Source organism: Boleophthalmus pectinirostris, unplaced genomic scaffold, assembly GCF_026225935.1.
Source record: "Boleophthalmus pectinirostris isolate CB_2022bp ecotype Guang Dong unplaced genomic scaffold, ASM2622593v1 HiC_scaffold_9, whole genome shotgun sequence".
Classification (NCBI taxonomy): domain Eukaryota; kingdom Metazoa; phylum Chordata; class Actinopteri; order Gobiiformes; family Gobiidae; genus Boleophthalmus; species Boleophthalmus pectinirostris.
Window position 1 is genome coordinate 28,186,258 of NW_026571541.1, and position 288,358 is coordinate 28,474,615.

Here is a 288,358-nt window from a genome sequence, read left to right on the forward strand (position 1 = left end):
AAAAAGTTCATTAAAATATACTTAAGATCAGTCATTTTATTAAGAGCACTAAATTAACTAAATTATCCTACTGTTGAGGTTCATATGAGAAATGTTCAACCAAGTATACAAGTAAATGTGATGGACATTTCAAATTGTGCAGTTTTCAAGTGGAACTTCCAACATTAAGTTTCAAGTGCAAGGTAATTCACCTTTAGCCAGCAGCTCTTGGAGGGCATTCCTTGCCAGAGAACCACGGATCTTCAGCCTTTCGGACACCACAGCAGGGGTGATTAGCTTGTAGTTGGGGACTTCTTTGTACAACTTGTCGTAGGTTGCCTTGTCGAAGAGGACCAGGTTATTGAGCTTATCCCTCACTTTTCCCTTGGACCACTTCTGCTCAGAACCAAACAAAAGCAAGGTTAGTGAATGCATAAAATTATTAGCAACTGTAAATTTGTGACAAACACAGTACCTTCTTCTTGGCTTTGCCTCCAGACTTGTTGACTGGGTCCTTGTCCTTCTTGGACTTTCCAGTGTCCTTCTTCTTGTCTTGCTTGGGAGGCTGAAAATATATACAAACTTAATCACTAGTATTCAGCACGTTTTTACAGCACGATTCGAGCAACAATGTCCCTAAACTATCGGCAGCATCACTGAACGTAATGGGATGAATCTTACCGGGTAACAAGTCCCTAATACACATACAAACCACGCCACAGGACTGTTACAGAATCAAATCCCCATGCCATGGCCAGACTGATCATTATTTTATACGCGCTACATGTCAAGGCCAGACTATATTTACTGCTCATGATTTTATACGAGCTCCACTCTCCGCACATGAAAGCGTGGTTGAAAAGGCAGGGGAGCTAAGGAGCTAGCCGCTAAGAAAGCTAGCAAAATTACACCATCACGCTGCTAATCTCGGGATTTTAACAACAAACGGCATGCTTTAGAATTGTATTTATTAGTGTGAACTTATCGTATGTCTCAGAATGACGGACTTTAGTCAATATATCACATTATACTCTCGGCTAACTGTCCTCACCATGTTTCCTCGTCAAGATGTCGGTGCGAAAGGAAGTGTGCCCGTGCCACAGCCGCTTAGACAACCCGTATATACGGAAGTGAGCTCAACGCCTCTGGGAAATGTAGTTCGTTGTTTATATCGTAATAAATGTTTATAATTGACCATCATAAATGACAAATAAAAGCTACGATTAAATGTTCATAATTAAAACAAAAAGACAGCGCAGTGCACACATTTAGGTAGATTTTGTAATAATAATATAATTTAGTCGCTGGTCACGTGACTCATTCTGACAGCTTCGCAAAAATGGTGATCTTCAGTGTTTATGTAGTGAACAAGGCTGGTGGTTTAATTTACCAGTATGACAACTACGTCCCAAGAGCGGAGGCGGAGAAAACCTTTAGCTACCCTCTAGATTTAGTGCTGAAACATCACGACGAGAAAGTACTAGTTTCTTTTGGGCAACGCGATGGAATTAAAGGTACACTGGTTAGCACTGGTTAGCATAGCGTAATGTAATGTAATGCAGAGTGGCAGCTTCCTTCAATTGCAAGAAACCTACACTTTATTATTCTTTTGTAGCTGCTATTATGGTGTCGTTTGCTCTTATCTGGTGTTACTAATGTGCTAATGTTGTGTTTCTAGTTGGCCACGCAGTGCTGTCAATAAACGGAGTAGATGTGATGGGCAAAAACACTGCAGATGGGAAGGACATACTTGAATACCTCAAAGACTCTTCAAATTACCCCGTTTCCATTCGGTTCGGACGGGCCCGGTTGAGCTCCAATGAAAAATTGATGCTGGCCTCTATGTTTCATTCGTAAGTCCAAATCATCCATCATATGAGTACACACAGAGTCATAATGAGTTCCTCTTTTGTTTTGAATTGATGAAGGTAATTAAATAAATATGATACTTTTTTAGGTTATTTGCCATTGGGTCACAGTTGTCTCCAGAAGTTGGCAGCTCTGGGATTGAGATGCTAGAAACCGATGTCTTTAAATTGCACTGCTTTCAAACCCTTACAGGTAAGAAACATTAACTTAAATAAAAAATAAATAAAATATGATAAAGACTTTTATGTCAGATATTCAAACAACATGGATTAGGAACAATTAATTACTCCACTGTTCAGCATGGCCACATCCCATTTCTGTTATTGCCTCTTCAAGTCTTAAATTGTTCAGCAGTGACTGGACACTCCCTGACTCCAGAAGTAAATTTTCCATTAATTTTTACCCAAAAGAAATTTATATTAAAAGTTGGAAAGCTTACTTGGGGCTTAACAGCTTCATGGTAACTACTGACCACTATACCTGTAATTTTATATCAAATCTGTTTCTGAAACATTATAAACAGTAAAGTTATTAAAACATTTATCTTAGCTCTTGTGATTTGAATGTGCTTTATGAACTTGAAACAACCCTGTTATGGATATTTGTCTGACAGCTGAAGAATCGAGGAGTCAAGGAGGCATGTTACAGAACTGGGATGTGGCCCAAAATGTGGCAGCCCAAAATAAAATAAATTGATAACAGTAATTGTGAATTTGTGATGCATTGCAAGAACAGAACATTTTTCACATGCTTTTATATTTAAGTTGGCATTGGTTTTATTTCACTGAATGTCTTATTTTACTCAGGGATTAAATTCATTGTAATGGCGGACCCTCGGCAGTCTGGAATTGATGCACTGTTACGGAAGATTTATGAAGTTTATTCAGATTTCGCACTCAAGAACCCATTCTATTCCCTAGAAATGCCAATTAGGTAACTGCAACATTACAAAAAAATAAGGTCACTGAATCTGTATAATATTTATAACCATTGTTTATTATTTTCAGGTGTGAATTGTTTGACCAGAACCTGAAGAGCGCTCTGGAAGTAGCAGAGAAGGCTGGGAACTTTGGAGCTGGATCATAAACAAAAATTATGTGTATATCGGCATGCTTCTTGGCAAAAGTTTGTACATTTTCAGTTTCTCATAATTTTTTTTGTTTGTCATGTGCACCTGAAAGTGAAAAATCAGAAACACTGTAAATACAAATGTTTTATATATGTTTAATAAACATACTAAATACTATATTTTGTCATAAATATATTTAGAAACCAGTTATAACAATTATTACTAACGTACATGATTGAGTAGTTTCTGTAAAAAAAACAAAAACTAAATGGGAAAGCTATGACTTAAAATGGTAAATTAAGTAGTAACTGTCAGGGTGAAGCTGATTTATATTTTGAAGTGAATGTAATTGGAAGAACAAAATATTAAATAATGCACAAAATTCATCCTAGTATTTTAAGAAGATAGATCACAAAAAAGGGAAAACCAAATCATATCTGGAGGAGCGGTCCAAGAAAAGTTTGTGAAATTTGATTTAGTATTTATATTGTCAACAAAGTTTTTATCACAGTGATGTCAACTTATTGACAGTGGGATGAGTAACCAAAACATTTATTCAAGTAAGATAACAGTCAATAAAAATGTTTCACAAGTAGAAAAGTACAATTTACCAACAAGTTACTCAAGTAAATGTAAGTGAGTACTAATCCACCATTGCCCAGGAGTGGTACGAAGCACTGCTGGATGACTGTCAAAATGTTTCAAAACCTTCTCTAACATATGTGATGTGGTGACTTTATGTGGTTCCAAATCTATTTTTATTTGTTTATTTACAAAACAAATACAGATTAAACGTTCTATTACTCTAAATGTGAGATACATACTTAATTATTATTAAGACATAATTTTTAATGACAATATTGTGGTATCACATGAAGCACCAACAAAAATCTATATTTCATTCACTTTCCCATCATTCTGCATTTGCTACTCTGCACTCATGATCCATTTACTCATAAAACTCACAATAACATAATTGACACTGTTATTTCATCTTCATTATTGGAAAAAAAAAAAAAAGGTATATTAAAATGTCATAAATTAGATTTTTGAGGTAATGAAGAAAACATGGCTACAGTGGAAATTCCTGCATTCCTGAATGTTTTCTACATTTTTACTATTGTCCTGAGAAAATAACACTGGTAGAAAAATATAAAAACACTATGACAATACGCCTTTGGTCCATTAAAGGTATCAGAGTCACGCTTCAGTCTTCTTTCTTTGGTAAAGCACCCATCTTGGTTTGAATATTGCGCAATAGGAAGTATACTACAGTACAGAGCCCAATGGTGACCTCTGCCACCCAGAACGCAGTCTCCCAGCCGTGGTGCTTGGCAATGGTGCTAAAAGGCAGACCGGCAAGGAAGCCCCCAACTAAAAAAAAACATAAGTACAAAACATTTTAATTTCCAGGCTAATAAATGTCATCAACTAGTATGAAGTCACTTACTATTGGCCATGAGGGAAACAATAGCGTGCGATGTACCACAGTAATTGGATGGGGCACTTTCATTGGCAATAACTCCAAACAAAGAAATAGGTCCATAGGAGGAAAACCCAAAAACTGCCCCAAGAGTGAGAATCCACAGCTGAAAGAGAGACATATATAATGGCAACTGAACAGCGAGGATAGTAATTGTAGTAACTGTAAAAGCAGGAGGCAAGTCAAATACCTGGGAGGAGTCAGGGGTGACTGTGATCCTGAAGAGAAACATGGCCACATACATTCCCGCCATCATCACAAGGAGGAGGAAGTGACGAGGATTGCCATAGATCTTCATGCCTTGCTGTTGGAAAAGGAAGACAGAGGAGCTCATTCTCCAACGGGTTCCTACAGCTTTGCTCAAACAGTGAACGATATAAGACACATTCATACAAGATACATTCATACCATACTCCCTACAACTGTACAACAACTCACCCTTATGTAATAGATAACCCTCTGTCCTGTCAATCATCATATCTTCTTTACACCGTTTTCCTTACAACCTCTTGTTTATAGCTGGGATATTTTTTATGACTTATTTTCCATTTTATTTTGACTTGTACATATACATTTATATAATTATTCCTTATTTGACACCAGTCTCAAGCAATCTTTTTTACTACTTATTTAGAAATTATTACCATTAATATTTTTGCTTTTTGTTATTATAAAATATTATGAAGTGTGAGCTACTGTGTCCACATAATTTTCCTTCTGGATCAATAATACCATCAATAATAATCAGTGTCTATTTATTTATTTAATGTTTTTATTGGTATGGATGTGAGAATGTGTCTATATTTACTAATTTTTACTGCTACAGATTTACTTTGTCAAAGTTCTGTTGTATTTTGTACAATGACAATAAATCTAATCTAAAAATAAAGTTTGTCCAAGTGTAAGTCTAATTATTTTTGTACAGTAAAAATATAATTAGAAGAAAAAGTGTAAACTACTATTTAGTAGTTTGTTATCCAAAAAACACTTTTGCTGTACTTATATGTAGTACTTTTAGTTTTTCCTTCTACTGTTTCACTACGTCTAGTTTATTTATTTACTTACTTTAGCCACAGCTTTGTCAGAGAAGTAGCCTGCAGCTATACTGCCCAGAAGGCCTCCAACCTCGAGAGCACTGATGTAAGAGCTACCTATGGAGAAAAACTAGTTATAAACAGCACTGATCAGCATAAACAGCGTGGTACCTTACCCATGAGTGTTGACTGCCCCTTGTCCTGGATCAAAAACAGCTGGCCCCAGTCACTACATGCAGTTTTGACTCCAAACACCACCAGGTAGCTGACTGACAGCAGCCACAGGTACGGAGAGAGCAGGAACTCGGACAGTGTGCTTTCAGTCGAGGGCCCTGGGGAGGAGTCAATATTATATAAAAAATCTATCTCTCTGCCAATATTTAAGCGATGAAACAATATCGATGTAAGATAGGACAAGTGAATAATGTGCATTTGTTGTACAACACTCAACACAGGTGTATTATTTGTCTGTACATGTAATAGGCATGTGAGGGGCCCTCTGAGATCCAAAGAGCACCTGACCTTTAGACAACACATGCTGTAAATAAACACATGCAGATGGATGATTAGGATGCACATGAACCGTAGCTTGTAAAATCTGTTTTAAAAATAAATAAATGTAATGATTCTGATGCGAAAATGTCTCCTGATGTTCACACCAGAACAAACACAATTGATATTTTTGCAGTAACGTCACGCTGGAGGTGTTCTACATGCATCTCAAATGGTGGAATGTTTAACGGTTACCATGGTGACACAATGCACACATTAGCAAACACAACCAAAAACGCTGACGACATCAATCAATGCAAGTTGCACAATTATTCTTTCTGTTTCAAAATTCGGATGAATGGAGAAACACTACGCTGTCATATTCACTCACAGAATTCAACCAAGTAGCTTCTTCAGAATTTAACTTCTTTTTCTATGGAGTTCAAAATGAGATCTCTATTTTTTTTATACAAAGGGATATCACATCTTTGTAAAGTAAAACTAAGTCCTCACCTCCTTTGGTTTTCTTGGCGGCCGCCTCAATGTTGGGCAGCCCCACGTCTTTGGGTTCATTCTTAATGACCACCAGACAGATGAAGGACACGAGAACAGAGATGATCCCAGACACAGACAGGATGGTCCTCCAACTGCAGCTCTGGGCCAGCACAGATGCCACGATGGGACCCACACTCCCAGCCAGGTTCATACTGCAGGACAGGACGGCCCACCATGTGCCGAACTGAGACGGCTCAAACCACTACAGCAACACAAGGAAAGCTGTAGTCAGTGAGCTCTGATATGGAGTTTGAGAGACAATTTTTCACACGCCTCTCTGATTTATTAAACTTAATGTAATCAACTGCACAACTCTTCATCTTAATATTTGTCTGAAATACTGTAAATTACACATTGAGACAACACTTAACTGACCACACCTTCAAACAACACATGAATTTGTTAGTTAATAGCTCTGAAATTGCATCAATCAATACAAATATTGAGTAGTTAAACCTGGGGACCCCAAAGTTTGGCCCATGAGGAGGTACTGAGATTTGTAATAACTATCTACTGTGATTACATTTTGTGCTGAAAAGACAGTCAAGAAATGAAAGGGAGCCCATACCAGACTACCCCTCTGAAAAGAACTATAATTAAATCGTGTCCTGATAAATATCATTTTTTGGCTCTCAGACATGATACGCATGCATTTTATTCAGGATTACAGCCTTCTGCATTTTATATGGAGATTATCACATGTTAAGCCCCTTTTGGTAACCATTTGGTAGACTTTTGGGGGGCGTACAGGGGGGCCTTCAGTACCTTGTTGGAGGATTTTCCAATTCTGTAACGAAAAAGACTGCTGCATCAGACTGTATGGGTCATATCTAATGAAGGGGGCAGCAAATAAATATAAATAAAAATAAAAATCTTATAGTAGAACAGAAAACCCTAAAGTGAGTACCTTCCGTAGCAGCCGCCCACAGGGGGGCCAGCCCAGGCCCTGTCCCAGACCGTTGAGGAACCACAGCGTGGAGAAGACAGCTACAGTGGAGGACCAGGAGAAGACCACATTGATGCCTCCCACAAAGAACAGACCGATGGAGAAGAGCCAACGAGCGCTGAGCTTGTCTGACAGCACTCCACTGATGAACTTACTGATGGCATAGGCCAAGGACTGGCTACTAGTGATCATGCCTGAAGATATAGAAGGGTACAGAGAGAAGTACATCAGTACACATCAGGCTACAATGACCATTGTTAAGCATAATGGTACAGGTAAAGACATCAGCTATTGTCAATATTTCATACAAATATCCTTATGAAATGTAAAGCATTTCAGTATTTAGCATCGTTTTAAATTTTTAAAGTCACATTTTTATTATGAACAATAAAATTATAATGTTGTGTAATGTTGTTTTAGTGGTGTACTTTATTTCAATAGAGCAGTTGTATATATATCTGTATCTAAAAGCTGTTATGGTTGAATTACTTATTTGTCCTACGGCAAGTTGTCAGTAAAGGATCCATTTATTCTTAGAGTAAATAGTTCTTTTAATAAATACATGTATGAAGTCATGAGTGTAGTCAAGCTGTATTTTTATGTTGAAGTAGTAAAATGATAAATACATAAAAAATGGCCATGGCCTTTTATACCACTTCATTGTCAACACTAGTTTTAAATCAAATTCTAAAGACCTTTGATAAAAAGTCTGAAAATTCAGATGTAGCTTTAAACAACATACCCAAATCATCTTTGTCCATCTTAATTTCCTCCATGACAGAAGGCATAACAAAGGAGAATGTCTTCCTGTTGAAGTAGTAAAGTGTGTAGCCAACAAACATGGCCAAAAATATAGTTCCCCGGTAGTACCCATAGTCTGCCATGATTCTGTGTGTTACCCCTAAAGAAATAAGAAAGAAAAGAGATTGTAAAGACAAAGTACACTTGCTGACAGACTGGTGCAGCCTGTGACACTGAACTTTGCTTCAGTATGCACGGACGCCTGTTAAACCGGTGTTTATCTCTTAAGAGTGTCCTGAGAATGATGAGATTAATGATTCACTGTGAGCTCCAATAGTCACCCAGGACCAGGGGGAGGCTGCAGTCCAAATTACAAAGTAGCCCATGAGACTCAACATAGAAAACGCAAATAAACCAATATTTGGAAAAAAAAAAAAATACACAAGGAGAGGGGCATTTTCACATTTGCACTACTAGACAGACAGACTGATAGAGATAATACTTTATTTATCCCGAAAGAAATTGATAATCAGGCAAAAAAAAAGAAAGAACTACTACTAATATTATATTTTTTTTAGTTTATAATGACTGCTCACCTCTCAGTTTCCTATTAATTTCCGCAAAGAAAAAAATAAGTTTAATAGCCTGCATGTTGTTAATCAGCTTATCTAAACACCCAAGACCTACAGGTTCATTTAGATTTTGCCCCTGAAACATCATAAACTTTTTTGAAGTTTTAAATGTGTTTCTTGGACAGAAAACATATGCGTTATACGGATAGCTACCATAGTCCAGCTGGTCTCCGTTGCACCTTTAATATGTGAATTTTTAAAGCAAATCTTAGAAAATCAATCACAAATTTACTTTAGGAACTGTAGTGGTTTTATAGCTCAAATATACCTAGAAAAACAGGCATTCTGACTGTGAGCTGGGTTGCCTCTCCACAGATTTGACCTGTAACTTGGTCTGTTTTGGTCTTCATGAAGACAGAAAATGTTTAATATCATACTGTGAAACATTTCAGACAAAGCAGTAACATCTCCATGGAGAAAAGTTTTTTATGGACAGAAAACCTAAAATTGTGCTCCACTCTCTTCCATTTTAAAAATAAGTTTAAATGTTTAACTCTGAGCAGATACATGAATTATGAGACTTGGTTTGTGCTATAACACTTTGCTATACTGTTACTGATTTGTTTGTTTCCTCTTGCTGTATTTATGAATATGAACTGATTTCAAGATGACGTTATTACAATGGAATAAAAGGGCATAATAAGCTCAAGCTTCAGCTCAAGCTTAATCAATCAAAATCCACCAGAAAAGTTACACAATGCACCTTTAACTGTAGTTGCAGAGTTGACTGAGTTGAGCTGAGTTGGCACATACCTGTCTCAGAGCACAGTCACCATGAGAGACCAGGATCTGCCACACGCACCTCTGTCACCAAGAGGCCTGGACATGGGGAGGTCAAGCACCAGCTATAAATACATCATTAGTCATTATTGGCATAAGAAATAAATACCTGCAGACCTACGTTTTACAAGGTTTGCATAATTTCCTCTTGTATGGTAAGCCGGGGTGGATGAAATACTAAATTTTGTTACTTAAGTAAAAGTACAGATACAAAGATAAGTAAAGTAAAAGTATCACATGAAAAATTGGGGGTCCATTACCTGCTTGTTTCTATGGATATGCCATTGCTTTGTCTGGAATGTTCCACAGTATGACAGCTCTACCTTACAATTATTCAATTACAGGTGGTTTTATAGCTCAAAAATGCCTACAAAAACAGGCATTCTGACTGTGAGCAGGGTCGCCTCTCCACAGATCTAACCTGTAACTTGGCCTGGTTTGGTCTACATGACAATAGAAAAGGTTTAATACCACAGTGTGAAACATTCCAGCCAAAGGAATAAAAGCTCCATGGAGTAAAGCATCTGACGGACCCTCCACCAGAAAAGTTACACGATGAACCTTTAAGTAAAAGTATTTAAGTACCCGTTTAAAATGAACTTTAAAAGTAAAAAGTAAAAGTATTTCACACTAGTGCTGTTAATTTGTTTAAATGTAGTGATACTGATTAAAAATGCTACACATATTCATAGCCACTAATCAATTTCTTAATTTTTCTTATGAGTTTTGTGTATTTGTTTGCTCAAAACCTAAGTTTGAATTTAAAAACATAGTCAGGTTGGTACCACAAACACCAAGACATGGTAAATAACCCCTAAAATCATTTGAAAAGTACTTTTACTTTTCAGTCTGGTTCAAAAATGCAATGGAGTAGAAAAGTACAGATACCTGCTTTCAAATGTAATGAGGTAAAATTACAGATACCTACAAATTCTACTTAAGTACAATACTAATTGCTTCACAACCAAACCAAACATCTAAGCATCAACCAATCGACCTAACATTTTTATTTTTTTATTCATGTTTTACTGATTAAAGGTCATATATTACACAAAATGTAACCTGGTGAGTGGAGTTGTGTGTTGTTTCATTCACACGTTTGAGTAATCCTTTATTATTAGTCTGTCTACATCTCCAAAGATCAAATGCTCTGTTTGACCTTGTGATATCATGAAGTAAAACTTTTCAAGTCAACAGCTCTATCAGTAGAGATTGGGAATTCCAGATCTTAAATTATCCACATTATTCTAGTGAAGGTGCATGGAGTTTAAAAATACAGTGGAGCACTTCCTGTATTACCATATGACTAGGGTGACCAGATTTTCAAAATCAAAAACTGGGACACTCCCGGTTTGGAGTGGTTGGTAATAAAATTGTGAAAGAAGTGCGTAATTATTAAGGAAAACTGTTATGCACTTGGCCCATGTGAGTCAGCATAGTCACATTTTCTTTGTGATTTGGTATTTTACTGAAATAAATGACAGTTTATGCCTCCCTTTACTGTTGGCAGGGATCAGATTTGTCAAAAATAGGGACACCTCTGGACAAATCTCAGGTTCTCAATAAATCTGCTGGGACAGGGGACACAGGGCTCAAAACTGGGACTGTCCCAGATAAATAGTAAATAGGGATGTTTGGTCACCCTTCACATGACATCACAAGGTGGAACAGAGAGTTTTCTGTTTGAGAGAAGAACTAAATATGCAGGATTTGTGTGTTAAACATATGAATGAAACAAAACACAACTCCAGGTCTGTTTGTGCTGAAGAAACATTATATAGATCAGAAAATAGCACATGAAGCTGTCTGTATTCAACTTTTTCAGTACAGAGCTGCGTGAGTGAAGTGAAAGCGTATGAAATGTAGCCTTAGGAGGACAGGGAATAAAAGTTGGCATCAGACACCAGAAGTACCAGTCCTACCTAATGCATCCGTGCCAGCCATCCACGATACCTGTTTCTGAAGACGAGCAGCTGTTAGTGTTTATTATAATAGTTACAGATCTGGGTGAGACAATGAAATGATAAACAAACTGCACCTTTTCTTATCCTCCTGCTACCACATCTTTAACTTTTATATTTCCATAACTTCTCTGAGGAGTCGTGAGGTTTCCTTGTTGCCTTCGTGGACATGAGGGCGTGCCTTTGAGCATACCGGCCTCTACGTCATGACGCAAGACCCGTGACCACGCCCCCAATATATAAACATGACGCCCTCTGTCGGTGAGATTGAACGTCTACCTGTATTTAACATTTAACCAGTAGGGGGCAGCAAAACTCCGCCCAACACCTAAATACACAGACTTTGAGCTGCTGCAGGCTTTCTTCATAAAACTGAACAGATGATGCGACTAAACTAAATTGGAGAGCATTTTATGACTTCTCAAGTAATTTGTTTATCCACGCCTATAACTATATAACTCTTTTTTTTCTTTAATTCTGGTTTTAGTTCCTTTATTTGCTGGTAAATTACAGGTAAGATTAAACTAACACGGACCCTTCACTGTTGGACACTGGGTATTTGTGTGTGATAGCTTGGACTGAGTCAATATAAAGTTAATCATTTAATTAATAGTAATTTATTTTTAAAGTCCACAAAGAGAGATGCGGTCTGTTTCGTTGAAGCTGTCTTACAATAGTGGTGGCACATGATTTTAGAACAGTGTGTGAGTTTGGAGTGTTTCAGTCCAAACGAGATGCTACATTGAAAATATATAGGCTATCATCACAACATCATTCTAGCCAACATTTCAGAAATACTTAATATAAGTGATATAGGCCTAAACAAAGTTAATTATTGATAGTAATTAGCCTAATAGATTAAGCATTACTTAAAACCATAGTATGCAACTTTTTAGCAAAAAATAGTCTGAATTAAAAGCTTATGTGTGTGTGTGTGTGTGTGTTTATTGCACTAAAAGTTTTTGAAAAGCTTGCAGTCTTACTCTGTGCAGGGTTGTCTCTCCAGAAATCTGATTCTTATTCGGCCTGGAGGGGGACCTCCTCCTGCTTGTTTCTATGGAAAAGTTGTTGCTTTGGCTAAAATATTCCACAGTATGGCATAAAACTTATCAAAACTTATGAAGTTTATGGAATCGTGCAGATGATGTACCACCTCCAGAAAGTTACAAACTGTACCTTTAACTAATATTACCACTATTCACAGACAAAGATTTTGTTTTTCTAGAATGTTCTTCAGACACTACAGCTACACAGACATTACACTTTCATCCATACTTTTATATGGGGTTTTGTAACATTTCAGGACAATTTCTCAGCACGAATTTTGCAATTTTACCGCAATTTTCAATACTGGTTTTAATATAATAGTAAATAAGTTATCCAAAATCCCCTCTTTACATTTTTTGTTTAATATGTCAACAAAATAAAGCAAGAAATTTAAAACTGACTATCAATTTTTCTAATTTAAATGCCAAAAATATGTGAAATCTTTGCCATTTTTTTTTTTATTTATATAAATGAAATACCTCAATAATGCATGAACACATATTTTTTGCTTCCCGCTTTAATATTTTTGAAAGTGTGTCACAAATTTATTGTCTTTACTTTCTGGGTTCAGGAAGGTGTTTTACAAATATAAATACAGTACACAACTGACTGCTTTCTTTGGCAAAGCACCTTTATTGGCTGATTTCACACATTTAATATTTACTGTTTTCTCATCTCACACAAAGCAAAGCGATAATATTGTCCATGGATTTTTCCCTCTGTCCATCTCAATTAGCCACTCCAATGATGTCCTTGTATTTCTCCGTTAGGCTCCGCGTCCTGATGGTCAGATGTCTCATCAAATTGAAAAGTCCTTTGAGATGAAAATGAAACTGCCTCTCTTCATCCATGTCTAGTGATGGATCCATGTTCCGCTCTGCAGCTTTACGGTCGTCGATGGAAACCAGCCCGCTCTCCACTGTGTTCCTTATGGTCTTGAGCATCTGGTAGCTGTCGTAGAGGTCTCGGCAGGTCTCCTCGCAGTCGCCCAGCTCATCCGTGGGAACATCCCGGAGCAGGCTGGGCACGAGGATAGTCTGCTCCATGTCCGTAACGGCGGCGCTGTACCTCCGCAGGGTCAGGGACAGGCTGTTTTTGGACAGTTGAGACTCAGTTGGTTGCATGTTTGTGGTTGAGTTTTGGTGCAGAGCGAAGGACCAAGCGTGCGGGGGTCTCATTTTATAGTGGGTGGTTGTGTTGTGTAACAGAGTCATCCGATGAGTTTAGAAAGTTGAGAGTTATTCAAAGTCAAAGTCTGTGTTTGAATTGCATAACCACACGTTTGGTCTACTGTCTACAGATTGCACTGGAGTGACTGGTCCAGCTGTTAAATGATTACAAGAACAGGTCCTGAGTTGGATGACCCTGTTGTGAATGTTCGGTTGTTTCTAAGAAGTGGCTAAATAACTTAAACTAAATAGCTGTTTTTGTTGGTGATGACCACCACTCATTTACCCAAACTAAAAAACATCTAAGCTTTTGTATCATCATGCTCCCACTGACCAATACGCAATTTTGTTACTGTAAAAGTACAGATACAGAGGCAAAAAGTTTCTCAAGTAAAAGTATCACATGAGAAAATCTACTCAAGTAAAAGTATTATAGTACCTCTTAACAAAAAAGTTAAAGTATTTATTAGGGGTGTAACGATATCCAAGTCTCACAATAGGATATTTATTGTGATCTATTGTGGTCTAAACTAGATCTAAACCAGGTCTAAACCAGGTCTAAACCAGGTCTAAAACCAAGTCTAAATCAGGTTTAAAACCAGGTCTAAACCAAGTTTAAAACCATGTCTAAACCAGGACTAAAACCAGGTCTAAACTAGGTCTAACCCAGATCTAAACCAAGTCTAAACCAGGTCTAAAACCAGGTCTAAAACAGGACTAAAACAGGATTTAACAGGACTAAACCATGCTGAGTAGACCGTGTCTTGTCAAGATATTTTAAAACCAAAGAAGTTTCCTATCTACAATTATCTTAGTCTCTCCAAAATATCGTAATAAATATCGTACGTGAGATGCATATCGTGAAAATATCGTACCGAGAGCTTTGGATATCGTTACATCCCTAGTCTCGAACCATAAAGAAAAGTTCTTTTTACGTTTCAATCTAGATCTAAACTGCAGTGAAGTAAAAAATGCTGATACTTACCCTCAAATGTAGTATAATAAAAGTAAAAAGTATCCACTGTCAAATTTACTTAAGTAACATACTGATACCTAAAATTTGCACTTAAATATTGTACTTTTACTTTTGTACTTCATTATCTTCCACCACTGCCACCGACACATCTGAGCTTTCTTTTTTTCTTTCTTTTCTTTTGTTAGATTTTATTATAATTGAAGGAACTTGAAGAAATGTTAGATTGTAATTTTAAATTTCTTAAATCTGACTTATCTGCTTCCCCAGATAAACTAAATATAGCTTTTACGGATAATAACTCTAATGCTTATTTATTATAAATTACAAAAGCATTTCATTTTTATTATAATTTGGTGTTTTGGTTCTCCAGACATGTATCCAGTCAGAAAGTAGGATGGGCCTTATTTGGGTTTTTAATCATTAAATAGTGCAAGTACAGCCTGAGTTAATCCTGGATGATCTGGGCTTTCATGCAACTCTTATCTGCAGGTTTAGGCAATGTACTCTTATCTGCAGACAATTTAGGCAATGGCAACCTAGGTTCAAGTTTACAAGATTTGGCAATTTGATTACATTTATTTCAAATCAGTGGCCATTTTGTTATGCTGAGCTTGCAAAAATCTCTTCGGAGTGTGAGAGGAGATACTTGTGGAACCCGTTGTTATCGTAAAACTCACCTGGGGGATCGCGGGACTGTACAGACTCGTGTTGTGAAAAAATAAAACAAAAAAAGACTGAAAGATAACCTGATATTCACCTGATCTGAGACAGGTTTTGTTAGGAAAAATGCATGAGTAGAGACATGTTTGTGCAACGGTCTTGATCTCAGAACTTAGATAAGACCACGTTATAAAGTTATTTCTGTATTGAGTATCACGCTGTTGTCATAAAAATTTTGTTTTAGAGTTTTAAATTTCAGTATCGAGGCAGCACCACAGACAAAATCCTGTGAACACATTCTCCATTTCAATATAGAATGACAGCACTCCAACATTTAAACAAAACAAACTTTATATGAATTAATAAGGCAACTTAAGTTTTAGTCACTTCCACTCAATTACAAACACGTCACTGTACTACATGGAAGTTATAATGAATTATGTTGCTTAGACTTGACAAAAAAAACGATGACAACAACACTGACTACTGTATGTCTGTAGACTTAGGGCATGCTTTGACATTGTCACTGTGTGAATGAAAGTGACAGGAGCACAAAATAATGATAAAGTGATTCCAAAACTGTCCGGGACACGGGAGCGGGGGTGCGGGGCGTATCCTTGGAATTGTCCTGGACAGTTGTGTAAACCCACAGGCCTTGGCTTGTTTAGCTCGTAATGACTTCAATCAGAGCTGCTAATCCTGCTCCAGTCTCTGTCCTGACGCCACTGCACCTCAACTGACCCTTCACTCCTCTCCTCTTCCTCCATTTCAGACAGGTTTCTTGGTTCCACTTGGGTTGGGTTGGGCGTGTAGTTTCAGGGTAATGTGCAAAATGATCTCCTCCTCGTCCTCCTCTTCGTGTGGTTGTGCTTAGTTGACGGCCTTCCTCTTTTGTCCCTTCAGGATGATCTCCAGGACGTGGGTGAGGTCCATCATTTTGGAGAGCATGTCCATGATGTCAGGGTGCTCCCGGGCGCCGCTGATGAACTCCTCCAAGGTCAACTCACCTGGACGAAAGCAGCAGGTCAGATTAACAACTTAGCACATTGATAAATCTCACACAATGGCCAATAGCAATCTTGTTTAGTCATGAGAGCTTAGTTTTGTGACCATATTTTCTGTTTCTCTTGGCTGGATCTTAGAGGAAGACTAAAGAACAACTGATTAATGTCTTTTCAATTAATGCCTCACAACAATTGTCAGTAATAATGATCAATATATAAGTGAGATTGGAGGGCCTTCATAGATATCAGTATTGTTCATGCTCCAGTATCAGAAATGCTGCTGATATTTGGCACAGATATATTTTCTAGTCCTCATATTTGTATTTTTAAACAGATTAAAAGAGCTAAAAATATGGCTGAATATGTTTCTTTACACAAAACACAATAATGTGCATATCCCATATTATTTATACTCCAGATAAATATATTTATTTTGACAAAAGTTTCCTATAACCCCACATTTATCTTACAATCGGTACCGGCAAATATCGTCATTCAGGCAACAGTGGCAAAACAAATATCAGGTATCGGAATCGGCACTGAAATCCATATCAGACCATCCATAATTTTAAGTAAATTACAGAATTATCCCTACCTTCTCCGTGCACGTCGATCCTCTCATATATTAGATTCACGATCTCTTCTGGAGGAATGTCATAAATCCTAGTGATGTCTTGAATGGCCTGCAGACAAGAAACCAGAAAAACTCAACATTAATTCAGTCATTTCCATCAGTCAAATGTCATTTCAATCTGTCAGTGCTTAGAAGGGGAATATATCAATTACTCAGACTAGATTTTTTTTTTATCAGAAATATACTGAATTGTTTTTTCTTGGGGTTCAAATATCAAACAATTGTGAATATACTGTTAGATTAAAAAGTGCCTCTTGTTCTAGACGATACACTTGGTTTTCAAAACAATAATTTTTATAATTTCTTAGTGATATAGTTCACACGTCTTTTGACCATAATTAGACTGTTGTGTACATCCTTTAAAGGTTATATATTACGCAAAACTGACTCGTGAGCTTTTAGCCATGTTATAATGATGTTACCTCCTCAAAAACAGACCCGGAGTTGTGTTTTGTTTCTTTTTGTTTGAGTAATCCTGTATTATTAGGCTTTCTGCATCTCCAAAGATGGTGATGGTAGTTTTAAAGTTAACAGCTATTTGTAGCCTCAATTAAACTGAGTAGAATAACTTTGTTGTTATTTTTATTTTTTTTATATTTTTGTTTTACCTTTTGTACAGTCTATAATATCTGCTGGTGCTACGAGGAATGAAGTTATGAGGCTAAAACAAATGCTGTAACATCAACGTTCCAACACAATGGAGCACTTCCTGTATTACTACTTCATGACGTCACAAGGATGAACTGAGTGTTTTCAGTTTGAGAAAAGAACTCAGCCTAAATATACAGGGTTTGTGTTAAAATCTTGCAAAACAAAACACAACTCCAGATATGTTTGCAATGAGGAAACAACATTTTAACCCTCTAAACAAAATCAAGCTTTTTGCCTATAAACATGAATTACAAGGTGTGTATTTTAATAAAGGGGGTAATAATATTTTAAAGTAACTTGATAATTATTCCCTTACACTGTCCTGGTAGTAAAATACGTACATCCTGTACCATTTTTAGCTGTGGGGGTTAGGTAAGAACACCGTGGATTAGAAGTCATGTCTATTTCACAGACTAAAGCTTTTCCACTGCTAAGCTTGAACTTCGGGAACAAATCAGGACAACTTATTCCATGAAAATCCAACATACCTTAAATATTGTCTCCATTTCATCCCTGTCTATTTTTCCGTTCCCGTCTTGATCAAAAAGCTTGAAGTACCATTTGAGTTTTTGGTTGATTTCTCCTTTGAGGAGTAAGCTTATGGCTGCGATGTATTCCACAAAGTTTATATACCCGTCCTGTAAGAAGCAAAAAATATCATACAGGAGTTAGTGCAAGGAGTATTAATTTCTATGGCAATGTTTGAATCAAAATACAGAAAAATTACTCAATAGTTGACCCATGCCAAAATCTTGTTTCTGAAATTTGTTTGTAAGAAAACAGCTTATTTGGTTTACTATTTTTGTTTCAATTTTCCTGTTTTGGTGCCATTTTGAGGACTATTCTAAAGATTTATTATTTTCTTAATTGCTATGTTAACAGTCTTGATTTTTCATCATTCTGAAACTCATGGATAATATGTGCAGATAGTAATAATATAATAATAAGAAGAATAGTAGCAATGAAAAGATGTTCAAAGCACCCGGCAAATGTGTACTACTAATTATGTAACTGTGCTTGACTACATATAATCCCCAACCTGTACTGCTATACTACAATATATTCACTCAATCGTTATTCATTTCTAGGACAAGTGACTTTTGTTCAGATTTTAAAGCCAAATTATGACCAGTATCAACCAGCATCAATGATACTAAGACAAAGACACCATTGCAAACATGAAGCTTAGGCCTGTTGTACAGTCACAAACCTGCACTGCTGCTTTTCAAATCACAGAATCAAAGCTACAAATTAAAATTTCAGGATGGTACAGTGAGTTTCTTATGTGATTCCAATGTGATTGGATGCTGTGGATGGTTGCAGAGGTTGCCTTACCCCGTCCATGTCGAATGTGAAGAAGACTTGGTCCACATAGCTACTGGCCTCCTCGGTCATACCGGTCATTTCCAGCATCGATTTGAGCTCAAACAGCGTGATGAGGCCGGACGGAGACTCCTTCATGAACTTGGTGTACCAGTGGTGCATGTCCTCCTCCAGGATGTCGTCCAGGCTGGAGCTGTGGGAGCCCATGATGATCCAGAGACAGGGGCAGCAGTGCTCTGAATCCTGGGCAGGTAAGGACGGACTGAAGCCTCACGCAAGAGTGACCTTTAATCTTTAAGTCTTGATCGTCCCAAAGCAGAGATAACCCGCTAATGGGATAAGGCTTCCTAGAAGAGGACTGCTTGGCACACTCACAGACTCGGCGGGAGGTGAGTTTCCACAGCAACTGATGGGGAGAAATAGTACATATATTCTGGTAGTAGAAAAAGAATAAATGTGCACAGAAAAATTTTATATGACTTCATAAAAAACACAAAATTAAACAATTCTAACAGTTCATTACTTTAGTGGCAGCCAATTTTTTTTTTTTAATAATCACTAAAATTACAATTATTATTCAATTAATATAATAATAATTGAATGTGTATCAAGAAAAGTCTATATAAATGGATCAATAGTGCAATATTAAATAGTAATCATATCTTCATATAATTTTAAATGCATTTAAATGTAAATATAAATAAAGAATTTCTTACCCATAATGCATATTAGTACCAAAATTAGGTTGTAAATTTTTCTTTACATTATTTACATTACATTTTTAACACAAAATGAGTAATTAAATACTATGGTTTAAGCTTGAGTTAACCTAGACTATTTGTGCTTGACACATTTTGGTCTTTAGTGGAACTCCTCTGGGATTTACCTCCGGGGGTTTCCTTTCCGTACAACTATAATCCTGCTATTTCTGTTCTCCTGCATATTACAAGCTCCTTATAAAATTACATAAAATAAAACACAAGCTATTATTATTCACCTGTATTCACCAGCACGTGTATTTTTGGAGCCGTGGGTTAAGTATAGCCTCGTTGTATCAGTGTACATAATGATAAGAATAGCTCACAGGTCAGTAACCCATAACTCACATTCATCTGCTCACAACTCCAGCTCGCAGGGACTTTAAAAAATGCTTACCACTTTTTATTCATTCATATAAAATCCAAATTTCCCTAACATATTTTTAAGAAAGACAGTAAATCAACCAGCACTGTTTAATTTTAACTTCATGACGACTTCTAACGCAATCTGATCTTCAGTTTTGTAAAAATATTCAACTGAAATGTATTCATACTATTGGCAATACTCTTCCTTACACATGCCCTTTAGAATCATTTTGTTGCTTGCTTATATGCCCCCTAATAATGTATTATTTTTGTTTTTATTGATCAAATAAGGTAAAACAGTGCACCTGACCAATGCCTGACCCAAGAGTGAGTGCATGGGGGACCTGAATGGCTCGTGCTAATGGAGTTCCTGCAGTGGTAGTAGGTCGGAGTCGGAGAGGTGCTTATATTAGCAAATCTGGCTTCAAACGATTACCTGCACTTAAAATAGGACGGCGTGAAGGCCCACCCACAGCAGTTACGAAGAAGTACCGGAGTTAACGAGTCCATGGAGCGATCAGGCTGGCACTGCATGGTAGAACCTGGTGCCAGTGATTACACAAAACATTTGGGTGTTATATTGATCAAGAGAACTCAGACCGACCTTGAAAAGCAGCTTAGCACGCCTGAGTCTGCACTCTGTGGATAAATAAAAGCTTGTGTTTACTTTGGCTCATATCATCACATTATTATGAATCTTTATGAGCACTGTATGAAGAGAACTCAGACCAAGAAAAAGAAGAAGTCATTCAAATAGACTTACCTGTGCAAACACATTATGATAAGCACACCACAATGTTTAAACACAAAGCAGCAGCAGTAAAGATGCAATCCAGTCCAATCCAGTTTTATTTGTATAGCACATTTTACTAACACAAAGTCCCTAAAGTGCTGCGCAGAGTAGGGACAATATAAATTAAATTACAAATTGAAATAGTATTTAACTAAACATAAATAGCCTATACGATAAAAACTGAACTGTTCAAAATGACTAAATGAATGAATAAAGCCATTTCACCTGTGAAATTCAAAGTCACTCTAAACATAAGTGTATACTGTATTTTAGCAGTGATTTCATTATAAATATAATATAAATGCTTTCATCTAAATTATTGTTTGTAGTTTGTAGATAAAATGCAAAAGTAGATTAACATGACTTCTGCAATTGTAATGCATCTCTACATTTTTTATTATACGATACATATGTACATGAAATTGACACTGTAATTGTTGCATTTTATAGAACCCAAGAACAGTAGCACCAGACTCCCACTCGAGTGAACGCTAATGTAGATCCAAATTAAAGAATTAGCATCTAAGTAAAACAGTCTTACTGTCTATTCACAGGATTAAATTCTGTCTTTCCACGTATCAAGGATTCAAGATTAAGTCTTTAAAGTTATCTTACGCAGTTGGCAATTTGGCACACTATTTGTTTACAAAGTGGATTTATGATTGCAAGAATCATTATATTCATAGTGTATCAAATCAAATCAAATTTTCTTTTTAAGTGAGTGCAGTGTCTGTTTCCATTTTTTGTTTAAACAAAAGTCATCACTGATGTGTAAGTGTGACTCTTTACTCCCATTCATTCACCTGGAGCCCTAATCTGATTGAGGCCTTGTTAGAGTCTCCACGTTAACTGTCAATGCTGAGTCAGTTTGACGCACTTGTTATAACCAGATTCAAAAGGTGACAGGTTCACAGCATTAAACACAATGACCTAAACTCTGCTATCCGGAGGAAGCTGAGGACAACTGATCCACGCCGCTTTGTGCTGTGGATGTGGAGCCTGGACCCACTCGCCTCAGGCCCAAGGATACAATTCAACTGGACCAAAACCTCTCGCCACAAGAACAGACTCGTTTTGTTTTTCCAGACACTCCAAGTCGCTTTACAATTTGGCGCATTATTCATTCACTCCACACTCAGTACTGGCAAGCCACGACTGTAGCCACAACTGCCCTGGGGCAGATCATCAGAGATGCAGCTGCTACTCTGCCCATCGGCCCTTCCAACCACCACATTCATACTGGGCAATGTGGGTGAAGTGTCTTGCCTAAGGACACATCAACAGTTTTTCCTATACTGTATATTTTGTATTTGAATATTAAAGTCTATTTATTTCCCTTATTTAATCAACACATTTACGGTTATTATTATTTGTTTTATTTTGAACAATAACATTGAGGCGAGTTCCTAGTTTGTGAATTTTATTCATTGACAAATACAATGAAATGTATTATGCTTTTTTTCTGATTTCTCTTTAGTTTAGTTTCGATGAGCAGCAGCTCCAATGACAAAGTCTGAACTGAGGAAATGAGGCCAGAGAGTTTCCCCGGCCACAAGTCTCCAATGTGGGGCTAATCCAATTTACTTAATAGAATTTACTAGTGAGTAAAGTAAAAATAATACAAAAAATTTGCAAATTAAATGATGTAATTATGAAACGTGTAATTATGAATAATGTGCTGCTGAGACTTTCATATCTCATATTGTATTTGCATCAGTTACAGCTGTGCTCGTTGTTCTTATTATCCCACATTTGTCTTTAAAGGATTCTTTAACCTTGAGCAGTAGCTCCCTCTAGTGTTGAAAACAAACACCCACAGACTGTTAAACAAAAAAGCTTTATGTAAAAAAAAAGAATATAAAAAGTTGGCACAATTGTCATAACAGTTGTTCACGAACACGAATGATCCATTTCCCTTTAAAGTCTTTTTTTAAAATATATATCTGTCCAGGAATTAATTGGACTTAACTGCACAGATGTCCACATGGTAATGACACATTATAAAAAGTTTTCATGTAAACTCATCCTGCCATGAGAACAGCATTCACATTCATATAAAAATATACAGTGTTAATTATGAAAATAAAACATTGTGATTTCTCTCATTTTTGGAATATATATATATATATATACAAATGCTAAAGCCCCTTTGAATGCACAGAATAATTTCACCAGCAAAAATAAATACATTTTTATACATGTGCTTTCATTTTGATTATGAATACATTAGAACACTTACTTACAACACATACAACACTTGGCACTACCGGATTTCTTTCGCTTCATGGTAAACTTCCCAGAGGCTGTGGGCCATAAATGCACATACACACACACTATTGTGTAATGTCTTTGTGGTTAGTGCAGACAGATCCAGTGACTGGCCTGTGACCTGTCTGTGGTCTGTTGCTAACATGCACTGGAGCCTGTTCCCACATGATAACCTGACACCAACCAGTCAGGTGTATGCAGCGAGAAACACCATTACACTTCCTCTGTAATCCTCAAATGGCAACTTTACAAATTGATACCACAAACTGATACAAAAACATGACAATAACGTTCTAGGAGCAGCATCACATTATCAGCTTTACAAATTATAATGAATAGAATATAGGTTAGTGTTTAGTTTCAGATTTAGGTGGTAGATAAAAAAAATGACCTGGTTTATGGTTCAAAATTTAAAGGTGCATTGTGTAACTTTTCTGGTGGAAATAATTTTCTTACTTTCATGGAGATGTTATTGCTTTGTCTGAAATGTTTCACAGTATGGTTTTAAACTTTTCTATCATCATGGAGACCAAACTGAACCAAGTTACAGGTTTTTTCATGTATTTCTGAGCTATAAAACCACATGTAATTGAATAAATGTATAAGTATACTGATATTGGATTCAAACGTAAATAAAGGTGTATTGCGTAACTTTTCTGGTGGTGGTGGAGGGTCCGTCACCTACTTGTTTCTATGGATACGTCGCTGCTTTGTCGGGAATGTTCCACAGTGTGATATTAAACTGTTTTGCCTCATATTTATTCAATTACAGGTGGTTTTATAGCTCAAAAATCGTTAGAAAAACAGGGATACAGACTGTGAGCAGGGTCGCCTCTCCACAGATCTGACCTGTAACTTGGTCTGGTTTGGTCTCCATGACGATAGAAACATTCCAGAAAGTTCCACAGTGCACAAACCAAAAAGTTACACAGTGCACCAATTTAATTTAGAAGAATAATATACCAAATGTTTGGACCCAATGCCAAAGTTTGACAATTTGGTCGCAATGTTTGGAATATTTACAAAAAAAATTTAAATAAAATACATGTTTACAAGTCTGTTACACTGTTAAATTTGCACTTTAACCTGAACTGTAGTTATAAATGTAATGTAAATGGTAGGGCTGTAACAATAATCAAAGTATTGTATCAAAGTTCTCACAGTGGTATTGTGGGCCATCACAGTATACTGAATTACAAGTCTGTCTGCTTGAATTCATTATTATGGGGCAGCAATAGCTAAAAATAAAATGAGGAACTCCATATACAATGATTTTTTCTCCTTTGTTTCAGCAGAGAGAGCATGAAGAAATAACTGTCAATAAGCGCATCGTTCTGTGGAGTATGATTCACACCAACGTCAAGTTACATTTCTGCTATTCTCGTAAACTGCGTATTCTATAACTTCTACTTAATTTGGCAGAATAATACCTGTTGTAAATACACAGTAAGTTATAGTTTTACATGAATCAAGAAGCAATTTGCGAAGAAAAGTTGAGAAACTATGTTGAAAATGAAGTGAAGAGGAAGTGGAGAGTTCTATTTTAGATATTTCCATTCGATGATGCCAACTAGGGAGAATTTAATCCAAAAGTATGACACAATTAAACGCAAGAAAATGTCTGTGATACTTTTAACATTATTTCAGTAAAATAAAGGTGTTTCTTATAATTGTATTTGTGTATGTTAGAGGAATTTTGGCTCCTAACCTAAAAAAAATTGACAAACAGTAAGATTAATTACCATTGTAAATGTATAAATTTGATGCCTAATTTTGTGCACTAAAAATGGCTGAAGGTTTATGTTTTATAGGCATCTACCTGTACTTTATCTAAGGCTTAAATGGCTCTTATATTTACTCTAAACACTGAAATTTGTAGCTGTGGTATTTTTATTTTCTAATAGTGGCTCATCGAAGGAAAAAGATCCTCTAGTCTAACAGCTTAGAGCTTGGAGATACTGCATTGGACTTGTTTTCATATTTTCAAATGTAAACCAGTTACGTCTTTCAGGGTCTGATGCAAGGACTGTTTAAATTAGGATAGAGTTTGAGCATTTTTTGTTTGTAACCACACTAGATATGTTTAGAGAAGTGGTCTCTATGTACATGTGGTCGGATGGGTCTAGTTCCTGGTCATATAGAAACTGTCGGAGCACGTTGTATACCATCTCTTTGCTCAGAGTGAAGTGCTCTAGCTGACCCCCCTCCTCCTCCTCAGGCATCCGGAACATCAGGCGGAACAGAGCAGTGACCGGGCCATCGCTGCGGGACGGCAAAAAGAGAGAGAAATCATTAAGTATAGTTATAGTGGATTCTAGAGATATAACAATAACCGAAATATCGTTATATCGTATCGTCAAAGTTCTCACAATAATATCGTGGACCATCACAATATATCGAATTACAAGTCTCTTTGCTTAAATTAAGACTTATGGTGCAGCAAGAGCTAAAAAAGACAGAGGGAACTACATAGACCATGATCCTTTGCTCCATTTCAGTGCAGACTACAAGAAGAAATAACACTTTTAAGCATTTTTAAGTCTTAGTTGTTTGGATTAAGTCTTGTCAAGGCATTTTAAGAGGAAAAAGTCGCATATTCAGAGTTTTGTTAGCCTCTACAAAATATCACAATAAATACCGTACTATGAGATGTATATTGTGAAAATATCGTACCGAAAGATTTGAATATCATTACATATTGAACCTCCCCATGATATCGCCATAAATATCATACCGAGAGATTTGGATATTGTTACATTGTCAGCTTCCCCACGATATCGCAATAAATATCGTACCAAGACATGTATATCCTGAAAATATCATACCGAGAGATTTGGATATCATTACATCGTGAGCCTCCCCATGATATCGCAATAACTATCGTACCCTGAGATGTATATCGTGAAAATATCATACCGAGAGATTTGGATATTATTACATTGTCAGCTTCCCCACGATATCACAATAAATATCGTACCAAGAGATGTATATCGTGAAAATATCGTACCGAGAGATTTGGATATTGTTACATCGTGAGCCTCCCCATGATTTTGCGATAAATATCGTACCGTGAGGTTCATACTGTGACGATATCGTATCGTGAGACTTGGCTATCGTTACACCCCTAGTGGATTCAAATGTTAAATAAAGGTGTATTGTGTAACATTTCTTGTGATGGTGGAGGGTCCGTCACCTGCTTGTTTCTATGGATAGGTCCCTGCTCTCTGGAATGTTCCACAGTATGATATTAAACTGTTCTACTTTATGGATCTAGTCACCATGAAGACAGAAACATTCCAGACAAAGCAGTAACATCTCACTGAAGAAAAGTATTTGACAGACCCTCCACCAGAAAAGACAAAATGCAACTTTAAATACACAATGCAACTTTAAAGTTTCAACCATAAACCAGCTCATTTGTTTTATCTACAACCTCATGAAGCTAGAAAGGTTTAATACCATAGTGTAAAACATTTAATAACATAGTATAAAACTTTCCAGACAAGGCAATAACATCTCCATGGAGAAAAACATTTGACGAACCATCCAGCAGAAAAGTTACACAATGCACCTTGAAGGCAGTGACAAAACAAATATTGACAAATTGTGTTGATTTAATTGGAACTGGAAAAAAGGTGGCGCCCTCTCCAGGTGGGTGGAGGAGTAGTTTCCAAATTGGTGTTGTTTAAAGGTGCTTCGTGTAAATTTTCTGGTGGAGGGTCTGTCAAATGCTTTTCTCCATGGAGATGTTATTGCTTTATCTGGAATGTTTCACAGTATGACATTAAATCTTTCAAAACAGACCAAGTTACAGGTTAGATTTTGAACTACAAAACAACCTGTAATTGAATAAATGTAAGGTAGTGCAACCAAAAAGTTACATAATGCACCTTTGAGTAGAGATATTGTTCCTTTAATATCCTGATAAAAGCCACAATATCATCTTGTTATTATAAGTCTTATGTCGTTACTGTAAATGAGATTAAACTATAATTCCCAACCAAGCTTTAAATCCTTATGAACCAGTAGAGATTACCTGAACTCGTATATTTGGCTCTTTATGAAGTATCTTCCCAGGGCGGGAGAGTCTCTGTACAGGACGTTCAGCTGAAGGGAGAGGCAAAAGTACACAAACCATTACATGTTTTGGATAACATCTTTACAGCACTTCAGGCAAAAAGTCAAGTAAAAGTTAAACTTAAAGTAAACGAGTCATAAGAAAGAAATCAGCATAAGTAAAAGTATTAAAGTACCTGTTTAGAGTAAAAAGTAAAGGTTTTTCACACAGATTTGGATAAAGTGCTGTTCAGTTGTTAAAGTGATAAGTGTAGTGAAATTGATTAAAAATTATATAGATTTAAGTGAACAGTGTCAATACGAATAAAAAAGAAAAAAGGACAAGAAAAGATGCTTGAAAACATGATTAGAGAGAAGATGTATTGTTCTATTAAGATAAATAAATAAATGTCTGTGATTTTATCAGCAAAGAACTTAAAACACAAATGAAATGTGTGACCCCACCCAATATATACATAATTTTCTTATGAATTTTGTGTATAAGTACATATTTTTGTTTGCTGAAAGCCAATGTTTGAACTCAAAAGCTTTACTTTACTCAGGATATAAACACAAACAAACACAACACAAAATTGTGAAAATAACCCCTAAAATCATATGAAAAGTACTTTTACTTTTCAGTCCATGTTAAAAAATTTTTAAAAAGTGGAGTCAAAAGTACAGATACATGTTTTCAAATGTAGTGAAGTAAAAGTAAAAAGTATCCACTGTAAAATGTACTTAAGTAAAGTATAGATACCTAAAATTTTACTTAAGTACAGTATTTTACTACTACAGCTTGCAAAAATGAACTCACCACTGTATCCCTATTTTAAAAGTAGCCTACTGTCTGACCACTTTAATTTCTCAGCTAATTTGAAGTTCAAAATAAAGTTTGTACTACACAGCGAGCAGGGAGGAGGAATGGGTTAATATTTTACCAGTGCACTCAAATATGTTTGTGCTGCCTTATTGTTTACCACTAGTAGACAGAGTCACATTTCATTCGTGTTTTATTTATGTTTTAAGCTGCAGCTGTTTCCTATTCTCTATTTCCGTCATTATAATAAAAGAAATTACCTATACTGTGCCCGGAAATGTAAAATTTAATAGGAGTATTATGTAACTTTTCTGGTGGAGGGTTCGTCACCTGCTTGTTTCTATGGATATGTCATTGCTCTGCCTGGAATGTTCCACAGTATGACTTTAAACAGCTACATCTTACATTTATTAAAATACAGGTGTTTTATAGCTCAAAAAGATCTAGAAAAACAAACATTTGGCATTCTGACTGTGAGCGAGGTTGCTTCGCCACAGATCTGACCTCTAATTTGGTCTAGTTTGGTCTCCATGACGATAGAAAGGTTTAATGCCATACTGTGAAACATTCCAGACAAAGCAATAACAGCTCCATGGAGAAAAGTTACACAATTCACCTTTAAAGTGCCTATCACACTTAGGATTACTAATTTTACTAAACTAAATTTAAGATTTAGCAAAAAAAAAATCTCTGGGGAACTGTTACCTAGCTGCCAATATAAGAAAACCCCTTTATTTGGATGAAATGATGTTTAACGCATAAGAAAAATGTGTTTCTTGTAAACTGTGCCAAACCTTTGGAAAGAATTCCCCTTAGGATGATGTCATGAACAAAAGTTATAATTACACTATTAAAAATGAATGACATCACCTTTATTTTATTACATCACAGTTTAAACTATGAGTATTCCTGTATTTTTGTACTTTTTTTCTCAACTTTTGAACCTGGAATGTTCCACAGTATGACATTAAACAGATCTACCTTACATTTATTCAATTACAAGTGGTTTTATAGCCCCAAAATACTGGGGAAAAAAAGCATTTTGACTGTGAGCGGGGTCGCCTCTCCACAGATCTGACCTGTAACTTGGTCTGGTTTGGTTTCCATGAAGATAGAAACGTTTAATGCCATACTTTGAAACATTCCAGACAAAGCAATAACATCTCCATGGACAAAAGTTAAACAATGCACCTATGACACTTTGGATTACCAATTTTATGAAACTAAATTTAAGATTTTTCTAAAATTTAAAAACATACGTATATATATTTGGGGGAACCTAGCCGCCAATATAAGAAAACCCCTTTATTTGGTTGAAATGATGTTTGAGGTATCAGAAAAATGTGTTTCCTGTAAACTGTGCCAAACCTTTGGAAAGAATTCCCCTTAGTTATAATTACACTATTAAAACTGAATGACATCACCTTTATTTTGTTACATCATGGTTTAAACTATGAGTATTCCTGTATTTTTGTACTTTTTTCTCAACTTTTTTATCCACAAACTGACACTTAATGCTGCATTGTGTAACTTTTCTAGTGGAGGGTCCATCAAATGCTTTTCTCCATGGATATGCCATTGCTCTGCCTGGAATGTTCCGCAGTGTGACATTAAACAGCTTTACCTTACATTTACTCAATTACAAGTGGTTTTATAGCCCCAAAATACTGGGGAAAAAAAGCATTCTGACTGTGAGCGGGGTCGCCTCTCCACAGATCTGACCTGTAACTTGGTCTGGTTTGGTTTCCATGAAGTTAGAAAGGTTACTGCTTCATCTGAAATGTTTCACAATATAGTATTAGCCCTTTGTGCTTCATGGAAACCAAACCACAGACCAAACCAGACCAAGTTACAGGTCAGATCTGTTGGAGAGGTGACTCACGGAGACCCACTGTTGGAGAGGTGACTCACGGTCAGAATGCCGTTTTGTCCAGTATTTTTGAGCTATAAAACCACTTGTAATTGAATAAATGTAAAGTAGAGCTGTTTAATGTCATACTGTGGAACATTCCAGGCAGAGCAAGTGACAGACGCACACCTAAAAGTTACGCAATGCACCTTTAACTGATGTAAACGATCATAAATACTGACCACAGGGGCTGTCACACTAAACCATGTATTAGAAAAACATGAAACATAAAAGATAGATATGATTTTATTGTTATTATAATAGCCGTAATGATCACAAATGCATTAATTAGTCTACTTTCTGTTTGTTCATGTAACCTATGTTGACTTTCCTTTTCATTTTCTTTATTATTAATTTGACTGACATGCTAAAGACAAACAGTTATTAAATACACACCTTATTTTCCAGTTCCCTGGTGAGCGACTGACTCCCATCGGACGTCAGGTTTGGAAGCTCTTCTGAGGAATTGAAATTGGGCAGCTGGACACTCCCACTGAAGTCTCTGCACATACCAAACTGCGTGGGATCATATTTATCATCAATGTCTTCATACAGGGCTGCGAAGAAAAAGAAAGTGGAACTGAAACTTCCCTTTTAACAATGAGCACACCGCAAGATTCCCCAGTTTAGAGTAATAGCAACACAACGTGACCTGCCATTTGACTGTGTGACCTTAGTATCACACCTTACTGTCAGCACTTCCTCAAAAATGCCCTTCTTGGTTAAGATAAGTGCACTGAACGTAATATATAGTCATTAAAAATGCACTATGTAACTTTCTGGTTGAGGGTCGTTTTTATCTCCAAGGTTATATTACTGCTTTCTCTTAAATATTCTTACAATATGGCATTAAACGTATCTATCTTATGGCTCGTTTCTCCAGAGATCTGACCTGTAACTTGGCCTGTCTCCATGGAGGTAGATACGTTTAATGACATACTGTGGAACATTCCAGGCAAAGCAATAACATCTCCACGGTATGAGCAGGTTCAACAGAAAAGTTACATCCAGAATACACATTTCTTCACGAAAATACGAATCTGAACGGCAGAGAAATGAGCGTGACTGACAGGTGGATTAGCCAATCAGGCGCAAAAAAATAAATAAATAAAGGGAAAAAATGTCAAATTGGACTGAAAAACATGGCGAATTTCTGCAGAATCGATGTGTGAGGGGTAGGGATGTAACAGTAACTGAAATATCATGATATTGTATCGTCAAAAGCCTCTCAGTAGTACCGTGGGCTGTCACAATTTATCAAATCACAAGTTCCTTTGCTTAAATACATGAATTATCGTAGCAACAGCTTATAAATATATGTAACTACATTTCCCATGATTCATTTCAGTGCAGGCAACATGAAGAAATATGTTTTTTACTTGAATTCTTGGGATTATGATGGAAATAATTCACACCAAAATCTTGTCAAGGTATTTTAAAAGCAAAAAAGTGTCCTATCTACAATTATGTCTGCCTCTTCAAATTATCGCAGTAAATATTGTACCGTGAGATGCATATCGTGATAATATCGTACCGAGAGATTTGGATATTGTTAGATGCCTAGTGAGGGACTGCACCCTGTTAATCTGAGGTGAGATAAATTAGATTTTATTTATAAATGACTGGTGATTAATGAGCTCTTTTCTTCCCATGTATCAACCCAAAAACATGCACCATAAGTAAAAATCTTCCGGCTAAGATCCTGACCGAGCCTAGCAACAAGCTCATGGAGATGGGTCACTGGCCCACTGCTCCTGAAAGGATGGAAGAAATGGAGAGGACATTTTCCCTACGGGGACAATAAAGTAGTAGGAACAAAAGAAAAATACAAATCTGATTGGACGATTATATTAGGTCGAGTTTGAGATGCAACGGAGAACATGGTGACTAAACTGATACCACTAAAAAAATACAGAGCTCTCAATTTATCTAGACAATCGTATTCAGACAATATTATAGCAATCCACCAGACACGCAGCCAGGTGCCACCTAGTGCCTCCGCTCAATTTCATTTCTCTCCAGCAACTAAGTCAGGAATCGGAATATACTAAACGTTTTGCAAGAACCCCGGAAGTTGCAGACCTGCACCGGTCAATCAGGGAAGAGCTGTGAAGCCATGACGTCAAACTCAAGCGCCTGTCTGGGTCCCTTTTGTGGTACAGCATAACAGTAAACAAAGCGGCTGAGATGGATGTAGTCGAAGCCATATATTCTGTGTTGGCAACAATTCCTGAAATCGAGGATATAAACTCAGAACAAAGAGAATGTTTGGTGAATTTTATCAAGGGGAAAGACGTTATTTCCCTTCTTCCTACGGGATTTGGCACATTACATACATCACGACCAAATAGCAACGATTGGTTAAATAAAAAAAGTACCTGCCTACCGTCGGGCGAACGAATCCTAATGCTGCGAGGTCAGACGGTTTCTATGAAGTGAAACCATCTGATGAATCAGGCTACCAGAAAGGGGCTCAAGATCCAAAAGAAGGAAATATAGCAATTTACTTTTTAATTTCAGCTCATCTCCCAAACCTGCCATCTCTAACGGACCAACTCAAGTGTCAAATTGTTTCCAAAACAACAAATAATTCTGCTGTGTAGAGCCGCTTTTTGTGGATTCATTCAAATTAGTGAGAAAATGTGAAACAATAATCATTAAGGAATATATTTACCTCTGCACACGGCCAGTGATATAAAAACTAAGCAAATGACAGTGACTAAAATGAGGATGAGGACCAGCCACAGTGGACAAACTTTGCAAACTTTTTCACGTAGCTCTTTTTTTATCTTGCATGCAACACTTTCCTAGGAAACAAGACAAAAACATAACATTAGTTCAAGGTGATTAGGAGACACACACTGTACATGGGCGTACATTTATCAGAATAAATGTATTAAACTAAACAGACATTAAACAAAAGTATAAATGTGTTTGGAACTCAAAGGTTTTTAATTTCGTGCTTCATTTTGTGCAACCAACCAGTTTTGGTATTATTAGAGTCAAACTTAGACAAACTGTATTCGTCAGTAATACATTCTAAAAAAAAAAAAAAGTAGCAGTTATTATACTTTACTACTTTTAATACTTTGAGTAAACCATATACAGTATTTAAAAATATGTTTAAATGTCCTCTGCTTTGTGGGGAAAATGTAGTGATAAGCCTAAAATGTAAAATTACCAAGTTAAGAACAAAATGAAACTGACTCATACTATAAATACTTGTTAATACATAAAACATGTGTCTAATAATGTCCAACCTTTTGATTGTTTGGGATTCTTTGAGCTTCAGGATCAGGATCAGGCCCATTGATTCCCACTGCATTTCCATTACCGGTGCCAACATTCTGCAAAGTAAATAAAAGGACACGAATAATAATCATAACAATAACTGTGCAGTCCTAAAATAAACACAATGGATCAAAGGCTCACCTCTAGCAGCGTTTCTGATTCTTCCGTTCTTCCTGGAGGACCATCTATACAATCCTGTAAAAAAAAACCCTCAAATGAATATAATGTTGTGACCAGCTAATTTACGCAGTGGTCACGTACTGTGGCACTCACCTGTCCATTTACGCGCGGTGCTGCGTCGTTTCCATTCGGCACACTTACCATTTCGATGTCAACGATAAATGTATTTGCCATGGTTAGTTTCCCAAAGCAACATAAGTTATTCCACTGGTATCTCGTCGCCTTGGGGAGAGTTTGAACCCGGAACTATCTTGCGCGTAAAACTGTGGCACCGTCAACATCCAAGACCAGCCACCTTAGCGATTCCGTCAAATGCGCTTAACTTGACGTTGTTTTATGGGCGATAAGTCCTCGGGTTTTGGGGGTGTCTTCTCCATTGACACCTCCACGGACCAGGTGAGTTTTCCCTGTGACGGGTTTCGGGACGGGACAGGCAGGCTGACGCAGGAAGAAGGCGTTGTCAGCTGTAAAGGTATTTGTGGGAGTCTGTTCGCATGAGCAGATACTTGTGCAGATTTCCCACTGACGCCTGCTGCGAAAGGAACCACTGGGCGTAAAGCGGCCAAATTTAAGAGTGGGATATTAGCTGTTTGGAAAATAAAGGGAACCCACTTGTCCTCTGTTATTCTGTGTCAATGTATATCCTGTTTGTTAAGAGCGGAACTTTTATTTGTTTAAACCTGTCGTAGTCATTTGAGTATTGAGTAATAACAGAGTATGAGGCCAACTTTACGCACAGACATTATCTATATGGCAATCTTTAGTCCAAATGACACACCGAGAACTCATACTGTGCTGTGGAGCTGTTCTACATCTATTTCTACGACGAAATATTCAGTAGTTACCATGGTGACACAATTCACACATGAGCAAACACAAGCAAAAAGTTTTAAGATAGTCTGAAACTCAAGAAATAAAAAAAAACAAAATGGATTTAAACACATTTTCTGGAGCTTTTGACCAATAGAAAATAGTTCACACTCCTCTTAAGGTGTTTAATTTTCAACAGGAATGGAGTGACTAATTTAGAAACTGTTGTTGAGTAATGCTGGCCAGTTTGTGATTGTAATTTTATGTGTGAGACTGTGCTCAGATTAAAGTCTAATTTAATTAACAGGACTTCAGAATGAGTCGTCTCTTCAGCGGTGGTAGAGTTGGCAATTTGGGGGTCCTAGGCGAACTTCAGTTTGGGGCCCTCACTATAATGCACAGTTTTGTTGTATTTGTATTTTTTTATATTTATTGTCTGTTTTTTTCCCATTGTTCATGAGACGCACACATCTTTATTTGAATTAGGATAGATTGGAAACTTGTCTTATTAGTTTGGTCGCAACTAAATAACCAGAGCTGAAAGTAGTTTTATTTTTTGCTAGTACAATTACATTTTTGTTTACATCCATAACATATGATTATGATTATGTTCAAATCAGGGTCAAGCTGACAAGTCCATTCTAACGTGAAAGGGGGGATACTTTGACAATTAAAATAAATTTGACAATCAGATACTATTTCGGTGGTGTTTTCTTGTTTTAAAGTAAACCACTCTCATTTAAAGTCATATTGAGAGAAAATCAAATTGCTCTGAGGCCTTGGCCATTAGTGACACTGAGTTCAATTGGATGGGAGCCCCTCCAGGTTCGGGGCCCTAGTGGTAGCGCCACCTCTGACTTTCAGTTTGCATCACACCTCCAGGGAATGTGGATAACATCACCTGAAAAGTATCAATAGCCGAGAAGGATAGATACCTAAAAACTGTACTTAAATATAGTGTCACCATGCTTTACTTTAGCCCTTCACTATGCAAACTCCAAACAAATTATATGTGGTGTCCTGTACACAACAAAGCAACTAATTTACATTTACATAGTCCACTTACAGCTAAGTGCACTGTTCTTTGCATAAGTGACCACACGCAGAGCCACAATGACTAGAGATAAACTGTTCACACTACACTATTTTTTAGGAGGGAGGGGTCCACTACTTGCTTGTTTTTTGGGGGATGTTATTACTTTACCTGTAATGTTCCACAAACATAGAGACTCATCTGGCTTGCATTTATTCACTTACATGTGTTTTCTTACTAAAAAAACAAACAAAAAGTCATAAAAATGTGCATTCTGATAGTGAATGTGTGTGGAAGGGGTCAACTCTCTCTAGATCTGACCTGAAACACCTCCATTGGTCTTCATTGAGATAGATGGACAGAATGTTCCACAGTATGGCATTAAACCTATGAAAATCGATAACATCTTCATGGAGACAACCATTTCAAAGTTACATAGTGCACCTTTAACTGGACATTTCTACACCACTACATTTTAAAAATGAACTGTAAAAGTAAGAAGTACTTTTCTTTATGGTTTGAGACCTGCTGAAATGGCTGTAACTTATTTTTAGTAAATGTAATTTGAGCAAACCAAATAAACAAAAACAGCTTGAAAAATTTACAAATCATTTGAATCATTTGAATCACAGATCAAAATCAGCTAAATTCTTTATCAAAATCACTACATTTAATGCTTTAATTGTTCTAAAAATCTCTGCAAAATACTTACTTTTTAATGTGATACTTTTACTTTAGTTTTTTTTTTTTTTTTTTTACTTAAGTAACAGAATAGAGTACTTCATCCACCACTGGTAACAGGTGACGCAACTTTATGATGTAAAGTTGTCATGCTTGAAATCACCAGCAGAGGTCGACAAAGCTCCATGTTTTTACACTAATAGTTCACGTTTAAGGGCCAGTATTATGCTATTCTCTAATCAGTAGGGATGTAACAATAACTAAAATATCGTGATATCGTATCGTCAGAAGTCTCACAATAATATCATGGGCTGTCACAATATATCGAATTACAAATTTCTTTGCTTAAATGCATGGTTTTATAGTAGCGACAGCTTATAAACATCAGAAACTACATATCCCATGATTCATTTCAGTGCAGACAACATGAAGAAATATGTTTTTTACTTGAATTCTTGGGATTATGCTGGAAATAATTCACACCAAAATCTTGTCAAGGTATTGTAAAAGCAAAAATGTGTCCCATCTACAATTATATTATCGTGATAATATCGTACCAAGAGATTTGGATATCATTACATCCCTAAAATATGACAATAAATGTATGAAATGACTGGTTAAAGCATTTTTATAATGTCAGTCTTGTTATTATGTATAATATCATAATATCGTGAGCTTTCCTACGATATCGCAAAAAATATCGTTCTATGAGGTTCGTACCATGACAATATCGTATTGTGAGACTTTGATATCGTTACACCCTTACTAATCAGTGTTATAAATAGTTCTTCTCTCAGACAAAAAGTACTCTGTTCCATTTTGTGATGTCATGTGGTAATACAGGAAGCGCTCCACTGTGTTTTCAAATTCCATACACCTTCACTAGAATCATTTAGATAATTTCAACCCAGGAATTTCCAATCACAACTGAACAAAAGCTAAAAGAAGCTGTCAACTTCAAACTATTGCTTTGTGACCTCACAAGGTGGAACAGAGCATTTTGGGCTTTGGAAATGTAGACAGACTAATAATAAAAGATTACTCAAACGTGTGAATGAAACGAAACTCCGAGGAGCTAAATGTTTAAAGCTCATATAGGACGTTTAAACTTGATCAACTAACTCAATTTCTCTCCCAATAACAGACACACACAAAAAACACATAAATATTTGACTCTACACACATTTGTCTTATTTACAACTTTAATCATTTGCATAATTTCGAGGACCTGAGCCGCTCCACAGTGCAGAGGTATAGATACTTTTTGAGTACACAAAATACAGTAAAAGCAAATCTCCAGTAAGCTAGGAATGCAAGGTTCACATGGCCTAGAGCAACAGAAATACAACCAAAAATAAATAGCTGCTAATATGAACTAGTGAAGGACATGTACTCTTGACAATGAGTATAAAATAATTTGTTCATATAAAGAAACGTACGATGTAGACTGATACGGAAGGAGCAGCAGTGAGGTTGGAAACTGCCAGTGTTTTTGACCTGTTCTTAAAAGGGAGACATAGAGAAGTACATAGATATACAGAAAACCAAAACTGCATCAATAAAAAGCTGTCTTAAAAACATTTGAAGTTACATTTGGCTGTGTACATAGCAACATTCTGAGCCGATGGTTTGTTTGGATAAAAGTAGAGATGCACTGATAAAATATACTGATACTTGCCTTGCCTTGCCTTGCCTTGCCTTGCCTACTTAAAAAATCTGAAAAATGCTTAAAAAAATTCTTGCACCAAGTTCAAAATAAATCAGATTATTGTCATAGATAAAGCATATTTGGTAGGATGTGGAAAAAGTCCATCCTGGCACGTGGTACTGACAGAAATGCAGAATATCCGCATTATTAATTAGGGATGAGAGATGTTTAGGCTTTTATAACAGTAATTGTGGTAATCGATATTAATCCGATATTGAAATTTTTGCAGATTTTTGGCACTGGTATTTGTTCTTATGTGACGGATTTGACTTTTTGAACAGACTAATGTGTACAAATTGAAACAGAGGAACAATTAGGCAAAAAATCTGGCTGTATCATAGAGGAAGTGAGCATGGGCACGCTTCTGGCTCCATTGACTCTGGTTTCATTTCGCTATGTATTGAAAAATCATCTCCCCTCTCTTTCTAACTGCTGCTGTCAGGCTCTTCATTTTGGTCTTAAAATGTTTATATTAACCCGCTTTACATGATCATGGTGTTTTTATTTTACTGTTTTGTCTGTAAATCAATTCTATCAGTTCTAATATGGAACTTGGGTCTAAATTCGCTCTGAAACTGCAGCCTCGGTGAGCTTCATTTCACTAAATATGTATTTTTGATCCCACATAAATACATTTTGTTATTATTTTTACCTGATGAAGCCCTAGTGCCGAAACGTTGCACGGTTTGTCCTAATAAATCACACAATTTACAAGTAAGACGGTGTGCGGGATCTTTCTCTAAGTTCTTGGGCTGCTTCCTCTCCTCCAACGCGCTTTTATTATTTTTACAAAAGTGAAAAGTTAACTTGTGAACTTTACTGTACTCTGGGCTTTGCTATGAAAAATCAGCTATAAATATCAGATATCAGCTCAAAAAAAACCCACACAACTCGGACCTTCTCTAATCAATATTGTTATTAAATATCTGGTTCTGTGCATCTCTAACTTAAAGGTGCATTGTGTAACTTTTCTAGTGGAGGGTTCACCATGTGCTTGTCTCCATGGAGATACTGTTGCTTGCTCTGGAATGTCCCGTTGTGGCATTAAATGTATGCATCCATCTTGCATTTACTCAGCAACATGGGTTTTCATTGACCTAAAAACATTCTTACTGTGAGTGGGCTCGCCTCTCCACAGATCTGACACATACAGTAACTTGGCCCTATGGAATCTCCTGCTGTCTCCGTAGAGATAAATAAGCGTAATGCCACACAGTGTAACATTCCAGGCAACATCTCCAATGAGAGAAACAGGTGATAAGACAGGTAAGATGTTTCTCCAGAACAAAAATACTGGTTGTTGTACTGTAACTGGCTGAATATTTGTAGTACTTAAAAAATTGCAGCCGTTGCGATTTGTCGATTGCGTCCGTTCAAATTGTGATCTGACCACTGAAACCTATGACTACCTGCTTATCTGACTTGACGAAATGTACGCAGCTGATATGGTGTGCTGTGAGTCAATAAAAGCATTGAAAAACAAAGCATTTTCACAGTTCACATTCCTTCATTTGCGTCCTTTTCCGCTTCCTCCTCCATCTTCTCCTCGCTCCCCTCGGTCTTATCATCACAGGGCTCCGAGGGGGGCTTCTGCTGTTCCTCTTCCTGTCCCTCTGCCATTTTGCACTCCTCCTCTCCTCTCTCCTCCTCTCCTGTCTTCTCCTCCGACTCTGCTTTCTCTTCTGGACGATCCCTTTTCCCCTCCTCCTCGGCTATCGTGCTGCAGTCTCTGTCTCCATCTCCCTCGTGCTTCTCCTCCACCACCTCCTCCTCCTTCTCGCCCGACCCGCCGGCGGCCTCCTCTGCGGGGCTGTGGGGAACCTGCTCGCCCAGGCCATTCTCGTTGGGTTGGGACTGTTCACACGGGGACGTGGAGCTCCCGGGGGACGTGGGCTCTTCTCCGGTTGATCTGCGGTGCTGCCGGGTGGGAGGGCGGCGTTTGAATGACAGGCGTGGACGGGACTGGGAGAGGGAATGACAAAAAGATAAATGGGGTTAGACAGTGTTTTTATATATTAACTAGTCTGTATCTCCCTCCTAGTGGTGATTCTGGATTAGGAGAGATTTCATTACTGCACTTTGGTAGCTTTTTCAAGAGATTGGTGATTTATTATTTGCATTGATAACAAATAAAAATCACTTATTAGGTGAATTTACTTATCTAGTGTTGTTGTTACTGTCCTGTCTTGCGTACAAGATCATAGCAAGTTTCTTTAAACATTTTACATTCTCTAATTTATCTCATAACAGGGTCAATAGTGGCTGAGTGGTTAAAGCAGTGGTCCCTCAACCCAAAGACTGAAGTCAGGCAAGACACTTCAGTCACCTTGTCTAGTGTGTGAGTGTGTGTGCGTGTGTGTGTGTGTGTGTGTGTGTGTGTGAGTGGCTAACCATCACCGAGTGTGGAGTTAATGAATAATGCACTGTAAAAGCACTTCGGGTGTTTTGAAAGGCGCTATAGCAATCCAAAGCATTATTATAATACATATTCAAATCCTCAGTAATGTAACTGTAAAGTGCTTCATCCCTAAGTAAGTTTTTAGTTCTGCTTTATACTGAAGTCAGCAGCAACAATACATTTTTGGGCACAGAAGCAAGCACACAGTATAAAATTATAAAAAAAATCTCTTAATAATAATGTAAAAGTCCACTCCTGCTCACCCACTGCACCAGCTCACTCTCCAACAGGCTCCTACAGCACCACTCAAACAGTGAGAGATACAGGACTACAGTCATACTATAATACTCCCTACAACTGTACAACAACTCACCCTAATGTAACAGATAATACTCCCTACAACTGTACAACAACTCACCTTTAAGTAACAGATAATACTCCCTACAGCTGTACAACAATTGATCCTTATGTAACAGATAATACTCCCTACAACTGTACAACAACTCACCTTTAAGTAATGAATAATACTCCCTACAACTGTATAACAACTCACCCTTATGTAACAGATAATACTCCCTACAACTGTACAACAACTCACCTTTAAGTAACAGATAATACTCCCTACAACTGTACAACAACTCACCCTTATGCAGCAGATAATACGTCTAAGCTGTGATTAGTTTCAGTGGCTCAAATGTGTTGTCTAAATTAAAAACTATTGAGAGACAAATGAAGATCAGATTATTCCTATTAAAATTATTTTTAGTGGTTAAACCTGTATTTTTTCAGTTTAATTCCATCTCGTGTTCCAGCTCGAGGTCATGAGGTACTCACGCTTATCCCAGCTACAGGAGGCTGAGGCGGGGCAAACGTGCCCTGGACAATGATCAGTAAACGACAGGGATTACAGAGGGAGACACTCCCTCAACAAACAATGCCCTCACAGCACTGTGGCCTTTTACACTCACTCACCTGTGACCCTGTGTGTGTGCAAGAGCCTTTATGAGCTCTTTTAACTGTGACTGGACATGACTTGCTTCCTTAGTGATATTTCTGAAGAAGTTCGTTGCCAGAGCTGATGGCGTGAGTGATTTGGTCAGGAAGGTGCTCAGGGACTTAAACTAGGCTAAAGGGATTATCAGGTGCTCCAGTGCCATGATCCAGGTCCGCTTAAACAGAGGAGTGGATGAGATCCTTTTGAGCTACACGTCAGCAGGACACAACATGTGTCCAGCTATGATATCATCTCTCAACCAGCCAATGGGAGCGCAGCAGTGCGGGGGTCGCAATGTGACCAAAACCACACATTCTTTCTGCTAATCACAGCATTTCTTACTTAGGGCAAAAACTCAATCAAACAAGATCAAATACATTTTTTTTGCATATTTTAAATAAAGTAAAAGCAAAACTGAAAAAAGTATTAACATGTATATATTAATTTTCTATTATTTTAATCTTATTTTAGTCCCTTTTATCCTTGGGTGTTGCAGTAACATAAACAACTGAACTAAAGCGGACAGTACATTTAATGAAATTGCTGATCAATCTGGATCTTTTCATGGTTTTTATCTTCCTGTTTATGGGCACCATGTTGAGCACTATCCACTATATAAAAGATATAATATTTTGTTAGTAGAAGAGTCATTAAAAGTAATAAAAAATTGTCTCTCATTTTCACATTTGCACACACGTTAATATAAATAGGATAGTCTACCTCTTGTAAATGCCTGTATAGCTGTATGTTGAGTGCAGTACCTTGTTGAAGCTGGGCAGAGTGTTCCCCTCTGCTGGCGTCTCGAAGCACACGGGCTCCTCCTCCTCTCCGGGCGGCTGTGGGGGTCTCAGGCCGGGGCTGAGGGGGGTCGGCGGGCTGTGCGAGGTGGGCGGGGACAGGGGCGGCGGCTGCAGCTTCACGTCTGGACTCTTGGGTGAAGGCAGCAGAGCAGTGGGTGACAGAGCTAAGTTGGCCTACAGGGAGAGGGATATTTTCAGGCCTTTTTCTAACTTCTAACATTCAAAACAGTTCACCAATTTGTTTTTTTAGCGGCTATTGTTAAGGCGTGGACGGCAGTGGCTCAGAAGTTAATGTGAGCTGCCCTGGTAACCCATTTACAGAGTGAACCATGACATCAGGACTGCGATTTAGACCACTGTAGGCCCTAAGTTTGACCCAGGGAAGCTATGGCTATTCATGGATATAATATTTTGTTTTGTATTGTAAATTTTTATAGCAATGGTGCAAATTTTTCATCAATCTGAAACCCATGGAAGTATCTTAACACAAGTAGAATGCCTGATTAATTTAAAGGAGTAATTCTCAACCCACCTCAAAGTTTTTACAGACATTATATAGTTGTCCAACTATAAACCTCCTGATCTAAACTACAACAAAACATTCCAGATCTAAACTGGAGTCTAAAATATTATTAATGTTGCCAAAAGTTCTAAATTGGACACAAAGGAATACAGAAAAGTAAATGTATTTGTCTCAGCATATACAAGAATTGCAGTGGGCCCTCAAGTATCATCAACAGGGTATCCCCAGGTTTGAGTACCCCAAATTTAAGACTTTTAAAAGACCTTTTTAAGACCCCTTAAATGAAAATTAAGACCAACATCGCACACATTAGATCCAAATCCAATAATGATGACCAACTACGGTACTATATCTAGAATCTAAGAGCCACTGTGGTTAGGCTAATGAAATGTAAGACCTATGAGAAAAAATAAGACTTGGACAACATAATTTAAGACTTTTTAAGGCCTTAATTTAGGAACATGAAATTTAAGACCTTTTTAAGACCCCTTGGGTCAAGTAGTAAAGAGACTTTAGAGTTTAAAATGCAGTACATTTAAATCGATTGTTCAAAATAAGTTATTAATCCCACACGTGACTTTGATTTGTAAATATTTAAACCCTCCTTAACCCTCTAAGTATCAAAATAAAGCATGAGTAGCCCTGAGAGACCTACCTGCACTGGTGTGAAGAGGAAGAGGGAGAATCGGCAGCCATTCTGACCCATGGCTGCCTCCTTTGTGCCTGGTCACACAGAACATTGTCCTGCCTCATGCTCACTCCTCGCTCCTCATCCCATTAGCTCGTTAATCTGAGCCCATGTGAGCCATAGCAACAGGCCCTGCTCTCTCTATCTGCTCTATCCTCGACATGCCAACGGTACACGCATTGGTGCTGACTCAACACAAGGGGGCAGTGTAGTGTCACAGATCTACCCTTGTGTTCAACAGCCTGTTCTAAATTTTAATGGGGGTTCTGGAGTTTTTCCTTAAATCAGTGGCTCTCAATTTCACACCAAGAACCAGCAAAGTACAGATTTGGCTTTGCAAGTACCTCCAGATCTAAATCAAGTACATAACGGGACTATTCCAGGGCTAAACCAGGTCTAAAAGTGGACTACATCATGAAATATACAATGCAAAAAAGGACAAAAAAGTGGATAAAATTAACTCTAAATTAGACAACTCCAGACTCTGTCACACGCTGTCCAAATACCACCAGAGGGAGCTCAAAAAGTGGTACCACAGTTTGAGAAACAATGTGCCTTTGACAGTTTAGACTACTAATTTAACCAAAACACAGTTAAGATCTTTAAATTTAAGATTCTACTAAAACTTTTATTATTTCAATCCGAGTCTGGGCATTTTTTAGGTTTATGGTGATACTTCCTCTAATGTACACAGAAATTATTATTATTTAACATATAAAACTCTAAGTAAAACACCTGTATTTTGTTGAAATTATGCTTAAAGTATCAGAAAAAAATTGTAAATTGTGCCTAACTTTTGGATAGAATTCTCCTTAATCTGATGTGATCAATACAGAAATAATCTCTAAACTTCTTAACTTCCTTTGCCCCTTTGGACATGAAGGCGTTTTTATTCACACGTTTGTTTTTGGGGGTTTTTTTTCTGTGCATTTGGTAAATGGTGGTGATCTTGTGTGGTGCCTGTTTGCTTACATCTGGGGTTCTGAAGTATTAATAATAATGTAAAAAAAAACTCTCTACTTAGTCAAATTTTCAGGAATTTTTTCAACTTTTCTTCACAAACTGCTTCTTGATTGGTTTAAAACTCTGACTTTACAAAAGATATTATTCTACCAAATTAAGTCGAAATTAAACAAACATCAAAACCTGTCATAGGTACTTTAACTCACAGAATGGACATACCTGTAATTTCTCAATAAGTGCAGAGTTCCGTGTTCTAACTTTCACAGGGTTGGAAGGGGAGATGGGCTTCTGCAAAAAAAAAAAAACAAGTCAGAAAATGATTTAAATACATACGTTTGTTTATAATGAGTCAAGTTCAAGTCTTATGATTCAAGAAGATGATAACAATAGAGCATGACACAGGACTTTCAAGAAGCAAGGGACTTACTGGAGAATCTTCATTATTGTCTTTTTGGTTTTGTAGCTTCAGAGAGCAGGGAGGTCGTCTTCTTCTTGGTGGCTACAAAAAAGAAGACGCACATGCACATTTTATATAATTTAGAACACTCAGTTACAAGTCTCTTTGCTTAAATTAAAAGTTATGGTGCAGCAATAGCTAAAAAAAACAGAGGGGACTACATAGACCATGATCCTTTGTACCGTTTCAATGCAGATTACATGAAGAAATAACAGTTCTAAGCACTTTTAAATCTTACTTCTTTGGGTCAAGGCTTTTTAAGAGGAAAAAGTAGCATATTCACATTTTTTTAGCCTCCACACAGTATCGGAGACGGTTGCTTTGGTTCCCAGACCTCATATCAGTCTACCCCAGGGCAGCTGTGACTATTAAAATAAGTTACCGAAAGAGGGAAGTTAAATGCAATAAATGAAAGTGTGAATCTATTTTGAGTGTCAGGAAAATGGCTACGTAAGACTATCATTATTAAAGGTGCAGTATGTAACTTTTCTGATGGCACGCTTGTCTTCTGCTTGTTTCCATGGAGATGTTAGTGCTACCAGGCCTATGTACAGGTCAGAGGTCTCATTTATAAAACTTTGACTGAAAGAGTAGGGACTAGTGTTGTCACGATAAAATATTTTCAAACTTGATTCCAATACTAAGGAATAGACTCTATACTCAATATTGATCTTCTACAATCATAATAATAAAAAAAAAAAACACTATTTAGAGAAGAGAATGTGAATTTCAGCATTAAATAATAGTGCTTTCTTTAATATTCCTATGTGGTCTTATATGTGTGTAATCCCTCAGTGGTCCAGGTAGGTTCCATAGTTATCCATGGACATATACATGAGGTCTTATGACACAGCTCAAGATCATTCTAAAGCAGGGGTCTCAAACCTTATTTCTCCAGAGAGCTACATTTACAAAACAAAAATGCTACTATTTTCAGCAGTCACAAAGAAACTGAGTACATATAAGAGCCACAGCAAGTCTTAGATGGGGAACAATTAGATGCTTATAAAACATAAACCATTATCCATTTACCGGTGCACCAAATCAGGCATCAATTGCAATCGTAATTAATTAAATTTTAGTTATTATCGACAATACATAGAATTCAGAAATCCTTTGGCGGGCTACTTGGCGGTAGCTCCAGAGCTACACTTTGGAAACCCCTGTTCTACAGCTATTCTGAAAAGGTTCATTTCTGCCTGGTTACTGCGACTTTTTTAGTATCGATACTTGTTCAAAAGAGCATCTAGTTTTGATACTAGTTTAGCATTTATTAGCATCTGATTTGGATGCGTCAATCTGATACTAGTATTGAGTATCATGACTGCTACTGAAAAATTTGCTGAATCGAATATCGGCATCATGATCTTGGAATCATTTACAGAAAGATCTTAAATTGGAACCTATGGTGTCACTTGATAAGTTCAAGTTTTATAATACTTTGTGATTTTTGTATTGATTGTGATTGTGCAACCTTGGCCAGGAGTGGGCAAACTTTTTGACTCGTGGGCCACAAAAGCAGATGGACGGAGTTTTTTGGTAATCCACCTCATAAGAGAAAAAAATAACGGGATATGTAGAAATGGAATATGTAGAAATATGTAGAACTATCTCATGTTATTGAAAATATCCCATCATAAAAAATCATTACGAAGCATTAGAACAAAATATCTGTCTTTCAAGTCCCATGGTATTTACTATTTACTGAAATTACTTTTAAAACACTGAAAATTATTATTATTATTCATGTTTGACGGGCCGGATTTAAAAAAATTAAAGGGCCGCATATGGCCCACGGGCCGTAGTTTGCCCACCCCTGGTCAGGAAGAGATTCTGAATTAAAAAAAAAAAAGTTTCGATATCCTGGTAGGACTTATATTTTCATGTAATGTATTTACTGGTCATAGTTGGCCAGAAAGTTTCTTAATATTTGAACTTTTGTTTATAGAGCTGTTACTGGTTACTTGAGATAAGTAACAGCTACATTTGGATCAGTTTTGTCTTATTTTAATTTAGTTTAAAGGAAATAAATGCTGTTTTCAGTCTCTGCCCTGGTATTGGTTTATATCAGGAATCGGCAGATACTTAAAGCTACAGTATCAGAACTGAAAAAGCTGGATTGGATCGTCCCCAGTATCTGATTTTCAATACTAGCAGGGACAAAACAGAAAACTCACAAACATAGAAACATATTCAGCAGGTTGGAGCAAAAATAAAACTATAATTAAACAATATATAGACTGAAAAGTGCATATTTGAACCTCATACCTCGTCATTTGAAGTGGGCATGGGTAGAATATGTCCTTTGAATCTCCCAGCCAGTTCAGCCACAGATGGTTTGGATGGAGATTCTTTCTGCAGAGGAAACAGATAAAAAAAAACATATGAGAAATGTATGTAGGCTCTAACCATGATCTGCTGACATAACATTTAGCCTCCTGTTCCGCTGGCCAGTGCGGCTCCAGACACTGTTCCTCCTCTGTGGACTCGTGTTGGTACAGGGTAGGTCTTTCCTGCTGAATTATGTATGTCAAATAAAAGCTGGAATGTAGACGGATTCCTGACATGACCCTCTTCATTTCACTTCCCAGATGAAAACCTCCTCGCTGTGTTCGTTTATGATTTTGAAAACAGAAACAGAACGCTAGGCCCTCCACAAACGCTGCCAATTAATTTTAGTCCACGTGTTTTTGTAGTAGATGTAAAATAGATGTGGAATTTGTACTTTTGAGCTCTTACAGATACAACATGTGTGCAATACATAGGTTTAAAAAGAAGAACTACAGTCATACCGAAACTTAGCCAGTGCCTTAAACATCCCATATGACACAAAAATGACTCTTGTGAGAGCTATTCGAGTATTTTTACCTCCTCAAAAACATACCCAGCATTGTATTTTGTTTCATTCACACATGTTTGAGTAATTATTAGTCTGTCTACTAACCTGATTCATCAGCCGGTTTCACTTCGTAGAAACCGTCTGACCTCGCAGTGTTAGATTTCGTTCGCTCGATGGTAGGCGGGTACTTTTTTTCATTTAACCAATCGCTGCTATTTGGTTGTGACGTATGTAATGTGCCGGTAACAGGGCTAACTGGTATATTAAGTGTTTTCAAAATCCCGTAGGAAGAAGAGCAGTGATGTCTTTCCCCTTGATAAAATTCAACAAACATTCTCTTTCTTCCGGCTTTAAATCCTTGATCTCGGGAATCATTGACAACACAGAATGTATGACTCTTCGCTGTTTGGCTGGTGCTCAAACTTGCACTTCTGGCGGTTTTAGGAACCGTCTAGTGTATTCTGATTACTGACCTAGTCGCTGGAGAGAAATTAAATTGAACAGAGGCACTAGGTGGCGCCAGCCTGCCTATCTGTCTACAGCTCCAAAACTCAAAATGCTCTGTTCCACACACTGTACAAATATCATGTAGTGGTACTTTTTAAGTTAACAGCGACCTTTTGCCTTTAGTTCAGAAGAGATGGGCAACTCCAGAGCTGAAAGAAAGATCCAAATCTTAGGCCCTTTGACCTGCAGATAGTCTCTGGACAGGCCCTGCCTCGTGTGAAAGCTCAGAATCTTTAGAATTCACTCACTGAGCTGCAGAGGATTACATTATCATTTTGAGTGAGTTTAAAAAAGATTTTCACAAATTTCAGGTCAGTCACGGTAAAGCAAAAAAAAACTAAACCAACAACAACAACAAATAGATGCTAATAGTGGAATTCCATTAGATGCAGGCAGCAAAGGCCAGTCTCATATTGATCTCAAAAACTGCTTTTACAATATTATCTGTGCTAGAGCAAAGAAAAAACAAACCTCAACTATACGCGAAAGAAAATGGGAAAATAGGTAGAAGAACTTGCAATTTGTTCTTGAGGTTTTAGGGCCTGTTTACACGAGAACGCTTGCAGGTAAAAATGACAAAATATTGTATTAGAAGTGCCTTTCGTTTAGACGGTGACGGCGTTTGGGGGCTTAAAAACACAAAAATCTGAAACCACCCTCAACAGTGGAAAAGTTGAATACACTCCGCCGTAGTGTTTCCGTCTACACTGCCCAAGACGCAAAACTCTGGTCAGATCTGCTCACGTCGCATACGTGTTAATGTCACATACTTCACCACCTAGCGTCACCACCGACCCACCTGGCATTCATACCCAATCGAATTCCACACACTTTTGCATCACCGTATGCACGCAGATTTCCTCCCAAAAATGCTCGTCTAAACACGGAATAAAAAGTTAGAAGACGCGATGCCATTTTTGCATCTTCTATTCAGACCGTCATCATACAAACAGAACACAAGCAGGTGGCAGACCTTCCGGCAGAAAATGTTACATAGTGCTACTATAAGATGGTTAAAAAATAGTGTTTAAACAGTGTATAAGCACTTAAAGCATACAAAAAGTAAATCAAAGAAAGAAAAACTCAACTATATGGAAAAGAAAATGAGTACTGTTCAAGTCATTTAAAAACAATCACAAATAGTTGCTTTTACGATTAAAATGTGCTTCCCTGAACTAGAACAAACTTGCAATTTGTTCTTGTGGTACAAAATTTGTATTCTTCACAACAAAATAAGCATTTTTTTTTTTAATAACAAAAGCAGCACTTTCCCACACTTCTGTATTCACTGCGGTTAAACAAGAGCAGATGGAGACAGACAGCAGATGAGCTGACAAAGCCGTTGCGTATTTAACCACGACCGCCACAGTCTACTCTCCTCGGATAACTGCCTCTGCTCCGGTAGTCCCCTCCGCACAGCTGCTGCCCCTCACCCCGACTGAGGCATCCTTGCAGCCCTGTTATCAGTGTCTCCTCCTCCTCCTCCTCGTTTTCTCTGGCTGTGGTGGGAGCCTTTGAACAGCATTAGCTCAGCGCACATATCTGAAATTGTGTCCGGCCTGATTGCGTTAGGAAGTGGAATGTGCATGCGAGGCGAAGAGTTAAACCAAAAGAGTCGGTCAGTGGAGTTGCAACATTTGTTTACGAGGTTGTGGCAGAAGAGGAGGGCGGTCAAGCACTGATTTCCTGCGCAGTGATTTCTTCGTCTTATTGACAGTCTCTTTTCTTTCTAGGTTTTCACGCGGCATAGACACTACTGCCAGCACATGCAGAGTTTCAGAGAGTCTCATTGCGTCATTTCACAAAACTGGCGCCAAATTTCAACCATTACATAAGGTTACAAACTGATACAGGAGCGTTTCCCACAAGTTTATACTGAGATTATAGTGGCACAACAATCCATATTTGAATCATTTTATAGGCCTTAAAACAATATATGGACAATACATGAGAATAAATCTGACTTTTTGGCTCTGCTGATAAAAAAACAGACTCAATACAAATAAATATTGTTACTTCTATATGTTTAAGACAATACTACAAGCATAAAGTATAGTTAGTTTTGATTTTATTGGAAATATTATTAAAATTATTATCTATTTTTGGAAATTCAGTAACCATAAATAAAATACCAATAATCATTAAGGGTATAAAAGCTGCATCTATATTATATATATATTATATTATATTAACTTTGAGTACAGTGATGTTATTACTATTACTTTACTTGTAATGTTCCACACTATCACATTAAAGATATCTGTGTCCATGGAGACCAGCAGGTGACGCCACCAGGCCAAGTTACTACAAGTCACATCTGCGAAAAGGTGAGTCCACTCAAAGTAAGAATGCACATTTTTCCAAGGTATTTTTGAGCAATACAAAGTAAAACTGAATTGAAAGTTAATGCGAAGCTGGCAACTCAGTAACTTCTCCATATAGACAAGGGCATAAAAGTCTGCACAGTGAACATTTAACATGCATCAGACAGGTGTAACATACTATTTTCACTTCAGTAAAACTCAACTTTCTGGATTCAAGCTTATATACCACAGAACTCATAACTTAAAACCAGATGCAACTTGCCATTTAAATTTAAGATAATTAATGAATCAAAAAAGCACTAATCAGTGTTATAAGTCAAACCTGGTTGGATACAATACTGCCTAAAACATCTATGCCAAGGTAGACAGCATACTTTTATAAAAAACAAACAAAATATGACACCAACAATGTCAAATTCTAGACAAGAGCTGAACGGTCAGGGAAGAACATCTAACTGCAACAAGTTCACAAATGCATGAGAATCCATCTTGAGGTGCACCTGCTATACAGTTTACATTTGACCCAAGCATAGGTCGGCCCAATCATAAAGCTTCTTCAACAGGGGGAGGCGTTTCAGGCAACATGAGGACAACCTTGAGTGCCAGGCCTACACCATAGACTGAGCAAAACAAACATGGCAGCGCCGGAGGATGGTGATTGTGCATACAAACTGCCCTTAATGCACAAATTTGTGTTGCAAAAACAGCTACATTTGTTTATGGACATCTTCCCACTCGAGCATGACACTTGTTTTGGTTTTACCTGCCGCAAGTTGCATACATCATTTTGACAGGTTTGCCGTGATTGGCTTAAAAGAAACTGGTGGGAGGGCACTTCGGGTTTCGTTTGCTCAAGCCATTCTGCTGCAAGTCTCTCCTTTTTCGAAACATTTTCAGTGAGAGCCGCTCCAGATGGATAATGTGTAGAACTCAATTCAGAGTGATACAGATCTCAATCTGGCATTGCAATTTAATTATAACAATTGTGATGTATGCTTAAAAGAATTTAGTTCAAAATTCAGATTTTAAACTTCAATACAAATCTCATTTCAGAACATGTTTGTACAGAGCTAAACTACAGGATGTTTATGAAGAATAAGACAGGATATTTAGTTTTTTGTGAAGGAAATTATGGTACTTCTATCTAAATTGCAGTAATTGTGTCCATTCAGATTGCGTTCTCGATTTGATCACGATTAATCTCACAGACCTATTCTAGACTCTTGCTCACAACAAAAGCTGCTTAACAGCTGAGTTAAAACACAATTTCCTTCTGTTCAAATATTTACTTCTCATTATGTTGTTATATTGATTCCAGCTCTTGTTGCACTTCCATGTTGCACTGATGGAACCTCTGAGCCCATGTTCTTGTTGCTGTTGCTACATTTCCTGGGCGTGTGCTCTCAGTTCCCTCTCTAAACCCTTAACTCTTAAACACATGACAACAACGTTGCTTTATGTTTCACAGATGCTCCAATAATCCCTGTTAGATCTTAGCATGACTTCAGCATCTCCACCCAAACTTATTACAATCCTCCATGCTCTTGTCCAACTTAAGGCACCGCCAGCCCGCCCCATGCAGCGGTGATTTTGTAAGATTTTATTGTTTAACTCTTTCCTGTCCTTTTGAAACTTCCTACAGGGCTGGGTCTATAGTCACAACATTTTGGGAGTTTAAGACGCGACTGGAGAGTTGCTATTGTGAGAATGTGTGGTATTTTTAGAGTGCGGGGGGAATGTACGTACACACTGGACAACTAAGTGTGCATTCTTTAGGCCACTTTGTTTCACAAATTTCGGACCATGTGGTGAATGAATGTATGCGTTTGTAAATGCTTGGTATGTTAATGCACGTGCTAATATGAATCTTAAAGGGCCCATATTACTTTAAAGGGCCTGTACCTGATTTATTACGGGTAAAACGTGCCTTTGTACAGATATATTGGATAAGCTCTTGACAGCTCTTGAGGTCAAAATAAGTCCACTGTGCGCTGTCTGCATCTAATTATAAAGCGTTTTAGTGTCCGATAATCAGGAAGTGCACATTTGGAATACTAGTTGCTGTTTGCTCTTGTCTAATTAGGATGGTCTAAGTGCATAAGGTAAGTGAGGGATGACTTTGAACCACTGCAATCTGTTTAAAATGAACTACTTCCTTTAAGAAAGCCTTTAAGAAAAAATGTCTGGTTCCAATCCATCAAGTGCTAAATGGACTGTCCGCAAAACTAGCCTCACCGAGGGAATTTATCCCAGAAACAAAGAGCTCCCAACACACTAAGTGCTGCTACCTCTGCTGGTTTAAAGATGCACTTTGTAAACTTATTGGTGAAGTGCCTGCCACATGTTTGTCTCCATGGATTTTTTTGTTTTTTAATTTTAAGTCAATTGAGAACACCTTTTTATTTGCAATGATGACTTGGCCAAAGCGAAAAACAGAAAACAAACATCTTATTGCTTTAAAGTCCAATGGGGTTCATTTGGTTTTCCGATAATTTGTGTTATTAGATCTTTTTTCAGACCAAGAGTTTGTTTTCATATTTGGACTCAATGGCTATGGACCGAGATGGAGGAAACATCATTGGGACAGAGGAAAACAAACACCGTTGCTGAATTAAAGAGGCAATCAAAATACAGAAACGTGTCCACAGGACGATAAACCAGGACAAGGGGGCTTTTTTACTCTCACACACTTGGGATACTGTCCTGAAGAAGTCGGACTGCAGATGGTGCTGTCGTCCTGCCCCCACCAGTAGGAAGACAGCACCAAAACCTTTTTAAATCATCTGACCGGACACGTCACAGCAACATCACGTGACCACTCTGAGGAAGTGAGCAGTCGAAACAGTCAGGGATGAAAACAAACTCTTGGTCTGAAAAAATAACCTAATAACACAAATCACTGGAAGACCAAATGAACCTCATTGAACTATAAAGCAATAAGACGTTTGTTTTCTGTTGCTCACCTCAGCCAAGTCGTCATTGCAAATAAAAAGGTGTTCTCAGTGTATTTAAAATTAAAAAACAAGACAAGCATGTGGCAGGCACTTCACCAGTAAAGTTACACTGTGCATCTTTGCAGGGAGCAGTCGAAACAGTCAGGTATGAAAACAAACTCTTGGTCTGAAAAAAGAATCTAATAACATATCTTATTGCTTTGCCTGGAATGTTCCCCAGTATGGCTTCAACACATATCTTGGATTTTGTCAGTTTAGATGTGTATTTATTGCCTCACACAAACAGGTGGCAGACATTCCATTAGAAAATGTTCCATAGTGATATTTTAAAGCTGCATAGTGTAATTTTTCTGGTTGAGGGTCCGTCAAACGCCTTTCTCCATGAAAATGTTACTGCTTTGTCTGGAATGTTTCACACTATGGTGGTATTAAACCTTTCTATCGTCGTGGAGACCAAACCAGACCAAGTTACTGGTAGATCTGTGAAGAGGCGACCCTACTCACAGTCAGAATGCCTTTTTTCTTAGGTATTTTTGAGCTTTAAAATCACCTGTAATTGAATAAATGTAAGGCAGAGCTGTTTAATGTCATACTGTGGAACATTCCAGGCAAAAGTGATGAACCCTCCACCAGAAAAGTTACACAATTCACCTTTAAGTTGGTCACCATTGTTAAAAAATAATATTCAGACAGCATATTACCACTTAAAGCATATATTCTAAAAAGTCAGGTTTAGCAAAAGTCATTTCAGATTTTCTATAATCTCACCAGCTCATTTTCTCGTATCTGTCAGATAAAAGAAAGAGAAATCCATTCTGAATTTAAAATAGTCTTAATGCAAATGTTCTGCCCATGCACAATACTCTCCATGCCTGCACAAAACGGACAGCTATTTGAATTTGTCCAGAACATGTATAATTTATAAACTATACAATTGGGGATATTCAAATTAAGTTATCAGAATTCTCCACTTCTTCTCAGTACTGTTAATTCAGCTGTGCTCCGAGGAGTGGGAAACTTGGAGAATGGGGCGGACAGAACTATTTGTGGGGCTATAGGCCTGGGAAAAACCCGGAGAAGAGTCCCCTGGTAGGATCTGGACCACATCTGAAGTCCACGCCAAAGGAGCATGTTCAAAATGAGGAAGCACATAAGAAAGACTCCAGTGCATGTGAGTGTCATGTTTTTAAATCTGGAGAGGGTTAAGACGAATCGGAACAAGCCATTTATGGAATTTTAAGACTTCCCTGGAAACTGTTTTCAACTATAATTAGCAATTTGGAGAAGTCTGTCTTGCAATTTTGAAGGATTAGCAGAAATAACATACAGGAGGCCCCAAAGTAAGTGAGCTAAAATCCAAGAGAATTTAAAGTTGGAACAGTGGCTAATTTGTGCAGTTCATAGAGCAGCAGACAGTCTGGGTTATAATTGGTTAAAAGAAAGGAGAAGGCATGCTAAGTGTCGTAACATTGAACTTTCGTATTTACTAACATTAAAAAGAAGAAATCCAAGGCACTCCGACTGCATTAAAAGTCCTTTAATATATAAAACGAGACATTACTTAAGGGCTTCTAATGCAGTCGTGCCTCGGATTTCTTCTTTTTAATGTTTGTGAGTGAAGTTTTTCCACTCTGATCCGGATGAGCACCTGACCTGAACTTTGCCAGACCCACTAAACGCTCATCTTCCTCTCTTTAAAGGGCCATTAAACACCAAAATCACCCTTGTCTACTAATTAGCTGTGTCAATGGGTCTGCATATTTTGAAAAATCTGACTTTTGGGTCAAAAGCCGTTTCTGTAATGGCCATTTAGAATCAAATACGGCCAGTACGTTTGAATTTCTGGGTTGGACTAACGGCCCCCAGTGAGTCAGATGTAGATTATTACGTGACAATCACAGCTACTGGCATCTACGGGCAGGACGTGAGAAGCCTCTCTCAGCTCCGCCCCTACCTGACACCGCCGATCACTGCGATGTCCCACCGTGGAGAAAAGGGAAATCCAAGCACAAATATCCGCTCTGTTTCAAAGTCCAGAGTGCACTGGTCTACGCTGTGCTGGATTGTTGTGGCTGTCAGTCGGTTGTCAATCATTGCTCCAAAGCCCGTCCCACACCCTGATTTTTCAGATTTTGCTTACAGGTGGAGTAAAGCTTCGGGACGGTGTTTAATGGCTCTTAAATCTGTTTCTCATTTACTCATTTTTCAGTTGGGCTTTACACTAAAACTATCCTGAATCTATTTTATTATTTTTTATTTTAGGTGTTTTCTATCAGCCAGGCTGGTGCCACCTAGTGCCTCCGCTCAACTTCATTTCTCTCCAGCGACTAGGTCAGGAATCAGAATACACTAGATGGTTTGCAATAACCCCAGAAGTTCTAGACCACACACCGGCCAATGAGCGAAGAGCTGTGAAGCCATGACAGGGTCCCGTTTTGTGGTGCAGCACAACAGTGAACAAAGCGATCGAGATGGATGTAGACGAAGCCCTGCATTCTGTGTTGGCAACAATTTCTGCGATCGAGGATTTAAAGCCGAAACAAAGAGAAAGTTTGGTGAATTTTATCAAGGGGAAAGACATTATTGCTCTTCTTTCTACGGGATTTGGCGCATTACATATGTCAGCGATTGGTTAAATAAAAAAATTACCCACCTATCATCGAGCGAATGAATCCTAATGCTGCGAGGTCAGACGGTTTCCATGAAGTGAAACCGGCTGATACATCAGACTAGTTTTCTATAGGCCTACTTAAAAATGGATTTAAAACATACATTTTTAGTGCAAGTGGGCTCTCCTTCCCACAGATCCAACCTGTCACTTGGCCTGGTGTCGCCACCTGCTTAACTCCTTGAAAATGCCCTACTGTGTAACATTCAAGGCCAAGCAACAACCACCCCATGCAGACAAGCAGACGGCAGCAGACCCTCCAAACAGAGCTCCACCTCACAGTCAGTTGCCGTAGTGTTTGGATAAGCAGAGGTTAATCCTGAGTACAGCTTCATTTCCAGTCAGTGATGGAGACTTTAACTGTACGACCAGGAGAGGAAAGCGCGATAGAGAGAGTGGAGAGACACTGGCTCACAAAGCTGCTATTGTGAGTCCCTGTGATTCCTATTTCCACAGGGGAACAAGCACATGATACCAACCAGCATATCGGTCAGGCTGAGCAAATGCCATGCCCTTCAGTCTAATCAGAGCATGGAGGATACAAAGCTGGAAATAAATACTACGCTTAGAAGTCAGAGGAAAAACATTATCACCTATGATCAACAAGTAAGGAATTAAAGGCCCTGTACCTGTTTTTCCACATATATTTCAGCTAAATCTGTCTTGCCCCGAGTATTTCCTGAGGTCAGTATATGTCTGTTGCACGTTGTACTGTCTGCATTTTGAATTATAACTCATTTTATTGTCTGATAATCATGGCAAAACTCCGCACTGGTCTCTGAGAGTAAGTCACAAGCTCACTCCTGTGAATAATTAGGATACTTGGAATGCATACGTTAAGTGAGGAATTCTTGGACCACTGCAAACTGAAATAAACTAGTTTTAAGACCCTGAAAACTCAGAAAAAAGCACAGTTAGGGCATCTGGCTTATGGACCCAATGGCTGAGATTTTGAGGAGTTATTTTTTTATGATGGCCACAAAAACTGAAAAACAAAACAGAGAGGAACATGCGAGATAAAACGTGTCATGCCTTTCTGTGTGTAGTTGTATGTTCTCCCTGTGTCTAAACTAGTTTTTACTAATTTAATTTTCAAAAACAAAAGAGCCCAAAGTAGAGTTTTGCTGTCACGATAAACAACTAGCAATCTAACAGCGCACCAGCATTACTTCATGGTTCACACACAGCAGTCTTGTTTTGACCCCAAGAGATGCTTTTATAATATATCTTTTAAAAAAAACTATTATTATTAAATTATTATTGGAGGGTCAGTCACCTGTTTGTCTTCATTCAGATGTTATTGCTTTGTCTAGAATGTTCCACAGTGGAGATTAAACCAATCTACCTCAAAACATACAACTACAGGCTGCATTACAGGTCAGATCTGAGGAGAGAATTAAAGATACATAGAAACACCCATAATGAATAAATGCTACGGTAGACGTGTTTAATGTCATACCATGGAACATTCCAGGCAAAGCAATAACATCTCCATTGAGACAAGCAGGTGACGGACCCTCCACCAGAAAAGTTTCACCTTTAATAATTTAATAATAATAGTTTTATCAGACTGTTGTGGTTAAGAGGGAGCTGGGCCGAAAGGTAAAGCTCTCGGGTTACCACTCACTCTACATTCCTCCCCTCACTTATAGTCATGAGCTCTGGATAATGACTAAAAGGACAAGATTGCGGATACAAGCGGCCGAAATGAGTTTCCTCCACAGGGTGGCTGAGCACTCCCTTAGAGATAGGGTGAAGAGCTCAGTCACACGGGAGGAGCTCAGAGTAAAGCTGCTGCTCCTCCACTTTGAGAGGTGGCTCGGGCATCTGTTCCGGATGGCTCCTGGGTGCCTCCCTCAGGAGGAGTTCCAGGCATGTCTCAATGGGAGGAGGCCCCGGGGAAGACCCAGGACACACTGGAGGGACGTCTGTCAGCTGGCCTGGGAATGCCTTGGAGTCCCAGCGGAGGAGCTGGAGGAAGTCTGGGAGTCCCTACTTAGCCTGCTGCCCCTGTGACTAAAGCTGTAACTTTTACTTACTTATATTTCCATTTTATTTTTACTTGTACACATTATACATTTATATAATCATATCTTATTTGACACCAGTCTCTTGCTATCTTTTTTGCTTCTTATTTTGAATTTATTTGACCATTTATATTTTTGCTTTTTGTTATTACATTATTGTAATATGTGAGCTACTGTGTCCAAATAATTTTCCTTGTGGATCAATAAAGATTTGAATGGATGGATAGGTTTTTTCAAATATATATTATAAAAGCATCTCTTGAGGTCAAAATGAAACCGCTGTGTGTGAACCAGAAAGTACTGCTGGTGCGCTGTTAGCTTGCTAGTTTTTCTTAGCATTACCAAGACAGCAAAACTCTGCTCTGGGCTCTTCTGAAAACTTGCACAACACACCTTTAAATTGAAAGCAGCCTCTTTAAAATGGCAATGAACTCGGTGTTAGTACAGTCTTTAAACAAAACATTACCCAAGCACATTGAGCAAGCTGTTGTACAAGCTCGCGTCTCGTAACACTTCACTTTTGCCAGAAGACAGTTTTCTCGAGTTTTCAGTGCAGCCGGGGGGAAAGCACCTGAGCTACAGCCTGTACTTGTTAACTGTGAGTGGAGCAGACAGGTCCCCCTCTCACTCTGTAGTCTGCGCGCTTCCAGGAAAAGATGATGTAGAGTTGGAGCCTCTTCCATCTGAAAATGTCCCTCCTCCACAGCCTCCAGGCCCTGCTCACTGCTGCTAAAACAGACTCGAGACATAGGGTGTGGGCTGCATTATGAAACATGAAATAAGACATACAAGATGGAAAATAGTCAAGTGTTAAGACGGCATTATATGAAATGCTCTTTGGTCACAGTGCCAATTTAATATGCGGCTCCTAAAGGCGCTGTTTGCAGTCGTCCAGAGTTATTCCAAACTTAAGCCGTATTCGCACGGGATAAGTACAACCTGGGGACGTCTGGTCATTTGCAAATTACCGCCCCACCTCTGTGTTACTTACAGCACATTTGCACGGAATAAGCAAAGTCTGTAAATTACTCTATTTTTCTGACATTGACTGGGATTGAAAGAGAAAAGAAACTGGAAAGAAAAGAAAGAGATAGAAAAGCTGTGCAATTATAACACTGAGATGCAGATTCGCACGCGACTAGTATGACGTCTGTGTTTGGCGAAATATAGTAGGTAATTTGCGGCGGAATTTTTACTTTACAAATTACAGACATGGTGCATTGACACAGGGCTTCACCTTATGTTTTGAATCTGAACATCTTAATTATTCACCGCTATGAGTTTATAAGCGCTTTCCACAAACTTCAGAAATCAGTGTGGAGTTTTGCCTTGACTGTAAAGCAAACAACAACTAGCATGTTAACGCGCACTTGACAATAAAATGCTTAGATGCAGACAATACACAGCTGACAAATTTTGATTTATCTCTTTATTAATGTTCATATCTAGATTTACGGACAAAATGGTGAAATAAAAAACAAAGGAAATGACGAGTCTGACAGCAGCAGTTAAGAGAGAGAAGCTTTAGTATTTCAATAAAGACAGCTCTCTTTTGTTTATTGAGCAGGTCACACATGGAATACAGAGACTGCTCATATAAGAGAGTTTTCAACACTGCAGGATTTTCTAAAGATTTAAAACGGTTGTTCAATTGTCAAATACCGCCATGTTTAACCAAATTACAGAGCGGCTGTTGGTTTAACTCTTTAACTCTTGACTTCGAACTTCAAATGAATGAATTGTATGTATAGTGATTGTGCAGGTGTTATGTACTTTTGTGTGATTGTTGCTGTACTTTTTCCTGTCCTGTAAATGATTTCACATCAACCTGACAAGGGACTGAAGATGGAAAAGATCCACGCTGGCTATAATCTTCATTAATATGTGCTGTCCTTTTACAAATAAATAAGAAAATAAGAAAAGTGAACTGGAGCTAGAGCTGATGGAGCAGGAAGCGCCCCCATGCTCACATCCTTTATACATACAGTCTATGAGTTAACCTTAAAAGGCACATAATCCTGACTTTATCAATTGTTGCCTTGTTATGCGATGTGTGTTGTTTAAGTTGTTTAGGTGCATTGTGTAACTTTTCTGGTGGGAGGATGGTGTTGCTTTGTCTGGAATGTCTCACAGTATGACATTAAATCTTTCTATCTTCATGGAAACCAAACCAGACCAAGTTATATGTCAGATCTATGGAGAGGCAACCCTATTTACAGTCAGAATGCCTTTTTTTCTAGGTATTTTTAAGCTATAAAACCACCTGTAACTGAATAAATGTAAGGTAGACCTGTTTAATGATTTACTGTGGAACATTCCAGGTCGAACAAGCAGGAACCAAAAAGTTTCATAGTGCAGCTTTAAATCACAAATGTTTAGCTAATTCTGTTTCCTGAATTGAGAAATCAAAAGTTTTAAGCATTTTCTAGCCCTAACTCTACCATTATTTGTTTTAGTAATTATAAGGTTAGTGCAAATTTGACCCAAAATATTCTCAAATTTTAACAGAATCAAAAAATGTTCCCTTTAATCTTTGTTGAGAGAAATCAAAATCACAAACTTGGAATGCAGAGCCAATTGTTAAACTTTACCTGGCGCTGTCATGTGATTTTGAAAAATGTAAATAAATACTCCTTTAATTAGTCAAAGCTGTTACAATACGGCTTTGAAAAGATGCAATTACTTAATCGCATCTTACTACATAAAAATTATTAGCTCACAAACAAATAGCCTCCCAGGTTTTACCGAAAGGCCAGACGCCTCATTTTGTTCTGGTATTTCAAAACCGATAAGGAAAAGGTCAGGGTATGATGGTATGCAATAGACAGCTCACAAACGAGAAATTAAATACAGCAAAAATGTAAATAAGAGTCTAAAAGGGAGCAGTCACTCATGAGGGGATTGTAGTCCTCTTGGCATTCACTGGCCCAGCCCTTCCAGTGACAAGAACCATCTGGCTTCAGGATCAGATGACTAACACCAGGCCTGGAGTCAGACTTTTCACTGGAACTATGCTGCTCTGGTGCATCCATTCATCTAAATATTAGCATTGAATCTGCGCAGTTAGGAGAAAAAAATTGAAATATAAATAGAACTTTTATGAATAAGGAAGGAGAAATGTGGTCTATTCAAACTATATGAGCGCTTGCTGTTAGAAATATGGTTGGGAATAGTAATTACTTTGTGTATAGCTGTAGCTGTGTCTAATTGAGCAAATAATTGAGGTTTCTTAGGCTAGTTAAATGTACTGTACCTGATTTTTACTGTCTTAAAGATCCTATATTACGCAAAACTGACTCTTGTGATTTTTAAGCCCTGTTATAATGCTGTTGCCGCGTCAAAAACATACCTGGAGTTGCGCTTTGTTTCATTCACACATGTTTGAGTAATCATTTATCGTAATCCTGTCTACATCTTCAAAGTTCAAACTCCTCTGTTCCACCTTGTGATGTCATGAAGTGGTAGTTTTCAAGTTAACAGCTCCTTTTACGTTTTTGTTCAGAAGATATTGACAATTCCAGGTCTGAAATCATCCAACTGATTCTACTGAAGATAGGGATGGGCATTCGATTACATTTTCTTAATTGATCGTCGGGAGAATGAACAATCAGTTTTTGATTAATCATAATCAAGGTTTTACATTAAAATTATAATAATTTGTATTACTATTACTACTCTGCATAAATAAACTCAACTTTACAAGATATAAATCATAACCATTACAGAGCCACATCAGTCTATTTGAGATTATAATGCGTTTAATGCAGCTTTGCCACATTTGTTTACGTTTTACAGCAACGAAACTTAAAACCACATGGCTAATTTGCATAAACTATTAGTCATTTCACTCACTTTATTCATGTTGGTCACTTTATTAAAAATGAACGTGATCGACAAAATTCTTACCAATCAAGCCCATCCCTAAGTGAAGGTGTTTGGAGTGGAGCAGTGGAGCACTTCCTGTAATACCACATGACATCACAAGGTGGCACAGTGTATTCTGTTTGAGAGAAGAACTCTAAACTCTAAATATGCAGGTTTGTGTGTTAAACATGTGAGTGAAACAAAACACAACTTCATGTTTGCGATGAGGAAACAATATTATATCGTAGATCAGAAAATGTATGTAATATTTGCGTGTTTCACAACTTTCAGAGGCCACAGTAATGCTAAAAACAACTAGCATGCTAACAGCAAACTGGTTCTGGTTCCTGATTCCCGGGGGGATAAAAAAACGCTGACAGAGTGCAATCTTATTTTGGGAGCTGCTTTTACAATACTCGGGAAAGACAAATATAACCAAATGTAATAATACTTGCGATATTTACTGTAGTTTTGAGACAATCATAATTAAATGTGTTACTTGTTCAGCTTGACTTGATAATGAAACGTTAATAGAAAATGTCTGTCTACAGTCCTCGAAACCAAGATGGGTAAAGTGTCTTGCCCAAGGACACAATAAAAGTATTCATTGCTGATAGTGGATTTCAAAACATCACACTACAACAACTAATCATGGTGCCCCTGTGTATATACTGTAAGGGAATAGAAATTACAATATTGCTTCTACGTATGTCTTCTTTATGTAATATTGTTTCTTTTTAATATTAATAATGCAATATAAGTTTAATATTGTGCATTTCTTAACTATGGACCACATGTGCTTTCTGTGTTCTTAATAAAGATGAATAATAATAATCATCAAGTTAATCCATAAGCGTGATCAGGAGTAGCTATCAGTAAAGGTACTAAACAATACGAGTGGGACGAGACACAGTTTTCACAAGGCGAGACACACCCCGAGATTAGGTCCACGAACATGAGACAAGACGAGGAGATTTTGACATAATTTAAGTAACGTAGTGCAATCATTACAGTTTTTTTTTTTTCTGTCACTCATCGTGTTGATGCATCAGCGCACAAGAAAAGAGCTGCTTTTTTCCAGCGTTTACAGTTTACGCAAATTAGCCATGAGGTTTTTAAGTTTCGTTTCTGTAAAATGTAAACAAATGTGGCAAAGCTGCATTAAACACATTATAATCTCAAACTGTGGTTATGGTTTATATATGATGTAAAATTGTTGTAAACTGGAAGTCAGTTTGAAAAATAAGTTCAGCCTCACCGAAAAAATTAAAATGAACTGAACTCTGAACTAGTTCAACATTAAAACTCTGAACTATGAGCGTGACCAGTTCACTTTGAACATGTGTGAACTGAACTTTGAACTAGTTCATGAAAACTGTGAACTTGCACAACACTCCAACATGACCTACAACACTGACCTTTACATAGAAGCATAACATGAGCCATACAAGCCATACACAATTTTGGTTTCAGTAGTTTTATTTATACTTTTGTGGTCATTGTACTCTTACTTTTCAGAACTACAGCTTCTCAAATTGCGTAAGTGACCAGCTCTTAACTCTTTTTTAGTCCAGGCCAAAGGTAAATTCGGGGGGGGGGAATCTTACGAGATCATTTTTCCCACGTGTGCACAATAGGAGATTTTGACATTATTTAGGCTATAATAAAAACATTGTGCAATTCAGTTCACAATTTTTGACTGACCTTTTTTATTTACTTTATTTAACATTTGTACTGTCACTGTAGCTCTGCTTTTTGGGTCTACACATTCTTAAAAAAGTAACTCACCAGCACTCTCTGTTTCCAAAACAAATGTAAAAACACAAAAAAAATCTCATGAGAAATTTTTTTAATATGTGTGCACGATCTCTTGGCAATTTTGTCTCATGAGATCCTGTTGCACGAGATCTTGTCCCATCCTTACTAAACAATAAAAGTGACTCTAATGTCCCAAACATAAATCAGTGAAAAGAATGAATTGTAATAGTTTAATATTAACAGAATAACTAGACGCCAGTGTGATGAATCGCTTCTTTCATACAACATGCACTTCAAACTGTCCTAACACAGCAAATCTCTCATGTGCCTTTAGCAGAGCTGCTGTCATTTAGTGAAAGCACATGCATATTAGTTTAATGGCCCATCCTAAATTCTCTGTGTGGAGTCGAAGTAAAGCCTTGTTCATAATATTAAAACTCCTAGTAATATGAAAAGGCAATGAAAGTTTATCAATTATCATGATCAAACACAATTTCTACTAAGGAATAGACTCGATTGCCAAGTTTGATAATAAAAACGCTCTTATACTTGTTCTGATGCAGCTCAAATTCATTCTATAACTATTCAGGAAAGGTTCATTTCTGTCCTGTGAATGACGTTTTTAGTTTCGATACGTGCTAAAATGAGAAGTTGTGATGCTAGTTTTTAGTATCGATTACTGTCTGTTTTTCTGATACTTTTAACAGCCCTAATTCGAAATAAACAACAACTTAACAACAAACAGAAATGAGTCTTCCTTTAGGGCTATAGTGGAGCTGCTCAGAACTTCTTATGTTTGCACAAGTTTCTGCCAAAAAAGGAAATACAAGGATGGAGTCTTGCCAAATGTCGTCTGGCCTTGTGAAGGAGGAGGCGCATATATTTAGTGTGAGAGAGAGAGAAAAACAGAGACAAAGAGAGATAGACGAGTGTGGTGGCGGCATTTCTCTATTTTTCTCACTTCCTCTCATCTACAGACCTAAAGAACGCCCACTATCTGCAGCTGCTCGTGCAACTTGTAACCTCAAAACAGTTCACATGGGATTAACAATGTGCTGCTTTGCACTTAAAGGAAGCTACAGTGGAAATATGTAAAGAAAATGTACAATAAGAGGGTTGTATAGAGGTGAATAATGGTGGTTGGTCTATTAAGCTACACATATTTATCCCAGACAGTGAAGCTTTAAGTCACTTCAGGCGATTAAAAGGCCCATATTATGCTATTTTCTGATCTAAATTATAAAGTTTCCTCATCAAAGACATAAACAGAGTTGTGTTTTGTTTCATTCACACATGTTTAACACACAAACCTGCATATTTAGTCTCATTTCTTTAGTTCTCAAACGGAAACACTCTGAACACATCATCATTTGGATGATTTTAGCCCTGGAATTGCCGGTCTCTACTGAACTAAAGGTAGCTGTTAACTTGAAAACTACCACTACATGATATCACAAGGTGGGAACAAGGTGTTGTTTTGAGAGTCCCAGAAGGTCTCAAGTCTCTGACCTCAAGTCTGAGTCAAGTCCCAAGTCAAATCCAAGTCAAGTCCAAGTCATCTGCTTTGAGCTTCAAGTCATTTAAAGTCTTTTTGCACTTTATATGAATTTTAAGCTAAACACTAATTAACAAAGTCTTGGTATATTTATATATCAGTATTTATATAAGAGTTGCAGAAATGCTACTTTTTTCTTTAGAAAGTCTTCTCAAGTCACAAGGCTCAAGTCCAAGTCAAGTCCAAAGTCATTGAGCTTCAAGTCCAAGTTGAGTCCCAAGTCTTTATCAAGTCAAGTCTCAAGTCCTGAAAATAGTGACTCAAGTCTGACTCGAGTCCAAGTCATGGCTTGCAAATCCCCAACTCTGCAAGATGGAACAGAGCATTTTAAGATTTAGAGATGTAGACAGAATAATAATAAAGTGTTACTCAAACATGTGTGAATGAAACAAAACACAACTCGGGGCATATTTGCTGTGAGGTAACTTTATAACATGGCTTAAAGCTCACAAGAATCTATTTTGTGTAATATAGGACATTTAATCAATTTTTTTTTCTATTTATATTAAAACATGAAATATTTAAAGTAGTATTTAACGTTTATAGCAAGGTATCCACCACCAACATGATTTACCTGAAATGTTCCGTTAAATGTATCTATCTTGTATTCATTAAATGATAATTATTTTATTAAATGAAAAATATGTCGTGCATTCTTACTGCAAGTTTAGTTTAGTTTAGTTTAATTTAGATTAGTTATTTATTTAATCAGACAGGGACAGTGCACAATTTACATTAGGCGTCTCAAACCTTTTTCTTCTAGTGAGCTACTTTTACAAAATGAAAATGCCAGACAACTACTAGTTTTAGCAGTCACAAGAAATAGAGTGAATATAAGAGTGAATATAAGAGTCACGGCCTTGGATGAGGTACAGTCAGTTGTGTACAAAACATAAACCGTTATCTATTTATTAGTGTACAAAGTTAGAAATGAAAGTTATAAATGTACAATAGTAATAGGCATTTAATTCATCAAAATTTCACTTATTCAGCACAGTACGTATAATTCACAAACCCCTTGGTGAGCTACTTGGAAGGGCGTGGAGAGCTCCCGAGATACAGGTTGGAGACCCCTGATTTACATTAACTTTACCAGGAGAGATGTATTGTACCAGGTTGCAGTACCAGTGCTAATCAGCTATTGTTCCTGTTTCCTGAGACCTGTGTAGCATGTTTTGGGTGGAGCGGAGTTCACCCTCCTCATATCTCACCAGTAATTGTGTCACCATCTTGGCATAAGTTTAAAGCCATACTGTGGAGCATTCCAAGCAAAACAATAACACTGTCAAACAGATGGCGACTCCTCTACCAGAAAAGTTACATAAAGCACCTTTAACCTACATAATTAGTGAAGTCGTATTATTACTATTATGATAAAATATTGCTATGGATTTTAACTTGGCTTAAGTATATGCCAAGAAGCTAAAACACTGAAGTACTAACTCTGCTCAAGGTCCACTCTTTCCACATTTTAGTCCCACCAGTTCAAATCACATTTCTAAACTTAATTTTGTTTTAATTGCTTGAATCTCCCTTTTAAATCAAATAAAGTAACCCATTTGCAATGTTTATTTTGAGTTTAATTATGTTATGTAACTCGCGGTCAGCTTAACTCCAGTTCAGATCTCGGACTGTCTGTGATTATGAGTAACGGCTGAATTTCTTAAAGTACTTTTTAGTCAATTCTTCTTTTACTACAGCAACAAGAGCGTTTTTTAAGAGCGCTGTGTTATGTGGTCCGATATCTACTGCAGTGTATCCCACCCTGGCTATCTCTCCCCCACCAGCCCTGGCTCTGATAACACTGTAAAAATAGTCTGGCACAAAACTTAACTAACGTTCTGCTACTAATGCTGTGGGATTTGGAGGCATTACGGGGCCTTTGATTGGCCATAAATGAGAAAATGTTCGCCCAAACAATGAGTGTGGTGGAGAACGGTGCTCAGAGGAGGTGTAAATACAGGCAACAAACCAGAAAGTAAACTGCTCCCAAATGGCTTTTCAAAACAATTACAAGATGTTTGGGAATACGGTTTACTGCTAACTTTAAATGACGTGCTAATGCTGGAGTGCTAGTCTGGATTTTGTCTTGTTCTGTGTGACATAGTCGCAGAGGTGGCTAGTAAATAAAACTTTGACTCAAATAACAATACCAAAAATCCAAAAAGCATTTATAAGGGGTAGTAATTGTTAACGTACCACAAATTTAGATCACTGTGTTACCTTATATCATTTAGAAAATGTCCTAATTCGTCAAAAAGTCCATCCCCTTTCATCCCCCTTGCCTCGAATATTTCCAAGTATGGTATTAAACTTTTCGATCTCCATATAAAAAAGCCGGAGATGCCACCAGCCCAATTTACAGGTTAGATCTGTGGAGAGGCAACCCCACTCACAGTCAGAATGCAAGTTTTTAAAAGTATTTTTGCGCAATTAAAACAACCATATTTGAATAAAGATATGCATTAAATACCATATTGTGAAACATTATAGAAAAAGCAATAGCGTCTCTATGGTAGCCTAAAAAAGTACACAGTGCATCTTTAAACATTAGGGATGTAACAATATCCAAATCTCTAGGTACGATATTTATTGCGATATTTTGGAGAGGCTAATATAACTGTAGATAGGAAACTTTTTTGCTTTTAAAATACCCTGACAAGATTTTGGTGTGAATCATTACAGTCATAATCCAAAGAACTGAAGTAAAAAACATATCTCTTCATGTTGTCTGCACTGAAATTAATCATGGGAAATGTAGTTTACAATGTTTAAAAGCTGTTGCTATTATAAAACAATGCATTAAAGCAAAGAAACTTATAATTCGATATATTGTGACAGCCCACAATATTATTGTGAGACTTTTGACGATACGATATCATGATATTTCGGTTATTGTTATATCCCGATTAAACATCTTTATATAATCTGGTATTTTCAAAGGATAGAAAAACACAACTGTTCAAATTATTTCTTATTGTCAACATAAAGCTTCATTCACTTGTAGACTTACTCACAGTGGAAAGAGTAGCCAAAATGTCCACTCATATTAGAGTACTGTTGCACTGCAAAAGTATGGTGCTTAAAGACTATGAGAGTACACTTTCATTACAAAATGTGGCAAATGTAGCAGATTAAAGGTCCTATATTATGTAAAATACTGTTACCTTCTCAAAAATAGACCCACAGTTGTACATGTTTGAGTAATCCTTTATTATTAGTCTTGATTGGAACAACTTAACTTCTTTCCCGTCATTAAAAAATTATATTTTTCATAACCCCTGTAATTGTTTTTGATCATCTTGTTGAATTTTGTGACTATATTTATTATATATTCTCTTAGTTTTTGTTCAAATTTGATTTATTCTGTGTCTAACAGTGATGTGTGAGTGAGTGTGTGGTTGTGTTGATTTTGTTTTGTTTTATCTATGTTGATTTGAATTTATGTAGCCGACTGTCTGATCTACTGTATCTGTCTTCTGCTGTTGTGACTACGCGGACCCCCTCGAAAACGAGATGGCCAGACTTCTCAAAACACATAAATTCAAATTCAAATTCTGTCTACATCTAAAAAACTTCAAAATACTCTTTTCCACACTGTAATGTCATGAAGTGGTAGTTTTCAAGTTAACAGCTACCTTTTAACTTTTGTGTAGTAGAGATTGGCAATTCCAGGGCTGAAATTATCCACATGATTCTAGTGAAGGTGTATGGAGTTTAAAAACACAGTGAAGCACTTCCTGTATTACCACATGGCATCCCAATGTGGAAAAGAGTTTGTTTGTTTATTTGTTTGTTTGAGAGAAGAATTAGGCCTAAATATGTAGGATTTGATTCAACATTACAACATAGCTCAGAAAATATCGTAATATGGGACCGTTAACATACCCACCTCTGCAAACTCGCAACTAGTTCAACTGTCAAAATTACTACTAGTAATGCACACTCATTTAGTTTCATTCAGATTTGTTTGTGGTAAATACTGTGTGCTCTGCTCTGTTTTGCGAGTACACAGGAAGGAAGTTTTGTTGAGACAGGCTGGGGAAACTTTTTGTGAGGCTGGTTGCGTACACTCCTTCTGTTTTTGTCAACTGCCATCTTTAATACCACAAGTTTTCTGATAAACATTCTGAGTAAATTTGCAAAGCACGTTTTAATAATAGCATTCTGTTCAAAATTTGCATTTAAACGGGTTGAAGGTTTGACAAAAACTCGTAAGAACTGACAAACTACTACAAGAATAGTTGCAGCACTATTTCCTGGTAACCACTTTGTGTATTATTTTAGTGATATGTAGCTCGCTCTGTACAATGCAAAGCAAGTCCTCACAAAGATACGCCTTTAATGCATTATCAGAATGTTTACAAAGCTGGTGTTTTCATGTGATAAGAGGAAGGCATCAGATGACTGCATTCTTAATATCAGATGTTACAGTTTGACACAGCGCTTTGAGGCTATCGGGTTTCAGAGGACAGGGTCGAGGCTAAAGAGAGGAGCAGAGATATCACTTCTTCCTGATTCACATTTGTTACATTCCTCTGTGTCTTACTGATCTACTTCCTCAGCAGGTAGCACGTGAGGCATGTCTTCACTTCCTCTAATGAGCAGAGTGGCTCCTCCAAAACACTTACAATTCTTTAGCTGTTAAGTCAGTTCATTAAAGGCTTGGTACACAATATTTTCTAAGTATTTGAGCAAAATTTGTCTTGCCCCAGTACAGATAGAGCAGGGGTCTCCAACCTTTTTCCTCCAGTGAGCTACTTTTACCAAAACAAAAATGCCAGAGAGCTACTCATTTTAGTGTTCGCAAGAAATTTAGTACATTTATTCCCCACGACAAGAGTACAGTTAGATGCCTATAAAGCACAAACAATTATTATTATTTATTTATTTAGTTAGGTATCAACATTATACATTTACAATGGCAATTAATACAATTTTAGAAATTCAGCACAGTACCTATAATTCAGAAATCCCTTGGTGAGCTACTTGGAAGGGGGTTGAGAGCTACTGGGTGCTCCTGAGCTACAGGTTGGAGACCCCAGTACAGATAAAGTCTATTTTATAAGCAGCACTTAAAGGCAGTGGCATAGCGTGGTTGCACAAGGCCCCTGTGTAAGTCTAGTGCTGGGCCCCTCCCTCCAACCCATCCCATTTCAACCCATCCCTGTGCAACAAACATAAATCCACTTCCCGAAGCATATAAATAGAAATCAGTTTGTGAGCTATAATATAATTTACAGTTGTGTCGTTTATGTTGACATTCGTTTAAACTGAGTCTGTACTTCCAGGAGCTTCATTCCAGCCGCTATCACACTTATGAATAAACTGTAATCTATTTATCTATCAATTTTAGCACATTTGTCTTGGAAAAATTGTGTGTTTTTTATATATTTAATTATTTATTTATAGTGATTTAAGTCAAGTGTGACGAATGAATCTGGCTAATTGTTAATGGAACAGGCCATTCTGCACTGGAGCGCTGGAACACTTTATTTTGTAACTATGTTTTATATGTGTTTATTGATGATGATTGTGGATGAGTGAAATGTGAAACGTGGGACCAGCCTCTCAAATCTGCTAAACAAATTTACCTACAGGTATGAATAAAGCAACCTAACCTAACCTACCAGGGAGGAGGGGGCCAATCCTAGACTGTGATGGGCCTTCAAAGTGCCATGGGTCCCATTGTGTCTCATTGGCTGCACCGCTGAATGCTACACCACTGCTTAAAGGTGCATAGTGTAATTTTTCTGATAGAGGGTCCGTCACCTGGCTGTTTCTATGGATATGTCATTTATCTGCCTTTAGTGTTCCACAGCATGACATTAAACAGCTCTACCTTACATTTATTCAATTACAGTTTGTTTTATAGCTCAAAAGTACCTCTGACTGTGAACGGGGTCGCCTCTACACAGATTTGACCTGTAAATTGGTCTAGTTTGGTCTCCATGAAGATAGAAAGTTTTAATTCCATACTGTGAAACATTCCAGACAAAGCAATAACATCTTAATGGAGAAAAGCATCTGAAGGAACCTCCACCAGAAAAGTTACAAAATGCACCTTTAAAGGTCAAATTCAGGGCAGGGCTGTCAGCATATAATTATAAAGCGTTTTATATTCTGATAAACAGGAAATGCATGTTAGCATGTTGGTTGTTTAAAGCTGTGAAAAGAGTTGGTTTGCTAAAAGTTATGAAAAGAGCGTAAAAGAAATTGTGAGGAATAATTAGGATGCTCGGAGCACATAAGGTACAGTGTAAACCCAAATAAGTTACCTGAACTCAAAACAAATTAGGCAATCAATTACCTAAATTATTTTAAGTTGATGAACTTAAAAGTCACAGTCTTCCAGAACTTAAAAGGATGGATAGTTTGCTACTTGTACCTTTTAATAACAGCTGAATAAAAAGTGCTCATTTAGCTCAACTCAAATATTTGCAATTAATATGACTCTTGGTTTTCTGTTAAGGCAACTCAATTATTTTCATTTATTATGACTTAAATTTGGGAGTTTTCAAACCACTGGAATAAGTTTGGTGCTTTGGAATTGTTTTGTATTTTAGCATGTACTTTATAAATTAAGTTTATTTTAAAATCATCCCTATTTGAAATAATTGAAATAATAGGACTTTATCATTCTCAGTGTTTAATTACTTCAATTTACTAAGTCGTACCTCATCTATGTTTTTAAGTTACACTCACTTATACCCACAGTAGTTCACTTTAATAATAATAAAAAAAAATGTTAAAATTACTTAAAAAGAAGAACATGTTACAGCAACTTGACATCATTAAGTTTGTTGGACGGGAACTGTAGGAACTTTGAGTATACACAACTTAATCTATTTAATTACTTTGAACGTTCAGGTTTACAGTGTATGTGAAGAATAACTTTGGACCACAAAATTTTTTAAAATGAACTAATTCTGAATTCCGGTGGAGTCTTATTTGACCAACATTTGTTCAGTTGACGAGTTATTTTAAAGCAGTAGGGTGAGAGCTTGGAGTGAGTCAATTTTTTTCAGATTTGGGAGTGAATTTACAGATAAACGTGAAAATATTTGGAATTTTGTGGACTCCTGGGATCTTGAGGTCTTGTCAGAGCAGTTCGGGTCAGATACCAAGTACAGAAGAGATACTGAAAGGCTCTGAATCAGATGTTTACTGTCTTAAAAATGAGAAAAACAGAACCACTTAGAAACAGTCTGCAGTTGTCCAAAGTTATTCCTCACTTATGAATTCTGAGCACCATAATTATTCACCGTGATGAGTTTATAAGCACTTCTCACAACTTTCTGAAGATAACAACAGCGGCCTTTAATATTTCAGTCACTCCCTTTTAGTGGACTAATGGGCATGTCTTCAGTCAATCAAAAACTGTCATTAGTCGACTACAGGCCTACACCACAGGGAGAGGTTTTACTGAAAAGAGAATGGCTTCATAAAAACCCAGTGACATTGACCTAGTGCTGTAAATCCCAGGGAAAATACTCACTCATTAGGAGCAGGGCAGCCCCTTTACTGCTTTCCTCACTTTACTATGGATTACATAATAAATGTGCTCACCATATGGCTGGCAACTCAATCCCAAGGCTCACTTTTCCAGCTGTGTCATTTGTTTCCTTTAAAGGAGAACACCAGGCCAGTCCAGGACCAGTGCCCACACCCACCCAAAGCAGTCCCCAGGTTACCCGCAGAGACTCTGGCACATGTCAGTTTGTCCAGTCTACTTAACGAAAACGCATGTTACTTGTATAGAGAATGTCACACAATTTAAGCTTTGCAAGAGTACAGGCAATTTTTTTTTTCCAGCGAGACACACCATTCACTTTCTCAGGCTATGTTTATATGATGCAATCTGAACAGAAGACGCAAAAGTGGTGTCGCGTCTTCACTTTTTATTCCGTGTTTAGACGAGCGTTTTCGAGAGGAAATCTGTGCGCATACAGTGACGCAAAAGTGTGTGGAATTCAATTGAGTATGCTTGTTCTTTGGGCAAAAAGAGCATCTCTGGACATACGGAAGTTTTCACGTCACGCATTTTCATCAGCTACTCCTTCCACAAAGTTGTCCCACTATCGACTGGTTCTCCCAGGTCTCATTCATCGCCGTCTGACTCGCCTGCGACGAACTGGTGCATCCAGAATTTGACAGAGGTGATTGCAGATCCTTCTCTGTTCATTAATAGTATCTCTGCATATTCTGTACATTTGTTGGGATGCCAGAGCAGCTTGAACGTCTGATGCTTTGGAAATGATCCCACATGTTTGTTTCTGTGTACTGTAAGTATGTGCGCGATGTGAGCAGATCTGACCAGAGTTTTGCATCTTGGGCAGTGTAGACGGAAACGCTACAGCGGAGAGTATTCAACTTTTCCACTCTGGAGGGTGGTTTCAGATTTTTGCGTCTTTAAGCCCCAAAAAAACGCTGTCACCGTCTAAACGAAAGGAACTTACGATAAAATACTGTGTCGTTTTTACCCGCAAGCGTTCTCGTGTAAACAGGTCCTCAGTCAGTTAGAAAAAAACGTGGCATTTACTTTTAGACTTAAAGACTTAGACAAACTTTACTGATCCACAAGGGAAATTATTTGGACACAGTAGCTCACACATCACAATATAATATAATAACAAAGAGTAAAAGAGTAAAAATATAAATGACAAAAGGTTGGTAATGGTAATGGTTTCATGATCGATATTGTAATAATGCCTGATTAAAAATAAATACAAATGGCTATCAGGAATAATTTTTGGAACATAATCAATAGACTTTAATAAATGCAACTAAAAAATATAAACAAGTCTGAACTCTGCTGACTATAGACTTCACGTTTAAAAAGACTCAAGTGATTAAAAGGATGGAACCTTTGTCTCGATTAAAATGTAATTATTTTCACATCTAAAGGTCAACAGCTAACCGTTAATCCACGAGCGATCTAATATAAGCCTCTTTCCACAACAATAACAACTGACCACATCTTTTCCGCCAGACAGCACTAGACTCAGAACGACTTTTTTCATTAGAGCTGCACTGTATCGCAATAATCGTAAACTAAAAAGAAAGCCGGATTTCCATCATGATTTTCATTATTAAAGGTGGATTGTGTAACTTAACTGGTGGAGAGTCTGTCAGATGCTTTTCTCCGTGGAGATGTTAGTGCTTTGTCTGGAATGTTTCACAGTGTGGTATTAAACTTTTCTATTGTCATGGAGACCAAACCAGACTAAGTTCACAGTCAGAATGCTTGTTTGTTTTTATAGGTGCTTTTGAGCTATAAAACCACCTGTAATTGAATAAATGTAAGGTAGAGCTGTTTAATACCATGCTGTGAAACACTTCAGACAAAGCAATAACATCTCCTTGAAGAAAAGTACTTGACAGACCACCAGAAACGTTACACAATGCACCTTTAAATCCTACTTTATCCTTATTTTGGTCTTGGTTAAGTAATCTGTTTGTATTTTGATGTATGAGCAGCTAGTAAATTAGGGCATGTACAAATTTGTTTTAATCTAACTGAATTTATTATATCGGAAATCGCATGATTGCAATAATATCATAACAGCAAGACATAAACAGTTCAAGTATTGCTTCTTTTTGTTCTTTTTGTCCAAACTTTTCACAGTCTAAAAGCCGAAGGATGTCCTAACAAAATTAGTGTAGTATCAGTCAGGGATGTAGCAATATCTAAATCTCTCAGTTCGATATTTTCACGATATGCATCTCATACTACGATATTTATTTCAATATTTTGTGGTGGCTGACCAGTTTTTCCTCTTAAAATGCCTTTGCAAGTCTTTGGTTCTGTCATAATCCAAAGAATTAAGATTTAAAAGCACTTAAAAGAAGTTATGTCTTCATGTAGTCTGCACTAAAACAGAGCAAAGAATCATGGTCTACGTAGTTCCCTCTGTTTTTTACCCAAACAAGACTTGTAAATCGACATATTGTGATGGCCCACAATATTATTGTGATACCTTTGATGATATGATTTCACGATATTTCTGCTATTGTTACATCTCTAGTATCAATTAGTATCTGATTTTCGATACTTTTGACAACCCTACAAGCTAGAATCCAAAATTATATTTCGAAATGACATAATTTGTACCTTGTTGTAAGTATAAACAGAGATTCTTAGAGCAGAGTTGTACAGCTGTTATGTGGTAATGTTCTCCCTCACATGCTTTGAGGAAACATGGGCGTTTCTCCTCCATTCTCCACATGACATAGCTCAGAATGAGCTGTTACACTCCAAAAACTGTATACAGCTAAATTAAGGTGAGTTAAATTAAGAACATTTGACTTTATCTGAGTAGATTCAGCTTGACAAGTAAAATTATCTACCAATGGAATATGTGTGGTTGTCTTACTTCAAGCAACATTACATTTTGTTTCTTATTTTAAGTGCAAAAAGTTGTTGTTTTTTCTTATTTGAATTGTAGCAAAGATGTATTTTCATATTTTAAGTACAAAAATGTCTTGTTCCATTGGTAAATAGCTTTAATTGTCAAGTGAAATTTACTCAAATTATGATGAAACTTTCTTAATTCAAGTAATCTGCAAGTTTTTGGAGTGTAGTCTAATGTAAGTCCAGAGTTTGTTGCTGGGAGGTGTCCTGAAGTTACAAAACACTCATGGAGTAATGGTGCTTTATTTGTAAGTGTGTAGTCACTTTTTAAACAAATTCAGTACTTTTGCAACAGCACACTTTTACTCCTCCTACTTGACTAATATTTTTTATTTACGCAACAGTACAGTGGGTCACTCTTCCCACTGTGAGTAAGTCTACAAGGGACAAAAGCTTTATGTGGACAATATTAAATGATCTGAACATTTGTGTTTCTTGCACCGCTCTTTCACATATGATTCAGTTTGTCTCATTTCTGTGTCTGTCCTTTGAAAATACCAGATTGTGTGCATTATTTCATGTTTTATTCATCAAGTGACATTAACCTCAAATTATTAATCAGATATTATGTCCCAGAAGTAACTCTTTTACAACTACTTTGTACCTCTACTCGCGTAATATTATTTTGATTTCATTTATTTATTTCGAGCAGATAACTGAACACAAGAAGTATCCATGTATCTATACACTTATTGTGCATTTCTCACATATTTTTTTTCCAATTGGAGCTTGAAAAGAAGTGGGAAGAGGAAAGCTTATTAATTCCGCCCCTGTATTAGCCTGATTCATCAGACGGTTTCACTTTGCAGCATTAGATTTCGTTTGCTCGACAACAGGCGAGCACTTTTTTTCATTTAACCAATCACTGCTATTTGGTCGTGACGTATGTAATGCGCCGCTAACAGGGCTAACTGGTATATTAAGCTTTTCCCAAATCCTGTAGGAAGAAGGGCAATACTGTCTTTTCCCTTGATAAAATTCACCAAACATTCTCTTTATTCCATCTTTAAATCCTCGATCTTGGAAATTGTTGACAACACAAAATGTATGACTCTTCACTGATTGGCTGGTGCCTGAACATGCACTTTTGGGGTTCTTGCAAACCAAAATCTAGTGTATTCTGATTCCTGACCTAGACGCTTGAGAGAAATTAAATTGAGTGGAGGCACTAGGTGACACCAGCCTGTATTATACTGGAACATAAATAAAATGCTTTGTTTAAGGTTTTCAGCTGAACAAAAAAATATATAAATTATTTCTATTCGTAGTAATAACTGTATCAGAAGGTCACTGACAATAAATAATAAAATAGAGCGTTACGAGTTGCCATGGGACATTTTTAAGTAGCAATAAAAGAAAAACAAATCAACAATGGTAAAGGACAAGAACACCAAAAATAGTAAAGGACAGCAGCACATAGCAACAATGACATTGTTGACATGACATGGAGAATGTGAAATATGACAATACAGTTAAAATCGTCTTTCTTTTCTTACTCAGACCAGACCAACATTACAATTTTAGCTATTCTACCTTTGTTTACCAGCAGCGGGTCATGTGGGCATATGGGTATGGGAAGAGCACAACTGCAAAAACACTTAAAAGTGCAGGAATTCCCCAATGGCATTCAGGCAGAACTGTCGACTACATGACAAACAGGGTAGGCTACATGACAGATGTCTTTAGCCTTCACTTCCTCCCTGTACATTGTGGTTTTGCTGTTATGAAGCCGTTACCACACACTAAGCACTGCACTAAAATAGCAATTGAAATGTATGGATTGAGCGAAATGGAGTACTCTTTAAAAGTAGGTCTAACTATAGTGTTTCATGTGCTATAAAACTACTACTAGCAACTAAATCACTGTGACATAAGTGTATTGCATGTACACAAGCTTTGGGTTGTACTTAAATAAAGTTATGAGGAAATATAGTCATATTTAATTAGGCTTAGTTGATGCAAACCGGGATTTTAACACAAAAGGCAAGGCAAAGCAAGTTTATTTGTATGGACACAAGTCGTACACAAAGTAATTCAAAGATAACACCTACTAAAATATAAACATTGCATGAGTATAGCCTGTAAAACTTCTAATGTCAACATCTTAATTTGTTTGATGTTTTGATCAAGAACAGCCATCTCTAGTGTAATTACTGTAATGCATGGGATTTCTGCTAATTCATCAGCTTTTCCAAACACTATGCCAACTTGCACAACTACTTAAAATGAGATGTCTATCAAGAAAAGATAGAGTAGGTTACTTTAAAAGCTATCACATCCCAATGACCAAATTCACTCGGAAAACTTAATTTTTGCCAAATTCATGACAAGTACACAGTGCAATGCTAATGTAATGCAACCAAAACAAACCAAGCTTACTGTTTGGGGTGAACTTTCCACAAATAACACTTGGCCACACTTTCTTCAACGCCAGTGATGTAACACGCGTGTCCAGACCACATACTCAAAGCCATATTTAATATCAAAACCATCTGTTGCAGCGCAGTCTAAAAGTGTGTGCGAGATCCGATCTGTGTTACCTCCATCCTGGGGTGTGTGCCAGCGCTGGTGTTCGCCTGCAGGAGCTGTTGTTCGGACGCGGAGAGCACGGTGCGCCGCTGCTGCTGCTGCGTGGAGCCTGGAGCGCGGAGAGAGTGAGCAGAGCAGCGCTGGGGACACATGAGCCGAGTGTTTATATCCGGAGCCTGCACATGAGCTGAGGGAGGAGTGGACCAGCCCTACCCACGGCCCCACCGCGCCTCCAGCCATGCCTCCAGCCATGCCTCCTGCCCGCTTCTTCCTTTTTTTTCTGCACAGTCACACGCGCAAGAATAAATATCAGAAGTATCCAAAATGTAAACACATACAATTGTAGTGGCATAACTGGAAAACTGTGACATATATGTATTCTTCTTCCTGTTCTTCTTTTAAATTACAAACAACTGGGTGCGCAAACGCGATATAAACATGTCAGCATTTAGATGTCTGGACGAGGGAACATAAATTAGGGCTTCTAGATGTCATTATTTCCCGGGACAGTCCCAGTTTTGAGCTCTGTGTCCCCTGTCCATTGATTTGTCCCAGTTTTATATAACAAATGTCCCAGATGTCCCTAATTTGATACCTACCAACAGTAAAGAGAGGCATAAATTGTCATTTGATTAGGTAAAATACAGAAAAGCTGCTTAAAAATGACCAAAGCACAAAAATGTGACTAATGAGACTAGGCATGTAACAATAACCGTAATATCGTGATATTGTATCGTCATCAATATCGGCAGCCCTCAAAATATATCGAATTACAAGTCTCTTTGCGTAAATGAATAGTTAGGGTGATGATAATATCTTTCTTAAATAAACTTGGTGCAGCAGTAGCTAAAAAAACAGAGGGAACTACATAGACCATGATCCTTTGGTGTTGTCAGAGCAAACTACATGAACATTTAACTGTTATTAAGCACTTTTAAATCTCAATTCTTCATATCATTACAGTGTCAAAGGAAAAAGTAGCATAGTCACAATTTTGTAAACCTCCACAAAATATCGCAATGAATATCGAACCGTGAAATGCATATCATGAAAATATCGTATCAAGGTATTTGGATAACATTACATCCCTAATAGAGGCATGTAGTATGCCATAGTAGTCATGAATGGGCCAAATACAGAACAGTTTTCCTTATTTACGCACAATTGATACACAATTTTATTATTACCAACCACAAACGGGGGTGTCCCAGTTTTTTTTATTTTGAAAATCTGGTCACCCTAACATTAATACATTATATTATATAATAACAATAAATTAAAATAATACTAAAACAATAAAAAGAGCATTTGTATCGTTAAAAAAAGAAAAAAAAGATGATAGCAAGGGAGTAGAGTTCATTCAGTCCAAGGGACTTTCATACATGTAGGAATACACTTATTGAGCTTTAGGTCCATTCATATATTTCACAGATTTTATGTATGATTTAAGTTATTTTTTAAAGCAAGTAAAGTTAGACAGACACTTCTGAATTTTACATTAGTGGATATAAAATTTTACAAGACATAATATTAAATTCACGTAGTTTATTTTGAAGTAGTACATGACATATACACACATCCCATCGCGCCTGCCTCCAATTAGCATATTAGCAGTACAAGTTAATGAAGTTATTGTCGTATTTTGTCAATTATGCTGATTATTATATGATAATACCTCGATACATAGGCCATGATACGATACATATCTCGATGCTGTGCACTTTCGATTCGATACGGTATATTTTAAATTGATTCGATGCAGTTCAATAAAAATAATGGCTAAATCATGGCTGTGATATTAAAAGTCTTTGTTAAACCACTTCTTTTCTTGTGCAACATGAATATGAAACACCCATTTTAATCATCAAATGTGTTGCATAAATGAGTTTCCTTCCACTAAACAAGCAACAAAACTATATTGCCGCAACAATAGAATTTTGTCAAATTTACCAAAAAATACTCTTGGCGATATATCGATACAGCAGCTCACAATACCAATACTGTATCATCACATTAAACGATACAGTATATCAATATTTTGATATTTTTGCACACCCCTACATGCATGTTCTTTTTTGTTAGCACTGGCTAGCACTGTGCTAACATTGCTGCTAAATGTATTTCTAGGCATAGACATTATACAGAAGGCTAATGTGTGGTAATGGGAAAAAAATAAATAAAAAGCTAACAATTTTACACAAAAATATAAATAAACAAAGAATTACAGAGTGGTGTGTATATATTAAAAAAAAGACATACACACAGTTGTACTTATAAAGACAACTGTGACACAAATGTATTACCACACCACATGTTCCAACAAGTAGCATATTAGCAATACAATTAATGAACATTATTGTCATATCTTGTTAATTATTGTGATTATTATTAATGACAAAGTTACATGAAACATAGTTAGCTCATGTTGATTCTACCAAGACAAATCAGCAACATTACTATTTTTTAATAAACGGAACATGCAACAAATATTTTCAGTTTTATTTCGTTAGCACTGGCCGGTACAGCGCTAACAGTACTGCTATATGGATTTTTAGGAATGGATATTATGCTAATGTATTGATTATGGAAGAAAGAATAAAATGAAATGCTGACAATTTTACACAAAAATATAAGTAAACAAGGAAATACACAATGGCGCATAAATATAAAGCAGACACACACATAGTTGTAGTCGTAAAGTGAACTGTGACACAAATGTCAGTTAGCATACTAGCAGTACAAGCTAGTTTTAGTCCTATCTTGTATTGCTACTTATGATTGACAAAGTTACCAAAAAGCTCCCTCATTTATTCAAAGTTCTACCAAGATAAAATACATATGGCTACTTTTTGCAATTAAAGAAATCTTCCTTCATAAGAGTTGTTTTTCTTGTTTGCATCGGCTAGCTACCAGCTGTGCATTGCTGCTACGTGGATATTATGCAAATTTAAATTATGTTGGTGCTACTTGCAAAATGAAAAAAAGGAGGTCTCCACAAAAGCATAAAAAAAAACTACACAAACATACAAGTACAGTAAACAATTGAAATGTACAGTGCGTATTTACAAAGAAAGCAGTGATATGATGTTGGTGTTGTAATAGTTGTAATGTGGTCTGGAGCTGATTATGTGACTTCATCCCATTTTCACTAGCTCCATGTTATCGATAACACCTGTTGCTAGTATAAACAACCCGAGTGTTTCCAGATGTGTTGCACATGTCATAATAAGAACAGCTTTTATGAGGTAACTTGGTGGCAGCAGATTTGTTCATCAAAGTAAAAGTGTGTTAGTTTATGGTAATGCTGAAAGCTATTAATTAGTTATGCTGTATGCTATTATTTTGTCTCTGTGATATGATATACTGTTGTTTATCCATGTCTCTGAACAAAATTGAACTTGGTTTAATTAACCAGCAAGTACCAGTGCATTATTGAATAGGAGGTAATAACCAGAGATGGAAGAAGTTTTGTTACGTAAGTAAAAGTACAAATACCGGACCCCCAAAAAATACTCAAGTAAAAGTAAAAAAGTATCACATAGAAACTTAAGCAAAAGTATTAACCCATTTAAAAATTCCTTAACTCTTTCCCCCATGAAGACGATATTTGACGACCCTCCCTTGTTTCCTTAATGACATCTTTTGACACCTCCGCTGTATCACTAAAGACGTGATTTGACGACCATTACAAATGGCTCAGTTTTTCACATGTAAACAGAGGCTGTGATAGGTGGGGGCCACTACAACCCATACATACTAATATATGTATGAGTTGTTCCAAGTAGGCATCCAAGGGGGAAAGAGTTAAAGAGTAAAAATATTTTGCACAAATTTTGAAATGGAATAAAGCTTCAAAAGTAGTGATTTTGATTCAGCTTTGTGTTGAATAGACCTTTATCACAACGGCGTGAAGTGCCGCGATGTAGGGTAAACGTCACTTACATTAATGCTTTACTATGACAAAATATCTGTGGAAATGTGTCATGTATTTTCCACCAGTTTCATAAATCTGCCCTATCAACAAATCTTCATCCAACAAGGTCGACAAAATTTTGTCCATGAAGAATTTATTCACAACTGTCAAGGTAAGAAAGGTGAACAACGACGAGCATTAGTGAACTACTCCTGAGCAAAACTTACGTTATGGTCATGAATAAAACATAAGTAACTTGTTAACTCAGACTGATTCAGCTGTATATTTTTGTTTGCTCAAACTATAAACTTTAAAAAAATAATCCCTCTTTTCAGCAGGTCTCAAACTGTTATTAAAAAATAATTTTACTGGAGTAGAAAGTACAGATACCTGCTCTCAAATCTAGTGGAGTAAAAGTTAAAAAGTATCCACTGTGAAATCTACTTAAGTAAAGTACAAATACCTAAACCTATTTATAGTTAAGTACAGTCTTTTTTGTCATGACAAGTATTTTGGTCATGCTTGCAAGGTCAGACAAGCTGCTGACAGCAGTATTAAGTATTAAGTATTAGTATTAACAACATCCTGATACATTTTATGTTCTGCAATCCAGTGGTGGAACCTAACAAAGTACAAGTAGAATGAATTTTACTTAAGTTGATTTTACAGTGGATACTTTTTACTTTTACTTCACTATATTTGAAAGCCGGTATCTGTACTTTCTACGGCACTACATTTTTGGACTGGACTGAAAAGCAAAATGTACTTTTCAGATTATTTTAGGGGTTATTTTACCATATCTGTGGTAACATTCATGGCTAATTTTTTTATTCAAACTTTGAGCAAACAAAAATAAATACACAAAATTCCTAAGAAAAATTAAGAAAACAATTAATTGTTATGAATATATGTATCATTTGTTATCAGCATGTCTGCATTTAACAAATTAACAACACTTGCATGACATATTTTTACTTTTTTACTACTTTTAAACAGGTACTAAGGTAAGGTAATAAGTAGGGATGTAATAAAAACCAAAATATCATGATATCGTATCTTCAATATCGTGGGCTGTCACAATATATTGAATTACAAGTCTTTTTGCGTAAATGAAGAGTTATGGTGCAGGAATTGCTAAAACAAACACAGGGAACTACATAGACCATGATCCTTTGCTCCATTTCAGTGCAGTCTACATGAAGAAATAACAGTTCTAAGCACTTTTAAGTCTTAGTTCTAAGTCTTGTCAAGACATTTTAAGGGGGAAAAGTAGCATATTAACAGTTTTGTTAGCCTCCACAAAATATCACAATAAATATCGTACCGTGAGATGTATATTGTGAAAACATCATACCAAAAAATTTTGATATTGTTACATCCCTAATCGTGAGCCTCTCCACGATATCACAATAAATATCGTACCGTGAGGTTCATACCGTGACGATATTGTATCGTGAGACTTGGATATCATTACACTCCTAGTAATAAGGAAATAAGTAACAAAATCATGACTAAAAATTGTGTCAAATCAAAAAATATATATCTCAAAGATGCCCTTATTTCTTATGTACTTTCTGTACTTATACTTAAGTAACAAAATTGAGTACTTCATCCACCACTGCTGCAATCTCATAACTTTTGTATGTTGCATGTTATATTATGCCTTGTTTTCAGGGAGCAGCGGCTCTTTCTGCATGTCCCCATAGTGTTCTGTCCACCCACCACGTCTCTATAAGTGCCTTACCCTTATGTGGTGTGGGAATGCAGTGTACTCCCTGTAATTCCCTCCTCTGTTTGCAATTTACCCAAATACTGTCACAACAAGTATCGTTTCCCCATTTGCTTTTTAACTTTGAAAATGTGCAACTAATTAAGATAGTTATTTGTGCAATGCAGCTGCTTATATAATGTTGCCTATTTTTAAAGTGCACCCAAATTATCTTGCCACTAACAAGCCACTTGAAGTGTCTGAAAAGGGGTGCGGGTGATGTTTTGCTAGCTAATCCTGGTCAGGTTATTTATAGGCCAATATCAGACAGTTGCTTCGAGGGCTTAAACAGAATGGACAATGCATCAACCCTGTGCCCATCACAATCTAATATCCAACCACCACAGCCTTCCAAAACCTCTTTAGCTGCCTTTGTAACTTTTTAACTCTCTGTAACAAAATCAGCACCATAGGTTGTGTCAAAACTAAAAATATATATCTCAAAGATGCCCTTATTTCTTATGTAACTTTTTTATTGGAAGTTCCTCCACTGCTTTTCTCCATGGAGATGTTATTACTTTATTTTTAATGCACCATATCTATCTTTTTTATGTGAACTTCTCAAAAATATCTTCAAAAACACACATTCATTTCCTCTTCACTGTTTTGATCTGTGACTTGCCCTGGCTGTATTACCTGCTTGCGGTTTAATGCCATACTTTGGAACATTCCAGGCCAAGCAAAAACATGTCCTTGGAGAAATGCAATGGAGATGTAGCCCTACACGGGTGAGGTTGTATAGTCAGTGCACTTTTACTATAGAATTGAGATTATGTTCTATGTTTTTTTCATAGCCTGGAAAGTTCAACATGTTCTTTAACCAGAAAAATGTGGCGTGTATAAAATATCCTTATTTGATACTGAAACCTTTACATAATCCATATTTGAATTTAATTCATGTAAAAGCAATTATAACTTTTAGTTAATGCACCGGTATAATGTGAAATTTTATGTTTTCAAGGTGTATTGTTACATGCCAAAGTGCTACAAGTGCAACTAAATAAATAGTAGTGTTGTAGTCAAGACTGCACTAATCACAGGATCCTGAGACTGAGACAAGACCAAGACCTCAGAGGGTCGCGACCAAGACAAGACCAAGACTTTTAAAGGCTGAGACTGAGACAAGACGAGGATCTCTGAGGGTCGAGACCAAGACAAGGCCAAGACTTTTAAAGGTCGAGATAGAGACAAGACCAAGATCTCTGAGTGTCGAGACAGAGAAAAGGCCAAGACTTTTAAAGGCCAAGACCGAGACACGATCGAGACTACGGCCCATTGAGACCAAATCAAGACCATCTTTTTGACATTTATTTGTATTTTACAGTTATTTTGGCACATATATATGTCAATGTTACTGGTTTTGCAGTGGTATTTACCAGCCTCTGCACATTTACCAAACGCACGTCATGACAAATACAGATGCATTTGTGCACTTTTATTAGGCGAACTTCATCCACATGTTGCTGTAAGAAGTTAATTGCTGGCCATAATGAAATGTGATCGCACTTGTCAAGTGTCAGACCTCGAATCCGACACAATATAGAGTCCAAGCACCTTCAAGACCAAGACAAGACCGAGTCCAAACACGGTCTTGAGGTCAGTCTCAAGACAAAGACCGGTCTTTAGTACTACAACACTAATAAATAGATGCCACTACTGAAACAAAGTTCAGTTTATGTCTTTCATAAATACTTGTTGGATACTGGCTTGGTAAGTACAGCAAAAAGCATCCAAACAGATTTAAACAAAAATGTGTTCCCAGGTCCTTAGGTTAGTGCATCTTTAAACGTTTTAGACTAGAGTGAAACTTTTAATTAGCATTCGGGATAGAGGTAAATAAATGTGCCTCCAAATTACAGAGAACAGAACTAATTTGGAGTAAGAAACAGCCCATTAACTTTTCAGTATCACACATTTCCTTAAACAACAGTAAATGCTCCTAAAAGCCGAGGAAGGCCATTATCGTGTTATAAATGAAGCCTATAATCACCATCAGTGTCATTAGAGTCCTGTTTGCTTTTTAGTTTTTCTGAAAAGCTCCTTGTTTTTTCAGACAACCACAAAGGGACCAGGAGAAGAAGAAGGGAACACACGATTTGCCCTTTGTCCAAGCGCTACACAATGGCCTACAAGCGTTCATGTTTTGGTGAGATAAATCTCTTGACACTCCCAAATACTGTGCTTAATTGCTAAATTCCCTGGCCACTTCCTCACAGGGGTGTTCAGTGTGGAGTGAGCTCACAGTCAGCTGGCAGAGGCAGATAGAGGAAAGTATGTCACCGTTAGACTAGAGACGTCCAGTGGTGGATGAAGCACTCAATTTTGTTAATTAAGTAAAAGTTCAACTACAAGGGCAAGAAGTTACTCAAGCAAAAGCAAAAGTATTACGTCAAAAAATCTACTTAAGTAAAAGTATTAAATTACCTGTTTAAAAATGTACTTAAAGAGTAAAAAGTAAAAGTATTTTGCAGAGATTTTTAGAACAATTCAAGGATGAAATGTAGTGATTTTGAAAAAGAATTTAGCTGATTTTAAGTGATGCAACTGACTTTTTTTTTCTTGCAGTTTTTGTGTTTTATGTTGCTCAAACTTGGGACAAAAACTCAAATTAAATGTGCTAAAAAAAATAAAGTCTCAGCCATTTCAGGAAGTCTTAGACCATAAAGAAAAGTACTACCAAGTTCAGATTTAAAATGTAGGGGAGTAGAAAGTACAGACATATGCTCTCAAGTGTAGTGAAGTAAAAGTAAAAAGTACCCTCTGTAAAATGTACTTAAGTAAAGTACAGAGTATTGTACTTTTACTTTTGTACTTCGTTACACTCCTCTGCTGGGGACGTCACAATATCAAAATTTTAGTGTTGTGGTGTGTGGTTATGTTTACTCAGTTACATTTACCTGAGTAACAAAATTCTACATTTCAGAGTTTTCTAGCAGTATACTTTTACGCTTTTTATTGAAGTAACAGTACTCTTCTTGGAGTTACTCTCCTCGCTGTGAGTGACACTACAAATGACAAAAACTTTATGTTGACAATATTAAAGTCCAACATTTATGTTTCTTGCGCCACTCCTTCAGATCTGATTTTGTTTTTTTCATTTTTGGCTCCATCTTTTGAAAATACCAGATTTTGTGTGTATTTAATTAATATTTTGTTCTTCCAATTATATTAATTTCAAAATAGGTTCCATCAGTGGTCATCTCGACATCGCATTGAACCACAATTGGACAAATACAGGATTACAACTTCATGATTACAACATCTACAAAATAAAAATCAGATGTTTCACCCTGACAGTTACTCTTTAAGTTACTCGTATATGTAGATTTCCCAAATACTTTTTTACTTTTACCTATGTAAATTTCACTCAGTAATTTGCACTTCTACTTGAGTAATATTATTTTGAAGTAACTCTTACTTGAGTACAACTTTTGGCTACTCTACCCATCTCTGATTGTGAGAAGATTCAACGATTATTCACAGTTATTGACACACAACAAAACAAAAGCCAAACCTTTCATTTTCTTTCATTCTCATACATAACCACTCTTATATAATACATGACAATATAAACAATACATTTAAGTTCTTCCTTTTTGGAGTAGAGAGAGATTGAACCGAAATAACTTAATTTTGTTTCTAAAATGGTCACAGTTATTGCACTTTTGTTGACCTGAATAGCTAATAATCTTGACATCCGGGACTAGTCATCAACGGCCCTGAATGAGCAAGAAAGAAAGAAAGAAAGAAAGCGATCTCCCTCAAGTAACCTTCATCTGAGTTCTACTTCCTGCAGCAAAACAGGAAGTGAATATGCGCTGCTGATAATTTGTGGAAACAGTGTGTGAAGGAACTTGATAAAGGTTTCTACATGGAAAAAAAAGAAACAAGATAGGCTAAAAGTGTTTGGAAATGACATATGAGCCTTTGCTTCACACATTATTACAGTACAATACATTTGCTGCTAGTGCGAGACATAACAAATAAGAAAATTAGAAGATTCTTGAGATATTTAGTGTAGTTAAGAGGATGGGTGTAGCAGCAGAGAAAGCAAGTCTACTTAGTTTAAGAGATAGTCTAGAATTTTGGACATAGGACCTCATTTCTTAGTGAGCCAGAGTGTTGGAGACGTGTGGAGACACTTTTTTAAATATTCCATCCAGGCCTTGTATTTGCAGAGGTCACTGGTGCCAGGCTAGTGCATGTCAATGGCCATAGTTATCCTGCCACTAAAAACAGTCTTACCCACTCCACAAAACACCCGAAGAAAATCTATTATTACACCAGACTGTCGATATAAATGTCTGTGTTGATAGAATAATGTTTGAAATAAAAGTAACCTTACATCGCATGAATCGTCGCATGTTGAGGGACTATTTTCTCGTATATCAGTCCACCGCTGCCAAGCTTTCTATCAGGAAGTACAACTCGCTGCTGCTGCTCAGACATAAATCCTTCAAATGCAAGGTTGGTTTTACTTCTAAAATTATTCTATCGACACAGACATTTCCATCGACAGTCTAACGTAATAATAGATTTGCTTTGGGTGGGTAAGACTGTTTTTAGTGTCAGGAAAACTATGGCCATTGACATGCACTAGCCTAGCACCAGCGATCTCTGTAAATACAAGGACTGGATGGAATATTTTAAAAAGTGTCTCCACACGTCTCCAACACTCTGGCTCACTAGGAAATGAGGCCCTATGTCCAAAATTCCAGACTGTCCCTTTAATTTGGTGTTGTTTCCATGTGCAAACACAGACATACCCAGTGACTTATTACAAGATTATTATTTATATCTATCTATTATATTATTATATCTATTTATTTTATTGGAATGCCTCTTGAGATGTGCCCTTGCGTTATTGAGGGGGTCTGAAAAACACAAAACTTTAGTAATACACAATGCAATGGGCAGAATACAAAACAAAACAGGTTTACTTTACAAAACATACACGTATTTAGACAGATGGACTTACTGCGTCATGCCCTCCTCCCAACTCCTGCAGCAGTACCTGACTTAAAAAATAGAGCATACATTATATAACAATGATATAAACAAATTGAAAAACACTGAAAAATAAGAATAAACTAAAAACATACACAAGGAATATTGAGATATGAAAACAAAATGATTTAAATGAATTGAAAGATGTAAACGTTCTTAAGGGTGTAGGTAATCTATTTCAATCTTGTAATGAAATGATCTGCTTCCAACTTCTTTGTAGATTCAGGGCACAGAAAAAGTGAGCCGGTTTTGGCAAAGTTAAGAGCAATTTATCTCCGTGTTGGACACCGTTTGATTGCTGCTTCATAATTCTGTGGTCTTGTAACATACCTGTACACATAATCATTAAGCATGTAACAATAACTGAAATATTGTGATATCGTATCGTCAAAAGTCTCACAATATATCGAATTACAAGATCCTTTGCTTAAATGCATGGTTTTATAGAAGCAACAGCTTACGAACACCAGAAACTACATATCCCATGATTAATTTCAGCTCAGACAACATGAAGAGATATGTTTTTTACTTGATTTTTTATACCTACTGTGACATCATTTGTCTTCTGATTACAAGTTCCTTTAACACAGGGATCTCCAACTTAAAGCTCAGGATCTACCAGTAGTTCTCCACCCCTTTCCAAGTAGCTCACCAAAAGATTTCTGAATTATACATATTGAGCTTATTAAGTAACTGTCTATCATGATTATAAATGCATCTTCTTCTAACTGTACCCCATCTAAGGTCATGACTCTTACAGTATATACACTCAGTTTCTAAATGAGTAGCTCTCTGGTGTTTTCGTTTTTGTAAAAGTGGCTCACCAGAGGAAAAAGATTGGAGACTTCTGCTTCAACACATGTAAGGTCTATGGTTTGGTCTTTGGTTGACTCTGACCGGCCCGTTTAAGCTCATTTGGAATTACAAAATACACATATTTTATAACTTGACCTTATACATGGACTAAAGCTGCATTGCTTTTATTTTAGAGTTGTTTTTAAATGACATAACATAATACCATAACATAAACTCTTACCGGTCTTAACAGCTTGTCAAAACACTCATTTTTATAAAGAAATACAATTAATACTATGCAGAATTGAGTTAAGCATTTTGGCCCAGCTCTCCACAATACAATATTTTAGTTTCTCTTGTGGTCCCATGTGCCCACCCCTGGTCCATGGTCTTGGGACACACTTTGGCTCCCACTTGTGGTCAAAAAGAGCCGGCTGTAAATATCATAAACCAATGATTTTCACTGAGGTCAGATTACTATTTAGATGATATTACAGAAAATAGTACACTGGACTTTTTGCATAATAACTACTGTGGATCACATCCCTGAAACGCTCATTTGTTTGAATGAATCACAGCTTATTGGAATATTGTTAATATTTCATGTTTAGATATTTGATATACTCAAATATATTTATATCCTTCAGCCATCCTATGACTCACAGTTGACGCAGCACGCTGCATTGTTCTCTACTCCTGTAATGAGCAAAGTATAATATGATACTATACCTACGACTCCTGTATATATGTTGTATGTTATATGTTACTGCGATCTTTTCCATTCCCAGATGATGATAGGTACCATTTTTCCTGTACCTTTTATTTAGACTTTTTTTTTTTTTTTTGTTTTTTATAAGCAATGAATTTCCTTATTTAAAGATGCATTATGTAATTTTTTGGTTCCATCACCTGCATGTTTCAGTGGACATGTCATTTCTCGGCCTGGAATGTTCCACAGTAAAGCCCTATTCACACAGAATTAGTGTTACCTGTGGACCGTTGGTGATTTGTAATACTTGCGGAGGATACTTGAGATCTTAATCTCGTGCGAATATGCCATGTCTGTCATTTGTAAAGTAAAAATTCAGCTGCAAATTACCTACTATATTTCGCCAAGCACAGACATCCGGTGATAATTCCTTTTTGGGCCAATTTTTAATTTTTTGTTGTTGTTATTTCTGCTATGACTTCATTAATGTTATGTGTTCCATTGTAAAAGAATGTAAATTTCTTACTTGCCCAAAATAAATACATAAATCTCAAAATAATACTGGTCCCGTGCGAATCTGCATCTCAGTGTTTGTTGTTGTAACTGTGCGCCTTTTCTATCACTTTCTTTTCTTTCCACATTCTTTTCTCTTTCAATCTCAGTCAATGTCAGTAAAACAGAGTAATTTACTGACTTCACTTATCCCGTGCAAGTAACACAGAAGAGGGGCAGTAATTTACAAATTACCAGACGTCCCCAGGTTATACTTATCCACATTAAACATCAAACAGCTCTATCTTACATTTATTAAATTACAGGTGGATTTATAACTCAAATACCTAGAAAAACAGGCATTCTGACTGTAAGCAGGGTCGCCTCTCCACAGATCTGACCTGTAGCTTGGTCTGGTTTGGTCTCCATGAAGATAAAAAGGTTCAATACCAAACTGTGAAACATTCAATGCAATAACATCTCCATGAAGAAAAGCATTTGACAGTTCCTTCTCCAGAAAAGTTACACAATGCACCTTTAACTTGATAGTGAATGTTAGTGAAGATCTTTCTCTTTGAATCATCTGCCCACGTTGCCACTGAGCTTTATTTTCTGCACTCTTCTTTATTCCAAATACATGATGCTGTTTGGGAAACACACATTCAAACATCCATAATGCTATGCTTCCCTCACTGGTTTTTATGCCCTTGCACCATAGACTTTGTAAAGTGGACTGAGGGAGTGTGACATCACCTGTAATGTTTGGCTCCAGTCAAATGAAGCTCATGAGGCTGACAGCTATAAAAAATAATCTGTAGGTAACTTAAAATTACTTAAATTAAGAATATTTTAGTTTTTTGAGTCAAATTAATGGAATAAGTGTCTTTTACTTAATTCAAGCATTCGATGATTTTGTTTCTTACTTTTAGTGCAAAAAGTTATAGTTTTTCTTATTTTAGGTGTAGTAAGATGTATTTTCATATTTTAAGTACAGAAAGTCTTAATGTACTGGCAGATAATTTTACTTTTCAAGAGAAATTTACTCAAATCATGATAAAAACTTTCTTAATTAAAGTCCTCTTAATGTTTTTGCTGTGACATATGTTAATTCCCATATTGTATCGTTAAATTACCCTTAACCAGATCAAGAACATAAGGTTAGAAGATAATAGAGCCAGTCTGCTGCTGCACACTATAAGGTGACAGTGAGAACCTGCTGCTCACTCAGAGGCAGATGAATGGAGCGCTGAGAGGAGTGTGCTGTGGATGAGTCAGCTCCAGTAACTTCTGTGTTTGCGCAGAACCAAGGCCCGGTGATTCATGGGTAAGGTCATGACGGCTCTTTATAAAGAACAAGACGTACGACAGACACAAGCTGGAAAATTCTCTATTCAATTTAGTCCAAAAATACTCTGCTTTAATAAGGCCAAAACCGTGTACCAGAGCCGCACCATTTAAGAAATCAGGCTATTTTTGATACGGCTGGAATGTTATGCCTAATTACTACCTCATGCTGTTATTGCTGTGTAAATGTAGTAAAAAAGCTCACACACGACTATTATATTCAGTGAAAAGAAGTAATATGCAACTGTATTATTACTGTGGACAATATTTTTTTTTATATTAATATTAAAGGTGCATTGTGTAACTTTTCTGGTGGAGGGTCCGTCACCTGCTTGTTTCTATGGATATGCCATTGCCCTGGAAAGTTGTAGCCAGGCTGGCGCCACCTAGTGCCTCAATTTCATTTCTCTCCAGCGACTAAGTCAGGAATCAGAATACACTAGATGGTTTGCAAGAACCCCAGAAATTGTAGACTGCACACCGGCCAATCAGTGAAGAGCTGTGAAGCCATGGCGTCAAACTCAAGCACCTGTCTGGGTCCCTTTTGTGGTTCAGCACAACAGTAAACAAAGCGGTCGAGATGGATGTAGATGAAGACATTCTATGTTGTCCTTCTATGTTGGCAACGATTCCCAAGATTGGGGATTTAAAGTCAGAACAAAGGGAATGTTTGGCGAATTTTATCAAGGGGAAAGACGTTATTGCCCTTCTTCCTACTGGATTTGCCGCATTACACATGTCACGACCAAATAGCAGTGATTGGTTAGATAAAAAAAATACCCGGCTACCTTCAAGCAAACAAATCCTAAAGGTACGAGGTCAGACAGTTTCTACAAAGTGAAACCAGCTGATGAATCAGGCTAGGAATGTTCCACAGTATGATATTAAACAGCTCTACTTTACATTTATTAATTACAGGTGGTTTTATAGCTCAAAAATACCTATAAAAATGGCATTCTGATTGTGAGCGGGGTTGCCTCTCCACAGATCTGACCTGTAACTTGGTCTGGTTTGGTTTCCATGAACATAGAAAGTCTTAATGCCATACTGTGAAACATTCTAAACAAAGCAATAACAAACATCTCAGTGGAGAAAAGCATTTGACGAACCATCCACCAGAAAAGTTACACAACGCACCTTAAAAGTCCCACACATGTATGTTAGTTCACTAGGTCACAAATTTACTTTTGTAAAAACAACAAAATGTATCACTATAAAATAATTACTTGCATGTGTTACATGTAACATATTATCATAGTTTGTTAGAAAGTATCAAGTACTGTTATAATCAAATTAAAATGAGTCTTAAAAAGTCTTACTACCTTACGAGGTGATGTTGGCACAGTGGGTTGAGCATTCACTTGTGATAGCAGGTAATGAAGTACAAAAAAGCATACAGTACTTTTTACCAAAAAAAAAAAAGGTGTCTGTACTTTACTTACCAGTAAGTACAGTGGATATTTTTTATTTTTACTTCACTGCATCTGAGAATGTGCATCTGTACTTTTGTCACTATTATATTTTAGATCTGGACTGGAAAGTAAAAATTATTTTTCTTTAATATGATTTTCAAATGCACAAATATCCAAAAATTGCTCAGAAAATTAAGAAATGAATTGAATCACTTAAAATCGGCAAAATTATTTATCAAAATCTCTGCATTTCAACCTTTAATTTTTCAAAAAAATCTGCAAAATACTTTTACTTTTTACTCTTTAAGTACATTATCTAAGATCTACATTAACCCTTTTACTACAGTTAATTTTGTCCTGTGATACTTTTACTTTTACTTCAGTAACTTTTTGCTCCTGTATCTGCACTTTTACTTAAGTAACAAAATTTAGTTCATCATCCACCCCTGGCATTCCCCACCAACCACAGGGAGTAGGTTGATCACATTATGCAGTTGTTGGCATCTCTATTGACAAAATATGGTTGATTTCAATAGGATGTGCATTAAGCCAATACAATACATACATCCATTTTTTTGTTTTGTTATGTTGATGTGCCCAGCATCTGTCCAGTAAAAACAAGCTGCTCATTTGACGTGTATTTTAACAATGTAGATGTAGGATGCACATTACTAATACATGACGCAAACTGAAAAAACAAAAACAGTGATTTCCCCTTTGCAGACAGGCTAATATTTCTTTGTTCAGCCCTAAACCTCCTTAGACCTGCCATCATTTTGAATATATGCTAATACAGGGCCATTGGTTGTCTGTTTTTATTCGAGCTAATACAATATTTGTGTCACATTATCCGGGAAGAGCTGCACGTACACACCCCAAACCCAAGGGCTCAGGTGGCCACATAAGAGCCATGTGCCCCGACCTCACACACACACACACACACACACACACACACACACACACACACACACACACACACACACACACACACACACACACACACACACACTGGTTCATCAACATCCTGCTCATCTACTGAAGGGACAGCCCCGTAAACAAACACACACACAAACACACACAGACAAACACATGAATCCAATGTTCAAATCTGTGCTAGGGAGAGGCCACAGTTTGTACCTGAAGAATGTGTACAACATGTGGAACCAGCATAGAGACTATATACGCACACACACACCCATACACACTAGGGTTGTGCAAAAAATATCAAAATATCGCATCGTTTAATGTAATGATACAGTATCGATATCATGGACTGCTGTATCAATATATTGTCACAAGTATTTTTTGGTATATTTTTAGTATATACTTTTATATGTTTTTTTGTTACTTTTTTGTGCACATAGAAAGATGTCACAAAAAAAATAAAATAAAAAAAAATTTGCAGTAATGTAATGTGAACATTTTCTCCTTCCCCAACCCTCCCTTCCATTATAAAAGTGTAGGTTTGGTCTCAGCTTTTGGTGGGACATTATCAGCCCCCCTTCCCCCATGAAACCAACTGATAGTTTACTTGATTAATAGATGAATTATATAATATTGTTTACTTTTCGTATGATGCACACTGCAAAAACCAAACAGCACATCTTCATAAGAAAGTGTAAAATGGGATGAGAAGTTGTGTATATATTTTATGAATTCTTTCCAAAAACACACAGAGTCTGGGCAGGTCCAAAATAAGTGAGAGGTGGTTTAATTTTTCAGTTCACAAAATGTACAGTTTGTGTCCATTGTCCTTCTAAGATGACTCTTTAGCGGATAACAGCAATGTAGAAGTTTGTAGCAGATTTCCCTTTGCTTGTTGGTGATGAGATATTTGTGAGGTCATGTTCGTACATTTTTCCATGGAATATTGTCAGTAGAGTTCGGCTGCTAAGAGCGCACGAGTAAGGCTCCATTTGAGAGGTGCACTTGTGGTGATAGTCGCTCTTTTAATAAGACAAGTTTAACTGAAGATGAAGCCAAGTAAGTTCCTTTTGTTTTTCAGTCTGGTGTGCAGCGTCTTCACTCACGCCTGCTCAAGCCGACATCTTCAGGTGCGGCCCTGTCCTGCCACTTCCCCAGTTTAGGCTCCTGGCTCCACTAATGACATCACTCTGCTACAGCCAATGAAATACCGGCAGGAGTAACCCTGTCTTCATATCAGTGAATACATCTCAGAACGTCTAATAAACAAAATTTGAACTAAAACGTGTTCAATTAATACTATTGGGTTTGCAAAATTTTCGTAATAAATTAATTAAAATGGCAAATATTGGTAGGGACTATTTTGTCTTCCCCACATATTGGTTGTGACATGTTCCTACCGCCCCTTTGCAAACCTACGCCCTTGCTCCAGAGAAAGGCAAGACAAATAACAGTACATAGACAATAAGAAGATCTATGTATTGATAAGAGCCATATCAAATCGATTTGAAATATATCGTATCAAATCGAGCTGTATCAAGATGTGTATCGTATCGTGGCCTATGTATCAAGGTATGTATTGTATCGGTAATTTCTTAAAAAATACCCAGTCCTAATACACACATAGACACACACTTACATGAATCCAGTGTTCAAATCTGTGCGAGTGAGAGGCCACAGCTAATTATATTTGTACCTGATGAATGCGTACGACATGTAGAACCAACGTGGAGACCATACGTCATCCACAAATCGAATCTTGAAGATGCATGTAGCTTAAACCACGATTAGGCTTTATAAATGTGCTGTGATTTTCAAAGTGGCAGATAGGCATATTAGCAACCACAGCTATTAACCAAGACCATTTAGCAAGAGGCAGCAGACTGATGATAATTGGGATGGGTGTAGTGTGCGTAAATTAAAATATGAAATATGAAGAGAGTCTTGTAATTACAGTTATTTTACTGAGCAACGCAACAGAAAAGACAAAATATACCATTAAAATATGAGGTAGTACAGATTCTACAGACTTTAATAAGTAGAAAAACCCAAGCACCAGCAATTAATATAAAGTTTATTGAAGTATTTTTGAGAATAAATAATCTAAAATCAAACCTGCAGTTGCCTTTATACATCTGCCCTTAGAGAACAGGATAGAAACAGTGAAGTTAACATTGAAGGCATACAAATATATAATATTATTATAAACAATACAAGTACAGGACAATCACATAAGGAGTTTAATGGATATTTTTAAAATAATATGGTTTGTCTGTACTGCAATCAGACCAAATTAGAGAGAGAGAGAAGGATTAATTCCACAGTTGTCTACATCAAATCAGCGCAAATATAAAATACAATTATTAAACACAAATATACTCAAAATCATTATGTATTTATTAAGTACATTTTGAATTGGCCATGAATATAGTATTTCATTCAGTTCTTGAATCTGGTCAAAAATAGAAATGAAGAGGTTCAACATCTGTGAATTTACCTTTTAGATATTTCATGGCGAAAATGAATGTAAACAATAGGAAAAAGTGTCCCTTGTCCCGCGTATGGGAGTATGACATCGTCACATTATAGAATNAATATCATATATCTGTATTTGCTGATGTATAATAAATGGTGCATTTTTATGTAGCACTTTTCCACTTTCAAGGCTCAAAGTTCTTTGCAACAAGGAACCACCATAGATCTATAATAAAAACTGATAAGACAAGGCTCAAGACCGACTAGTGGCCACTCCAGGTACTGCAGCTCCCGGGAGTTTGAGCAGAGAAACTATTCTCCCACAGAAGCACAATGTATTTTTTCGGAATTCAAATTGCGCATGTTCTGACGGGACATTGTGCTTTCACAAAGGTCAGATTTTGGATAGAGGAAGTAAATGTGGAAGAGAAAATTATGTTTTTTTGCCCATGCAGTAATGAGCACAGGCCACTGAAAACAATACAACTCCATCTTGGGTTCACCTTTCAGATTTTATTATAGTTTTATGGGAACCACTCACACTTTCACACACCAGTGCACACAGACACTGGGGGTGAGGTGGGTTAAGTGTCTTGCCCAAGGACACAATAACAGCATTCATCTGTGGGAGCTGGAATCGCACTTCCAAACTCTGACCGCTCAACCAGTGATGTTTTTTATGAACAGCCTTCAGATCAGTGAACAGCTCTACCAACTGAGCCACTGTCACCTCAGCACCAAATCCGTAGCCGTCGAGTGCAGGAATTTATCCAGAAGGACATTGGTCTTAGTCAGTATTTCTGTGCTAGTGAGGAGTGACTGTAAAACCTTTCAAACCTACTGGTGATGAACATATTCATTAAACACAAAACTTTGACTACATGAGTAAAACAAGTACATTTTGTCTATTGCAGTTCTCACAGAATTATGTTATTTCTGTGTAAAAATGACCACAGTTGATTTAATATATTTTATTGCCCACAGAAGTGATTTTTTTCAGTGCAACCGCTGTTCATATATTTTTTTAATGCAAATCCAGTGACCTTTTTTTATTTTCAGTGGTAAAACAAAATGAAAGAAGTGATATTATGTTTTTGTCTGTTATATTGTACAGTATAATAGTGGACGGTGTTTTATTTTGGACATTTGGATTCCCTGTATAAATAATAAGGTTGGAGAGATGAGTGGATTTAAGGATTATAGTAAAGTCTGGTCCACTGGGACGTCCTCAGCTGTTACTGTCCCAAACCAGGAACCAAACAAAAGGACAGGGTCACAACGACACTGAGAAAGAGAGCAGAAATACAAGAAAGTTTTGTTTTGATGACTTGAGACATTGGGACTCATCTTGGACTTGAGCCCTTTGACTTAAGACAAAAAAATAAAATTAAATATATAAATAATAAAGATAGATGTGTTATTCTTCATGTCCGTCCCCACTTTTCTTTTTCTTTTTTTCTTACAATATCAGTAATTTGGTAATTTGTTGTGAAACCGTGAAAGGAGTGATTCTTAAAGTCAGACCTAATGAAACTAGTCAAACTATTTCAGGATTTCGAAATGGACTTGAGACCAAAGACTCGAGACTTACCAAAGAAAGACTTACTGAACCCACCCCTATGAATTTAGGGAAAAAATCTGTTTGTTTTTTATAAAAAATTTCTTAAAGGTTGTATGGAGGATTTTTTTTTTATTTCAAACTGTCAGTCAAAGATTAAAATACAATTACAGAGACGCAGCAGCTTTGTAATTATGATGACCAAAAAAAAAAAAAAAAAGAACGAAAATCTATCAACTGTGGACGTGTTGAGGCCAGATAAACATCAGCCAATAGAAAACGAGGCTCCCTCATTTTCTATTGGCTGTTGGGTTGTCAATCAAACTCCCTAGTGTAACTGACTCGTCGGAGCGCGGAGATTACGTGGTTTACGCGGCGGTTCTTAGAGGCATTTTCGAACTGTCGCTTCCTCGCATTTCGCACAAAGTTGTCCTGACGGCGGACGAGAATCCACGACCGGTTCGCCGCAAAAGAAAGTCTGTTTTTGAGGTCGCTGAAAGAAGAAGAGAAGAGGAAAAGGAGCAAAGTCCAAACTGAGGTGATTCTTGGAGATCTCGTCCAGCGATGGCGCGACCGAAGCAGACGAAGGGTCTAAAAACTGACGCGTCGGTCGCTGAATTACTTCTAGACAGGAAACTTCAACAGTAATTCTGAATGCGCACAAGGACTGTCGCTGTATTTCTCTTCCCTTAAAAAAAATCCTCTATACAACCTTTAACAAGAGCAATCAGAGACATCAACCTTGTCCCCATGAGGCGTCGGTGGGTCGGTTCATCACCACAGAAGCAGTTTATGAGGAGTCCAGTCCATATCACATGATCATTATATCCACAATGTAATGTGTGTATCTGTACAGGCCCATGAACATTAGTGTGATGTTGGTCACACATGAGAATGTCTGTGTTTACTAGTGTGTAACAAAAATGTCATTTTTCATGAGTTGTGTGTGTTAGTTGTGTGACTGTAGATCAGTGTGTTGTGTTTCACCAGAAAAACAAGAAATGGAAATTATTTTTGTTCCAATTAGAATTTTAACAGCAAACATTGAAAGAGAAAGAAATTGTTATAATTAGTGATTATCTCGAAAACTAGTAATATTTGACTATACAAATGCATAGAATTATAAATAGATCATAATTTTTCTGAGACTTTGAAACACTCCCGTTACTCGAGCTCGATCCTTTGCGGCGTTATGACCAAAAACGCATATTTGACCTTGGTTACCTTGACCTTCAAATGACCTTGACCAGTTTCAACCTGTAACATCCAGTGTGCCCCGGTTATGTGTGTGTCAACTTGTGTGATGATTGAGTGAATATTTTAGGCCGCAGATGGTTCAGAAATTGCCAAAATTGCCTTTATCCTTTATAATGGCGTGACCTTTCAATTGACCCCTGTGACCTGAAATGACCTCGGATCATCACCAAACTTTTTTTTTTTTGGCCTTGGGCACGGGGGCTTGACCCACGTACCAAATTTGGTGACAATTGGTCCATAAATGGTGGAATTATCGCAGGTGGACACAGACACACAAAACCAGGTAATAAAAAAATAAAAAATAAAAAAAACTTGTGACTGTTATTTTATGCAAAAGACAGTGAGATACTTGTTTTAACAGCACAAATTAGGAGTTGTAGTTCAGATAAATCCGTTCTTTATAGTCAGATTGTGTTAAAATAAAACTCAGGTAAAGTTTAATTTAAGTAACAAAACTTCACAAATTTCTCTGATCTGGCCAAGATTTTAAAACTTATATCAGGTTATTCATCGCCTGTGAGGTATAGCTTTAATTCATTCATTTATCAAAATAAAAACAAAAATAAGAAACAAAAAAAAAAAAAAACTAAAACAAAAAAAATTCTTCATTATTTGTCTCCAAAACCAAAATGAAAAAACAGATAAGGATTTGTATTTTCGGTTTTCGATTTTGTGTTTAAATGAAAAATGGAAAAAACGGGTAACGGCCGTTTCCTGTTTATGTGACTTAAACTGTGAACCAGGACTAAAACAGGACTAAACCAGGACTAAACCAGGACTGAACCAGGATTGAACCAGGACTAAAACAGGTCCAGGACCAGACCAGGACAAAGACCGGGACTGAAACCAGGACACGAACAGGACTGAGACCAGGACTGAGGCCAGAACGTGACCAGACCGGCACTGAGACCAAGACCAGACCGGCACTGAGACCAAGACCAGACCGACTGAGACCAAGACCAGACCGGACTGAGACCAAGACCAGACCAGACCAGACCGGGACCAGACCAGGACTGAGACTGGAACCAAACCAGGACTGAAAAGGGTTTAGTCCCGATTCAGTCCTGTTTTAGTCCTGGTTCACAGTTTAAGTCATGTAAACGAGAAACGTCCGTTATCCGTTTTTTCCATTTTTCATTTAAACACAAAATCGAAAACTGAAAAAACAAATCATTGTCTGTTTTTTCATTTTCTTATTTCTGGTTTTATATCGAAAAACAAATGAACGAACGACACCGGGATGAATACAGCTCATTTTCAGACAGATTTAATTGTTTATATCAATCTTTTTTTTTTTTTTTACACATTGCATTACAGACGGAGCAGTGCCTCTAGTTAGCGTCCCACCCAGAGAGGGAACATCAGCTGCAGAGCGTCGAACGTAAACCCGCACGGCGATGACGCAAGCCGCCCTCCGTCCAATCAGAGCGCTGCATTCTCCCGACCTGCTCCTCTCCTCTAATCCTCCCTCCCTCTTTCTCCAGATTGGCTCAATACAAATACAAGTGTCATTTTTTCATTAGTTTTTCAAAATAAAACCAAAATTAAGAAAATGAAAAAACTATTATTTTCTTCATTATTTGTCTCCAAAACCTAAATGAAAAAACAGATAATGATTTGTTTTTTCGGTTTTTGATTTTGTGTTTAAATGAAAAATGGAAAAAACGGATAAAGACCGTTTCCTGTTTACGTGACTTAAACTGTGATCCAGGACTGAAGCAGGACTAAACCATCCTGGTCTAGTCTCAATCTCAGTCTCAGTTCCGGTCTGGTCCTGGTCTCAGTCCTGGTCTGTTCCCAGTGTAGTCCCGGTCTAAATCACGATTTGGTCTCGGTCTCAGTCCTGGTCCAGTTCCCGGTTTCAATCCTGGTCCTAGTCTTAATCCTGGTCTCAGTCCCAGTCTGATCCCAGTCTCAATCATGGTCTGGTCTCAGTCTGGTCCCGGTCTCAGTCCCGGTTTGGTCCCGGTCTCAGTTCTGGTCCGGTTCCCGGTCTCCATCCTGATCTCAATCCTGGTCTCAATCCTGGTCCTGATCTCAGTCCTGGTCTCAGTCCCGGTCTGGTCCCGATCTCAGTCCTGGTGTCAGTCCTGGTCCCGGTCTCATCCTGGTCTCAGTTCTGATCTGGTCTCAGTCTCAGTTCTGGTCTCAGTCTGGTCCCGGTCTCAGTCCCGGTTTGGTCCCGGTCTCAGTTCTGGTCCGGTTCCCGGTCTCTCCATCCTGATCTCAGTCCTGGTCTCAATCATGGTCCTGATCTCAGTCCTGGTCTCAGTCCCGGTCTGGTCCCGATCTCAATCCTGGTCTCAGTTCTGATCTGGTCTCAGTCTCAGTTCTGATCCTGGTCTGGTCCCGGTCTAAGTCCTGGTGTGGTTCTGGTCTGGTCCCAGACCTGTTTTAGACCTGGTTCAGTCCTGAATCACAGTTTAAGTCACGTAAACAAGAAACGGCCGTTATCCTTTTTTCCCATTTTTCATTTAAACCCAAAATCGAAAACTGAAAAAACAAATCATTATCTGTTTTTCATTTTGATTTTGGAGACAAATAACAAAGAAAATAGCTGTTTTTTTTTCTTCATTTTCTTATTTTTGATTTTATATTGAAAAACAAATGAATGACCGAACGATACACGGACTGATACAGCTCATTTTCAGACAGATTTAAGTGTTTTTATATCAATCTTTTTTTTTTTTTTTTTCATCATTACAGACGGAGCAGTGCCTCTAGTTAGCGTCACACCCAGAGAGGGAACATCAGCTGCAGAGCGTCGGCGTAAACCCGCACGGCGATGACGCAAGCCCGCCCTCCGTCCAATCAGAGCGCTGCATTCTCCCGTGTAATCGTGTGAATGGACCTGCTCCTCTCCTCTAATCCTCCCTCCCTCTTTCTCTTTCTCTCTGTCTGTTCTCCCTCCTCCTTTCTCTCCCTCCGTTTTATCGACATATGGAGCTGGGATGATGCTTCGTCCATCACGAACACCGCGTCCCGTTAGAGAACCCGCAAACGCCAACGCTTTAGTTTAGTTTTAGCGTTTTTTAAATTTTTTTTAGAATCTCGCCAACCGGTAAAAATGCGTTTTCTTTTCTCCTTCTGCTTCACTTTTTTAGCTCTGAACATCGTTTTCGTCCGTTCTTGCCCGATCCAGTGCAGCTGCTTCTTCCACAAGTTGAGCGATGGGTCCAAGGCCAGGTAAGTTTTATGAAATATTTTAAATCGGCATTGAAATTTAAAAATAATTTGCCTGAAAATAACGATTCTGAGTAGAGCGTTCTTAGCTTCTGCAGATAGCCCGGGATTAACTCGTGCTAATCTTCTTTGCAGGTACGATGCTTTTTCTAACAAACGGTGTCGTGGAGTTGGACTTTCAGACTTTAATGTGAAAATTTTAAAACGTTTATTATTATTTTGAATCGTTTGGAAAATTCTAAACCAAAAATGACAGATTGTCGTTGGATTTCAGTGCGTTAAATTTGCTTTTTCTTTTAATCCATGTGTCATTCTTTCATTCATTTTTCAATAAATAAATAAAACCAAAAATAAGAAAATAAAAAAACAACAACGATTTTCTTCATTATTTGTCTCCAAAACCAAAATGAAAAAATAGATAATGATTCGCTTTTTCCCATTTCCGTGACTTAAACTGTCATGCTGGACTTACGGACTGAACCAGGACTAAACTGTTTTCAGTCCTGGTCTCAGTCCCGGTCTCAATCACGGACTGGTTCTATTCTGGTCCTAGTCTCAGTCCAGGTCCTGTTCCCAGTCTCAATCACGGTCTGGTTCTAGTCCTGGCCTCAGTTCTGGTCCTGGTCTTAGTCTTAGTCTTGGCCTCAGTTCTGGTCCTGGTCTTAGTCTTGGCCTCAGTTCTGGTCCTGGTCTTAGTCCTGGTCTCAGTCCTGGTCTGGTCCCAGTCTTAGTCTTGGTCTCAGTCCTGGTCTGGTTCCGGCCTGGTCCCAGTCCTGTTTTAGTCCTGGTTCACAGTTTAAGTCATTTTTAAGTCCGTTTTTTTTCCATTTTTCATTTAAACACAAAAATCGAAAACTGAAAAAGCAAATCGTTACCTGTTTTTTCAGTTTGGTTTTGGAGATAAATAACGAAGAAAATTGTTGTTTTTTTTTTTATTTATATTGAAAAAGAAATGAACGAATGACACACGACACATTTGACATTTTTTGATGATTAAAATGTTTGTGTTTCATATGAACTTTGCACAAGAAGTGGTTTAACAAAGACTTTTAGTGTCACAGTCATGATTTAGTCTTCATTTTTCATTGAATTGTTTCCAATTGATTTTAAATATATCGTATTGAATCGAAAGTGCACAGTATCGAGATGTGTATCGTATCGGCGACGTTCTGAATGATTCCCAACCCACTTCTAACTAAACCATTTCTGTAACTACATTTCCTCACAAACCCTTTATATCTTTATATCTTCCCTGTTGATACTTTGCACCGATACCGCGCTTGCTTGGGGTGTTCTAAATGTATATCTATGGTGAAATTTTCAGCATTTACCATGTTTTTTTCATTTTAATTTGCAAAATACAGCATGCACACAGACATTAGACAGGACCAGTCAATAAGTACAAAACAGTAAAGTGTGTAGACGTACTCTAGGTTAGACTTTTTAAAATATATTTTATTTTATATAGTTAATCACTATGGAAACAGTTGTAATTTTTCATAATTTTGTAATCCATGGGTACACAGCAAAAAGTGGAGTGTTAAAATTGACTCTCACAGAATCAATTTTAACATTTTCTCAGGGTTTATATGAGTCCAGTCTGTTCAGATAGGTGATACATATGCAGTTGTTGGCATCTCTATTGACAAAATATGGTTGATTTCAATAGGATGTGCATTAAGCCAATACAATACATACATCCATTTTTTTTTTTTGTTATGTTGATGTGCCCAGCATCTGTCCAGTAAAAACAAGCTGCTCATTTGACGTGTATTTTAACAATGTAGATGTAGGATGCACATTACTAATACATAACGCAAACTGAAAAAACAAAAACAGTGATTTCCCCTTTGCAGACAGGCTAATATTTCTTTGTTCAGCCCTAAACCTCCTTAGACCTGCCATCATTTTGAATATATGCTAATACAGGGCCATTGGTTGTCTGTTTTTATTCGAGCTAATACAATATTTGTGTCACATTATCCGGGAAGAGCTGCACGTACACACCCCAAACCCAAGGGCTCAGGTGGCCACATAAGAGCCATGTGCCCCGACCTCACACACACACACACACACACACACACACACACACACACACACACACACACACACACACACACACACACACACACACACACACACACACACACACACACACACACACACACACACTGGTTCATCAACATCCTGCTCATCTACTGAAGGGACAGCCCCGTAAACAAACACACACACAAACACACACAGACAAACACATGAATCCAATGTTCAAATCTGTGCTAGGGAGAGGCCACAGTTTGTACCTGAAGAATGTGTACAACATGTGGAACCAGCATAGAGACAATATACGCACACACACACCCATGCACACTAGGGTTGTGCAAAAATATCGAAATATTGTGTCGTTTAATGTAATGATACAGTGTCAATATCATGGGCTGCTGTATTGATATATTGCCACGAGTATTTTTTGGTATATTTTTGGCATATACTTTTATATTTTTTTTAGTTACTTTTTTGTGCACATAGAAAGATGTCACAAAAAAAAAAATAAAAAAAAAAAAAAAAAAATAATGTAATGTGAACATTTTCTAATGTAATGTGAACATTTTCTCCTTCCCCAACCCTCCTTTCCATTATAAAAAGTGTAGGTTTGGTCTCAGCTTTTGGTGGGACATTATCAGCCCCCCTTCCCCCATGAAACCAACTGATAGTTTACTTGATTAACAGATGAATTATATAATATTGTTTACTTTTCGTATGATGCACAATGCAAAAACCAAACAGCACATCTTCATAAGAAAGGGTAAAATGGGATGAGAAGTTGTGTATATATTTTATGAATTCTTTCAGGTCCAGCAGGTCCAAAGTAAGTGAGAGGTGCTTTAATTTTTCAGTTCACAAAATGTACAGTTTGTGTCCATTGTCCTTCTAAGATGACTCTTTAGCGGATAACAGCAATGTAGAAGTTTGTAGCAGATTTCCCTTTGCTTGTTGGTGATGACATATTTGTGAGGTCATGTTCGTACATTTTTCCATGGAATATTGTCAGTAGAGTTCGGCTGCTAAGAGCGCACGAGTAAGGCTCCATTTGAGAGGTGCACTTGTGGTGATAGTCGCTCTTTTAATAAGACAAGTTTAACTGAAGATGAAGCCAAGTAAGTTCCTTTTGTTTTTCAGTCTGGTGTGCAGCGTCTTCACTCACGCCTGCTCAAGCCGACATCTTCAGGTGCGGCCCTGTCCTGCCACTTCCCCAGTTTAGGCTCCTGGCTCCACTAATGACATCACTCTGCTACAGCCAATGAAATACCGGCAGGAGTAACCCTGTCTTCATATATCACTGAATACATCTCAGAACGTCTAATAAACAAAATTTGAACTAAAACGTGTTCAATTAATACTATTGGGTTTGCAAAATTTTCGTAATAAATTAATATTTTTGTTTATTAAAATAAAATGGCAAATATTGGTAGGGACTATTTTGTCTTCCCCACATATTGGTTGTGACATGTTCCTACCGCCCCTTTGCAAACCTACGCCCTTGCTCCAGAGAAAGGCAAGACAAATAACAGTACATAGATAATAAGAAGATCTATGTATTGATAAGAGCCATATCAAATCGATTTGAAATATATCGTATCAAATCGAGCTGTATCAAGATGTGTATCGTATCGTGGCCTATGTATCAAGGTATGTATTGTATCGGTAATTTCTTAAAAAATACCCAGTCCTAATACACACATAGACACACACTTACATGAATCCAGTGTTCAAATCTGTGCGAGTGAGAGGCCACAGCTAATTATATTTGTACCTGATGAATGCGTACGACATGTAGAACCAACGTGGAGACCATACGTCATCCACAAATCGAATCTTGAAGATGCATGTAGCTTAAACCACGATTAGGCTTTATAAATGTGTGCTGTGATTTTCAAAAGTGGCAGATAGGCATATTAGCAACCACAGCTATTAACCAAGACCATTTTAGCAAGAGGCAGCAGACTGATGATAATTGGGATGGGTGTAGTGTGCGTAAATTAAAATATGAAATATGAAGAGAGTCTTGTAATTACAGTTATTTTACTGAGCAACGCAACAGAAAAGACAAAATATACCATTAAAATATGAGGTAGTACAGATTCTACAGACTTTAATAAGTAGAAAAACCCAAGCACCAGCAATTAATATAAAGTTTATTGAAGTATTTTTGAGAATAAATCATCTAAAATCAAACCTGCAGTTGCCTTTATACATCTGCCCTTAGAGAACAGGATAGAAACAGTGAAGTTAACATTGAAGGCATACAAATATATAATATTATTATAAACAATACAAGTACAGGACAATCACATAAGGAGTTTAATGGATATTTTTAAAATAATATGGTTTGTCTGTACTGCAATCAGACCAAATTAGAGAGAGAGAGAAGGATTAATTCCACAGTTGTCTACATCAAATCAGAGCAAATATAAAATACAATTATTAAACACAAATATACTCAAAATCATTATGTATTTATTAAGTACATTTTGAATTGGCCATGAATATAGTATTTCATTCAGTTCTTGAATCTGGTCAAACATAGAAATGAAGAGGTTCAACATCTGTGAATTTACCTTTTAGATATTTCATGGCGAAAATGAATGTAAACAATAGGAAAAAGTGTCCCTTGTCCCGCGTATGGGAGTATGACATCGTCACATTATAGAATCTGAATCGGTAACCATAACTGTAAATATCTGCAAAACTTTTATTAACGTGGCAGAGGAATGGAAAGCTTTGTGAGGTAATAGCCAGGTCAAAGAACAAGACCTGTGGAAAACTTCAGTCATTACAGCTTGAATCTCAGAGCAAAAGACATGAAGAAGAACGACAGAAAACCCAAGCATCAATACATGAGGTTTACAGCTCAGGCTCCACCAACACGCTCCGCCTCTCTACACCCTGAAGAGAGCCCCCTAGTGGAGGACTTGGGACTGCACCTTCAGGAGGTCCAAAGAGCTTGCCAAGAACAGCTCTATGTCAATGCTAAAAAGAGATTGAGACTGAAGGAGCTGGAAAAAGAGGTCCAGCAGAAAGAAGCCCTTGAGAAGTAAGTGAAGGAGCTACAGAAACAGCTGAGTGATGCTAAAGAGGATAAGGAGATAATCGTGGAGTTTAGGCAAAAACCACCAAAACAGAGACAGACGGTTAATGAATACTGTAATGTATGTGCAAGGTCTTTAAGCGGAGAACTCAACTCTCCTGAGAGCAGCAGACGATTACCCTAAGGAAAGAGGCTGAGGTGGAGCACTTCAAAGAACAACTGAAGACGAAGAAAGCCAACAGTCACTACTACAGCTGAGAAGTCTTTGAAGAGCTCGAGTAAACCCGTGACACCATAGAGAAACAGGAGGTAGCCATGAAGAAAAGGACCCAGAAAACAGAGAGGTATAAGGACAAGAAAAGGGCACTTAGGGCTGAGGCTGAGAGCAAGGACAAGATCTTCTGATGAGCACACAACAGGAGCTCTGAAGGAACAGGAGCAGAAGCTGGCCCTGCAGAGGCAGCTCTTCTCGCTGGCTCTCCCAGCTGCAGCAGACCAAGGCCATAGCGTAGGGGCTCCAAGCCGAGGTAGACAAGAAGAACAAGAAGAAGAGAAGGTGGTTTAAGTGGCAGCAGTAAGCCACACTCCAGACTGAACACAGCCCCGTCTCAACCTGTGTCTGTGGATCTCAACTTGTTTCTACTACAAATACAGGTTCTGCATTCTAAATAAACAAAATCAAATTAGTCTAAATGAAGTTATTGGATTAAATATGAGAGAAAGATTGAATATAAAATGTATTACTGCATTACATTCAACAGTAGTTAGACTGAAAATATAATTACAACAAAAATATGTTTAAACATAACTAAACAACTCAATATTACACTGTCCCTAAAATATAAACATCATTAGAATTCACAATTTTGTTATGAAACGACTTACAAATTGCACAAAAGTCTAGTTTTCAGTGGGTACAGTCTGAAAAATATATATATTTAATTAAGATTCCCCTTATAATTCATTTAAGCTTTACTGGCAGACACATCACACCAAAAACCCAACGTGAAAGTAAATTTACATCATTTTTTGCTTCATGTACATAATTTTTTGCTTCATATTGTTTTATCACAAAACTGAAAAACATTAAATGTAGTATTTTCCCCGTCATTCAGTTACAGTACATAGCATCCACATTAAACCTGTCTATTTCTATGTTAGCAGCTTTAGTAGCTTCCACCTCCAACCATCACAAATCCAACATGACGGCGTGTTTAGATCCTTCAGACTCCTGTGAGACTCTCGGTCATGTGCTCCACCACACACAGGGGCCTCTGTCCGCGCTGGGCCTGTCTGGACCTCTGCTGCAGCACGAAAAGGCGTTTGGCGGCCGCTCGGTATTTCCTCGACATCAGGTTATAGACCACGGGGTTGATGGACGCGCTCAGGTAACACAGGACCATAGACGCCATGTTGAAGTTCTGACTCACCATGGCCGTTTCGTAGTCGTCCACCTGAGCGAAGAGGTTCCGGCCGATGTGATACGGCAGCCAGCAGATGATGAAGGCCAGGACCACCACCACTGAGGAGCACACACAGGCCAGTCAATACAGCATAATAGGTTGGATTCAAGAAATAAAAATAATAACCTTTACACCCAGAAGATAAAATACAAAACATAGAAAATACAAAAAAAGACACACACATAAAAATAGAGACATTTCATTAAAAGACCTGATGATAAAAGTGGGTTTTAAGAAGTGATTTTGATTTATATTTATTTATATTTTGGACTTATATTAGAGCCTTTTTACGTGAGAATGCTTGCAGGTAAAAGCGACAAAATATTTTACCGGAAGTGCCTTTTGTTTAAATGGTGACGGTGTTTTTGGGTCTTAAAAACGCAAAAATCTGAAACCACCCTCTAGAGTGGAAAAGTTGAATACGCTCCGCCGTAGCGTTTCCGTCTACACTGCCCAAGACGCAAAACTCTGGTCAGATCTGCTCACATTTATGTCACATACATCATCACCTAGTGGCACCACCGAGCCGCCTGGCATGCATGCATACCCAAGACCGTCATCATATAAATGTAGCCTTAACTCACCCCTAGTGATTTAAAAGATGGTACTGATTGATTAAGAATTGCATTTTATCAAAACTTCCACGTAAGAATTCCAAATTTCTAGAAGTTGAAGCAGATTTCAGCAGGATTAGATCTACATTTAACTGTATTTATTTAGTTTTTTTGGTTTTTTTTTACGCTTTATAATAATCTAACCTAATTCTAATCTAATCTAATTTTGAGTACGAACCATGAATCATTCTTATTAAAATATTTGTTCACTATGATTTAAGTCTTTGTCATAGATAATACTCCCTACAACTGTACAACAACTCACCCTTATGTAACAGATAATACTCCCTACAACTGTATAACAACTCACCTTTATGTAACAGATAATACTCCCTACAACTGTACAACTCACCCTTATGTAACAAGATAATACTCCCTACAACTGTACAACAACTCACCTTTATGTAATAGATAAATTTTAATCTGATTTTCACTACTTTTGACAATCCTAGAGGGCAATCTAATTTAAAATCTCTCATTTCTTGCCAAAACCTCACAAATCCTGCGCCCTGACTCTGATACGTAACAGTTGCTTCATCCTGGTGGTTCATAATGGGGCTGTGATTAAGAGAATGAGTGTAAGACGAGAGCTATGGCTTATGATCAGCTTTGACATTTATTAACGCATGTTCTGAAAAGGCAGCCCACTCACAGATGTAAACACACTGACTCTTCCATTCACTGCACGCATGACTCATCCTTATCCACATTAACACTATTTCAGAAGGTGAATATTGTTTTATTCTTGAGACCGTTTAATAAGAGCAGTGATTTTTAAGTTTAAAATGAAAAGTACACAAGGTTATCTGGGGTACTGATATCGGTAATGAGACAAACTAAACAGATATTATCACTGCCCGTTTCTGTAATTACACAGGTCATGTCAGTTTTTATTGCAAAATACATATGGCCTACAAAAAAACAAACACTGTTACTAATTAATGCTAAAACGTGTATCAAAACAAGTGCTAGAGCTTCTAGAGCACACATGTCAAACTCAGGATATAATTATATTTGGACCGCGAGATCATATCAAATATGTATTAGACCTGCCCGCCGGCTACAGATCGGCTATAGAGACATTATTTATTTAAAATGTTGTTATTATTTTATATTATACTTTCTCTGGATTCAAAGTTTAAGCAAAACTATTATTAAACATTTATTTTAATAAGAAAAGTTTAACATTACATATCTCGAAAGAAGAGAAAACATGAGCAGATGTTGCTGAAACGACTTAGTACCAGATTTTAATTTTGGCGCTCTGTGAATTTGAGATTGACACCCCTGTTCTAGAGCTCGTGCTAATAATGAAAAAATATTAAATTCCAAAATGTTTTAGAACAGCCTATATCTACTGTATATTAGAACTAGTTTAAGACACATTATTACGTAACATACAACTATTACATTCAGTTGTTTAATATGAAAAAGAGTTTCTTCTTTATCACCAGGCATTCCTTTTCCTTTATATCAAAAATGCAGAATATTTGTATTGTGACAACATTAACTTACAGACAGATTTGATGGAGAAAACATATCTAGTGCTGATGACGGTAATGGGTAAAAGACAGACATATAGAGCTGTACACATGGAAATAGTCATTACTGAATGCAGGCGGCTGATGGCAATCCAATTTGGGATTCTCCAAATACACACAACGCCCAACTGTGCTCAGCTAACAAGCTGCATTAACATGATCACGTACGGTTTATGATTATGTGTTTGGATCATTCACATCTGGTTTATTGTAATACAAGGTCTGCAGCTCTGTACGCCACAAGTGTGCCTGGAAGTGGGACATCGTTTGCGTCATTGCAACAATCAGGAACATGTCTGTTTAAAAATCTAATATAATCTAGAATGGATTCTGTCCAATCTTCCCAATCATTAATATCAGATTTAAAATCAGAATTGATCAAATATTGCTCATACCAAAGATTTTAAACTATGTACCTTCCATAATCATAACCTGACTGTATTATGTTTCCACGCCTGTTTGATACAAAACCCTAGTCAGGCTGGTGCCACATTGTGTCTCTGCTCAATTTAATTTCTCTCCAGTGACTGGGTCAGGAATCGGAATACACTAGAAGGTTTCTGAGAACCACAGAAGTGCAAGTCTGGGCACCAGCCAATCAGTGAAAAGCCATACATTCTGTGTTGGCTAGGATTCCCGAGATCCAGGATTTAAAGCCGAAACAAAAAGAATGTTTGGTGAATTTCATCAAGGGTAAAAATGTTATTGTCCTTCTTCCTACGGGATTTGGGAAAGGCTTAATATACCAGTTAGCCCTGTTAGCGGCGCATTACATACGTCACAACCAAATAGCAACAATTAAATTTATAAAAAAAGTACCTGCCTACCATTGAGGGAACGAATATTAATGCTGCAAGGAATTGAAATCGAAATGAAATCGTCTGATGAATCAGGCTACCAAAACCCCAGACACAAACAAATATTCATTCTCTTGGATTCTGGAAAGAAACTGAACCGGGGCACCTACACATGCTGCTGCCGAAATTCAACCCAAACTTGGTTTGAGGTAAAGTACTACAAACCATCTGAGCATTCTGACTTTGTGTTTATTGACTGCTGACGAGGCTGTTTGCTGTATCTACCACTTTTCTCTTAAGCAACACCAGGACATATCGGTATTATCGGTATAACAATGATATAATGAAATAGTCAACCTGATTTAATCGATATTGCACCTAAGATCTATCACCATCTAATCACATATTTATATCAGATACTTTCAACTCTGGCAGCATTTTCTAAAGCTTTAAAACAGTGGTTTTAAACCATGTTTAACCAAATTACATTTTCTTTTATATTGAGGGGTTGTTGGTTTAACTCTTGGTTTAACTCTTAAATTCTTGACTTTTAACTTCAAATGAACTGTTTGAAATTAATTTGTGTGTATAGTGAGTGTGTTGTGTGTACAGTGAGTGTGCTGGTTTTATGTACTTTTGTGTGATTGTTGATTTATATCAACCTGCCGAGGGACTGAAGATGGAAATGAGCCATGCTGACTTTAATCTTTACATATTTACATTTTTAATGTTCATTAATATGTGGTGCCCCTTTACAAAATAAATAAGAAAATAAGAAATAAGATGTAAAACCACTACAGGCTGAATTATACTAAGGCTGAAAATAATGAAAATCTGTGTTCATTTTATACAAATAAACAACAAAATTTATAAATTATATATCGTTATAGTCAAGGCAGTAGACACGGGGGAATAAAGGGGTCTGTTGTCCAGGGCTCCAGGGTTTTAGGGGCCCAGAATTGGACCTTCTTCCTATTAATTAATATTAAAGAGGGGCCCATGTGAGACTTCTTGCCCCAGGCCCTCAAATTCCTGTCGATGGGCCTGATTACATAACTCATAACTATAACCAGGTCCGTCAACAGAAATTTGGGTGCCCGGGGCATGAAGCCTCACATGAGCCCCCCTTTTCATATAAATCAATAAGAAAAGGGTCCAATTCTGGGCCCCTAAACCCTGGGGCCCTGGACAACAGATCGCTTTGTTCCCCCACGTCTACTGTAAATACAACAAATGTAAATAAAATGCCGCTAACCCACTGACCTAGGATCTTGACGGTCTGCCTGTGGGACCTCTCTCGGGCCAGAGCACAGGGGCCCTGCATGTCGCTCTTGCTCTTCCACAGTTTGCAGCCGATGGAGCCGTAGAGGAAGATGAGGCAGAGCATGGGGCAGAAGAAGTACGTGGTGGACACCCAGAGCATGATGTGCAGCTGTCCCGAGCTGATGGCGTAGCTCGTGTGCTTACACTGCCCCGTATCGAAGTCTGGGTGCGTCTCGTTCTCGTACTCCACCCCGACCAGGAAGAGTGTGGGAGCGGCGGACACCAGCGCAAACCCCCACAAGGCCAGGATGATGTACTGCACCCTCCTCCGAGTCACCACCACTTTGCTCTAAAAGTACACACGACAAAGTTAGATTACTCATTTTACTAAAACACACTTAAAGTGGCACTGTGTAACTTTTCTGGTGGAGCTTCCATCACCTTCTTTTCTCCATGGAGATGTTGTTGCTTTGTCAGAAATGTTTCACAGTGTGGCTTTAAATGTTTTTATCATCATGGAAACCACACCAGACGAAGATACAGGTCAGATCTGTGGAGAGGCGAACCCGCTCACAATCAGATAGTCTGTTTTTCTACGTATTTTTGATCTATAAAACCACCTGTGATTGAATAAATGTAAAGTAGAGCTGTTTAATGTCATAATGTGGAATATTTTAAGCAGAGCAATGACATATCCATAGAAACAAGCAGGTGACGGACCCCGGACCCATTACTATGCCGCCCGTTACTCACCCATGCCTGTCATAAATCACACACAAATTAAAAACATTCTAACTGAAGCATCCATCAGATTATGCATTGAAACGTTACAAATTCAAGAATTACAATCACGAAATAAAATGAAACGGTTACGCTTTCTTCAGTACGAATACAAATCACAGATGCGACACGACTCACATCACTTCACAGTCATTATTTACTGAGCAGAAGAAACATTGATTGAGATGCCGTACACGCCACGGACTGAACCAAGGCTAACCTGGAACTGATTCCAGGACTGAACCAGGAGGACTAAACCAGGATTAAACCAGGACTAAAACAGAACTGAACCAGGACTTACTGTTGGGATGAAGACTGTTGGGTGACCGCGGGCGAAAGGATCACACAGAGCTCTGTGCCAAATGGAGGTAAGACCAGCCGTCGCCCAATCATGCTTTGTGGAACACCCTGCTCCATGGGCTCAAAGTTCTCTCTCTCTTAATTCTAAGATTAGTCCTGGTTTAGACCTGGTTTAGACCTGGTTTAGACCTGGTTTAGTCCTGGTGTAGTCCTGGTTTAGATCTGGTTTAGACCTGGTTTAGACCTGGTTTAGACCTGGTTTAGCCCTGGATTAGTCCTGGATTAGTCCTGGTTTAGACCTGGTTTAGACCTGGTTTAGATTCTGGTTTAGTCCTGGTTTAGACCTGGTTTAGACCTGGTTTAGTCCTGGTGTAGTCCTGGTATAGTCTTGGTTTAGTCCTGGTTTAGACCTGATTTAGTCCTGATTTAGACCTGATTTAGTCCTGGTTTAGTCCTGGTGTAGTCCTTGTTTGGTCCTGGTGTAGTCCTGGTTTAGATCTGGTTTAGATCTGGTTTAGACCTGGTTTAGACCTGGTTTAGACCTGGTTTAGTCCTGGTTTAGTCCTGGATTAGTCCTGGATTAGTCCTGGTTTAGACCTGTGTTAGACCTGGTTTAGTCCCGGTGTAGTCCTGGTATAGTCCTGGTTTAATCCTGGTTTAGTCCTGGTTTAGACCTGGTTTAGACCTGGTTTAGACCTGGTTCAGTCCTGGTTTAGTCCTGGTGTAGTCCTGGTATAGTCCTGGTTTAGTCATGGTTTAAACCTGGTTTAGTCCTGGTTTAGACCTGGTTTAGACCTGGTTTAGACCTGGTTCAGTCCTGATTTAGTCCTGGTATTGTCCTGGTTTAGACCTGATTTAGTCCTGGTTTAGACCTGGTTTAGTCCTGGTTTAGACCTGATTTAGTCCTGGTTTAGACCTGGTATAGTCCTGGTTTACTTCTGGTATAGTCCTGGTATAGTCCTGGTTTAGTCCTGGTTTAGTCCTGGTATAGTCCTGGTTTAACCCTGGTTTAGTCCTGGTTTAGACCTGGTGTAGTTCTGGTTTTGTCCTGGTTTAGTACTGATTTAGCCCTGACCCAGTTCACTATCCGCCCGCATACCCGGCCGTAAAATTCCAAAATGTTAAATCCTGCCCGTTTCACCAACTTTATACCCTGGTGCAGGACTCTGATCGAGATATGTATCGTATCGTGGCCTTTGTATCGAGATATGTATCGTATCGGCAACTTCTTAATGATGTCCAGCTCTCGACATCACGAGGTGGAACAGCGGGTTTTTGAGGTATTATCCCGCCAAATTAAATCAAAAAAAGAAAATCAAATCAAAACGTGTCATACTCACTTTAAAGGGGAAGCTGATGGCCAGGTAGCGCTCGATGCTCAGAGCCGTGATGTGCAGAATCGTGGCCGACGTACACCCCTCGAAGATGTAGTGGTAGAACTTGCACACGGCCTCCCCGAACAACCACGGCACGTACTTCCAGAGCCGGTAGAGGTCAAAGGGCAAGCAGAGGAAGATGATGAGGTCAGACACCGCCATGCTGGACAGGTACAGGTTGGTGGTGGTCTTCATGTCCTTGGAGTGCTGGATGATGAGGATGGTCATGGTGTTCCCGGTGACGCCCACGATGAAGATGAGCATGCAGATGACGGTGACGGGGATGAGGGTGGACGTGGGGAACAGCGAGCCCTCGTAGTGGTGGTCGTCCCAGGTGTACTGCTCCATGCTGGGGGACTCCACTTCGGGATGACGCCAGGGCATGACAGGTGAGCTACGAGAGACGAGGTTTTAAATCACAATTATTGACCCCGTGTACTAATTAAATGACCCATATTCAGTGTTGGGAAGGTTACTTTTAAAATGTATTCCCCTACAGATTACAGACTACATACCCCAAAATGTAGTTTGTAACGTAATCCATTAAATGACTTAAAGTGAGTAACGTAATCTGAATACTTTGGATTTGGATTACTTGATTTGCTGTAGAGAAGCAAAGACTAGGACACTTAACCGTATTAAAAATATTATTAATAGAAGAGGAGGAGACATGTCCGCGCAGCATCGTTTAGTCCTGTTAAATCTTGTTTTAGTCCTGGTTTAGTCCTGGTTTAGATCTGGTTTAGATCTGGTTTAGATGTGGTTTAGACCTGGTTTAGACCTGGTTTTAGTCCTGGTTTAGATCTGGTTTAGATCTGGTTTAGACCTGGTTTTAGTCCTGGTTTAGTCCTGGTTTAGACCTGGTTTAGATCTGGTTTAGATCTGGTTTAGATCTGGTTTAGACCTGGTTTTAGTCCTGGTTTAGTCCTGGTTTAGACCTGGTTTTAGTCCTGGTTTAGATCTAGTTTAGATCTGGTTTAGACCTGGTTTTAGTCCTGGTTTAGATCTAGTTTAGACCTGGTTTAGACCTGGTTTTAGTCCTGGTTTAGTCCTGGTTTAGACCTGGTTTAGTCCTGGTTTAGTTTCCAACAATGAGTGGAGTTACCGAAAAATAAATAAATAAAAATAAATAAAAATAATGCGAAAACAGGAAAGTACCGCTGTGTAATCCATTTATTTCAACAAAGTGACTGTAATCCAATTACCACTCACTGAAACAGTAACTGTAACTGAACACAGTTACTCATAATTTGTACTCTGATTACGTAACTCCAGTACATGTAATCTGTTACTCCCCAACACTGCCCATATTACACTGTTTTCCTGTTTCGTCATCACAAACAGACCTGGAGTTGTGTTTTGTTTCATTTATACATGTTTATGTTCATACATCCTGCATATTTATAGCCACGCTGGCGTCACCTAGTGCCTCCGCTCCATTTAATTTCTCTCCAGGGGCTAGATCAGGAATCGGAAAACACTAGACGGTTTACTACATGACATCACAAGTTAGAACAGAGCATTTTAAGTATTGAAGATGTAGACACATTAAAAATAAAGGTGTTAATGAAACAAAACACAGCTCCAGGTTTGTTTTTGAAGATGTAACAACATTATAACATGACTTAAAGCTCACAAGAGTCAATTTTTTAATGAATTTGTTTTTTTATTTGTTTATTTATTTCATTTGTAAATGAAAAGGAGCAGAAAGAAGAGTCATATTATGTTATCTGCCTCCTTTTCAACACCGATAGTCACTTTAAAACATTTCAAATCAGTACATTTCAGTTCAGGCACAATTATTAATCAGTCGTAACCAGAAATCTTTACTATTATGCACAACAACCTAGTTTCCTTTTTCATACATACACATTGGGGAGGGATTGGAAATGTAAAAGATTTGTTTCATCCATACCTTTCTCAAACTGTGCATGGTTGTAACTGCATTTGTATTGTTATGTTGCGAATTGTATGTGCAAGTTTGAAATAAATAACTAACTAATTAACTAATTAACTAACATTGCACTTGATTTAACTCCTCGATAACTCCTTTCACAGCGATGCTTCGCTCCATAACCTTGGCTCTGAATCTGGGTTTTTTAAACATGTAGGTTCCTTTTAAATTGTAGTGGTTTGCTCTCATCTGAAACAGTCTTTGAATATTTACAGGTAAAACATTGCACTTTGCTTTATGCATGACTTTGAGGAGACTTAAATCAACAATATCATGCATTTCCAACACTTCAAGGTGAACAAATAATGGGTTGGATGGCTCTCTACAATTTTGTGTAATATAAGACTTGACGAGATTATTTGCATAAAAAATATTATTTAAAGTGTAAAGCGTAAAGCTGTAAAGCATCTTTGAGTGTCCAGAAAAGCGCTATATAAAACTGATGCATTATTATTATTATATATTGTCGAAATAGGGAAATTTGTCCTCTGCTTTTGACCCATCCTCCACTGCTGCCCGGGTAACGTGTCACGAGCAGGGGACCCATCTCCAGATCTTGAGCTAGACATGATCGGGGACTACCTTGGCTGGAGGATTTGAGTAATTGTGTGTGTTTTGGGTTGATGGGGAAACAGCGATGCCTGAAAGAAACCTGCAAACTTCACAAAGAAAGGTCCAGCCAGTATCGAAAGTGTTTATTAAATGGCCTGTATTACGCAAAATTGCCTCTAGTGAGCTTTAAGGCAACAAAAATATACCTAGAGATGTGTTTTTTGTTTCATTCACGTATGAGTAACACTTTATTATCAGTCTGTCTACAGTTCCAAAGCTCAAAATGTTCTACTTTGTGATGTAGTTCTCAAGTTAACAGCTACATTTTTACCTTTTGTTCAGTAGAGACAGAAAATCCCAGAGCTGAAATCATCCAGATGATTCAGTTGAAGGTGTACGGAGTTTAAAAATACAGCGGAGGACTTCCTTTATTATCAAATGTCTTCATGTTTCCCATCTGAGAGAAGAACTCAGCCTAAATATGCAGGATTTGTGTGTTAAACATGAGTGAATGAAACAAAACACAACTCCATTTACGTTTTTGATGAGGAAACATTATAACATAGATCAGAAAATAGGGTAACATGAGTATTTAAAGTATAGTATATTGTTTTTGAATCACTGACGACATATTAATGGTGGCTCTAGTCATTATCAAATCTACACGCTACTTAAATAAAACATTCATTTTATCACAGCGGCTAATCTTGAGCGAGTTATATTTAAGTGAGTTCACATGGTTACACCTTTAGCAACACCAATACAAGATCGATACTTTTCCTCCAGCACCGAAACTTCACATCTTTGGGATTTTAAATAGAACTTGTGAACAGTTTTCTTATAGATGGACGAAACCTCAGTCAATTCTTTAAATTCTGTACATTTGTTTTGATTGAATTTACAAAGAGTAAAGAAAAAAAGACTCAAAGCAGTCTGGAAATCAAACAGAAGCTGTCTGATATCTCTCAAAATTTCAAAATGTGCCTTAAATTGTTCTTATTTGAGCAAAAATTACAACTTATTTAGCGTTACAGATGAAAAATTGACATGATATGATATAATAGGCGGTTAAAATGTCTTTACACATAAGCAAAAATAATAAAACTGGGTTACGTATATGACACTGAATTGCAAAAAGCCTCAAAAAATCAGGTAACAGGTCATTTTAAAGAGCTACTTTAGGTTAAATAACTGGCATGCATTTCAGGATTGCCAATTAACTTTACTAACAGCTTAAATTGACATGTCAGAAATTAATTTTGGAATCTAAACCTATTAAAATACAAAATTAAACATGAGTTTTATCTTTACTTTGTCAGGGATCCAGATGTCCACCGTCGTAGTTCCAGTGAGCCCCAAAGTCTCCAGATGGTCCGGATTAGTCCCTGGTCCAAAAGACAGTCCAGCTCTGGTGAGAGGAGAAAGAAGAGCAGAGCACCTCCTCCTCCTTCTGAGCAGCACCCAAAGGAGTCAACAGGCGGGTGGGGGTCTGTGTGTGTGTGTGTGTGTGTGTGTGTACGCAAAGCATCCCCATAATCAAATAATGACAGCCCAGGCAGCATTAAAACACAGAGTAGAGAGGTTTCACCCATTGTTCTTTTCAGAGAGTAAATACTGCTGCAAATCTGGGACTAAATGTGTTTAAAGCTTGGTAACTGATATAAATATAAATACTAGTACGTCCACAAAACTATTCAAGCCAATTCATTTATATTGTACATTTCATAAACAAAAAAATCTGTGAATTGCACATGTAAAAAACTAAATAAAATTATAGTTTGCAGCCGTACCAACATGAGAATGCTCGATCTCATCTCATATTGTCTTGTCTGTTGTACTTTAACACAAAACCGAACCTGTCAAGCCACAAAAATTAATCACGCTGTGGAGATTTTTTCACAGTAAACACATATTGGCGTACATAATATTAACTGCATGTCAATTGTATGAACATATTTACATATACCTATAAATGTGCGCCTTTGTGGAATAATTGAAAATGTGGAAAAAAATAATAAAAATTGAATTGAAAAAATAGTTATGATACAAAAATGTCAAACTTGATTTCGATATTGATCTCAGTACTCAATACTGATTCCAATACTATAATAAAAACACTCTTCAATTAAACAAAAGAATGTAATTTTCAATATTAAATCATAATACTTTCTTTTATATTACCATGTGGTTTTATATCTGTGTAATCCTTCAGTGGTCCATGGGCGTTTACTGGTCTATATGCTCTTATACTTTCATACTAGATCATTCTAAAACTATCAAAACCTGCTCAGATGAATATTTAGTTTCAATACTAGAAGCTTTAGTTATGATTAATATAAGATTTTCCAAACTTTTGACAACCCTAATAGAGAATATCAAATTTAACTCCACTAATCCTCCAGTGAAACCTGCAATAAAACTAGTCAGATTAAATAAAAGAGAATGTATGAATAAATAAAAAGGCAAAACCATTAAAATAAATCAAAGAAGCAAAGGAGACACTCGTTTTCATTTCAGAGAGATTTCATGGCCTGTTAAAAACGCTCTGAAAATCCATCTCTAAATCTCTAAAACCACCTTTCATTAACTTTCTCATTTCTTTTATACAAGTTTTAAGTATTATTATTATTATTATTAGTAGTAGTAGTAGTAGTAGTAGTAGTAGTAGTAGTAGTAGTAGTAGTAGTAGTAGTAGTAGTAGTAGTAGTAGTAGTTATTATTATTAGTAGTACTAAAAGACTCTATTAAAATTTTATCAAACTTAAGGCACTAAATTACATGGAAATTTGGCAAATACTGTAGTTAAATCAGTTTTTCAATCCAGCGCCGTGTTTCCCTTTCAGGTTATTTGCTTGTGTTAAATATTTATTTTGGCTTCCCCGTGTGAATAAATATACTTTCTCTGCTTATCAATTGAACTGTGAACATAATAAATTATAAATAAAACATCAAAACAAGTTGGTACCACTTTATAATAACTGTTTAATTGGTCTTAATAAAGCGTGGCAAAGATATAATAACTAAACCTTGATGCGCATTTAAAGGTGCATTCTGTAACTTTTTGGTTGGGATGTTTCCATGGAGATGTCATTGTTCTGCCTGGAATGTTCCACAGTATGACATTAAACAGATCTACTTTACATTTATTCAATTACAGGTGGTTTTATAGCGCAAAAATATCAACAAAAACAGGCATTGTGACTGTGAGTGGGGTCGCCTCTCCACAGATCTGACCTGTAACTTGGTCTGGTTTGGTCTCCATGAAAATAGAAAGGTTTAATGCCACACTGTGAAACATTCCAGACGAAGCAAAAACATCTCCATGGAGAAAAGATTTTGACAGACCCTCCACCAGAAAAGTTACACAATGCACCTTTAAGGATAATTAAGGCACATCCAGAAGCATGTAGTGTCCTTTTCAGAGTACTTTTCAGCGGCATACTTTTACTCCTACTTGAGTAATATTTTTAACAGTACTCTTACTTGAGTGAAAGTTGTAGTTACTCTCTACAAGTGACAAAAACTTGATGTTGACAGTTCAAATTCAACATTTGTTTCTTGCACGTCTCCTTCAGATATGACATACTACAGAACTACAACTACTATCTACAACCTTTTGTGCATTATTTTATTGCGATTTCAATTCCTTCCAATTAAATCAGATGTTACGTCCTGACTGTTACTCTTTAAGTTACTCTTATTTGAGTAGTTTCTCCAAAATCTTCTATACTCTTACTTGAGTGCTTTCTTGGACTTTGTACTTCTATATTATTTTGACATTACTCTTACTTATGTACATGTTTTGGCTGCTCTAATTACTGACCTCTGGGTGTAGTTACTGTTACAATCGAATACTTTTCATTAGGGATGTAACAATAATCAAAATATCGTGATCATGATCATGAAAAGTCTCACAATAATATCGTGGGCTGTTACAATATATCGAATCACAAGTTCCTTTAGTTAAATGCATTGTTAGAAGCAACAGCTTATAAACATCGGCAACTACGTATCCCATGATTCATTTCAGTGCAGACAACATAAAGAAACATGTTTTTGACTTGAATTTTTGGGATTGTGACGTAATGATTCAGAACGAAGCAATAAATAATCTCTATACAATTCTATTAGCTGCTCCAAAATATCGCAATAAATATCGTACCGTGAGACGCATATCGTGATAATGTCGTACTGAGAGATTTGGATATTGTTACATCCCTACTTTTCATACTTTACCATATGACTCACATGGCTTTTCCTTACAAATTATGATTATATTTCTTCCCCAAAGTTCTGCTTTTACAATCCACTTAAAGGCAAAGAGAAAAAAACAGCAAAAGGGAAAGGAGAAAAACAAAAAGTGACTCATTTATAAGAAAGTAAGTTGGGTACTTCAGCTCTAAATGGAGTTGAGTGCCTGAGATTCAAGAGCGGGATCACACCTTCCCCTCCTCCTGCTCCTCTCCAGCGAACAACATTACCCAGAAACCCTATTTATACAGGTCTATCAAGAAAACACCGTCTGTTTCTGCTCTCTCTCAACCCCCTCCATCCCAACCTGTGTCTTCTGTTCATCTTTCAGCCTGAAGACATCATGTACAAAGGAGGGGGAGTTCTGAATACATGCATCACAAATTTCGGACTTCCGGTCATCGCGCGATGCATACTGGGAAGGATTCTCCGAAAAAGTGAGCATCAAACTGCCATGTTTGATTTCCCAGTGGGATGCGTCTGTTGTCAAAGCCGATCTCTTCGAGTCTTTTGAACCATATCACTTTTGTTTCTGGTTCTGTTATTGTTATATTTTAGTTTTGGGATTTGGACATCGTTAATTGTGTGGTTGTTGGATGTCCTAACAGCGGAAAATGGCTCGAGGAATGGGCTTCGGAAGTTTGCAAACTCCATAAATGTAAAAGGAATCAGATTTGTGTGACTGTGACTCTGTTCAAACTGTTTCCCTTCCCAAAGGAGTTGAAAAATAGTGAAAGGTGAAGGCGATGGGCAGGACTGATAAACAGGAAAGACGAAAAAGATAACCTTTGACTGCCTAAATCATCCCGAGTTTGCAGTGAACATTTTGTATGTGGAGCACCAACAAAGCAAAATCCCGATCCCTCGTTCAACCTTGGTTATGAATTTAAAAAGTCAACGGCAAAGTGAAAGGCACCAGCTGTTCGCCAAGAAACAACTTCCACTGCAAAGCGACCAAGAGGTGATCTTGCTGTAAAGTTAAACAAGAAAGTCCTCGCTCAGTCTGTTTGTCTTCTATACCTCTCGCCTAACAAACGTGATTTTGATTTGCTGGCGCTCCACATACAAAATGTTTGCTGTAAACTCAGGATGATTTCTTAGGCAGACAAAGGTTTCCTTTTTGGTCCTTCATGTGGATCAATCCTGCCCATCGCCTTCACCTTTCACTGTTTTTCTATTCCATTGAGAAGGGAAACAGTTTGAACGGAGGTTTGCAGTCACAAACATCTGATTCCCTTTTACATTTATGGAGTTCGCAAAACTTCCGAAGCCCGTTTTCTGCTGTTACGACATCCAACAACCACACAATTACGATGTCCGAATCCTAAAACTAAAATATGACAATATCAGAACCAGAAACCAAAGCGATATGGTTCAAAAGACTTGAAGAGATCGGCTTTGACAGTAGAAATCATCAACATGACGGTTTGATGCTCACTTTTTCGGAAAATCCTTCCCAGTGTGCATTGTGCGATGACCGGAAGTCCGAAATTCGTGATGCTTGTATTGGTTGACCACCTGAGACAGAGCCCCCATCCTGAGTCTCCCTCCGGCCATCACATCTATCATCATCAATAAATATCTTTATCATAGACCATCGCTGTGACCTGGTCGTACTTTGTGTTGTGTAAGTTTCCACAGTTGTCTCCCTCACACAGGAGGTCTGGAGCAGGTCTAACCTCCGACCAGTCTGTCCTGTTCCCATCCGAGCTGTCCGTATGAAGTGAAGCGTGCACAGTGAGTATCAGTGTTTACCTGCCACAACGACAGGACCGCTCAGACCTGTTTCGCTCTGTCCCCCTCGTCTCCTTCTCTTCCCCCTCTGTCCTTGTTTTGAAGACTGTCCAGTCCAGTCACGAGCCGAATCAGGAGACAAACTGACCTAAACCGGTGAGATCACTTTCACATCGTTAATGACTCCACATTCAAATGTCACTATGAGGACCAAAGCATCCAGGGACATTATCCTCCTCGTGACTGAGACTTTTGCTCATTATAAGAACATTAACTCCTGCACATGAGCTGAAAGGTGCTGATTTTAAACTAATTTTATCTTGACAACTGTGAATGAAATTTGGCACAGCAATTCACTCTTTTATGATTGGAGTTGTAGGTCTAATTAGTCTTTGTATCCTTTTTAATTAAGTTCAGTATGAGTATTTTTTTCTTCAAACCTCAGGCGTTGTCAGATCAGTTTCTGTGTGAGGGATTAGGTTGACAAAAATCTTTCCAGATATTTTTACTGCCCAATCTGCATTCTTTTCAATTCTTCAGAACTGAAATTTAATCTGTGCAACCATCAAACCTGAAACAAGCGTCTTGTCTTGCATTGTAACCTTGATTTGACCCATTCTTAAAAGCTGCAGGGCATAAGGAAGTGCTCAGTTACACTTCTGCTCCCAGGGTTCCCACTCTTTTTCACAGAATTTCAAAACTTCTCCATGATTTTTTCATGGCGTAAAGTGAATTTTCCATGAATTTACTGCACCTACAAGTGTAGAATTGATCAGACCTTTAGGGCTAAATATGAAATGTTAACTTTTTTCACTCACCTTATGGTTTGATATTATAGTTTTTTAACTAAGGCTGTAACAATAACCTAAATATTGTGATATCGTATTGTCAGAAGTCTAATATCTTGAACTGTCGCAATATATCGAATCACGATAAAGGCCTTTACTTAAATGCATTGTTTTATAGTAGCAACAGCTTATAAACATCGAGAACTGCATATCCCATGATTCATTTCAGTGCACACAACATGAAGAAATATGTTTTTACTTGAATTCTTAGGATTATGATGGAAATAATTCACACCAAAATCGTTGTCAAGGTGCAGTATTTCAAAAGCAAAAAAAGTGTCCCATCTACAGTTTCATTAGACTCTTCAAAATATCGCAATAAATATCGTGCCGTGAGATGCATATCATGATAATATCACACTGTGAGATTTGGATATCGTTACATCCCTATTTTTAACATTCAAAATACTGTCAGTGCATTTATTGTCATCTATTTTAAACAAAAGGCGCGACGCTCAGAAATAATCATAACAGCCTCATGGTAACTTAACATAACGCTGTAGTTGCGCAAAAAAGATACTAACATTCCAAGACTTTTCCAAAACTTTCATTAAATTTACAAAATGCCATGACTTTTCCAGGCCTGTAAAATGACATTTTCAATTTACATGACATTTCCAGGATTAACATGACTGTGGGAACCCTGTGCTCCTGATACTGAATTGGGATCTTGGCCAAGAAGTTGTAAAAGAATTTAAGTAATTTATCTTCCACGTACATCTCAGTTCATTGACTCACAAAAGCTATATTTACACCATGATCTTCTCTTGGCGTAACATTGGCATATCATCATCTAAATTGTGGCATTATGGCTGTCCAACTGGTGCATACCGTCCTTCACAGTCTCACCACACTTGCTTTATAAACCTCCTCCTTTGGAAGCATAAAAAAAGAGGCTTGAACACTCAAAGATAACACTATGTTCACTTTTGAAATCCTACTATGTTGACTTTTCATGTCCCCCCTGAGCTCGTATTATTGATGGTAAATAAACTTCTTCTATTTAAGACGCCCAGTTGGTCTCCAGCCTTTTACTTCCACAAGGTATCCCCAGGTTTGACTACCCCAAATGTAAGACTTTAAGACCTTTTTAAGATGACTTAAATGAAAATTAAGACCAACATCACACCCATTATGCGGGCGAAAAACACCAGATCCAATTCTAATAATGAAACCCACCACTATATCTAGAATCTAAGAGCCACTGTGGATTAAACCTTCACTTCCCCAAGATCTGTCCAACGTCTTCCTCCACTGTACTGGTTGTTTACTCATTGCCGTCGGTGCCAGAAACTGAAGCATTGTTTGTGCATACTCCAAATTAGACGTTCATTCATGTTACGTGATTTCACATTGTTTTTTTTTTTCCTCCCTCTGTTTAACATTTGCACTGCAGCCCGGTTGAACATACAAAAAAATAGGCTAATAAAATTTAAGACCTTTGTGAAAAAATAAGGACTTGGACAACATAATTTAAGACTTTTTAGACCCCGCGGCTACCCTGTTCTACCCTTTCTTGGACAAGCTAAAAACTTCATAAGTAAATTAAACTGTTAGAATAGTAGATTTTAACTATTCGGTCTTCCCAATAGTAAGTATTTAAATCAAAATATTGGATTTCATTTTGTTCAATTACAACAGCAGACAAAGAATTATAAATCTTTTATTGTGCATGGATCCTTTGTAGATATCATGGCTATACAGATACACTTTAGATACATATCTATGATTATACATTTCCCATAACGCACATTTGAAAGTGATATGTCTGGTAGTATGTATAGTATAAGAAATTTTCATATTGGAATGTACGGTGTATGAGGTAACTGCAAACATTAAAATTACATAAAAATGGTCTCTATTTTTGTGCATATTTTACTCATTTTTGTAGCATTTTGTTAATCTCCCCGACCGCAGGCACTATAAGCCCTGGGACGGGGGTGTTAAAATGGCACAAGTTACAATCGCTATCAAAAATAGGAATTTGACTTCTTTAAATGACAAAAAGAAGACATTTGCAGAATGCCTCAAAAGACCAAATCATGTAATTGTTCACGTATGTTTAGCCAGGTACCTGTTTCACTCCGATGGTTCGACAGCAGCGCTCTCCACACCCCACAACACTACAGACCCTACAGGCAGATCACCAGCCACGATGCAGCGTCAGCAATCTGGTACAAATACTTCACACACAAAAAGGCAAATTCTGATTCACAGGAAGTACATGATCCAACACTATCTGCCGTTTCCATGACGATGAGTACTGAGGAGAGGATTAACTTATATTACTTCAATATCATAAAAAAATATACTTCACACATGTATGACCCGACAAAAGAAATCAACAGAAATCATAGGCAATACATAGAACTACTTTGTCTCTCACGTTTACATACTAACATCAAATAAATGTTACAAAAATAAAAGGGAAAATAAAACACATTTTAGAGTTTTCTATCACCAAAAAAAAAAAAAAAAAAAAAAAAAAAAATTCCGATTTTTTCCTCTCCAATTTAAGGCCTCTGAAACAACCGTCTTTTTCTGTTTTTAACTCTATTATTTTTTTAATCCAGCCGTTTCAGCGACATGTCACGTGGTACTACAACTTTTAAAATACCCAAAAACACAAAAAAGGGCTTGCACAATCTTAAAGTGTGTTCTATAAAATGCATCACAATACCGAGACGGAGTCAGTCAAGGTTTATTCTTTCACTAAGGTGCAAAATTAATAATTACTGGGGAAACGAAACAAAAAAATACCCAGGGAAAACGTCAAAACATACAGATAAGCATACATTTTTTGTGCTGAACAAGATTTCAGAGTTAAGCAGCTGCATGATTGTAAAAACAAGCTACAGTTTTAACTATGATAGTAAAAATAATTAGGATTCACTGTTAGTTTGGTTTGTTTTTTTTTAACTTTAAACTGAGCATTTTTTTTTTCCATACAGGTCCTTGTGTCTTCGCTGTACAAAAATATACTAACATATCTCCAGTCATTTTTGCATCCTTAAACATTCTGAACATCAAAAAGGGTTTGGAAAGTGCTAAACGAACTACTTTATGTTTCTTCGTCCTGTTTTTCTTGAGCCACCCCTTAAAACTCCGGCGGGGGGAGGGGTTATATAGTCCCTTCATTTTAAATCCAGCTTTTAGACTCCGCCCCTCCTGTGCAAACACTGGCCCTCCACGTCCCGGGACAGCACGAAGGCTACGGCCACACCCACAAACTACTGAAGGAACAAACAGCTATCAAAAAACATCTCATACTGGACACGTACATGGAAATATAAATAAGGACTATTTCTATACACATATATATACTGTCGGCAACAATTAAGTCGTAAAGCGCCCGTCCGCACATCCTCCGACCGGGACAAAACCTGCTCCTTTGAGTTCCTTTGAGAAGAGAGTGAGTGAACAACAGATACCACGGGTTTGGGGCGGGGGGGTCGGCTCGCCCCCACCCGCCCCTTTGCAGCAGAAAAACAGAAATTAACCATAGAAACAGTTAGGCATGGGACGGTTTTAAGGTGTACTTGTATTGAGAGGGGAATAAGCAGGATTTCGTGTAGTTATATGTTTAATTTGTCTTTACAGTCATTTCTATCCATCTTCAAACGTCACTACATATAAATATAAATGTATCTAAATGCTATTTCTGTGATAAATGTGTGCGCTTGTTGATAGGGCTTAACATATAAACCACACTCTTTAGGTTTAAGTTGTGAGAAATAAGTGAAAGACATTTAAATAAGCGTTAAGCAGTAAGAAGCATGTTATACTCTAGTGTGTATTCTCCTGCTCGTGTGATGTCAGACCGTCCCATGCCTAAAAGGACACACAGAGGGGGACAGGATAAAGCTATAGCCCTGCAGCGGAGACAGCGCTCATTTGATGACAAAGTACTGGATGACGAAGGCGATGAGGATGGCGATGATGGCGAACAGCATGAGGATGAGGAAGGCGCACTGCTCGTCAGTGAGGGAGCGTCTGGAGCGCGACGACTCGCAGCCCGCTCTGCTGCTGGCCGCGGGGCTCCCGGCCGGGTCGCTCCTCTGAGGGGACAGGGTCACCGTGGGGCTGTAGGGCCCGCTCAGCTCCGGGGCGTCCTGGCACTGCCTGATGGCGCACACCCGGAAACGGTAATCACTGCTGGGTTGGAGGTTCTGCACCAGGAACGACGTGGAGGCGCCTTTGTACGCCTAAAAAAACACAACCAGAACTTCAGAAGAGAGAACAGACAGCACTGTTTATAACAATTACTGAAATTTTCAGACTATAAGTCACACTTTTTTGGTTCTACGATTTATACTCCGGTGTAACTTATGTATTAAAATTTTCACACTGCCGCAACAGGGCGCTCTAGGCTTGTGGGTCAGTATCTGCTGCTCCTATTACTCTTGTACCACTGTCACTTGGCTGTCTGGTATCATGTCAGTCGATCGCACCATTACTTCTGTACCACTGAAAATGTAAAATTTAAGTGACTTTAACCAAAACCATCCTGTCGTGATTCAGAAAGGCTGGAATAATTCTAACTGGAACTGATGCTGAGTCTTAAGACAGCTACACAGAAGAGGAAGTGGCGCTCCGTTTACCTCCGGAGGTCTCCGAGTTGCTCAGAAATGACACTGAGGATGAAGAATTCAGTGGATTTAGTGATTTGGAGTGAGATGGAGAGTTTGGTAAACTTGTTCTCTTCTGTTGTTTATGCTATAGTTACCTGAAGAACTGTTCATATGTGACGTTAACTGACTGTTGTTCTCTGTTCTATTGTTAGTACTAGAACTTGCCTTTCAAGATGAAATGTTGGTTCCTGGTCTCTGATTTTATAAAATAAATTTCCCCCAAAATGTGCGACTTATAGTCAAGTGTGACTTAAATATGTTTTTTTTCCTCTTTATTACGCATTTTTTGGCTGGTGCCACTTATACTCCGGAGCGACTTACACTCTGAAATATACGGTAATGAACTTATGCATCATGCAATTTCCACACCCAAGTCCAACACTGATGCTACATGAAGCCCCCATAAGTGACCTGTGTTTTCAATTGGCATAAAATGTATTGATAAAACTGTCCTCAACACCGTCAATATAATTCAAATATGAGCATTAATTTTCCTTTCTAAACATGATGATAATAATATACGTCGCCTTTAACAGCTGCTGATCCAAACGTGTGAAAAACAACACCTTCCTCTGGAGCCTGAGGATTGGTGGAGTGTTGGATGTTGTACTGACAGCAGCTCAGTCATGCAGGCGGACACATACATAATTCACTGGCCTAATCCAATAGTGATGTGTGATATGGTGACATTAGCATAGGCCACAGTGCCCATTACTCTGTGTTAGCCCGGCTCAGGACTAGTGCTAAAGATGGACGAGCTGCCAAAGATGAGGCCTGGAGACGTCTCATGGATCAATGGTCTCTGTATAATGGGCCATTTCAATCCTATGTGGCTGATATTGAACGCTGCATGAATGAGCTCATAGCATTAAGGTCCTTCTGGGATCTAGACCACAGTCAAAAGAGGTGGGATTCTGGGAGAGATCCAAGGTCCCGGAAGACTCACCTGTTTGTAGTCTGAGTTTCCCATCATGCATTGCAGCGTGTAGATTATGGGGTCCCCTTTCATTGGTGCGAGAGCCTCCCATGTGACCTCACAGGAGCTGTCATCCACCCGCTCCACTTTAGGGGCTGAGGATGAAGCATTTATAGCACAATCAGTTGAAACGTGTTACAGCTATTCTATTAAATAAAGCCAAACATGTAGATTTTCAAAGGTCCAACTACACTAGTGGGATTACATGCACCAACACAGTTTTAGCATAGAAGGAAATATGAATACTTAAATAAAGACCAGTAAAGTTTAAAGGGCTTCGACAGGTCTGAAGGAGCTTTTATGTGAAGTCAAGAGAAGTCTGAGGATCCTGACAAGTGGCACATGGTCACAGAACGTCAGTGTCACAAGAGACTACATTAGACAGGCTGGGGGGTGTGCAACTTTAACTATAATCTCTAGTCTCTCAGAACTACTGCTGCTTCAGGAGAGACCCATGTCCTCATTAAAGAGAATCAAAAGAGGCTGTGGAGAGCGCTGCACTTTGCTGAATATGACTTGTGCTGAAGCAGGGTCACCTCAGGTTAAGTATGAGCAGAAAAGCTCATATAAAAGCAGAGAAGAGGCAGAACAGGAGCTGTGGTACCTTTGAGCGGAGCCGGGGGGGAGCGAGGGGTGCTGAACGTGTAAACAGTGGAGAAGGGCCCTTCGCCCGCTTCGTTAAAGGCCTGGATGCGGAACGTGTAAGAGGTAGACTCATTTAGCCTCTGGACTTTGTGTGTGTGACAGGGGCCTTTGTACAAGGAGACAAATCTGCAGCAACACAGAAACACAAGCCTGAAATTAGAACACTGTAGACCACTCAATATGATCAGTAGTCTGCGTTTCAAGAAGGTGAATTAGCGATATCAGGAAAACAGTGTATTCTGTAAAGTAGACAGTATAGACTAAATGTAGAAGAGGCAGAGACCTGCCACTGCGGTCGCCCATCTGCAGGTGGTACTGCAGGCTGTCCGTGGGCGTGGCTTTGGCCGGCCCATCGCCCCATTTCAGTCGGAGCGTCTGGTGACTGAACGCCGTGCACTCCAGGCGGGGTGGCTGTGGGGGGAGGGGTTTGGTCTTCATCTTCACTGTGTGACTGAAGGGCCCTGCTCCCAGACTGTTGAGAGCCTGGATCCTGATCCTGGACACAGACAGACCACAGCAAGTTAGAATAATGCAGTCTGGTGCATGTCTATAGACCTGTCACAATAACAATTATTATTATTATATTATTATAATATAACTTATTATTACATGGACTTCATGTCATTCACGTCACATGTGAATAATATTTATGTCACAACATTTATCATTCCATTTATATGCACTATGCAAGAAGTCTTTTCTTTTTTGTAGCAACATTTAAGCCTACACTTATGACTTCATTTCATTGCAAACTAATGAAGTGTTTCAATGTTCTTTTTATTAATTGCAGCTCAGGTTAACAGAGCTGCAATTAAACACTAAGAGATAAGCTCTAAAGTGAACACAACAAATCCAATAAGGGTACATGGACTTGGAATACACAGAACACCTTGTAGAGATGCCGGTGTGTGTGTGTGTGTGTGAGTGAATGTGTGTGTGTGTGAAGAACACTCTGTAGAGTTAGCAGTGTGTGAGTGTGAGTGTGTGTATGAAGAACTCTTCGTAGAGTTAGTGGTGTGTGTGTGTGTGTGTGTGCGTGTGTGTAGAACACTCTGTAGAGTTAGCGGTGTGTGTGTGTGTGTGCATGCGTGTAGAACACACTGTAGAGTTAGCGGTGTGTGTGTGTGTGTGACCTGTAGCTGGTGTCCGGCTGCAGGTTCTGGATGATGTGTTTTGTGACGGGGCCGATGACGACGGGCTGCCTCTCCCCCAGGTCGATGAGGTACGAGGTGATGTCCGAGCCGTGGTCACAGGGCGGGTCCCAGCTCAGCCCCAGGCAGCTGGACGGGGAGTAGAAGGGCTGCTGCTGTGCCCTGCTCTCTCCCTCTTCTTCCTCCTCCTCTTCCTCCTCGTCCTCCGCTGGAGCGTTGTAGCGGCGTAGGTCCAGGTCCTTCAGAGCGTAGATGTTGGTGATGGCAGCCGGGACGGAGCAGGGCGTCTGGCACAGCACTGCCTCGCTGAAGGGCCCCACTCCAGCCACGTTTACGGCCTTAAACCAGAGGGAGCAGAGGTCAAAGATCAAAGGTCAAACGTGCTGCAGTAACAGTATTAAGTTCAGCCACTCATCTGAAGTGATGAGTATTCAAACCAGGTCTCATAACAGCACTGGTGCTTAACAGTCGTCTGTGCTCTTAATAGTACTGAGGGCAAATGTCACGGTCAAATATGAGTGTGAAACTTTTCTTCTTTCATAACAGACATCGCGTGCACACGAGCAGGCAGCTCGGGTTTTTGAGAGCGATCATCTCTTTGTGTGTGTGTGTGCGTGTGCACCAGCCCTCTGCTTTGAGACACACATACAGGTGAGAGAAGAACAGGTGGAAATGGTTCAACACAGCATGTTGTTAAAACAGGACTGACAGACGAGAAGCTTCTTCTACTTCTACAGTGCACAGCAGAGACACAAGGGGTGGGTCCATAAACTGTAAACACAAAACATTTCACCAAACTCCTCCACGATCGAGAGAAGAAGCACCAAGAGCGCAGCTACTCCAAATTGTAACTTGGTTACTGAATCTTCTAAAATAAGTTTAAATTGGTTAGTTTTAATGTGGAAGTAAAATATGCCAAAATGTTAATTCTTGTGACCAAAATCACAAACTACCTGGACTTTAAATTTGAACTGAATGCAGAGATGTAATATTTCATTAAACTATTGTTTATGCATTTCTCTCAGAGACCAGCAGGTGGAGGTCTATCAAATGAATTATCTTCTTCAGTATACTTAAAAACAAGCAATCAGATTTTGACATTGTTGATAAGAAACCCATCACCCGCCCCCAACAGATCTGAGATAAAATAAGATCAGAGATATTCACTCTCCTGGGAATGGCCAGATTGATTTTACAGCACAAATAAGACTCAAATGGACAAACTACTGATCTGAAATGGCTGCAGTTTAAATCACTTGAAAGAGAAAGAGACTTTTAGCCTAAGTTTTAACCAATCACAGCAGCCAGGTGACATGCTTTAAAAAAAAAAAAGGAATCCTTTTGTCTACATTAATGTTAACAATACAGTCTTTTAGTTGGAAAATAAACACTTTCTTCTCCACACCAAAGATTGTGTAGAAGGAAGAAGACATTGAAAATGTACCTAGTTACAGAAACCTGAATACTTTAATTAAAATGTATTTTGGAATGTATTCCAAAACATAGTTCAGTCAAATTACTGAATTCTGAATACATGGAATACTTTTACATAGAGTTGCATTTAAATTATAGTGTAAAAACACAACATAGGGTTAAAAACAGGTTCATGTTCCATTTGTTCTGTATTTATTTATCACTAATTGGAGAAAGAGAAACCGCACATGTACTCACCACAAGAGCAGTATTTTCTATTTTACTCTCTAATATCAAGCAGTTTGAAGTCTACATTGTGTGAGCATAAAGAACAACAATATATTCCTATGACTTTAGAAAAGTAAACACTGAAGATCACCAGTGGACAACAATGGATTATTGTGAGTTTGAAAACTTGAGAGGCTTGCAGTGCTAGGTTCTATATTTGTTCATATAAAAATGTGAACATACAAAGGCAGTGTGCTCCCGCAGCCTGTGCCTGCTCACCTGTACCCTGCAGAAGTAGTTGGTAGCAGGCAGCAGCCCCTTCATCTCGTGGCTCAGAGCTGGTCCACTGTAGCAGAGCTGCATGGAGCCCTCAGCCGCCCCCCACTCCAGACGAAACTCAGTGACAGCAGCGCCGTTACACTGGGGCATCTGGGAGAGAGGAGAATATTACACTAAACACATGCACACTATTCACTGGGATCTACAGCAGATACACTATTCAGACAGTGCATAGCTGAAGGCAGTGCTGGCACACATCGCCACCTGCTGGTTTGGTACATTAGCGTGTGTAAAAATGTCATGCCTTATGAGGTAGAGGGAAGGCGCACTGGCAGGATTATGTGGTGCTGCTGCGCTGGCTTTGTTGAATCACAAGAGCACGCTCAAACAGGACTTATTCTCCGAGCTAATAAGAGGAGGAGATTTGCTTTGTTATGCCACACAGTGTGAAATGCCAGAGCAGCAGCCGCCTCTAAGGGCCACAAGTCTGCTCCAGGCACACACATTACACACAGACACATTACTGCTGGAACACTGGGAAATGCTCTGTGCTTTTTCAAGTGTCTAAGCAAGAAATACATGTGATTTTGTGGATATTTGGGCTCAAACCAGGCTGTTTGTCGTCTGAAAGAACCCTGAATACTGTTGTGTGTGAGTCTCAGTGTTGGTAGAGCACTGGAGGGTGAGTGTGTAAATGTGATTGTTATTGGATTGCCCCAGAGCAGCGGTGGATATGAGTGTATGCCTGAGCAGAGAGTGACTAAGAAGTATGCTAATGTGAATTGATAAGCGCATTTCTGCAAAGTCCATGTGAATCAAATGCATTATTATTACAGTTTGACAGTCGGACGCTGCCTCACCTCCCAACACACCACCACACAGCTGGGGGACTTGCAGGTGGTCAGTGGAGCCTTGCACTGTTCAGGGGCCCCGGGGCCTGTCGTAATCTCACAGCGCTCTGACAGAGGCCCAAACTGAAAAAAAAAAAAAGCAAAACAATCAAAACTATAACGTTAGACAATGTTAGCAGGGAGGGAGAGAGCCTGGAGCATGCCTATAGCGGGTGAACGTTTGCTTCTCACCCCGGCTTTGTTGGCTGCTTTGAGCCGGAAGCTGTAGGTTTTCCCGGGAAGCAGACCGCCCACAGAGCAGTCCAGCTCAGAGCCCTGGTACACCTCCCTGCTCTCGTCTGATGCAGGCCCACTCACTTCCACACTGTAGCAGGACACAGGACTGCCTCCGTCCACCTGAGGGGGGGCTGGGAACATGGACATAATGTGTTACTGTGGTGGAGGAAGGCACTTATAGACTGTACATGTGACAGACAAACATTAAGTTAGTGCATTGATAAGATATTGGCACTGATACTAAAAAATTAGCTGGATCGGGTATAGGGTCCATGATATTGTTTCAGTTGATATCCTGGTTAGCCTTTGGATGTAATAAGACTATTTAAAGGCTGATTTTGCCCTGGAACAGTTCATAATGTTTGAACATTTATTCATACAAAGTGATCACGAGTAGGGGTGTAACGATATTGGCGATATCACGATATCGTCGTGGACTCGTAACGGTATTAAACTGTGTGTCTTTAGGCAAAATTAAGAATTTTCAGTCCGTTCCACATGGATCGTAATCTTTTGCGGCCTCGTCATCAGCCTGTGTGCCTGTTGTTGATTTTTGAGAAAGAATTTTAAGTGCACTTTATAGTCCAAAAAAATACAGAAGTCAAACAGTGTTCCCTTCTGTCTACAGCCAAACAAAGACCGATGTACTACAGAGCCTTAAGCAGTCAGAGAGCATCACATTTAGCACTGATGGATGGACTTCAAGAGCAACTCAGAGTATTATTATAATTGTTTAGTTGTTACTCAAAATGTCATGGATAGGAATATGACAATAAATGTACCAAACGACTGGTCAAAGCATTTTATAATGTCAGTCTTGTTATTATGTACAATATTGCAATATCGTGAGCCTTCCCACGATATTGCAATAAATATCAGACCGTGAGGATCATACCATGACAGTATCGTATCGTGAGACTTGAATATTGTTACACCCCTAATCACTAGTGATGTGAAGGATAAACAACAGTTACAAAATACATCTGGATCTCATGTGTAAGTAAGGAAAAAGGTTTAGGGAAATAAGTGTAATTTTCCATCCCCACACTGGTATCTGTTCATATCAGGTAATGGCAGAACAAACAGAATAACAAGTACATTGTTATTGAGTTCAATGAAGTTTAAATAAAGTCAATTATTTTTGTAAGCTGAGTAAAAATGTTTATCCCCAGTACAGATATAATTAGCAGCTCTTCAGAGCATCTAATTATAAAGTGTTTTTATTGTCTGCAAACCAGGACACATATCGAGGTGAACTTACTGTGGTGAATAATTAGGATGCAAGCAAAGAGTTAGAGAAGTGAAAAATATGTTTGGTTGCTGAAAACTGTTTAAAATAAACTGCCACTTCTTTCCTCCACATTTTTAAGATGGAAAAATTGTGTACTGTACGGCGCCTTTAAGTTTACATCACTTATGTGGGTGCATCCTCCAGCGCTTTGTTATGCATCCTTGTGTCTCAGGAGGATAAGTTGGACGTTCATTCTTTTAAAAGCTTTTACGATTCTTAAATAACAGTCGTAATCTTGTACATGTACGAGACTGACCACAGTACAAAATGTACAGAGGAATGACAGTAGCGTTGACAAAACAATGTACTCCCATGTTCGGAGCGAGTTCACCAGACAAATGAGAGCACGGACTGGAGCTGATCAGCCCACACACAGAGGATGACTCACCCCAGCGCAGTTGCACTTCCCTGGCTTTGGGCTTGCCCACCAACCGAGGGGGCTGGCAGGGCCCTGGGGGGACGGCGGGGGTCTGGACCTGCAGGGTCTCCGACAACTAAAAGGCGCAAACAACAACAATTAATACACAACAAATGCATCAAATGGTCAATCCACCTCCCGCAGACTTGCATACAATACCAGTGCTGATTCTCACCACGAAAACAAGTTTAATTGCAGAGCTCCAGATCTACATTGCATTACAGTCTGGCTCAAATAATGTAATTTTACTTCTTTTAAGTGACAGAAATCACAATAAAGTCAAATAAGTATCAAGCAAAGATCTTATATTGTGCAAAATTAACACTTTGCTTCAAGTCATGTTAGAATGTTGTTAGCTCCTCAGAAACATGGAGATGTGTTTTGTTTCATTCACTGGATTATCAGCCTGACTACATCTGCAAAGACCAGAATGCTCTGTTCCACCTTGTGATGGGAGTTTTCAAGTTAACAGCTACCTTTCAACTTTTGTTCAGTAGCGATTGCCAATTCCAAGATAGAAATTACCCAAATGATTCTAGTGAAGGTGTGTGGAGTTTAAAAACACAGTGTGGCACTTCCTGTATCACCACACGACATCAAGGTGGAACAGAGTGTTTTCTATTTGAGAGAAAGCCTAAGTTTTGCAGGATGTGTGTGTTAAACATCTGAATAAAACAAAACAGAACTCCGGGTATGTTTTTGATGAGGAAACAACATTAAAACAGATTAGAAAATAGAGTAATATAGGCCTTTTTAGTACAGCCTACACTACGTAATGGACTGATCCCCATCCCTTACACACTGACGTACTTATGACTAACAAAGTGACAAACCTCTACTTCTTCAAAGTCTACAATAGTTAGAATAAAAAAATAATATACAAAGAGTTTCGCTATTATTTTTGGCACCTTTCCATGTTATCTTATGCTGTTATGAATGACTGATACTGAAAAAAATATTCTAATATCCAATTATGGAGCGGTACGATCGTGACTCATGTTTCTTTTACAAGTCTCGTCATGAGTAAAGCCATGCTCCAACAGCTGACGGAGAAATAAATGAGGAGCGTCTGTGAACTGGACTAATTAAGAAAAACATCCTCCGACCCACGTGGGCGGGGTTAATCGATTAGCGCCTTTGTCTTGTACGTACACACCAGGAAGCACAGTCTAATCTCCCAGCATGCCGCTCTGAATGAAAATGTCCTATTAAAATGTGCCAGAAATAGAGCCCATATCTGGAATTATTCATGTCAAATTTATCAGATTAACCGCGGATGAGAATTAGCACTGCCCCTCTTAGTAATTACAGTAGTGAGGCAGTGGCGGAGGAGAGCTGTAATGGACTGCCAACAAGAGCTGTATTGTTTCGGAAAAAATTCAATTGTTTCCCGACTGTGGCGATTATGATTAGTATTGCAATCATAGTCTGCATAAAGAAGTGAACTAAAGGAGTGTGACGTTGCGCATAGTGTTCGGTTCCAGTCAAGAGGCTAAGGGGTTAATGGGGCGACTTTGGAGCCAGTTCCGTATTAGGAAAAGGAATTGATTTATGAACAAAACAGCGAAATAACAACACGAGGATCATCAAGAGCGGGTTAATATGAACATTTTAAGACTAAAGATACAAATACAAAGCTCACTGCAGCAGTTACAGAGAGAGGGGTGATCATTTTTCAGTGTAACCCAGTGTTTCCCAAACTTTTTTTCTGGGGACCCATATTTTAAAAGTCACAAACCTCCGCGACCCAAGTCAACAGACATTATTCGTAAGTCACAAAATAAAAGTGGATTTGAGCGTTATTGAACATTACTGAGGATATTTTATTGTTGACTGTGTGAACAATTAGTATTACTCAAGTTTTAAAAAATGAAAAACAGGAATTGAGCCAGCAATAAAAGTCGCCTATTTGGACATTAAATGTAGCCCATTTCTTTTTCTTTTCAGCATTCAACTGAACCAGCAAAATTGGAACAAAATATTCAATAAAATAATTATAAAAAGATTAGAAATTATACAAAACATGTCTGAAAATTTCAACATACATTAATTATCTAGTGTAATTCCCTCTCATGTTCAGTTTTAGTTGGTCCTCATGTATTTAAACACTCCCGTTCTTTGTCTGGTTGGGTTAGTTTTGTTCTGTTCAGTTTGATTTAAGTTACCCCAGTTGGGCCCGGCTTTTTGTTAATAATGATTTACCTAATTTGAGCTTTTGTTAAATTACATCTTTTTTTGACTTGATTAAATTTAACTTATTTGTATACCTCGTCTTTGCCTTTCTGTTTGGTCCAGTACAATGTGAAGCACTTTGGCCAGCTAAATGTGCTATATAAATAAGCTTGAACTGAAAAATGTATTTAAGATTTGAAGTTTTCTCTTTGACAATTTTAGATAATTTTACCTCCTGGTTGGAGACAGACAGCAGTTACTTATAATGGCAGCCAGACTGTAAACAAAGACCAAAACTTGTCTAAATTACACAGTAGTTATGATAATTTGAGAATCAGAAATTAAAACATACATTTGGACAGAATTTCTGATGTGACTGACATAGGTCGAGGTATTCTGTTTTAGCACTCGGCTCTACTTTCTTCCTAATTGTTGAACTTTAATTCTAATTTTTTTATCCCCACACTTTGCCACTTGAGGTAGAACAGATGTAAAACTATCATAAATATTCCACACGAGTACTATCCCACCAAACCAAGCAATAATTAGGAAAACATGAAAACCTGTCATCAGCATTAAAACAGGAATCACATGCATTTCAGTAGCAGCCTTCAGGGTTAAGAAGTTGCCCAAAAAGAAAGATATTCTGTTATAAATATGTAGTTTTTTAAAAGTATTCTTATTGCATTCTTATCACGTCACCGAGGAGGCAGACTGCATAGTGCATAACTTCATCACAATTATTATGTGCACTGCAGAACGGCCCCACTGAAATGAAACATGAATTTAAATGGAAAAAAAAAATATATATATAGACTTTTAGCAGAGTTAGTATGTTGTAACTTTTCTGGAAGAGGGTACACCACCTGCTTGTTTCCGTGGAGATGACACTGCTTTGCTTAAAATGTTCCACTATATGACATTAATGCCCTCTATTTTCATCTATTTACGGGTGTTTTTATTGCTCAGCATTTCCTTGACCGGCACGTATCTTACTCATCAGGGCCACCTCTGCATAACGCTGACTTAGATGTTTGTCTCCATGGAAAAAACTAAACATTTAATGCCGCATTGTGGAACATTCGAAGCAAACAATAACTCTCTAGAGACAAGTAGGAGAAAAGTTACAACATACCAACTCAATAACTCTGCTAAAAGGCTATATTTAGTTTCTTTCCATTTAAATTTGTGTTTTGTTTCATACCCTGGCAAACCCTTCTACAGAAAGGTTACATAGTGCACCTTTAAAGAGAATTATCATAGACCAGGTGTGGGCAATAATTTTTTCCGTGGGGCCACATGAGAAATAGAAAACATTGTGAAGGTTTCGGGCCAAAATGCTTAACTTAACTTTAATTCTGCATTATATTAATTGTATTTCTTCATAAAAAGCAGTAAATATCATTGTTTTAACAAGCTGGTAAGACTGGTAAGAGTTTATGTTATGACAAAGCAATGAAAAAGTGAGGTTGCCTTACAAAAAATGTCATTAAAAAAAAAGAAAAAAAAAACACCTCTAAAATAAAAGCAATACAGCTTTAATCCATGTATGAGGTAAAATTATAAAATATGTTTATTTTTTATTTCATTCCAAATAAGTGTGGCCCCAGAGCTGTGCAATAAGGCTTTGCAATTAAATGAATTTTGATTGCGATTTCGATTTGTGTGTCAAAAGATGTCCAAACTCATATAATCGAGTCAAAACGATAAAGCTTAACAACGTTTATTTTGGGATATGTTTTTATATCAATAAGTATATTTATTTTATTATTTAAATATAAAGATTGCAGAACAGCTGGATATATAGATTATTCTGGACACATTTATTTATTTATATCATGTTCAAAGTATATTTTATTCATTTTATGTTTTATACGTCACAAAAACTGCTCTAAGGTAATTTTTTTTGAGAGAGAGAGAGAGAGAAATGCTGAATAAATGCATTGTGTAACTAAAAAAAAAAATCGTTTGAATAATCGCGATTTCAATATTGACCAAAATAATCGTGATAATGATAGACAAGTGGACTAAGGAAGTGTGGTGTCACCCATAGCGTTCAGCTCCAGTCAAATGAAGCTCAGTGAGGCTCAGAATTTGAAGTTCCATATTAAAGAGTGGGGGTGATGGTTTTTCCAATGCAAAGTTAATTGGAGCCAGAGTCGATGGAGCTGGAGGTTAAGCTATGTCCATTTATGTCTAGAGTGTGCTGCATGAAGGTGGTGTAAATGGGACTCACCGGACTGTGCCCCCCCTCGCTCATGCAGTAGACCCGGATCTGGTAGGAGCAGCCCGGCTTCAGGCCCTCACACACGTGTTCTGTGGCAGGGCCGCTGTACACCAGGTCCCACGATGCACCTGGGCACCACACCACACACAGGAGGTTATGTGTGGTCTCAGACATATTAACACAGGGAATGAGCTGGAGACTTACCACTTAATCCTTCAGACAGCTCCACTATGTACTTTGTGATTTCTGCTCCGCCATTGTCTTTGGGAGGTTCTAAATACAAAATGGAGTTGTAAGATTAGACTTAGACAAACTTTATTGATCCACAAGGACACAGTAGCTCACACATCACAAGATATTATAATAACAAAAAGTAAAAAAATATAAATGATAATAATAAATTCTAAGCAAGTGGCAAAAAAGAGCAAGAGACTGATGTCAAATAAGGCATAATTATATAAATGTAAATGTACAAGTCAAAATAAAATAGAAAAATAAGTTATAAAAGTCACAAGCAAAACAAAAATGAAAAAAAAAAAAAAAAAAAAAAAATCAATTTATAAGGAATAGCAAAAACACAACATTGCAGGAAGGGTGTCACAAAGTTAATAAAACTGGTAAAACAAACAGTGTCATTTTGTATGTTTTTGTGACATTTTCGCAGTAGGGCTGTCAAAAGCATCAAACATCTTATTTGAAAAATAGCAAAATAACAAAAACTTTGACCTTTAGTGAAAAGTTTTAAAATAATCTTGAGTTTTATTTGCACTAGTATAAGCCCATATAATTAACATAAAATATAGGAGTGGAATGAATAGAATTTGCACAAGATGAGACAAGACGAGAGACTTGACACATTATATTTGCTAAAAATAAATTGTGCAGTCAAGTTCCCAATTTTATTCTTACCATTTATTTATTTATTTTTTTTTTGCTATAGCACTGCTTTTGTGACTACAGCTTCTCAAAAAATGTATTTCACCAGTACTTCTTTTTGCCCAATCCAAATGTAAAAACATGGGAAAAAATCTCAAGACTGTGTGCACAATCTTGTGGAAATTTTGTTTTGCGAGATCTTGTGGCACTAGATCTTGTCCTATCCTTAATAAAGAAAGTTATATTTTGTGTTGAAAATTAGTCTTTTGTCTAAAAAAAAAAATAAAAAATCATCATTGTGAGATTGAAATTGATATCAAGTATCAACCCTATAGCACGGAGAAGAGTTTGAACAAGGGCTGAAACAAGTTAATGGATTCATCACATCTAATCAATGACTGAAATTGTTTAAATGCATTTAGTAATCAATGGATTATTTTCTGGACTATACTATGTAAGTTTTTTTTTATATAAATAAGTATATTTACATTATTTTTAAATACACAGATTGTAGAACAGCTGGATATATAGCTTATTTTGGATAAATTTATGTTTTTCTATACTTTATTTCATATTCAGAATATATTTTATTAATTTTATCTTTTATACACCGCAAAAACTGCTCTAAGGTTCATATTTGTAGCCTATATTTATTTTCAGTTTGAAAGTTTTGCATACATTATCAATAACAAAGTTGGTTTTTTTTGAGAGAAATGCTGAATATATACTCACCAACATGTCATAAGGTAGAGCTTAGGAAATGTGTACAATTTGTATTTTTATTGTGTTTTTTATGGTCAAATGTATTAAAAAATCATAAACATGGTCTTTTTGCAAACTAAACAACTCATCAATTAATCAAATGAATAATCGCCTGATTAATTGACAATTTATTTTGGTTAGTTGCAGCCCTAAATTCACTATTTATTGACACCAACAAAAAATAAATAAAAATAAATCCTTAAAGATTCAAATATTCATAGGTTTTATTTGGCAGGCTGTATATTAAATTTCTTATTTAAACATTTAATAGGTCTAATTTTTCTAATATTTTCATTGAAATATATAGAATAAATCAAATGAAGCTTCTAAAATTATTACCACCTCACATTACTAAAAATATATTGTGTTACATTATAGTGTAATCTATAATTATAACTGACCGTGAAAGAAATTAATCCTCCCACTACGTTATTTTAAAAAGCTCTCACTATCTGCCACCTCGTCTTAATGTCACGAGCATGAGTCAGTGAAGGTGTCAGCACAAACCTCAACTGAACACGACCCTAACACATGCTCGGATGTACAAACCATAATGTTTTTAGTGCGGTGGACCCTTACCCCAGGCCATTTTAAAGCTGTGGGGCTGCACTCGTCCCCTGATGGCCGGTCTGGAGGGGCAGGCCGGGGAGTCTGGCTTAGTGATGAACTCCACCACCTGGCTGGGGTTGCTCTTGCCCTCAGAGTTGTACGCCGCCACCTGCACGACAAGTGTCAACGCTAATCATCACTGGGTTTCACATAACATCATTACATTCTGCAGTCCAGTAATATTCAGTGCAGATGGGGGCAGCTAAAATTATTATTAAATTCAGGGTGCCCACTCTTTTTCACTGACAAAATTTCAAAATTTTTCCATGACCTAAAGTGAAATTTCCATGACTTTACAGCACCTGCATGTGTAAAATTGATCATACTTTCAGGGCTAAATATGAAATGTTAACCCTTTCCACTCACCTTATGGTTTGGTTTTATAGGTTTTTAACATTCAGAATACTGTCAGTGCATTTATTGTCATCTCTTTTAAACAAAAGGTGCAAAAATTCAGAAATAATCATAATAGCCTCATGATAACTTAACAGAACGCTGTAGTTTATGTTTTGATTAGTTTTTATTATGATTTTAATGTATTTCTTATTCTGTAAAGAACTTTGAATTACTTTGTGTACGAATTGTGCTATACAAATAAACTTGCCTTGCCTTGCCTAGTTGCGTGAAAGAGATACTAAAATTCCATGTCTTTTCCAAAACTTTCATTGAATTTACAAAATTCCATGACTTTTCCAGGCATGGAAAATGACATTTTCAATTTCCATGACTTTCACAGAATTTCCATGACTGGGGGAAGCCTGTAAATTGCAGTTTTTTGTTGTAGTACAATGAGTTCTTAGGTCTAATCACCAATAGAAATGATCAGGTTCAACATTTGTGAAGTTACTTTTTAGATATTTGTCATGAAAGTGCAAATAAAATACTACCGTAAAACGATTTTGAGTGTTTTTTACAGAACAAATTGCGACTTCTTCTCAGGTCTCCATCAGAGCCTCAGAATATCACCAAAGATCAGAACCATTCCAAGAAAAACAAGTAAAGTAACTGAGTCTTTCCCCCACGGGTTTCTCCATCTCTAAATCTCTGTTCCTCCTGTTTGTAAGTGCTGACAGGAGCAGCCAGGTGTGAGCTGAAAGGTGCAGACAGCAGGTCCAAAAAACAAGACATGTCCACCTGAACAGTGTGGGTTCGTACGAGATCTGGTCTTTTGCAGAATTGTGTGAGTTTCTTGCAGAGCTGATCCAGAATAGGTACAGGACTCCATAATAGGAAAAACCCTTTAGCCTCCCCCATATGGGCTTACAACATCATCACACTCTAGAAAAGTCAATTTTTTTCCTTTTTTTTCACAGGTTCAGTGAGGACAGGCGGGAAAGGTCACTACTGTGTTTCCAGGGAACAAGCGGTGACTGTGAAGTAATGAAGAGAGCAGAAGAGGGGGCAGTCCCATCACCAACACTATCACCAGCTGCACGTCACAAGCACTGGGCTGAATCGGGGGATGGTTAATAGTGTTATACTTCAACGGAAAGCAGCCATTTTACATTGGATTTAAAGGAAAGTGTCATTATAAGATGTGGAATGTGGTAGTAATAGATACGACCAATCGCAAGGTTAAGCAGGAGAAACTGCGGAAACCTCGGCTCCAGCGCTGCAGTGTGGATTAGTCTGATAATGATACGGGTCAATGAGTCCTAAGATGAGGTCCAGGCTACGGTAAAAAAAAAAAAAAATCAATACGCAAATACCTCATTAGTTCCGAAACTCATAATAAATAATTACAAAAATGCCACTAGAGCATTTTGAGCTTTGGAAATGTGGACAGACTAAAAATAAAGGATTACTTAAACGTGTGAATGAAACAAAACACAACTCTAGGTATGTTTTTGTTGAGGTAGCAACATTATAACATGGCTTAAAGGTGCACTGTGTAACTTTTTGGTTGGGGGTCTGTCGAGATTCCCACGATATCGCAATAAATATCGTACCGTGAGGTTCATACCGTGACCATATCGTATCGTGAGACTTTGATATTGTTACACCCCTAACTGTAGGTCAGTCAGCACAACCATAAGTGGTACATAAGGTGCACCAAATTATAAGCTGCACTGTTGATTTTTGAGAAAATTAAAGGATTTTAAGAGCAGTTATAGCTCAAAATATATGGTATGTCATTGGATTTTTCCACAGTATGACATTAAACAGCTCTACCTTACACTTATTCAATTACAGGTGGGTTTTATAGCTCAAATACATCTAGAAAAACAGGCATTCTCTTGGTGTGGTTTGGTCTCCATGAAGATAGAAAGGTTTAATGCCATACAGTGAAGCATGACAGACGAAGCAATAATATCTCCACGAAGCTATAATATCTCTATTGACCAGAAAAGTTACACAAATGGACCTTTAAAGCTCAAAAAGAGTCAATTTTTCACAATATAGGACCTTTACGTTTTTCCTTCCATTTTGTCAAGCTGGGGAATAACACCTGATAACACCTGACACACTCTAATGCAGATAAACGTTTTTGCATTACCAAATACTGCAGCTGTTTCATCTTTATTCTCCAGTCCTTACCAACATTAAATATATAGACAGCTCTTATCATTGTGCTTGCCAAGTATCTATGCAGCAGAGTCAATGCCGACAAAACTCCCTGAAATTACTACTACTTTATGATCCAGCTGGAGCCAGACTTATAGCAATAAACACAAGCCAAAAGGACAAAACGATAATATCCTTCCAAAAGCTGTTGGGGCATTAGAGTCACAGTTGCGTCCACCATCAGGCGAACATGTTCAGAAGAGCTCGCCTCTCTCCGCACAGCTGGACAATCACAGACTTCCCGGCGGCTCTTATTAGGATATATGGCGCATTGGCTAATATAATACTTTAAATCTGCGTTACACAAATAGTGGTTTTAGAAATGCCATTTTCTTAAGCAAAATAAAGAGCGCACCTGCTGTTGTCAAAGGCTTATACTCGCGGTAGGGTTCAGCTGTTACGCAACTCCCAAACACAACGAAACCGTGAGGCAGGAGTCAAGGTTGTCAAAGTATCAAAAATCAGATACTAACTGATAATAAAAGGTGCACTATGTAACTTTTCTGGTGGAGTTTGCATCGTCTAATTGTCTCCGCTGAGGTGTTATTGCTTTGCTTTGAAAATTCCATATTTTGGCATTAAACTTGTCTATATCCATGGAGACAGGATGTAGACAAGGTTGTGACATGCACACGATATAGCCATGCAAAGTTACAGGTTAGATCTGTGGAGAGTAGGGCTGGTTATCATTAAAAAGTTGCAGATACGATAAATACCTCAATACACAGGCCACGATACGATCTCGATACAGTGAGCTATCGATTCAATACAATTCGAGTCGATATATTTCAAATCGATTCGATACGGTTCAATAAAAAATAAAGGCTAAATCATGGCTGTGATCCTAAGTCTTTGTTAAACCACTTCTTGTGCAAAGTTAATCTAAAACAACCCAATTTAATCCTCAAAACAGTGAAAATGTCAAATGTGTTGCATGAAAAAGTTTCCTTCCTCTAAACAAACAACAAAACTGTAGCGCTGTAACAAAATAAATTGGTAAAATATACCAAAAAATACTCTTGGCGATATATCAATACAGCAGCCCACGATATCAATACTGCATCATCACATTAAACGATACGATATATTGATATTTCGATATTTTTGCACACCCCTAGTGGAGAGGCAAATCCCACTCACAGAATACATATAAAATACAGTTTTTTCAATGTATTTTTCAGCATAAAAACAAGTGAAACTGTATAAATGCAAGATACATACTGTAAGTCTAATGTAATACCGTGAAACATTCAAGGGAAAGCAGTAACATCGACATGGAAACAAGCAGATTGCGGGCCCGCTACCAGAAAAGTTACACAGTGCATCAGAAATCAGAAATGAACCTTCCCTGAAAAGCTTTAGAATGATTTTGAGCTCTACCAGAACAAGGATAACACCTGGACAACCGATGGATTACACAGCTATGGAAATATGAAAGAAAGTACTATGATTTAATGTTGAAAATCACATTCTATTGTCTTAAGACGTGGTGTTTTGATTATCGTAGTATGGGAATCAGTATTAAGTATCGAGTGTCAGGAATGTGTCAGGAGTGTCAGTGACTAGTCAGGAATATGTTTTAGTTTTAGTTTGAACTTTTAACCCCACCCACGTATTATTTCCTGTCACTCGGATGTTGCACCACACACACAGAAACACCAGTCTGGGATAGTGTCAGGCAGTTGTTTCCTTTCCATTTCATTTCCAAATCTTTTCCTAACCTTTTGTTTTTGTCTCGCTTGAAAATGCAGTGTGACAGAAAATGAATTCTGTGGAATATTGTCGGGTATTTCATTTCCCATGTTTCTATGAATCTATTAGTAGCCTCTGTGTTGTTTATTACTGGAGAAAATGCAATGTAAAATAAATAGATTATATTTTTCCACAGTCTCATTTTAGTTATGGATACAGGCTTTTTAATACTGCAATGAACGTCTATATTTGGCTTAACCAGAATGGACCCTTTCGGAGTGAATGCAGTCTCTCCGGGCGGGGAGGCCTGATTTGTCTTGTTCTGAAAGCCACTCACTCAACACTGTTGTGTAAAGCTCAGATAATCCATTCTGTAAGAAAATATTAGCGGCTAATATCCATGTAAACACTTAATCCTGCTCCTTCTCAGTCTGAAGACGTTTGTGCTACTGTGAAAGATTGGCCAATAACGAGGGAGGAAATATGCATGGCTTTCAGAGTGATGGAAAATTAGAACCGTTGCCACAGCAATTAACAATTTAACACGAAAAGAAAACCAACGTTATGGTCTAGCAACTGAATAAACTTGCGACTAGTAATACTGACTAAGTATATGTCATAATTTTATCTGGGAAAAGTGTCTTTTTACAAACATGTGTCATGTAGCTACAAAATAAAGTTGTTTTTTTTTTCACATTTTCTGAATGAAAAAAATCATAAACTTTTTTTTATAACTCTTGTATATAATTTGCCTTGGTTAAAACCTCTTGTGACATTTAAAAAAAAAATTTATATTGCACTTTTTAACCATTAATTTTTGCGTTTACGTTTAGCGCTTTTATTTTGAAGGGTGTGTTTCCGGTTAGTGTAAAAACGTTATACGGAGCAAATGTAAATATAGATTTTTTCAGATATTTTCTATGCCTTTGTTTAGCTTCCCCTCTGAAGAGGCACAAAGATATTTTATTGATTTAAATACTTCTTTTGGATAACTTTGTGTTTCTGGCCGTTGTCTTTGTTGATTGGTGTTGTCAAGATGAATGTAAATAATAATCAAACTTGCGTTGAGTTTTGTGTATGTGTATTTACACACTGTATTTTGTATTCCTTTTAGTTCTTATGGCAGATTGGAGGATTTATTGCCATTAGACGCAAAAATCGCCAGTTAAGTCTCAGTTTTTATTCAGAGGGATACACTACAACTCCTTTAATGGAAATATATGATTTTGGTTTTAAATTTCATAAACCTGACCTATCCATGTCCCCAGATACGAGGAAAATGTGCTCAAATCAAATACTGCTTTTACTGAGAAAAATTAAATCAGTCATTATAATTGTTGTTTATGTTTTATTTATAAACACTGGACACGATACCTATTTGTTTATGCTTTAATATAATTTGGTGTTTCGGTTCTCAAGATGATTATCCATTTGGGTTGTCAATTTTAATGCTGAAATCCATTTGGTTTGAACCTAAACTGCCTCTCTCTGATCTGAATAGTCACTACCTGAACCCCAGCACCTGCAGTCATATGTCCGTGCTAGTGCAGCCTCTGAGAGCCCATGCGGGTTCAAACACAGTAGGAGCTCCATTAAATGCAAGTAATAATTGACAAAACAAGTAGTTAATCTATGCATTTCTTTATAACCAAAAAGTGCTGCCTATTAAAAGACCAGTTCACACATTTGATGCGGTTGCTGACAGTCTTCAGCTCACAGTTGCTCAGGCCTTTCACAGCCTCGTCTTAACGGGTGCGTCATGGGGACCTGCTGGGGCCCGAAGGCGATCCCCTGTCTGCTGCTCTCCCTGTCAGATGTGTCATGTCATGTCCCCAGATGACCCTGCGTGAGTGGGCTTACCCGAAACTTGTACTTGGTGCTTCGGTGGAGGTTTCTGACGGTGCAGGAGAGCTCGTCACCATCGTAACTCGGCTGGAATCCATAGCCCTGAGATACACAAATGGGAAGCAATTAGGTAAACATGACATTTTAGGAGAATGGCACACTTTGGGCATCTTTTTAACAATATTTAGAAATGAAAAATATGTACGTGTCTGTGCTTGAAGGGACTATTTAAATTTTATTTCAACACCAGATAGCTACACTTACAAGGCGCATTGTGTAACTTTTCTGGAGAAGGGTCTGTGACAGTGACATGTCCATAGAAACATGATGGACCCCCAACCAAAAAAGTTACCCTTTAATTATCGCTTTAATTAAGTAGTTACTCAGTCTGAATCATTCTCATCTCAGGGTTCCCACTTATTTTCATTCATTCACTTTTGAATGACTTTTTAATGGCCTAAAATGGAATTGAAATGAATTTTCCATGACTTTATGGCACCTACATGTGTAGAATTGATCAGATTTTTAGGGCTAAATATGAAATGTTAACCCTTTCCTCTCACCTTTTGGTTTGGTATTATAGCTTCAAAATACTGTCAGTGCATTTATTGTCGTCTCTTTTAAACAAAAGGCGCAGATATTTGGAAATAATCATAATAGCCGAATGAGAACTTAACAGAACGCTGTAGTTGCGTGAAAGAGATATTAAAATTCCATGACATTTCCAAAACTTTCATTGAATTTACATAATTCCATGACTTTAACAGGATTTCCATGACCATGGGAACCTTGTTAACTATTTGTTCATCATGAATTAAAGGTAGGGTGATCAGATTTTCAGAATTAAAAACTGGGACACACCTGGATTAGGATGGTTGGTATAAATACAATTGTGAAAAGAGCACGTAACATTGTCCATTCTTGATTCAATTGTGTGTCAGTCATAATCTGAGGGACTGCTGTTGCAATTTTTTAATTTTTTTTTTACTTATGGTCATTTTCAAGCATGGTTTCTATGTTTTAGCTAAACAAATGACAATAAAGAGGGGAATGTATTGTTGGTTGGTTGGAGTCAAATTGGTCAGACATGGGGACACCTGGCACATTTCTTGTATAAAACTGGGACAACTCATTGTTTTTGTATAAATATGCTGGGACAGAGGACACAGGGCTCAAAGCTGGGACTGTCCCGGGTAAATAGGGACATCTGGTCAACCTAATCAAAGGCCAATTATGATGTAGTTATTATTAAGCGCTACCATTTTCAAATTAAAATTTAAAATGCTGATGTTGACTTTGCTTTATTTCATTTTTATTGCCAATCTTGAATTACTTTTTTATGTAGACATTTCCGTAATATTGTTTATGCTCAACGATAAAAGACAATAAAATTCATGTGAACATTTATTGCGCAAAAATGCATTCTTAAGTCTTCCCTTTGGTACTTAAGGATCTACCACGCTGCTACTTCTATACACTACTTAGAGCTAAGACTGAGATAATATTTTACAAGATAATGCATTTAAAATAATAAAAATAAATCATATACCGAGCCTTCCTCATCCATCTCCAGAATGTAGTAGATGTCGTCCTCTTTGGGGGAGCTCTGCGGCCGCTGCCACTTGAGACAGAGCCAGGTGACCCCCGCCTTCTCCAGCTCCGGAGGGAGGGGGGGCAGAGGCACGCTGCAAGAGGTGAACAGGTCCACCGCCTCGCTGAACTCACTGAGGACGACAAGGAGAGACGGACAGATGAGGGAGAGAGGAGAAAGGGAGGAGGGAGGGAAGGACAGGGACGGAAGAGAGACAGAAAGACGGACAGGGAGGGAGGGAGAAAGAGAAACAGACATGGAGAGAAAGGAAGGGAGAAAGAGACGGAGAGGGAGGGTACGAGGGAGGGAGAAAGAGAGACGGAGAGACAGCGAGGGAGGGAGAAAGAGACGGAGAGGGAGTTAGGGAGCGAGGAAGAAAGATGAAGAGATGGAGAGAAAGGGAGAAAGAAAGATGGAGAGGGAGGGAGAGAGAGAGAGAGACAGAGACGGAGAGAGGGAGAAAGAGACAGGCAGGCAGGGAGGGAGAAAGAGAAACAGAGCGACAAAGCGGGAGGGAGGGAGTGAGCGAGAAAGAGAGATGAAGAGATGGAGAGGGAGGGAGAAAGAGAAATGGAGACACGAAGAGGGAGAGTGCAAGGGAGAAAGAGATCGAGAGGGAGGTAAGGAGTGAGGAAGAAAGAGACGAAGAGACAGACAGCGAGGGAGAAAGAGACAGAGTGACAAAGAGGGAGGGAGTGAGCAAGAAAAAGATAAAGAGATGGAGAGGAAAGGAGGGGGAAAAAGAGACGGAGAGGGAGGGAGGGAGAAAGAGCCCGAGAGACAAAAAGGTAGGAAGGGAGAAAGAGACACGGAGAGAGAGGGAGAGAGAAAGAGAAATGGAGAGACGAAGAGGAAGGGTGCGACAGAGAGGAGAGACGGAGAGGGAGGTAGGGAGCGAGGAAGTACGAGACGAAGAGACGGAGGGGAGGGAGCAAGGGAAAAAGAAAGACGGTGAAGGAGGGAGGGAGAAAGAGAAACAGAGAGGGAGGTAGGGAGTGAGGAAGAAAGATGAAGAGACGGAAAGGGAGGGAGAAAGAAAGACAGCGATGGAGAGAGGGAGAAAGCGAGACAGACAGGAATGGAGGGAGAAAGAGAGACAGAGATGGAGAGGGAGGGAGTGAGCAAGAAAGAGAGATGAAGAGATGGAGAGGGAGGGGGAAAGAGAGACAAGGACGGGGAGGAAGGAAGGGAGGGAGAAGGAGAGGAAGATGGAAAAGAGGGCAAGGCAAAAGAGACAGGGAACAGACAGGAGAGGGAAGGAGAGAGAGAAAAAGAGTGAGTGACAGGATGGAGACAGAAAAGAAAAGGGCAAGAGAAAGGGAGAGACAGAGAGGGGGATGGGATGGAGAGGAAAAGACAGGAGAAAGAGAAAGACAGAGAGAGAAACAGGATGAAAGATGGAAAAGGTAGGAAGAAAAGTGAGGGATGGTATGGAGAGATGAGAAAAGAGAAAAATGCAGGAGACAGAGCAAGAAGAGGTAAAGATGGAGATGGAAAAGAGGAAAGGCGAGAGAGAGAGAGAGAGAGAGAAATAAAGATACGATAGAGATGGAAAAAGAGGAAAAGGCAGGAGAGAGAGAGTGAAAGTAAGACAGATTAATGAGATGCAGCAATGGAATAAAGGAAAATGCAGGAGAGAGGAGAGAAAGAGGAACAAGATGGAGAAATTGAAAAGGATAAGAAAAGAAAAGGCAGTGGAGACAGAGAAAGAAAGAGATGGTGGATGGGATGAGCAACGAAAAAGAAAGGAGAAAGAGAGAGAGAGAGACAAATGGATAAGAGGAAAAGGTGGGAGAGACAGAGGAAGAGAATGGAGATATGGAAATAGGAAAAAGACAAGAGAGACATGGGATAGAGAGATGGAAAAGAGAAAAGGCAGGAGAAGACGAGAGAGACACAGACAAAAAATAGAGAGGCATAGAGAGAGAGAGAGCAAATGGAGAGATGTAAAAGAGAACAAGGCATGAGAGAAAAAGAGTGATGGGATGGAGAGATTGAAAAGAGGAAAAGCCACAAGAGAGACAGAAAGAGAAGGGATGGAAGAGAAGAAAAACAAGAGATAGGGGGACAGGATGAGAGAAGGAAAAGAGGAAAAGGCAGAGGAGAGAGAGAAAGGATGAGGAGATGAAAATGAAGAAAAACAAGAGATAGGGGGACAGAATAAAAGAAGGAATAGAGGGAAAGGCAGGAAAGAGAGAAGAGAGACGGAGACAAAACGACGCAGACAAACAGACAGACAGAGCGAGCAAATGGTGAGACGTAAAAGAGGAAACGGCAGGAGAGAAAAAGAGTGACGAGACGAGAAAAGGACAAGAGAAAAAGGCACGAGAGGGAGAGAAAAAGAGAGAAACAGAGAGAGAGAGAGAATGAGACACCCATATAGAAAGCAGGCAGCGTGCGGTTACAGTTGTAAAGAGCCTTATATACCTGACTCCCATGTCGTTTTTGGCAGCCAGACGGAAGCAGTATCTGGAGGCTGGAGAGAGCTTGGTGACTCTGTACTGCTTCTGTGGGCCGTAATAGCACTGCTCAAATGTTCCACTGCCTTTCCCCTTTAATGGACAAGTTCAACAGCTCAAATGGACCGAATGACTGCGGAGAGCATTTCAAAGTGAAGGAGACTCTTACTATACCTCGTCCCACTGAAGAATGTAGTTTTGGATTTTGGAACCGTTGTCACATGGAGCCTGCGGACATAAGAGAGATGTTTACGTTAGCTTTTTCGTTTATGTGCATTGTGATTATTAATTTTTTTTGTAAAGCATCACTGCGTAAGGTTAAGGAGTTGGAAGATCACCTGAACGATTCTAAGGAAACAAAGTTAAATCTATATTATCCAAGGAGATTGCTATGCTTTATGTCATACTGTGGAATATTATAGAGTTGTTAAGTGATAATCACTACTTCCAGGTTCCAGGTCCGGCTTTGTTTTTGTTCCTTAATCATCAAACAAACACAATTACCTTTCAAAAGTGTATTATTAACCACCAAATGTATAAAATATGTAAATAATGTAGTAAAAATCTAGTCAGGCTGGTGCTACCTAGTGCCTCAGTTCAGTTTCATTTCTCTCCAGCGACTAGGTCAGGAATCAGAATACACTAGACGATTCACAAAAACCCCGTAAGTGCGAGTTCGGGCACCAGCCAATCAGAGAAGAGCGAAGATCGAGGATTTAAAGCCGGAACAAAGAGAATGTTTGGTGAATTTTATCAAGGGGAAAGACGTTATTGCCCTTCTTCCTACGGGATTTGTGAAAAAGCTTAATATACCAGTTAGCTCCGTTAGTGGCCATTACAAACATCATGAGCAAAAAGCAGCGATTGGTAAAATAAAAAAAAAAAAAAAAAAAGGCCTACCGTCGAGTTGAACGAATCCTAATGCTGCGAGGTCAAACGGTTTCTACGAAGTGAAACCGGCTGATGGATCAGGCTAGTAAAAATCTATCATAACAGAGGATTATTAGTGCATATATCTCACTGACTGACCAGGGCAGTAGGCAGGGGAGGACAAAGGGGTTTGTTGTCCGGGGCCCCAAAGTCTAAGGGGCCAAGAACCGGAACCTCTGCCTAAGAAGTAATATTAAAGGAGGGCCCATGTGAGGCTTCTTCCCCCAAATTTCTGTTGACGGGCCTGCCGGTAATGTTAACCAAGCTTCTTACTAAAATAAAAGTTAAAAAATGCATAGCACACTCAGATGGCAGATGTCCAAAAGCTTTTGTATTTCTTCTTTTATTTTTAAATTGCGTTTCGGCAAAAAAATAAACCTTTCATCAGATAATTTTTCTTGCTTTGGACCACAGTACACAAAATGGTTGCCAGCCCAGGTGGTCATATCCCCCTCCAACAAATCTAGCTTCTTACTTCAACCTCCCTGGTACACTTTCTGTTACTTATAACTATAGATCAATAGATAGATGCTTAGAACTTTTTTAGCTTTAAACAACTGCAATCTCTTTTTAGCGTGAGTTGTGTTGTTGCCAAAAAAGAGGAAATTGGGCCAAATATGAGTCAGGATTGTAGAAATTTAGAAATATTTTATTACTATTATTTCTATTGTATTTTACTTTTACTTGAACATATACTAGGGATGTAACGATATCCAAATCTCACGGAATGATATTATCATGATATTTATCTCACGGTACGATATTTATTGCGATATTTTGAAGAGGCTGATATAATTGTAGATGGGACACTTTTTTGCTTCTAAAATATCTTGACAAGATTTTGGTGTGAATTATTACCATCATAATCCCAAGCATTTAAATAAAAAACATATCTCTTCATGTTGTCTGAGCTGAAATGAATCATGGGATATGTAGTTCCCTATGTTTTATAAACTACTGCTACTATAAAACCGTGCATTTAAGCAAATAAACTTGAAATTCAATATATTGTGACAACCCACGATATTATTGAGAGACATTTGACGATACAGTATCACGATATTTCGGTTATTGTTACATCCCAAACATATACAGTTATATACTTATCCCTTATTTGACACCTCGATATTTTTGCTACTCATTTAGAGTTTATAATTACCATACAATTCATATGTTTACTCTTTGTTATTATAATATGTGATGATGTCTGAGCTACTGTGTTCAAATAATTTCCCTTGTGGATCAATACTTTGTTTAAGTCTAAGTCTAAAGTGCAAGTCTGCTCACAGGATGCATTTGTCTACAGTTATCAGCCTAAAAAAAACATCAAAAATCCTAAAAACATGCTTTTATTTTAGTCCATTTTCTGGCTAAAAAGTGTTATAAAGACATTTATATTTATTTATTTATTTTATGGCACCAGCTGAAAAAACATCTGGAATTTTAGGCACTACTTTGTCCAAATTTGAACAAAAGTATAATCTATTTACTCTGATATATTCGTCTTTTGGTGCAATTTAGAATTTTGGGGGCAGCATCAACATTCAGAACCATCTCATTGACGTCAGAGCAATATGGGAATTGTAGAAATCCCAGCCCATTTAACAAAAAGCATGAATGAAATGAATCACAACTTTGACGCTGTTAAACCAGAGAATATGTGAGTAAGTCCTAAAATAGTTGTGACAGAACCAAGGTTATGGACAGATCGGTTGTATCACTCCATTACACTCATTCGTTTGTTATTTTGAGTCGAAGGACGTCTGGGGAACGTACAAGATGACGAAATCAGCTCTTACACCTTTACTTAACTGTGCACGTCAGAAGCAAATCCCCAAACTGCTCTAATGAGTCAAGTTAATTACATTTGACCGCAATAAGAGTCCCATTATCAACAAGGTCACGATAACTCCTATATCAACTTTTGTTCAATATATAGAAACTGTTAAAAAAATATTGTGTAAGAACTTTTCTTTGTCTTGTGATGAGCCTAATGCCATTTAAGAAGTTTTTTTTTTTTTTTTTTTTTAACTTCTGTGGGGTATTCACTGCTAACCAGGCTGGCACCACCTAGTCCCTCCGCTCAATTTCTCTCCACAGACTAGGTAAGGAAACGGAAGTGCGAGTCCAGGCACCAGCCAATCAGCGAAGAGCCATACATTCTGTATTTAAAACCCGGAACAAAGAGAATGTTCGGTGAACTTTATCAAGAGGAAAGAGGTTACTGCCCTTTTGCCTAGGGGATTTGGGAAAAGCTTAAGAGCTTACCGGTGAATTACATACGTCACGACCAAATAACAGTGATTGGTTAAATAAAATGTACCGTCAAGTAAACGAATCCTAATGCCAGATCAGATAGTTTCTACGAAGTGAAACCGGCTGATGAATTATGTAACATATTTAGATCACCATGTTACTGTTTATTGTTTTGAAAATGCTGTATTCGCTGTATTAACATGTTTTAAAAGTTGCACGTTCATTTTTGAGTGTCCTCTCCCTTTGCTCTCTGCCCCCCCCTTCAGAACGCTACCATATTACAATCAGCGTGCATCCCACTAGAGAAACTACTGCACATCACATCAGGTTTGTGAAGTTGTTGTGTACAGTTTTGAATCATGCTTCTGTATATTCACGGAGAATTGTGAGCATGGATGATGTAGGCTTATGTGCTGAGCATTTGACAGAATCTTACAGTTAACTGCAAGAAGGTCTCAAATAGGGCCTGGGAGAGATCGCTAAATTACGGAAACATGCGCAGATGACATATAAAACCTCTTCAGGCATGTTTTTGACGAGGGAACAACATTCTAAACATGGTAGAAAGTATAATACCCTCTCTTTAAAGTTAATATATTACAGTTTAAGCCACGGCAGAATGTTGGTACTTCATCAAAATTTGTGTTTTGCTTCATTCACACACGTTTGAGTAGAGTAATCCTTAATTATTAGTGTGTCTACATCGCCAAAGCTCAAAATGCTCTGTTCCACCTTGTAATGCCATGCAGATAGCTACCTTTTACATTTAGTTCAGTAGACATAGGCAATTCCAGGGCTGAAATCATGTAAATAATTATAAAGACGTGTATGGAGCACTTCTTCTATTACCACATGACATCGCAAGGTAGAAGTAGAGAGTGTTGTCAGTTTGAGAGAAGAAATTATGTGTTAAACATGTGTGAATGAAACAAAACACAACTGCAGCTACGTTTGTGATGAGGAAACATTATCGCATAGATCAGAAAACGGCGTGATATGGAGCCTTTAACAACAAAACCTAAACGCAATGGACCCGTCTTTGGTTTAAGCTCAAAGTAGTAGAAAGCTGTACGCGATGCATCGGTCCAGTGGCTGGTTTATGGAGCACTTCCCCTGGCTCTGTTCCTTGGCAGCTCCATCACTGTCAGCTGTACTCTACCTTCCACTGCAGCACCAGAGTGTTCTTGGTCCCACTGGCTTTCCGCGGAGGGTTGGGAGCTTCGGGTTCACAAGTTAACGTGGTGAAGCTGGCGGCCTCAGACACACTTCCATGTAAACAGGTACAAATGGCCTGGACCCTGAGGCGGATAAAGGGAAAAAAGGTCATTACAATACAGATTTCTATTTAAGGACACAAAGAGACGAGGAGGAAAGTAGGACAACCTGACGTGATAATCTGTTGCTGGTCGAAGGTCTTCTAAAGTTGCACTTAGTTCTTCGCCACTGCATCAAAAGAGAAGAGGAGATTTAGTATAAAAACAGTTAAATAAAGCTCATTAGGAACACAACTATTAACAGTTTTGTAAACAACTGGTCACACATTTATATTTTACATTATCTTTTAAAAACAGATATAAAAACAAAGTTGAAATGTGGTGACTGAAGGCTTCTAGAAAATTTTGTAATAATGTATCATCATCATAATCAGGAATTTGATATTATTTGATATTTTGATTTTCGAATGCTACAGACTTTGTTATAAAAAGGTATTTTTTGTTTGTGTCTGTATTGTCCAGATAACAAATGTCAATTAATTATGATTATCAGCATATTATCATTGTTTTTTTATAGCTGATGAACAATTTCAGTCCTACTTCCTAATATCATAAATTAACACAAATATTGTATTTAAAATGATTTGCATCTTTTTGAATCATTGCAGCACAACAAGGACAGAGTAAGTCAGTATATTTATACAACATGTAGATAACAGTATGTGTTATATACTTTCCATTTAAGATTAAAGCAGGCAGGCTCAATGGCCCTTCAAAGGGTTTCATTTGACGCACAAAGGATGCTGAGATTGGAAAAGGTTCTCTACTTTGATTTAGTTTGTGAAGCCTCTGTGAGACAGACAGACGTGGCAAAAGCTTTCATAATTATTACGTATCTCTATGTATCCGACCACAGCTAAGTAAGAGGAAACAATGTATTTATATAAAGGCAGATTAAACCTGTATGAATCATGACTTTTATCTGCTTTTTGCATATAACCACAAAAAAAAAAAAATCTTCTGCTGACTGACTCATTCACTAACTTGCTTTGCTTTTGTCTCATATAAATCCACATTTTTACAACAAATGGTATCACATAATAATTTCACCAGGTTTTTGTTCTTTTATTTCAAAAGCTGTTCAACAGAGATCGTACTGTGCAATGACTTATTTCCAAATTTTCACCAATTTTAAAACAAGGGGTTTCAATTATTCAATACAAGCTTTCTTATTTAATAGCAGGTTACAAAAATACTTGCCAGTGAAGCCAGAATAGTGTGTCAGCTAAAAGCACAGGCTCACAAGCACATAACTCATGATGGCGGCTCTTACCAGTAGGGCTGTCAAAAGTGCTAAAAATCAGACACAAATTGATATTAAAATCAATTTGTGTCTGATTTTTTTAAAGTATAGAAACTAGATATTCATTAGAGCAGGTACTGATACTAAAAAAGTCACATTCACAGGACAGAAATTAACCTTTTCTGAAAAGCTTTAGAACAGGGTCTCCAACATACAGCTCTCCACCCCCTTCCAAGTAGCTTGCCAAGGAAAAGTATTATGCTGAATAAGTAAAATTTGATTAATTAAATGCCTGTTACCATTATGCATGTATCACTTTGATGCTTAACTTTGTTTCCTACTATGGATAATGGTTGACGTTTTATAGGCATCTGACTGCACCTCATCTAAGACTTTAAAGACCTTTTTAATAACACTTAAATGAAAACTAAGACGCAATCATTATGTGGGCGAAAAACACCAGATCCAATTCTAATAATGACCATTACTCACTACTTTAAGATTTTATAATAAAAGTATGTTTTGTTATTTATTCAGAACTCATTTATAGTAGTATGCATTGCTTGTAAAATGGCCAAAAAATCATTTATAACATTCTAACAAGACAAAGTAAGCATTGTTTGCGCATACTCCAAATTAGATTTTCATTCACGTTGTTTTTTTTCCTCCCTCCATTTAGCAATACACTGCAGCCCAATTGAATGTACAAAAAAACAGGCTAAAGAAAGACTTTTGTGAAAATAAAGACTTGGACAACATAAGTTAAGACTTTTTAAGGCCTTAATTTAAGAACATGAAATTTAAGACCTAAGACTTGTAAGATCTACCCTGTTATATTAACGCAGTTTCTTGTGATTGCTAAAACTAGTAACTCTCTGGTATTTTTGTTTTGTAAAAGTAGCTCACTGGAGTAAAAAGGTTGGAGACCCCTGCTCTAGAATGATCTTGAGCAGGATCAGACCCACATAGAGCAGTATAAGCCCATGGATCACTATGGAACCTACCTGGACCAATGAGGGACTACACAGATAAAATGCAACACAAAAATAGTCTAAAGAAAGTGTTTTTTTTTATAATGGTATCGAAACTGGTATTGAGTGTCGAGTCTATTCCTTAGTGGTGTTTGGAATTTTAGTATCGCGATAACACTACTTACCAGTACACAGTCTTGTACTTCCCGTCCTTCCCACTAAAAGAGATGGACACTTCGTAACTGAGAGCCTCGGGGACACTGGGCTCCTCCTCCGAATTACCGTTCTCCCCCTCGGCTTTTGTGGGGGCGCTCCAGCTCACCACTGCTCCTCTGGCCTGAATGTCAGACACCTGCGCACAAGGTTTAGGTTAGGAATATGAAAAATCTACACCATGAAATCACAATTTGCATCTAATACTAAAATCTGAATAACACATTCTCATTAATCCATTGTGATCAAGGGAGTTATTTTAGGGATTAAAATATTAACTAAGCAAGCAAACTGAATTACTCACTGTTGGTTTACTGATGGTACTTAAAAGAGCCAGCAGAGCCTTAGCCTCTTCATCGAGCTCTGTGGAGTCAAACACATTTAGCATATTAAACACAGTAAGGCTCGGCAATATGACAAAAAAGAGATGCTTTTTGACGATTCGATCAGATTTTAATTTGTCTTTGAAAAAAATACTTTCAATAATATTTTCCTGAAGATAAAATGATACAGACTTAACAATTTAAATGTGTAAAAGTGTGTAACTTTTCTGGTGGAGGGAGTTTGGTCACTGGGGGAAGATGGGCATGGCTGGTGGATTAGAAAGAATAAAAAATGCCAGGAGAGTGAAAAACATTGCGCATTTCTGCAGAATCAGTGAGCGACGCACTAAACTCTTCATCTGAGGTGAGAGAAATGTCATTTTATTCGATCATGTTTGGTTCTGGCTCGAGATGCAACAGTGGGAGTGGAGACCAGACTGATATCCATCTGTATAAATAATACAGAGATCATTCTGAACTTTCCACGCAACAAATTTCTTCCCCAAACCACATGCTCTTACTGACTGAGGATTGTAAAGATTGAAAATTTAATTAAAATTGTATTAATTGCACAGCACTAAAGCACGGTCTTTTGTTTTTTGTGTTTTTTATTTATTTTTGCATTTGGGTTGTGTCAGGTTTTCTAGGAAAGATAAGCTGGAACTATGTTTTCTGTTGCTTTGCTTTTTAAATTATTGTACTTTATATTTAATTTTGCCTGTATACTCCCTCAAAATTATGTTCAGGAGTTCAAATTAAAACCTGTAATTCAAAATAATGAAATTCAAGATAAGAGAAAAAAAAGGAAGGGAAAAAAAAAAAAAGGAAAAAAAATCAAATTAATATTATAAAATTGCTAAATGAATATGACAAAAAAAATCATATAGTTATTTAATATAATGAAAATTAAATTAATAATACAAAATCTGATAAATGAACATGACAAAAAAAAAAGAAGGAAAGACATAAGAATGATGCATGATCAAAAAAATAGAAAGGGGGCCAAGAAATTATAAGTAAAATTTAATATTTTGAGAACGAAAAATGGACATGTACTATGAAAACATGTACGGCTAAGCTTATTTGTAATTATTATATACACTTGGTCACCTTAAGAAAACAAAAAACACTACCAAATGTATTACAAAAAATATATTCTAAATTTTATAGGTGCAGGTTTCCCATTAGTCTAAAAAAACGTAGTATTTCCATGTACGTACCTCCTGACTCTCCGTTTTTGCCTGGGCCGATCTGTGCCTCCATGCCGCCCGGTGCATGACTGGCCTGTCCCTGGTCGGGGTCCGCTGGCTTCCCGCTGAGCCCGTTGTGGAGGTCGAGGGTGGAGGGGCTGCTGCAGCTCTTGTGGGGCGACGGAGGGGGGCTGTCCTTCACCGGCTGCCCCCCTCCTCCCTGACGGTCTTTGAGTTTCTTCTGAAGTCGCTCGTACGTTTTACTGGTTCGGTCGTCTCGGTGGACGAAGGGTGGCCGGCCGTGTTGTGTGTGGGAATCTGCAGAGACTGGGTAAGAAAAATATAAAAAGTCTGAGTGCTTTGGGAGTGAGAAAAAGTGAATGAGGACGTTACAATGTAGGGAAAATCAGATACTAATCAATATGAAAACTAGAATCGAAACTAGATACTCATTTGAACAAGTTATCAATACTAAAAAGTCACATCAACAGGACAGGAATGAATTATTTGAATGATCCTGAACAATATAAAAGTAGATAGACTAGTATAATCCCAAGGACCACTAAGACTGAGGGATTATACAGATATAAGACCAGAAAGTAACATAAAAGAACGTACTGTTATATAAAGAGTTTTTTAATGATCATTGTGGCATCTGAATTGGTATTTACACAGGTAGGTTTATAGGATTTTTATCAAATTTTCATTTAATGTAATGCTCATTTTAAACTCATTCACTGTCAATGAATGAATTGTCAAAGACTAAAATATGAGCAGGCAAACTGATATTGGAATCACATTTCAGAACGTGTTTGTGTTAAATTCTGACCAATAGGGCTGCTCGATTATGGAAAAATCTTTTGCATCGTGTAACAAAAAAAAAAAAATCATCTTTTTTGTTACACGATGCATTTATTCAGCATTTCTCTCTCAAAAAATACAGTTTGTTACTGTTAACTTATGCAAAACTTTTAAACTGAAAATAAATGTAGGCTACAAATATGAACCTTAGAGCAGTTTTGTGATGTATAAAACTTTAAATGAATAAGATATATTTTGAACATGAAATAAGGCATAAAAAACATAAATGTATCCAAAATAAACTGTCCAGCTGTTCTACAATCTCTGTATAAATAATATGATCTATATATCTCTCTATATAAAAATCAAATAAATATAATGATCGTTTGACACACAAATCAAAATCACGATCAAAATTCAATTAATTGCACAGCCCTACTGACCAACCTGTCATTCTCCCCAATTTATATATCAGCGCTACTCCTGCTCCAAATCCTGCAGTATTTTCCAACATTCACGTGAGATTTAGGATCACACAGTCACATAGACAAGTTGGCCAATCAGTGCTCTCGTTTTCACACGGCACTGCCAGTCGGGTTTGTTTTATCATGTCACTATGATTCAGTCAGGTTAGACTGAGTGACCAAATAATTTCCCTTGTGGATCAATAAAGTTTGTCTAAGTCCAAGTCTAAGACACAGCAGAGACACCAGAGGAGAGCTGAGCAGCAGGTTGGGCTTTCACCGAGCACTTTATCACTTTATTTGAGCACTTTTCTACTTTTTATCTATGGATGAATTGACTCATTGTTTGCTACAACAATGATGAATTATTACTGAACCATGGTAAATGAAATGGCAAATGTTATTTACTATGAATCGTGACTATAATTAGTAATGTATAGAGATGCAACAATAACCAAAATATCGTAATAATGTATCGTCAAAATTCTCAAAATAATATCGTGGACCATCACAATATATGAAATTACAAGCCTTTTTGCTTAAACAAAGCGTTATGGTGCAGCAACAGCTAAAAAAAAAACAGAAGGAACTACATAGACCATGATCCTTTGCTCCATTTCAGTGTAGACTACAAGAAGAAATAACAGTTCTAAGCACTTTTAAGTCTTAGTTCTTTGGATTAAATCTTGTCAAGGCATTTTAAGACGAAAAAGTCACATATTCACAGTTTTAGCTGTTTAACCTCCACAAAATATCACAGTCAATATCGTACCGTGAGATATATATCGTGAAAATATCGCACTGAGAGATTTGGATATTGTTACATCCATAATCGTGAGTCTCCCCACCACATCGTGAACTATCGCAATAAATATCATACAGACTTGGATATCGTTACAGCCCTAGTAATGTATTATGCAATTGTTATTTAAACATTTTGAACATGTAATTTCCAATAGGTCTGGTGACATGAATTGGACTGTGCGCACAATATTATAACAGTTTATTAGCGCTTGAGTTGATTAATGTTATTTACATGTACATGGGAATATTCGCTGGAGCTTTGGCACATAACACGGGCCAGGTTTCCTTGATCTGAGGGCGAACAGATGGAGAAGACCTACAGCCTAAAGACTGAACTCCACTGAAGAATTGCTTCTTCTCCTGCCAGGGCCTGTAGGGGGCTTCCTGCAGCCCAGATACACTCTCACCTCACATGAACTGTCAAACCCACAACCACATCCCCTTTTAACATGAACTGAAGTCTTTGACACTTTCTCCTCTAATACAAAGCTGTCATGACCCAGACGTGGGTTATCCATCAACAGTGGGTTGGTGTATTGCAGTCACTGCTAGACTCTTGTTCTATTTGCATCGCTGAAAATGGCATTTCGGTTACATATTGTTATTGCATTGTTGTTGAATTATTGTTGCCTCTCGAATGGCCATTTGCACATTATACCTTTGCCGTTGTTCTATGTCTTGCCTGTATTTACTCTTAAAAATATTGTAACAACTACCGTAATTTCCGAACTATAAGATGCTACTTCTTTCCTCACACTTTGAACCTTGCACCTAATAAAATGATGCAGCTAATATATGGATGGATTCTTTGTTTGACACATAATCCATTCATATATACGCTCTGTGGTTTGGTAACACAGCGGATGCATGCAGCCTGAGTGCAGAAAACGCCGCTGTCTGTGGGGTTAACACATGGATCTAGGTGTAACATGAAGTTGCTACACTAGCCTGCGATATTGTCAGCACACTCAAATAGTTTATCGCCGTGTGATAAAGTAAGTTATGATGCTAAATGAACATTAGTGAGGAGGATACGTCTTACCCGTATGTGTAAATGACGAGAAGAAACATCTCAACTTTAGTAGCCGGACATCCACTCATACCTGATCGATACAACTAGCCTCCAGACAGTCTGAAATTTGCTCAAATCCTCCCAGACACTGACATGATAGAGACAGGACAGAGGCTCTTTCTGCAGGAGACATGTGCAGCAGAGCGCGGGGAGAGATGGGGGTGATGCGCCGAGGAAGAGGCTTGTTTGATTGTGTTTTGAACAGTTATTTTGCGCTTCATACACACACCATCCTCATGGAAAATACATAAAAAGCAGATGATGCAGCTTTTAAGTTAACGGTGATTGATGTGGCTATGGAAAAAGGAAATAGAGCTGTTGCACGTGAGCTCGGCATCAGTGAGCCATTGGTGAGACGGTGGCGACGCAGCATGACGAACTGAGTCAACACAAGAAGACGACAAAAGCTTTCAGAGGCTATAAAAGCAGACGACCCGAACCTAAAAACGTTCTTGAAGACATGGACACTTGCGGCTTATATTCTGGCGTGGCCTATATATGTACAATTTTAACATTTTGTATACATTTTGTTGATGCGGCTTATATTCAGGTGCACTCAATAGTCCGGAAAATACAGTGAAAGCAATGAGTCTCATACGTACTCTTCTGACAACTACCCAATTACTGCATTATTATTGTACTACTGTGTTATAAGTCATACATAGATATACAAGTATTCATTCAGTTCTTACTTGTTTAGATCTGTACAAATGTAGCATATATATTATAAAGTACAGGATTAGTGGACTAATATCGCACATGTAAGTAAGGTGTTAATGACTTAGTGCTTGGGAATTCCCATGCAATAAAGAAAACAATTCCAGTTGCTATGTTGTTAATAAATACTCTTGCGCTGTGTTACCGTTGTACTGATTAGAATGGGACTTACCCTGTATTGATTTACAAGAGAAATTACTTGGACAGCTCAATAAGTCTCATTTCAAATAGATTAGTTTCAATATATGCATTTTAATCACACACACAAGGTTTGCCGTGTAGGATTTTTGCCGTACTATGTAAAGTGCATGACAGGTTAGACTAATCATTTCACTAAAACATAATTAACATGATTATATATAATTTTACAAAAACTCTTGCCGAATTTTTTGTATTTTTATAATTTGGTGAGTTTGTTTTTTATTTTACTTCCTGGTTTGACATGTGAAAGGACATTCATAGAGGTAATTCTCTGTCACCTGCATCCATAAAAAAATGCCTAAACTGCACAATACACTAATTAAAACAAACGACAGCACCTTCATTGTGTTAAATGAGTGTTTAAACTGACAGAAAATGACTTCCTTGAGCATAAATTGTCTTTCCAGTTTGGACTTCTCCGTGTTGATGACATAGAGGTATTCTGTTTTATTGTATTCCAAGTAAACCATTCTGTTGTATAACTTATCTCTGCTTCCTGCATTTTTGTAGCTACTTTTCTTTTCACCTCTTTTTTCCTGCAAACTGCAAAAAATATTTACCATAGGTACTACCTCAAAAACATGAAAATATGCAGTGTCATTTTGCTTAATTCTCTTAATATTAATGGTAGGGATGAAACGATATCCAAAACTCTCTACGATATTTTCACGATATCTTGTGGAGGCTAACAAAACTGTGAATATTCTACTTTTTCCTCTTAAAATACCTTAAGACTTAATCCAAAGAAGAACTAAGATTTAAAAGATTTAAAACTCCATATAGTCTGTCAGTTTAGGGCGCTATTGCTGCACCATAACTATTAATTTAAGAGACTTGTAATTTGATATATTGTGATGAGACCTTTGACAATGAGAAATCACAATATTTCGGTTATTGTTACATCGTTTGTGTCTTTTATTTATTTTTTTATGTATTTTATTGGTTTTATTTATTTATTGCTATTCTATGATTTTGCTCGTATTTTATTTTACTGTTGTTTTTTTTTTACTTTAAGACTAGTATGATTAAATCTGAGCGTTTATTTTATCATTTTATATTATTATTGTTGTTATTATTGTGTATTTGTGCAGCACTTTGGAAACAGCTTGTGAAGTGTGCTATAGACATAAAGTGGATTGGATAATTAATACTATGCTTGGATTTTAGGAGCTATATTTCCCAAACTTGCGCAGAACTTACCCTGCTCTGAGTAGATGTGAGCTGGATTGTACTGGGAGATGTACTGGGAGCTCATGTCCCCCACCCCACCGGCCATGCCCGTGTACATGTGTGGAGGGGGGGGCATCATGGCGTGGTGGGGGATGAAGGCAGGCAGGTGGGCGTGGGGAGGGGGTGGGGCATGGTGCAGGGGGGACGGGGCCCCGGGGTGGAACTCTGGCTGCTGAGGTAAGACCAGGACCCGCCGCACCCCGTTTTCTTCTATGATCTGTAGGAAAACAAGGAACAAGGAAGCGGATTAAGAAAATGTGTTGGATTAATATGAGTTTTCAGAAGTCCGATATTACGCAAAACTGTCTCTTGTGAAATTTACGTCATGTTAGAATGTTTTCACTTCAGCAAAAACATACCCAGAGTTGTGTTTTCTTTATTTCACATATGTCTTGAGTGACCCTTTATTATTAGTCTGTCTATATCCCCAAAACTCAAAGTGCTCTGTTCCACCTTGTGATGTCATGAAGTGGTTGTTTTCAGGTTAGTAACTGTCCTTTTAACATTTGTTCAGTAGAGATCAGGCAGAAATAAATAATCCCAATGATCCCAGTGACGGTGTATGCAGTTAAAAAACAAACAAACAATGACGCACTTCCTGTATTACCACATGACATCACAAGGTGTTTTCCGTCTGAGAGAAGAACTCTGCTTAAATATGCAGGCTTTGTTAAACATGTGCTTATTTATGTTTTAGGGGAGGAAACAACATTCTAACATAAATCGTGTAAATAGTGAATATGGGCCCATTAAAGCAAACATAGGTCTGAAAAAAGAAACCCTCTAAAAATCAATAAATAGCAATAGATTTTTGTGTTTTGTTTTGTTTTAGCATTTCCTTTTTTGAATCCACTCCTTATTTTGGCTCCTGGAACAAAGTGCATTGGTAAGTCTGACACAAAGAGCATTCACAGTGAGGCTTACTTGTGAAACATATCCAGGAGGCACATAGATTGGAGGCACTGAACCATTTGGAGACATCATGGGAACCTGAGCAGGACCTGCGGACCACAAACACAAAGACATTTAATTTAGATAGTTAGAGCAAACAAATGCAGCTTTAAATTATTTCAGAATGCATTCATTCAATATATTATTGACATTTTGTGTTCAGCCAACCCCTTTATTAACTCAGGGCTGCCACAGAAATTCTGTTGGATGTTATGAAAAAATAACAAATGTAAATAGACTAGTTAAGAACCCTATAGTGGATTTCACATGGGCCGGAATGGTCTCAAAGTACTGTGAGGTCTTGCATGCACCACACCATAATAAAATCATATGCACACAAACAGCCCCATAAAAGTGTATTGGACATTTGCTGCCAGTCACACTATCTGTGCTCATAATAAAAGCTGCTTATGTAACTGCAGACAGTCAATAAAACTTTACTCTCAGCTCTCAGAGCCGCACTATAAAGCCAGCTGAGCTGCAGTTCACAAGTGTTTCTCTTGCCCAAGAGACGAGCAATATTTGGTTTTAACTTGGGATGAGTATGAAATCCTGTATTGAAACAGCACAGAGATATATATGCAATCTGTAAGAGCTGATACAGGCAAAACATCAAGCCTCAACAAACACAGTAAAATGAACACCTGTATACTGTGTACTAGAGCTGTAGTCAACTGAAGAAACTCTTGGTCAACTAAAGACCTGTTCTGCTGATCGATTAGTCAATTAAAAACTAAACCAACTAAAAAGGGGGTGTCGCAAAAGCTCCATGTATCGGACCCAAACTACACTCACAAGACTCCACCTGCATGAGAGTTCATGCAGAAACTAGAAAGGAAATATATTTAAATACATATACAAACAAAGATTCACTTGTGAATCATGAGTTTAATTCGCCTTTTAACATATTTTACACCAAAAATACAAACTCCTCAGTTAACTGACTTCAATTCTCCTTTCTGCTGTTGTCCCTTATAAACCTTTAAATAAAATGACCAATACAAAAACTGGTCGACTAAAACACCATCTACCAATTAATCGACTAAAGGACTAACGGCCTACAGCCCCACTGCGAACAGTATGGACTCTTTTCCTGCATCAAAATCATATAGTTATACCTTCATAGTTTGAAAAAGCTCTTTTCATCCACCCAAAAAGCAGTATTAATGCATACACCACACTTAATAAAAGTGCTGAGGAACAAAGTTTGCTGTGGTTGTATTGTGGGGCCAGAGTAGCGGCTTAGTGGGGAGTAGTGACAGCTCAGCAAAAAGCTGAGAAAGAGAGAGAGGAGCACAAGAGAGAGAGAAGAAGAGAGCGGTGGAGAGAGAGGGGGAGAGAGAGGAAGGGAGGGAAAGAGAGGGGGGGGTGAAGAGAGAAGGAGAGAGGGGGGATGGAGAGAACGAGGGGCTGCACCAACTTTTCACATTCACACATTTCTCTTGTTACAAAACTCAGACCAACTCTGCAGCCTCTCTGCCAGCACAAGAGCTCATGACCACCAGTGTCCACAGGGTCTCTCAGTCACGGTCTCAGGGCTGACGTCAGCAGCCAGAGGAGCCGTGCACACAGGGGCGGAGCTAATGACGGATTGTGCACAAGCCCCGCCCCCTCAGGTGTTGACGAGGCAGACAGCACAGCAGCGTGTTGATACATGGGCGGCTGGGGCTATAAAAAGCCCCTGCACTGGGAGCGACGCCTGTGAAACCAAGACCAAATCTGCACTACACATGTTCAAGGTGTCAACTCACAGCACTGCTATTTCTGTTTATATGACACAATATTTAGCTCATAAAAACACTTGTAAAGGAGGCTCATTAGTAACAATATTATGACCAGCATGAAAGAATTACGATAAGATTTATTATTCCTAATTTTTACACATAATTCTTTACATTATGCAACCGATTTTAAGGGCTGTCAAAAGTATCAAAAATCTCACACTAATCGATACTAAAACTAATATTGAAAGTAGATACTAATTTGAGCAGATAGCGATCCAAAAAAAAAAAAAAATCACATCAACAAGACAACATTTGAGCTTTCCTGAACAGTTTTAGTATGATTTTGTTTATTTTACTTTATTACAACCTTTTTCAGAAGTTCAAGCAAAGATAAAGCAGATTTTTGTATTGAAAATTACATTCTATTACTAAAAAAGAAGAATGTTTTTATGTTTACTGTGTTACTGAGTAAATTATTAGTATCGAAATAGAGTCTGAAATGTTAATATCGTGCCAAGACTACTACAATCTTTCAGTATTGAGGCTGTTTTCTTTCAAATACAATAAAGCAAATCAGAAGTAGTGAGCAGAAAAAAGCGGTAAATTCATCCTCTGGTTTTATTTACCACTAAAGGGCAAAGATCTTTCGAGTCTTTCTGAGTGGCTGATAGTGAGTCATTTCCCGACCCGAGAACACAAGCTGTTAGGAGGTATAACAGAGAAGGCTGGGAAAGCTCAGGCTGACTCCACACACTGGTCACACTGGTTCAATCCTTATTGATTTCAGATTACAGTATCATTTGAGTGGGAGTCCAGGGAGCGTGCGGGGAACTGCTTTTTGTCTCTCTCTTAATAACTGATGTTTATGCTGCATGGAGCTGGGCTAACACCTGTGTGCGCACTCATTTAGGCAACTCCAGTCACTGCGCTGCTGGCTGAGTAATAGCCCATCTGATGAATCACATTACATATCCAATTTGGAGTCCAATTAGAAATAAAAGGCTTCGGATGGAACGGGGAGGAAGGAAGCGTGCGCGAGGTACCTGCTCCCGTTGGAGGGAGAGAGAGACAAGAATGGGGAGGGGGAACACCTACTCTTTTACATCAGACTGACGCACGAGTGCTGACAGAGATCAGATAGAAAAGGCCACGTCCTCCCTCCCCCCCTGAGTCCACCGGAGCAGTGGTTGTGCTGACGTGGCCGTGGAGTGCCAGCCTTCCACAGGAAAAAGGACCATGGGTAAAAACAACATCAGTCCTCCTCCTCCTCCTCAAAAAGCACCGGGCTGCCACTGGGCTCAGAATAGCAGCAAACAAGCGCCCGTTCAGGCAGTGTAAACAGGGGAGCCAGCCGAGCTTTGGTAACACCTTCATCTCCGCTCAACATCACACAAGCAATCTTCACCTCCCAGGCTCCGGGGGCAGGCTGACAGGATCAACTATCACAGCGGGCAGGGACGCGGGGGGCTACAGGCTGAAGCGGAGAGGGAGGACCAGTGATCAGCCTGGGCCAAAGAGTCAAGGATACTGAACACACATGTGGAGAGTTTGTAAAAATATTATAAAAGGCACAAAACACACACACTTTCAAAATAAAGTCAGGCAGTTTCATTTCTTTGCCAGCATTCAAAGCTTTACTAGTGTGCTCCAGGCGTAGATTTATTATGAGCTCACATTGCAGATTTAAACCTTTAGGCTGTCACTAGAATATACAGAAAATTCTGAGTGTTATTGTCTGTTGAGCTGAGAGGAAGAAGAAAAAGTAGAAGTAGAAGTAGAAAAACGACCCAAATTTCTACAACATTGCAAGTTTCCCTCCCCAGTAACGCACTAAAAGTTGTTCTTTGAAGCTGATACAGTGATATTACTGCCCTGAGATACGGACCTTGTTACACATCCATCCCGCCTCAGAGCAGCTTACGAGGCACTGTACCCGACTTTTTTCCCCATTTGAGCAACATTTGTCTTGCCCCTGTACAGCTGCCCTTGGGGTCAAAGTAAGTCCACTGCATCCAATTATGAAGTGTTTACTGTCCAATTATCAGGAAGTGTGAGTTAGCATGCTAGTTGTTGCAAGTTTTACCGTCACGGCAAAACTCTGCACTTGTCTCAAAGACTTGAGCACAGTGCTTAAGTTATCCATTCATTAATTTTCTTCCACTTATCCGGGGCCAGGTTGTGGGGGCAGCAATCTAAGCAGGGACTCTCAGACTTCCTTCACCCTGGACACTGCTTCCAGCTCCCAGGCCAGGAGTTCCCAGGGCAGCCCAGAGACATAGTCCCTTCAACATGTCCTGTCTTCCACGGGGCCTCCTCCACAATCGGATGTGCCCGGAACCCCTCCCGAGGGAGACGCCCCAGGAGGAATCCGGAAGAGATGCCTGAGCCACCTCAGCTGGCTCCTCTTGACGTGGAGGAGAAGCGGCTCTACTCCCGTGTGACTGAGCTCCTCACCCTATCTCTAAGGGAGCGCCCAGCCCCTCTGCAGAGGAAACTCATTTCGACCGCTTGTATCCGCGATTTCGTCCTTTTCTCGTCATTACCCAATGACCATAGGTGAGGGTAGGAACGTAGATTGACCGGGAAATCGAAATTCACCACAACGGTCCAATACAGCATCTGGTTCTTAAATTATAATAATCTGAATAATTTGGATGTTTGGAATGTATAATACCTGAGGAATAACTTAAGACCATGTAAATCAGGCGCAGCTCCTTTCAGTGCCCTCCTCTGGTAACAGAATCATTAGACCAGACCTGGGAACTGTACAGCTCCAGGACCACATACGGACAGCCCTTTAGTTGACTCTGAATGGCCTGTTTAAGATAATTTGGAATTACAAAATAAAAATATTTGATAATTTTATCTCAGGCATTGACTAAAGTTGCATTGCTTTTATTTTAGGTGTTTTTTGTTTTTTTTAATGACATTTTATGGAAGGCAACCTCACTTTTTCATTGCTTAGTCATAACATAAACTCTTAGCAGTCTTACCAGCTTGTCAAAACAATGCTATTTACTGCTTTTTTATAAAGAAATGCAATTAATTTTATGCAGAATTTAGTTAAGCATTTTGGCCTGGCCCTCCACAATATATTCTCTTGCACTTTAAGCACTTTAACATCAGTTTGGGGAGACTTAATGTACATATGTATGTTTAAGTTTTTGAGTGTTAAGGTGAGTTGACAGATTATGATGATTTGCCAATTTTTACTTAATTTGGTGGGATTATAACAAATGTAAATTATACTTTTACACAAATTAAGGAGCAATTTGTGAAGAAATGTAGAGTTCATCACATTAGAGCGAAATCTATCCAAACGTTCGAGACAATTTACACACAAGAACATTTATTCTGATACTTCTAACATTAATTCAACAAAATAAAAGTGTTTTCTTCTATGTGTATGTCTCAGGTAATAATTTCTGTTAAGATTAAGAGTTCTTTTAGATAACCAATATGAATTCCCTTTTGTGACGCCATGATTTCCAACCAGGAATTAAAAATTTTAATGTAAAAAATGTCCAAATGGGGAAAACGAGTGTGAATATTTTTGCGACAATCGTAAATATGATGCTCTTAAGACACTTTAACATAGTTTTCCCCCATATATTTGAACCCTATTGACTCTACAGAGCAGCAGAGCAGTGAACTGGTGGTGGTTATTGCTTGCAATCTTTAAACGCGCTCTCAGAAGCTCCATGATCACCCGGAAGCCTGTGAAAACGAGGCAGCCCTGATTATTAATTAGAGCTAATAAATCGTCTCCATTCCACAAATAGACAAGGGGACGGTCGGCGCAGCAGGCCCACGTGAAGAACTGACACTGGGTAAGAAACACAACCAAGCAAAAGTGCAACAAGTCAATATACCTGGAACCTGGGGCTGGGTTATTAATTGAATTTTAATTGAGTTTGAGATTAATTTATTACTGTCAATGATATGCTTGGGTTTTTATAATAGAGCGTTCCACAGCCAGTACTCTGTCTATAAAAGTAAGAGTTCAGACTGTGGGCCAAGAAATGTGATGGATCCCCAACCAAAAAGTTACATAGTGCACATTTAATTCACTTTTTGGAGTTGGGACGCTTCTCCCCAGTGTGATGAAACTTTGTCATGTTGTTTTACATTCAGAAATGGAGAAAAATACACCAAAATGAAAACTGAAAGCTGCAATCTTAAGAGAAGCATAATCTGATTTTCTGTATTGAAATTCTGGACTCCGCTGCTTGTATGAATAATTTTGAGTTGTAAAAGGTGGACTGAAGATAAGAGCTTGTGTTCTTTTTCATTAATGGACAGTGTAAAAATGATACCATGACTTATTTCAATATGATTCAAACAGGCGTATGATTTGGATTAAAGGAAACTGTATGTAGGCTGAAAGGTCATTACATCACAGCTGAACCTAGGCTGCCAGTACCTTAAAGCTGAACTAACTAACATTTTGACCTTAATTAATGTCGTTCAAAGACCCACGGATGTAGGGCTGAACGATTTTAAGAAAAAAATGAATTGCGATTTTTCTGGCAGATATTGCGATCTCGATTTCATCCACGATTTTTTTCAAATCAAGTTTCAGTGCCCATAAACATTTGCAAACATCACAGAAACTTACATGATACCAGAGTCCTGCACCGGGTCAAGTACCTGTGGGTGCTCGGCGTGACTGTTTCTGCCAAAAATCCATCATCACTTCACAGGCTTATTTTTTGAGCAGAAGAAACATCGATCGAGATGTCGAACTTTTGCGCCGCATATGGACTGAACCAGGACTGAACCAGGACTGAATCAGGACTAAACCAGGACTAAACCAGGACTAAACCAGGACTAAACCAGGACTGAATCAGGACTGAATCAGGACTGAATCAGGACTAAATCAGGACTAAATCAGGACTAAATCAGGACTAAATATCAGGTCTAAATATCAGGACTAAATATCAGGACTAAATCAGGACTAAATCAGGACTAAATCAAGTATAAACCAAGTATAAACCAAGTATAAACCAGGTCTTTGATTAAAACCACATGACTAATTTGCATAAACAGCTCGCTCCTTCTGCTGTTGAGGACTAAAGGACATGACTCAGTGGAATATTAGTGTTCTTTCTGTGACAGAGGGATGACGATGATTCATACATGTGTGAAATAGTTTACAAAACATAACCTGGGTCTGTTAGGAGCACTGCAAAAAATGGTGTTGTCTGAGATCGCGATTTTCGTTCCAAAATCATAGATCGTTCAGCTCTACTCTAATGGTTACATATAACATTTTGGGGTGTTTGAAGGGTACACTCGTACCCCTAGTTGTCACTGGGCAGAAAAAACAGATGTGCAACTTGGCTACCTCCGACACAGTGACAGCCATGGAGTTTGCAAATGATTTCAGGGAGTCCCTAGATGATATAGAGAATTTTAAATGAATGCAATAGTCTCTCAATAGGGCACCCAAATGCAGTGATAACAATAGATTGAAAAAAAAAACTTCCTCATCTGAAATATCCAAATGATTCTAGTGAAGGCTTGTGGATTTTAAAAACACAGTGGAGCACTTCTTCTGTTGACACATGACATCACAAGGTCTATTTGAGAGAAGAACTCAGCCTAAATACACACGATTTGTGGGTTAAACGTGTGAATGAAACGAAACACAACTCCAGGTATGTTTTTGATGAGGAAACAACATTATTACAGACCAGAAAATAGCATAACATGAGCCCTTTAATGGAAAATCTAATGTTGTTCACAATATCCTACTCCCCACCCCCAACTCTACTGGAACCTTCTAATATTTCAACCTTATGTAGAATATGACCTGTCTTTTTTTACGCTGTCAAATTTTACGTGGACTGATTTGAACTGTGTGAAGAATACTGTGCATAAGCCAATATCTAATGACAAAATGCATCACAGCAGTAGTTGAGATTTATACAAAACCACAGGAGCCACATTACTACTATCTCGTTACCATGGCGCTCAGAGGTGTGTTGGTGAGTGAAACCTGACACCTTTGCCTGGCCCTGATTGGACACTCACTCACCGGGCAAACCCTTCTCTTCCATAAGGCCTGACTGGCAGCGTGCCTGTCAACTAATGGCCATAATTACAGTATGCAAAAGTGGAAATGGCACACATTCACTTCGTACCATAGGGGGATTGGGGACTAGAGGTGTCAAAGTCTTAAGGTAGTTCAGATATGTTGGCCTGAAGATATGGCTGCTGGATTATGACAAGAATTAATTGAAATCAGGATCATTTTTCAGGGTATCCCCAGGTTTGACTACCCCAAATTTAAGAATTTTTTTAAAGACTTTTTTAGACCACTTAAATGAAAAACAAGAGCAACATCGCTCCCATTATGCGGGCGAAAAACACCAGATCCAATTCTAATAATGACCAAACAACTACCACTACTTTATCTAGAATCTAAGAACCACTGTGGATTAAACAGACACTTCCTCATGATCCATCCAACGTCTTCCTCCACTCTGATTGTTTACTCATTGCTGCCGACGCCAGAAACCAAAGTATTGTTTGCTCAAACTCCAAATTAGACATTCATTCACGTTATGTGATGTCACGTTGTTGTTTTTTCCTCCCTCTGTTTAACATTGCACTGGAGCCCGGTTTACAAAAAAATAGGCTAATGAAATTTAAGAGTTTGTGAAAAAAATAAAATTTTGGACAACATAATTTACTTTTTAAGGCCTTAATTTAGGAACATGAAATTTAATACCTTTTTAAGACTTTTAAGACCTCGCAGCTACCCTGTTTTTAGACAATCTGTAGAGAAAGTAGCCCCAATAGATTATACTAGAAATGTTTTGGGACATTTAAAAGGGTCCTATATTACTATACTTTCTATGTTATAATGTTGTTTCACACATTTAACACACCAATGAACACACAAATCCTGCATATTTAGGGTGAGTTCTTCTCTCAAACGGAAAACACTCTGTAGGAACTAGTCTACTGCTTGCTGTCTGCATCTATTTACGTGTTATCGATCACAAATAGGGATGAACCGATACAGATACTGGCATTACAGCACCAATACTGAAAAATTTGCTGAATCAGATAGCTATTCCATGATATTGATTCAGTTGATATCCTTTTTGGGCCTTTATTTCGATGTAATAAGACTATTCACAGGCTGATTTTGGCCTGGAAAGCCTCATAATGTTTGAACTTTTATTCAAGCAAAACTATTCACTAGTGATTTGAAAGATAAATAACACTTACAAAAGACTACTGGATCTCATGTGTAATAAGTTAGCTGTGTTTTGAGGAAATAAGTGTTATTTTCTAGGGATGTAACGATATCCAAATCTCTTGGTACGATATTACGATATGCATCTCATGGTACAATATTTATTGCGATATTTTGGACAAGATTTTGGTGTGAATTCTTTCTGTCATAATCCCAAAAATTCAAGTAAAAAACATATTTCTTCATGAAATGAATCATGGGATATGTAGTTCCCTATGTTTATAAGCTGTTGCAACTATAAAACCCTGTATTTAAGCAAAGAAACGTATGATTCGATATATTGTGACAGCCCACGATATTATTGTGAGACTTTTGACAATATGATATCGCGATATTTCGGTTATTGTTACATCCCTACCATTTTCCGTCTCTACACTGGTATCGGTTAATATGACGTTTAACAGAGCTAATCACAAGTTAGATTGAAATGCCAACACTCTTTTCCACCTTGTGATGTCATGTGGTAATACAGGAAGTGCTCCACTGTGGTTTTTAAACTCTATACACTTTCGCTGGGCTCATTTGGATGATTTCAGCTGTGAAATAGCAAATCTCGACTGAACCAAAGTTAAAACGTAGCTGCTAACAAGGTGGAAAAGCGCATTTTGAGCTTTGGAGATAAAGACAGACTAATAATAAAGGATTACTCAAACATGTGTGAATGAAACAAAAACAACTCCAGGTCTGTTTTTAACAACAACACTACATTATAACAAATCTTAAAGCTTTGTTTAATATAGGACCTTTAAGTTTAAAAGCCTATGTAGATTAGAAAAGTGGCTTGCATCCAGGTTTTTACTGGTTTAATGAGCACACTTTTCCCGCACAGAAGGAAGTTGTATTTTTGATTACAACATTTTTGTTATTGCATAGAGTGGTAATTGAACTAAATTGCCATTTTAAATTTGATTAAGGAAGAACAGTGATGATCGAGATTGCAAAAAATGACAACTGAAATGTGGTTAAAGTAATTTTCTGAAGAAGTCAAGACTTTTGAGAAAACATTTTTTGGCATTTGTAACCTGAATTAAATACTACAATTAGAGCTGCTGATGTGTCCTAGCATTACAATCACCAGAAATGTACCTCTTCACAAACAAAATAGGATCAATGAGCATAAAAACAGCTAACCTTGTAGTTTAGATCTGTGCAAGCATGTTCTGAATGTGAATTAGGCTGTAAATTTTCCTTGCCTTGACAAGACTAAAAGGTGCACTGTGTAACTTTTCTGGTGGTATTAAATCTTTCTATCATTGCGACCAAACTAGACCAAGTCACACGTCAGATCTGTGGAGAGGCGACCCCGCTCACAGTCAGAATGTTGTTAATGGTATTTTTGAGCTATAAAACAACCTATATTTGAAAAAAATGTAAGGTAGACCGGTTCAATGCCATACTGTGAAACATTCCAGACAAAGCAATAACATCTCCTTGAATAAAAAAAAATTGACAGACCCTTCACCAGTAAAGTTAAACGACGCACCTTTAATCCAAAGAACTAGACTTAAAAGGAAACGGAGCAAAGGACCATGGTCTATGTAGTTCCCTCTGTTTTTTTAGCTATTGCTGCACCATAACTGTTAATTTAAAAGTGATCCCGTATATTGTGATGGTCCACGATATTATTGTGGGACCTTTGACGATACGATACAATGATATTTTGGTTATTGTTACATCCCTAGTTTGTAAGTTCATATTTCAGTCTTTTTGTGTACTTGAACAGATTCCTATTATTAACAATGCTTGCCAAAAAATTTCCATTACATATTTTTCCTAAATCGTTCAACCATAATGCGAATTCACTCATCACAGAACTGTAAATATAAATGATTATGCTTCGAATTTCACATAATCTTAAAACTAGCTTTCAGCAAAATCACAAATAGGGGTGTGCAAAAATATTGAAATATCGATATATCTTATAGTTTAATGTGATGATACAGTATCGATATCGTGAGCTGTTGTATCGATATATCATCAAGAGTATTTTTTGGTATATTTTACTAAATCATTTTGTTACAGAGCTACAGTTTTGTTGCTTGTTTAGTGGAAGGAAACTTGTTTATGCGACATTTAATATATTCACTGTTTTGATGATTAAAATGTGTTTTGTATTCACTTTGCACAAGAAGTGATTTAACAAAGACTTTTAGTATAACAGCCATGATTTACTCATTATTTTTAATTGAACCATGTTGAATCGATTTGAAATATATCGTATTGAACTGAAAGCTCACTGTATCGAGATATGTATCGTATCGGCAACTTCTGAATGATACCCAGCCTTAGTCACAAATTCCATCTCTAAGAATCAGCTCAAATGACTAGATCATACTGTAAATAATTCTAATTAAAGTATCCAGCAAAAGTGCGTCAACAAGTGAAAGACTGAGTGCTTCCCTCGTGCATGTGCTCCAAGTTGCTAACGCAGTAGAGGGAGTGACTCACTAGCCCAGTCACACTGCTGAAGGAGCTGCTGGTGAGAACGTGTCCATCCCGGAGCTCATACTGGTGGAAAGTATACATGTCCTTGAGATGAGGGGGGGCAGTCTAAAATCCTGTGCACATGTGGCTGAGGTGGGCTCCAATTACGTGAGTCATGTGTTGGGACGACGCGACAGAACCGTAATGGATGTCATCAGGTGCTGTAATATGTGTCGTGTCAATAGTTAATAACATCACAGGATACGGGGTGTTTAGCCCTTCTATGTACAATATGATTAAACATGATTTATGACCTACTCTCCTCTTTTTAATGGTTTAAGTTATCATTTCCATGGCAACAAAGGTCTTCTCTTGGAGGTAAACGGCTCTAAATGAAAACGCCAGATCTAGTAATGCAAGTAATTTCTAAATGTTATGAAATATAAATGTGAATTTGAACAGGATTAAATGTGTCACAGTCTACAAACTCTAAGAAAACAGTAACTTTAATAATAATAATGTAAAACAGTAACTAGTTTACTGCTTGCTGTGTGCATCGAGTTATGTGTTATTGATCACAAAAAAACTAGTATACCGAAACCAATACTGAAAAATTTGCTGGATCCGGTATCGGTTCCATGACATCAGTTCAGTCGATATCTTTTTTGGGTTTTTATTTCGATGTAATAAGACTATTCACAGGCTGATTTTGGCCTGGAAAGTCTCATAATGTTTGAACTTTTATTCATGCGAAACTGATCACTAGAGATTTGAAAGATAAATAACACTTACAGAAGACTATTGGAGCTCGTGTGTCAACCATGTTTCGAGGAAGTAATGCTACATTCAGACTGCAGCCTGAAGTGCCCCAAATCTGATTTTTTCGCCCCTATGTGACCTGTATCTGATCTTTAAACGACACAGATCTGATTTTTTCAAATGCGACCCAGACCACTTGGATATGTGCTCCTAAAAGCGATACATATCCGATCTTTTGACATGCGACTTCAGTCTGAACGGTCAGGTCGCATTCATCCCACCTACACGTCAGGCTCGGAGTCTAGTCAATGGAGGAAAAGTGAGGTTAGTGAATTATTTAATATTTAGGGAGATGGCTGTATTCAGGACAAATTGGAAGGGTCTGATCAGAACCGGGCAACTTTTGGAATGATTGACAAAGAAATGTCCGAGAGCGGCTACAGGCGGTGCTGGCTCCAGTGTCAACAAAAATAAAAGGAATCTAAAGACTCAAACAAACGAAGCAGCCGTGGACATATAACATGTCCATTTTACGAAGAACTGAACTGGACAAGCCCAGTGTTTAGGCGACTTCCGTCACCACGTTTGTAGAGTGTGACGTGGTTGTGTCCTCCAATGCCCATGCGGGACACTTTTGGGGCGTTTAAAGTTCACGCTGGAGATCACATACAAGTCGCATTTAATTGGAAATGTGAACGACCTCGCAAAAAAAATCTGATTTCACGAAAAAAAATCCAAATCAAGCATCAAGCCCTGCAGTCTGAATGAAGCTTTAGTGTCGTTCTCCGTCCCTACACTGGTATCGGTTAATATCGGAATTGAAAAAACTGGATCGGTGCATCCCTAATCACAAACCTACAAGAAAGACAAATGCTTAGAGTGGATTGCACCCCTCATTGGACTGTTGTGAACACTAGTGATATGCATTAACGTTTAAAGCGATCTTGTCACAAGTTAAATTGTCACTTTTGAGTTATAGATGAATTTTTAACATGAAGGATTTATTTTAGAATAACCCGTCTGACACAGTTTCTCGAACAGTGACAAAGCACACACCATTTTGGCAGCTGTGAGCAAGGATCATGTCCCAGAAGTTTTCTTCAGGGCTGCAATCTGGGGCATAGTGAAAAAGGTGACAGTGTAACCGCACATCTGCAGCACTGGGCTCTTGTTTTATTTGCTAGAAGCCGACTCGATAATATACTCAGTGTCTGGAGAAATGATCTATGGGGTTGGATGTGTTACATGTAAGGTAAGGCCGATGCACTAGAGGCTCCTCCTAAAGCAAGACTGTACCTCAGAGGCACCCTTAGGACGAAGAGGAGATATGTGTCACAGTAATGGCAGCTGAGAATGAAGACATGTGGCAGAGTTTTGACCACTCAGACATTGTATAACCATCAAAAACAGAGCAACAGCCAATCGCAAGCACACACAAACAAGCCTGTAGGTTAACTAGTGAGGCTGGAAGATTAATAGCACCCGCAATGGAATCGAAATCAGCAATTAGCAAATCACTAACAATTTTTAAGTACATAATATCCTTCATCACTCGGAGGCTCAAAGCAAAAGCAGCCAACGGTCCAACAGGATGTGAAGAAGAGCGATGGAGAAGCCAATCGAATCAGTTCCCGTGGTCTTAATAGTGAGAGTCGTCATCAGTCTGGGTTATCATGTGAACTGTCAGGGCATGTCACTGATACGAGACATACCAGAGACAGATTTACAGTGGCCACGTGTACAGGCTGCACAAACACACATTCTCAAGGCATGTATTCAAGCATACTGTTGACCTTGAGTTCTGAAGACGCAACATCGCATTCTGAGACTGAGAATTAGATGAGACTTTTAAAGAAGTACTTTTAGTATCAAAATATTTAAACCAGTGTTTCTCAAATGTCGTGCACCATTGGTAGTACGTGGATTCATCTGTAATTCAAATATTTGTAGGATTTAGATTCAATTTACTGAATATTTTTGTCCTCAATTGAGTTAGTCCTTGTTTGGAACTACTACTGTATATCAAGTGTGTAGCTTTGTTGTTTTAGACCTGGTTTAACCTTTAATAGTCCTGTTTAGACCTGATTTGGATCCGAGTGGTACTCAGAAGTAGGGGTGTATAAAAATATAAAAATATCATATCATTTTATGTGATGATACTGTATTGATATCGTGGGCTGCTAATATAATCAAATATATCGTATTTTCGGTCATTTTTACTCAGTTTTTTTTTTTCCAGCTCTACAGTTTTGTTGCTTGTTTAGTGGAAGGAAACTCGTTGTTGCGACACATTTGACACATTCACTGTTTTAATAATTCAAATCGGTGTGTTTCATATAAATTTTGCACAAGAAGTGGTTTAACAAAGACTTTCAGTATTGCAGCCATGATTTAGACATAATTTTTATTGAACCATATCAAATAGATTTGAAATATATCATATTGAATCGAAAGTGCACTGTATCAAGATATGTATTGTATCGTAGCCTATATATCGAGGTATGTTTCATATCGGCAACTTCTTAATACCCAGCCCTAAATCTTAGAGTGTATTTGAATTGAAAAGTCAAGAACCACTGGTCTAAACTAAAGCAGCCTTCAGCATTCACATAGCAGTAGTCTGGGAGGAAGACAAGGACATTGTCAGTGCAATGCAATGCTTTTCTTAATTAAAACAGCTCTTTCAATGCAACTTTCTAAAAAGATGTTAACCTCCCTCACACCTGGGCAAAGACTTTTTGGAACATAGAGGCTATCGCGCTCCCTGTTGCGTGATCTTCCTGTGTCTGCGTGGGTTTTCACCGTACAGAGTGTATATAAATGGACATAGCTAGACCGCCAGCCCGCCAGCCCCTGTGTTCTCAATCGGCAGTGATCTAGGACACAAATTGGTTCCTTCAGGGTCTGGTTTCAATTGACTTCTATTGAAAAATCGCTGCCTCTCTTTCAGTAACTGCAGCTGTGAGGCTTGTCATTCTGACCTTAAAGGTCCATTGTATAACCTTTCTGTTAGAGGGTCCGGAAAACAATTTTCAATACATATCTTGATACAGTGAGCTTTCTAGTCGATATAGTATATTTCAAATCGATTCAATATGGTTCAATAAAAAATAAAGGCTAAATCATGGCTGTGATACCAAAAGTCTTTGTTAAACCACTTCTTATGCAAAGTTCATATGAAACACAAACATTTTAATCCTCAAAACAGTAAAAATTTCAAATGTGCTGCATAAACGATTTCCTTCCACTAAACAAGCAGCAAAACTGTAGCTCTGTAACAAAATAATTTTGTAAAATATACCAAAAAATACTCTTGAAGATATATCAATACAGCAGCCCACAATATCGATACTGTACCATCACATTAAACGATACAATATGTCAATATTTTGATATTTTTGCACACCCCTAGTCAGCATGTTTTGGTATTTTTGAGCTATAAAACCACCTGTAATTGAATAAATGTAACATAGAGCTGCTTAATATCATACTGTGGAACATTCCAGGCAGAGCAATGATATTTCCATAACAAATTTGTTTGATCCTGATGTTTTTATTTTGCCATCTTGTCTGTAAATAAAGATATGAATATTAATAACTCTCCCTCAGACCCCTTCTTTTACACTGCTGAGTTTATATTTTTCTCTGGGCAGTCTGGTCCCTCCCATCAGCCCAAAACACACAAACACACAAACTCCTCTAGCCCCGGTTGCATTGGCCAAACTTCGCTCAAGATCTGGAGATGAGTCAGTGGGTGCCTGCTCCGGTCTGGCGCAGCTTCTGACAGGTTGCCTCTGCAGCACTGAAGGATGGGTCAAATGCATTATACACACTGAATTGAATCAAGTATTTAACTGAATTTCAATACATTGTTGCCTTGACTTTTCCCCCGACCGGAGCAAAGATTCCCTGAGCTGTCTACTTAAACACCTCCTCTAATTCATCATATTACACAGCAGACAGATGTTAAATGTCCTAAAGGCCACTGAAAATCAAAAGAGACAGGGAGCATAATGTGGTACACAAGCCCAAACAATAGCTGTTATTTACTGCAGATACATGCAGCAGGCTAGACAACATTTGAAACTTTATGAGCCAATTCAGTCTAGTTGCCAACTGCATAAGCTCATTATAGAAAGAGTGTAAAAAGTTACCGTCTTGGCTTATGTCCTCAAACTGTATGCTTAATTAAACTAAATTGTTCCATTGTACAAAAACAGAACTGATTTTGGATGCAGCTACGAAAAATGCGAAAATAGTTAAAATTCTGTTATCGTGACAAGAGTAGTTTGACAGCTTTTTAAGAGACTCTGCTCCCATTAAACAGAGTGGCATGTGCCAACTTAGGGCAATTACGCACATCCAGCTGCTAAAAATAAATGAATGAAAAACCACAGCGAGGAAGATCTTGTCAAATACATGTAAACCAGCTGCAAGTCTGTCTATGAAGGTACACTGTGAGGTTAAAGGGGGATATAAAGCACGGCACACTCCCAGGTAAAGAACAGAGCCAGCCCATGCACACACACATGTATACGCACACACACACTCTTCCTCCTGATGCACTGCGAGCGGTGACTCATCCCTCCATTCACGTCAGAGAGATGAGTGCACCGTGTGACAGGCCAGTTAGTAGCAGTCACACTGATCTATGTGGCACCTCTCCTCTTTGTTTCCCCTCTGATGGAGACACTGTGCATGCACGCTACCTATTAGCAGCTTTTCTCAGCTCCTAATGTGGAATGGCCGGAGAAGGGCTGCATGGCTGTGCTCAAGGGCTGGGCCATACGGGAGAAAAGATTAATTGAAATTCAAAATAGTGACTCTTCCCTTTTTTTCAAATTTAAATGCATCTGATATGGCTTTTAGGGTTGTCAGAAGCATCAAAAAATACTGAACTAAAACTAGAAACAAAACTCATTTGAGCAGATATTAATACTAAAAACCCACACACATTCAGTGGAAACAAATGAACCTTTCCTGATAAGTAGGGGTGTGCAAAAGTACTGAAAAATCGATATATTGTATAGTTGAATGTGATGATACAGTATCGATATCGTGGGCTGCTGCATCGATATATCACCAAGAGTATTTTTTTGATATATTTTACTAAAATTTACCAACTTATTTTGTTAGAGCTACAGTTTTTTCACTCTTTTAAAGAAAGGAAACTCATCTATGCAGCACATTTGACATTTTCACTGTTTTGATGATTAAAATGTTTGTGTTTCATATGAACTTTGCACAAGAAGTGGTTTAACAAAGACTTTTAGTATCAGAACCATGATTTAGCCTTTATTTTTATTGAACCGTATTGAAGAGTTTTGATACATATCGAATCAAAAGTGCACTGTATCGAAATACGCATCGTATCGTGGCCTATGTATTGAGGTATGTATCGAATCGACAACTTCTTAATGCTACCAAGCCCTATATATCGTGCCGTTTAATGTGATGATACAGAAAAGATATCACGGGCTGCTGTATCTATATATCGCCAAGAGTATTTTTTGGTATATTTTACTAAAATATTTTGTTACAGTGCTACAGTTCAGGGAAAGGAAACTCATTAATGCAGCACATTTGACATTTTCACAGTTTTTATGAGTAAAATGTTTGTGTTTCATATGAACTTTGCACAAGAGGTGGTTTAATAAAGACTTTTAGTATCACAGCCATGGTTTAGTCTTTATTTTTTATTGAACCGTATTGAATCGATTTGAACTATATCATATCAAATCAAAAGTGCACTGTATCGAGATATGAATCGTATCGTCATCTTCTTAACTTCTTACCCAGCCGTAATCAAGTATAAGGCAACAGAGATTATTATAGACCCATGGCATTAACTTAGTCTATTAAACTCTCTTGCATTTAATCAAGGTGTTTTTATTCCCCCAAAATACTTTGAAAAACATCCAATCTTACTGTATCTCCACAGAGTTGACTTATACCCTTGACTTGGTGGTGCTACCTGCTTTTATCCATGAAGACCGACAACTTTCAGGCTATACTGTGGAACATTCCAGGCAAAGCAATAGCATCAGCATGGATACAAGCCCCCACCAAAAAAGTTACATAGAGCATCTTTAAGTGCGGAGCCTCGAACATCTCCTCCAGCTGTGGGTGGTTCTCAGGCTGGTGTCACAGTCAGACTTCATTGTTGCTGTCACAAAGCCAACACACACATTCTGCTGAGGAAACAAATGCTCTCAAACATGAGCGCTACTCTCCTAAAACATCGCCGTTTCTCATCCAAAATACACTATTTCTGATCTATGTTTTTGTTTTCTCATCAAAAAACATACCTGGAGTTGTGTTTTGTTCCATTCGCACATGTTTAACATACAAACCCTGCACATTTAGGCTGAGTTCTTGTCTCAAACTAAGCACACCATATTCCACCTTGTGAAGTGATGTAGTAAGACAGGAAGTGCTCCACTGTGTTTTTAAAGTCTACATACCCTCATTTGGATCATTTCAGCCCTGGACTTGCCAATCTCTGCTGAACTAAAGGTCAAAGGTACCTGTTAACCTTGAAAACTACCGCTTCATGTCATCACAAGATGAAACAGAGTATTTTGAGCTTTGGAGATGTAGACAGACTAATGATAAAGGGTTACTCAAACATGTGTAGATGAAACAAAACGCAACTCCGGGTGTGTTTTTGATGAGGTAACAAGATTATGATGTGCTTTAAAGCTTACGAGAGTAGATTTTGCATAGTGTAAGACCTTTAACATAAATTTGTCTGTTGTAAATGTATGGAGGCACAACAGACATAATTAAAAGCTTTTTTCATGGTTGATGCCAATTGTTTAGAATCAAGAGAAACCGAAAGCTGATAGGGTCTAATATGCCAATATGTAGGGTCCAAATGATGTAATTAAAGGTTACCAAAAAAAAATTGCCAGAGCCCCTTTTTTAATCACAAAGAAAGATTTATAGTCATGTGTTGTGCAGTTATTTTTTTGTTCTTAAAATTGCATTCTGTAACTTTTTGGTTGAGAGTCCGTCACCTGCTTGTTTCTATGGATATGTCATTGCTCTCCTTGGAATGTTCCACAGCATGACATTAAACAGCTCCACTTGACATTTGTATTAAATTACAGGTGGTTTTATAGCTCAAAAATACCTAGAAAAACATGCATTGTGACTGTGAGCGGGGTTCCCTTTCCACAGATCTAACCTGTAACTTGGTCTGGTTTGCTCTCCTTGAAGAAAGAAAGATTTAATACCTTTTTGTAGAGTATTCCAGACAAGGCAATAACAGACATTCCACCAGAAAAGTTACAAAATGCACCTTTAAGTGTTCACATAAAGCTTTGTGTGTACTTTTTAAAAGGCAGCTATTAGCTATTTTTGCACCATAACTATTCATTTAAGAGAAGAGACTTGTAATTCGATGTGTTGTGATGGTCCAGGAGATTATTGTGAGACTTTTGATGATACAATATCAGGATATTTTGGTTATTGTTACATCCCTATCTGACAATACAATATCATCAATATCATGATATGCATGTCACGATTCGATCTATCCCAATACTAAAACAATAATTACTTTTGATAATATAGTCAACTACACCTTCACAAGAACAAAATTGTATGAGATATAATTTATTACATTTACATTTTTAAACCATGAGACCAGTGAATGTAACTACTGAATTTTTGTGATTCGGATGCATTTTGATTTGATTTGAGGATTGTGCACTGAAGTATCCCGATATATCACTGAGTGGATTAATTTATTTACACCCCTACTGTTGAGTGACATGTTATTGTTACAAACTTTAACTACATAGGCTGTTGTATATGCTTTTGTATTGATGTTCAGGCAGGCTATTTGAGACTCACGATTGCTTTATTTCTCCCGAAGGAAATTAGTGTTGAAAACATTGGCTGCCGAAAAAAGTACACAACCCTGTACCCACGACAAATAAATAAGAATTGAAGTTGAAATTCTCTCCATTAAAGTAAAGTTTACTCATTTAAATGATCCCATTAATCAATCTGTGTTGTCCTTTGCGCCACACTCATCAGTCTGTGTCGGCTTAAAGTTAAAACATTGAAAATAATGACTGATTAACAATGTCCTTAGACTCTACCTCAAATATCATTAAAGATCACCATGACCTGGCTGCCTGGCTGTTTTCGGTTAATTTTACGGTGAGTTCAGGATAGTGTAAGAAAGCATCTCTTGTTGACTACTCTTTATCATACCAGACATATTACGCTAAGACGAGAAAGTATGTTTTTTTTTTTTCTTACTGTGTTATTCTGTGGTTTGCGTCAGACTAATCTGAATATTTTCTTGGAAAGATACAACTAGGCCAAATGCCATGTCCAACTGCATGAGGAAGGAACAGACATCCTAAACTAGAGCTTCATTTGGGTTGACAGAGTATTGAGGAAATCGACTTACATCATCATCACGAAAACATGCCGTTAACCTTTGAACTGAGTGGCAAAACAAACATCTGGGCTCAGTATTTAAAGCTGCATAAGCCAATTTTTAAACTAGAAAGATGGGAAGTATGTATAAGATCTAAGTGTATTACGTGAACCACTGGTGGTGCGTTAGGGCTGGATGATAGTGCCAATTTCTCCAAACATTTGATCTTCAATTTGATTTTTGATTTTTACCCCTCTCTACTAAAAATAGAAAATGGTGAAAACTGAAAAGATCGTATTCAGTGATTATATTTAACCCATTGGCCACTGGGTAAATCTTTTATGAATGAGAAAAAAAACAACATTTAATGTGACATCACTGATTTCAAAGCAGTCAGCGCTGTGTTAAACTTTGGTCCTGTAAGTAATGAGTGTCCAGTGTTCAATGCAAGAAAGAGGGGAAAATAAAAATCTACTTTCATCCAAACAAACTGATTTGTTATTCGATTAATTGATTTAATTGATTTTTTGAGCAGCCCTATGGCACGTGAGTTTGTTCAAGTGAAACTTAAAATACTCTTTAGTATGTGGGTTTGCTTAATTTAGAGTTTAGTTCATCCATTTTTTTAAATCCTCATTTGGATAATTTTTTGGAACTACAATGGTCCACTTTAAGACCTGGTTTAATCCTAGGTTAGACCTAGAATAGTCCTGTTATATAAACTTAGATCTGGTGGTAATTTGAAAGCCAAATATTTTCTTTCATGGGTACTCGGTAAATTTTAAATTCATTTTTCCCATAGACTTTTTGAAAAATTCAAAGATTAAAAATTCAAAGGCAATGCAGAGCTAAACCAGCTATGTGGTAACTAATCTCCATAATGCAGTTTTTCTCATCACATATCCAGAGTGCAGAACACTGGCGAAGCCTTTGACTTTAAATAAAGGCAATATTCATGAAGTTAGCACAGCCAGTGGCTTGCCAGTATTTCTGTGGTGTTTTTTTTTTTTTTGAACATGCTCTAAGAAAAAATAGTGGAGCCATTAACTTCCAAAAGCAGGCTGTTTTCATTGCTTTGGTTGCTCTGACATGATAGCTTATCATTTGGCCCCCTGACAACTGGGAGAGATTCAGAAGCTCACCCCCAAAACAACTGACTTCACCAGCACTCAGACCCAGACAAAAAAGCTTACTGAAAAAAACGTAAGACAGGCCACTGGGTTTTCATTCCTATTTTAGGTGTGTTTATAGTAACAAAAAACAGAGGGTATTTGCCTTCTACAGTTACAGAATAAATACTACTATTTATGGAAGGAAAGGTGTGTGGCAACCCTGACTAAAAGATACTAGAGCGTTCTTTGCTATTGTTCCAAACAGTAAAAGCTCTAGGACATGAACAGGAGCACACACACAAACACACACACAAATACACAAGATATAAAGGATAAAACTGTGTTCTTACCTGGGATACACTGAAACTGACCATCTTCTCGTCGTATGGTGAAGGATTCGCCTGGGTTTACTTGCACCAGGATTACCTGTGGAGAAAACAAATCTCATCACTATCGAGCACATAATACATTTCATTTAACTATTTCCTCTTTTCTGTAGGTTTCAGCTTTTAAAAGTGTTGTTTGTACAGAACAGCTGTGCGATGCAGTAATACTGGCCAATTAATCAAATTGCGTTCCTATTGTTTCAGATGTTCAATGATCAGCTTGGAGCCATTTAATCAACAGGTCTGCAGCCATTCCTCTGAAGTAAAACCTTGCAGTTCTGAAGAATTTGGAATTTTCTTTGTGGTAAATGTCACTGCAGTGGGTAGCATTCATTTGTTGTTTAAACGATGTTGTGTTTTTTCTGTCTTGTTCTGCCTTGTGCATGTTCATGACCTTTACTGGTAAAAGCTAGATTTATTTGTTTTTAATAGGAAAAAAATACAAATGAAAATCATGATCAATCAATAAATCGCCCAGTTCTACAATGCAGTAGTCCTCGTCTTCATTGTAACGTCATGCTTCCCTTTGCAATACAAAATCTGCTAAATGCACAGGACGATCCTTTTACAATCATTACTACATTTAGTGATTGCTCAAAAAATAAGAGGAACATACTTTTTCAGCTCAAACACAAGTCTTCTGGCATAAATTGTCAAGAAGTTTCAATCAAATACATACAATGACACTTTCATAGCTCTATCTCCCAAGTGAAAAAACACCATTTCCACTTTATGACAAGTAAGTAAGTCTCTTTTCTAGACATAGATGTGCTATTTTTCAAGATCCACAAAATACCCTAAAAGAACTCTAAAAATACAAAGCTTTGGACCTACTCCTGATTCATGAGGCCTGTGCTAATTTGCTGAACAAGGTCTACAATCAAAAGAACTACAAGACTGGAACAAAATGAAGGAATGAATGTACATAGTAAGATATATCTGATAGCTTTGGATGAGCACTTTCATAAGGATATTAATACAATAATTGTGAAAAGTTGCTGCAATTTTTACTATAATTTCCTCTACAAACAACATAATATCTTAAATGTCCAACCCTGTACTTCAGATCTGTAGAAACATGATCTAAAATGTGATTCTTGTATTAGTTTGTCAGTCAAGATTTCAGTCTTTTTGTAAATTCTTCTGACAAACTAAAAATGTGAATTTCAAACAGAACCCTTTTCTTAAAACAAATCACATACAACACATCGGAAACATTGCAATTTGATATTTTTCCCAAATTTTTCAGCCCTAAGAACAATAAAAAAATGTGTTCAGAAACCAGCAGATTCAACCAAACCCTCCACAAACCATTCCACATCACGACCATAGTATTCGTCAACTCTAGACTAACCCAAACCAATAACAACACCTCTGCGGACCCCTCACGCTTTACCTCGCTCTTATGGTAGTCGCTGTCATAGAATCTACAGTCAGCGGTGGGCAGAGGGCCGTGGCTCTGACTCTCTTGGAGCACGGAAATCATCAGCACCTCCATCCTCCTCCTCCCCGGCTCGAGTGAGTGTGCAAAGCAAGGAAGCCCTCAGACTGGCCTCGTGCGCTCGACGTACACCCACACGAGGAGGGAGCCGGCCGCGTCAGCACCGGAGCTCTGGCTACGCAGCAGAGGGGGGTGAGGAGGAGGAGGAGGAAGGGGGGAGCAGCAGGAGGAGGAGGTAAGCTAATGACAGGGGGATGGGGGCACGCGCTAGGGTCTGATAGAAGCGAAGAAAAAGTGGTGTTCTAAAAAGCTATTACTGACTGGACCATTTCGCATCTTGGAACTACACTGAGCAAAAAGGGCAGATTGTATGGAGCTACAGCAGATATTTCTAATTTCCTATTTTTGATGAAACTGGACTTTGTAATCGAGCAATTGTACACACGACTCTGCGCCTCGCAATGCAGATTTGAATCACAATCAACAGTAAAAGTTAAGTATTTGTTTGCATAATGAGCCCTGGTAAACATCCTGACTGACTAAGAGCTGTCATAGCATTCTCTTTCTTCCTTGGTTCATTACTGGCTGTAGATAAAACTGCACCCAAACGCAACAATTGCCTTCTATAATTGAACAGCAAAGACAAATAGCCAACACAAACCACTTTGAGATTAAACTTCCTTTGTGAGAACAAAAGACAGGTAAACATATCGATAAAGGCAGTCAGCTCAAGTTTGGATATCTCCGTCTCTGTCTCGTTGATCACATTTATAATAAAAAAATCAAGTCCATAAAACAAAAAGTTATGCCATTATTGTGATTCTGGGTAAGGGACGAGGGTGGGTATTTGGGGGGGTAATGCCTCCTCAACGAAACTGTTACTTACTGTTGCCCGCATTGCTTTGTCTCATTCAGGCGATGCTTCTGTTGCGGTCACAGAGAAAAGGAGAGCGATGATGATGTTGTGGGGTCCAGCAGACCCTTCACCACCCTCATGGGGGAATCACATGACCTGCACTGCTAGCACATCTGGCTGAGCTGCTCTTTCCTTCTCCCCGGCACAAATCCACAAAGCGGGGGGAGAGACGCAGAGTGGAGAGAGCTGTTGAAAAGGGCTGATCCTCCTCCCTTACTGGAAGCGTGGCGTGGCTCTCATGTTTGCTTAGCCTCATCTGCTCCGTGTGTCTCTCCCTGCAGCACGCGGCTCCTTCGCTCCTGCCTCCCCTCCGCCAGTCGCCACAGCAACTCCTTCAACAAATAAGCCACGGAGATGTCGCTGCCAGAGCTTCGGGGGGGAGCAGGGCACAGAAACCTTATCAGCGGTGGCAACTCCGGAAGATGGAAGGGAGGATGAGCCCCGAGAAAGACAGGAGCCAAAAAAGCGAGACAAAAATCAAAATGAGAGTTGGGCTGGAGGCTCAGTTCTGCACGCTGCCTCTGCCGCTGACTGCGTGCCAGCTCAGTTAGCGCCCGCTGTGCCCCATAATATGCTTAGTTTCAATAGCATTCCGTCAGGGTGTGATCATAGCACAGCTGAAGCCGGCAAATGTATAAAAGGTTCCATAGCGTGGGGACTCCTTTGTTCTGGCTTTTTTTTTCACAACAACAACAATGGCGTGAGAAAGCTAGAGCGACCCACGCAGCTACTGAAGCTGACATATACGACTACGCTACAGTGCCTCTCCCTCCCCGCTCGCCCTCCTCCTCCTCACTCACTCACTCACTCTCCCTCTCTCTCTCTCCCATTCACACGACATGCCGCACGCCTTCTCCAATACTCCGATCGATGCCAGAGGAGATGAGGTGGTAGGAGTTCAATTGCAGCCTCGAGTTTCGCTACAGTTTTGGAGAGATCACAAAGCAGCCTGTAGACAGTCAAAACAGAGTGGGTATTTGCAGAGGCGCCCAGTAAACAGTGCACGCGTCTCCTCTTCGCTTGCCTCTGTAACATCTGTCCCCATTTATCCTAAATGGATCCTTCCTTAAAGCGACAGCGCTGATTAGTCCATCAGCGCGTGCCAAGTCCGAGGATACTCTGCGTCACTGACACCGCTGCGCAAGGAATGGAAGCCGGCTTCTCTAATCAAATAGCCACAGTTCATTTTAGTCAGAGCCACTTTTATAGCACTACTAACAGCACTGACACATGAGGTGAGAACAGTACTCTGGCCAACCGTCAACACATGGAGGCTAAGCAAATTGATTTACACCTTTTTAAAGTATACACAGTTATAAGAATTGAGGTAGTTTAAACAAATTAACTCTTACGCTTTGGGCCAACTCATAATCGAAAAGCGGCCGTGCTAAATTGAGACTGAACAAGAACAGAATCAGAATAACTAGGACAAAATGTTCTGAAACCAGGTCTGAACTATCAATAAATGTCCATATGAGCTGAGATCTCAAGAATTTAACTTGGCACAAATATGGAAACGGCTACAGAGAGCGATACAGCTGTGAAAAACAGTTTAAACAGTGAAAGATATCAGCTGTCAGTATAAGCAAATAACATTAATCCTACAAGCGTGGGTATTTTATTGACATTACAGCGGTGACTGCAAAGTAAGATCGATGATGTCTTTTCTTACAATAATAGCAGCATGACAGAATGTACCGCTACGTACACTTCAATTCGCATATCTTCATATAAAGTAGAGAAATGCTGCGACTGCGCTTGTATTTTACCCTTGACTGAGGAATTGGGAGTTTGAAATAAAGCTGGGCGATTTTTGCAAGGATGACTAATCTTTGTTGTGTGCTAACTTACACGGTTGACAACGGGGAAAATCTTTATAGCGGCGAGCGGATGGAGAAAGCATGAACGGAAAAAGTCAGCGAGATCCGGAGTGATTTACACAGTGTTGTATGTTCCGGGTTTAATAATATGTCAAGCTGCTACTTTATGTGGTTGTATGTAATGGGAATGAGGATCGATCCACACCTTCACATCAGACAGGTGCTCGGCGTGCGCGTTTATGACCCTGGCCTGTGCACTGCTGACGTTTCTCTACTATTTGGTGACTCATCCTCGGGCTTTCTCACTATTTGTTCCTCTTAATTGTTTACTTGCATTAATGTGACATAGCAAGCCGTGGGTAAAACAGGAAACCAGGGCTAAATGACACTGGGAAAATCAGGCTCGCATCCGAACAAACGCAATCTCCCCGCGGCTGACATCATGGGCTTACAGTGGGGCAATGCAACGGGGCAATTTGATAATCCGCTCTCCGCCATTCCCTAGAAACCACAAGTGCGATGGAAACTCATGTGGAAACTCATTTTTACTCAAGACGACATGTCACAATGAACATGAAAAGGGCACATTTGAATATAATGACTTCTTAAGATTCCAGTTCTTTGGTTAATTCAACTTAAGGTGCAAATGAATTAACCAACTTTCATGGAGTGCTAGTCCCCAGTCTGTTTATGAAGAAGAGCAATGGTAGGTTTAGGGTTCGATTATTTCAAAAACATAATCTGAATAAACAGCAAATTGCAAAGGCAGCAATAGTTAACAAACAAAATATCCTGTCTTATTGCGTAAAAAAGGCTAAACCTGTTGTTTCTACAAACATATTTCAAAATGTGTGTATTTAAGTATTACTTTAGCAGATCATATTTCCATATTTCAGGCTTCCCCCAATGTTAAAGCTGCATTACCCAATTTTACCCCACCTGTTTTAGAAGGAAGTAGATATTTGTATTCACAACTCCTCTGGCACATTGCGAGTATTCACATGCATTCATTTTTTGATGCTTAGTCTACGCTTACGGCCCTAGCTTCCTAAAGATACACCTTTAAAGTGACCATCAGTATTAGATTTGCTGACCCGCTCCTGTTGTATTCTCACATATCACCATTACTACATTGCTCCTTTCTAATAGTTGTCCAGCTTTGGCCTAACAGAAGAAGACCAGAGAGCACAGGTGAGTCTGAACAAAGGCCAGGTTGAGACTTGCTCCACTTCCATATGCAACAAGATTCATGCCTTCCAAGCATAGTAATCGTCAACAGTTTTTATACTTCAAAACATTTCTAATGTCAAGGCTGTGTTCTGTTGAAGGCACTAGATGTCTAAAAGTCAAAACAGACAAAATGGAGCAACAAATAAACATGGAGACACCCAGTGCAGTTTTTAGATGTTGGATATCTCCCCCAGTATCTGCCCCAGTATCTGCTCAGTATCTGCCCCAGAGCATTTGTGCTCTGAGTACTTACACAGAAATACAAGTTACATACATATCAAGGCAGAGTGACTTTGGTTTCAGAGGCTGGTGCTAAATTAACATACAGTTGAGGAAAACAAAGGGCTTCCTGAAGGAGGAGACAGTTGTGTCTGATGAACCTTTACACATGTTAATGACTGGTCTGGGTTTCAGGTAGAAATCACATTCATTTACACAAAGACAGAATGAGAGACATCTTTCCACAATCTAAATTTCTATCACAGTTCTTTTTAAAGACAATACAGTAAAGTGTATTTCTCTTGTTGACATGTTTCGGCTGCTCGCTGCAAGCCATCTTCAGAACTGTCCCCGGTGTTGGTGGTGACGTGTCATGTATCAGCTGTTGTTACTTCCTGTAGGCGTGGTCAGCCTGATGGACCTGGCAGGTCGCTCAGACTGACCATGCCTCCAGCCGCCCGGTTTTCTCCGGAGGAGGGTGTCCCAGGTGTGTGAAAGGAGGAACGCTCCGTCATCACAGCCAATTCTGTCCGTGCCTCGTTTCCTGATTTCACTGTCCTCCCTGATCCAGCTTTTGAACTTGCTGTTTTCCGATCCAATGACCCGAGCCCCGTCCCAATCCATAATGTGATTATTTCTTTTACAGTGGTCTGATATGGCGGATTTTAGGTTTTCCTGTTCTGCTTTGTCTTTTTGTGTTCTGGTGAGTCTCCCTGATGTTTCCTTTTCACATTCCTTTTGGTGTTCCTTTTTTCGAATGTGGAATGCCCGGTCTGTTTCCTCCATGCATGATTTGCATTGGATTTCGTATATGGCATTGCATTTTAAAGTTAAAGTACATAAGAAGACAAAATGAACATCTTTGGTTTATGTTGAATGTTTGTTGAGACAGAGCCAAGGCAAGACAAGGTGAGGGAAGCATTACATTTGTTTAGCTGCTTATTTATTTTATTTATTTATTTATTTATTTGATTGGGACAGAGCATGTTAATGAACAAACATGACAACATGAATGTAAACACACCGGATTGTAGCCTAAGGCTAATTTCCATCCGTTGTCCCAAGGGCTGGGGTCACAGGGGCCAGACACTAAAATATTGCACACTCCACTCATTATATAGTTCCATTCATTGCACAGTTCCCATTCATTGCACAGTTCCCATTATTGCACAGTTCCCATTATTACACAGTTCCCATACATTGCACAGTTCCCATTCATTGCACATAGAAAAACAATTAAAATCACAGTGCAGTTATACATGTGTACATGTTTGATTTGACCATAACCAAGTTTTTGTTTGAGCTTTAAAAGAACTGTATGTGGGGCTTTCTTTCAGGGTCAGTGGAAGACTGTTCCACAGATTTCCACCTTGTACAGATAACACATTCTGACCAAAGGTGGTCCGTCTCTGGGGTATGACCAAGTCACCCCTGGTGGTGGCTCGTGTGGTTCTTATTGAAATGTCTTTACGTTTAATGTAATTATTTAATGGTGGTGGTGCCAGGGAGTGTAGAACCTTATAAATTAGACAAGTCCTTTTGAGTTTGACCATGTTGCTAAAATCTAGAAGCCTGTGCTTTTTCAGTATGTGACAGCTATTCTATTCTAGTTGCTTTTATAAAAGGCTCTAGTACTGTTGAGCTGTGTTCACTACTGTCCCTAGTGGTACATCTCCGTTGCCAAAATTCCACATGTTCTGAGGAGTTGGACCAAATATCAGGCAGTACAACACAGAGGATGGCGACAGAAGCCTCCATGTGTATTCATATGTGTTTTGAACGTGAAGCATAAATGAGCCTTAACAGATTTCACAGGTGCCATCTACTGGTGACAAAAATAAAATAGTATGGTGGCTTTAAGGCTTCTGGAAATGTTTACAGTAAGCATTAGCAACAAACCGCTGATTTTCAAACCTAAATTGTAAATCGAATCACAATTCCAGTTAGACGTTTTGTAACTGTATATACAGTATCTTTTGCCAGAATTGTTGAACTTGCACCCTGTACATCATTATTATTCTAATCTTTCTTCATTTTAAATCTGGACAGCACTTTCACCGTCAGACAAATAGAAATTGATTATGCTTCTGCAATGTCATATGTTGATGGCCCATAGCTCTCTTTGCATTGTCTGCATTATAAAGCCGTCAGCCTCTAATGAAGTAATCGTCATCTGGGCCAAGTGCTGCTGACTCACCCGCGGTCCACCTCCGACAATAGGGGACAGAAAGTGGGCTCGCCCCTCATTGGTGATTCACAGGCTGACAGGGACCAGCCGAGTGGGCAGCATATTTGCCTCCACGTCTAAAACGCTCTGGCAACTTCCAAGAGGCACAAGTCCAAGGCCCCGTCTCCTGTGTCTGCGGCCGGCACATGAGCTCTCACTATCTACGACCCACGCAGCCACAGAGCCACCAGCAAAACACTCCAATTATGCACTTACTCTCAGCCAAGTGCTGTTATTTCACGAGCAGTGAAAACAAAATGTCTGATAAAAGTGACTGAGAGACACAATAGAGGAGCAGCCCACAACGCAACCACAGCCGTGAACGGAACATCTCACTGTCGGATCTCACTATTGTCTTCAAAATAAAACCAAACACACACAGCTGTCAACCCAACATCCATGCATAATTACTCTGCTGGTTTCCATTAGCCCATTTTGTCTGAAACTGCATGACTGGTGGCTACAGACTGGTGGTCAACACAGTGAATAATTTTGATAGGCATATGTTTATTACTGAGGATACAATAGTTGAGGTAGAAGTCTGTGAGGCTTCTTCTGAAGATAAGCCTATTCACATCTTCACTTCTAAAAGAAAATTAATCCCCAGCAAAAAGTACACTAAGAGCCTAGAGACTTTAAATTTCAATTTCAACTACGCCAAAGCTGGAATTAAGAGCTGAGTACAAAATAAGAACCACTTTACAAAAAATATCCACACTTTTCAGTCATATTTAGTATTCTGTTAAAATTCTTCCAAATCTCCAAGTAATTGAATAATTTCGGTAAGTGCATACAAATGAAGTCACACCTTTATTCAGGCTTAAAATCTTCAGGTCATCAGGTGTGTTTCACTCTAATCGTTCATTATTGAGGTTATAAATGGTAGAAGTAAAGCTCTGTGAGGCTGAAAATCTTCTAAAAAGGTTATGGTTTCAACAGATTATGTCTATTCACTTTTTAATTTCTAACTGAAGATGAATCCCTAGCAAAAAGTACAAGAGCCTGAGATTTAGAAAAAAAATAAAAAAATCTTCACTTTTCAGTCAGCATTTAGTATTCTATTAAATTCTCCAAAATCTCCAAATATTGCAGTAAGATGTTTACAGCCGCCCACTCAAGTCAGGAAACCAATTTATTCACTGTAGACTTTGTGTGAAGGAAATATAAACACATCGTCACCTGCAATGTACGTGAGCATGATTGGCCTGATTTGAAATTTGACAAAAAACACACACACTGATTCACTCGTCCCATCTTGTTGTGTACCGAAGGGCAAGAAACCGGAAAATTTGGGGGGGATTAAATGGATGGAAGCGGTGAATCATAGCCTGGCCAAAGTCATCTCTGCAACAGAATCATCTTAGGTAATGACCCCGAGACAACAGCCTCCTCTCTGACTCACGGTAATTGGTCCAGCAGAGCGTTAATACCCGATTGGGGAGGGGCCGAGGAAACTGGGAACAAAGGGGGGGGAGGCTTGCCCGTGTAAAGGTCACAGACGTGGGGGTCAGCCTTCACCGTGGATCCTCTTCACTGTCTCAGCTCCAGTGGTTCTGTGATGTTTGCACACCTCCGGAGACGCAAGCATCCATCCTCCAAACAAATTAGAGTGTACTTCAGCTGCTCTGTACACAAGGAGATTTGGCAGAGCGCCCCCCAAGGCATCGGGAGTTCCAGGAAAATTGGAAATAATGGGGAAAAAATGGATCCAGAGATACGATTCCACGCAGATCCATTAGTCTTTGAGTCATTTATGCTAAAATGACCCTTCAGTATTTCACCATTTCCTCTTTTTAAACTTACCTTGAGTTGTTTTATGCCTCCATTTAGCGAATATTTAAATCAACAGGTCCAATCCTTTGTCAATAAAAGTGTGTGGTTTGGAGCACAGTTCAGACTTTTGAGGGAGAATTTGGTCTATTTTTGTGTAAACTGTCTTGCTTATGTGTGTGGGTTGGATATTAAAAAGCTATTTTAGTTTTTAATAAGAAATAATAATGAAATGAGAAATTCTTTATTCTTGTACTAAATCATATGTGGTCTTTCTAAAATTAAAAAAGATGTATTAAAAAAAAAGGCTGAATCATATGTGGTCTTCGTAAAACTTAAAAATAAAAAGCCTTCCACCAGTTTACATCATGTGGTATTTCAAGAAAAGCTCTTCTGTATTTTACACTTTCTTCTGGTCATTTCAACATCCAAAATGCCAACTTTGAAGCTAGCAGAAATAATTTGTGTAAATTATTGCTTCCCTTCCAAATGTCATTGCGCCTTCTACTGGCAACAGTCAGTTTTGAATGAATAAACGCCTTCTAAACAGTCAGTTTTGAATGAATAAAAATGTGATTGGAATACTTTTTACTTGTTTTTTTTTTACTATTAGGCTACGTTCAGACTGCAGGGCTTAATGCTCAATTTGGATTTTTTTGTGAAATCCGTTTTTTTTTTTTTTTTGGCGAAGTCGTTCACATTTCCAGTTAAATGTGACTTGTATGTGATCTCCAGTGTGAACTTTAAACGCCACAAAAGTGTTCATTGTTTACAGAAATAGCCTAAATATGAGCACCTGGCGATTTTTAAAGTTGCTGTCGTACCGGAGCCAGAACATGTATAACTTACCGTATTTTCCAGGCTATTGGGCGCGTTCTTAAGCCTCCAACCTCATCAAAACACAACCGTGTAGCCCGCAATCCAGAGCGCCCTATACACGAATCCACTCGGATGTCCCAGCACAACTTCAGTAAACTACAAAGCCGCACCACCCGCAGCGCACGCACGGTGCAGACAGCGACCGCGCAGCGAAAAACACCCGCAGCCACACTCATCACTCCACGCCGACGAGGAACAGAACAAAGGAATGAACCGAAAAAGCGAGTACAATGTGCCACTTCAAGCCACAACTGAAAAACTGAGTCACTGCGAACACGCCGACAATCCAGCGGTCCCAGACAGCACCCTCCCTACACGCCACAACTGAACAAAGCCCAGAGTCACTGTGAACGCGCCAAACAAAGACTGACCCATCCAACTGTTGTGTTTTGTTTAAAGTCCGGTGCGGTTTATTTGTGAAAAAAGTTCGAAAATAGACCAGTCTATGACAGCACGCCTTATCATCCAGAGCGCCTAATAGTGCGGAAAATACGGTATTTATTTTTAAGGAGGAGATTGAAAAGGACAAGGACAAGGTTGTTGGCTATGGCGTTTTGTGGGGCAGTGGCAGCAACGTCCGTAGAAAGGAACGTGTGGGTGCAGAGTCGCAGCCAAGAGCCAAGAACTTTTGTGTACATTTGTGACATACAGATCGGATGAATGCGACTTGGCCGTTCAGACTGAAGTCACATGTCAAAAGATCGGATATGTATCGGTTTTAGGAGCACATATCCAAGTGTCCTGGGTCACATTTGAAAAAATCAGATCTGTGTCATTCAGACTGTCATTAAAAGATCAGATACAGGTCGCATGGGGTGAAAAAATCAGATTTGGGTCACTTCAGGCTGCAGTCTGAACGTAGCCTTACACTATACAAACTCCTTTTGCTGTGATGTTTCCTGTTTCGTATATTGTAAGGGCTATTTAATAATGCATAATATAGGACCTTTAAAGTGGTTCCCTCCTGCAATGGTTAACAATCAAATTCCTTGCGAATTCTACAGTGAAATTTTGAATGTACAAAAATCTGACTGGCACACTTTTTACTTATTTTTCACTCTTAGACTATTTAAGCTACTTTCCTGTGACGTTTCTTGTTTGAAAGGGTTATTTAATAATGCATAATATAGGACCTTTAAACTGGCTCCCTCCCGCAATGGTTAACAATCAAAGACACCCATGAATCCCTGCACAACAAACCAGTCGATGGGGACAAAAACATTACCTGCTTTGCTGATATAAAAACATAAAACATGAATCAATGCACTCCTGGGTGGACAGCTCCTGAGGCTCCTTTCACACAAAACGTCTCTCAGCTCCAAAGAGTATGGATTGAACCAAAATACAAAGTGTCTTTTCAACAACCCTTCTGCTCGGGGGCACCCTAGAAATGATTGTGGATATAGAATTCATATTTCCAGACAGACTTTGAAATGGGAGATATGTCATTACGACCAAAAGCTGCCATAAGCGCACTAACAATCACGTTCAAAGAGTGCTTCAAAAATGGTTATAGGCAGTAGTACTACAAAGACGCGAGACAAGATGAGAATGCACTTTTCTCATGTACAGCCCTAAATGACGGACTGGCACCTGCACATTAAATTGTCTCTCCTGTCCACAAATAAAGGCAGGTGACGTATTGTCTGCAAAACGATAAACTAATAAAATGTTTTGGAGGTACATTGAAAGATATACTAGGGTTTGAGTTTTCTTAAGATGTTTAATATTCAGAAAGCTGTTAAATTAAAAAGCATGTAGCATTTCAATTTTTTGCCTACTTTGTGGTTGATTTTTATCTTATAATTCATTCATACTTGTGCAATAGTCAACCAGAGGAGGGTAGTACTCAGTTAAAAAAGCTAGAGCCCGACCGATATGGATTTTGTTGTGGCCGATATGAAACCGATATAATGTGAGTTGGAGCTGCCGATAGCCGATATAATCACCGATATATTTATTGATGTAAAAATTCACTGTAAATCTTGAATTGATTAAAAAACTTAGGTTTGGCTCTAGTGGATTCTAAATTGGGTTTATTTAGGCTACATTTATTGTTATTTTGACTCTTTACATCATATTTACATACAGTAGATTGGCCTAATGGCATTTTTGCATCACATTCTAGCTACTAGTGATGGGTATTCCAGTTTTTTTTTTTTTTTTTTTGGAGAACCGGCTCTTTTGGCTCGGCTCACTAAAGCAGCTGGCTCTTTCGGCTCCCAAGCTTTGTTGCAAGCAGGACTAAACCAGAACTGAACCAGGACTGAGTGTCGGGACTCGGTTTCTATCTCTCTCCTGCACTCGAGCCCAAGATTAGTCCTGGTTTATTCATTTTATGCTGAACTGCAGCCAAATATGCACTTTTTTTTATCCTATGCACACGCAGATTTCTGAAAGTTTCGTTTTCAGCCGCTGCTGCTGTCAAACTACGGGTCTACATGCGACATGAAGAGAAAAAGTGAGAAAAAGAGAAAACACGGCTCCCAATAAGAAACATGCTCCCGTTGTTCGCTCTAAGAGCCGCTTCGATCGCGACCGACCCATAACTCCTAGCTAGTAAACTATCGCTATTAGCCTTTAGCAGTAAATGCTGCGCACCGCGGTAATTAATTATATGCATAAATGTGGATCATTCACATGTCTATTCACAGCTCATTTACATATCAGTGCAGGTCCAGTAGCAAATATACGGCCAATGTAATCACTTTACAATAGACCAATAGAAAACAGCCTGTTTATGTGCGGGAGCTACAGCAGCTAACCGCTAACAAAACCTAAACTAGCTTCAAAGTCGATGTATTTCCAACACTCACCGCTCATACAGGCTCCTCCTCACATCACAAGTCTGCACTAATAAATGTCCTTTTAAGCCAGACTCAAACCGATTGTCCGAAAAAGAAAATAATCTCAGTGTTGCGCACGGCTGCGGGTGTAAACAAACACACGCGAGTGAAGTGACGTCACTCTGGTGGTTCGGGGACAGTACGGACACAGACAAATTACACCGCAGATAAATACTGATGCGGAGCCACATATTAGGATTTATCTGTCTGTAAATTGGATTAAATGAACATAATGTAGAGAGTCTAAGCTTTATAACGAGGTATAACATACCCACGTGAAATATCGGCCCATAACAGCAAGCATATCGGCCGATAGCCGATATGTCTCCAGGTGTCCCATATTGGCCGATAATATCGGCCAGCCGATATATCGGTCGGGCTCTAAAAAAAGCAATTGTATTTTTCAGAGTACTTTTCTAGCAGCATATACTAGTTTTACTCCTACCTGAGTAATATTTTATTGAAGTAACAATACTCTTCACTCTGAATAAGTCTATATGAAATGAACATTGTGTTTCTTGCACCACCCCTTCAGATATGATTTAGTTTTTCAAATTTTTGTGTCAGATTTTGTGTATTATTTAATGTTATATCAACTTTATAAATCAGATGTTACACCCTAACAATTAACACTTTAAGTCAGTCTAACTGGAGTATGAGCTTTCCCAAATACATTTTCACTCTTACTTGAGTAATTTCTTGGGCTTTGTACTTCTACTTGAGTAATATTTTGAAGTAACATTGCGTACAATTTTTGGCTAATCTACCCACTCTTGATCAGGACATTTACAAACACACATTTTATTTTTTTACAACACAACTTAATGAATTAATCTCAATTACAAGATACTACTGAGAGCAATATAAACTAATTTAGAACTCCAATAATTGCTGTCTCTAGACTATACACAGACTCCAAAGCCTGCCATGTGCTGAGAAAGGATGATTCATCTAAATGGCACAGAAAAGACGCACATTTAGTGTATTGGATAAAAACCTGCCAATAACTTCCCGATGGCAATAAAAAAAAATGCCTTGATTTCAAAAACACGGTCCATTGAGTGATTCTCATTTGTCAACCTCACCCACCTCTATCTAGAAAACAGCATGGATATCACAGAGAGAGACCAGTGCCAGTCCCATACAATGCCCTGGGGAGGTGATGGATGAACTTAAGCAAATCAAAGCGATGCCCATCAATTTGACAACTATTTCCAGCGCGCTTGTCATGTGGGCTGAGTGTCACTGTGGAGGTGACAGGAGGCGATGGGGTCCTGTCCTCTTTAACACAACACAGGGCCCCGAGCTGTGACGCCTGTAGCTACGGAAACACTCGCAAGCAGCAGCGGTGCCGTTTCACTTCAGGCATCGTGTGAGTAAAAGTAGTCATTCAAACTCAAGCTGGACGTGACAGATTCAGAGATGCATGCTGTGAGACTGTGCTAATTCAAAATGGGCTTTGATAGGATGGCACAGTAAACAAATTGATGGTATAACTGGTACCAAAACTAGAAACTAGGACTGTAGGTCTTTAGTCAACTTGATGGATTGTAACCACATCATTTTATCTAGATTATAAGGATTTATATGGGACATCAGCAGAAAGGTAAAGTCAGTGAGTGAGTGTTAGATGAAGAAATTGTATTTTTTAGTATTTACTGTATTTTTCTGACTATAAATCACTCTGGAGTATAGGTCCCACCAGCCAAAAAATACATAATACATAACACAGTCACACAGGACTATAAGTCACACTTTTTGGGGGAAATTTATTTTGTAAAATCAGAGAGCAGGAACCGACATTTCATCTTGAAAGGCAAGTTTTAGTATTAACAATGGAATAGAGAAGAACAGGCTGTTAAAGTAACATATTACCAAACTCTTGATCTCACTACAAATCACTAATTCCATTAAATTCTTCATCCTCAGTGTCACTTCTGAGCAACTCTGCAACCTTCGGAGGTAAACAGAGCACCGCTTCCTCTTCTGTGTAGCTATCGGAGGACTCGGCATCAGTTCCAGTTAGAATTATTCTGGCCTTTCTGAATCCCGACAGGATGATTTCAGTTGTCAGGCTTTGTCAGTCCATTCAATGACTTCCAGGAAAGTTGCATGGCACGCTCTCCCGGTTGTCACAAGTTTCTCACTCACTCCAAACTTTCTGCTGCTCGATTACCATTTTCGGCTGCATATTTCGCTACTTGCAGAAGGACAGCGGCTCTTTCTGCAGGAAACATGCGCAAAGGGACAGTGGTACAGGAGTAATAGGAGTTGCAGATACTGGCACAAAAGCCTAGAGCCTCTCGCAGCTGTATGAAAATTTGAATATATAAGTCGCACCGGAGTATAAGTCGCAGGACCACCCAAACCATGAAAAAAAGCGCAACTTATGGTCTGAAAAATACGGTATACGGCAAAGGATTAAACTCACGATTCAAAAGTTTAATCTGTCTTTATGAATTGTTTCCTAGTATTTTTTCTGTATAAATAGTTTTTGCATAAACTCCAGTGCCGTTGTAGTGTTGGAGTGCAGTTTGGGTTAGATAAGCAGAAATATGTAACTGTTTTGAGAGCTTTGCCATGCCTCCTTTTCAGTATTTTTTTTTTGTCAACTGCAGTCCTATTAGACCTACTAAACCACGGAGAAGGTTTGTAGAGTTGGGTCAGGGAACTGCAAGGAAGTCCATCATTTGCTGGATCTGCCTTGAACAAAACCAGATCTTTTCCCAACAGAGGTAAGGTAAAATAAATGCATTCTAAAAGTGTACATTTTATATTGAAAAACATTCATATTCAAGTGTTTCTGAAATAGATTAAATGCCTGACGGTTAAACTCTGAATACAGTAAACCTTCGCAGAGCTCTAACCTTGCTGTGAGCAGTGACATTTAGCTAATGGTTCTTTTCATATTGTGATGGACTTTTGGCATATGAGAAAATGACAATTTAGGAGTGGAGAGAGTGGAAGGAATAAACAAAGTGGATGCCTAAAGGTTTGGACAGAGTTACATGCTGGACTGGTACAGCTCAAGGGTAGAAAGGTTCCAAGGGTAGTCATCTGGAGAGCGTTTTAGAAATCTCATCCAGAAGTCGTTTTCGGTCTGTTGCTACTGGTCTGAGAAAACAACAGCTTGTGTTGAAACAAATGCATCAGGACTGACTGGAGTTTACGCAGAAACAAAAGACAACAGAGGGACAAAACATGTGTCCCCTGTCTCACAGAGGAGGGATTTGGCTTCATCTGAGCAGGACAGCAGCACTATGAGTAAACTGATGAAGTAATAGAGCCTGATGGTACCAACTTCATTCTGATTTGGGAAAAAAAAAAGGCTGACCACAAGGAGAAGCAAGTGAGAAAAAGTAGACCGCACCTGTGTTTGAGCTGCATCACAATATAAAAGTCTTTCCACAATGGCAGGTTGCTTTTCTATACATGATTTGTGTCAAAAACCGAATCACAAAATGCTCAATCTCAATGTAAACAAATTTAAATGGAAGCAATCAGCAAATCACAAATGCTGCAGTTTTGGAAGTACCATAATTTCCTTCTGAAACAACAAAATCTCCTGTCTTATTCTGCATAAAAACTGCTCACCCGGTAGTTAGAGAAAAGTCTCAAAACATTCTCAAAAGAAAAAGGACCCAACATAAAAATTTACCCCACAAAAGTCAATATAATAATTATCATGACAGGGCTATTTGTCAGTTCATATTTTGGTTGTTTTGTCAGTTCTTTAGCATACTATTAAAAGGTGCACTGCGTAACATTTATAGTGGAGGGTCCGTCACCTGCTTGTCTTTATAGAAGTCTTATTGCTTTGTCTAGAATGTTCCACAATATAGATTATACTTAGTTGATCACAAGAGAGACATGCAGGTTTACAGCACTATGCTACATTAGAATTCAGATCTGTGGAGAGTCATTGTATTTTTGGGCTATAGAAACACAAGAATACTAACGATATCCATGTCTCGTGATACGATATCGTCACCGTATGATTTTTATTGCCATATCATGGGGACGCTCACAATATGGTCTGGAGGCTCACAATTAGGTATGCAACAATATTTAAATCTCTCGGTATGATATTTTCATGATATACATCTCACGGTACAATATTTATTGTCTGAATAATTGATTGTGTGAATATGATACTTTTAAAATGCCTTAACAAGACTTAATCCAAAGAACTAAGATTTAATTGTATTTCTATGATCCATTATACTCTACACTGAAATGGAGCAAAGGATCATGGTCTATGTAGTTCCCTCTGTCTTTTTTAGATAATGCTGCACCATAACTCTTAATTTAAGCAAAGAGACTTGTAATTCGATACATTGTGATGATCCACAATATTATTGTGAGGACTTTGACGATACGATATCACGATATTCCGTTTATTGTAACATCCCTAGTAGATGGATATGTTGGAACATTCCAGGCAATGCAATAACATCTCCATGGAGACAAGAAGGCAACAGACCCACCAGGAAAGCAGTAGGGAAGATATTTATTGAGATATTTTGGAGAGGCTAACATAATATAATTGTAGATAGGACACTTTTTTGCTTTTAAAATACCTTGACAAGATTTGGTGCGAATCATTACTGTCATAATCCCAATTCAAATAAAACATGTATTTCTTCATGTTGTCTGCACGGAAATGAATCATGGGATATGTAGTTCTCTATGTTTATAAGCTCTTCCTACTATAAAACAATACATTTAAGCAAAGCAATTTATAATTCGATATACTGTGAGACCCCACTATATTATTGTGAGACTTTTTTACGATACAATATCACAATATTTCGGTTATTGTTAGATCCCTATTGCACAGTGAACCTTTAAAATGTGAACTAAATCATAATTGCAATCATGTAGCCGTACAATTTAGTGCAGTAACGGGTGAACGATCAAATGAAGAAGAGAGTGCTCAGACTTTACCTGCTGTGGGCCCTCTCCGTTGACCATGGCTGGGGGTGGTGGGGAAGCCAGGATGGGCAGTTCAGGGCTGAGGATCTGGCCGGATTCCAGAGGTGGGGTGTGGTCTGCCATGTTTCCCTCATTCACACCACTGAAGAGGTACTCCTGCGAAAGAGACACAGAGCTCAGTGGAATTCTACCAACATTTCACCGTTATTATCAAGCCCGACAAAGGAATGACAAAAACGTGGCAAGCAGACGGAAGGGAAAAATACAGCACAACCCTGAATCTTTGCTGACAGAAAATATGTTTAATTAAAAGTCTGTACCCAGTTTGTTTCACATGAGAGCAGCTCCTCAGGTCAAAGTATGTCCGTTCTGTGCTGTCTGAATCAAATTATAAAAAGTTGCATTGTTTGATAATCAGAAAGTGCATGCCAGCAAGCTAGTTTTTCTTGGCTTTACCGTGAGAGCATTCTACCGAATATGGTGTCATTAATATCTTTTAGAACGCTGTACTTCCTGTAATTTTCAATGTATTTTCTTTGTAAATTGCTTCTTGATTGGTGTAAAACTATAATTATAGGTGTGCAAAAACATCGAAATATCAATATATCGTATCATTTAATGTGATGATGCAGTATCGATATCGAGGACTGCTATATCGACATATCGCCAAGAGTATTTTTTGGTATATTTTACTTAATCATTTTGTTACAGTGCTACACTTGTGTTGCTTAACAAAGATTTTTAGTATCACAGCCATGATTTAGCCTTTATTTTTTTATTAAACCGTATTTGAAGTACATCGTATCGAACCAAAAGCTCACTGTATCGAGATATGTATCGTATCGTATCGGCAACTTCTTAATGATACCCAGCTCTAACTATAATGAATATTCACAACATATACTATAATCTTACTAAATTAATAAAATTAAGAGAACAATAAAAACCTGACAAATATTGATATCAGTTAAAAAAAAAACATATCATAGTGCTCCTTTTTTTCTTACATTTTAGTTTAGTTCACCTCAGACTGCACTTTCTGCCATATGTTTGAGTCAGCTGTCAAGATTTTCATATGAAACAGTGCAATTTCCAGTATACCAGAATTACAGAGTAATTTGGACTCGGGGCCCTTTAAGGCATTATTTGCAGAGGTGTAGTAAAAGACTGAATAAACACCATGCTTAAAATGGCTTGCACATCCGAATACATTTCCAAACACATGCTTCTCACTACGCTGACACTCTCAGGCTGCAATTTGTGCCACTGCGCCCCATTGGCTCGATCTGACAGATAGTAGAAAGAGATAGTATTTTGATGCTATCATTGAGCATCTGTTCCGCAACGTACGCCTAACAAGCCAGATCGCATATGAGAGTGGCCCTTTTCATACAATAATGCATCACGGGAGGAAAAGGCCAGCTCCTACTCCCTGGAGCTGGCGGGGACATTAAACCAGTGTCACCGTGGACTCAGTGACATCAAATTTACTGTGGGAATAAAAGGACAAGACGACGTAACTACACACACACACAAAGCCACGTAGTTTGTTCTGTACTTTGCAAACGCCTACATAAAACAGTATCAGAATTCTGTCTGCCATCTGCCTGTCCCGATGAAGATCTTAATGCCTTGCCTGGAATGTTCCACAGTAATGCATGAAACCAAATCTATCTCCATGCAAGCAAACAGATGATGCTACAAGGCTGAGTTACAGATGAACTCTGAAGCGGCAAGCCACCTGAGAATGGAGAAGAATGGATGTTTTTCAAGGGATTCTTTGCCACTGAAATGCCTGTAATTTGTAGTAAAAATAATAATAGCACTAGCTCATATGAAGCTCATGTCAACTATCACATATTCCTGTGGTAAATTTGTATCTGGTACTATGATACATATCTCGATACAGTGCACTTTCGATTTGATACAATACATTTCAAATCGATTTGATACAGTTCAATAAAACTAATGGCTAAATCATGGATGTGAAACTAAAAGTCTTTGTTAAGCTACTTCTTGTGTAAAGTTCATATGAAACACACCCATTTTATCCATCAAAACTGTGAAAATGTCAAATGTGTCGCTTAAATGAGGTTCCTTCCTCCACACAAGCAATAAAACTGTAGTGCTGTAACAAAATAACTTTGTAAAATATACCAAAAAATACTTTTGGCGATATATTAATACAGCAGCCAACAATATTGATACTGTATCATCACATTAAATGATATTGATATTTCGATATTTTTGCACACCCCTATGTATAATCAATGGTATCGGCTATTGGCATTGATACTGAACATTTTCATGGATCTGGTATCGGTTCATTACCCATTCTGGGCTATAAAATGGTGTAATAAAACGACTTCCTGGCCCAAAACATCTAATAATATTGAACTTGAACGTTTTCAAAGCTTTTCTGCAGTTACTTGATAATGATAATGATATGATAACAATTTTAAAGCACATTTGGATCTGTTTTATCATATGCTTTGTGTTTATAGGAAATAAATATATTATTTTGAGTATCTAGTGTGCACTGGTATCAGCTGATATCGGGTATCGGCAGATACTTAAAGCCAAAGTATCGGCATCAGTATCAGAATAGAAAAAGATGGAGTCAGTTGATTTAATTTTGGTCTATAATTTGGTGTTATAAGATGATTTACTGGATAATCTGAAAACACCAAGTAATATTTGGTCTTTAAATGATAAATAACAGCTACAAAACACATGGATATCGACACCAGAATTATAAAAGTGTGCATCCCTACTAAAAAAATTTACATCTCCATTGAGAGAAGTAGATGGCAGAACTTCCACCAGAAACTTTACATAATACGTTTTAAGTTTAAATGCACCACAAAACTAAAATTTTATAGGAAAATAGAAGACAACACTTCAGTTTACATTAATAGATCGATAATTCTTGGAAAATAATAGATGAGAGAAACATTAAATACAAAAACAAGGCAAACCCATTACAGACAGCACTTAACACTAACTAGCACATAACAGGAGCATATAGCAATAGTAGAAATGCAACACGTGTCCTTGAGGCTAATTACCCAGCAGCGCATGCGCCTCTGATGCGTGCAGTGATCTGGCTTATCAGTGCGCCTTAACTCCCCTCTCCCCCGCCCACCTCCTTAAGCTCCAACAACAACAGCGCTGGTCAGTGAGTGAACAGAGTATGGGTGGTTTGGGTGGAAGAACTGCAGCCAATACAGATTAGCTGGTTATGAGCTGACCATAATCCCCAAACATCACCAAATACATCATAACAACACGGCAGCCAGTTTTTGATTGTGAAAACAAAAGACGTCGTTAAAGTTGAACACCTCTTGTAGCAATTATGAGATTACTAAACTACTGATTTAAAACAGTATTATTGGCATTTTAGAATAGAACCTGTAATATTATTGTACAAGTTACTTTTAGGCCTTCATAATGAAAATATTTAACATTGCATAATTACAAGAATCATAACTTGACTGCCATATGCTTGTGTCCATATGAGATGCTATGTTGGCATGGCATTTAACTTATCTACTCCTGTGATAACAAGGAGATGACATGACCAGGTCAAGTAACAGGTCAGATCTATGAAGAGGCAACCCCACTCACAGTGAGAATGCATGTTTTACAAGGCATATTTTCAGCAATAAAAACATATAATTGCACACACGCAAGATAAGATAGTTGAATCCATTTCTTTGCAAGATTATAGGCATACCAATTACATCTTCATGGAGTCAAGCTAGTGTCAAACCTACCACCAGAAAAGTCACAAAAGTGCACATTCAGAAACTGCGGTTACCATCAAACAATATTTAAGTGGTGACAATAGCGGCTGTATTTCCACTTGGCTTACCTCTAGAAAGAAGAGATGTGGTCTGGCTGTGCTACATACTTGACTAGGGTTGTGAAAAGCAGCTGGCTTTCAGTAGTGGGAAAACACCCTTCTTTTCTGTTTCACTTATCTTTCTGGCACTTTCCTTGTTATGCAATGAGGGAAGAGAACATTTCAAAAGGTTAACGAACTATTAACCGTTAACTGTCGATAAATGTTTCAGCAGAGTTGTCAAAAGTATCAAAAATCAGGCACTAATTGATACTAAAACAAGTACTGAAACTAGGTACATGCATTTTATTGTCTAAATAAGTAGTGTTTCTATTATCGTCTTGATACTGTAATTGGTATAGAGTACCGAGCCTTTTCCTTAGCACTGAAATAGAGTTTGAAATTTTATTATCATGACAACATTATATCACTTACAAGCAACATCTGCATCCTCCATTCATAATTGCCATAACTGACATAACAGACAATACAATACTAATGCTGATAAGTGATAAGGTCTTGGTCACGTTACCTTTCCTGGCCACCTGTTGCCTTGTCCACTAGCACACTGGAAAACTTCACCAACTTCTTGAATCTCGCAACTCATCTAATTTGTTTTCAACTGCTATAACAACCTTATGCAAAAGTCTCACACGTGGTCACTCAGCCAGCATAGTAAGACGTGTCACTCTAAAGTAGAACAACTAGCAGATGCTTTGCTACAGATAAATGCAGAAGGATTTCCTGAAATGAGAAAGTACACCAAAATAACACAAAATAGATCAAATTGTGTTAAATAAATATGGTGCAATCGTTATTCAAGTACATGCAAAATGACCATGTCCACAAAGTAAACACTGAAGGTGCATTATGTAACTTTTCTGGAACCTTCTTCCCTGTGTGTAGAGGAGTTTCCTGGAATGCTGCACAGTGTGACTTTAAATGCATCTACCGGTATGCTGCATTCATTCAATTATTTATAGCCCAATATACATCGAAAACATGCAATTGTAATATGAATGGGGTTGCCTTTCCACAGATCCGACCTATGACTTGGACTTGAGGTGAGAGTAACTCGATTGGTAGAGCGTTTGTCCACTGATCTGAAGGTTGGAGGAGGATCGAATCCCGCTCTCGACATAAAACATGATTGGTTGAAAGGTCAGATCCACTCACTCACAGGTTGGCTGATGTGATTCTACCTCCCACAGATGAATGCAGTCGTTGTGTCCTTGGGCAAGACACTTAACCCACCTCACCCCCAGGGTCTGTGAAAGCTGGTGTATTAATGTGTGAGTGAATGGATGAGTGGTTCCTTGTTGTAAAGCAGTTTGAGTGCTTTGAAGGTAGAAAAGCACTATATAAAATGTGATTGTGATTAAGTCCTACTTAGTAATTGTCAAATTTAAAGGTAAAAAACTTTTGACAACATTCTATTTAAATAAAAAACTAAAAAACTATGGGCCCAACCTAATATTGACACAGTGCAATAGCCACAGGTGTGACTAGTCCCTCTACACTGCATCATACCAAGACCTAAGCATATTACAAGGGACTTTAAACAACACCAACTCGTCCACCCGGTCAGTTGCATTTACAATCCTCAACATAAGTGTGCTTTTATGTTATTAAATACTCACTGGCGTCGCTTACAATGAACCCTGATGGGACAGGAGCAGCAGCAGTGTTGACACACGGAGACAGGAGAGGGAGGGTGGTGGGTCTGCACACAGATCTTCTTCCAATGTCACGTCCACAAGACCCGACGAGCTACTTTCTGCACCTCTGGCCACGGAAAACTCGCTAGCTACCCAAATGCGCAAAAGAGAAGGCAAAATGTGGCATGCTAGCGGTGGTTAGCTCCCAAATGCTACCTAGCTACAAAGATAGCAAGATGAAGATGTGCTTTTTCTGCTAGTGCACCGATCGCGCAGGTTGTAACTACATTTAAAGCAGTGTAAAAAGGATCGTGATCACATGAAAAGGTTGCGATTGGCAGCCCGGGTTTAATTTTGCAGAAACTTTTCTCCCAGCCTTGCTCCTTCTTGTGTAAAAAGCAGGAATTTCGCCATCGCGTACAGAGCCGTGTGCGCATGCGTAGTACAGCTAATTATGACGAGGGCCAAATTCCTGCATAAGAAATAAACATTCAGAATAAAAATAAAAAGTTGTATTATTTTTTTTTATTAAAGACAATAGAATATAACATTTAAACAAAATACAACAATAAAAACAAAACACAAAAACATTGAACAATAAATATAAAACCACAAAACTGCCCACCCCTTCCCTCCAAACACACACAAACAAATTTAATTAAATAAAACAAAAGTAATGTGGTAGTGCGACATAACCACACTGTTAGACCCTCATATATATTTATATTTATATTTATATTTATATTTTGGCCAATTTATAATATGATTTCCCTTTCTCTCTCTCTCTCTCTCTCTCTCTCTCTTTTCTCCCCATTTTTTAATAAACACTTTTAGTCACTATGCTTAACTAATATTATTTTCATCATCATCATTTAATTTCATCATCTTTTACTTTTTACTACAATCTTAGAGCATTTTCTTTTATAACAATAAATATAAAAACAAAACACAAAAACAATGAACAATAAATATAAAACAACTAAACTGCCCACCCCTTCCTTCCAAACACACACACAAACACATTTAATTAAATAAAACAAAAGTAATATGGTAGTGTGGCATAACCACACTGCTAGGTCCTCTTATATTTATATTTATATTTTGGCCAATTTTTAATATGATTTCCCCTTCTCCCCATTTTTTAATGAATACTTTTAGTCACTATACTTAACTAATATTATTTTCATCATCATCATCTCCTTTCATCATCTTTTACTTTTTACTACAGTCTTAGAGCATTTTCTTTTATAACAATAAATATAAAAACAAAACACAAAAACATAGAACAATGCCTACAATGAATATAAAACAACAAAACTGCCCACCCCTAAACCCACCCCTTCCCCCCAAACACCCACACGCAAACAAATTTAATTAAATAAAACAAAGTAATGTGGTAGTGCAGCATAACCACACTGCTAGGCCCCCTTATGTTTATATTTTGGCTAATATATCATTTAATTTCCCTTTTTAATAAACACTTTTAGTCACTATACTTAACTAATATTATTTTCATCCATCATCATCTCCTTTCATCATCTTTTACTTTTTACTGCAGTCTTAGAGCATAATTTAAAGGCATTTTTTAAAGGCATTTTCTTTTTTCATAAGGTCATGTGCATATTTTCTATTGTTGATTACAGTCACAAAACAGCACCAGTGAACTCTGAGTGCCCCATATGTGTAAATATAATAAATTACTGGACTGAATTGAACTGAATGACGTAGACAGAGTGACCAGATGTCCCTATTTACCTGAGACAGTCCCAGTTTTGAGCCCTGTGTTACTTGTCTCAACAAATTTGTCCAAAACCAGAACTCCACCAACAGTAAAAAGCCGAATATATTCGCATTTATTTAGATAAAATGTAAAAACCATGCTTGCAAATGACCATAAGACAGTCCCTCAAATTACGACTGGCAAGTGAGTAGAGAATGGACAATGTTACGAGCTCTTTTCACCATTTTATTTATACCAACCATCCTAACCCACATGTCTCCCAGTTTTTAGTTCTAAAAATCTGGTCACCCTAGACATAAAGCATTGATTTACCAGATTTGGTCCCATTTTGTACCCACCTACAAAAAGATATGACTGAAAAGATTTGTCATTCTCACAGTATGCATGACGTGGAGCATTGATTTTTCTGTTTTTGTCCAATTTGTAAATCTACTCCAATCACAGAGTGTCCAATCTCTGACTCCAGTACAAACATGGACTTCAGAATGATTAAACTCTACTCTTACCATATAAATTAGTCATTCAAGATTAAATATTATATCTTATGAGTGTGCAGAATTCCTCAAATGTCTCCCATAAACAGTTTGAGTTTAGTGGGTACTGATGAAGTTTATTTTTTATTTTATTTTATTCAAATAATACACATTGCTTTATAATCCAACAGCAAGACTGCATCTAACAATCATAACCAGGCACTGAATACAGAAGTCTATGGCCATAACTAATAAATAAATAACACACTCAAGCTTCTGCATTCATATCCACTTCATTGATTTCTATGATAAGCTTACATAATATCGCCATCTTCTGTTGAAGTCTAGTACTGCACTTGCTGGAGCATCCTGAGCAGATACATCCGTCCTTACTACACTGCATCAGATTAAAACGTGTAATCATACCTTTTGTACACATTAAGCGCTTTTTCGTTGTTCTAAATTACATTAAATATTATAGTATATATGGTATTTCAACTTTAGTGTAGTGGTTTTTCACATTCCCAGTCTGTGGTCGTATCACTGACTTCGCATTTTTGCTATTTTATTGGCGGAAACACTTAAATACAAGTTTAATTGTAACTGCATTTTTTATTATATAGAATTAATTTGCTAAATACGCCTCATCTAAGACACATAAATCAACAAAAGAATCACCACAATAATACAATTTACTTTAAAATGCTTTCTAAGAATTCCCATCCTTCCCATTCTTCTTTGAAAACTACTGCTCATAAAATTACTCAAAAAAATATGTGGGTCATTTCTAAATATAATGTCAGAATTGTTATTTTCTTATTGTATCATTAACTTTTCCTACGTCAGTGAACGCACCGCTGAATTACAGGAAGTCGGTGCAATGTTTTCCAAATGCAGTAGCCTGAGAAAGCTATCTCCACTATCCTACTCCCGTTCGCTTCTTTACTGCTTTGAGCTGTCGAAATGAACCTGTATGCAGCTTAAATGATCTTAAAATATGTTTCAAGTCCCATCGCTGTGTCTGCAAAACATAAGGAGTAAATCTTAGCTAAAACGAAGGCAAGGTAACGGAGCAGCAACAGTCCCGAAGCTACAGTACTTAGGTTCGTAGCTTAATAGTTGTTATAACTTATTTTGATCGCTTTAATTTACGAGCACAACATGCATTTTAACTAATTTTTACTGTGCTTTGCTATAACTTGTAGTTGTATTGGAAACAGATGTGTATAAAAGGATGACATGCTTTTGATTGCACTATTTGCTATCTTTATTTATCTGTCTTTATTATTTATCTATTCCTTATGTTAAAAAGTGTACAGCTCACTAAATGCAAGGTCTATGCAATAACAAGATGCTCATTTACCTATAACAGTTTGATTAAAAAATATTGAACATACAGTATTATCTATAATCTAGTTTCAATGTTTGATGTGCAACTAAACTCGTCTTTTCTATTTGTTTTTTCAGTGTTGTAGTATGCTGGACGTGGGCAAGTGGCCAGTCTTTGCACTCCTTCCACCAGAGGAACTGCGCCTTATCCGTCAAGCTTGTGTCTTTGGCAGTGCAGCCAACGAAGCCATCTATGTAACAGTCAATGACGAGGTAACACGAGGAAAATTTGGGATCGTTTCAACATTACGTCTCCGCTGCGATAAGATTAGAGTAATATTCTTTGTCAAACTGGGTAGGATGACTGCAGAGCTCAAAATAGACGGTCAATAATGGGTGCACTCCCAAGCACACCAGGATAAGCAGATAGAATGGAGCTATCTTTAGACGTATGGGCCTAATACCTAAGCAAGCACTGTTTACATCCTGTTCAAAAGAAGTATCACACACCTAATCTCTTTTACTGGGTTCAGCTTTGTAGTCAAACATGGACAAATATTGAAAAGAGATAAAAAAAAAAAAAAAAAGGGCTTACATTCAAGAGGTATTCTATGACAAAGCATTGCAGCTACTCTGCAGAAACAAAATCCCTTGTCATTATCACTAGTGGAAATCCAACAATAAAGAGCTGAATTTTAAAGTCCTCTGTAATGTTTGGTTAGAAACAGAGCCACTGAACTGGAACCTTAAATAAAATGTTGTATATATGTTATCATTAAAGGTGCATTTTGTAACTTTACTGGTGGAGAGTCTGTCAAATGCTTTTCTCCATGGAGATGTTATTACCAGTACTTTGTTTAGAATGTTTCACAGTATGGTATTAAGTCTTTTTATCTTCATGAAGACCAATCCAGGCCAAGTTACAGGTCAGATCTGTGGAGAGGCAACAGTCAATTTTTGAGCTATAAAACCACCTGTGATTTAATAAATGTAAGGTAGCGCTGTTTAATGTCATATTTGACTTATTTATGGTTAATATCCTTATCTATGTAATGACTGGGCTTATCTATGTAAAAGTCCAGCGTCTTCTCAGTCAGCATAAAAAAAACAAAAGTGAAATTATGCTTTCACAATAGCTGTATAAACTGGTGCTATTATTCAACTGCAAAAATGTGACTGTTTCAGGTGAAGGGATTTTATTTTAAAGTCATAAGATTGACCTGTTTGTGGAGCCAGCGCCTAACAAATAGTTCAATATTTGTGGACTTTCTGCTTGGATATTTCTTTAAAAAATGGGTAGTTTCCCATAGAGTTCCATAGAGCCCTGCACTTCATCTGAAATTGTAGAAGGTGTGCCACGTAGAAATTGCATTGCATTGCACAACTTTTCTGGTGAAGGATTTACTACTTCCATGGAGATGTGCATTCCATAGTATGACAGTAAACATATCCATCTAGCAATTATTAATTACGGGTGTTTCTACTGCTCAAAAATACATAAGTTCTTCTTCAAGTAGGAGTAACTGTCTACAGATCTAAATTTTTATGTAGTGTAGTGCTGTAACCTGCTTGTCTTCATTGTGCTAGATAGATTTAATCTATATGGTACTCTTGAACATTCTAGATCGGGGTTCTCCAACCTGTAGCTCGGGAGCTACCAGTTGCTCTTCACCCCTTTCCAAGTAGCTCTCCAAGGGATTTCGGAATTATACCATTGTGCGGAATAACAAAAATGTGGTTAATTACATACCCATTACTGTTTTAAATATATAAATTTGAAGCCCAACCTTGTGCACTAATAAATGGACAATGATTTATGTTTTATAGGCATCTAACTGTACCCAAAGATTCACCCTCTTTCTAATAATCGTCTCAATTTCTTGCAGCCACTAAAATAAGTAGCTCTCTGGCATTTTTGTTTTGTGTGTCACTAGAGGAAAAATGGGAGACCTCTGTTCTAGATAAAGCAATAACATTTCCATGTAGACAAGCAGGTGGCGGACCCTCCTCTAGAAATGTTACACAGTGCACCTTTTAATATTTGATGAATACCTCTGAACTTCTGTTTTTTCAAAGACAGTGTCAAAATATCCCACATATTGAATGGCACCAATACATTTCCAATAATAGTTTCCATTCCCACATAAATAATGCTGTTTTTCTGTGTCTTGTTTGTAGGTGTTTGCGCTGGGTACCAACTGCAGTGGCTGTTTGGGGCTGGGAGACCTTCAAAGCACCATCGAGCCGCGGAGGATTGATGTTTTATGCGGAAAGAAGATTGTGTCTCTGAGCTACGGAACCGGGCCTCATGTGGTTATCGCTACAGCAGGTATCTAGGACTCTTTTATCTGTGTGCAAAGGGGGGTTTGCACAGGAGACCTCAGAGACATATTACAGCATTAGACACGACACTTTGCTCTGTTTTTGTGATTATGTAAGCTTTGTGGGTGAAGTAAATGGGTGGGTGAATCATGAATGGGAATGAGTGGTGTCACGATACAAAAATTTCAAACTCTGATTTCAGTACTAATGAATAGACTTGATACCTAATACCGATTTTGTTACCACGTTGATAATAAAAAAACACTGTATCTTTCGCCAATGTGATTTTCAGCACTAAATAATAGTACTTTTTTTCATATTACCATGTACAAAGTTTGGACACACTCTCTAATTCAGTGTTTTTTTTTTAAATGTTTCCCACATTCTACATTTTATATTCACAAAACATCATATATATGTAGCAAGATATATGGAATTAGGTAGCAAAGAAAAAAAGTTAAATAACACTACTTAATATTGTTTGAAAAAGCAAAAGGTAGCTATTTTAAAGATTTAAATACTCTTATTCTTAACTACATGATTCCATATATCTTGTTTCATATATTTTATGTTTTCTTTGTGTATCTAAAATGTATAAAGTAGGAAAAATAACGAAAAAAAAAAACACACTGAGTAACATTTTGACTGAAAGTCAAAGATATCAATCGCATGTATTGCAAAATCATGATTGTACTGTGAGCTGTGTGTATTGTATCGAATATCACTCTTGTGATTTCCAGCCCTAATTTTGAAAGAGAATCTGTTTATAATGATGGATGTAGTGGTGTTTGAGGGAACTTGTGAGGTTAGATAAGGGTAGATCTGGTGAGTCATGAACGGATGAAAATCTAGATCTCATTTTTATTATATAACTGTTCCTCTTCTAAACTTACAACAATAACGATTTATTGATGTAGTCTGAGAAGTCTGTCCAAAAGAGTATTCTTTGAAGATAGTAGCTGTTTGTAGATCACTAAAGAAAGGGCATCTTTTATTCCACACAAGAACCAAATTTTTAGTAAAAGTCATGGCACAAAATAAAAATACAATTGACTACATGACCTTGGGCATTTGTAGATATTTTTTGAATAATTTTACTTCTCAACTCTCTCAAACCAAAATTATTTTTCCCATAAATTTTAGAAAATAGTTTAGTAATAATTGAATAGTTATAATTTTGTATAAATTTCACAGATCATTTATGAAAAAAAAACAAACACACTTCTTTAATCTATAATAGAACCTGTGAAACTGCGAAGCCTAATGCTCTTGTTTGTCTGTGACTTAAATCCTGTCCCCTGTGATACTGTGGCACTAAAGCGGGTAGTATAAATCTTAGAAAGCACCTGCTGCACTTCTGCTCCCCATTAAATATTAACCTTTAGCTGATGTTTGCCTTCTGATTTTCAGATGGAGAAGTGTTTGCTTGGGGACATAATGGCTACAGCCAACTGGGCAATGGGACCACCAACCACGGCCTGACGCCTGCTCTTGTGTCCACCAACCTCCTCAGTAAGAGGGTCACCGAGGTGGCCTGTGGCTCCCACCACACCATCGCGCTCACCACAGATGGAGAGGTGATTCATCTATTTGTTTTCTGCATGATTTTACCCAAGCCCTGTCACAAAGCAGTGTCCCCAAATCTGGTTAAAACATGCAGTCTGTGAGGAACACTGCACAGCACAATGGATATAATTGGAAATCATATTTTATAAGACGATGAGTTTTAAGTATTGTTCTTTACCTTCTTGTCAGGTTAAGACTTCTACCTTCTCATTTCACTTCATGATAATTAATTAATGATACATAAGAGCCAGATTTTCCGTGTTATTTATGTTATATTTTCATGAGAAATATCCAAAAGAGAAATTCATAAAAGCTGAACCTCATCATGTTTATAACAAACCAGTGTGCTGTTAGTATACACAGGTGTGTCCTGAGATATTGCCAGTTGTGCCTAGGAAAATTCCAATATCATTTAAATTAATTCTCTCATGTTTTTAATTGAATAATTTACCATTTTTGAGTGAGCAACTTCTGAATCACTTGAGAAAGCAAAGCAATCACAATTGCCTCAGGAAAGTATATGAATATTTTTCTTGCATGTTTTTATTCAGTAATATTTCAGTGGGTGATGTTCTGTGGAATCAAGAAAAGGTTGAAAAATATTGGACTAGACCCAAGAACTCACTAAAATCAGCATTTTAACAATTTTGCTGCCCCCTATTGGAATTATATCGTTCAATATTACTGGCCTATGGAATTTGAAACCAGCAATTTAGTATGCTTTAGTAGCAAAGTATTTTGTGTGATTGCTCAGGATGAACATACGTAGTTGATGTTAACAAATACATACATGGTGAGTTTATTTAGGTATTTATTTTTGGCAGTTTCTTTTTATTACAACAAGAAAATGCCCCTAAACTAGAACTTCCATTTTTCTCCGTGACATGTTTTACTTTTACCACTCTGCACATATTAACTGAATGTAACAATTTTATCTCTTGTGTCTTTAGGTGTTCGCCTGGGGATACAACAACTCAGGTCAGGTGGGTTCAGGCTCCACAGCCAACCAGCCCACCCCCCGCCGAGTCAGCAGCTGTCTGCAGAACAAGGTGGTGGTGAACATCGCCTGTGGACAGCTCTGCTCCATGGCCGTGCTGGACAATGGGGAGGTAATGTGTGACAACTCCGAGAGATGTTTAACACCACTACGTCACGTGAGGGCAGAAGAGCAGGTTTATTCGTTATGGGTCTGAACTGTGTATTTCTTTTGGTTTGCAATTAAGCTTTTAGATAAAGCTCCAGTTTGCAGCACTCATTTCAAACATATTCACCACTATAAGAACTGTAACCTGTCAACATGGTGTAAAGGTAAACTACAGGGTTAGCAGAGTTTATTCAAGACTGAATGCACTCAGGATGTTTTGTTGTTTGCCGAGGTAGTCATGCTGCTACCTGAACAAAGACAGCTATTGCAATTTCCTAACCATTGCAAACACTCAAATTGCAGTTTGAGCTCATCCGGCAGCCTTTTTTATCCTATTACAATATGTCAAGACTAATTAAAGCTGTTAAAGACTGTTCAGAATGCTGCTAAAAACACCTGGTTCTCCTTTATTTAAAAGACGTATACTCTTAGTGACTTAGTTGCAAGCACTCTTGTTTGCTCGATAAGTAGGCATGGGACGATATTGTAATTTGGTGTCACGATTATCATGGTCGATTAGCGATTATATCACGATAATGATTAAAGCTGCAGACAGTTTAAAAATGTTATGGATATGAATAGTTACCGTTTTGATGTTATGAATAAGTTCCATATTTAAGCAATTGCTATGGAATTTTACCTTGTTATAAGTGAAAAAAACAGTGATCTAGATGCAATCATCATGGATAAGTGGCTTTTTTCTGCACATTCTGCTGATAAAATGTTGATTTATATTTGTTGGTGATTATCACGATTACACAAGATGTCCCACAAATGATTATTGTGTGCCCCTTTTTTCACAATAAACGATATTATTGTTTATTGTCACATACGTATCAATAAGGTAGAGGTAATAATAATAATAATAATACATAACACTTGTATAGCGCTTTTCAAGATACTCAAAGATGATTTACATGAAGAGACAAACAAAGGCAAACGAGAAAAAGATAGTTAATGGAAGTTTTTTTTTTTTTTTTTTTTTTAAGAGATGGGTTTTCGGGGCTTTTTTCAACATGTGGAGTGTGGATGAGTCTCTGATGTGTTTGGGCAGGGAGGTCCAGAGGTTGAGGGCAGCAGCAGAGAAGGCCCTATCCCCCCAGGTCTTATGTTTAGTCTTGGTGGGGGGAGACAGGAGGTTGGCGTCAGCTGATCGGAGGGCACGGGTGGGGGTGTGGTGGTGTAGGAGCTCAAAGAGGTAGATGGGGGCCAGGTCGCGGAGGGACTTGTACACAATGGTGAGGAGTTTAAATTGAATGCGCTGGGGGACGGGCACCAGTGAAGATCTCTGATGTGTTCACAGTGAGGAGACGGGCAGCAGAGTTCTGGATGGTAGTTGTGACTAAGCCTAGATAAAGATCTGGAGACCGGACTCGTGACACTCACTGCTCCTGACGCGTTGCCCCAGCTGAATTGAAGGATATTTTTAAGTTAAACATAAACAAAGGGAAATCTATGCAAATTAGCCATGTACTTACATTTGTTGTTTGCTTTGGAGCATATACGTTATTTAGTAGAGCTGTGTCTCTGAAGAACGGACAGTCATAGAAAATTCACTTCATTGGTTACTGATTTACAGTCTACTGTTTGAAAAGCCATGAAAAACAACATATGAAGAAAAATATTTGACAGAGTTTGTTAGAGAAATGGCCATACTTGTTAGAAAAGCACAACATCCTTATAAAACATGACATTACATTAGTAAACGTACATATTTTTCTTGTTCCAGAGTACTTATTTTATACTAATATGCAGTACATTTCAATAATACAACACTTTAAAAAAAAAAAAATTCTGCTGCTACATTTCAGATTTATGGCTGGGGCTACAACTGCAATGGACAGCTCGGTTTGGGAAACAATGGCAACCAGCAGACCCCCTGTCGGATCGCAGCTCTTCAGGGGGTCGGTATTGTCCAGGTAAGTGTTCATAGCCTGCTCATGTATAGGCACTGATATCCAGATAAATATATGTTCTGTATGTCTGCTCTATCCGTAGGTGGCTTGTGGATACGCGCACACACTGGCCCTTTCAGACGAGGGGCTGGTCTATGCCTGGGGAGCCAACTCCTACGGACAGCTGGGGACAGGAAACAAGAGCAACCAAGCCCTGCCCACTCTCATAAACACAGACAAGGAGAGGTGAGTTTACGATCTGAGGGTTAATTTTGTATGTCTAAAGCCTAACGCACACCAGGATGCTTTGATGCCGCCTCCATTATTTTCAATGAGCCAGAACACACCGGACGCTCTACCGCCGCGGGGTTTGTTGAATGAAGACATGGGAACACGTCTGTCCTACAAAGGCAAAAGAGCTTAACTCGGCTAGTGTGTAAAACTGAGAAAAATTACTTCAATGTTTATGTTTTGTCCTGACAAAAGTATAATAGGCAAGGCTCCCAAAATTTGACAGTTAGTTGCTATAATGAAGAAATATTTGTATGCGAAAAATAATGAGCTCAAAATGTGATCTTTGACCCTTATTTGGCAGTTTCTGTGCTCTGCCTTTGTATCATGAGCCAAAAATAAGGAGTCGTGCAAAGGCAAAAGGCAGAAACTAACATGATTATTTGCTTCATTTTCCATTATTTTCCATTATAAGTACACCTCACCAAGGTCGAGTCATCATAGTGCAATAGTGTTTGAAATGATATAGAAGAGCTTTGAATTTCCTATTTAGTTATCAGGACTGTGCGGCAACACTTACACAGTTAAACAGTTTGACAGACATGTTACTCTGCAGTATAGTATGTACAGTATGAATAAATACACCAAATACTTTCACATTAATGGTAATTTAAGTATAATTGAATACAAAGGAATTTTAATTTAATGTTTTGAGACCCTGTGCCAAGGCCGCAGCAAAAAGATGGAGGCGAGAGGTTGGATTTTGAAATAAAATATATTTATTAACTAAATCACAAACAAAACATTCATTGTTACCGTCTTTTGCCTTTGCATGACTCCTTTTTTTTTGGCTCATAATACAAAGGCAGAGTACAGGAACTGCGAAATACGGGTCAAAGATCAATTCTGAGCTCAATATTTTAATTTATTCACATGATAAACGAAGTTTCCAATACCCCCAAAATGATATTAACAAATATTTACAGCATTCTGCCTTTGTAGGTCAGACATGCTGTCATCAATAGAAAACTCTGCAAAATAGAACTTTCTAATTCCTGCAATTTTCAACTTTTTTTTTTGCATTTCTTTGCAAATTGCTCGATTGGGGTAAAACTAAAATTTATATTTACAATGTGTATTATGCCACCAAATTAAGTCACAATACTCACTTTGAAAATAACCAAATGTAAGTAACGGACAACACTTCTTGAATTTATTGCTGCTTAATGTACACATTTATGCAGCACTTGGAGGTGTCTGAAAACTTAATCATAATGACTCATGCCGTTACACCTCTGCTCTGAGAAAGCACTGGGCACAGAAACTCTACACTTTTTAATGAACTTTATGGACCAATTTAGGTGCTTTGTATATTTTTTTGCATCTAGTTTTTCTTTTAAATTATGGACTGAGGGTTATTTGTGTCTAAAATAAAGAATAATAAACAATAATAATAATTGCGTGTGTTGTCTCGCAGGATGGTGGAAGTAGCAGCCTGCCACACGAGCCACACGTCTGCAGCTAAGACCCAGAGCGGGCAGGTGCTGATGTGGGGTCAGTGCCGAGGTCAGGCCGTGGCCAGTCCTCACCTCACTCACTTCAGCTCCACAGACGACGTGTTCGCCTGCTTCGCCACGCCCGCCGTCACCTGGCACCTCCTCTCTGTTGGTAATACAAATAACACTCATACACCGGGAACATTAACAACTGAACTTGTATTTTATTAGGTTTAGAATGGAGCATGGAGTTGACTATTATATATTATTTGGTCTTGTTTAGGTATTTTGATTTTTAACAAAAAAGGTGAGAGTAACTAACTGAACTGAGCTTAAATCATCTCACCTGTTGTAGTTGCAGCTAAATCAGCTCTTTCTGGTCCAATAGTATTAAAACAAAACTCGGTGTCAATGTGCATTCATTTATAAAAACAATCAAGACTTGCACTGAATTTAAAGAAATTGAAGATCAGTTGCTAAATGCAGAAACAATCAAGGTGAATATAAGTAAATTTTACAACATTATTTCAAACAAAGGTCAATCATCATTCCCAAGGTTAAAGAAGACATGGGAGAAGGATCTAAAATTGACTTTAGAAAATAACACTTGGTCAATAATGTGTGAAAAGATATATTTTCCATTTACCAGTAATAAAATTAAAGAAGCAATTTTTAAATTCCTACATAAATATTATCTTACACCTGTAAAAATGAATAAAATATCAAAAGATATCTCTACAAAATGCCCTTTTCCATCCTTTTATGCAAATAAAAGGATGGAACATATTGTCTATGTATAATGTATATGTATAATATGTATTGTTTGGTTGGGGGGTGGGAAGGGCAGAGACTGTTTACTATTTTGTTTTATGCTTTTTATTTTATAAAAAAAATAGAAGTTGAAAAAACAAAACAAAAAAAAACTCAGATTAAAGTCTAACTTCAGTCACAGAGCTTCAGACTGTGTAGCATCACACCCCCAGGGAATGTTGACATCCGCTGCAAAGTATTCATATTTTACCCTTTTAATTAACTTAGCATAAATAATTTAATTAATAATTAAGAATATCTGCCATTTTTAAAGCAAGACAATAGAGATGTCACTTGGAAGGAAGCATTAAAAAACTGGGCAGTGTACCTTTAAGAAATTGCAGTTGGGTGACAGGTTATGAAAACAATAATGGTATGAAGCTGCTTTTGAGAGGAATTTTCACTTTGTCCCATAAGCACTTGCACACAGAAGTCAGATGTATGGAAGGAATGTGTGTCATGGAATGTGGAGAGGCAGGAACAAACAGGATACAAGCTTCCTTCTTTTGTCACAGACTCTTGGGGATTGATCGGTCCTATATGAAGTGCTCCCCAAATGAGAAAGAACATTTTAGTGTAAAGTTTACTATGAGAAGAAACATTACAATTTAAATGTGTATTGTGTAACTTTTCTGGTCGAGGTTTCATCAAATCATTTTCTCTGTTGCTTTGACTTGAATGTTTCACACATATTTACGTTTCACAGTTCTTCTCTCAAACTAAAAACACTTTGTTCCACCTTTTGATGTCAAGTGTCAATACACAAAGTTCTCCACTGTATTTTTAAACTCCTTACACATTCACTAGAATCATTTGGATAATTTCAGCTCTGGAATCGCCAATCTCTACTGAACTAAAGGTAAAAAGGAGCTGTTAACTTTAGTTAGATCTACAACTGAATGACATCACAAGGTGGAACAGAGCATTTTGAGCTTTGGGGATGCAGACAGCCTAATAATCCAATAACTTAAACGTGTGAATGAAACCAAACACATCTCCAGGTATGTTTTTGATGAGGTAACAACATTCTAACATGGCTTAAAGCTCAAAGAGTCAGAAAAACTGGGACTAGCCTACGCATTTCAGTACTTTTGTTTTGTGAATCTGCCTACACTATACTAAACTATTGATTAGTTTGGTTTAGTTTAGTTTATTAGTATATTAGCCAGTGCACATAAAGGTCATATGTTTGTGCCAGGTTATAGCAATATTGCTTACACCAGGGGTCTCCAATCTTTTTCCTCTGGTGAGCTATTTTTACAAAACGAAAATGCCAGAAAACTACTAGTTTTTGCGGTCACAAGAAATTGAGTGAATATAAGAGTCACTGCCTTAGATGAGGTACAGTCAGATGTGTATAAAACATAAACCATTATTCATTTATTAGTGTACAAAACTAGGCATGAAAGTTATAAGTGTACAATAGTAATAGGCATTTAATTCGTCAAAATTTTATTTATTCAGCACAGTACATATAATTCAGAAATCCCTTGGCGAGCTACTTGGAAGGGCATGGAGAGCTACTGGTTGGAGACCCCTGGCTTACACCCAAATAAAATAAAATAAAATACAAAGTATATTAACGCAATCATTCATCCAGTCAATCAATGAGTAAAACTAGTCTCGTTCAGTCTCAGTCATCACATCCATACACGTTTGTAGATACTTTGCAAACTATTATATTGTCTTTTGTGTTTACAAGATGGCGATGACTACCTGACCGTCGCTCAATCTCTGAAGAAGGAGTTTGACAGTCCAGAGATCTCAGACCTCAAGTTTCTAGTGGATGGAAAATGTATTCATGTCCATAAAGCCCTGTTGAAAATCAGGTGAGTGCAAAACCAAGACTCGAGACACATGACAGTAAACAAAATCAGTATTATCTAAAGGCCTTTGTTTTTATTAGAACCTAGATTCCTTGTACTTAGCAAGGTTCAGGGTTCCCTTAGTTGAGTTGCATCAGATTTATCCACTATCTGATAGTCTTGACCAAACCTGACATTGAGTGATGGGTGAAATGCAAAGGGCAATTCCATTACAGGTTGGATTGTATGGTACATTTGACCCATCCTTGAACGCCAATGGGGCCACCTGTCAGGAGCAGTGATCTTCAGCTCTTGAGTTAACCTTGGTCAAAACTAACTACATGGACCAAGGTACAATATTCTTGGGTTTCAGCTTCCTGTTACATCCAGTTAACATTTTGAGGACTTTTCCCTCATGCAGAAGATATAATATTTTTTCAAAACGAATCATGGGACTCCAAAGAAGTAAAAATCACACGAGAAATCAAATTTTTTTAAATCATTTTTCCAAGCGCACCCTCTATCTGCTCTCACTGATTGGAACACCTGCAGCAAGCATCCACATTTTTGTTTTTTCTGTACATATAGTATTTTGTTTTAAGTGTTAATCACAGTGGTAACGCTCCTAATTCACTTGTACATGAGAACTGCATGCTTAAAATGCTTCTTGAGGCATCAAAGTAATCTTTGAAACAACTGCATATACAGAAATATATATATGTTTATCTAATAAGAAATAAATAAGCAACTGCAGTTCCTATAAACTGTTTTTCTCCATGCATGAAATCACTTTATCATTCAATTACACTTCCGTCACGCTTATCTGTGCGGCAACTAACAGCCACTTATCTACCACATGAGTCACTATACTTCCAGTGTCTTCATAACACACTTTTTACTTTCTGCTTGGGCTCTTCTTGACTGCGTTAGCCTCCAATTTTCTGAAAACAATTGTCAGATACTAATACATACTAAAATTAGATCCTCGAGGCCACATTCACTGATTCCTGAAAAGCTTTAGAATGATCTTGAGCTGTATGAAATTTTAGTATCATGACAACATTAATTTGCAGTGGAATTTATTTATTATTTATTTACTTGTTGTGGTGGTGAATGGACAAAACTGAAAATAAACTTGGACTTCCTAGTTGGTCTTGTATTTGTTTACGACCACAGCATTTATTTTTCCCAAGCTGCTCATGCTGCCGTACTTGCTGAGTAACAAAACATATGCAGCCGTTCTATTTGAGGTAAACTGTTGTGTAGACCCCACTCTCGCACACATGTCTGCCATGTTATCGTATCCATGTTGCGGCGCCTATATTTAAGTACCATCTGTTGTGCGCCGTTTCCTCGTCTTTCCTGTTAATGTCACAGGGACGCAAACGCAGACATATTGTTTCCTCTTTTGTCTTTTTATAACCAGACGCACACCCACAGAGACACGCACACACATACATACATACATATAAATATACATCTAAACATACATAGATACATATGACATACATACATAGGCAAGGCAAGTTTATTTGTATAGCACAATTTGTACACAAACTAATTCAAAGTGCTTTACAGAATAACAAAAACATTAAAATCACAATCAAAACAAATCAAAACATAAATAATCATCATAAAATTAAAGATTAAAATAAATTAAAAAAGAGAGAGACATTAATTACATAAATTAGAGAGAAGAGTGCCGAAAACATTTCAGTCATATGAGTCAAAGTAGAGGCCTGTCTCACATCATACAAACATACAAATATACATACATACATACATACATACATACATACATACATACATACATACATACATACATACATACATACATACATACATACATAAACATACATACATACATACATACATACATACATACATACATACATACATACATACATACATACATACATACATACATACATACATACATACATACATACATACATACATACATACATACATACATACATACATACATACATACATACATACATACATACATACATACATACATACATACATATAAACACATACATACATACAGATAAACACATACATACATACAGATAAACATACATACATACATACATATAAACATAGATATAAACATATAAACATACATACATACATACATATAACATACATACATACATATAAACATACATACATACATACATACATATAAACACATACATACATACAGATAAACATACATACATACATACAGATAAACATACATACATACATACATATAAACATAGATATAAACATATAAACATACATACATACACACACATACATACATACACACATACACACACATACATACATACACACATATAAACATACATACACACATATAAACATACATACACACATATAAACATACATACATACACACATACACACACAGAGTCAGTACATTCCAGCCAGCGCTCATTTGCACCGTCAGGAGGAAGGAGCCAGACAGTCTACCCCGGCACTCACTGCACCCACATCACATGCAGCTGACACCCCAAGATGAGAGGAAAGGCTGAACTCTGACCACAGTGAGGAGTCTGAAGATAAACGCCGTGTGTCATCACAACATATTCCACCGTGTAGAAACATCTACAGATGCACGTATCCTGGTTTTTCAGTTCCGACACACATATCAGTACTATGTCTCTACAAATATCCGATATTAACCGATACCAGGGATACCAGTAGGGACTGAAAATGTTTTTTTTTTGTGCTCAAAATACACTTAACTTGTTACAAAATTGATCTAATTCTGTTATGAAGCTGCTACTTAGTCTGCAAATAACTAGTGAATCACTTTATATGAATTAAAGTTCAAACATTGTGAGACATCCTGAGCCTCAGTCAGTAAAGAGTTCAACCCTGGATGTTGACTGAACCAATATCATGGAGCCAATACTTGATACTGCAAATTTTCCTGGATTGCCATCAGTATTTGACACCTGTACCACATCGGTGCATCCCTTGAAATATCAGTATTATATTAATTGATTTAACAAATATACATGATTCTTTGTAGATGTGACATGTAGGGCTGGGAAATATAACACTGTTGATATATGGTGACGTATTGGTGATGATAGGAAGTTTTGATAACTGCACAAGCTCTGCAAATAATTTCCTCTTAGTTGTGAGGGGAGGCAGATGGAGATTGTGGCTAACTGCTACCACAAATGCCTAGAGCGACTTAAAACACACTGTGGAGGCTCTGCAGAGACTCAAAATTAAATAATTAAAGAGGTAACATGTGAGGAGTGGAAACAATTTATAGCCATAACTTAAATAGCTTGAAAGAAGTTAAGTACAGATATTATAAAAGCCACTATTAAGCAGTTGGGGTGGGACAAGATACAGTTTAAGGCACGAGACAAGATTTGGACATTATTTGAACTTAATAAATTGTGCAATCCAGTTCCCAATTTTGGCCTGACTAATTTTGATTTCCTTATTTCATATGTCTGCTTTCATTGTAACACAGCTTTTTAGGACTCTCGCTTCTCAAAAAATGTAACTGGCTAATATTTGACTAAATTTTTTATCTAATCCAGATGGAAAAACATGGGAAAAAAATCCCACATGATCATTTTCAGCATGTGTGCACAACCTTGGGGCAATTTTGTCTCACGGGATTTTGTGGAACCAGATCTTATCCCATTTCTATTAAGCAGCCTTCAGCTTTTCGCTTTTATATCATCACACTGCCTTGGTTATGTCTGCCAGATGTGACCAAAATTATTATAAACCGAATAAAATGGTTGTCCAAATTATCTTTCTGAACATACACAATACAGACTTTTAATAATTGTCATTTAACACGAAATATTTAACAGTTTCTACCCCCAAATTTTGATTATTTACAATTAGAAATGACTCAGTCGTGATAAAAATGTAATTAAATGCCCTACTTTATCGGCATTATTTTCTAGTTTTCAGTTTGAATGTGGAACATAATAATGAAAATGTTATAATTCAAATGAACGATTATCCAAAACAATGACATTCACTGTTCTTATTTATTTTATATTTACATGAATCCTTTTCCTAGTTTTAGGTTAACCACAGGTGCGTCAAACTGGTTTAGAAATTAACTTTTAACCATATTAGTGACGTCTGAATTAAAATCAACCATTAAAGAAAATTACAAAACATTTTTCCTTACCTTTTTCATTATCTCTTTTCCAGGTGTGAACATTTCCGTGCACTTTTGAACGAAACCGATGAAGATGCCATTGAAGTCCATCAGTTCTCCTACCTGGTGTACCGAGCCTTCCTGGAGTATCTCTACACCGATACCATCAACCTGCCACCAGAGGACGCTATTGGTGAGACAAAGTACCAAACCTGTCAGCAGATCTGTAGTGAAGGCCAGAGATTAGAGAGAAAGTGAATGTTTTCGTAGCTATTACTTCATTAACTGGTATAGTACCAGTGCTAAATATTTATTATATTTTTAGACAAGTCAAGAAGTGGTTTGTAAAGAAAAAAAACTTAAAAAATTATAAAACATTCTGATTATGAACTATATATTCTACAAAATTTCATAAAAATGCAGAAATAATTTACACAAAAGGAGAAAAAACTTAAAGGTCCCGCTTGTCTCCATGGAGTTATTATTGCTTTGTTAGGAATGTTCTGTAGTATTACATTTAATGATCTAGCATTTATTCAATCACATGTGTTTTTAATGCTCAAAAATAAATTAGGGGTAACCTCTCCACAGATCTGAACCGTACGTTTCACTGGTGGGGGTTACTTGCTTGTCTCCATGGAGACAGATACTGTACGTTTAATATTCAGGGTTCCCACGGTCATGGAAATCCTGAAAAAGTCATGGAAATTAATTAAATTGCCCCGTTTACATGAGAGCTTTAATACTGATTAAAAATAATAAAATTTAGAATAAAAATTAATTCTGCTTTAAAAAACACCATGTAAACACTTACTCATAATTAAAGTTATTTGGAATTCAAATTAAATCCGAATTAAATGGGTGGTTTATTCCGATCATGTAAACGTTTCCAGTCCTGGAAAAGTCATGTGATTTTGTAAATTCAATGAAATGGAAAAGTCCTGGAACTTTAGTATCTCTGGCAACTACAGTGTTGTGTTAAGTTATCATTAGGCTGTTATGATTATTCCCAAGTGTATGCACCTTTTGTTTAAAAGAGACGATAATAAATGCACTGACAGTATTTTGAAAGTTTAAAAATATGTAATATAATACAATACTATAATACAAACCATAATGTGAGTGAAAAGGGTTAACATTTCCTATTTAGCCCTAAAAGTATGATCAGTTCTACACATGTAGGTGCCATCATGGAAAATTCATTTTAGGTCATGAAAAAATCATGGAAAAGTTTAGAAATTCTGTCAGTGAAAAAGAGTGGGAAACCTGAATATCATACTGTACATTCCTAGCAAAGAAAAGAGCTCAGAGGTGTTTTAAGTCTTGTGTGTAAAACCTACTTTTATTCTCTGGCTTTTAATACAGCGGGAGTTGTGTGGTCCTCTGTCTTTTATTTATTTATTTTATTTATTTTACATATTTACTGCTATTTTATGATTTTTATGATTTTGCTTTTATTTGATTTGACTGGTTTTATTGTTTTACGACTGGTATGACATAATTTTAGCAATTTATGTTTTGGTGATCTTCATTTTATGATCTTTGTGCAGCACTTTGAAAACTGCTTTGTTTGTAAAATGTGCTGTATAAATAAAGTGGATTTGGATTTTGAGAGTAGAAAGACAGATTACTAAAACCCTCCCGCAGAACAGTTGCATAATATACCTTTAAGCAATTTATTAAAGATGCTTATTTCTCAAAGAATATTTATTGTATAACTTATATGACGGTCCTTATTTACTGCACAGTTGCTAGGCATAACCTGAATTTCTTCTACATATATACGTCACATCTACTCATGTCCGAGCAGGAAGCAAAATTTTAAACGTCACCAAAATTGTATCGCTAGGAACAATGCTAAGGTAAATCTGAAATATATTTATGTTAATTACAAATGAGTGAAATATTTAGTTATTTTTATTAATATTATTTATTTATTTTCTTTATAGATTGTTTATCTTTCTTTGTGTGTCTCTGTGTGTCCTGACATGTTGATGCTTAATGAAAATAACAATTAATGACAAAAAACAATAACAATTGAGTGAAAAGTGTATTCACATGCTCTTCCTTGATCCTTGTTTTCAGGGTTGTTAGATTTGGCTACGTTCTACCGGGAGTCGAGACTGAAGAGGCTGTGCCAGGAGACCATCAAGAGGGGCATTTCAGAGGAGAACGCCATCACTCTGCTGTCTGCTGCGGTCAAGTATGAAGCCAAGGTAAGGCCCAAGCACTCGCGTGTGTCTGTGGGGAATGCATTTGCGTTTCAGTCCTGTAATTCTGTACGTTAAAGGTGCATTGTGTAACTTTTCTCGTGTCTGGCAAATGCTTTTCTCCAGGAGATGTTATTGCTTCATCTGGAATGTTTCACAGTGTGGTGTTAAACCTTTCTATCTTCATGGAGACCAAACCAGACCAAGTTACAGGTCAGAACTGTTCAGAGGCGACCCTTCTCACAGTCAGAGTGTCTGTTTTTCTAGATATTTTTGAGCTACAAAACCGCCAGTAAATGTTAGATAGAGCTGTTTAATGTTACACTGTGGAACATGCCAGGCATTGGGTTGAGTTGTTGTACAGTTGTATGGAGTATTGTATGAATGTAGTCCTGTATCTGTCACTGTTTGAGCGGAGCTGTTGGAGCCTGTTGGAGAATGAGCTCCTCTGTCCCTTTGTAGAGACCCTGCACGGTCTTGCCCTGATCCACTCCCGGCGGTCCAGTGAGCCAGACCGCCAATAGACCACCATTATAAAGTTAGTACATTTCCAAGTCGTTCTTTTAATTTTCTCATTAAGACACTTGCCGGAAAAAGAAAAAGACACCATGGTGGATGCCACAGACAGCCTAAACTGAATAGGCCCTATTCAGTTGATTCGACTTATAAAATGAACTGCATTTAGCCTAGTCTGAGAAATGCTACTGTGGGACTAGATCCAAACCAGAGTCCTGACCCAGCGGGAGCAGCTCTGGTTCAGGCCGGGCTCAGAGGAGCTGGAGCAGGGAGTAAGGTTAGGTGTCTTGGCCCGGAGAAGCTCGACTATTTTATTTTATTTTTTTTTTTTTTTGAGGTTTTTTAGGGAGTGTGAAGGGTTAATCGGGGGGACACTCTCTGTATTTCACTCACTGCCTGCCATAAATTGGGAAATTTATGACCTGACCACAGACAAGCCATGTTACCAGAACCTAGCTACCATCATCGGGACCGTCAATATGGCGACCAAAACTAAAAATATCACGTGACTGCAGGGTCTCTATAGTCTGGTGCCAGTGGGTGAGTTGTTGTACAATTGTAGGGAGTATTATCTCCTCTGTCCATCTTTAGCCTGGTGTAGTGGGTGAGCAGGAGTGTCCATGATAGAAGAGTAGTTTGTCCAGTGTCCCCCGTCTCTCACTGTGACAAATGTCTCCAGCTCACAACCGATCACGTGAACAGATTTATGGATCAGTTTGTCATTCCGTCCAATTTCATTTTTTACTGGTATTTGGATAAGAACCATGGAGAAACAACAACCTTTCAGTATTCCAGACAATTGTTTATCTGTGATGGTTCAACATCAGAGTGTGAAAAGGGAAAGAGTGGGCAGGACTAACATTTCGAAGTAAAGTGTACTTACCTCATGGTTCAAAATTCCTTACTACAACCCCTTTGACCGACTTACCTCTCTTTCCCAGGACCTGGAGGAGTTCTGCTTCAAGTTTTGCGTCAACCACCTCACAGCTGTCACCCAGACGCAGGCCTTCGCAGACATGGACCACGATCTTCTCAAGAACTTCATCAGCAAAGCCAGTCGTTACGGGGCCTTCAAGAACTGACCCGCGGAGTACCGTGCCCTGACACTGTGAGGCAGACAGTTCCAGGGCGCGCTACTCAACTCTACACCAAAGTAAACAGCAGACTCATGGATACTTCAAAGCCCTCACGTCCGGGAGGTAAACAGGAGAGCCAGAAGGAGGTTATCCTCTCCCTGCCCTGTGTCCTGGGTCCTGGTCCTGAAAGCAGCCCAAACACTCAAGATGCTTTGGCTCTGAACACTAGATTATATCACCAGTGGAGTCACAAGCAGAGTGTTGAAAGGTTAAAAGGCGCTGTACCAGATTTTTACTGTCTTAAAAACGTAAAAATAGAACTACCGTATTTTTCAGACTATAAGTCGCTCCGGAGTATAAGTGGCACCAGCCAAAAAATGCATAATGAAGAAGAAAAAACATATATAAGTCACACCGGACTGTAATTTTTACTTTTTGGGGGAAATTTATTTTATAAAATCGGAGACCAGGAACCAACATTTCATCTCGAAATGCAAGTTATAATAATACTTATAGAACAGATAACAACAGGCTGTTAATTTAAGAACAGTTATTCAGATAATTATAGCATAAATTACATAACATAACAAGTTTACCAAACTCTCCATCTTACTCCAAATCACTAAATCTATTGAATTTTTTATCCTCGGTGTCACTTCTGAGCAACTCCGCGACCTCCGGAGGTAAACTGAGCGCCGCTTCCTCTTCTGTGTAGCTGTCGTCAGATTAAGCATCAGTTCCAATTAGAATTATTCCGGCCTTTCACAGTCCCTCACAAGTTTCTCGCTCACTCCAAACTTTCTTTCCGCTGCTTGATTCCCGTTTTTGGCTGAATATTTCACTACTTGCAGTTTTTTCTGCAGGCGACATGTGCAGTAGATTGAAGTGACAGTGGTACAGGAGTAATAGGAGCAGCAGATACAGACACACAAGCCTAGAGCCTCTCACGGCTATCAGTGTGAAAATTTTAATATATAAGTCGCACCATAGTATAAGTCGCAGGACCACCTAAACCATGAAAAAAGTGTGAATTACAGTCCGAAAAATACGGTAATTCATTTTAAACATCTTGTAATGGTCTAAAGTTCTTCCTCACTTACCTTACACATACCGAGCATTCTAATTATTCATCACAATACATTTATAAACTCTTTACAACTTTTTGAGATTAGAGCTAAGAACAACTAGCAAGCAAACCATGTGATTCATGATTCTCTGACAATAAATTGCTTTATAATTAGATGCAAACAGTACACAGCTGACTTATTTTGACCTCAAGAGCTGCTTATATATATATAATAATACATTTGTACTGGGGTAAGACAAAGTTTGCCGAAAAATCGGGTACAGGGCCTTTAAAGACAGAAATGTGCTACAATTTGAAACCAAAAGACATAAACATTTAGAATTCTGTGCAATAATATGTTCTGCATGTAATGATACTAATACTAATACAACAGAAAAGAATGCAAAAAATTTACATTAGGTATTAATATCTGAAAATATACTGTAAAGTGCTGACAAAAGGTCAGAAAATTAAAAAATAGTTGTAATAGGGTCAAAGCACATTACCTGAACGTTAAAAAGTCAGTGTCAGTGTTTTTGAATTTCTTGTATGCAAAAAATTTGACCCAATCAATACCAGTGCGAGTTTGAATTCTAGCAATAGTTATTCTAGGAAACAATATCGTAGAAGTATATGCAGTAATATGTTTGTACTTACGCATTTTCAAGCCATATTATAGAGAGATTGAATAATGCATGAGCTCCCTCTTTATCAAACCCCAAAACCATAGAATTTGATGAAATAATAATATAAATAAAAAGTAAAAGTCATGGACTGAACCCACATATGCTGCTTTCTCCTACACCTTTTAGCCTCTCCAATAATCTCCACCGAGAGAAACATGCAAAACTGTGAAAAGATGCACTTGGAATTTCATCGCTCATATCTTTTTTTTTTTTTTTTTTTTTTTTTAATATGTATAGAACTCATATTTTATTTTTGCTACTTTATTGTGACACTTTGCCATTCACCACTACAATACGACGAGTTAAAATGGCACACAACACATTTTTTAAATTATTATTTAGTTAAAAAAATAAATCAGAAATTAAAAAATACAAACTGAAAATTTGAGTTTAACTTTTTTCCATTTTTTATTTATTTTTTTATTTTTTTTCAAATTCCAGAATAATTATCTGTCAGTAAATAAGTCAATTAATGTGGATAGATCATTTTGAAAGAAAAAAACACTATATAAACACCAATCAGAATTAAGAACCTTGAAATTACACCCAAAACAAAACAAAAAAGTCTAGATTCAAAAAGAGTGAAATCACAATAAATATTAAAAATTCAAAGTGGTCAAGTCAAGCTTTTAGGGATGGGATGAAACAAAATTTCCACAAGACAAGACTAAATTTTATCCTAATTCCTAGTATAATATATACATTTTCACGGTTCACTTTCCAATTTTGGCCTCACAGTTTTGTCATTTATTTAATTTCATAGTTTTGTCTCCAGTCTAGTACTGTTTTGTGCAAATGTAAGAGATGCAAACACATGGGGAAAATCTCATGAGATAATTTTTCTCTTGTTTGCATGAGGCAGTTTTGTCTCTTGAGATCTTGTCGCACGAGATCTTGTACCATCCATACAAGCTTTGTTTTTATAGCACATTTAAAAGCAACCTCAGTTAACTTGATATCTGAACAGACCAAAATGGTACACCCACTAAAACGTTCAAAAGTTACAGTATTGGGTTTCTGTGTATATGTGTATAATAGCGTTGTGCAATGGCAGACTGAGACACAGAGGTGCAGCTGGTCGTAAGTCTGAGATAAGGACATCCTTCTGTGTGTTTACCCCGCTCAGATTAACCCCGTCACTGCTGTTATCTGCCCTAGACAACTCAAGTGATTTCTGAGCTCTCTACAATGTTACTTTACGTTATTGTCATGTTATTTTACTGTTTACATGTTTTATATCAGTGTTTGTTTTGTTAACAGTTGTATGTGTCCATGTAATCCACTCAGCACTAAGTGATAATCAAAATATGTAGGGCTGTAACTCTTTTAACGGTGCACTGCATAACTTTTCAGATGGAGAGTTCCCTAAGTGCTTGTCTCCATGGAGATGTTATTGCTTTGCCATGGTATGACATTAAACGTATCGATCTAGCATTTATTCATACAGGTGTTTCTATTGCTCAAAAATACAGAAATTCCTTTTGTGAACAGTCTGTTTCACTTAGGATTCGTTCGCTCGATGGTAGGCGGGTATTTTTTTTCATTTAACCAATCGCTGCTATTTGGTCGTGACGTATGTAATGCGCCGCTAACAGGACAAACTGGTATATTAAGCTTTTCCCAAATCCCGTAGGAAGAAGGGCAATAACTTCTTTCCTCTTGATAAAATTCACCAAACATTCTCTTTTTTTCTGGCTTTAAATCCTCAATCTCGGGAATCATTGCCAACTCAGAATGTATGGCTCTTCGTTGATTGGCTTGTGCCCGAACTCGCACTTCTGGGGTTCTTCCAAACTGTCAAGGGTATTCTGATTCCTGACCTGGTCGCTGGAGAGAAATGAAATTGAGTTGAGGCACTAGGTTGTAATGTAGCATAGTGTTGTGACCTGCTTGTCTCCCACGTGATAGATCTTATACACAGGGTTCCCGCAGTCAGGGAAATCCTGGAAATGTCATGGAAATTGAAAATGTCTTTTTCTAGGCCTGGAAAAGTCATGTCAATTTGTAAATTTAATGAAAGTTATGGAAAAGTCATGAAATTCTAGTGTCTCTACTAAAAGTGTCTCTACTAAAGCGTAAAGAGATGACACTAAATGCACTGACAGCATTTTGAATGTTAAAAACTATAAAACCAAACCATAAGGTGAGTGGAAAGAGTTAACATTTTATATTTAGCCCTAAAAGTCTGATCAATTCTACACATGTAGGTGCCGTAAATTCATGGAAAATTCACTTTAGTCATGGAAAAGTTTAGAAATTTTGTCAGTGAAAATGAGTGGGAACCCTGTATACATGATCTAATCTATTCTGTGGAACATTCTAAACAAAGCAATCATAATAATTTCCAGGGAGAGAAGCAGGCGGCGGGCCCTTCACTAGAAATGTTACGCAATGCACCTTTTAATATAGATTATAGATAACTACTTGGGCTGCACGTTATTTGAAAATGTTGCGATACGGCTGTTTTAAACTTTAACAGAGACATAACCAGGACTAAATCAGAGCTAATTTCGGACTTAATTAGGAAAACCATTAATAAAATCAGCTTTGTGTAGCCCTAATAAGTAGCGTTTGTTGATTGTCACTGCCACAAAATTCCTGGGATAGGCCACTCATCACCACTAATGAATTAGAGTAGCTGAAATGTTTATGTTTTTTAAGAAGTTACTTTTAACCAATTCTTAAACAAAATTGGATGTTACTATGCTTTTATTTGAAAAGCCAATTTATTGTATGTATTTTTCCCTTTTTTTCTAAAATTAATTTCTGTTGATATTTTGTATTGTATATGCCTTGCCCTTACTGTGCAAGGGTCTAAACAATTAAAGAAAATGACTGAAAAATGAGATTACTGTGATTTTTTTTTTAATGTGTTTTTGTTATTATTATTTTGTTTGGCGGCATAGTATCTGTAGTGAATATTTATCATAGTGGAAAAAGAAATGCAGGAAGTAGCGTTGCGTTGTAAAACTGACTATCTCAAAGTGTGAATGAAATGTAGAAGGCCAAGAGTTGAAGAGAAGAGACATGAGGCTGGAGTTCTTCTAACACAGGAGAAGTTTATTTACATCAGGACCCAGCACAGAGACATGGGCCCTCAATAAATTATGATTGTGTCCACTGAAGTCTAGTACAGTCCAGTTTGGCTGTGCTTCCATTGTAGGGAGTATTATACCTTGAATTTCTTACTACTTATGTCATCAGCACTGAAGATTACATCAAAATGCAGGAACTATTTACACACTAAGGCATTTTTCTGACAAAATAAAGGTGTTGTAATTTATATTTATTCACCTAAGCATATTTTTAAAACATGTTTTGCGCAATCATATTTCTGATGCTGTTGGCAATTAACTTCTTACAGCGACATGTGGTTGAAGTTTGCCAATAAAAGCGCAAAAATGCATCTGTCTTTGTCACGATGTGCGTTTGGTAAATGTGCAGAGGCTAAATCCCACTGCAAAACCAGTAAGACAATGTAACTCAAGTTAGAAAAGTGAGGAAACGGGTTTTAAAATCCTACACACTTTCTTCGCTTTCTTCACAGTTTTGTGTAAAGTGCCAGTGGAAGTTCTCTTAAAGAAGGGTTTCTCAAACTGTGGGTGAGGCGCACAGAGTGTTTCTGTGTAGTACAGTTTGCTTGGCTTATTTTATGCTTAAATGAACATTAATCAGATCATCAATGGAGATAGATTCATAAAAACATTGACAGTGTTGGGAAGGTTACTTTTAAAATATATTCCCGTACAGATTACAGATTACACACCCCAAAATGTAGTTTGTAACGTAATCCATTAAGTTACTTAAGGTGAGTAACATGATCTGAATACTTTGGATTACTTGATTTGCTGTAGAGAAGCAAAGACGAGGATATCGTAACGTATGGTGTTTTGTCTGCTAAAAGAAAATAAAAAGCCCAAACTTTACTTAACCGTATTAAAAATATTATTGACAGAAGAGGAGGAGACACGTCCTGTTTAGTCCTGTTAAATCCTGTTTTAGTCCTGGTTTAATCCTGGTTTAGTCCTGGTTTAGTCCTGGTTTAGTCCTGGTTTAGACCTGGTTTAGACCTGGTTTAGACCTGGTTTAGACCTGGTTTAGTTTTCGGCAATGAGTGGAATTACGAAAAAAAAAAAAAAAGAAGGGGGATATAGCCCAAAATGCGAAAACAGGAAAATACCACAGTGTAATCCATTTATTTCAACAAAGTAACTGTAATCCAATTACCACTCACTGAAACAGTAACTGTAACCGAATAAAGTTGTACTCTGATTACGTAACTCCGGTACATGTAATCCGTTACTCCCCAACAATGAACATTGATATATATGTGCCAAAATAAATGTAGAAAATGACAAAGATGGTCTCGATTTGGTCTCTATGGGCCGCGGTCTTGGTCTTGTCTCGGTCTCGTCTCGGTCTCAACCTTTAAAAGTGTTGTTCTTGTCTTGGTCTTAGACTAGATTAGATTAGTGCGGTCTACATAATGATTGCTATGGGTAACAGTTATGGGTTTGTCAAACTAGACATGATATTTAAACCCTAAATATGATTATTTTAACCATGTTTTTGTGGTATGTACGAGTGGTGTAACCTGCCGTATGCACTTAAATGGTATATCATGTAGTACAATACGTGCATGTGTTTGCGTTTTAAGACATTATTCTCGGTACAAAAGGATCCCTGCTCCACAGACCTGTTATGGTCATTCTCCAGGACTGCGGCTTTTGTATTAACTCCTCTATGTTTTCATACAAGAGCCAGAAATGTGGGCTCAAGTACAAAAATGGTCATGCTAGCAGACTTAGCAGTGATTAGATCTGCTTTGAGGATTGTGAAGTTTAGAAACGGCAAAATGAAAAGATGGAAAGCACCTGGTATTATGCAATAACTAGTTTTCATATTGGGACATTCTTCTACTGCTACTACAACTCCTTCTGATGCAATGTTTTTTCTAGAAAGACAATCTTCCTCAAATCTATAACGGCACCACAAACCGTCACATCGAGTCACAGTTTTGCAATGCGTATTAAACATTGCGATAAGCTTAGTTATAACCACAGGGCACACGGTTCGGAACAAATTGTAGTGTGGTGATTTACAGATTACAGAACGCAATTATGTCAGTTTCCCTCTTGATTACGTTGCACTTTGACACAAACTATCTAAAAGGTGACTTCAGAAATGTTGATCATTTCTATAAGACTAGATTTAGACTTAGACAAACTTTATTGATCCAAAAAGGAAATTATTTGGACACGGAAGCTCACACATCACAATATAATATAATAACAAAGAGCAAAAATATAGATGGTAATAATAATTCTAAATAAATAAGTAGCAAAAAAGATGGCAAGAGACATTTGTCAACTAAGATATAATTATATAACTGTAAATATATAGTAAAAATAAAATAAGTAATATAATATAAAATCTCAGCTTTATACAAGAGGTCATAGGAACACAACAATGATAAGATGATTGACAGGACATGAGGTGAGTTGTTGTACAGTTGTAGGGAGTATTATCTGTTACATAAGGGTGAGTTGTTGCCCTTGAACGGAATTATAACAGAAATCTACATTTTAACAATATTCGTTTTACCTGCTAGCCAGATTCATCAGCCGGTTTCACTTCGTGGAAACTGTCTGACCTCGCAGCATTAGGATTCATTCGCTCGACAATAGGCGGGTACTTTTTTATTTAACTAATCGCTACTGTTTGGTCGTGACGTATGTAATGCACCACTAATGGGGCTAACTGGTATAATAAGCTTTTCCCAAATCCCGTAGGAAAAAAGGCAAAAACGTCTTTCCCCTTGATAAAATTCACCAAACATTCTCTTTGTTCTGACTTTAAATAATTGATCTCGGGAATCGTTGCCAACACAGAATATATATCTTCGTCTACATCCATCTTGACCGCTTTGTTTACAGTTGTGCTGTACCACAAAAGGGACCCAGACAGACGCTTGAGTTTGACGTCATGGCTTCACAGCTCTTCGCTGACTGGCCGGTGCAGGTCTACAACTTCTTGCAAACCATCTAGTGTATTCCGATTCCTGACCTAGTCACTGGAGAGAAATAAAATTGAGCAGAGGCACTAGGTGGTGCCAGCCTGACTATTTACCTGCCCCCATCTGTATTAAATATTATTGGCCTATAGAATGTAGTGATATCATCTGAATCCCAGCCACTGAAAAGTAACCCATAGTCCCACCTTGTGACCTTTTATCCCAAAAATTGACTTCAGTATGAACTTTTTTTATTTTTATGTTTTTATTCTACAGAAAATAAACTTATTTCTTTATTTCTTTTTTATTTAATAGGGACAGTGCATATTAATGAACATATACAACACTGCTGTGTAAATATGCCAGATTATAGCAAGAATGTTCATTTCCATCTGTAGTCCCTAGACAGGTAACACCACAAACTTACCAGAAAAAACAAAAACAAGTAAAACACTAAAAGGTGTCCACAAGTCTGGTTTTCCTTTAGCCATTGTTTCATTTAGGACTTGAAAGTGGCAAGTGTTGGAGAATCACAATCTTGACTCCTGTTGGGTCTGGAGAAGCTTATTTATCTCCATAGAGTATGGTTTTAACTTTCTTTTTCCATGGAATCATGTACTAAACCAGGAACTAAACCAGCCTTGTCCGTGCTGCTGTTCTGTTAAATGTAAATGTTTTATCAGTTGACACTCGAGTCGGAAGTGCTGCAGCTGCCAACTGTCTCTGGCACTCTGCCATCACCCCACACGACGAGAGGTGAGTTTGTTAAAGGAAATATAATGAATTAGTACTTTTTATCTTGTTAAAAAATCATTTTGTAGTAGTGAAAGTAGTGGTACTTAAATTATTTACACACTACACCAACACAGAGGTATTATTATAAGTGTACTATTTTAAGGTGCACTGTGTAACTTTTCTTAGACTTAGACTTAGACAAAACTTTATTGATCCACAAGGGAAATTATTTGGACACAGTAGCTCACACATCACAATATAATATAATAACAAAGAGTAAAATTATAAATGGTAATAATATATTTTAAATAAGTACCAAAAAAGTAGCAATAAAGATAACAAGAGACACGTGTCAAATAAGGCATAATTTCTGGTAGAAGGTCCAGCCTCTGCTTATCCCCAGGGAGATGTAATTGCTTGACTGGTTGTCACAATGGAGACAAGTTACTAGTCAGATCTGTGGAGAAGTAATCCTGCACATAGTATGAATTCATGTATTTCATTTCATCATTTCATTTTTGAGCTATAAAGTATCTGTAACTGAATACATGCAAGGCCGATAAGTTTAATGCCATACTGTGCAGCATCTTTAAGTGACAGTAACTTAAAGAGTAACTGTAACATCTGATTTATAAATTGAAGTTTATGTAATTTGAAATGCAAAACATTAAACTAGGAGTGTCAAACTCAAATTCACAGAGAGCCAAAATTAAAAAACTGGGACTAAGTCATGGGCCAAACTAAATATTTACAGGAAAATTTCAACAACATCTGCATGTTTTCTCTTCTTTCGAGATGTGAAATGTTAAAGCTTTTCTTATTAAAATAAATGTTTAATAATAGTTTTGCTTAAACATTGAATCCAGAACAAGCAAAATATAAAATAATAACAAAATTTTAAATAAATAATGTCTCTATAGTCTATCTGTAGCCGGTGGGCAGATCTAATACATATTTGATATAATCTCACGGGCCAAATATAATTATATCATGGGCAAAAATCAAAATCTGTGGAGAAGCAAGTCTGCAAATAGTATTGAATTCATGTTTTTCATTTCATCATTTCAATTTCGAGCAATAAAACATTTCTAATTTAATACATGCAAGGCAGATAAGTTTAATGCCATACTGTGAAACATTCCACGCAAAGAAATAACAAATCCGTGGAGAGAAGCAAGTAACCTGCCCTTAACCGTAGAAATTACACAATGTAGCTTTAAGTGAGAGTAACTGTAACATCTGATTTATAATAAAGTAAAATAAATAAAATAAATAATAAATAAATATATAATAATAAAAAAATGATAAATCAAATAAATAATTAAAAAATATAAATAATAAATACAATAATAATACATAATAAAAAAATATATAAATAAATAGTAAAGTTTATGTAATTTGAAGTGCAAAACATTAAACAATGAACTGGTATTTTCAAAATGATAGGCACACACATTTGAAAAACGACATTTATATTGGAAGGAGAGGTGCAAGAACCACAAATGTTAAAATAATGTGACATAGTCAGCATAAAGCTTTTGTCACTTATAGACTTACTGACAGTGAGAAGAGGAACCACCACTTTTACTTAAGTAAGAGTTCTCTTACTTCCATTACTGACTTGCTTTTAGTGCACACGCCTTCAGACCAGAAGGTTGCAGGATCAGCTGTTTGCTTGAGGTACATTTTGTCCCCGTGTCCTTGAGGAAGATTATAATCAAAGCCGAGGTAGAAAATAAACATACATTTAAAACATACATTTTACTTTATTGTTCAAGCAGGAAGGTGACTGAAATCAATGGTATCCTGCTAAGTTGTTTAGTCTGGGCTGGTCTGGGCTCTCATGTTTCTGTTTGAGGAGACGGGAAGTTCAGTATAAGAGACATTTCATCATCCGTTTATGACCTGCACGATCTATAATTATTTAATCCCTGTACTGTAATGTACTGTATCTACTGTGCACTTGGCCAGCCTCAATATTAAGTCACATCCTTTAGCACACTGTTTCCCAAACTTTTTTTTTTCCTGGGGAACCATATTTTAAAAGTCACAAACCTTTGCGACCCAAGTCAATCAACATATCAATATATTCATAAATCACAAAATGAGCGTGCATCTGAGCATTATTGAACATTAATGAGGATATTTTATTGTTGACTGAGTGATCGTGTCTCTCTGAACAATTAGTTTTACTCAAGTTTTAAACAATGAAGAACAGTAATTGAAGCAGCAATAAAATGATCCATAAGTCGCCTATTTGGACATTAAATGTAGCCCATTTCATTTTCTTTTCAACATTCAATTAAACCAGCAATACTTGAACAAAATAGTCAATAAAATAATTATAAAAGATTAGAAATTATACAAAACGTGTCTTAACATTTAATAATTTAACATTATAATTTGTCATTTTCTTTTCTGTTCTTGAGGCCCTGATCCCTCATTTCCATCTGTATTTTCAGTGCTAACACTTGTATCAGCTTCATTGCGGGTTGGCTCCTGACTTCTCTCGCTTCCCTAAAGCGCACTAACCTTTATTGATTTATCACTCTTCTTTCTGGACAATCAAGCAAACATTTTTCAACTGAACAGGAACACTCGTTCAGGGCAGGCAGATATGTTTCAAAACTGCGTATTACAGACCTACATGCAGATCGCGACCCCCCCAAAAAAATCACTTGTGACCCACCTGAGGGTGGCTGCACTTTTTTTGTGGTGGCACTTCCGGTTAAACAGGGATCACATTTATGCCAATGGAGAATTTGGGAAACATTTTGCATCTTAAATATGACATAAAGTCAGTTCATTTGTGTAAAATGTTCAATGTTCATGTGCACCAAGAAGTCACACTGCACCAATTCTCTGGGAGGCTTTAAAACGGCTTTATCATCCGGATTGAATTTATTTACTGTCAATATCAGCAACCCCATTACGGCAATTTCCGGAATAAGGTGGATGGCTAAAATGGTTTCGGTGGAAGCATGAAGTATCGCTAGTTTCTCCTGTTGACTTTTCACCTGTTTCACTGTCCTGTGAAAAAAGGAACTGAGTGCTACACACAAGAACCAACACTATTAGTTTGGTTTACTTATTAAAAAGCCCTAACCTCTAATATGATATAATCCAGACATTGTGTAATAGATGTTAATGACTTTGCCTTTCTGTCATACAATAAATAATACAAAATAGAATTATTTATAGAAAAATATAATAGCTTTAAACAGAAATAGCTTCAAAATTCAACATGCCGACGATAATTAGGTATAATATCCACTCGTATTGAAAACCTAGATATAAAACTGTATGGGACCCACCAATGACCCTTGAGGTACACTCTGTTAACTTTAAACATTTGGTGTGACAATGTGTATCATGAATAAAAGTTAACATTGCCAAATTAGAAAGAGGAAACTGTACATTAATCACCTCATCATCACTTCTTATGCTAATAATGTGCACTTGTGTATTTCCCATTTTCTTATGCAATTTGAACATCCTGTACTTTGCTTTTAATACAACAACAAAAACGAAAGAGTTACTCAAAGGTTCTATATTACACAAAATTGACTCTTGTGAGATTTAGCCAAGTTATAATGTAGTTTGAGTAATCCTTTATTATCAGTCTGTCTACATCTCCAAAGCTCATAATGTTCTGTTCCACCTTGTGATGTCATGAAGCGGTAGTTTTCAAGTTAAAAGCTACCTGTTATCTTTAGTTTAGTAGAGATTTGAAATTCCAGGACTGAAAGTATACAAATGATTCTTAGTGAAGGTGTATGGAGCACAGATTGTATATAAAAATGACTTCTGGCTCCTTCTGATCCTGGAATATTGTCGCCTCTCTCTGTAACTGCTGCTTTGATTGAGACACGTCATTTTGGTCTTAAAATGTTCATATTAACCCGATCCTGGTATTTTTTTTCCTGCTATTTTCTCCTTTAGAAAGTTCTGTTCCTAATATAGAGCCTCGCTCCAAATTCGCTCCTATAACCACATCTTGAGCTTCTTTTGAGTGCCGCCAAACACAATAGGTGACATAGTAGTAGTAGTAGTAGTTTATTAGACTACTACTGCTACTTTACTAGACTGGGACTAAACCAGGACTAGACCGGGACTAGATCGGGACTAGATCAGGACTAGACTGGGACTAAACAAGAACTAGACCAGGACTAAACCAGGACTAAACTGGGACTAGACCGGGACTAGACCAGGACTAGACTGGGACTAAACCAGGACTAGACCAGGACTAAACAAGGACTGGGCCGGGACTAAACAAGGACTAAACCAGACTAAACCAGGACTAGACCGGGACTACACCAGGACAAGACCGGGACTAAACCAGGACTAGACCGGGACTAGACTGGGACTAAACCAGGAGTAGACCGGGACTAAACAAGGACTGGACCAGGACTAAACAAGGACTAGACCAGACTAAACCGGGATTAGACCAGGACTAGACTGGGATTAGACCAGGACTAGATCAGGACTAGACTGGGACTAAACCAGGACTAGACCCGGACTAAACAAGGACTAGACCAGACTAAACCGGGACTAAACTGGGACTAGACCGGGACTAGACCAGGACTAGACCGGGACTAAACCAGGACTTGACCAGGACTAGACCGGGACTAGACCAGGTCTAGACCGGGACTAAACCAGGACTAGACTGGGACTAGACCAGGACTAAACCAGGACTAGATCAGGACTAGACTGGGACTAGACCAGGACTAGACTGGGACTAGACCGGGACTAGACTGGGACTAAACCAGAAATAGACCGGGACTAGACCAGGACTAAAGCAGGACTGATCTAGTGTCAGTAACGGTGTATACATATACACGCCGCAGTCATCAACCCGATCACCTCCGCTGATAGTTTTATGTAACAAAAACACTCAAGTCTCTCTCAGTCTGGTCTGCCATCATTTCGGGAAAAGACAGGGAGCGGGCACTTGTTTCTTGCTTGTTTTTCCCGTTCATTCACGGTGGCGTCCAAACTCAAATGCAAAAGCGTCCAATTAGAGGCGTCTAGGGCGTTTTTTGGCGCTCTGCTCTGAACGGGCCTTTAGTCCACTTCCTTAGATACAGAGTGTTTTCTGTTTGAGAGAAGAACTCAAGAGGGGAGGAAACATTATAAAACAGATCAGAAAATATCTTAAGGAAGGCTCTTTAAATGCAACCCAAGAAATATCACGCAACTTAATGAAGAATTTGGTTGTCATAGCAATGAAATACACTATTAAAAAAATGCCAAAACACTTTCACACATCGAGCGGGCCAGTACAGTGTGTATTAACCGGGCAGTGGGAGTACGTGTACATTGTCAGCTGGGTGGTTGGGAGGGATTGTTTAACAAAGCAGTTGGAGTTGATAAGGCTGTGTGGGGGCCCCGTGTGTCCTCTGAGGGCCCACATGCATTTTTGCGATTTCCAAAGGTCACCGCCATTATTTATGCTCTCACACCGTACAACCATAACAGACAACACACACACACGAGTCATTCATCTTGCTCATTGTTCAGACAGCACAATGTGTTCACTTATTTTGGAAATCTCAAGATAATTATATGTGATAGTGGCAGCTTTGTTAGTCTTCTTAAAATAGGCAGGTCATTTTTTACGTTATAGGTCACAGATACTATTTAAACTGCCCCTTAAGTGAGTGTTACATAAAATTAAACGGCCTATATTACGCAAAATGTACTGTTGTGAGATCGAACACATACAAAACATGCACTTCTCGCATTACAACATGACATCACAAGGTGGAACAGGTGGTTTTCATTTAAGAGAAAAACTTAAACATGCACCTAAATATGCAGGATTTTGTGTGTTGTTGTTGTGCAGTTGTAGGGAGTATTATCTGCTACATAAAGGTGAGTTGTTGTACAGTTGTAGGGAGTATTATGTGCTACATAAGGGTGAGTTGTTGCACAGTTGTAGGGAGTATTATCTGTTACATAAGGGTGAGTTGTTGTACAGTTGTAGGGAGTATTATCTGCTACATAAAGGTGAGTTGTTGTACAGTTGTAGGGAGTATTATCTGTTACATAAGGGTGAGTTGTTGTACAGTTGTAGGGAGTATTATCTGCTACATAAAGGTGAGTTGTTGTACAGTTGTAGGGAGTATTATCTATTACATAAGGGTGAGTTGTTGTACAGTTGTAGGGAGTATTATCTATTACATAAGGGTGAGTTGTTGTACAGTTGTAGGGAGTATTATCTGTTACATAAAGGTGAGTTGTTGTACAGTTGTAGGGAGTATTATCTGTTACATAAGGGTGAGTTGTTGTACAGTTGTAGGGAGTATTATCTGTTACATAAAGGTGAGTTGTTGTACAGTTGTAGGGAGTATTATCTGTTACATAAGGGTGAGTTGTTGTACAGTTGTAGGGAGTATTATCTGTTACATAAGGGTGAGTTGTTGTACAGTTGTAGGGAGTATTATCTGCTACATAAAGGTGAGTTGTTGTACAGTTGTAGGGAGTATTATCTGTTACATAAGGTGAGTTGTTGTACAGTTGTAGGGAGTATTATCTGTTACATAAGGGTGAGTTGTTGTACAGTTGTAGGGAGTATTATCTGCTACATAAAGGTGAGTTGTTGTACAGTTGTAGGGAGTATTATCTGTTACATAAGGGTGAGTTGTTGTACAGTTGTAGGGAGTATTATCTGTTACATAAGGGTGAGTTGTACAGTTGTAGGGAGTATTATCTATTACATAAGGTGAGTTGTTGTACAGTTGTAGGGAGTATTATCTATTACATAAGGGTGAGTTGTTGTACAGTTGTAGGGAGTATTATCTGTTACATAAGGGTGAGTTGTTGTACAGTTGTAGGGAGTATTATCTATTACATAAGGGTGAGTTGTTGTACAGTTGTAGGGAGTATTATCTATTACATAAGGGTGAGTTGTTGTACAGTTGTAGGGAGTATTATCTGTTACATAAGGGTGAGTTGTTGTACAGTTGTAGAGAGCATTATCTGTTACATAATAATGAGTTTATGTGCAGTTGTAGGGAGTATTATCTCGCTTATGTAATAGATAATAGTATAATAATAGTTTTTTTTTCAGCATTGTGGTTCATGATGGGTTATTTTTTAAATAACTTTTTTTTTTTGCTAGAAATGGAACCTTCAATAAATATCCATTTGCCAATTCAGTCACTATCTGTTGATTCAAAGTAAATCAACTGGGTTTTAAAGCAACGCAGTGTAACTTTCTGGTGGTTCTGGTGGAATATTCATCAGAGGTAGACATGTTTTATGACATACAATGGACAGTTTCTCCATTAATAGTTCCATAGTAACAAGTGTAATTATGTGAATCATGAATTATATGAATCATTTAATGCATGTATAATTAGATCCTAATTCAAAAGGTCATTATAAACCTCATGGCATTGTTTACCCGAAACATTGAACGGCCGAGTGGTTGACATGAGGATCTCTGTGTTCTCATGGCAGAAAGAACATTATTTACAGGCCAATGAATACGCTCATTGCCGGGAAATTATGAACAGTGTCAAGTTAATGAGCTGATTCTCCGAAGTTACTCAGTAATACATGACTGTGCATGACTTCATTCACAAACATTTTATAGAATGATACATAGAGTACCTCTTATGTCGCCAATGTGATTCAGAGTCTTAAAATATGAATGGATTTAAAACAATTTTAATACCTATTTGCCAGTGAACATCAACAGCCCAACATCAGTAAAGTGTCTTGCTCAGGGAACTAAGGAGAGTGGATTATGTAGACCTGATGACTCTTGGGTGAATGGGCAAGTCACTTAACCCAGGGGTCTCCAACCCCCAGGTCATGGATTGGTACTGGGCCGTGGATTGTCTAAAACCAGAACTAAACCAGGACTAAACCAGGTCTAAGCCAGGTCTGAAACCAGGACTAAACCAGGGCTAAAACAGAGCTAAACCAGAACTAAAACCAGAACTAAACCAGGACTAAACCAGGGCTAAACTAGGTCTAAATCAGATCTAAACCAGGTCTAAGCAAGGTCTAAAACTAGGACAAAACCAGGGCTAAACCAGAAATAAAACCAGAACTAAACCAGGACTAAACCAGTACTAAACAAGGTCTAAACCAGATCTAAACCAGGTCTAAGCCAGGTCTAAAACCAGGACTAAACCAGAACTAAACCAGAGCTAAACAATAATTATAACCAGAAATAAACCAGGACTAAACAAGGTCTAAACCATGTCTAAACCAGGTCTAAGCCAGGTCTAAAACCAGGAATAAACCAGGGCTAAAACAGGATTTAACCAGGATTAAACCATGCCTTGAAAATATTGTGCCTAAGAGCGCCACTGCAATCCCTCGCCCCCTTTCTGTACACGCTGTCCCCCTGGTCTGCAAAATTTTGATGGACAGGTTGGGGGCCACTGATTTAACCCACTTTGCCTTGCCACTATCTCTTCACTACCACCACTATCAACAATCAGTGTGTTAAAGAATGATTTTTCACATTTAGACATAATTATAGAAAACAAAATGAGACCTAATACTGAGCCTTGAGGAAGACCCCTGCATACACTATAGCTAATATGAAAAAGTATGGAAAACTGTTTTGATATGAATGGTTTTCCAAAATCTGTGACTTTAGCTTTTGCTTATTTTAGCCATTGTTTTATTTATGGCTCAAACTTTGTCTGGAATGTTTCACAGTATGGTATTAAACCTTTCTATCATCATGGAGAACAAACCAAACCAAGTTATAGGTCAGATCTGTGGAAAGGCAACCCTGCTCACAGTCAGAATGCCTGTTTTTCTAGGAATTTTTGAGCTATAAAAACCCCTGTTACTGAATAAATGTAAGCTACAGATGTTTAATGTCACACTATGGAACGAAATATAATAATAATACTAGTAATAATGAAATATTCATAGAAACAAACAGGTGACGGACTCCCAACCAAAAAGTTACACAACGCACTTTTAAAGAAACCCACTTAGATCTTAGTCTGATTCATCAGCCGGTTTCACTTTGTGGAAACAGTCTGACCTGGAAACCATCACAGCATTAGGATTCGATCGCTCAACGGTAGGCGGGAAATTTATTTATTTAACCAGTCGCTGCTATTTGGTCATGACCTATGTAATGCTAACAGGGCTAACTGGTATATTAAGCTTTTCCCAAATCCCATAAGAAGAAGGGCAATAACGTCTTTCCCCTTGATAAAATTCCCCAAACATTCTCTTTATTCCGACTTTAAATTCTCAATCTCGGGAATCGTTGCCAACACAGAATATATGACTCTTCACTGATTTTGTGAACTGTTTAGTGTATTCTGATTCCTGACCTAATCACTGGAGAGAAATGAAATTGAGCGGAGGCACTAGGTGGCAACAACCTGGCTCCTTAGATCTACCATTAGCAGTGAAAATAAAAATGCCTACAAAAGCAGCTCAAGACACTGATATTTAGACAAGACTGCGTTTGTAATTCCTCTGTTTTTGTACATGTTGTTTATTGCACTTTGTGATTTTTATTTGTGAAATGTACTCTATAAATAAATTCTTACTTACTTAGTTACAAGTTGTTTATATTAGCCTAAGTATTTCTCTAAATGGTTCACTGTGAAACTGTTTACTCACCTCAAAATTACTTTCAAAACAATGAGTGTAGACTGAGTTTTGGGTTGAATACTATGAGAAAGTCGCATGTGTAACCAGGCTGAGCTTCATTAAGTTGAGCAGGGCTGTCTCACTCCACTGGTCAAGTATTCTGCTACTGTTTATGACTCAAGAGATATTAACAATGGATCACCCCGTCCGACATGCACCACATTGTTTGGAAAGCATTCATGCACAACTGTTTGTTCCTCATAGAAAAGAGGACTTCTGTTATTTAACGATATTATGTGATATTTATGAAATCCCTGAATGATCATGACTTTTTTAGACTTTACAGAAATTATTTTTGGACACAGTAGCTCACACAGCACAATATATTATAATAACAACGAGCAACAATATAAATGGAAATAATAAAGTAGCAAAAATAGTATTATCTGTTACACAAGGGTGAGTTGTTTTACAGCTGTAGGGAGTATTATCTGTCACATAAGGGTGAGTATTGTACAGTTGTAGGGAGTATTATCTGTTTCATAAGGGTGAGTATTGTACAGTTGTAGGGAGTATTATCTGCCACATAAGGGTGAGTTGTTGTACAGTTGTAGGGAGTATTATCTGTTACATAAGGGTGAGTATTGTACAGTTGTAGGGAGTATTATCTGTTTCATAAGGGTGAGTATTGTACAGTTGTAGGGAGTATTATCTGCCACATAAGGGTGAGTTGTTGTACAGTTGTAGGGAGTATTATCTGTTACATAAGCGTGAGTTGTTGTACAGTTGTAGGGAGCATTATCTGTTACATAAGGGTGAGTATTGTACAGTTGTAGGGAGTATTATCTGCTACATAAGGGTGAGTTGTTGTACAGTTGTAGGGAGTATTATCTGCTACATAAGGGTGAGTTGTTGTACAGTTGTAGGGAGTATTATCTGTTACATATGGGTGAGTTGTATAGTTGTAGGGAGTATTATCTGTTTCATAAGGGTGAGTTGTTGTATAGTTGTAGGGAGTATTATCTGTTTCATAAGGGTGAGTTGTTGTACAGTTGTAGGGAGTATTATCTGCTGAATACAAACCTGGAGTCATGTTTTGTTTCAACCACAGATAAATAGACGGAAACAGACAGACAGATAAATACTTACTGAGGAGGAAATTCAATTTTCACCAGCATCAATAATGAAACAAACATAATAATCATAATAGAGCACTTCATCCTCTTACATTCATCATTTATGGCGTGTGGAAGAAACCACTTCCAGAGGCTCTGGAAAAGCGTGACTCTTTGCACGTGAAGTAAAAAACAAAATCTAATGTTGCTTGGATTAAGAAAAACACACTTGTTCCATTAGTTGATAATTTTACTGAAGTGGAATCTACTCAAATAAAGTAGAATAAAATTAAAAGGGGCAATATATAACTTTTTGCTTGAGGGTCTATCACCTATCGGTTTCCATGGATACGCCAAACAAAGCAAATTTTTATTTCTTTTGTCATTTCAACCCCATGTAAATGCAAAATAAATGTAGATATGAATAGATTTAAAGTGCAGTAGAGACTTTTAAAGGTGCATTAAGTAACTTTTCTGGTGGAGGGTCCATCACCTGCTTGTGTCTACAGATACGTCATTGCTCTGTCCGGAATGTTCCACAGTATGACATTAAACAGCTCTACCTTTACATTAATTCAATTACAGGTGGATTTATAGCACAAAAATACCTAGAAAAACAAACATTCTGACCATGAGCGGGGTCGCCTCTCCACAGATCTAACCTCTGAGGTTTCCATGAGGGTAAAAAGGTTTAATGCCATACTGTGGAACATTCTAGACCAGGGGTTTTCAAATTGGGTGAATGTGAGTCTCTGCTTAAAGTAGGTAAAGACAGCTACTGCTGGTATAGATCTGGTTTAGTCCCGGTTTTATTTCTGGTTTAATCCTGATTTTCCTGATTTTAGTCCTGGTTTAGACCTAGTTCAGATCTAGATTTAGGTCTGGTTTAGTCCTGGTTTAGACCTGATTTTAGTCCTGATTTTAGTTCTGGTTTAGTCCTGGTTTTAGTTCTGGTTTAATCCTGGTGTTAGTCCTGGTTTTAGTCCTGATTTTAGTCCTAGTTTAGACCTCTTTTAGTGCTGGTATGGACCTGGTTTAGTCCTGGTTTACATTTGGTTTAGACCTGCTTTTAGTTCTGGTTTTAGTCCTGGTTTAGACCTGGTTTAGACCTGAAAAACCACTGTTCTAGTCAAAGCCCCAACATCTCCATGAAGAAAAGCATTTGATGGACCCTTGAATAGAAAAATTACGCAATTCACCTTTAAATCACTAACCAATCCTCCCTGGATCATACTTTTTGCCGAGTATCTCAAACCAAAACATAGAAAATCACAACTTTATCTCCTTTTGTGCAGCTTATTATCTCCCATTATCAGTAGCTGCTTGCCCCCCTTGGAAGTTTTCAGACTTGGCCTTGGGGTGCCAGACGGTTTCCTGGCATTGTGAGAAATCTAACAGTCCAGAGAAGGGGAGCACGTGTTTTTGTTTAGTGGCCACATACTTGCATGAGAAGCTCTTGTTTTTACACGTTGGAAGAAGCTGTTCTGTGGGCACGAGACAATGGAACCTCGTGGCGTATTTTTTTGAACATTTCACCGCGTCCATCGGCGGTGTTTACGTAGCGGCGGGCTCACAGAGACGCCTATACTGTAAAACCTCTTTGATTCTTCCGTAGGGTTTTCCGATGTTTGCCCATTGTCAGTCGTTCTGTGAAGTCCTGATGAACTTTTCCGGGGATTAGTGTCGGGTTACTCAAATAAACGTGGGGTGATGGAACAGGCAAACACATCTCAAAGGCGACGGAAATGTTCGGTTTTATTGTTTACACTTATGTACTGTGTGACTTTTTGGTTGGGGGTCCGTCATCTTGTTGTTGTTTTTTTTCTATGCAGATGTCATTGCTCTGCCTGGAATGTTCCAAGGTATAACATTAAACAGCTCTACATTTTTTTTACATTTATGCAGTTACAGGTGGTTTTATAGCTCAAAGCTCAGAGATAGACAGATAATACTCCCTACGACTGTACAGCAACTCACCCTTATGTAACAGATAATACTCCCTACAACTGTACAACAACTCACCCTTATGTAACAGATAATACTCCCTACAACTGTACAACAACTTGCCCTTATGAAACAGATAATACTCCCTACAACTGTACAACAACTCACCCTTATGAAACAGATAATACTCCTTACAACTGTAAAATAATATAGATAATACTCTGTACAACTGTACAACTCACCCGTATGTAACAGAAAATACTCCCTACAACTGTACATCAACTCAGATAATACAAATAATACTCCCTACAACTGTACAACAACTTGCCCTTATGAAACAGATAATACTCCCTACAACTGTACAATAACTCACTCGTATGTAACAGATAATACTCCCTACAACTGTAAAATAACTCAGATAATACTCCCTACAACTGTACAACTCACCCGTATATAACAGGTAATACTCCCTACAACTGTACAACAACTTGCCCTTATGAAACAGATAATACTCCCTACACCTGTACAACAACTCACCCTTATGAAACAGATAATACTCCTTACAACTGTACAACTCACCCGTATATAACAGGTAATACTCCCTACAACTGTACAACAACTTGCCCTTATGAAACAGATAATACTCCCTACAACTGTACAACTCACCCTTATGAAACAGATAATACTCCCTACAACTGTACAACTCACCCGTATATAACAGGTAATACTCCCTACAACTGTACAACAACTTGCCCTTATGAAACAGATAATACTCCCTACAACTGTACAACAACTCACCCTTATGAAACAGATAATACTCCTTACAACTGTACAACTCACCCGTATAAAACAGGTAATACTCCCTACAACTGTACAACAACTTGCCCTTATGAAACAGATAATACTCCTTACAACTGTACAATAACTCACCCTTATGAAACAGATAATACTCCTTACAACTGTACAACTCACCCGTATAAAACAGGTAATACTCTCTACAACTGTACATCAACTCAGATAATACAAATAATACTCCCTACAACTGTACAACAACTTGCCCTTATGAAACAGATAATACTCCCTACAACTGTACAATAACTCACTCGTATGTAACAGATAATACTCCCTACAACTGTAAAATAACTCAGATAATACTCCCTACACCTGTACAACTCACCCGTATATAACAGGTAATACTCCCTACAACTGTACAACAACTCACCCTTATGAAACTGATAATACTCCCTACAACTGTACAACTCACCCGTATGTAACAGATAATACTCCCTACAACTGTACAACTCACCCGTAACAGAAAATACTCTCTAGAACTGTACAACAACCCACCCTTATGAAGCAGATAATACTCCCTACAACTGTACAACAACTCGCCCTTAAGAAACAGATAATACTCCCTACAACTGTAAAACAACTCAGATAATATAGATAATACTCCTTACAACTGTACAACTCACCCATATGTAACATTTGAGAGACAAGCTACAAATAAGTAGCCAGGCTGGTGCCAACTAGTGCCTCAATTTCATTTCTCTCTAGCGACTAGATCAGGAATCAGAATATGAATCCTAATGCTGCGGTTTCCATGAAGTGAAACCGGCTGATGAATCAGGCTAACAAATAAGAGGTATAAGACTGAAAATGTGACGTTAGCATCTCAAATATTACCTGGCCTACAGACATAAACACAATGGGAGCTTTATTCATCATCTTCTTAGAATTAAACACAGTGAGAAATCTGCTGAAGCTTTTTTAATAAGCACATTCTGATCCGTCTCCACATTTTACTGTTTGCGTATTTCCTCCACTGCTAACATAACTTGCGTTGTTATCATATGTGTACGCTCTCGGCAGCGCTGGAAGCTTTGTCTGTGTCTTAAATCGGTGCAGAGGTTGAGCACAAGTGTTTATTTGTAGTTACTGACAAATTACCGTCAGCTGAAATTCTTATCGTTTCATCTTTGTTACTGTACAACTTTGATTTTTAACACCATAACCGTACTGGCTTCCTTTAAAATTGTCTTGTCAAATATATGTAAGATGTTCATTTTAAAGTTAAACGTCAAACTTGCAAATCAAATATGGCTTTTACGAAAAACTTAATGTGCACTTTTATGTTATAATTTGGTGTTTTGGGTCTCGTGATGATTATCCAGTCAGAATAAGCCTCACATGAGTCTCCCATTTGTGTTGCATTGTTGTTTCAAAGCTGAAATCCAGTTGGTTTAAACCTAAAATGCCTCTCTGACCTGAATTCTCACTGCAAAAAACCCAGAACCTGCAGCAAATAATTAAGGAGTGCCTCTGTTGCTCCAGTGTCTGCTGTCTAAATACTGAGCCTGAGGAAAACTTGTATGTGTCCTCTGTCTGCAGGTAACTCAGACTGTAGTGCACTTTTTTTTTTCTCTGTGATATAATAATCTTAGTTAACCAAGCAACACAAGAAATTAAACAGTAAACACTAATAATATTCAACAAAATTACAACCAAAGATTAAACCACGCTGACAAAAAAAGATCGAAACGATAAAGAAAATATGACAATGATTTAAAAAAACAAAAGAACAAAAACATAATAACTAAACAGGACAAACAGGTAATCTTAACCGACTCAGACAAAAACACACAAACACAGACAGGACATGTGTGACAGGCAAAACACACAAAAATACACAAGACAAAACAGAACAAGACAAACAAACCCCTGAAGTCCCAATCCCAATCATAGGCCCCACACCGAATGCTCAAAACCATTGCCCCCAAACTTCTTGACATGGACAAACTTGTCTAAATATACAATTAAAATAAGTTATAATCTAGAACAGAGGTGTCAAATATACGGCCCGGGGGCTAGATCCGGCCCTCCAAGACTTTTAATCTGGCCCTCGGCTGATTTTATACTAAAATATTTTAATTACATTTTCTATTAAAAGCGTCTCTGTGCTTGGCCACCTCCCACCAGAGCCTCTTTCCAAACGATGTTGACCATGACAACAAAATGTCAAAAAAGAAAAAGTTCATCAAAAGAGTTCATCAGTTAAATAGATTTGTGTTTCTCTGCACAAATATTTGAACTTATTGCTATTTTTGGGGTATATATTAATATTTCCCATTTTTTGGAATGTACAACGAACCTATTATTGTTTGTAGCTAAATTTTTTCGGTTATAAATTGTAGATTTAACTTATTTGTAGTACTGTTTTATTTTAAACAGTAAGAGTACAGGATACATGCATTTCTATTAACTTTTTGTTTGTTTTAGTCAACAAAAACGTCATGCTAATTTAGCCAATCAGAAAATATACTTTCTATTCAACTATTGGCCTGTCCAAACGACAGCGTTTTTTGGTTGAAACAGTGAAGTTTGTATTCGTTTTGGTCGTTTGTCCACACAGAGCTGGCGTTTGGGTGGGTGAAAATGGTGTTTTTTGAGAACGGGTTCCAGAGTGGAGAAATCTGAGTACGCCGGCGTTGCGTTGTTGTGTGGACGAGCAAACCGCAACTTTTGGAAAACGATGGCATCACGACCCCGTTATCGCCAGAGTGACAAAGGCTGCAGCCCTCGAACTAGCCTCCACGGACAGCAAGACCATTATTGAAATGTGACAGGTGTAGCCGAAGGAGCCGCTCCCATTACCCAACAACCGAGACACGGTGTTAGCACTAATGTTAACAACACGAACCGCAGATTAAGCACACGGATCAATAACAAAGATTACACACGAGTAATTAAACTGCTGCATTTTGAGACCAAGTTATTCTAATAATTCTCATCCAAATCTTATGGCTAAAAATGAAAACTTGCAAAAAATACACTAAATTACCTTAAAGTAAAAAAAAAAAAAAAAAACTGTGATGAGATATGCATTATTAAATATTATTATCATTGTTAACAGCGCCACATACAGGTGTGGCATATGTATCACATCATGTTCACTCCGTTGTCGTTTGGACGTGAATATTTATCGATCCGACATGTGGATGCAAATTTTTTTCAGCCTGTAAAAATTTTTTTTTTTAAATCCAGGAGCGTTGTCATGTGGACGTAGCCTATGATACACTGTATGTGAGCTAGGGTTATAACTTTTTGAACGTTTTTTCCAAAATCAAAGTCCTGCATCATGATTGGATGAACTTTTTGGTATAATTGAAGAAACCAAACTCCATTTTCAACACTCTTTTAAAAAAGTCCCCCCGAAACAAAAAAAATATTAAATACACATTACAGCCAATGTTATGAAATGCAAAACCGTGCTAAGTTCTCACAAGGGCCATTACAAGTCAATCTGACTGAAAATGGATCAATAATAAGTTGTACTGCCATCATAATATACTGGAGTTTCAGTTTCTATTCTTGTTTTCGCTTTATAAGCCATTCGATTCATCGTTGCTGACCAACACTGACAATCATCATTTTTTGACTTTTAGTGGCCTATTTTATATGATCTTTACCCTGATTATGTGTTTTGTTCCTGTGTTATTAAAGAGAAAAATGCCTTTGGTTATTTTATGATTGAACAGATATTAACCTTCTAACTGTATTATTCTGGTTGTTGATAAGCTTTACGAAAACTTCATTTTGAGTCCGGGGGAACTTTTTTTCAAAAAATATGACCAACTGAAGGTCAATTCCTTTCATTACTAGCAAAAGTTCATCAAAATATGATACAGGGTATAGAGGTTGTAAAAAAGTTATAACACTAATGTGAGCGCTTGATAGGACTTGTTTTCCATGTCTGTGTTGTACTGAGGGTTCTCATCAACAACTTGTCCAACAGTTCTTGTTATCTTGGCCTAAGTCATAAGAGAAATAATACTCCCTACAACAGAAGCATAGCCAAACTGGACTGCATAAGACTGTAATGGACAACAGTATCATGATGTCTTGAGGGTTTGTGGGTCCTGTACTGATGGTCATTAAACTTCTCCTGCTTTATGTCATGTATTTTCTTCCAACTCTCAGGCTATTATAGTTTATTAACATCATTTGTACACCCATGTTCTTGGATGCTGAGTTTGTTTATGCTCTGGTTTGTGGCTCTGGGATTGTTACATTTTTATCATTTGACAGCAGTAACAGTCAGCAAAAATCTGACATTGACAAAAACACTTTAGTCAACATCGCCTCAAACATTTGTTAACCGAGAAAGAAAACCCCTGCGGTCATTCCACTTCCTCTTTGACACAGCAACGTCGAAAAAAAACAGTTCACAATTTTGTTCCTCATGCAACTGACCAGGAGCTCTTTCAACTTGTCCAAAAGTGATTATTTATAAACCGCGCATTCCTCCGAGCTAAGCTACTTCACTTCGCTACAAAGAACTCAATGTTTTTACGGACTGCCAAGAGGAGTTAATGCTCAGGGCCGGTTTGAATGAAATAGTGGATGGAGTGAATGAGGAGGAAAGCAGGAACGGACAAAAAGAGCAGGAAAAAGGTTGAATAGGGAATGCAGTTTTGTCCCTTTTTCTGTGGTCTTTATAGAATAAAAGTCTACAGTAAGAATCTGGCCCACACAAGGAGAAAGTTCAGTCCTAGTGGGGCAGTTTTCAGATCTGCACACAAAGTGAACTTGTGCAAATCTCTCATTCTAAAGTAATATTTGAAGTAAAAGTGACGCGAAGTGAAAGGTTTTGAGCAATTTTTCTGGTGGAAATGTTATTGGTTTGCCTGGAATATTCCATGGTATGTCATTAAACATTTCCATTTAACATTTATTCAGTTCAGCCATTTTCACAAAAAGAGTGCGAGGAAACTTTTGATATTTTATGATAATGTTTGATCATCATTTTTATTTTATCTTAATCCATGTTTGAATCAAATAAATTTAATCCAAGGTGTGTAAATGTTTTTTTTTTTTTTGTTTGGGGTTTTTTTATGCAAAGTGATAGTGTTAAATTTTTGTGTGGTTCACTGTGTGTTTTATTTATTTATAATTTAATTTATTTTTTTAAATTGTATTTTATGTATGTATGTATTAATTTATTTATTGTTTTTATTTATTTTATTTTTTAGTACTGCTTTCATGTATTGATTTTATTATTTTTTTTAATTGATTTTATTATTATTATTTTATTTATTGATTCTGTTGGTTTCCTCATCACTGGAACATAATTCTGCTGATTTTTTTTTTTTTTTTTTTTTTTTACATTGCTATGTAAAGCAGCTGTCTTGTTTATAAAATGTGCCATACAAATAAAGTTGGACTGGATTGGATTGGAAGGTGGAGGCTTTAATATGAGACCTTTTGTTTTTTGTTTTTTTTGTTTGTTTGTTTTTTTTGCCTCTTCCAACACCTACCTTTTTAATCTAGTGTGTGTGTGTGTGTGTTTTTTTTTAATTGTTATGTTATATATGTGCAAAATAAATAAAAATGTATTCATTATGGGTGTTTGTATTGCTCACAAATACAATAATTCCTCCTACTCTCCACAGATCTGAACTGTAATGTAGTGTGTGACAAAGTGGGCCTTTGTCTTATTTTAAACTCACCTTAATTTATGTTAACCATTTTGATTTTGGAAAGACACCTTTTGCTTTGCTTTACCTGGAATTGTTACTCACCTGGGGGAGGTACTTCCTCCTGGGCGGAGTATAAAAGGCAAGCAGGTGTCACTAATTAGGGGGAGACTTCTGTCCAGGTATTTGGTGTTTTGCTTTGAGTTACTTATTTTTTGTCTATTTGTATTTTTGTTGGTTAAACCCAGAAGTCTGTTTTTTAAAATAAATTTTGTCTGCGTAAGACACCTTTTTTTTTTTTGTGTCATCTGCCTCCTACTTCGACCACTTTGGCCAGCTTCCCCACATAGTGTATTGCTGCAACCTGTAAAGCAATATTTCCATGGAGACGTCATGTGACAGACCTTCCACTAGAAATGTTACTCAGTGCACCTTTAAGTGAGTAAACATAGTAATTGGTGGTTTTCAGATTCTAGATTATGATTATGTCATACTCCCAGATACAGATACTGTACGAATCCATGAAATATCCCAAAAGTAAATGCACAAATGTTGAACCTGATCATTTCTATTACTGACAAGCTACCTACATGTATTAAAAAATATCTCCCTATCGAATATTAATTCATTTCATTTGATCTGAAACCCAACAATACATACATAGTTAAAGTAATTGTAGTAGTTGTAGTAATTGGTTCAGTAGTAAGATTGAGAAGTATAAGTAAAGCAATGGCAGAACTTACTACAAATAGTAATAGCTTGAAATAATTTGAACATTAGAAGCAGTAGTAGAAGTATTTGTAGCAATCAAAGTAGTGGAAATTATTATTAGTAGTATTACAGCTTTTATATTTTATTACTTATCTTTCTATTTTATTTTGACTTGTACATTTACATTTATAAAATTTTATATTTAATGATGTCTTATTTCACACCAGTCTCTTGCGTTTTTTTATGCTACTTATTTAGAATTTATTATTACCATTTATATATTTTTTTTACTCTTTGTTATTATATTATATTGTGATGTGTGAGCTACTGTGTCCAAATAATTTCCATTGTGGCTCAGTAAAGTTTGTCTAAATCAAAGTGTAGACTATTCATTGCAGTACTGTAGAATCACTAATAGTAGTAGCAGTAGCAGTAATGGGTGGGTCGTGAGGTCACTTTTCATGTGGTGATTGAGTAACGTACAACTTACAGTAATATTATGTGTATTCTTGCCACTGGTGGTTTTGAAAAAAGCCTTTGTACTTCCACTTTATTTTGACACAATGCTAATCTCTGAATCCTGCACGCATGACATTGAACAGGCCTGTTTTGTGGCCATTTCAAACAGATTCACTTTCACTAAACTGTTTACACACTGCACACATCCTTCTCTAGTCTTAAAGCTCCTATATTTAACATGAAAGTGACTCTAGTGAGGTTTAAATTACCTCATCAAAAACATACCCGGAGTTGTGTTTTGTTAACCAGTGCCTCCACTCAACTTCATTTCTCTCCAGCGACTAGGACAGGAATCGGAATACGCTAGATGCTTTGCAAGAACCCTGGAAGTGTGAGTCTGGGCACCAGCCAATCAGCAAAGAGCCATACATTCTGTGTTGGCAACGATTCCTGAGAGTGAAGATTTAAAGCCAAAACAAAGAGAAGGTTTGGTGAATTTTATCAAGGAGAAAGATTGGTTAAATAAAAAAGTCCCCGCCTACTGTCAAGAGAACAAATCCTAATGCTGCGAGCCTGATTCATTAGCTGGTTTCACTTTGTAGAAACCGTCTGATGAATCAGGCTAGTGTTTTGTTTCATTCACACATGTTTGAGTAATCTTTTATTATTAGTCTGCCTACATCTACAAAGCTCAAAATTCTCAGTTTCACCTTGTCATGAATCTGTTGTTTTCAAGTAGCTACTTTTACCTTTAGATCATAGAGATCAGCAATTCTAGGGCTGAAATCATCCAAATGATTTTAGAGAAGGTGTATGGAGTCATCAAAAGGTGTTTTCCAGTTGAGAAAAGTACTCAGTCTAATTATGCAGGGTTTGTGTGTTAAACGTGTGAATGAAACAAAACACAACTCTAGGTATGTTTGTGATGAGGGAACAACTTTATAACAGATCCCAAAATAGTGAATGGGCCTTTCAAAAGTCAACACAGCTCTGAACGCGTGCCAGTCGCTTCCTCTCTTACATAGGAGGCTGTGGTTCTTTGTTTGTCAGCAGTTTGGGACATGTTTTGTCAACACGTGAAATGAGAAGGAAAAGGGTCCTATGGTTGAAATTTGAGGAAAGCTACAGGTTATCAGAATGCTGTAAGATAAGAAGAAACAATCAGAGAGGCAATTTACATAAGCCCTGCGTTCTTTGAAATGTTAATTACGCAAGTGTTGCTCTAAGCAGGGAAACTAGTTCTGCAATGTGCATACAGGCTGACAATTCCTAATTTGAAAAGAATGAAGCCAGTCAATGAAATGTAATGTCATAGAGTAAAACTACACCTACTCATAAAATGCAAATCATATTGAAAACTTTAATAAAATCATGTTAAATGAAATCTACATGTTTATAGGTACACTACTGCTCAAACGTTTTAGAATACCACACTTTTTCTAGTTTTTTACTGTTTACTATTGGCAGTATTGTTCTTTTTACAACAGAAATCAAATATTCTTCAGAAAGTTCTTCCCAAGTCTGTTGCAGAAGTTTCCATAAATGTGTGGCACTTGTAGTTTGTTTGGCTTTCACTCTTCTGTCCAGTTCATCCCAAACCAGCTCGATGGGGTTTAAGTCTAAACACTGTGCTGAACACTCCATGTTTTCAAGCTTTACCATCTTGTTCTTTTTTTCCTGAGGTAGATTTGTCAGAGCTTGGACTTGTGTTTTGTTATCTTTTATCTTTTTTTTTTTTAACCTCTGGCTGTTCAGTACTTACCTTTGTACCTGTAACAAACAGGCTGGTTTGTTACCCCAGAACCACACTTAGCACCTTCACCCTTCACTAAAGCACTTTAAAACACTGCACTTTCCTAGCACACAGCACTTTTAACATATTTGCACATCACAAAATAAATTGCACACAATTGGTTTTAAAAAATATTTATTGGCTTTCCTTTAACCATTTTTTATTCCTGAGGCACAGCACTTTAATTGGAAGTTGCTTGTCCCTGGAGGAAAAGGGAGACAATAATAAATTACATTTTAAATTGACTTTGTGCAATAAATATGGTGCATGCAATATCTGTTTTAGAATGTTTTAAGTGTTGATGTGTTTAGTGTATTTTATTGTGTTTTAATGAATGGTGGATCTGCTTTTACTTACCTCCCCTTTTTATCTTCTGTCCAGGTGTGAAAAGAGTCCCCCGGAAACGAGCTCCCTCTTTTATGGTGGTTATGGACCACGTGTAACATTTTGTACAGGGGTTTTAGGTTAGGTATTTTATTGGTTTATGGGTTTTAAACATTTAATTGGTGTAATGGTTTTAGGGTTTTATGTATATAGTTGGTGGTTTTAATAGTTATCTGGGTTTTGGGGTTGTTTTATGGAGGTTTAGGTTTTAATTTTACGCTAATGATAATTTTAACCATCCCTGTTTTAGCATAGTGGTTTTATCCAATCAGTAGGACCGGCATAAAAGGCGCCTTCAAGATCAGTCTGTGTTCTGCTGCTGGAGAGGAAACTGCTGCCTGCCTCCGTTTTGCACCCTGCACTTTTTGCACTTGCACTTTTGTAATCATTGAAAAAACAAAAAGTAAACTGTGGACCACAAGTACCGGTCTGTGTCTGGATTTGTTTTTTACCTTGCTCACTGAACCCCAAGCCGCTCACGGTCAACCTACATTACAGTACCATTTCAAGCTCTTCATTGAACTTGCACGACTTGACTTGGCATAAACAACTGAAAAAATGTGGCTGTTCTAAAACTTTTGACTGGTAGTGTAGATATAACAATTAATTTAAAGAAAAGTAATCAATCATTTTAAAGTTGTATTTTTTATTTTATAACATTTTTGGTACATTTTTTATTTATAATAAAAAAAAATGTATGTTATAATTTTTCGTTTATATATATAATTTAATTAGCCAAGCGTGATGGATGAATTTAACTAATTATTTATGGAACAAACCATTCTGCACTGGAGCTCTGTAACACTTTATTTTGTGCCTTTTCTGCCTATCAAATCTGCAAAACAAATTTATCTAGGGGTACGAATAAAGCAACCTAACCTAATAATTTGTACAAAGTCGAAAATATTCTAACTATTTAGGGGAAGTTCATTTAGGTTTCATGTACTTATTTATGGTAAACATGCCATAAATTAAAATATTACAAATGTATAATGCTAAATATTAGAGTAGGATGCTTAAATAGACTCCTAAATTTGCATATCTTGAATTATTTTTTTGAGATTTGTTTTAAATATCTATACAGTACATTAACATTCATGCTTGTAATTTGAGTTTCCTTTCACCTGTTGCCTTAACATAAAGTCTTCTTGAAATGCTTCACTCCACGCAGTTGTTTTGCCCAAGCCCCCACTTTTTACTTTTTTTTTTTTAACAGTAAGCCCAAAAGACAAAGGAGTGGGAGGAGTCAGCCTGGGGGGTAGGTTAAGTGGGCGGAGCGACTACAGCTGCTGCTCTCAGTCCCCACTCCAAGTACAAAAACTGCGTGTCTGTGAAGCCGGCACAAAGGAGAAGTGGGAACTCTGAGTGCTGTGCTGTGCTGTGCTGAGCGCCTGGGGCTGTCAGGAAGGAGCGAGGCAGCCCAAAAACAAGTGGCTGCTGACTGACTTAAGCAGAGTGCGTGGAGGATAGAAGACAAGAAGAAGCAAGGAGGGAGGAGGAGGGGACAGGAAACCAAGTCTGTGGACAACACTAGAGACATTCACATTGTCATACACGCGGGACTCAGTAGCAGCAGCCTGACTGAGTGGAGTGGAGTGGAGCTCTCTTTGTGCCATGTTTTCTGGTTCTGTTTATGGATTTATTCACCAGACAAAACACCAGATGGATTTTGACATGAAGCACATTTAAGGAACTTCAAGATCTTCACCAGAATTGGGATATACCTGAATTAAACTGAGGACATTTTGGAATATCTGAAGGAATCCCACGACTGGTTTCAATGAGTGAGTAAAGATCTCGTGGGTTGAAACTACAAGCTGATTTTACATTGAAAAAGACCAGGGGGAGGGGAGGTCGATCCAGCCTGGGTACCCTTTCCACAGAGGGGAAGGGGGGTCTTTTCAAACATGAGGTAACCCCCTGATTACAAGGCAAGAAAGGGGAGGTGCGCCCTGCAACCATGTGCGACGGACAGCTCCAAACATGTCAACCAGACTCTTGCTAATACCTGAACTGTCAAGAAAAGGACTTTGTTTATGACTGTCTGAGTATTTCGTACGAGTCATTCACTCTTCCAGGAGTTGATGTTTTCTTCTTATTAAATTACATAACAAACTACCCAGGATGTACAACGCAACTTTTGTGGACCCAACCACAAACCACCAACCCACGAACAGCACCAACGCTTCATGCCCCAAAAATGACGAGTTCAAGTACCCGTTGTACAGCACGGTTTTCAGTATTGTTTTCGTGGTGGGGCTCATTACGAACGTGGTGGCGATGTATATTTTCACATGCACTCTCAAACTGCGTAACGAAACCACTACGTACATGATGAACTTGGTAGTGTCTGATTTTTTGTTTGTCTTCACGCTACCTCTACGTATTTTCTATTTCATCAACCAACACTGGCCGTTCGGAAGCATGCTCTGCAAAGTTTCCGTATCTTTATTTTATACCAACATGTACGGGAGCATCCTCTTTCTCACCTGCATCAGCGTAGATAGATTCCTCGCTATCGTGCATCCATTTCGCTCAAGGACTTTGCGGACGAAGCGCAATGCCAAAATCGTATGTGCGGCAGTTTGGGTGCTAGTGTTATCCGGGAGTCTTCCTACGGGATTCTTGCTGAACAGTACGTCAGTATCTCTTCAGAACAAGACAAACTGCTTCGAGAACTTTTCATCCAAGCAGTGGAAATCCCATCTCTCCAAAGGTGGTCATTTTCATCGAAACGGTCGGCTTTATCATTCCACTCCTTCTCAACGTCGTCTGTTCCGTCATGGTTCTCCAAACTTTACGCAGACCGCAAACTGTAAGTCGTGGCGGGAAGCTCAACAAAACCAAGATTCTGCGTATGATTATTGTGCACCTGTCAATTTTTTGCTTTTGCTTCATACCTTACAACGTCAACTTAATCTTCTACTCACTAGTCCGTACCAAAACTTTAAAGGGATGTTTTGCGGAGTCGGTAGTACGGACGATCTACCCCATAGCCCTTTGTATAGCCGTGTCCAACTGCTGCTTCGACCCCATCGTGTATTACTTCACTTCAGAAACCATCCAGAACTCCATCAAGAGAAAAAATACAGTCACCCGCTCTGACGTCAAGTTCTCCGAGGCTCTGCAGTCGGAAACCAGCTCCAACCTGCAGTGCAGCCTGAGGAATCTCAAAGCCAAAGTCTTCCACAACGAGTCTTCAGTATGACAGGTAGCCCAAGGATATCACCACAACAGGTTTTTGAGTCCATATCTCCTTTGACGGACAGCCACGCCCCCGTAAGCTGCTTTCCAGGATCTTTGCAGGGTTTGGTCCCACTATTGTAACACAACTTTTTTTGTTCAACCACCATCAGTGTTGTCGTGTCCAACTATTTTGAACAATGGAGTCGGTCACCCTAGTTTTGTCTTACATGCTGTTAAAAGTTACAGATATTTCGAAGCTGAATTGTCATTACAGTCGATGAAACACAATGGATGGTTTCAAAATGTAGTATTCATAATCTTATTTGCATTAACTCAAGCAGTTTTGGTTTTCTTCTTCACATTTTTATAACATCAGTATTATTTTCCAGAGGTGACATGCTGCACTCGCTAAAACTGCTCTTAAATTCTCAGTTTTTTGTTGTCAAATGATAAAAAAATTCAATTAAGAAACAGAATTTGTAGTGGTATTTTTAACAAGGCCTCTGCTGTGCGAAATGACATGGTGTAGTTGCATAAGCCTTTTGGGAAACACAATGGAACAATCTGCTGTATTTACTTGCCCTTTGAAATCAGCAGGGAGCCTCTTTGTCATGAACACTGTTTTTGAGTAAACGCTCGCTAAATGATGGTCTTTTACCATTTAACTGTCTCAGCTGCATTTTTGTGGTCCTTGGAGATTTACGTGTTTCCTATCTGGAGGTTGTTTTTTCCACTTTTTATGACCTTGTGCTACCAACTTGAAATTTGAACACTGGTGAACTTCAATAAATTCAGTAAAATGGAATCAAACAGAACTAAATTTAAGCACAAATTTCAATTAAAGGCTAAAATATAGTCCACCAGAACCTAATATAAGAACTCGGAGAATAAATGATTAGAACACAGCACTGGTCTTGAACATAACCTGATTCGCAGTCAAAAATAAAAGTCAATTAGCCCAAAATACTGAAATTAATTAACTACACGGTTGCAATGTTGGCAAAATAACACAAAAAACTCTCAAAATCAGAATTCTATATAGTCAGCTACAAACGATGCTTTCAAGTACCATCTGTACACTTCAGTTTCATTGTTTAAGCAGTGGAAATAAATCCATTCTGCGCATTATAAGTACCGTTTTTTTACCGGTGATTCCAGTTCACCCCCACATTTCAAGTTCATTCACAGTTATGCAGTAATTACCAAAACACGCAAATCTAATTCTGCGTTAACTCTGCCTTCGTAAGCACCTGTCAGTATTATTGTATTAGCCCTTTCTCGGGACAAATGTTGGAAACTGCCATTGGCGCCATCTGCTCTGATTCATTCACTTTGCCGTACTGCTAATGACTACTTAATGGGTATTTTCTGTTTCCTGGGGAGTATTATACAATTGTGTTTGTCTCAATTAGTGGGCCATCGACCTGGAAGGGAATTTAATAGCCACTGAACCCAGGAACGGTCATGATACTGAGGCTGCAAGCGCTCGCTCGTCTGGACAATGCTGTTGTGGTGCTAACTTCAGACTAGAATTTTAATTTAATGATGTAAGTTTTATTGACGTTGTACAGTGTTTTTGTTTTATTGCTGTTGTTATAATTGTAAATAAGTAAAAGATGTCTGTTATAGTGGCGTTTCTCTGTGGATTTTTGTGGTCATTTAATGCACTGACACTGAACTTCAGATACTGCACTCGAGCCACGATAATGAATAAAGTCATGTATTGTGTTAAATTAACCGGTGGGTGTGTTGTCTCTTATTGAATTATTATTATTATTGTAATTTTTATAAAGGGGAAGTGTATGCAGGGACTATTATTATTAACATAGTAGTGTATTACTATTACTGTATGACTCAGTCCCTATGGTAACATAACATAACACAAGAAACAGGTTACGTATTTACTTTTTTTTTTTTATTTGCAGTTCATAATACTCAAAGCAAAACATATAATAATCCCATTTTGAGCTTTTAAAAAGCAAATGTTTGGATTGCATTTGAAAAGAACTGCTGACCTGTGCTGTAAACTAATTTGACCTTTTGACCCTTGCCTCTCAGTGTAGATAATTTCCAAAACAAAGCAAATTATTTTGAGTTCTTTTGTCATTTCAACTCCACGTAAATGTAAAATAAAAGTAAATACAAATAGATTTCAAACTGAATAGAGGATTTTAAAGGTGCATTGTGTACATTTTCTGGCAGAGGGTCCCAAATGTTGTTTGGATTAAGAAAAACACACTAGATCATTTTACTTGTCAAACTGAATCGACTCAAATAAAGTAAAATGTACTTAATTTAAGTCATTATAGCTTACCTAGATATTGTTTTTTTTACTAACAAAACTGTGAAAATGCTACTTTTTCTTCTTAAAATGCCTTGACAAAAGTTAATCCAAAGAACTAAGACTTAAAAGTGCTTAGAACTGTTATTTCTTCATGTAGTCTACACTGAAATGGAGCAAAGGATCGTGGTCTATGTAGTTCCCTCTGTCTTTTTCTAAACTATTGCTGCACCAAAACTCTTAATTTAAGCAAAGACACTTGTAATTCGATATATTGTGATGCTCCACGATATTATTGTGAGAACTTTGACAATATGATATCACTATATTTTGGTTATTGTTACATCCCTATAACTTACTTAAATATGTTTGTTTTTTTTTGCAGTGTGGACTATGTAACTTTTTGTTTGGGGGTGTGTCACCTGCTTGTTTCTATGGAGATGCCATTGCTCTGCCTGGAATGTTCCACAGTGTGACATTAAACGGGTTCTACCTTAGATTTATTCAATTACAGGTGGTTTTAGCTCAAAAATACTTACAAACACAGACTGTAACTTGGTCTGGTTTGGTCTCCATGAAGATAGAAATAAATGAATTAATACCATACTGTGAAACATTCTTATGGAGAAGAGCATTTGACGGACCCTCCACCAGAAAAATTACACAATGCACCTGTATATTGTATGATTTTTTTTAGTAGAGGTTATTTTTGCATCAACACAATAATAAAAAAGTGAAGTAGATCTGCACTGATTTAAAACTGTCTGGAAAATTGCGTGTATCCATTTCTATTATCTTTAGAAGTCTGCAGTATGTTTATAATCTATGACGACTGTGAGTCATTATTTTGTATTTTGGGAATCACTGTCCTCTCACTTCCTGTCGAAGCTGATTTACCCTTTTATGGATGTCTTCAAAAACGTCATGACAACAAAATGCTGCACTGCCGGCCCGTGCTGACAGCCCCGCCTACGGAAAGCTGCAAATCACAAATTACTCAAACACGCATGAAATCAAAACATCTCTGAGTGTAATTATAACGTGTTTAATAGCTCTTAAAGGTGCATTGTGTAACTTATATGGTGTACGATTCTTTCTGTCTTCATGGAGACCAAACCAGACCAAGTTACAGGTCAGATCTGTGGAGAGGAGACCCCGCTCACAGTAAGAATGCCTGTTTTTCTAGATATTTTTGAGCTATAAAACCACCTGTAATTGAATAAATATAAAGTACAGCTGTTTAATGTCACACTGTGGAACATTTTAAGCAGAGCAATGACATTTCCATAGAAACAAGCAGGTTATGGACTCCCTAACCAACAAGTTACATAGTCCACATGAGAAAGAGCACAAATGATTAAGAGAGATAGCAATGGAACAACATTTCCATAGAAACCAATAGGCTAAGAGTCAGGTTTGTGGAGATGCAAGCCCACTCGGAGTAAATACGTAATTTTTTTCTGTGCAATATATACAACCAAAATGCTTTTATTTTGGTCTATTTTTGGCTAAAAAGTTCCATTCCGTGGCTTAAAGGTTGTATAGAGGATTTTCCAAGGAAAGAAATCCAGCGACTTTTGTCCTTTTTCAAATGTTGCGCATGCGTGAAACCACCCCCCTCCCCTACAGCTCCCTACGTAGAAACGCCTTCTCCGCCTCCTCTTTACGCCAGAAACAGGTTTGTTTACAGCCGGTGCTGCACATGACTTGTAAACAACTAACTACAGTGTTGGTTAGGCAAGGTGGAGAAGTGAGGAGCGGGTGGAGCGGGTGCGCGGACATTTCGTTCACGGACGAGAAGTGAGGAGCAGGGAGAAGAGCGGAGCAGGGAGAGAGGAGAGAGGAGAGAGGAGAGGGGAGCGGTGCGCGGAGATTCCGTGCCCGGAGAAGTGAGGAGCAGGGGAAAGAGCGGATCGGGCAGCGGGGACAGGAAAGGGGTGCAGAGAAGGTTGCGCGGAGATTCCGTGCGAATGAACTAGCTACAACACGCAGCAGCAAGCGGACTCTTTCTTTGCCTTGAAAATTACGTTTTCAGACATAGGATATCGCTTTCGTGTCCTGAAAAACGTTTGTCTAGCTCTTGGAAATAAAGTACGTTTTCATAATAAGCAGAAGTGACCTGTCCAGGAGTAATTTGGCGACCAATGCGTCTGCTTCAGTTGCGCCATCGCTGGAATGAATCTACAAGAATCACCTTAGTTTGGCTTCGCTGCTTTTCCCCTTGTCTTCTTCTTTCAGCGACCTCAAAAACGGACTTTCTTTTGTGGCTAACTGCTCCTGGATTCTTGTCGCCATTGCAACAAACTTTGTGCTAACTGCGAGGAAGATATAGGTCAAAAAAAGCCGCTAAGAACTGTTGCGTTGGTGGAGTAAACAGCGTCTGTGCGGCTTGCGTCTGCGTGACAGGCGTACGTAAACCACGTACCGGCGGCGCGCAGGCAGGTCAGTTACGCTAGAAACTTAGGGAGATTGATTGACAGCCTGTCAGCTAACAGATAACGAGGCAGTGTCGTTATCTATTGGCAAATGTTTAGCTGGCCCCACCACGTCCAGAGTTGATGAATTTTTATTCTCTTTTTTTTGTCATCATAATTACAAGGCTACTGCACCTCTATAATGCTATCATTGACAACTTGAAACAAAAACAAACAAAAAAAAATCCTCCATACAACCTTTAAATATTGGATTTTAGTTTTTATTTCTTAAAGATGCATTGTGTAACTTTTCTCATCAGAAAAAACAATATCTAGGATTAAGAACATTTTACTTTATTTAAGTCGATTCAATTTGACAAGTAAAATTATCTACCAAGGGAATAAGTGTGTTTTTCTTAATTCAAGCAACAGTCGATTTTGTTTCTTATTTTAAGTACAAAAAAGTTCTTGTTTTTCTTATTTTAAGTGAAACAAGTTGTATTTTCATATTTTAATTACAAACAGTCTTATTCCACTGGCAGATAATTTTTTTTTAGCCTGATTCATCAGCCGGTTTCACTTCGAGGAAACCGTCTGACCTCGCAGCATTAGGATTCGTTCTCTCAACGGTAGGCGGGTACTTTTTTTATTTAACCAGTCGCTGCTATTTGGTCGTGACGTATGTAATGTGCCGCTAACGGGGCTAACTGGTATATTAAGTTTCTCCCAAATCTTGTAGGAAAAAGGGCAATAACGTCTTTCCCCTTGATAAAATTCACCAAACATTCTCTTTGTTCCGACTTTAAATCCTCGATCTTAGCTTGACTAGATTTTGTTTTTTGCAGTGCACCTTTCAAGATGATTAAAACTGATGTCTCCTTTATAACCCACATTTTCATGCCTTCAAGTGAGTAGTATCTGATGCTCGTGCAAGGAGGAGCTGAATATGTGGAACCAGCATCTCCTGACTTCCACGGGGGAGTGCCAGCTTCCTGTGTGGCAACGCGCGATTGCAAATCAACAGAGCAAGTTTAGAAACATTGTGTAACCTTTTTAGTTATTGCTTTGTCTGTAATGTTTCACAGTATGGTATTAAACCTTACCTTAAACCAACTTAACTTGACTAGATTTTGTTTTTTGCTGTGCTGGTGCTTTTCTCCATGTCACTGCTTTGTCAGAAATGTTTCACAGTATGGCATTAAACCTTTCTGTCTTCATGGAGACCAAACCAGACCAAGTTACAGGTCAGATCTGTGGAGAGGCAACCCCGCTTACAGTCAGAATTCCTCTTTTTCTAGGTATTTTTTGAGCTTGTAATTGAATAAATCTAAGGTAGAGCTGTTTAGTGTCATACTGTGGAACATTTCAAGCAGAGCGATGACATCTCCATAGAAACAAGCAGGTGACGGACCCTCAGCCAAAAAGTTACATAGCGCACCTTTAAACGGGCTCTTTAAAAGCAGTTGTAATTCACATTTGTCACCGCATAATCACTTTCTCTCGGTAGTAAACGCACGTCGGCCACAATGTAAAAACACGGCCAGAGCTGTATGTTTGGTTTCTAAGCTAGACCGGAATTTCAATTTATCACGTCGACACCCCCCCCCCCCCCCCCCCCGCACGGCCGGGTGGGTTTAGTGGAGGCCAGAACAGCCAGTGAGCCGCTCTCACAGTATCAGAATGCTTTGATGTCATGTTGTACTGTAAGATGCATGGTAGATTTCAGATTTATAGAGCTTTAGTTATTGTTTTATTATTTATTTATTGGGCAATGAGTGACAATTAAAGATTAAAATCATTTTATTTTTCATACTCCCAGTTGCTTAATAAATCTTCATTTACTTCTCTGCAGACATCATACACAATTTGCGAAATATATCTTTTAATTAATAATGCAAATAATAATAATGCCTTGCACATGTCATGCACTCTTCTCTCTCATTTAATGTCTTTCTCTTTTTAATTTTATGATTACTTATGTTTTGATTTGTTTATATTGTGATTTTAATGTATTTCTCATTCCAGTGTTTCCCAAACTTTTTTTTCTGGGAACCCATATTTTAGTCACAAATCTTTGCGACCCAAGTCAATAGACATTATTCAAAAATCATAAAATAAATTTGTGACCATTACTGAACATTAATGAGGATATTTTATTGTTGACTGAGTGATGGTGTCTCTCTGAACAATTAGTATTACTGTATTTTTCGGAATATAAAGCACACCAGATTATAAGGCCCATTAAGTGAAACAAACGGACAACACTTGAGACTTTTTATTTCCTATTAGGTGGATTCAAATATAGATTGAGTAATAATGTGTTTAATGCAGCTTTGCGCACATTTGTTTACATTTTACAAAAACAAAACTTAAAGCCACATGGCTCATTTGCATAAACTACAAGCGATTAAAAAATCAGATGGCTCTTTGGGCGCTGATGAGGTTCAGTTTCTGTCGGACTAAAGAAAGCAGCTCAGTGGAAAATATGTGAAAATTGGTTCAAGGTCAGTGAGCACAACCAGAATTAATACATAAGGCGCACCGGATAAAAAACAGTAATCAGTGTTTCCCACAAAAAAATGGTTAGGCAAGGCAGTGAGGAGCGGGGAGTGCGCAGAGCGGAGCGGAGATATATGTGTATGAATATTGCAGACCTACATGCAGATCGTGACAAGGTGACCCAAAAAAAATCTCTTGTGACCCACCTAAGGGTTGTGACCCAGTCTTTGGGAAACAATGTCTTATTCTGTAAAGCAAGAATTACTTAGTGTTCGACTTGCGCTATACAAATAAACTTGCCTTACCTCAACAGGCTTGTTGAAGCCCCTCAAAGGGTCTCACTGTAGTCATTGTTCATTCATACTGGGTGGTAGGAAGCTACTGTCACAGCTCCCCTGAAGCAGACTGATGCAAGCGAGACTGCCAAGCCGCACCCCTGGCCCCTCCAACCACTAACAATCATTCACACACACATATCACTTTCATATTAGATGGAGTGTCTTAATTTAGGACAACAACAGAACTTGGTTTGAGCTATAATTGATCCTCCAACATTCGGGTGAGAGTGGGGGACTATTGCTCTAACCACTGAGCCACTGTCCTCGTTCCCCTGTTCATGCAAATTATAAATACAAGAGGTCCCAAAACAGAACCCTGAGTGACCCACATATTGACTTACCTTATTTGAACTTCGGTTATTTATTTTAGATAAATTGTTCTCTTTCTCTCAAACAGTGTTGCAACTATTTCAAGCTAAATCTTTTACAAGAAAGTTGTATGTTTTTGTAAATAAATTCTGGTAAGATAGTTGCCACAGCTGCCTTGGCATAGCTCTGACTCTTCTTCCTCTATTCAACCACATGTCACATGTCACGTTTAAGGGAAGCTGCAGTGTCTTGCCCAAGGACACCACAAACAGCCACCATTGTCCCAGTTTAGCATTACATATAATAATAATTGTTTGTGGTAGATTTAAAGTGAATTATTTTATCCTCAAAATTAAGTTAGTGCATCTGATTGAGTAAATGTAATATGTTTTTGCACTTAGCTCAGTCAGTGCAAAGTAGTTTTAATGACTTTCTAAATGTCGTTAACACTCTCTCTCTTCTCTGTCTCCCTGGTTCTCGTGTATGTAGAGCACTGTGGTTTTGCTGGGACTGCACCTTTGGCCTTTAACTGTGTGAAACATGTGAGCGCGTCAAGGACAGAGACAAGACTGTTATGAAAACAAACTCATAAGATCAATCTACAGTCGGCCATATGCACTATCCACACTATTATGAAACATGTTTTGGACATCTTGCATTTCATAGTTTATAGTTTAAAGGTTTTAGGTTTTGTGAGCTTTAAACCATACCTGGAGTTGTGTTAAACATGTGAGAATGAAACAAAACACAACTCCATGTATCTTGATGAAGAAATAACATTATAACATAGATCAATAAAAATAGTTCATTAGTTCTTTAAACACCTCTGTTGTGTCATGTGTCAGCGTCGCCTGTGCATGTGTATTGAGACTGATAATCCCACCACCACATGTTCTGCTGTTAACTGGGTCAAAGGTCACTCTAAGGACCAGAAAGTGCAAACACCAGTCACTCCAATGGATCAGGTGATATTTCTCAATGTCATTTAGTAACTACTCACTTCAAAATATAATAGTGAAAATTATAAATACTTCAAATCTGTAGCTGTGTACTTGTATTACAATAACAATTTAAATATGTATGGGCTTAGTTGTTATTGACAATTGTCACGGGTTCGTCCAAAATAAATGTAAACAATGGCTCAGTCAAAAAAACTTCACTTAAGTGCGCTTTTTATTCACACCACATCCCAACATGCAAAGTGCAATATTTACAGTGAAAATGGCAAAGTAGAGTCTGTCACAACAATAAACAATAACGATACAATTTTCAGTATCAACTGAATACTTACAACTTTCTTTTACTTTTACCCAGATAGTTCAACTGAACTTCATAACAGAATAGGAAAGTAATTCTGATAATTCTGGTTTAGTCCTGGTTTAGTCCTGGTTCAGTCCTGATTCAGTTCTGATTCGGTCCTGGTTCGGTTCTCGTTCAGTTCTGGTTCTGTCCTGGTTTAGTCCTGGTTTAGACCTGGTTTAGGCCTGGTTTATTCCTGGTTTAGTAATGGCTCAGTCCTGGTTCAGTTCTGGTTCAGTCCTGGTTCGGTTCTGATTCAGTTCTGGTTTACACCTGGTTTAATCCTGGTTCAGTTCTGGTTCAGTCCTGGTTCGGTTCTGGTTCAGTTCTGGTTTATACCTGGTTTAGTCCTGGTTCAGTCCTGGTTCAGCTCTGGTTCAGTTCCTCACACAGTTATGTTGGTGAGAGTAAATTAAAAGTGCTGCAATAGTTGTGTAACGTTTTACATTTTAAATAACTAATGCATTACAGTTTTGAAGTAACTTGCCCAACAGTGGTGGTAGAGGAGCCAAAAACTGTACTCAAGTGAATGTAATGTTTCTTCAGAATAATATTACACAAGTAGAAGTGCAAAGTAGTTACACAAGGCACTCAAGGAACAGTAAAAATGTATTTGGGAAAACTACTACTAACTTAAAGCGTAACTGTCGGGACTTAACATCTGATTTATATTTTGAAATCAATGTCATTTGAAGGACAAAACATCACAAAAAAATTATGTTACACAAATGTTCTTTCATTCAGATCATTTCGTATTGTCAGAAGCTTTTGTCACTTGTTGATGGGGTGTGAAAAATATTGAAATACCGATATATACCGTATCATTTAATGTGATGATACAGTATCTGCTGTATTGATATATCGCCAGGAGGATTTTTTGGTGTATTTTACTACATAATTTTGTTAAAGTGCTACAGTTTTGTTGCTTGTTTAGAGAAAGGAAACTTGTTTATGCAACACATTTGACATTTTCACTGTTTTTGATTATTAAAATTCACGTATTTGCACAAGAAGTGGTTTAACAAAGACGTTTAAGTATCACAGCCACGATTTAGCCTTTATATTTTATTGAACCGTATTGAATTGATTTGAAATATATTATATCAACCTGAAAGCCCCTCTTACTCACAGTGGAAAGAGTAACCACAACTTTGACTCAAGTGAGAGTACTGTTACTGTCAATAAAAATATTAATTAAGTAGGTGTATGCTGCTAGAGAAGTACACAGAAAAGTACAATTTCTTTAAAACGCTATTCAAGTAAATGTAACAGGTAAAACCCAACTCTGACAACAATTAAATTAAATATTATAAAAGTTGAGTATATTTTGTGTAGAGTATTTATCTAATCCTTTTCACTTATGTCACAGCATTGTTTTGAAATGTCACCTTACTAAAAACAGGTTAGGCACTGGTCCATGGTTTCAAGTTTGTGGCCAGCCCAAACATATTCTGTTCTGTTTTTGTGTACTCAGGCAAGACATGCCACCCACACTGCCCACAAACAACTGAAGCTGCATCAGAAAGGGCGTCTGACCTAAAAAGCAACTGTGGAGCATGTTCTGATGAGAATGAGCACAAATGATTAACAGATATAGCAATGAAACCGCATTTCCATGGAAACAAGCAGGCTAAGAGTCAGGCTTGTGGAGATGCAAGCCCACTCAGAGTAAAGACGCAAGTTTTTCTTCTTGTTTTTCTAAACACAACCAAAATGCTAAAAAGTTCCATGCTGTGGCTTTAATATTGGATTTTAGTTTTTATTTCTAAAAGGTGCATTGTGTGTTAAAATTACTTAAATTAAGATTTTTTTTTTACTTTATCTGAGTAGTTTGAATACATTTGTTGTACAGTTGTAGGGAGTATTATCTGTTACATACAGGTGAGTTGTTGTACAGTTGTAGGGAGTATTATCTGTTACATACAGGTGAGTTGTTGTACAGTTGTAGGGAGTATTATCTGCTACATAAGGGTGAGTTGTTGTACAGTTGTAGGGTAGTTATATCTGTTACATACGGATGAGTTGTACATTTGTAGGGAGTATTATCTGTTACATAAGGGCGAATTGCTGTACAGTTGTAGGGAGTATTATCTGTTACATAATGGCGAGTTGTTGTAGTTGTAGGGAGTATTATCTGTTACATAAGGGCGAATTGCTGTACAGTTGTAGGGAGTATTATCTGTTACATATGGGTGAGTTGTTGTACAGTTGTAGGGAGTATTATCTGTTACATAAGGGTGAGTTGTTGTACAGTTTGTAGGGAATATTATCTGCTACATAAGGGTGAGTTGTTGTACAGTTGTAGGGAGTATTATCTGTTACATAAGGGTGAGTTGCTGTACAGTTGTAGGGAGTATTATCTGTTACATACGGGTAAGTTGTACAGTTGTAGGGAGTATTATCTGTTACATACGGGTAAGTTGTACAGTTGTAGGGAGTATTATCTGTTACATAAGGGTGAGTTGTTGTACAGTTGTAGGGAGTATTATCTGTTACATAAGGGCGAGTTGTTGTACAGTTGTAGGGAGTATTATCTGTTACATAAGGTAAGTTGTTGTACAGTTGTAGGGAGTATTATCTGTTACATAAGGCGAGTTGTTATACAGTTGTAGGGAGTATTATCTGTTACATACAGGTGAGTTGTACAGTTGTAGGGAGTATTATCTGTTACATATAGGTGAGTTGTACAGTTGTAGGGAGTATCATCTGTTACATAAGTGCGAATTGCTGTACAGTTGTAGGGAGTATTATCTGCTACATAAGGGTGAGTTGTTGTACAGTTGTAGGGAGTATTATCTGTTACATAAGGTTGAGTTGTTGTACAGTTGTAGGGAGTATTATCTGTTACATAAGGGTGAGTTGTTGTACAGTTGTAGGGAGTATTATCTGTTACATAAGGGTGAGTTGTTGTACAGTTGTAGGGAGTATTATCTGTTACATAAGGGTGAGTTGTTGTACAGTTGTAGGGAGTATTATCTGTTACATAAGGGTGAGTTGTTGTACAGTTGTAGGGAGTATTATCTGTCTATCTCTGACCAAGCCACAGGTCCGATCTGCGGAGAGGCGACCCCGCGCACAGTCAGAATACCTGTTTTTCTAGGTATTTTTTCGCTATAAAACCACCTGTAATTGAGTAAATGTAGCTGTAGAGCTGTTTAATGTCACACTGTGGAACACTCCAGGCAGAGCAATGACATAACCAAGCAGGGACAGCCCCCCCAAAGAGTAAAAAGTTACATAGTGCACCTTTGACTCTCCCCATAAATTATAACACTCATGTATTTGTCACTCGTAAAATCTCGATCCAATTAGTTTTCTTGAGAAACCGGAAAATTTCACTTATTGCAACAGTCGACTTCCAGATCATCGTAAGCAACAGTGTCATGTAACTTCCACTTTAATCATCATGGGCTTGTTTCTTCATGTTAAGAGTACACAGTGTTTTGATTTGCTTCAGTGTGTAGTAGTAGTAGTACGGTTCAGGCTTGTGAGTAGGGAGCAGTCACGTGTGGCCCTGTGGTTTATCTAATCAGCCTGGCCTGTCCTTCACTCAACCAGAGGAACAAAACACAGGCACTGCCAATGTTGTCCTGCTCATGTTTTGTACAGGAGAGAGTAGATATGAGGCTACAGGGAGATAAGTTATTGTTATGATTTTATGTATTGTCATATTAAAGCCGTTTTCCTTTGTTGCTGTGAGTCACCGGAGTCATTCACCAACAGATTCGGACCTGCACCGGTTTTTATATGTTTGCACGTCTGACAAAGAAGTGGCTGATCTCTAAACAAGTTTGTACACATTAAACAAGTTTGTACATGTTTGAATGATCAGTCGAATGTGTATGTGTGTGTGCGTTGTGTGTATGTGTGTGCGTGTGCATATGTTGGGCCTTGATGGAGGATGGAACGAGCTAAGAGAGCATGTGCTTATGTTTTTGGTGTATGTCTTTTTTTTTTTAGAATTGTATTTGAACAATGTGATAATAATAAATATCTGTTTTCATGTATTTTTGGTCAATTTATCTATATACACTGAATCAGAGGAGGCAACAGTAGGTGGCCGCCAAGGACCCTCAAACCTGTCGTTGTTCACATTTTTAATTAAATGCGACTTGTCTGTGATCTCCAGTGTGAACTTTAAACGTCCCAAGATTGTCCCGCATGAGCATTGGAGGACACGACGACGTCACAAGCAGCGAGTGTGCTCAGTGTTTACGAAAGTTGCCTAAACGCTGTAGCCTGATTCATCAGCCGGTTTTACTTCATTTCACTTTGTACAAACAGTCTGACCTTGCAGCCTTAGATTTTGTTCGCTCAACGGTAGGCAGGTACTTTTTTCATTTAACCAATCGCTGCTATTTGGTCGTGACGTATGTAATGTGCCACTAACGGGGATAACTGGTATATTAAACTTCTCCCAAATCCCGCAGGAAGAAGAACAATAACGTCTTTCCCCTTGATGAAATTCATCAAACATTATCTTTATTCTGGCTTTAAAACCTCGATCTTGGGAATCGTTGCCAACACTGAATATATGGCTCTTCGCTGATTGGCTGGTTCCCGAATTTACATTTCCGGGGTTTTTGGGAACTTTCTATTGTATTTTGATTCCTGACCTAGTTGCTTGGAGAGAAATGAAATTGAGCAGAGGCACTAGGTGGCACCAGCCTGGCTATAAACGCTGGGCTTGTCTCCCAAAATACGGTTCAGTTCTTTATAAAATGGACACGTTACGCTTTGTTTGTTTGAGCTTTTATCCTCCTTGTATTTGTGTTGCAGGCTCTTTATTTTTCGTTGACATTGGAGCTAGGACTGCCTGTAGCTGCGCTTGGACATTTCTTTGGCAATCATTTAAAAAAACACCCGGTTCTGATAAGACCCCTCCAATTTGGCCTGAATACAGCGATCCCCCTAAATATTAATGAACTCAATAACCTCACTTTCCCTCCATTGACTAGACTCTGAGCCTGACACATAGGTGGGATGAATGCAAGCTGGCCATTCAGACTGAAGTCGCATGTCAGAAGATCGGATATGTATCAGTTTTAGGAGCACATATCCAAGTGGCCTGGGCCGCATTTGAAAAAATATCAGATCTGTGTCATTCAGACTGTCGTTAAAAGATCAGATACAGGTCACATAGGGGCCAAAATAAATCTAATTTGGGTCACTTGGCTGCAGTCCGAACATAGTCTTAGTCCACTTCTTTATGCAGTCTTTGGGCGAATCCTATAGGAAAGTTACACGGTGCAGCTTTAAAGATCGCAACTGCACTGAAAAAAAGTCCAGTGTGTTTCTCAAAAGTCTGGACCTTGCTCTAATCCACTTTTTTTTTTTACTGAGAGAGAACTGACTGAGGATGTCTCAATCAAAAAGCTACGAGACAAGTTGAAATGACCAGATCTCAATTCGATTTTCACGAATCTAGCTCTGGTCTGAAAAAAGATTCTAGGTTAGCTCCTCTTGGACCTTGGCTTGTTCCTTCCTTGTGACCTGGTTCAGATGGTTTCCTGGAAGGGGAAAGTGAATAGGCCCCTTCAGGAGAGACACACAGAACAGGACACAGCACGCCCACAGAAGCACACAGAACCATGACGTGATCTGTCAGTTATGGATATGACCAAATTACACTTCTGCTCAGACAGCTGGAACGCAATTTTCCTTTACTCCTTGAAAACATAGAGCTGTTTTGTGCAAGTGGTAAATATGGTTTTGTTGGGCTACTCGATTATGGAAAAAAAATCATTATTACGATTATTTTGGTCAATATTGAAATCACGATTATTCAAATGCTTACACAATGCATTTATTCAGCATTTTTCTATCAAAAAAACACTTTGTTATTGATAATTTACACAAAACTTTCAAATTGAAAATAAATATATACACTGTAATATAAATATATACTACTACTATGTACCTTAGAGCAGTTTGTACGGAAGCCGAGAGGGGTCATAACAAACGCAAACGCCACAACAAATACAAATGCGACAACACAACAAAAAGCCACAACACACCAAAAAAAGCCACATCGGAAATGACCGCGGGACTCTATTTTAATGCAAACGCCGCAACAAATACAAACACCACAACACAAACGCAAATGCCGCAACACAGTAAAAAGCCACAACGGAAGTGACCGCGGGACTCTGTTTTCCGACGGACCGATCAAGCGGCAAGTGAAGAACTACAACGTGAAAAGTAAAGGAACAGAGAAGTTGGAAACGTGAGTAAAAGTAATTTATTGTTTTATCATTATTTGTTTCACGTTGTAGTTCTTCTTCTTCACTTGCCGCTTGATCGGTCCGTCGGAAAATAGAGTCCCGCGGTCACCTCCGTTGTGACTTTTTGATATGTTGTGGCTTTTTAATGTGTTGCGGCATTTACGTTTGTGTTGTGGCGTTTGTATTTGTTGCGGCGTTTGCGTTAAAATAGAGTCCCGCAGTCATTTCCGTAGTTTTTTTTTTTGGTGTGTTGTGGCTTTTTGTTGTGTTGTCGCATTTGTGTTTGTTGCAGCGTTTGTGTTTGTTGTGACCCCTCTCGGCTTCCGTAGTTTTGCGATGTATAAAACATAAAATGAATAATTTGAACATGAAATAAGGCATAGAAAAACATAAATGTATTCAAAATAAACTATATATCCAGCTGTTCTACAATCTCTATATTTAAAAAATTTAATAAATATACTTATTTATGTAAAAAAAATATCTTAAAATAAACTATGAATGCCTGTTTTTCTAGGTATTTTTGAGCTATAAAACCACCTGTAATTGAATAAAAGTAAGGTTGTCTTAAGACCCACTTTTATTCTCTGGCTTTTAACACTGCGTGAGCTGTGGGGTCCTCTGTGTTTTTTTTTATTTATTACCTCCGCCAAGGAGGTTATGTTTTTGCCGGCGTTTGTCTGTTTGTTTGTTTGTTTGTCTGTTAGCAACATAACTCAAAAAGTTATGGACCGATTTTGATGAAATTTTCAGGATTTGTTGGAAATATGAAAAGGAAGAACTGATTTCATTTTGGGGGTGATCTGGAAGAAATCCTGGATTCTGGATCACTTTGAAATTTTAGTTAACATTGTGGTAAATGGGGCCAAACATTTTGTTTCTCAATATGTCGGTTAATTATTGACCAAACCCCATGAAATTTGACTCAGGGATGGACAATGGGATCCTCTTTCATATTCCAAAGGCTGATCCGGATCTGATCCAGAAGACTGATTTTATCGCAATTTATATAAAAAATGGGAGTAGTCCTTGGCGGAGGTCTGCGCTCTCTGAGTGCTTTTCTAGTTTTTAATATATTTTATTGGTTTTATTTATTTTTTGCTTTTTTGGTTATTTTATTTTACTGTTGTTTTTTTATTGTTTTAAGGCTATTGTTGTTATTACTATGTATTTGTGCAGCACTTTTGAAACTGTTGTGCTATATAAATAAAGTGGATTGGATTGTATAAGGTAGAGCTGTTTAATGTCATTCTGCAGAACATTCCAGGCAGAGCAATGACA

The 288,358-nt window shown here is 37.9% G+C and overlaps 11 protein-coding genes across 18 annotated transcripts in view; 3 read left to right on the forward strand and 8 right to left on the reverse strand.

Moving 5' to 3' along the window:
- Nucleotides 1-1,144, reverse strand: part of rps25 (ribosomal protein S25) — a 1,383-nt gene extending 239 nt beyond the window's left edge. The window contains exons 1-3 of the mRNA XM_020937707.2: nucleotides 1,031-1,144; nucleotides 455-544; nucleotides 192-375 (exon numbers count right to left, since the gene is read on the reverse strand). Coding sequence (XP_020793366.1) covers nucleotides 192-375; nucleotides 455-544; nucleotides 1,031-1,033 — 277 coding nt within the window. The 5' untranslated portion in view covers nucleotides 1,034-1,144. The remainder of the gene's footprint in view (nucleotides 1-191; nucleotides 376-454; nucleotides 545-1,030) is intronic.
- A 156-nt stretch (nucleotides 1,145-1,300) lies between these two features.
- On the forward strand, nucleotides 1,301-3,094 carry trappc4 (trafficking protein particle complex subunit 4). Its single transcript, XM_020937714.2, has 5 exons — nucleotides 1,301-1,493; nucleotides 1,658-1,832; nucleotides 1,937-2,040; nucleotides 2,655-2,781; nucleotides 2,856-3,094. The coding sequence occupies exons 1-5, from the start codon at nucleotides 1,319-1,321 to the stop codon at nucleotides 2,932-2,934; spliced, it is 660 nt and encodes a 219-aa protein (XP_020793373.1). The 5' UTR covers nucleotides 1,301-1,318; the 3' UTR covers nucleotides 2,935-3,094.
- A 134-nt stretch (nucleotides 3,095-3,228) lies between these two features.
- slc37a4a (solute carrier family 37 member 4a) lies at nucleotides 3,229-11,729 on the reverse strand. Of its 4 annotated transcripts, XM_020937702.2 has the most exons (11): nucleotides 11,619-11,729; nucleotides 11,503-11,539; nucleotides 9,554-9,645; nucleotides 8,170-8,328; nucleotides 7,389-7,621; nucleotides 6,440-6,683; nucleotides 5,611-5,766; nucleotides 5,466-5,551; nucleotides 4,591-4,704; nucleotides 4,368-4,506; nucleotides 3,229-4,291 (listed from the first exon to the last, which is right to left on the reverse strand). In XM_020937702.2, the coding sequence occupies exons 4-11, from the start codon at nucleotides 8,309-8,311 to the stop codon at nucleotides 4,125-4,127; spliced, it is 1,281 nt and encodes a 426-aa protein (XP_020793361.1). In that variant the 5' UTR covers nucleotides 8,312-8,328; nucleotides 9,554-9,645; nucleotides 11,503-11,539; nucleotides 11,619-11,729; the 3' UTR covers nucleotides 3,229-4,124. The 4 variants fall into 4 exon arrangements, with proteins under 4 accessions (XP_020793361.1, XP_020793359.2, XP_055003955.1 ...); XM_020937700.2 differs by having other exon boundaries at nucleotides 4,368-4,704; XM_055147980.1 differs by having other exon boundaries at nucleotides 4,368-4,704; nucleotides 11,503-11,533; nucleotides 11,619-11,711.
- Nucleotides 11,730-13,122: 1,393 nt separating this feature from the next.
- Nucleotides 13,123-13,750, reverse strand: thrsp (thyroid hormone responsive). Its single transcript, XM_020937720.2, has one exon. It carries the CDS (start codon nucleotides 13,710-13,712, stop codon nucleotides 13,317-13,319), a length of 396 nt encoding a protein of 131 aa, XP_020793379.1. The 5' UTR covers nucleotides 13,713-13,750; the 3' UTR covers nucleotides 13,123-13,316.
- Nucleotides 13,751-15,726: 1,976 nt separating this feature from the next.
- On the reverse strand, nucleotides 15,727-22,592 carry guca1c (guanylate cyclase activator 1C). The gene is made up of 5 exons (XM_020937718.2): nucleotides 20,566-22,592; nucleotides 19,018-19,411; nucleotides 18,171-18,320; nucleotides 16,993-17,080; nucleotides 15,727-16,400 (listed from the first exon to the last, which is right to left on the reverse strand). Exons 2-5 carry the CDS (start codon nucleotides 19,210-19,212, stop codon nucleotides 16,264-16,266), a joined length of 570 nt encoding a protein of 189 aa, XP_020793377.1. The 5' UTR covers nucleotides 19,213-19,411; nucleotides 20,566-22,592; the 3' UTR covers nucleotides 15,727-16,263.
- A 148-nt stretch (nucleotides 22,593-22,740) lies between these two features.
- On the reverse strand, nucleotides 22,741-34,098 carry LOC110171905 (uncharacterized). The gene is made up of 7 exons (XM_020937713.2): nucleotides 33,540-34,098; nucleotides 33,408-33,461; nucleotides 33,236-33,322; nucleotides 32,650-32,782; nucleotides 30,372-30,532; nucleotides 27,227-27,297; nucleotides 22,741-25,452 (listed from the first exon to the last, which is right to left on the reverse strand). The coding sequence occupies exons 1-7, from the start codon at nucleotides 33,618-33,620 to the stop codon at nucleotides 25,221-25,223; spliced, it is 819 nt and encodes a 272-aa protein (XP_020793372.2). The 5' UTR covers nucleotides 33,621-34,098; the 3' UTR covers nucleotides 22,741-25,220.
- Nucleotides 34,099-37,154: 3,056 nt separating this feature from the next.
- On the reverse strand, nucleotides 37,155-78,143 carry zgc:153184 (uncharacterized protein LOC751652 homolog). The gene is made up of 6 exons (XM_020937668.2): nucleotides 77,952-78,143; nucleotides 46,770-46,856; nucleotides 44,472-44,543; nucleotides 44,264-44,332; nucleotides 41,832-42,044; nucleotides 37,155-39,640 (listed from the first exon to the last, which is right to left on the reverse strand). The coding sequence occupies exons 1-6, from the start codon at nucleotides 78,090-78,092 to the stop codon at nucleotides 39,176-39,178; spliced, it is 1,047 nt and encodes a 348-aa protein (XP_020793327.2). The 5' UTR covers nucleotides 78,093-78,143; the 3' UTR covers nucleotides 37,155-39,175.
- Nucleotides 78,144-108,703: 30,560 nt separating this feature from the next.
- Nucleotides 108,704-119,941, reverse strand: mlnr (motilin receptor). Its single transcript, XM_020937712.2, has 4 exons — nucleotides 119,815-119,941; nucleotides 115,962-116,391; nucleotides 113,542-113,890; nucleotides 108,704-109,385 (listed from the first exon to the last, which is right to left on the reverse strand). Exons 2-4 carry the CDS (start codon nucleotides 116,379-116,381, stop codon nucleotides 109,087-109,089), a joined length of 1,068 nt encoding a protein of 355 aa, XP_020793371.1. The 5' UTR covers nucleotides 116,382-116,391; nucleotides 119,815-119,941; the 3' UTR covers nucleotides 108,704-109,086.
- A 7,042-nt stretch (nucleotides 119,942-126,983) lies between these two features.
- fndc3a (fibronectin type III domain containing 3A) lies at nucleotides 126,984-215,206 on the reverse strand. 4 transcript variants are annotated; one of them, XM_055166755.1, is made up of 26 exons: nucleotides 214,787-215,206; nucleotides 209,302-209,445; nucleotides 190,971-191,046; nucleotides 168,907-168,983; nucleotides 167,953-168,199; nucleotides 162,724-163,020; nucleotides 161,485-161,543; nucleotides 161,153-161,319; nucleotides 158,863-158,922; nucleotides 158,639-158,777; nucleotides 154,468-154,521; nucleotides 154,262-154,386; nucleotides 151,793-151,967; nucleotides 150,259-150,345; nucleotides 144,112-144,250; nucleotides 142,099-142,167; nucleotides 141,904-142,022; nucleotides 137,466-137,571; nucleotides 135,742-135,917; nucleotides 135,520-135,633; nucleotides 134,660-134,809; nucleotides 132,722-133,077; nucleotides 131,872-132,084; nucleotides 131,548-131,714; nucleotides 130,914-131,038; nucleotides 126,984-129,541 (listed from the first exon to the last, which is right to left on the reverse strand). In XM_055166755.1, the coding sequence occupies exons 2-26, from the start codon at nucleotides 209,410-209,412 to the stop codon at nucleotides 129,227-129,229; spliced, it is 3,723 nt and encodes a 1,240-aa protein (XP_055022730.1). In that variant the 5' UTR covers nucleotides 209,413-209,445; nucleotides 214,787-215,206; the 3' UTR covers nucleotides 126,984-129,226. The 4 variants fall into 4 exon arrangements, with proteins under 4 accessions (XP_055022730.1, XP_055022728.1, XP_055022727.1 ...); XM_055166753.1 differs by having other exon boundaries at nucleotides 214,774-215,206; XM_055166752.1 differs by lacking the exon at nucleotides 214,787-215,206 and adding an exon at nucleotides 213,666-213,838.
- Nucleotides 215,207-217,879: 2,673 nt separating this feature from the next.
- On the forward strand, nucleotides 217,880-242,159 carry rcbtb2 (regulator of chromosome condensation (RCC1) and BTB (POZ) domain containing protein 2). Of its 2 annotated transcripts, XR_008631445.1 has the most exons (13): nucleotides 217,880-218,108; nucleotides 218,473-218,607; nucleotides 220,513-220,663; nucleotides 222,067-222,233; nucleotides 223,173-223,331; nucleotides 225,178-225,285; nucleotides 225,365-225,507; nucleotides 226,970-227,160; nucleotides 229,501-229,627; nucleotides 233,816-233,955; nucleotides 235,848-235,978; nucleotides 236,435-236,510; nucleotides 237,430-237,564. XR_008631445.1 is itself a non-coding variant. In XM_020937685.2 (12 exons), exons 2-12 carry the CDS (start codon nucleotides 218,482-218,484, stop codon nucleotides 237,568-237,570), a joined length of 1,584 nt encoding a protein of 527 aa, XP_020793344.1. In that variant the 5' UTR covers nucleotides 217,880-218,108; nucleotides 218,473-218,481; the 3' UTR covers nucleotides 237,571-242,159. The 2 variants fall into 2 exon arrangements, 1 of the variants encoding a protein (XP_020793344.1); XM_020937685.2 differs by lacking the exon at nucleotides 236,435-236,510 and having other exon boundaries at nucleotides 237,430-242,159.
- Nucleotides 242,160-269,845: 27,686 nt separating this feature from the next.
- On the forward strand, nucleotides 269,846-273,450 carry lpar6a (lysophosphatidic acid receptor 6a). The gene is given in 2 exon segments (XM_020937680.2): nucleotides 269,846-271,239; nucleotides 271,241-273,450. Coding segments are annotated over 2 exon segments (1,083 nt in total). The 5' UTR covers nucleotides 269,846-270,651; the 3' UTR covers nucleotides 271,736-273,450.
- The last annotated feature ends 14,908 nt before the right edge of the window (nucleotides 273,451-288,358 follow it).

Excerpts from the sequence above, each read along its gene's own strand:
- trappc4 (XM_020937714.2), top strand. The coding sequence starts at position 1,319 with ATGGTGATCTTCAGTGTTTATGTAGTGAACAAGGCTGGTGGTTTAATT. Across the intron at positions 1,494-1,657 it reads GCAACGCGATGGAATTAAAG|TTGGCCACGCAGTGCTGTCA; the intron begins GTACACTGGTTA and ends TTGTGTTTCTAG. Across the intron at positions 2,782-2,855 it reads TCCCTAGAAATGCCAATTAG|GTGTGAATTGTTTGACCAGA; the intron begins GTAACTGCAACA and ends TATTATTTTCAG.
- slc37a4a (XM_020937700.2), bottom strand. The coding sequence starts at position 8,311 with ATGGCAGACTATGGGTACTACCGGGGAACTATATTTTTGGCCATGTTT. Across the intron at positions 6,684-7,388 it reads GTGGGCGGCTGCTACGGAAG|TGGTTTGAGCCGTCTCAGTT; the intron begins GTACTCACTTTA and ends GTGTTGCTGTAG. Across the intron at positions 5,552-5,610 it reads GGGGCAGTCAACACTCATGG|GTAGCTCTTACATCAGTGCT; the intron begins GTAAGGTACCAC and ends TTTTCTCCATAG.
- thrsp (XM_020937720.2), bottom strand. The coding sequence starts at position 13,712 with ATGCAACCAACTGAGTCTCAACTGTCCAAAAACAGCCTGTCCCTGACC.
- guca1c (XM_020937718.2), bottom strand. The coding sequence starts at position 19,212 with ATGGGCTCCCACAGCTCCAGCCTGGACGACATCCTGGAGGAGGACATG. Across the intron at positions 18,321-19,017 it reads TCACATTCGACATGGACGGG|GACGGGTATATAAACTTTGT; the intron begins GTAAGGCAACCT and ends TGCTTCTTACAG. Across the intron at positions 16,401-16,992 it reads GATCGACGTGCACGGAGAAG|GTGAGTTGACCTTGGAGGAG; the intron begins GTAGGGATAATT and ends GCTTTCGTCCAG.
- LOC110171905 (XM_020937713.2), bottom strand. The coding sequence starts at position 33,620 with ATGGCAAATACATTTATCGTTGACATCGAAATGGTAAGTGTGCCGAAT. Across the intron at positions 30,533-32,649 it reads ATCACTGGCCGTGTGCAGAG|CCCTGTATGAAGACATTGAT; the intron begins GTAAATATATTC and ends TTTTCTTCGCAG. Across the intron at positions 27,298-30,371 it reads CCAGGGAACTGGAAAATAAG|CTGAACGTCCTGTACAGAGA; the intron begins GTGTGTATTTAA and ends CTCTCCCTTCAG.
- zgc:153184 (XM_020937668.2), bottom strand. The coding sequence starts at position 78,092 with ATGTGTCCCCAGCGCTGCTCTGCTCACTCTCTCCGCGCTCCAGGCTCC. Across the intron at positions 44,544-46,769 it reads TGCCCACTTCAAATGACGAG|CCACCAAGAAGAAGACGACC; the intron begins GTATGAGGTTCA and ends TCTTTTTTGTAG. Across the intron at positions 44,333-44,471 it reads ACAATAATGAAGATTCTCCA|AAGCCCATCTCCCCTTCCAA; the intron begins GTAAGTCCCTTG and ends TTTTTTTTGCAG.
- mlnr (XM_020937712.2), bottom strand. The coding sequence starts at position 116,381 with ATGCCCTGGCGTCATCCCGAAGTGGAGTCCCCCAGCATGGAGCAGTAC. Across the intron at positions 113,891-115,961 it reads CCATCAGCTTCCCCTTTAAA|AGCAAAGTGGTGGTGACTCG; the intron begins GTGAGTATGACA and ends GTGTACTTTTAG. Across the intron at positions 109,386-113,541 it reads GCAGACCGTCAAGATCCTAG|TGGTGGTGGTCCTGGCCTTC; the intron begins GTCAGTGGGTTA and ends TGTGCTCCTCAG.
- fndc3a (XM_055166752.1), bottom strand. The coding sequence starts at position 213,740 with ATGAGTTGCGAGATTCAAGAAGTTGGTGAAGTTTTCCAGTGTGCTAGT. Across the intron at positions 133,078-134,659 it reads ACTACTTCTGCAGGGTACAG|GCCGTAAACGTGGCTGGAGT; the intron begins GTGAGCAGGCAC and ends CTCTGGTTTAAG. Across the intron at positions 132,085-132,721 it reads CAGCCGGACACCAGCTACAG|GATCAGGATCCAGGCTCTCA; the intron begins GTCACACACACA and ends GTCTGTGTCCAG.
- rcbtb2 (XM_020937685.2), top strand. The coding sequence starts at position 218,482 with ATGCTGGACGTGGGCAAGTGGCCAGTCTTTGCACTCCTTCCACCAGAG. Across the intron at positions 222,234-223,172 it reads CGCTCACCACAGATGGAGAG|GTGTTCGCCTGGGGATACAA; the intron begins GTGATTCATCTA and ends TTGTGTCTTTAG. Across the intron at positions 225,508-226,969 it reads ATAAACACAGACAAGGAGAG|GATGGTGGAAGTAGCAGCCT; the intron begins GTGAGTTTACGA and ends GTTGTCTCGCAG.